Here is a 235,656-nt window from a genome sequence, read left to right on the forward strand (position 1 = left end):
GAAAGAATCGTTCTTACTTCCACTTTTGTACTCACGACAGATCTTATATTAGACCAGAATCAGTAGTATTTTGCTTTAAACCCAGAAAAGACAAGACAGGTATGCCTTTATTTTTGTTTACTTGTTTAGTTTTATAACCCTTACCTTCTGTCTTGGGTCTCTTCTGTTTAGGGCAGAAGGGCAAAGTCTAGGTAAATAGGGTTAAGTGACTTGCCCAGGACCACATAGCTGGGAGTGTCTGAAGCCAGATTTGAACCCAAGTCCTCTCAACTTCAGCCTGGCTTTCTATCCACTGTGCCACCAAGCTGCCCCTGTTTTTGTCACTTAGTCAAATAGGCAGCAAGCATTCATTAAGCATCCATTATGTGCCAGAAACTGTGCCAGGCACTGGAGATTACAAATAAAATAGTCCCTGCCTTCAAGGAATTTATATTCTGTTGAGATGAATATGTATATATGTTCACAGATAAGTATGCACAAAACATATACAAATCAATACATAATATTGGGGGAAAGGGAGATTCTAACAAATAAGAAAACCAGGAATGACCTCTCAAAAGAGGTGCCACATCTAACAATAGTTACCTTTGTTATTTACAAATACTATATCCATTCATTTAATTAATTAATAAGTATTGCATAAGTGTAACTTGGCACTGGACTAGGCACTAAGGATGCAAAAAGAAAGAGTCCAAAGGCAGTCAATGGATAGAGAGCCAGGCCTGGAGATGAGAGGTCCTGGGTTCAAATCTGACTTCAGAACTATCCCTAGCTGTGTGACACTGGGCAAGACCCGTCACCCCAACTGTATAGCCCTTACCACTCTTCTGCCTTGTAACCGGTACTTAGAATTGATTCTAAGATAGAAGGTAAGGATTTTCTAAAAATAAAAATAATTTTAAGTAGAAATAGTCCTCACCCTCAAGTAGTTTATACTGTACAGTGGTGGAGGGGTTGGAAGAGCACCATATACACAGATAAAATACGGATACTATATGTGCAAAGTCATTTGATTATCTTACAAAGTACTCTGGTATCACCTACCATCTCGGTCATCCGCCTTCTCTAGATAATGTCCAATAACATTTAAATCTTTCCCTCTACAGACTTCAGGTGGAGGTCTAATCAAAGGGTTCCCATCAAAATTTATTTCCTTCAGTGAAGGGAGGCTACTGAGATTAGTAGGCAATGTTGTCAGACGATTTTCTGGTGGGGAAACATTAGTTAGTCAAATTGTACCTGCAATGAAAGAAACTTACGGAGACATTCAGTGAAAAGTTATTAAGTGTACGGCTTAAGATAATCTATGCCCTGTGGTCACGTCACCAGCCCCTTTACAACTCATTGGTCTTTTTTCATTTCTTAAGTGTGTCAGTTGCCAAAAGGGCAAAGGAAAGCTCTACCTAAGGAACGCCATATTTCTATGGCTCCCTTTTTTTTCCTAGGAAAAAAAATGCATTTATTAAGTACCTACTATATACAAGGCACTGAGCTAGCTGCAGAGGATACATAAAAGAAGCCATCTCTGCTCTCAAAGAGTTGTACATTCTCCTGAAGTATATGAACAGATGCAGAGATAAGTGTATTACAGTTTCAGGAGTGATGAGGGCAAAGGAGAGATGTAGAGTACATTAGAAAAATTGAAGGAGGGAGATTTGCGCTATGCCTTGAAGAAAGAGAAACACCTGAAAAGTGGAGAGGAGGGGAGATAATAATAATAAAAACAACAGCTAAAACTTTATATAGCACTTTAGGCAGTTAGTTAGTGTAGTGGACTAGAATCAGGAAGACGTCTTCCTGAGTTTAAATCTAGCTTCAGACACTTACTGTGTGTCCCTAGGCAAGTCACTTAACTGGATTTGTCTTAGTTTTCTCATCTATAAAAAAAGCTGGAGAAGATAATGCCAAAGTACCCCAGTATCTTTGCCAAGAAAACAGCAAATAGGGTCATGAAAAGTTAGACATGACTGAAATGATTGAACAACAACACGTTAAGATCTTAAAGTGCTTTAATATACACATTATTCTCATCTGATCCTCACAACAATCTTTCAAGGGAGGGATTTCTATTTACCCCAGATAGATGATAACTGCCCCTTCCCCTTCAAGAGATTCAGGAAGGCTGAAATGATGTGTCCTAGGGCTTACAAGTAGGAAATGGCTGTGACAGAATTTAAGTCAGATCCTCTGAGAAGTATGTGAAGACTTAAAAGTTTGGGTGGCCAGACTCTGTAGAGTGGAATTACAAAATCAAGAGAGAATAACCATATATCCCAAATACATGATTCATTGCTGTTTGGTTGCTTAATGAACATTTCATGGAATCACACATTTTTAGATAAAGAAGCCTCTAACAGCACATTATTCCAACTCACTAGTGAGAGGCGTCCCCAACCATCATCACTCAGTCTCTGCTTGAATGCTTGTAGGGCAAGGACCCCTCCTCTTTCTGGAGGCAGCCTATTCCACTTTTGAATAGCTCCAATAGTTATACTTTTTTCCTGACATTCAGCCTAACTTTGCCCTTCTGCAACTTTCACTCACTGCTCCTGGTTCTGCTCAAGGGAGCCAAAGACAACAAGGGTCATCTTTGGTTCATATCCAAGCCCTTAAAGTCTTCTCTGGACTAAATATCTCCATTTCCATCAAATGATTTTTATATGAGAAGGGCTCAAGGCACACACAGTGGCCATTCTAGTTGCCCTCTGGACATTCTACATTCTAGTTGCATTCTGGGCATTCATTCCTAAATGATGACACTCAGAATTTAACCCAATATTCCAGAAGACTGAGTAGAGAAACACTATTAGACTTGCCTTCCTGTAAAGTGTATTATCACTTGTGCACTCTATGATTGCTACCATTACACATTGATAATTCATATGGAAATTGTAATCTCCTTAAGACTCTCTTTTTTTTTTCAGCCGGACAAACTTGGCCTCCCTCAATTTGTTCTTGTGAAGTTGATTTTTTGAACCCAAGCATAAGATTTTACATTGATCCTATTGAATTTCCTTTTATAAAACTCAGTCCCATGTTCTAATCTGGCAAGATCCTTTTTTTCTGGGTTATACATGTATGATCGCACACAGCATATTTCCATATCATTCCCTGTTGTAAGAGAATACTCATAAAACCAAAGCCCCAAATAAAATAGTGAAAAATGTATCTGTGTTCCCACTCCATCTTTGTCCTAAGTCCCTCAGAATTGTACTGCTGAGAGTAGCTAAATCTAGCACAGTTGATCATTCCACAATATTGCTGTTGCTGTGTACACTGTTTTCCTGGTTCTGCTTATTTTGTTCTGAATCCGTTCACGTAGGTCTTTCCAGCTCTTTCTGAAATCATCCTGTTCCTCATTTCTTATAGTACAATGGTATTCCATCACTAACATCTGCCACAATTTGTTCAGCCATTCCCTCATGGCTGGATATACCCTCAGTTTCCAATTGTTTGCCACCACAAAAAGTATTTTTGCACAAATCCTTTCCCCTTTGGCAAGATCATTTTGTATCCCTATTCTTGTCATCCAGTGAGTAACTCTCTTTCCCAGCTTTGTATCATCTGCCATCTGTACTTCTGGCCAAGTCAGGATAAAAAGGTTACAACCACAGCATAAGGACAAACACTGATTCTTGGACACACGGCAAGTCGAAATGGAACCACTGATGACCACTTCTTTGAGTCTAACCATTCAACCAGTTTAGAATCCATGCCTGACTCCCATCGTTCATCTTTTCCACAAGTTCAGCATGCTATACTTTGTCGTACATTTAGCTCAGATACAGGGACATTGTATCTGCAGCCGACTCCTGTTTGGTAACATTCTCTCAAAGAAGGAATCAAGTTAGTCTGGCATGGGTAGGAAGAGACTTGTGCTGGCTTTTCATCATCCCTGCTCCCTCCCCTAGATGTTTACTAATTATCACTTGAATAATTGGGACAGCTAGATGATAGTGCAGGGGTCCCCAAACTACAGCCCGTGGGCCACATTTGGCTCCTTGAGGCCATTTATCTGGCCCCCACCACACTTCCGGAAGGGGCATCTCTTTCATTGGTGGTCAGTGAGAGGAGCACTGGATGTGGGGGGGCTGCAAAGCAAGGCGTGGCTAACATTCAATAGTACAGTGACATAATCCTTTATGTGGCACCATGTTCTGAGAGTAACTGAATTAGAACGAGGCGCCACACAAAGGCTGCACAATGGAAGACATCAGTGGCAATTTGGGGGAGGGGATTCCTCAGCACTGTGTATACTGCTGCCCAGTATAGTGGTAGCAGTGATACAAGATGAAAGGTTTGAAAAAACTGAGAGGTGCAAACCTCAGAATGAGTGACTGACAGGATCATGTGACTAAGGGTCACATGGGAGCCTGAGGCAAGGAATCTGGGAAAGATTCTATGCCCAACTGTCTTCTCTCCCAGAAGGACCTGAGTTTGAGGCTTGAAAAGGTTTTCTCCTGAGACCAAGAGAAGAAAAGAAATCTTTTGGATCTGGCTGCTGGCAGCAACAGTAAAGAAGATCTCTGGACCTGTTTGGACACCAACCAACTGAAGATCCTGGCCCATTTGATTGGACTCCTGGTATGAGACTTGGATATTGATTGGGAAGTTAATGCTTAACTTAATAAAATAGTTTAGATAGTTTATAGAGATTAGTTTTTAAGATATTTAGTATAGTTTACTGCTAAAACCCATGTTCCTTCCTACCCTTCCCAACCAATAAATCTGAATTTACTTATACATTCCCTCTTATTCTTTCCTCACCCCAAATCCCAGCATAACAGTGCTGGGTGATGGGTCTGTGCAAGGTGTGACAGGCCCATCACAGCCAGCACCGCAGCCTCCACTATCCCAGACAGCGGTATACAGATTGGCTCATAGTTTGTTTGTTTTTTAATAGTCCAGTCCTGCAACTGTCTGAGGGACAGTGAACTTCCCCCCTTCCCCCCCCATGTAAAAGGTTTGGGGACCCCTGATATAGTGGGTAGAAAAGCAGGAAGACTGTGAGCTCATATCTGACCTCTAATACTGACTAGCTGTGTGATCTTGGTAAGTCAACTGAATGAATCTGTGTGCCTCAGGTTCCTCTTCTATAAAATGGGTGTTAATAATAGCGCCTTCTTCCCAGGATTGTTGTGAAAATCAAATGAGATATCATAATTGTAAAGCATTTAGTACAGTGTCTGATACCTGATAAGTGCCATATAAATGTTCAAATAGAAAACCCAAACCAAAAAGAGATGCACCATGTATTCTACAATTTGTCCAGGAATCAGTCCAGTTCCTTTACTGACAGTTTACAGACTCTAATCTTTCCTTTTTTAGAAAATTAGGCCATTTGCCCTTCTCTTGGCCGCTACTTTGTGTTAAACAGTATGCCAAGCACAGGGGAAACCAAAGAAATAAACACTGTTTTCTCCCCTCAAGAAGTTTACATCCTACTCGGGAAATGAAGTCATTCCCAAAGCTCACAGAAACATTACTTTTGTGCTTGAGATTTGAACTGCAATGATTCAATAATCACTTATTAAAAGCTACTGGATGCAGCTCAAGGAAGTCTTGCAATCATGCAGCCTGGGAACATTATAAAATCATGCTGAAGAACTTTGAAATCCCCTCATCACACCATCAGCTGTTATTGGCTTTTCACTTCTTTCTTTGAAATCCTTTACAAAACCCGGATCTTATCTGCACGGTTGACATCCAAGCTCTGGATCCCTCAATCCTTTCCCAAGATTCCTCCCCTGCAATGGCCATTCTCACTTCTTGATTCTGAATTGAACCAGTTCAACTCTACATTGTTTTTCTCCCTTTCTGTCTTTAAGTCCCCTGATTATTTCTGGCCAAGCCTCAGTCTTAAATCACTCCCACCATTTGTCACCTTTACTCATGTACACACACACACACACACACACACACACACACACACACACACACACACACACACACACATATATTTTTATATATATACACCTGACACCCAGCTCTCACTTGTGGCTCCCAGTAGCTGCTAGCATGCACCCTGAGCAACGGCCACACCCTGGGCAACGACTTTGACAGGCCAGCTAAGCTTTGTGAGGGTAGCCATCAAGTCATCGACCCCTGGTGAACCAGGGCTTTGCTCACCCAGCATGTGAAGACTGCTTCGGTGGAATAGGCGGAAGAAACCAATAAGAAGGTTCAACGGCTGAGAGGGCGACGCAGCAAAGCACTGTGGAGTGCTCAGGGCATGTTGGAACACAAAGGACAACACGGCCATCCAATGCAGCTGAGGAAGTCTCCAGGTGTAACAACTTTTCGTGCCACTGGACCCAGGCTTCCAACGCCGAGAGAGTGGGACTGTCTCTGTGAATCGGCTTTTCCACTTAAATCTCCCTCACGCACAAGTGTCTTTGTGCGCACGCACAAAGACAATTGTCATTCTCAGTTACTGAGAGAATACTACTCTATACACATACGTATATAGCTGAACAAAGGTGGAGGAAATTACACAACTATTCTGACCACCATAAATTTGTAACATGACCTCACTTGGGTCCTCACTACTGCTTGACAAACCTACCAAGCTCACTCTCCTGCTTTCTACAACAGCTCTTCCAAACCTCCTCCCCTCCTGCCTTGATGAATGCAGTAGCCACTGCCTCCCTCAAGGGTCTCCCCACTCCAGTCCATCCTCCATGTGGCCACTACAGTGATCCCAAAAGCTCAGGTCTGGTCATATCCCCCCTCCTCTCCCATCCTCTGACTTAATAAACTCTGGTGGCTCCCTATTGCCTCCAGCATCTGTTTGACATTTCAAGTCTTTCATTACACCCTCCTCCTACAGTTCTTGTCTTCTCACACCTGACTCCCTGTCCCATATTCTTCAATTCCGTGACCCTGGTCCCTTGTTTTCTATAAACAAGACACTCCATCTCTAGGCTCTGGACATTTTCACTGTCTCCAATGTCTGGAATATTCTCCCTCTTCTTCTTTAATTACTGACCTCTCTGATTTCCTTTAAATCCCAACTAAAATCTCACCTTCTACAGAAAACCTCTCCCCAGCCCCTCTTAATTCCAGTGCCTTCCCTCTATTAATTATTTCTCATTTATCCTGAATATAAATTGCTTTATACCTATATGTGTATAAATATATATTTCTTTGCTTGCTGTCTCATCCATTAGATCACCAGCTCCTTGAAGGTAGAGAGTATTAAATGATTGATTGATCATGTAATCCAACCTCTACTAGGTCCTCACTGCAGAAGGGCAATCCTTTTACTCCTCTTGAATTGAATCTTTATCTCACCCCCAACAGAAGTATTCCAGCTTTCCTCTTTTTTATCCCAAGCCTTCAGCCCTTCTCCTTCCCCTTCTCTCAGTCGAGGACCTTGCCTCTTTACTAAGAATACTGTGAGCTGCTTCTTTTCTCTTCTATTTTCTTCATCTCAAAATCTCTTGACCTCACCTCCCATTCTCTCCTCCTTTCCTGTAGTATCTGACAAGCAGAGGGCTCTTCTTGCCTTGGATGTGTGATCCCATCCCCTCCTGTTCATCGCAACAGATTATACATCCTCAATCATCCCCTCTGGAATCTTCCATATCTCCCTCTCTCTGGTGCCTTCCCCCATTGTCTTCAAGCACACTCACAGTCTTATTAACAACAACAGCAATAATAATAAAAACAAATTGACCTTACTCTCTCCTCAAACTATTGTCTGCTTATTTTCTCAACTAAACTCCAGGAAAAAAAAATTGCTACACAGTACTTTGACTTACTGTCTTCTCATTCTCTTTTCATTCACTTCTTAACCCTTTAAAAATGGCTCTAGACTTCATCCCTCAATGGTTACTACTTCTAAAGTTTCCAATTGCTAAATCTGAAGGTTGAAATTTCAGTTTTTCTTCTTGATCTATCTTCTTCTTTGGTTACATACTCTTGATCGCCCTCTCTTTCTGGGTGCTTTCTTTTGTCTAGGTTTCCAAGATACTACTACCCTCTCCTGGTTCTATGTATACATAGCAGAGCATTCTTCCTCCATCTCCTTTGCTAGCCCTTAATCTCTACCAGCTCATCTAAATGGGTGTTCGTGACTCTGTCCTAGGCCCTCTCCTCCCCCTAACACACTCTCTTGGTAACCTCATCCGCTTCAATAGGTTTACTTGTAATCTCTACATTTTTTTTTATAGCAGGCCTGGCACAGATTTATCAATGCATTTATGCCTGTCTGCCTAACTAGTTATCTGTCAGATGTCTAAAGTTCCAGGTTTCTCCCTTGAGTTTCAGTCCGGTAAGACCATTTCAAATTGGATGTCCCAGAAACATCTCAAATCCTCCCCTCCCAGCAAAAATCCTCTTTTCCCAAATTCCCCTGTTCTTGTCAAAGATACCACCATTCTTCCAGGCTCTCAGTTTGACATGCCAACAAGCGTTTATTAAGAGCTTATAGTATAGGTACTGTTCTCAATGCCTCACTCTCCTATAACCCTCACAGACCAGATCCTGCTCTTTTTTCCTTCATCCAGCCTTCTCACTACTCAGTCACCCCTTCGTTCAGGGCACTCACTTCTCATCTAGATTATTGAACTACCTCCTAACTTGTCTCCCTGCTTTAAGAGTCTGCCTACACGTGGCCATCCTACACACTGCTCCCAAAATAACGTTCCTTCAACACAAAGAACCTTCCCAAATGAGATGTGGTTCAGTGGAAATCATTTTTGCTGAATCTCATGTTATAAATTGATTTTCTCTTTAAAAACATTTTGGTGCTTCGTGCTTTTTCTGATAATAGTATTTTAATTAATAGTATTGCATACTTCCAGTTATAATGTCTTTAAAGGCTGCTTATTCATTTTTCAAGGGGATGCTTGGATGAATGTGAGACAGGGCAGCTGTCATTCAAAGAGTAAATGTTTAGATCTTGGGGTAGGCAAGAGAAAGCAAAAAGGGAAATAAACATCACATATATGTTCACATGTATGTGTGTGTAATGTGCATCATGCAATTGATGTAAACATATATAAGTATCAGCAAAAAGGGAAATAAGCATCACATGTATGTATGCATGTATGTGTGTAATGTACATACATGCAATTGATATAAACATATATAAGTATTTTCCAGTGGATGTCTACTCATGTATATTTGCATACGTGTGTAAAGGCTCGCCTTATTTAATCATGCTTTGCTTTATTGTGCACTTCACAGAAATTACATTTTTTACAAATTGAAAAGTCTGACATTAGACTTCCCTCAAGCAAGTCTGGCAGCACCATTTTCCCCAAAACATGTGCTCACATCCTGTTTTCTGTGTCACATTTTGGTCATTCTTGTCATATTTCAAATGTTTTCTTTGTATCGATTACGATGATCTCTGATCGCTGTATCTTTGATGTTTGACTGTAATTGTTTGGGGGCATTATGAACTGCACCCACAGAAGATGGCAAACTTAACTGATAAATGTTGTGTGTTCTGACTGATCTACCAACTGGTAGTTCCCTGTCTCTCTCCTGCTCTTTGGGCTACCCTATTCTCTGAGATACAACAGTATTGAAATTAATCCAATTAATAATCCTACTCTGGCCTCTAAAAGTATTCAAGTGAATGGCAGAGTCAATAGATGTGTCTTCATTGTTGTTTTATTTTAAGAAATTGCCACAAGCCACCCCAACCTCAGCAACCACCACCCTGATTGGTCAGTAGCCATCAACATTGGGACACGACCTTCGCCAGGAAAGACATTACGACTCCGTGAAGGCTCAGATGATGCTTAGCATGTTAAGGCAATAAGGTATTTATAGATTAAGATTTGTACATTTTTAGACATAAAACTAATGCACACCTAACAGATTACAGTAGAATATAAACCTAATTATTATATGGAGTGGGAAACCAAAAAACTTCTGTGACATGCTTTATCAAAATATTTGTTTTATTGTGGTGTTCTGGAATCAAATCCAGCATATCTCTGAGGTCTGCCTCTATGTGCACACGCATCTACTTTCTCCAGCTCCTTTTGCAAAAGATCACTTTTTACATATAAAAATATACCTGCATATATTCATTCATTTCTCCAGCTAAGGTACATATATATTTCCAGGCCAGAAACTAGGTCATCTTTGTATCCCTTAAACACATCCATTGATTTCACATTTTTCTTAAGAATTTAGAGCTGAAAGAGTTCTTAGTGGTTATCTAGTGCCATCTTAATTTTACATCTGAAGAAACTAGACTAGAATGATAAAGGTCTGTTAAAGTTCACCCAGGCAGTTAAAGAACCAAAACCAAGGTTGTACCCCTGGTCCTCTGACTCGGAGCCCAAGGTTCTTGCCATTCTGAGACATTCTTTTTTTTTTTTGAGTGGACCATTTTAATCAGTTTTATTGATTCATGCTTTCAGTTCTTATTCAGTTAAAAACAAGGCACATTAAATACATCCTCTTATTGCTCTATAAATGCATGCAGCTCATTCTGTATATCAAAAGTAATAAATAATGGCAATAAAACACCAAGACAGTTATAAAAATGACAACCCAGCCTCAAACACAGTATTTGAGACATTCTTTAACACAGTATGGGAACCTGCTGATTTGACTTGTGCATTTCTCTTCTGTCACATGCCCTTGTTCTTGGCTACTCTGTCAGATGCTTCCAAAAGAAGGACATACCTACCATACTTAACTTTCTTTTTCATTTTCCTAAAGACATAAAGAGTCAATACTCACCACTCATGTCCAGTTGCTGGAGCTTGTTTAAAGATCCAAAAGATGGCGGAAGAATATGAATCAGGTTGTTACTGGCATTGAAAGTGGCCAACCTTTTTAATTCTCCTATATTCTTTGGAATTTCTTTTATATTGTTATGTGAAATATCAAGGATTTTGAGATGAATCAAATTAGTCAGCTCCTCTGAAACTTGGTTTAACTGTAACAAAAAGTTCAATAAAAAGTTCATAAGTAGTTACATCTTAGAAGTCATTCTTGCTATTATTTGCCCCCCAAAAATGGTAAGAGAGTAGCAAAAGGATTTTTTTTCAAAGCAATTATGGTGGGCAAATGGACTCAAACTATTATAAGTCAATCTATTATAAGAACTTCATATCAAACACAGCAGAGGTAATAAAACAATAGAGAAAGAGGAAAGAAATTGTAATATAATGGATGTTAAGCTATTTGGATATCTGTATGGAAAATAATTAGCTTTGATCCATCCCTCAGCCCATATAAAACCTGCAGTAATTTGTGGGTGATCAAAAAAGCTAATATAAACAAAGTTAACAAAACATACAAGATAAAAACAAAAACAGAAGAAAACATCATAACACATATATACTAGTTTTAGGATGGCAGTGATCTTCTTGAGTATTAAGTCAAAAGTGATGGATCTAATCAGACACAAGATGGATATATTCAAATGTGAAAGCAAAAAATAAATTTGTTACTCAACAAAATGTAATGTATCAAAATGAAAGCAAGAAAATGGAAAAAATATAGGAAGACCTAAAAGCTCTAGGAACACCCTGTATATGGGATAGATTTAAATGGCAAAAGATGTAAATAAAAATATTTTAGGAAATGATATAAATAAATAATATCAGTGCTGATTTTAAAGTGGATAAGTGGTCTAAACAGATAATTTGTGTATGTCTACCAAAAATGTATGTCCTTAACCAAGCAGTGAAAAATATAAATTAAAGAAATTTTAAGATATCATTAAGATATCATTATATTACTCATGAAATTAACAACCATAAATTAAAATTACTAAAAATTATATTGTGGGGATATAGAGAAGCAAGTGCATTTTTATATTGCTGGGAAACTATATGTTTTCATTAAAAGAAAGGAAGCTTATTTCAACCTATAAGTCAAGAAATATGAATTCAATTCTATGGAAATTCTTAAGAAACATTGTGGCATAGAGTTATATGTGATGAACTTATATGTGGTCAGAAGAGTTTAAATAATCCCTTCCATCCTCACCCCCAATATATGTATATTTATTTATTAGTTGTGCTCTGGTATTTAATTTCTCTGAGCCTCATTTTCTTCATCTTAAAAATGGAGCTAAAATAACATGTGTAACAGCTACATCACAATGCATTTGTAAGGAACGGATGAGAAAATGTATAAAGTAAATACATATCAGTAAAAACCATTAGAACAAATTATTAAAAGGATGGTATTAAGGACAGGGGTGATTTCTAAAAGCTCACATGGGTTCATTAAAAATAAATCATGACAAATTAACCTCTTTAAAAAATAGGATAGGTAAACTGTTATAGGAATGCTGGGTAGCTGATAATTATAACAATGATGGTGATGATAGCTGGCAGGTTTTATATATTATTTTAAAGTTTAGAATGTACTTGGCATACATTTTTTAAAATTTGAGCTTTGTGACAGGAATGACTAGCAACACCTCCCTCATTTTACAGATGAAGAAATCTGGATTTTAGCAAGGCATCTTGATACTTTATAATATCCTTGAGGACAAGATGAAAAGATGAATACTAAATGCTAGTACAGATATGTTCAAAACTGGTTAATTTGGGGTGGGAGAGATCTTCTTGATTACTGAATTAAAAAAAACTTGATCTAATCAGACATAAGATGGATGTGTTCAAACATGAAAACAAAAAAAATTTCTTTACCGAACAAATGTATTATATTAAATATCAGAAAGAAAGCAACAATGTGGAGGAAATATGGGGTTTTACTTAATGAATATTTTATTATTGAATCATGTTTATTATTATAATTTGTTATTTTAACAATATTAAATAATAGGTCCAAGTCAATATGAAGGCAAGTCTTCAGTTTGGGGCAACATGACTCTGTTTGACCCAGTGCTGTTTCTTTCAATGATCTGAAAGAAGGCAGAATTGGTAGGCTTATCAAGTATTCTCTAAAGACATGTAGCTAGCTGAGAGGGATAAATAAAATATTAGAAGACAGAATAAGGATCCCAAAATGTCTTTGACAGATTGGAATGGTGGACTGATTTAACAAGATGAAATAAAACTAGCAATAAGTGAAAAGTAAGGCTCCCTCCTGCATTAAAATAAATCCATTGCATGCATACACAGAAGTGAGGAGATTTAGTTAAAAAAATGGCTCAAATGGAAAAGAATTAGGGGTCTCATAGCAGGTTCAACAGTCTCATCATGTGATAGAGTAAACAAAAAAGTTATGTGGTCTCTCCGTTGGGTGCAAGAAAAGAAGTCTACTACCACAAGAGAAAGATGGTACCAGTTCTCACATTGCTTTGGTCAGATCTTTTATGGAACATCCTGCTGGGTTTGGGGAGCCAAATTGAATTTGGATAAATGGTAGGTGACAAATGGATAAGAGGGAAAGCCAAAGAAGTATCCACTGAAAGGGGAGGACCTGGAAAAGAGGAATCTTAGGTGGAGACAGAGAATCCTCTGATATCTGAAGAACTGTCATGTGGAAAGATTAGACTTGTTCTGTTTGGAGGTTTACAGGGAGGTAAATTTATGTCTAACAGCCAGAGTTGTACAAAAATGGAAAAGGAATGCCTCAAGGTTTAGAGAGTGAGGGTGCCTTCCTGGAGGCATTCAAACAGAGGTTCCTTGGCAAGGATGCTCTAGAAGGTAGCTGTGCTATGGGCTGCACTCTAAGACTTCTGAAATGCCTTCCAATTGGAAGATTCTATGGTTATGTGATTTTAGGGAGAATTTTCACAAATGACTATTTTTCTTAAACATTTACCTTCTGTTTTAGAATCAATACTGTGTACTGGTTCGGAGGCAGAAGAGTGGTAAGGGCTAGGCAATGGGGTCAAGTGACTTGCCCAGGGTCACACAGCTAGGAAGGGTCTGAGGTCAGATTTGAACCTAGGACCTCCAGTCTCTAAGCCTTGCTCAGTGGAGCCCGCAAATGACTTTTTAATGTTTACATAAAAGGGATATTTTAATGTTTATGTAAAAAGGATGAGGGATAAGGTATTTTAACTGGTGCCAGCTATCCCCCCCCCATAAAGCTCCCTTGTTAAAAGCTGTATTTTGAACCTTTAAGTGGAATAGCAAGTTGGTTTAGTTTAAAGAAGTAAAATATTTAGAGCTTCCTACTGAAAAGACAAGCTCAAATATTTTTTTCTCTTGAGGAGGGAGAAAAAAATAATTCTCTTCTTACCTTCCATCCATTCTTTTGGCATAATTTCAACTCTGTCAGGGTGGAAAGCTGACACAATTCATTTGGAAAACTCTCAAATCTGTTGCTTGAGATGTCCAACTTTTGGATCACTTGTAGATTACTGATTTCAGAAGGGATAAATTGTACTTGATTTTCAGAAATATCGAGTATCTGTAGGTTTCCTAAAGTGCACAGTTCTTGGGGGAAAATTTCAAATTTATTGTCACTTAAAAGAAGCACCTGGAGAGATGTCATATTGGAGATGGATGATGGAATGTGATGTATTTTGTTCTTACTAAGATTTAAGAAATTAAGGTTTTTAAGTTTACATATGTGGTGAGAAAAGTAGGCGAAATCATTTTGATTTAATTCTAAGTGAATCAACTGTTTACTGTATGAAAGATCAACAGGTATTTCTGAAAGCTCATTTCCATTAAGGTTCAAATATTCAAGAAAACTCAGAGCACAAAGGCCTACTGGGAAAGAATATATTTTATTAAAGCTCAAGTCCACTTTCCTCATCTGCGAGCAGTTTTTGAGTTCAACTGGAACTTCTTTGATTATGTTTCCAGAAAAGTTTAGCACCCTGATATATTTCAAATGAGAGATGTCTTCACTTAGGACTGTCATTTTATTTCGATTGATATGGAGTTCTCTCAGGTTTTTGAGTCTGTAAATGTTGTTGGGAATTTTTTCTAAGAAATTGTCATTAAGGCTAAGATATTCTAGTTGAGCACAGGAGTAAATTTCTTTACCTAGATTTTTCAATAAATTGTTGTCAAGTAAGAGGGCTTTCAGATCTTTGAAGTTCTCAATGTTATGAGAAAGAATGTCCAGTTTATTATGAACCAAATCGAGCTTTCTTAGTTTTATCAGCCGAAAGATTTGCACAGGTAAAAATGTCAGTTGATTGTGGTCTAGGAAAAGTTCTTCCAAATTCTTAAGCTGTTTAATTTCTTTCGGCAAACTGCTTATGAAGTTTTTTGAGATTCTTAGCTTAACTAGCTTTGAAAGGTAGCAAAGGATATTGGGAAATATTGAAAACTGATTTGAGCTGAGATTCAGAATCTTTAAATTTTTCATATTGGCTGTCGTTTGTGGCAGGACTTGTAGGTAATTTCCAGACAAGCTTAAAAGTTCCAGCATTGTAAGCCTTTCTAGTATAGCAGGAAATTCCCAAAAATTATTATAATCCAAGAAAAGTTGTCTCAGTTTGACAAGCTGTGATAGTTGTGCTGGGAGGGAGGCCAGTTGGTTGTGACTGACACTTAACACACTTAGATTACAAAGCATATTAATTTCAGGTGGTAGGGCTATTAATTCATTTTCTTTCATGGACAGTATTTCAAGACCCACCATGTCTGGCTCTACTTCAAACGTTTTTATTTTGTTTTTATCTAAATAGAGATATTTTACTTCCTGCGTTTTAAAAAGGCTTTGGGGGAAATCCTGCAAATTCTTAGAATTCATCTTAACTTGGAATTCTTCGTTGCCAGTGTAACTCTCATATCGTAGGATTCTTTTATTAGAGTCTATAGAAGTTTGTGGAGTAAGCAGCATCATTAATTCTTCTTCATCCTCTTCCTCTTCCTCTTCCTCTTCTTCTCCCTCATCTTCTTCATGTTCTCCCTCATCTTCTTCATCCTCACCCTCATCTTCTTCATCCTCACCCTCACCCTCATCTTCTTCTTCGTCACCAAAGTCAGCAAACCAGCCATACCATGCTGCCTCCTCTGGTGGGTAGTAGTACTCAGGCATTTCTCCTGACTGACCAAATGGAAATTGATCAGCTACTGCTCCTGGCATATTGCCAGTGTCTTCATAGTTAGTATATCCTCCAAACTGGTCAAAGGTATCTTCTTCTTCTTCATCAGAAAAAGAAAGTCTACGAGCTACATTATCAAAGTAATTTATCTGTGAGGTGGTGTTCTGGTGAGCATAATTTTCAGGGTTTTCCTCAGTACTTCTTCCTAGATCACTAGCATTTTCAACAGAGAAATATGCTGTTTCTGGATTTTCTGGGTTTTCAGGTGGGACATTTGAATAGGACATTTTTTAATCCTTTCTAATTGTTCCTTGTGATTGCTTTTATTTCTTCAGCAGCATCCTTTCTCCAAACCTGCTATTTGTGGGGGGATTTTCTGCCAATGCAAGATGGTAATTTGATTTTAATGAGCATTTTTTTACCTCTTTCTTCTTTAGCATAAGTTAAAAGAGTTGAAATTTTATGACAAGAGGGGACTATGTGGTGAACATTTCAAGATTATAAACAAAATTTATTCTCTCAACTTGACTATCAGTAAGATTCATTCTTTGATGAATTTAGAGAACACTCTTCAGTGGAATCTTAGATGAATATTTCAAAGAATGTTAAAGCTATCTTTAAAAAAAGGTGCCTTTTATAGTCTATGTTGCCCACATACCTATGACAGTTCATCTTTCCCTTTAGTGAATCTTTCCCTTTAGTGACAGGCTAATCTATCTGACTCTAATTCCTCATGTAAATGGAAGCTTATTTGACATCTATGAGATCTTCTAGCTCAGAACTGTATAATTCTGTCATTATATACACACACACACACATATAAAAACCCCACACATTTGCACCTATCCATTCATACCTAAAGGGATTGAGGGAGAGGCATGTGGCATAATGGATAACAAACTGGCCTTAGTAGCAGGAAAACAGGGTTAAAGTCATGCTTGGGACTTACACTGGCCTAGGACTCTGGGCAAGAGACTTAATTTCTCAGTGCCTCCAAATAACTCTCTAAGAAGAAAAATGGCAACATAGGTGCTACCGTGCAGGATGCTCCTGGGTAACGGGAGAGCCCTCTAGCTCAATGAAATTGCCAGTTTGATCCAAAGACATATAACCATGCACACATGCCAGTCATGCAGTGAGAATGAGGGATGACGAGTGGACAGAAAGAGGGCTCCACTAATGAGAAAAGCCTGTGTCATGATCCTCAGTGGCAAACTCAAAGGAGGACATGTGTGAGGAAGAGCCCCACAGGATCTGCAGGCATAGATGGAGTCGATATTCAGTGTGGAATCACAGATCTGGCTATTATGTTAGCCTACGATTATAGAAGAAGGAGGCCATTCCCCTAAGACAATAATATTATTGTCCCTGAACCTCCAACCACTCATAATATTTCCCTCTTCCCTGGACCATACACAGTATGGTCTTTATTATATTATTATAATATGTTTTATAGAATAAAAATATTATCTATCATGCATTGTCTTGGTCAATAGTCAATAAGCATTTATTAAGAACCTACAATGTGGTAGGCACTGTGCTAAGCATTGAGGATACAAATATAAATAAAAAACAGACAGTTCCTGCCCTCAAGGAGCTTATAATCTAATTGTTATTGTTAATTCTATATGTGTTCATCAAGGACATGTATAACTAAAAAAAAAAAAGAGCCTATGCTGGTCATGTAGCAAAATATGGGATAACAGATGGATGGCCAATAGCCCTAGCATGGCATTGGTATTTTCAAAAAGACATGCTGAGGAGAGAATCTGAATGATGGCATTTATTTGGCTTGGTCCCAAAAGGCTTTAAAACTAGGATCCATTGGGGGAATGTACAAAGAGACCAATTTAAGCTGAATAAGTCAGGAAAGATTTCTTTATTATTAGACCTATAGAAAGGGGGAAAGGATCTCCAGAGAGAGTGGTAATGGCCTCAAGAGTGGTAGAATAGACACACACACGTATATATATGTGCATATATGTCTATGTATATAGATATATACATACTTTTTTGCTAATGTAGAAATGTGTTTTCCTTGACTACTCATATTTGTAATGGGTTTTGTTTTTCTTGATTTCTCAGTAGGTTGGGAGAGATGAAAGTAGAAGGGAGAGAATTCAAAACTGAAAATAAAATTGATTTTTTAAAAAGTGGAATGGATTGCCTTGGAAGGCAGTAGGTTTCCCCCTCACTAGACATCTTCATGTAGAAATGACCATTTATTATTTATTTAAGGGCTCTTTTTAGTTAGATGTGCGTCAGAGGACCACTGAGGTCCCTTTTTATCACTGAAAATCCAAGGATTCTTTGTGCTGCTTTCATCCTCAGTGGAGGATTTATGAAAAGATACAGATGACCGTTGCTGTCAGCATGGAACAGTTCCAACGTCCACCTTTGGGGAGAACACTCAGGCTGCTGACACCATGGGACCATGGATGTGTGGAAGAAGTACTGTATGTATCCCCTTTTGAGGCTCTGAGAGGGCAGTCTGCCTTCTCTTAATTTTTAATCTCCAGCAGAACTTAGCACGGTGCTTTTTGCACATAGTAGGGGCTTATTTATTATTATTATTATTATTATTATTATTCAGACATTTATTATGTCTGAAAGGGAAATGGACCATCTTGGGAGATGGGGGTTACCCCTCACTAGAGATTTGCACTAGAAGGTTAGATGATCACTTGCTGGGGAACCTTGGTCAGATATGAGTTAGACAAAATGGTCTATAGCTTTTTTCAGTTCTGGGATCCTGGGAATCCTCTCTTTCACTTGAATAGAGGAACAATTAGGACACTGTAGGAGGAATGCTGAGGTCAAGGTCAGGATCTCGAAAGGGACTTGTTCTTTTCTCTTCCATCAGAGTATCTATAATTGGGAGCGATGAGAAATGAGATGACTGAAATAGGAGAGGAATGTAGGAAGACATGCCTTGAAGGTACAGTCTGGAGGTCCATCTATGGCAAGGTGGATGAAAGTAGACAAAAAAAATTTCAGTAAGCATAACTTAAAAGGTTTTAGGGAGGACACTAGTTGCTTTCAAAGAAGTCATAAATAGGGAGATTAGCCTGGGGAGCTGTTACTGTTCAGCATAAAATGATGTCCTGGCCCTGGTCAGGAGCAACTATCACCCTGGACAGGAAGAGTAAGGTCTAACAGATCCAAAGAAGAATTTGGGGTCCCAACAAGTCCCTCTCTATTCAAAGATCCACCAGTCCTTTCCTGATTCCTCCAATTATTGCCATTTCTTTCTTTGTGGAATCATTTGTATATGTCCATACTCATCTGTGTATATCTATTTCCCAACTGGAGAAAGTAAGCTCCTTGAGAGCAGGGACTGTTTTATCCCTGCAAGATGCTTTGCATATACTAGCAGGCTACTTACTAAATAAGCATTTTATCTATCGCCTTGAATTTTATTGGTCTAGATAAAAGGAGAGCATTATTTTATAATTTTAAAAGTCTGCAACCACACTTAATTGCACATAATAAATACATTCAAAACTATTTACAATAAAATATATAGGCCAACGTGAAAATTTTAGCAACAACACACTTTAAATAAGATTGCTTTCATTCCTATGCATGTATGTCAACAAACATTTTATTAAACACCAGTGATGTGCCAGGCACTTTCTAAAGCACCAAAGAAACAAACAAAAGCAAGACCAGTATCTGTCCTCAAAGAGCGTGCAGTCTCATTCAGGAGATTACATGTAAACAATTCTGTATATATGAGATATAAACAGGGTTTATTAGAGATGACCAACTGAGAGAAGGCAAGAGCATTCAGGGGGATTGGGGAAAGCTTCTTGCTGGGGAAAGTATGGTTTTAGCTGGGACTTGAAGGAAGAAGCCATCAAAGCCTGGAGCCAGAGATGAGGAGGGGGAGCAGTCCAGGGATGGAGAATGACCACATAAGTGGAATAATATTTAATAAAAGAAGAATAGAAATCTAAATGCTTTTTAGTCACATTCTCCTCCAATAGCATGTGTAATTGAGCACTCACTTTTCATACATTCCATTTGAAATGCGACGAAAAAGACTAGAGAGAAGGGTTTTGTGATGGCTAAATTTCTGTAGTGGTCTAAAACCTGGGCAAAGAATAAGAAAAAACTTTAGAGGTTTTCTAAATTAAGTCCCTCATTTTACAAATGAGGAAACTGAGGCCCAGGAATAGTAAGAGATCTTCTGAAGTAGGCAGAAAGTGACCAACTGATACAGCATTCAGATCCAGGGCTTCTGAATCCACATTCTACTTCCAGTAACCATTCCATGGTTCCATGTTCCATAATCAGAGACCATTCCCTCACCCCCGACCATCTAAGTGAGAACGTGGTGGATTGACCACTACTCGTAAAAATGGAGAGGCAGGAGCTGCATGATGCTTCCTGGGTTCACTGGCAGTCTTGTATGTCTGACACATGTGAGCTCTGTAATCTTGGGAAAATCATTTAACCGGAGGTATCAAATTCAGTCCACCAGCCACAAGCAGCCCAAACTCCTCCGTGGGGACCAAACCAGATTACAAAGTAATGGGGAAATAGTTAACAAAATCAAGAAAAATAAATGTTAATTTGTGGGTTTCTGAGTCAATCTGTGGTCCATGTGTTTCTGCTTGAATCTGCCACCCCCTCTCAGTGTGCTCTAACCAGTTGCCTAAGGCTCTAAGTAGACAGAGTTTCCTCACATTAAAAGTTAATTTCCTATACCAGTGAAATCACAGGTCTTCTGTCCCCATTCTATGTCCTGTTCATGCGGGGTTGGTAGTAGCATCATGGATAGAGAAACAATGCCCCTCCCTTAAAAAAAAAAAGTGAAGCAGTTTTAAAATGGAGACCTGGATACATATTTAGACACTTTTTATCCCATATGGTGTAGTTTGGGAAATGACAATTTTAGCATGGCAAAAGGAGGTGATGACAGTAGTAAATTCCATTCTCTAAAGAAGCCAGAAATCCATTTTGGCAAAAGTCTTGGGACAATGGGAAAAGCTCCTGTCCCAAGACTTTTGGAAAAGTGGATTTCTGGCTTCTTCGGGGGCCTTTGTAAATTAAGGAAATGTCTTAAGGAGATTGCTTAGGCCCCTCAAGTTGAGAGAAGATAACAGGATAGGAGAGAGAAATCTGATGGTAGAGGTAAGAAAAAGGAAGTAAGGTTAAGTAAAAGTAAAAGGGAGAAAAGAGAAGGCCAAGGTCTGCTTAAGTCCTATTTCTAGAAGCCAGTCCATGAAAAGAAGCAATGGGGCAAATATTTCCTCCTTCACCAGGTGTGTCCACTCTTAAAGGGCAGCTAGTTTGCACAGTGGATAGAGTGCCCAGCCTTGAGTCAGGAAGACTCCTCTTCCTGAGTTCAAATTTGGTCCCAGACACTTTATGAGCTGAGGGACCCTGAGCAAGTCACTTTACTCTGTTTGTCTCAGTATCCTCATCTGTCAAATGAGCTGGGGAAGGAAATAGCAAATCATTCCAGTATCTTTGCCAAGGAAACCCCAAAATAGGGTCATGTAGAGTTGGACACAACTGAACTAATGGAAAATCAGCTATGGGATTTTAAAGTGAAAAAGTGAAAGGAAAAAGATATAGATACCAAAAAGGGGGCAAATGATTCATTTATAGCAATTTAAGCACAAGGATTTGAACATTATATGGTAATCAATGAAAGCCAAATTTGGCTGTGCACCATGAAAGACCAAAATGGCAGATGAACCCCTCCATCAGTATATAAGCTTTATGTGTATGTAGGTTGGGGGGGTTCATTCTTTAGGTTTGTATTCCCCACTTCTGGCATAGTATCTGTGGAACTCGAGCTTGGAGAAGCTCCTGCAGACAGCTTTCCTTCAATTGGTCACATGAGTGAAAGGACTGACTCCCCTTTCCCTTGGCTCTCAGGGGAAGGACCCCCCCTTGGCCAAAGTCTTGAACTCCTGCCTGGCTCAGCCTGAGCCCGAGCAATTTGAGTTAACTCTCTCTCTCTCTTAATTTCTTCCTTCTCTTGTAATTAAATCACCATAAAACTCCATTCTGATTTGAGTGTTTCATTTAAGATTTAAGAAATTAAATCTTGGCAACCAATAATATTTATATTCAGTCTCAACCATAAATTTAACCCTTACGTATCTGTGGTAAAGCTTGTTGTTTAGATGACTGAAGCATCCAAATTGCAGGTGATCCAAAGGGAAATGAAGAGTGGTTGAGATAACTAGGCAAATGATCTAGGAGGAATGGTGTAAAAGATAGTATTATCAAGCATCTCCCTTGACTGAAAAAGATGGGCCTCTCTATGGTCATTGTACTGGTATTGGACAAATAGGAAACTACAGAGAGAGGGGAAATGGCTGGAGAGCCCTTATGGAGCACTTGGACTGGACTCTTCCAGGGTTTGAGAATATGGCTGAGCCTCCGAGATCCCCCAAAACGCCCCTTCCAGGCATCAAGTAATTTTCCTAAATAAAGATCCCTATCTGAGATGAAACCTTGTTAGAGGGGACAAGGACTTAAACAAACATGACATTTAAAAACCTAAGCTGCCTGTCTGAAAGGTAAGGAAAGCTCCAATTATTTTTAAGGGGACAGGCAAACTCGGCTACAACCAAATTGGAAGGGAAAACGGTGACTAAAAATTCTAGGATTGTACTGAAATTTGAAAAGGAGAATGAAGAGAAAATAAGAAAAGGAAAACCCTAAGAGAAGATCTTCTGCTGTTTCTGAACAATCAGAGAAGATGAGGTCAGAAGTAATGTGAAAGGGGAAGAGTATAGCTTGTTCTATTTGTAAGGGAAGGGGTCAAGGATTCTCAGTCTGTTTAGGTTGGACTGGACAGCCCCTGGGATCTCTTCCCACTCAAAACCTGGGATTCCCAGAGGAGACTAAGGGTGTCATTTCTGTCACTCTCAGCTAGAGGGTGCAGGAATGTTTGCAGACCTCAGATGGATGGAGACCCTCTAGGTCCCCAAATTTAGAGCAGAAAGAGCCCTCAGAAGTTCTAGTGGAGATCTCTTCATTTTTACAGATGAGGAAAGTGATGTCTAGAGATTAAGGAACTCCTCCAAGCTCCCCACAAGAGGTCAAATGGCAGAGCTAAGCGCTATTTGACACAGTTTCCTCATCAGCAAAAAAGGGCTGATAAGAGTTGTTTCGAGGACATAAGAATTATAAGTGCTTAGCACAGTGCCTGGCATACAATAAGCGCCATATAAATGTTACCAAGGATAATGCTAATTATTGTCATTGTTTGGAACTCTGACCATCTTCCTCGGTCCTGGGGACTAGGATGCTCCTTCTGCTGGGCTCTGCTCCCATTTTCCCATTACAAGGGAGGAGCCGTCCAGGGAGGCGTATTTGGGGGAGCAGAGACTGAGGGGGGCAGAGAGCCCGGACCTGAGATTTCACTAAAATAGGAAACTCCCAGGGAAGGAGCCTCCCTTGCACTGACACGGGATCCCCTCTCCTTCATAACGTCTAGCCTGCAGGTAATGAGCCCGGCCTATTTGAAATTGACAAGGAACAAACTGACAGCATTTAGGAGAGGTCTGGACGCAGCGAGCAAGCCAGCAAGCGAGCGCGCGCCCCTTACCTGGAGGGCCCAGGTAGCGCCGGCTGGGCGCGCGTTCCCGGCGCCTAGGGTCGGCCCAGAATGCTCTGGGGACGGGTAGGCGGCGGCGGTGGCGGCCTGCGGCTCGGAGCCGGGGACTGGCCAAAGGGCCGCGGCGGCTGGGGCTCGGAGGCCGAGGCGACGGAGCGGAGAGGGAGTGGCGTTGTGCCAGGCCAGCTCAGCCATCGCTCCGCTGCTCCCGGGAGGAGAGGGGCCCCTCCCTCCCCGGGCTGTTTGTGAGTTGGCTGTGGCGTAGGTGCTGGGAGGCTGGGTGGTCCTGATCGTCCCGGAGCCGGCGGCCGACCTTGGAGCTGCCCGACCCCCCGGGAGTGCGTAGCTTTGGAGCTGAGGCTAGCGTGGCGTTCTCGAACCCGTCCAGGGGCCCTGGGAACTGGAGGCAGAGGGACGGGGAACGTTCTCTTCTCCCATCGCTCCCAGGGAACCCACTCGGGAGCCGCGGCTGGGCACCCACGTTCAAGGATACCTCGTTAGAAGGGGAGGTCCTCACACTGTTCTGCTGCGTCCAGACACATTGCTCTGGAAACCTGGTCATGGAGGACTTCACTGTGGACAGGGAAACTGAGGCAGAAGCTTGGGAGAAGCTTGGGAGCCCTGCCCGTCCCGGGGCTTCCCTAGTCGCGCCGACTCTGGCCCTCCCTAACTTATTTCATTGTTTATAACCCCGGGAATCGCTTCCTGTGGGCTCTTCCCCTGCCGCCCGCTAACTCCCGCCGTGGTACCCCCACCGACCGGGATCTGCCCCACAGGGTTTACCCATAAGCTTGGTATGGGTCGGCACGACGGGATAATAGCAGAATGTGTTCATTTATGCTGAGGTGGGGGGAAAAGGAGGGGGGCTTACAAAAAAAGAAAGGACGAACCTTGAGACTACTCGGCACTGGCCAATGTCACCCGTGTCTACTCATCCTGTGTGTCCCGTCGAGTCTTTGGGTAAATCTCCCCCCCCCCCCCAAAAAAAAAAAAAGCGATCCTGAATTTATTTTCTCTAGACAGCTGGAAAAAAAAGGAGCGCGGAGACTTTGTATCGCTAAGCACCGCGAGGCCTAACCAAATTGTTTCTCGTTCTGCATAGGAGTCCCTCCGGAGGTGAGCCCTGGTTTTTCATCAGTTCTCCCCAGTCACGGTTGATTTCATTTACTTGAGCTCCGAAGTTTTCACAATTGTCGGATTTTACGCTATGAATGTCGGGGTATAAATGGTTGTCCTGGTTCTGTCCTCAGTCCATCAGTTCACTGAAATCCTCCCAAGGCTCCTCAAAGCTCTTTTTGCTTCTCAAAAGGCAATCTTTTTTTTTTAACTTCCTTTAATTCAATTTTGTCCCCATGGAAAAGGCAAGAAAAATAGAACCCATACCGGTTTGTACAGCCATACAAAAGAGTTTCCAACTTAGGTTTTTTTTAAAAGGCAACAAAAAGAAATCAAAGAAACTGTGTCTGAGTCTGCTCTCTGATCTGATCTGGGGGTAGATGGCCGGTGGAAGCCTTCAGCAGCATTCCCAAGTCTTTTGAAGTTGACAGTTACTGTGTAAATTGTTCTTTGGTTCTGCTTACTCCCCCTCAATTCATAGGCATTTCCCCAGATTTGTCTGGAACCTTCCCTTTCATCATTTCTTGCAGCATAATGGTATTCCAATCCATTCATACACCATAACTAGACAGCTTCCAATCAACCTCTGGAATCCTTTTTCTGGGTTCTCTTCCTGTTTCCTATTTACTCCTCCTATAATACATTATTTCCCCCTAATTATTACATTTTCTATTTTCTCCCATCAAGTACAAGTATTCAAATACATGATAAAGAACAAAAGAAAACAAGAAAAACAAACTAATGGCTGTATTTGTTCACAGAGCTGGAAGGGACCATAGGGATTATTTATCTAATCCAATCCTCATTTTACAGATGATAAACACTAACTTTTATTTATTTTTAAATATTTTTCCATGGTTACATGATCCATGTTCTCTACTTACTCCCTCCCAAAGCCAAGAAGCAATTCCACTGGATTATACAAAAACAATAACTTTGAAACATAAGATTGTGGTGTTAATACACGTGTAACCCAGATCAAATTGCTTACCATCTCTGGGAAGGGAGAGGGAAGGGAGGAAGGGAAACAATTTGGATCTTATAACTTCAGAAAACTTATGTGGGAAATTGTTATTACATGTAATTGGCAAAATAAATATCTTTAGAAAAATAAGATTCCCCTTCTGAACTTTTCCAGGTATCGATTAGTCTTGTTTTTCTGATTTTTATTTAGTGATATCAATTCAGCATGTATATTGTTGAACTGTAGCCAACTTTATTTTTTTTTTAAATATATTTTATTTGATCATTTCCAAGCATTATTCGTTAAAGACATAGATCATTTTCTTTTCCTCCCCCCCACCCCCCATAGCCTACGCGTAAGTCCACTGGGCATTAGATGTTTTCTTGATTTGAACCCATTGCTTTGTTGATAGTATTTGCATTAGAGTGTTCATTTAAAGTCTATCCTCTGTCATGTCCCCTCAACCTCTGTATTCAGGCAGTTGCTTTTTCTCGGTGTTTCCACTCCCATAGTTTATCCTTTGCTTATGAATGGTGTTTTTTTTCTCCTGGATCCCTGAAAGTTGTTCAGGGACATTACACCACCCCTAATGGAGAAGTCCATTACCTTCGATTATACCACAGTGTATTAGTCTCTGTGTACAATGTTCTCCTGGTTCTGCTCCTCTCGCTCTGCATCACTTCCTGGAGGTTGTTCCAGTCTCCATGGAACTTCTCCACTTTATTATTCCTTTGAGCACAATAGTATTCCATCACCAACATATACCACAGTTTGTTCAGCCATTCCCCAATTGATGGGCATCCCCTCGTTTTCCAGTTTTGGGCCACCACAAAGAGCGCAGCTATGAATATTTTTGTACAAGTCTTTGTGTCCATTATCTCTTTGGGGTACAGACCCAGCAGTGCTATGGCTGGGTCAAAGGGTAGATATTCTTTTGTCGCCCTTTGGGCATAGTTCCAAATTGCCCTCCAGAATGGTTGGATCAGTTCACAGCTCCACCAGCAATGAATTAATGTCCCTACTTTGCCACATCCCCTCCAGCATTCATTACTTTCCTTTGCTGTTATGTTAGCCAATCTGCTAGGTGTGAGGTGATACCTCAGAGTTGTTTTGATTTGCATCTCTCTGATTATAAGAGATGTAGAACACTTCTTCATGTGCTTGTTAATAGTTTTGATTTCTTTATCTGAGAACTGCCTATCCATTTCCCTTGCCCATTTATCAATTGGAGAATGGCTTGATTTTTTGTACAATTGATTTAGCTCTTTATAAATATGAGTAATTAAACCTTTGTCAGAGGTTTCTATGAAGATTTTTTCCCAATTTGTTGTTTCCCTTCTGATTTTAGTTATATTGGTTTTGTTTGTACAAAAGCTTTTTAGTTTGATGTAGTCAAAATTATTTATTTTACATTTTGTGATTCTTTCTATATCTTGCTTGGTTTTAAAGCCTTTCCCCTCCCAAAGGTCTGACATGTATACTATTCTGTGTTTACCCAATTTACTTATGGTTTCCTTCTTTATGTTTAAGTCACTCACCCATTTTGAATTTATCTTGGTGTAGGGTGTGAGGTGTTGATCTATTCCTAGTCTCTCCCACACTGTCTTCCAATTTTCCCAGCAGTTTTTATCGAATAGTGGATTTTTGTCCCAAAAGCTGGGATCTTTGGGTTTATCGTATACTGTCTTGCTGAGGTCGTTTTCCCCCAGTCTATTCCACTGATCTTCCTTTCTGTTTCTTAGCCAGTACCAAATTGTTTTGATGACTGCTGCTTTGTAATATAGTTTGAGGTCTGGGACTGCAAGGCCCCCATCATATGTGTTTTTTTTCATTATTTCCCTGGATATCCTTGATCTTTTGTTCTTCCAAATGAACTTTGTTATGGTTTTTTCTAAATCAGTGAAGAAGTATTTTGGTAGTTCAATGGGTATGGCACTAAATAGATAAATAAGTTTGGGTAGGATGGTCATTTTTATTATATTGGCTCGTCCTATCCATGAGCAGTTAATGTTTTTCCAATTGTTCAAGTCTAGTTTTAGTTGTGTGGCGAGTGTTTTGTAGTTGTGTTCATATAGTTCCTGTGTTTGTCTTGGGAGATAGATTCCTAGGTATTTTATTTTGTCTAAGGTGATTTTGAATGGGATTTCTCTTTCTAGTTCTTGCTGCTGAGCTGTGTTGGAGATATATAGAAAAGCTGATGATTTATGTGGGTTTATTTTGTATCCTGCAACTTTGCTAAAGTTGTTGATTATTTCAATTAGCTTTTTGGTTGCATCTCTAGGATTCTTTAAGTAGACCATCATGTCATCCGCAAAGAGTGATAACTTGGTCTCCTCCTTGCCTATTCTGATACCTTCAATTTCTTTATCTTCTCTAATTGCTACTGCTAGTGTTTCTAGTACAATGTCAAATAGTAGAGGTGATAATGGGCATCCTTGTTTCACTCCTGATCTTATTGGGAATGCATCTAGTTTATCCCCATTGCAGATGATATTAGCTGTTGGTTTTAGATATATACTGTTTATTATTTTTAGGAATGACCCTTCTATTCCTATGCTTTCTAGTGTTTTTAATAGGAATGGGTGTTGTATTTTATCAAAGGCTTTTTCTGCATCTATTGAGATAATCATGTGGTTCTTGCTAGTTTGCTTGTTGATGTGGTCAATTATGTGGATGGTTTTCCTAATGTTGAACCAGCCCTGCATCCCTGGTATGAATCCTACTTGATCATGGTGAATGATCCTTCTGATCACTTGCTGGAGTCTTTTTGCTAGTATCCTATTTAAAATTTTTGCATCTATATTCATTAGGGAGATTGGTCTATAGTTTTCTTTCTCTGTTTTTGACCTGCCTGGTTTTGGAATCAGTACCATGTTTGTGTCATAAAAGGAGTTTGGTAGAACTCCCTCTTTGCTTATTATGTCAAATAGTTTGTATAGTATTGGGGTTAACTGTTCTCTGAATGTTTGATAGAATTCACAGGTGAATCCATCAGGCCCTGGGGATTTTTTCTTAGGAAGTTCTTTGATGGCTTGATGGATTTCAATTTCTGATATGGGATTATTTAAGAATTCTATTTCCTCTTCTGTTAGTCTAGGCAGTTTGTATTTTTGTATATATTCATCCATTTCTCCTAAATTGGTGTATTTATTGCCATATAATTGGGCAAAGTAATTTCTAATGATTGCCTTAATTTCCTCCTCATTGGAGGTGCTGTCCCCCTTTTCATCTTTAATGCTGTGAATTTGCTTTTCTTCCTTCCTTTTTTTAATTAGATTGACCAGTACTTTGTCTATTTTGTTTGTTTTTTCAAAGTACCAGCTTCTTGTCTTATTTATTAAATCAATAGTTCTATCACTTTCGATTTTATTAATTTCTCCCTTAATTTTTAGGATTTCTAATTTGGTTTTCTGCTGGGGGTTTTTAATTTGATCGCTTTCGAGTTTTTTCAATTGCATTTCCAATTGATTGATCTCTGCTCTCCCTTGTTTGTTAATATGAGCTTTCAGGGATATGAATTTGCCTCTGATTACCGCTTTGGCTGCATCCCAAAAGGTTTGAAAGGATGTTTCGCCATTGTCATTTTCCTTGATGAAATTATTAATTGTTTCTATGATTTCTTCTTTAGCTAAACGGTTTTGGAGTATCATATTGTTTAATTTCCAATTGGTTTTAGATTTGGTTTTCCATGTACCATTACTAATCATTATTTTTATTGCCTTGTGATCTGAGAAGGCTGCATTCATTATTTCTGCTTTTTTGCATTTGTGTGCTATGTTTCTGTGACCTAATGTATGGTCAATTTTTGTGAATGTGCCATGTGGTGCTGAGAAGAAGGTGTATTCCTTTTTATCCCTATTTATTTTTCTCCATATGTCTATTAATTCTAATTTTTCTAAGATTTCATTCACTTCTTTTACCTCTTTCTTATTTATTTTTTGATTCGATTTATCTAAATTTGATAATGGTTGGTTTAAGTCTCCCACTAGTATGGTTTTATTGTCTATTTCTTCCTTCAATTCTCCTAGTTTCTCCATTAGAAATTTGGGTGCTATATTATTTGGTGCATACATGTTGATTAATGATATTTCCTCATTGCCTAGAGTCCCTTTTAACAAAATATAATTACCTTCCCTATCCCTTTTGATCAGGTCTATTTTTGCATTGGCTTTATCAGATATCATGATTACCACTCCTGCCTTCTTTCTATCAGTTGAGGCCCAGAAGGTCTTACTCCATCCTTTAATTCTGACCTTGTGGGTGTCAACCCGCCTCATGTGTGTTTCTTGAAGACAACATATGGTAGGGTTTTGGATTCTAATCCATTCTGCTATTCGTCTACGTTTTATGGGTGAGTTCATCCCATTCACGTTCAAAGTTATGATTGTCATTTGTGGACTCCCTGGCATTTTGATTGCCTTCCCTAATTCTAACCTTTTCTTCTTCGGCTCTACCTTTTAGTCCAGTGATTTACTTTGAATCAGTCCCCCTTGTCCCCTCCCTTGATGTTTCCCTTTTTAGTCCCTCCCTTTTTGTTCCCTCCCCCTCCCCCCTCTCTTTCCCTCCCTTTTTGTTCTCCCTCTCCCCCTCCCCCCCTTGGTTTTCCCTTCTCCTTACCCTTGTTGGGTAAGATAGAATTCAAGATCCCAATGGATCTGGATGTTTTTCCCTCTCAGAGTTGATTTCCCTGAGATTGAGGTTTAAGTAAACCCCCCCCCCCTCTCTTCCTCTCCTTCTTATAGGAGTTTTCTTCCCCTCCCCTTCCCCTGTGAATCTTTGTGTGAGAACCATTATTCTATTTGGTCTTTCTTTACCCCCTATTTATACATTACATTTTCCCCACATATTAGTATACATAGGTTGATATAAATGTAGTCCTTATAGAAGAGAGTTTGAGTAAAAGAAGATAACATTTTTCCCCTTTCCTTAATATTTACCTTTTCAGGTATTCCTTGCTCTTTGATTTTCGGTATCAAACTTTCCACAGAGCTCTGGTCTTTTCTTTGCAAAAAGTTGGAAGTCTTCTATTTTGTTGAATGCCCATACTTTCCCTTGGAAGTATATAGTCAGTTTTGCTGGGTAGCTGATTCTTGGTTGGAGACCCAGCTCTCTTGCCTTTCTGAAGATCATGTTCCATGCCTTACGATCATTCAGCGTAGAACTTGCAAGGTCTTGTGTGACCCTGATTGGCATTCCTTTATATCTAAATTGTCTTTTTCTGGCTTCCTGTAGGATTTTTTCTTTTGTTTGATAGCTTTGGAATTTGGCAATTACATTCCTGGGAGTTGTCTTTTGGGGGTTTAGTGTAGAAGGTGTTCTGTGAGCTCTGTCAGTGGCTGTATTGCCCCCTTGTTCTAGAATCTCTGGGCAATTTTCTTTGATTATATCTTGTATCACCATGTCCAGTTTGGTGTTTATTTCTGGCTTTTCTGGGAGTCCAATTATTCTTAAATTTTCTCTTCTCCCCCTGTTTTCCAGATCTATCACCTTGTCGGTGAGATATTTTATGTTCTCTTCTAATTTCTTGGTGTTTTGGCTTTGCTTTATTAGTTCTTGCTTTAAAGCCTGGTTTTCTTTTACAGTTTGGTCAAACTGGTTTTGCAGATGCGTGAATTTCTTTTGCATCATTTCCCACTTTTCCTCCCAGAGGGCTTCCATCTTTTTGGTCCTTTCTGATTCAAATTCTTCATGGGTTTGTGGAGAGTTTCTATTTCCTTTGGAAGATTTTGGAGAATTTTCTTGTATATCTTCTTCTATCTGCTCTGTATTTTGTATTTTGGCTCCATAGAATGTGTCCAGAGTCGCCCCTTTCTTCTTATTTTTCTTGGTATTTTGGGGCTTCTGTGCTTCTGTGGAGTTTGTCATCTCTGAACGTGGAGGATTGGCTTTTCTTGTCTTTGTCTGGTGATCAGAGGCTTTAGTCCTGGGCAGATGGTTCTATGACTTTCCCTGGGTTAAACTGAATATGCCTCACTGGAACTGGAATGGAAGGGTCGGACCACGAGGCCACACTCTCCCCCTGGCTCGATTTCCGGAAGTTGCCTTCAGAATCCCTGGCCGTGAGGCTGTTTCGTCGGCCTGCGGGGGGGATGGGCTGCCGCTTCCCCAAGCTCCGAGAGCACAGACTTTCACTGAGACTTGGATAGCAGGATCCAGCCCGTGAGGCTGTCTTGCCAGCCCTGAGGGTTGCTGTTGTTTTGACCAGCTCTCTGCAGCGGAGGCCCCAGGCAGTAACTTTCACCCGGACCTGACCAGCTCTTTGCAGCGGAGGCCCCAGGCAGTAACTTTCACCCGGACCGACGGGCTCTCTGCAGCGGAAGCCCCAGGCAGTAACTTTCACCCGGACTGGGACTTGGGTAGAAGACCCTGAGGGTTGTTGTTCCTCAGACCCTGCTCTCTGAGCCGGGCGCGGCTGCGGCTTCCGGGAGCCTTGGACTCTGCGCTCCTACCCCTGAGGTCCGAGGGATCTCGGGTTCTGGCTTTTAAGGGGAGCCGTACCTTTTGAACCGGGTCCAGGTCCAGGAGGAGGGTTCCCAGGGTCTGTGCTGTTGATCGTTTTGAATTTCGGCGCCTTAGGAGCTTCTAGTTTGAGATCGGTCGGGAAGGGTTTTCCGGAGATCTGAACTTCAGCTTTCTCTAAGCCGCCATCTTAACCGGAAGTCTGTAGCCAACTTTATTAAATGTGACAGAATTTAAAGAAAAATAAGACAATTCCTAGAGTAGGCTGAAATGTTGGGGGGAAAGTACTAAAGCTACTTCTACTAAAATCTTCAGTTATTTTTAAATAAAATTACTGCAAATTCTTTACAATCTTTTGATGAAAAACAAAATTCTATAATAAAATTTTGATACTAACAATGGACTTTTCCCATCCCATGATAACTAAAAAAGGCCTCATGTGAAATTTTACCCAATGAACTTATTAAACTTAGACTGAGATTTGCAAATCACACCAGCATTTTCTTGGGGAGTTTTGTTTCATAATCTACCTGAAGCCTGAAGAGTTACCCAATTTCAGATTACTCAATTTAATTTGCTTTCTGATTGAAGTCCCCAAAGTCCCCATAGTTTCAATTTTGTTTTGGTTCACTTCTCTCTCCCTTCAAAAATCTAAAATTAAATACTTTGTAGTACATGTGAACAACATGGCATTTTAAAAAGGCCATCATAGGGGGCAGCTGGGTGGCTCAGTGGATTGAGAGCCAGATCTAGAGATGGTAGATCCTAGGTTCAAATTTGGCCTCAGGCACTTCCTAGCTCTGTGACCCTGGGCAAGTCACTTGACCCCCATTGCTTAGCCTTTACCACTCTTCTGCCTTGGAACCAGTATTGATTCCAATATGGAAGATAAGGGTCAAAAAAAAAGGGCCATTATCATTATTATTTTATTTGTAGTTCTAAAAATAGTGCTATATGCTTATATGGACTTGCTAATTTAATTACTGGTTTCTAAATCAGGATATAAAACCTCATAATTTGCTAAAGTTATGAATTATATTGTTTTTATAATAATTTAAAGAATTATATTCTTTATTTGACTTGTCTCCTTAGGAACAGAATTTCTAGGTTAGAGGAAGTTAAATAATATCACTCTGTCTCTTTAAGAGGCAGTAGCAGACAGATTTGATCACCTTTGAAAAAAAGAGATAAAAATTCAGATAGCTTTAAAGATACAGCCTAACACTCAATGGAATTTTTCTAAATCTCTATCTAAGAGGGTTGTTCAAATTTATCCCTCTATTCCTGTTTTGTGCTTGTACTTTGGATAATGTAAATCTGAAACTTTTTTTTTCATAAATCTTATTGAGTTGTGGCTCTACAATTAAATATAGCAGATTGCTGTCACAGTTTATTACCCCAACAAAGTTTATAAAAACTTTATTATTTTTATATTTTGCTAAGTACAATAAAGCTCCTAGCACCAAAAAATTGAAAATAAGCAAGGGTTTAGTCAAAATAATTCAATACTAGATTTTATTTGGATATTTAATTAAAGCTCTTGAATTATCGACATGATAAAACTTGGCCTCTCCATTACTTGGCAGGTTTCTAATGTTTGTTTGTTGTTTTTTTTTACATTGCTGCCACTTTTCAGTAAAATCCTGCTTTATAGCAAAATATTGTTAAAACTGATGAGCTTGCCCATGACTGATAAGGGATGCCTGCCTCGTTCCACATCTATAGATGACCACCTCTCGATTGAAGAGCTACATCTTACTGCCAATCCAGAGCCAAGATTGCATGAGTTGGAGCTTGGAAGATTTTTAGCCTCAACTCCCTTTACCTTTACCTGCTCATTGTGACTCATCCTGCCCACCTGTGCCTGATAAGCATCCTTGGTACACATGGTATTCATCCTCACTTCCCCAATTTGGTATATGCTAATCCTCCAGCTCTCTGCCTAGCTCAACCCTGATACGCCCTTCAAAGCTTAGCCTAGCTTTGATCTTTTCCTGTATTCCTCCAACAATTTCCCTTCTCACAGCCTTCCCTCTTTTCCCCTAGATAATTTATCATTTTGTTGTTTGGTTGTTCAGTCACGTCTGACTTCTTGACTCCGTTTGGAGTTTTCTTGGCAGAGATACTTGAGTGGTTTGCCATCTCCATCTCCAGCTTATTTTATAGGCGAGGGAACGGAGGCAAACAGGGTAAAGTAAATTTGCTATTTACTAAAATTCTAATAGTTTTGATTCCCTCTGCAATCAAAGATGCTGTCAAGGTAAAAATGTCAAGATCTGGCAACAGACTAGATGTGAGGTGAGACTGAAGACTCAAAGACAACATCAAGGTTCTAAGTCTGTGGGATTTTGAGGATGGTGGTGTCCTTGACATTAATTAATAGAAAAGCTCAAGGAAGGGGTTTGGGGGTAAAGTTCTGTTTTGTACTGTCCATAGGACATGATGTCCAAAGAGCAACTGGTGTCATGGAAATGGAGCTCAAGAAAGACTAAAGCCTGATGGGTGTCCTGAAGACCACGAAAGGATCCAGGATCCAGGAGGAGGTTATTATTAACGATGTTGAATGCTGCAGAGAGAGGTCAAGAAGTTGAGGTTTGGCAAAAGGTCATTCGAATTAGTAATTAAGAGATCATTAGATTTAGGAGGGACATATTTAAGTTGGATTATAAGATCAGAAGCCAGAGAGTAGAGGGTTTATGACAGCAGATGGAGGTGAGACATGGGATGATAGATCAAATTTTTAAGAAAAGGGTAGATGTGGGGCCCCTTGTAAGCACGGGGGGAGGAGAAAGTAGATATGGAGAGATTGAAGAGAGAGAATGAGAGTAGGGGCAATCTAAAGGGGAAAACAGGAAGGGATGCGTTTAAGGTTGCACATAAGCATTTGGCTGTGGCAGGAAGACATCTTCCTGGGTTCAAATTTAGTCTCATATACTTACTAGCTGTGTGACCTTAGATAAGTCACTTAACCCTGTTTGCCCCAGTTTATTCATCTATCAAATGAGCTGGAGAAGGAAATGGCAAATCACTTTAGTATCTTTGCCAAGAAAACCCCAAATGGGATCACAGAGTCGGACACAACTGAAAAATGACTGAACAGCAGCAGACTGTATGCATAATTATTAATGTTATGCTGTGTTCATTTTTTATATGTACTTTCCCCCTTCTTCCATTAAAATGTAAGTTTGTTGTATAATTCTTGGTACTTAGATCTACAGTGTTTACCAAGCACAGTCCTAGGCACACAAAGTAGGGCTTTAATATCTGGGGTTTGAGTGTAATGAAGCAATCTTCAGTTTCCTGTAGAGATTTTAAGAATAAGATGAGAACTGGCTTGACATTACCCCACCAAGCACTTTCCCTCCTTGACCCATCACATACCAGTTTTTAGAGGATTTGGAATACACGGCCAGAAGATATACACTGGCTAACAAGGGTTGAGCATTTCCTCAAACTAATGTAACTGATCGGGCTTTATATGTAAAATTTATGCAAGTCTTCAATGTAGACATATTTTTTCTTTTCAAAGACCTCATTTTGGGGTGAGATCTATCAATGTGGTTAAACTTCTTGGTTCAATACCAATGGAAACTGAAATGTCATTTTTATGTATTTTAAACTGCTTTAATATTAAGACAATAATTAACAAAGAAACATATCTTCATGTTAACGTACTAACCTACCAAATGACCACTTAGTTATTGTTTTATTGACTGATTCCAGAAATTTTTCTGTATTTTTGTTTTCTACATATTTCTTACTAAAGAACATTAATAAATGGAAATATTCAAGAATACATTTGAATCTTTTATAAGAAAATTATTTATTATGTTGTATGAGTTTATAAGTATAGCTTTCAATATTTTACATAATGGAATACTTGAATAACATTTTGAAGTTATTAAGAAATATGCATTTAAATACCTAAACCACCTCTAACACCCCAATGGTAGCCTAGACCCATGTTGGTGAACCTATGAATGCATGCTGGACCATACTGGAGGGGGCCACTTCTGTCCCTCTGCCCAGCAGCCCAATGGGGGTACTTCTTCCCTCCCCATATGGGGTAAGGCGGCTCATATGCAGCATGAGGGCTGCAGTTTGGGCACTCAGTTTCTACAAGGTTCACCATCACTGCCCCAGACAAACCTTTCACTTGAGCCAAAACAATTTACTATCTTTTTGCATCACTTTTTCAATTTCACACTTTTGTACCTCTGTTTAAAGTTAAGCCTCGGAATGCTTTCCTCTCTTTTACTGTATGCACACAAACTATTCAAATTAAATTTGTTTTACAAGCTTATATATAATCTTGGTATATGTTATGGTCCTTTAGGGCAAGATCACAAATTGTGTCTCTATAACACTTAACTGCAATCTTTAGTCTGATCTGAATGTAATTGGCACCATTAAATGTCTGTTGAATAAGAATGTCCTCGGGTCATATTAAGACATTATATAAACTCTGTTTCTCCTGAAAATTTAGAATTCATTACACCAAAATTATTACATTAATAAGCTTTACTCAAGCCATTTCTTAACTATTTCTGAGTATCAGACATGTCATTACTTTAAAATTTACTTTGAAAAAAAGATTATATAAATGCATGTGTGTGTGTGTATGTGTCAGAGAGAGACACAGAGAGAACCTGTGTATTTAGATTCTACAGAACAGCTAAAACTAACATTAATTATTGCCTTGGAACCACTGTTTTTTAGTTATTGAAAGACTACAGTTTATAGATTAACAGAATCAAATTCAACTTCCATATGAGAATTAACTGAATTAAGTAACTAACTTTCTGATGATATGCTTATTCTGCACCATAAAAAAACAATTAATTCATAAAAATAATTCAGGTACAAATAAGATACAACTATTGACCATCCAGTGACCATCATTTACAAAATTTGCACTTAATTTTTAAAACAACCAGCAAAATTCTCCTCTGGATTCAAAGGAGGAAAATAAATTCAAAAACCTTAGGAGCTAGATATAGTTTTTAACAAAAGTTCTGGAAAAGGTCACAAAATTTTCAGATTACACTAAAATGTTTTCAAATAATACTGTTACATGGTTTATATATAGAAAATACATTTTTATTTCATTAAGTTTTTAAATTTCAAGTATCTTTTTGAAATAATACTTTTAAAAAGTTCTTTAAAAGTAAGTTTTAATTTGTTATACCTACACTCTAAATTCTTCAATAGTTATAATAAGAAATTTCTTTGCAAAATTTAGAATTTGATTTATCTAGTGTATTTGCTAGCAATCGCCTTTTGGTGTCAAAATTAGAATATCATATGTTGGAGAATAAAAAATCAGTATGTTACACAAATCCACAAAGTAACAGATTCTGTACAAAAGAGAAAATATACATACATAATACAAGATTAAATATAGTATCTTGATAAAGCTGATATTTTGAGAAATGTTTCAGTGAAAGAAATCTGTGTTCCCAGGACTCCTTCAGAATAATTTTTCTTGCCTTTCATTCATTTCTTTCACTAGGCATTAATTGTCCATTAAGTTTTAAGAGCAGTTTTACAACCAGACCTGCCTGTAAAATAAGATGTCGATATAAAGTTAGTATGAAGTGGTACAGTGGATAGAGCACAGGCCTAGAAGTCAGGAAGACTCAAGTTCTTGAGCTCAAATCTGGCCTCAGATACACACTAGGTATGGGACTCCAGGCAAATCACTTAACCCTGTTTGCTTTCTTTTCCTCTCCTGTAAAATTGAGCCTGGAGGAGGAAATGGCAACCCACTGAAGGATCTTTGTGCCAAAAGACCCCAAATGGGGTCATAAGGAGTCAGACATAACTGAAATGACTCAACAATATAGAGCTGATCATAAGTCAAGTGTATAATGTATATCTATGGCAAGATAGCATTCCCCATTCTTTTGAGAGCATCCTGCTACCTGGGAGAAGAGTTTATGGAGCAACTCAGTGACTATTACCTATGAAAAGTGGCCCAGAGGGGAAGTGGTTCAGTGTATTGAGATCAAGGCCTGGAGACTGGAGGTCATGGATTCAAATCTGGCCTCAAATCATTTAATCCCAACTGCCTAGATCTCATCTCTCTTCTGCCTCAGAAACAATATACAGTATTGATTGTATGAAGGAAGGTGAACGGTTAAAACAAACAAACAAAAAAGATAAATTGAATTAGAAGGAGTTAAAGGTAAGCTCCAGGCTTGTCTTGTCTTAAAAAGGATAGAGCTCCAGGGGTTTAAAGAAAGGTTGCCTCTCCCTTGGCTTTTTAAACATGCCATTACTTGAAGCAATTATATTGAGTGTTCTTCTTAAAATACCATTTTACTTGAAAAAGAATTAGCTTTAACAAATAGGGTCATTTGGTTCTATCCAATATCAATGCCTACCTGTTTGGTGTGTACTATGAAGCTCATTTTATTTTCCAGACTGTGAATTTGAAAGCAGGAATCAGCATCTCCCAACTGCCACATAAAGCAACCATACTTGAGGCTAATGAGCAAAGTCTGTGACAAAATCAGAAATAGTCATTGATTTCAGCGGGTATTTGGTGATAGCCAAAGCAGCTCTTTCAGGCCTGAGTATCTGATTGTAATAAAGACTCTGATATTCCAGAGTAAGTTCTTACAATTAAAAAAAGTTTTAAATGAGGTGAGAAATAGAAAGCATTATATTGTCTTATTATCTATTATCATTGGACGTAAAACTCAATGGCTGAATGTAAGTGATCTTTAACGTCTATGAATACCTGCACACTGAAGTGAGCAGAACCAAGAAACTGAAGTACACCTAATGGAAAAAATTACTTGATGATTAACTGTGAAGGACTAAACTGTTATCAGCAAAGCAGGTTCCCAAGATGTCCACAAGGGACCCTGGATAAAAAATCCTATCCCCAGACAACAAGGGAACTGTTGGAGTCTGATTGCAGATCAAAGCAGGCCATCTTCCACTTTATTTCCTTCCAGAGTATTTTACTACATGTGTGATATGCATCTTCTGTCATGACAGAAGAAATATGTAATACATGAAAGCACTGGTATAACCTATCAGACTACCTACTGCCTCGAGGAGTAGGGAAAGGGAGGGGAAAATCTAAACACTAGAGCATCAGAAAACAATTGTCAAAAATTGTTTCTACATGTAACTGAAAAAATTTATGGCAGAGTCAAGATGGTAGTCTAGAAGGAGCAGAAGTTCAGACCTCTGAATACCCTTTCTTACTGATCACAAATTGAATACTCCTGGGGGACTGAAATCAAACCTAACAACAAGACAGAGCCAAGGAACCCTCCTGCTGGACTTAATTCAAAAGGTACGCCCCCCGAAGACCCGGAATCCGAGAACACTCGGGTCAAGGGGAAGACAGAAGGAAGGTCCCAGGACCCATTCCCCCGTCCACCAAGAGCACTGAGCCTCCAGTGGCAGTGGGAACCTCTGGGCGGGCAAAGGTGCTGGTCTGGAGGGTGTACCTTGCGGGCAGGGCTGTGCCAGGCTCAGAGCGTAAAACACAGATGGAGGGGAAGGAGCTTGAGAGGGAGCATAGAGCTGGCAGCCTGGCCAGAGCTTTGGAGATCCTCCATATTTGCTCTAGCCTTCTAGGAGGTTTTGGCCTCAGAGCATACCCAGCCCAACCCAGCTGAACTTAATCGCATCAAGTCTTCAGAGGACAGGGAAGCTCAAACTCCAATACTCCTCCCTCAGAGACTGGCCTGAGAGATCTGACAAAGCTCCAAGAGGGGAGACTGACAGAAGCCCCCCAAACCAAAAAAATGAGAGGAGCAAGAGCACAGACAAATACGGGGAGCAAATAAGGGGTGAATATGAGCAAACAACAGAAAAATAATAAAGAAACTGCAGTAGACAGCTTCTATACAGCGAACGGAACAGAGGGAGAGGGATCAGCAAATGATAAATCAGAAATCCCAGCGAATTGGATACAGGCTTTGGAAGAACTCAAAATGTAATTCAAAACACAATTAAGAGAGGCTGAAGACAATTGGGAAAAGAACTTAAAGACTAAGATAAGTCATCTGGAAACAGAAAACTAAAACAAGAAAATAGTGTCTTGAAAGCCAAAATCAACCATCTGGAAAATGAGGCAAAGGAGATGAAAGATGAGGCAAAGAAGATGAAAGATGAGGTAAAGAGGATGAAAGATGACCTCCAAAGAAAATCAGACCAAAAAGAGAAGGATGACCAAAAAGCCAGGGATGAAATCCAATCTTTAAGAACCAGAATACAACAACTCGAATTAAGTGACCTCACAAGGCAGCAGGACACTATAAAACAAAACCAAAAGAATGAAAAAATTGAGGAAAACATGAAGCATCCCATTCACAAAACAGAGGATTTAGATTTTGTTCAAGGAGAGACAATTTAAGAATCACTGGTCTACCAGAAGACCATGACAAAAGAAAAAGCCTGTACACAATACTACAGGAAATTATTCAAGAAAACTGCCCCGATATTCTAGAATAAGAGGGAAAAGTGGAGATTGAAAGAATCCACAGATCACCTCCTGTACTTAATCCCCAACTGACAACACTCAGGAATGTTATAGCCAAATTCAAGAACTATCAAACCAAAGAAAAGATATTACAAGCTGCCAAGAAGAAGTCATTCAGATACTATGGAACCACAATGAGGATAATGCAGGATCTGGCTGCATCCACACTGAAGGACCGAAAGGCATGGAATATGATATTCTGAAAAAATTTAATTTTAAAAGTGATTTTTAAATTATTATTTCTAAGAAATGGACCTATTAACAAGAAATATTTATTTGATCATTGATTTTAGGAAAAAGTACACTGAAATATTAGCATACTTTCCTTTCTGACATTAACTGTTTTTTTAAAGAGTCACAAGGGCTCTTTGAACACAATGTTAGAATGCAAAAGTAACAATGGGCTATATTTTGCTATTTTAGTGAACTTAAAATGATTAGATTATAAAAACTCTATGGCTCTATTAACGTATGTGTCATTACTTATGGATTATGTGTAACATGCCTATGAGTATTCTTAAGCACTGAAATACCACTGAATAAATAGTTAAGGCCCCCTCCTCTCCCTAATAATTCCCTAAAAACAGCAGAAAAATTAGTTCTGAAAGATGAGCTAATCATTTTGGAGAAGACCATTTTGGCCTTTGCTTTAATAATAATTTTTGCAGAAAGTTAGCTATTTGATACTGACTCAAAAAAGTTATAAAATGTACATTCTTTAATTTATATTTAAAACTGAGGCTGGTGGCCTACCACCATCATGGATGTTTTCCTAGAAAAAAGCTTCAAGGAAATGCCTAGAGTCAATACTAATTCTCCCTCTATAACTGCACTTAGCTATACTTTCATCTATAATCTAAATATAGTTCCAAAGTGGTGAACCTTACATGATAAAGACTACAATCCTTTTACGGATTAATAAACAGTCTTTTAAAAGCTGTTAAAGCTGAAGCACTTATCACTCTGTGGGTACCTATGCCATCAGCCTGTCCAAACTTTGTTGGGTTGGTACTCAAACATAAGACATAGAAGCCATTAATAGGCCTTTCCAGAAGAGCTGGAAGACCTGCCAGAGTCTGTCTGTATCCCTGAAACAGATCTAGCCTTTGGGAACTCAGAGGTGTCTTTCTGCAACAAGGCAGCATCTGAATAAGTCTCTTAAAAATACATTTAGAGGAATGAGAGTAAAAATAACAAAACAACTGACGATTTTTGGACAGTAGGAAAAGGTTAAATCATACCCAGTATGCTGTTTAAGACTAAAAACTTGTCATCATTTTAGAAAGATTTCCATTTTTTGAAAATGGGCAGTTTAAAAATTAAAAAATATATCACTTCTGGGAGCAGATTTCATTTATCTGGAAGACTGGCTTATTTGGAATTCTTTTTCTCCTGATGACCAAAAACCAAATTACTACTATGAACTAATTTTATAAAAGTTCTCTTCCTAGACAGAGCTAAATTATGTAAAGAATTTAAAACTAGTTCTTAAAACTTTGGTTTTAATCACAATTATCTACTTCCTACTTTAGTGTCAAAGGCAAAACAATATTTTCCTTTAAAAATGTGATTAAATAACTCAAAAAATAAATTGAAAGGATTTCTTATAAAAAATGATGGTACTATTCAATAGAAATGGGCATGCGCAGTGACTAAATTTAGAGAGCTTCATGATGTGTAGTCTAAAAATTGGTCTTTCTTGGTCTCATAGGAAAAAATTCTAAGATTGGTAAATGATTTGACATTCTTAAAAACTTAAGTCTTTATTGGGTGATATTGGGATCTTTTTCAGTTAGCCTATTTACTGTTTTAACTGATACGAAAGGTAGGTCCTACTTCACAAGAACAGTCAAAAACAATTAAACATTACCTTAGTTTCCATATTGAGGAGATGTAATCCTTTTATGTTCACTCCTACATAAACCCGAATGACTTTATGGCTGCTGGAACTTGCTTTTGTAAATACTTGTCCTGTAAAAAAGGCAGCTCCATATGTAGGAATTTCCCAGCAATTCTGTAAGAACATGCGCTGAAGGTGGTGCATTTCCTTACTGACACCCTCGCTTGTACTAAGATTCTAGAAGCAGAAATGAAGAGGGGGAAAAGAGTAAATAATAATTACATTCCAGGAGCAGCTGGGTAGCTCAATGGATGGAGAGCCAGGCCTAGAGATGGCAGGTCCTAGATTCAAATCTGGCCTCAGACACTTCCTATCTGTGTGACCCTGGGAAGTCACTTAACTGCCATTGCCTAGCTCTTACTGCTCTTCTGTCTTAGAACCAATACACAGCAGTGAATATAAGACAGAAGGTAGGGGCCTAAAAATTAATTAATTAATTAATTCCACAACTCTAACCCCCACATTACACTGCTACAAAGAAAGTCACCTCACATTACCAAGTCTATTTTAATTTTAAAAACTCAGTGTTTTGAAGATTTACTCAGATTTTGGTTTTAGATCACCTAATAATGACCCAGAACTGTTCTTTTCTAACAATAAATTATAAGAGAAATATAAGAAAACTGACTTCATATCTAAAAGCACATTTCCTTCTAAGATATTTATATTGATGGGGTCACGGATTTGATTGGTGGGGATATCCTCTCCACCAAAGCAATATAATTGATATGTCAAATGACAGGGTCCAACTAGATATCCCTGAGGTCCCTTTCAGCTTTAAACCCAAGACCCTCTAACCCATTAATCCCTTCTCCTATTTAATTCTTGTGAAACAGACTTACAGTATTAAAAAACAAAAACCTATTTTCTCCACAATTTATCTCAGTTTCACAAACAGCATCAATAGATTCCTTTCACTTTTTAGTTATAAGATTAAGAAAACTATTTTAAAATTCCAATTTAATAAGATACTAAGTATTATTTTTAAGAGCTTTAAATATTTAAAGTAAGTGTTTACCTTGTATTCATGAAGTATTCTGTTTGTCCAGTGAGGGGCCTTACTTTTCAATTTGGTGATTGGAACTATGGATTTTAGATTTTCTTCACTGTAACAAACATACCAACACATGTTAAGTAAATAATTTAAACAGAAGAGTACAATGATTCAGTTAAATGTATGATTAAGATTTCTGGATGAAAAGATTAACTTCAAGCTAACTAGCTAAATAGAATGTAAAAATTCCTATAAAATGTGATCTTCCATTTTTTCCTTTGTAGCCCTAATATATAAGTACCATGCCTGAAACATGGGGAATACTTGTCAGATGACTGCCAACTGTTTGATCTGTATAGTAGTATATGCTCAATTGAAAAATCAGTAGCTGTACATTGAGAGGTTCAATTTAGACCTTCTGTCCATAGGTCTCTAGGCACCATCTCACCCCACCTCTGCCTCCTTTAGGCAGACACTGCCTAAACTCCAATGGGTGTTTGGCTGGACCAGTCCATGAAGCCACAGAATTCTATACCAAAACAATTTCTTAAAGGTGCTTATGGAAATTATTAATAGCAACTGGAGTATGTTTAAATTAATCGGTGTTATCTCTACTAATGTTATTTAAGCACTTACTTGAGGAAACCTTGTTTGTGTTTTTTACTTTCATAATTCCCATAAACTATTTGCAGCAGTAGACTTGCCAGTGTTATCAACTTAGCATCAGGAGATGTATAGAAGCCTTTCAGCAAATTGTATCTGGCTTCATCAAAGAGAATAAGAATGGCCAGGGGGTCTTCAATCTTAATGAGGAAAAAGAATAATATGAGTAACATACTATATTTTCTTGTTACAAAGTCAGCATAACTTTTCACTCTCTTACTGGGGAAAAGATAAAGCTATAATTTGAACATTAGTGAGGTATTGCTAGTGAAATGAACAATGAGGTTACAAATATGGATAATTTCCAACTTGTAAACTCATTCCAATGCTTACGCTCTGCTTTTTTAACATTACATTATATTTATGCTTTGCATATCATTAAAACTTTAAAGTTTCTAAATGTATTCTTAAATCAGCTGTAGAAATATTTCTTTTTTATTCTTCAAAATAGGCAAAATGTAAATATTTCACAAAGACTGTCATTTATAATAGTCAAAATAATGGTTGTTTTTACACTGTACTAACAAATTAAAATGTCCATTTGTTTGAAATACTTTTATCTAGGTAGCTGGTGGTGCGGTTGACAGAGAGTGCTGGACCTAGAACAGGAAATCCTGAGTTCAAATATGGCCTCAGATACTAACTAGCCATGTGACTCTGGGCAAAATCATTTAAACAGTCTGCCTCTGTTTCCCAATTTGATAAATGTGGATAACAACAGCACTTACCACCAGAGTTGTTGTGGAGACTAAATGAGAAAAACTGGAAAGCACTTTGCATAGTGTTTAAGCTATTATTAGCTTAGCTAATGTTAGCAGTCTATATGAAAAGGTGTTTTAAACATATCACTGAATATACACACACATATTTTACATTTGCTGCCTCTGTCGCTTTACATGGGCTTTCTCTCATCTCTGGAATGCCTTTTGTCTTTTACCTTCGGCTCTTGGAATCTCAGGCCCTCTTACAGACCTCAGGTCTTTTCCTTCCACACAAAACCTTTCCTGGTATTTTTCCTGGTCTCCCATTCTTAACATCCAAACGCATATAGAGGTACTCTACAAGTATGAGCAATTATCAGAATGCAAGCTTCTTAACAGGGCCTGTTTCATCTTTATCTCCGTATACCCAGAAGCTTTCACCAGAGTGCCTGGCACACAGCAAGAGCTTAATAAATGCTTACTGAATTAAAAACAATTATGGATACATATCAACAATGTGAAAACAGACAATGTAAGCCACAACAATTAAGTAATTCGATTTCACCCTTGATCAGGGGTAATTTATGGATTACCCATTCATCTTCTGCTTCTTCCTCCCATTGCAATTCAAAACTCTCAAAAAAAATCATACTTGGTAGCTCTGGTAGGAAAAAAGGTTGAACGTTCTAGATTATGTATGATTTTCATACCTATGGAACTTCTTATTTTGTTTCTCTAGTCAAAAACTGACAATTTTTCAGAGATGACATGGGGATTTGTTTGAACACTGCTAATATATCTGTCTTCGTATGTAAATAATATTCTCTTGGGCAGCCATATGAGGGAGTCATTTTTCTAAGTAGGAAAAGATAGTGAAACTTTTATGACCTGAAATTTTTTGACCCTACTTGTAAAAATTTTTTTCCCTCAATTATTTTTTTTATTTTAATATATTTTATTTGATCATTTCCAAGCATTATTCGTTAAAGACATAGATCATTTTCTTTTCCTCCCCCCCACCCCCCATAGCCGACGCGTAAGTCCACTGGGCATTAGATGTTTTCTTGATTTGAACCCATTGCTTTGTTGATAGTATTTGCATTAGAGTGTTCATTTAGAGTCTATCCTCTGTCATGTCCCCTCAACCTCTGTATTCAGGCAGTTGCTTTTTCTCGGTGTTTCCACTCCCATAGTTTATCCTTTGCTTATGAATGGTGTTTTTTTCTCCTGGATCCCTGCAAGTTGTTCAGGGACATTACACCGCCACTAATGGAGAAGTCCATTACGTTCGATTATACCACAGTGTATTAGTCTCTGTGTACAATGTTCTCCTGGTTCTGCTCCTCTCGCTCTGCATCACTTCCTGGAGGTTGTTCCAGTCTCCATGGAACTTCTCCACTTTATTATTCCTTTTAGCACAATAGTACTCCATCACCAACATATACCACAGTTTGTTCAGCCATTCCCCAATTGATGGGCATCCCCTCGTTTTCCAGTTTTGGGCCACCACAAAGAGCGCAGCTATGAATATTTTTGTACAAGTCTTTGTGTCCATTATCTCTTTGGGGTACAGACCCAGCAGTGCTGTGGCTGGGTCAAAGGGTAGATATTCTTTTGTTGCCCTTTGGGCATAGTTCCAAATTGCCCTCCAGAATGGTTGGATCAGTTCACAACTCCACCAGCAATGAATTAATGTCCCTACATTGCCACATCCCCTCCAGCATTCATTACTTTCCTTTGCTGTTATGTTAGCCAATCTGCTAGGTGTGAGGTGATACCTCAGAGTTGTTTTGATTTGCATCTCTCTGATTATAAGAGATGCAGAACACTTCTTCATGTGCTTGTTGATAGTTTTGATTTCTTTATCTGAGAACTGCCTATCCATGTCCCTTGCCCATTTATCAATTGGAGAATGGCTTGATTTTTTGTACAATTGATTTAGCTCATTATAAATATGAGTAATTAAACCTTTGTCAGAGGTTTCTATGAAGATTTTTTCCCAATTTGTTGTTTTCCTTCTGATTTTAGTTACATTGGTTTTGTTTGTACAAAAGCTTTTTAGTTTGATGTAGTCAAAATTATTTATTTTACATTTTGTGATTCTTTCTATATCTTGCTTGGTTTTAAAGCCTTTCCCCTCCCAAAGGTCTGACATGTATACTATTCTGTGTTTACCCAATTTACTTATGGTTTCCTTCTTTATGTTTAAGTCACTCACCCATTTTGAATTTATCTTGGTGTAGGGTGTGAGGTGTTGATCTATTCCTAGTCTCTCCCACACTGTCTTCCAATTTTCCCAGCAGTTTTTATCGAATAGTGGATTTTTGTCCCAAAAGCTGGGATCTTTGGGTTTATCGTATACTGTCTTGCTGAGGTCGCTTTCCCCCAGTCTATTCCACTGATCTTCCTTTCTGTTTCTTAGCCAGTACCAAATTGTTTTGATGACTGCTGCTTTGTAATATAGTTTTAGGTCAGGGACTGCAAGGCCCCCATCATATGTGTTTTTTTTCATTATTTCCCTGGATATCCTTGATCTTTTGTTCTTCCAAATAAACTTTGTTATGGTTTAAAAAATTTTTTTAAATGGAAATATCTTTAGAAAAGAGATGAAGAAATCTAGGCTATATTTTTGCTGCCCTGATGTTACTCCATTTCCATAGGCACCACCTTCAATCAGACCCTCATTACCCATCTTGATTTGCCTTCTTGTGGATCTTAGTATGAGGTTTTTCTCTTGTCCAAACACAGCAGCCAAAATAATCTTCCTTGAATACTATTTTTAAAACAGCATTCTTAATTTATAAAATTCTGTTTAAAAACCTGTAGCAGCTCCTTGTTCTATATCCTAATCCCTGACCAACAAGTATGCAGTCCACTAAACAGACACCATCCACACCAATCTAGCCAATTTCCTAACTAATAAAGATGGATTCTCTTCTATAGGGAAGAAAATCAGATGATTGTCAAGAATCCTCTGCAAACAGCTTCTGACTGTTTTTTAGACATAGAATTTCCTCCATCCAGAAAGTATCTATTCACATCCATTAATCCTTGTCCTAGTCTTCCTTTTAAAACTTATCTCAAAGAAACATTTTCTGATCAGTTCTACAAAAAGTATTGGTAGTTTATTCTGTAAGTTCTTAGGCCATCTGTACCAGTATCCACTGTATTAATTGATAAATTGTTTACACTGTAATTGGCTAAACAAAATGAATACTTCCAAGTATTCATTCTGTATTTATATTTTGTTTAGCCAATTACTTCAAAGCATATCTAGTTAGCTCCTATGAATTTTCTGTGCCTGGTACAGTGTGCTATGGAAGTAGGTAATGAATCAATATAACCATTCAAACAGAATTAATCAAATTAGAATTTATAAGCAAACCTTTCTCTCAACTTCTAGTGGAAGTCTCACATCTCTTCTTAGGAAAAGCTGTGGTGTTTCCCTTTGAGGATCCAGATTTGTCAATTCATTCAAGATTTCTGGCCAGTCACGAACATGTTGTAAGGGTTTGTGATAGGGCTTCAGCTGAAGGCCTGGAAAAAAAACCAAACAACTTTCCTCTTATAAACAATTACACAATAGTGAATTGATCACCTCCATTCATAAAAACTACAGAGCAAATAGTTAAATCTTTTAATATGAACCTATTTTTAAGCTCTAGTTATATATACATATATATGCATACTCATGCGTATGTATTTTTGCATGCATATATCTATATACCTATTTATGTCTTGTCCTTTCATCCTATACAGTTTGTTGCTGTTCCTTCTAAGTATACTTCTTTTTGCTTCCCAGCTAATAACAACAGTTTTTAAGAGTTACCAATGATCTCTTTTCTTATAGGGATACATATCATTTTAACTTATTGAGTCTCTTAAAATTTTTTTTTGTTTTTCTTTTTCCCCCTCTTTTTAAATTACCTTTTGATGATTCTCTTGAGTTCTGTGCTTGGACATCAAATTTTCTGTTCAGGTCTGGTCTTTTCTTTACGAATTCTTGAAATTCTTCTATTTTGTTGAATGACCACACTTTCCCCTGTAAGAATATAGTCAGTTTTGCTGGGTAATTGATTCTTGGTTGTAGACCTAGTTCCGTTGCTTTACGGAATATTGCATTCCATGCCTTTCTTTTTTTCAGTGTGGATGCAGCCAGATCCTGAGTTATCCTCACTGTGGTTCCTTGGTATTGGAATGACTTCTTGGCAGCTTGTAATATCTTTTCTTTGGTCTGATAGTTCTTGAATTTGGCTATAACATTCCTGAGTGTTGTCAGTTGGGGATTAAGTACAGGAGGTGATCTGTGGATTCTTTCAATCTCCACTTTTCCCTCTTGTTCAAGGATTTCGGGGCAGTTTTCTTTAATAATTTCCTGTAATATAATGTCCAGGCTTTTTCTTTTGTCATGGTCTTCTGGTAGGCCAATAATTCTTAAATTGTCTCTCCTTGAACGATTTTCTAAATCCTCTGTTTTGTGAATGAGATGCTTCATATTTTCCTCAATTTTTTCATTCTTTTGGTTTTGTTTTATAGTGTCTTGCTGCCTTGTGAGGTTGCTCGATTCAAGTTGTTGTATTCTGGTTCTTAAAGACTGGATTTCATCCTTAGTTTTTTGGTCGTCCTTTTCCTTTTGGTCGGATTTTCTTTGGAGGTCATCTTTCATCTTCTTCACCTCATCTTTCATCTGCTTTGCCTCATCTTTCATCTCCTTTGCCTCATTTTCCAGCTGGTTGATTTTGGTTTTCAAGACACTATTTTCTGTTTCCAGATGACTTATCTTAGTTTTTACGTTCTTTTCCCAATTGTCTTCAGCCTCTCTTAATTGTGTTTTGAATTGCATTTTGAGTTCTTCCAATACCTGTATCCAATTCGCTGGGATTTCTGATTTTTCCTTTGCTGGGTCCTCCCCCTCTGTTTCATTTGCTCTTTGCTCATTACCTGTGCAGAAGCTGTCTATTGTAATTTCTTTCTTCTTTTTCTGTTGTTTGCTCGAGTTTATCCCTTCTTTGCTCCCCGTATTTGGCTCTGCTCTTGCTCCTCTCATTTTGTTTTGGTTTTGGGGCTGTCAGTCTCCCCTCTTGGAGCTTTGTCAGATCTCTTGGTACAGTCTCTAGGGGAGGAATGTTAGCTTCCCTGTACTCTGGAGGCTTTTGATTGTATTGAGTTCAATTGGGTTGGGCTGTATGTTGTATGAAGCACTGAGGCTCTGAAGACTCCTGGAAGGCTGGGCCGCTCAGGCTCTCTCCAGTTCTCTCCAGCTGCTTCTCCGCTGTCAGCAAGTGCCTTTGCCCGCCTCCCTAAACTCTGAGGAGTTCTGATGGGATTAGTTCAACTGGATTGGTCTGGATGTACCCGAGGCAAGGGTGAGACTGGAGCCCCATGGAGGGACCCAGCCACCACCTGTTTCTCCCTGGCTTCCTCCCTGCTGTCCAAACTGGATGCTCCAAGCCTGGCAGCCCACTGTTCACAAGGTAGACCCTGCAAACCAGCACCTTTGCCCGCTCAGAGGTTCCCGCTGCTGCTGGGGGCTCAGCCCTCTGGGTTGTGGGGGAGGGGTCTTGGGACCTTCGCTCTGCCTTCCCCTTAGCCCTGAGTATTCTCGGATTCCAGCTTTTGGGGGGGGCGTACCTTTTGATTTGAGTCCAGAAGGAGGGTTCCCCGCTTCTGTCCTGTTGTTCAGATTGAATTTCGGTGCCCTAGGAGCATTCAGTCTGTATCGGTAAGGAAGGGTCTTCCACAAGGTCTGAACTTTTGCTGCTTGCTAAGCTGCCATCTTGACTCCGCCCCCCAAATATTTAAATCTAAATACTGAATTCATTCAAATTAAGAGACAACCTTTTCTTTTTAAATATTAATATTCAAATATAGAGTTGCTTCACTTTAATGCTAGTTTAAGAATAATTTGAAAATGTCTTAAAACAGAGTAGGATCTATGAAATTTACCTAAAATTCTTAATTACCTCAAAATACTTTTGATTATATTCCAACTGATAGATTTCACAAGAATCATCAATTTTAGACTGTAGAGAGATTATGTAGTCCATTCTCATTTCATAGGCAAAGAGAGAAATGAGTTGTCCATGGTCAAGAGCTCAAGTGAGAACTCTGGAATGAGGGCCTAGTTCTTTGGACTCACAATCTAATGTACTTTTTACTATATAACCAATCAAACCCAATTCAATTACTTCTATCACATAGCAACTAGATTTTGATTACTTTTCCTTTGTGGTAAAAATATACTCAATCTAATCAAGTTTAAAACTGTATTTTGATAGAAAATTAATTAAAACTTGGCTATGGAAAATAGGAAAAATGGAAAAGTACACAAAAGGTACTTCATATATAAATAGGTAGAAGAGAAAATCTAGACAATAGTTTTGGTGCCTTTTTTTTAAACCTTTACCTTCTGTCTTGGAATCAATCAATACTGTGTATTGATTCCAAGGCAGAAGAGTGGCAAGGGCTAGGCAATGGGGGGGGGGGGTGTCAAGTGACTTGCCTGTGCCAGGGTCACACAGCCAGGGAGTGTCTGAGGCCAGATTTGAACCTAGGATCTCCCATCTCTAGATCTGGCTCTCAATCCACTCAGCCACCCAGCTGCTTTGGTCAAAAGCTTTGGTGCTTTTGACTTTAAAAGCAGATGTCTTTCTTAAGCAATCTTTGATATATCAAAAAGAATGCTAGATTTGAGAACCCAAATGCTGGGTTGTTAACACTATCTGGGTGTCCAGGGTCATGTCCCCTCTACCTCTTTGGGGCCTTAATTTTTTCATCTCTAAAATAGTGAGTACACAATACCCATCTGTGTGCATATACACATATAATGTGTAATTATAACAATATATAAAATGATAATATAATTATAATACATATTATGTATATATTATATACCTCATAGGCTTGGTGTGAGGCTCAAATGAGACAAAGATATAAGCACCACCTAAGAGTCAGCTATTATTAACTGTGAAACTCTTTATGGGATTTTGAACTTAATTAACTTGGTAGTAAAGGCACTTATTACTTGAAGATTGAGACTTATAGAAAATTTCAAGCTGAATTGGTACTTTTCCTGATTTATCAGCTGTGGAGGCTAACTTGACTTGTTCTTTTCCCATGAGTGCTGGGCTACATGATTAATCTGTCAGCAGGAACAAAGGCAATAAAAATGGAGTCACCAGGATGGGGACACACTCCCAAAAGGCCTTCAATAAATACCTGCAAAGCTTATCCCTATAAGCAGGGCTGTGGCCAGGTTAGCTGCCCAGTTCTGCCAGGGGGTGGCAAAGCTGGGAAGAAAAAATTGTGATGTGGTAAGGAAAGAAATTAAAAGAATGGCATCTTGATTTACATATGATCAGGCCAGCTAGCATACATAACAAGATGAGATTTCCTTTGGTTTCGTTTTAAAATTAGAAATATGATCCGTGTCTCTTTTGTGTATAACAATATGTCTGTATTCTGAATATATTAATTAAAAATATGAAGAAAGAATCATAATTTCTTCCCAATGAACTATATTTTTATTTACTAGTATTCTAAATTTTGTTTTTACATTTTTTATATAACCAAAAAAAACTTAGACTTTTAAAAGGACTTGGGTCTGACATTTATATCAGATAGATGATCTGATTATGAATAATATCAATAACTATAATCTTAGCAATGTACTGTATTTTTCCTCCATCAGTGTCCACTTAGGTCCACATCTTGAGCAGTGAAAATTTTTCTTGCAGTACCACTTTACATATACAAAATATATGAAAAATATTTGGCATGTTATTACATATTTTAAACAGATTCTTTGAATAAATGTGTGCATGCATGTATACATATACACACAGAGTGTAAGATTGTTCAAAGGGAAAACACATCTTCCTGATCATGTAGCACATTCTTTGTACTTAAAATTTTTTCTCCCTTTAAATCCATGTTTTACCTAAATGAAAAAAATCTCATTCTACTAGTGATTTAGAAATAGGAGCACTAAATTGTGTTTTCTTGTTAGTCAGAAGACATTTCCTTAAAACTTCTGAAAATTTCTGCACAAAACTCAATCTCTTTAGGAAGAGATAGTTTTCACTTTCAACTCTTTATTTCATTGAATATTAGTATAACTTCAAAATTCTGTGTCTTGTAAAAGAAAAAGCAATTTCATTTCTTCCATTTCTATCAACTCTTTCCTAAACAAGGTGATTATAAAATATTATGATGCTAAAATAAATATGGATTATTCGGTAACTATAATGCTAAAAGACATATATAATCACTGCTAAGTAAATGATAATGCTAAGAGTATTTTCCTTCTGGGAAATCTGTAATACACAAACATAAGCCTAATTTTTCTCAGTAATAACTAACTATATATTGTTTCCTCCATTTTACAGATGGATAGCTTCCTAATATTAAAAATTTTACCTAATCTTAAGAAAGTGGATACATATAGATGGTTCAAAGCTATAGATAAGATTTTAGAAATATTTTGAAAATGTTGGATTTTGATTTTGTAATATAGTAGCCCCACAAAGCATTATTTTAAACTTATCAACAATATAACAGAATTCTTCTTACTGAGGTTCTCTGAACAGATCCATATAGTGAAATACTGTTGTGTTTCATGTGAGAGACGCATTCCTTCCATAATCTGCTGTACTGTGGTATTATTTCCATGTTTCAGTTCAACAGAACGATATGATCCATCCATTCGGTATATCCGTACCTTTTCATACTACAGTAAAGGAGGAAACCATTTGCTACGTTAAACACATTTCTAGTATGGAAATATTTAGACTGGTTAAAGTTCAAGTAAGAATTTGCTAGGTACATTTATTGATACTTTTCCAATTGCTAAGTCCTCTAGTAACTTATATAAAACATTAGAATATAATGGATGAACTTTGTGGCTCAAGAGTTATCCTAAGAAAGTGGTTCATTTTTCATGTAAGTAAACTTATATGGACAGAAATTCATTTAGGTGACCATTACATATACTGCTGTGGGCAAGACCTTTAGAAGAATTGAAGTAGTTCTCATAGTCAATAAAAGGATAAGGAAAGTGGTACTGGGGTATAAGCTCAAAAATGACAGAATAATATCTGTCCAAATCCATAGCAAACTATTTAACATCACATAATGCTATGCTCTAGCCACTGAGACTGAAGAAGCCAAAGTTGATCAATTCTATGAAGACCTACAACATCTTCTCGAAATCAGATCCAAAAAAGATGTCATGTTCATTAAAGGGGATTAGAATGTTAAAGTAGGCAATCAAAAGATAATTGGAATAACAGGCAAATTTAGTATGGGAATACAAAATGAAGCAGGGCAGAAACTGATAGAGTTCTTTCAAGATAATTCACTGGCTATAGCAAACAGTCTTTTTCAACAATCCAAAAAAGAACTCCACACAAACGTCACCAGGTGGTCAATACTGAAATCAGATTGATTATATGCTTTGCAGGCAAAATAGACTGTATAAAGAAATTCTAAACAGTCAGTTAAACAAGACCTGGAGCTGCCTGTGGCTCACATTTTGAGCTTCTTATTGCAAAACTCAGACTTAAATTGAAGCAAGTAGGGGATAACCATCACAACATATAGGTATTACTTAAATGACATCCTTTATGAATATGAAGTGGGGTGATCAAAAGATTTAAGAGATTAGATACAATAGACAGAGTCCCAGAAGCTTGCAATACTCTCTAGCAACAAAAAACATCCCAAAGCTTGCAATACTCTCTAGCAACAAAAAACATCCCAAAGGAAAAAAGAGCAAAAAAGTAAAATGGCTCTTTGATAAGGCTTTACAAATAACTAAGGAAAGAAATGGAAAGAAAGGGAAAGAAACTGAATGCAGAATTCCTGAGAACAACAAAAGATAAGAAGGTTCTCTTAAATGAGCACTGCAAAGAAATAGAAGAAAACAAGAGAATGGGAAATATAGATCTCTTTAAAAAATTAGAGCTGTTTTACATTTCATGTAAAAATGGGCATGATAAAAGACAAAAATGATAGAGACTTAACAAGTAGAAGAATTATAAAAGAAAGATCTTAACATCATTTATCATCAGTATAGTGTGGTTGCTGATCTAGAGTTAGATATCCTAGAGAATGAAGTGAAGTCGGCTTTAGGAAACATTGCTAACAATAAGATTAATGGAGGGAAAGGAATTCTGACTGAGCTATTTAAAATTCATAAAGTGTTACACTCAGTGGTCATTGGATTGGAAAAGATCAATCTATATGCCAATCTTGGAGAAGAACAATGCCAAAGAATGTTTAAATTACTGAACAACTGTGTTTATTTTACATGCTAGCAAGGTTATGCTTAAGATTCTGCAAACTAGGCTTTAGCAGTAACTCAATCGAGAAATATCAGAAGAGCAGGCTGGTCTACCAGAGATCAAATTGCCAACATTAGCTAGATTATAGAGAAAGCAAAAAAAAAAAATTGAGTTTCAGAAAAACATTTATTTCTGTTTCAATGACTACACTAAAGTCTTTTGACTATGTGGATCATGACAAAATGTGGTAAGTCCTCAAAGAATGAGAGTACCAGATCATCTTACTTGTCTCTTAAAGAACCTGCATGCAGGCCAAGAAGCAACAGATAAGGCTGACTATGGAACAACTGATTGGTTTAGGACTGGCAAAGGAATATAACAGGGCTAATTGGTTTAGGACTGGCAAAGGAATATAACAGGGCTATATATTATCACCTTTTATTATCTATCTTATATTATCATGTGAAATGCCAGCTCAATGAATCAAAAGCCAGAATTAAGGCTCCTAGTAAAAATATCAAGCTCATACAGATATGTAGATGATATCACTCTAATGGCAGAAAGTGAAGAATTAAGAAGCCTCTTCATGAGAGTGAAAGAGGTATTTAAAAAAAAAAAAAGGTGGCTTGAAGTTTAACATAAAAATATCCTAATATCTCAGCAACTGGTCCTATTGCTTCCTGGTAAATAGAGAGAGAAGAACTGGAAGTGATGCCAGATTTTTATATTCATGAGCTCAAAGATTACTGGAGACATCAATGGCAGCCATGAAATTAAAAGATGCTTGCTTCTTAGAAGGAAAGCTATAGCAAACCAGCTTTTTTATTTCATCCCAAGAGTGACTACTCTAACCTACCCTTCTTTCTTCTTGCCACCAACCCTGCTCCTAACCTCTTGCTACTTACAATAGGTGATATAGTTTACTCTGTGGAGAACAGTGTGGCCATGGGACATGAGATTCCTCAGCATTCCCCACCTCCATCTACATTCTTAAAATCTCTGCTTCTTTCCTCCCTCTCATTCCCTGCACTTGTAGAAGTTCTGGTGTCCTGAGACAGGATGTCCTGAGTTCATTATCTGTAGTCCTTTTTAACTAAGTTTAGCATAGAAGGGTAGAAGATAGATAAGATGGTAGTTAGACCAGAAGGATCATGGCGTAGGGAACTTTGTTAGGATCAGAGAGAGTTGGACATCTTTGTAGCGATATAAGAAAGAGCAAGTTGACAGAGAGAGATTAAATATGTAAGAAGATCCCTGAAGTGAGGTCAAGCAAGAACTTTGGTAGAATGGCACTAAGACTACTGTCAGGAGATATTAGCCTTCATGAGAAAACTTGACTTATAGATGCATTAGAGAGCTACAAAGCAAATTATTTTATAACTTTTGAGGGGGGAAAAGTGTTACTGCAAAATGAGGATTGGAGCAGAGAAAAAGTTAGGTGTGGTGGCATTTGATATGGTCTTTAAAGGATGAATGTTCAGTAGGAAAAGGTGAAAAAGAAAAAATAGCCTGAGCAAAGAAAGACATGGAAGTAGGAAAATGGAAACCCTAGAGAAAAACACAAGTCCCTTTGAATTTGCCTTTTGGGCACTAGGTGGTGTGCTCATGCCACAGCAAACTGAGTAAAGACAAGCAGCTCTAAATGAACCCAGAAAGGCAAATTGAAGAGAACTATAAAAGATGAGAGTTGTCTCTATTTTTTCCTCTGGCAGTTTCCCTGTCTTCTCTTTTCTCAGGATCCCATTTTTCTTACGTTTTAATTCTTTAAGATATATAATGTCACTACCCCATGACACTACTTTGTGACATTACATATGTCAAAGAATTAAATATTAGAAAAGAAAAAAATTTTTTTTAAATAAGCACTTTCCCCCCTGCTCCTTCCTCCCCAACCATGTAATGCAAACTGTAAAGGCTCATTTGCTGATAGGTGCCCAGGAGCCTGGGGTCGCAATGGTGCAATGCAGAGCTCACTCCTCCATGTCATAACTTTCTAGAACAGCCAAGGGGAGATGCCCATTTTGGATAAAAATGCCTCCCTCTTCCTGTGAAATATGTTACATCACAGACTGATAATACAGAATTAGCTCATGCTGTGCTAAAAACAGGAGTCTGTTGTAATCCTAACAGTGATCTCTCCATTTCTCTAAGTCATTTATATACTCAGAGAATACATACTGTAATCTGAAAAATTAAGGAATACTACATTAAACTGCAACTATAGAAACATGTTAAAACAAATCCTACATATAAAGTATTTGCAAATAAGAATGGTTGTGGAGGAGGACTAAGGAATCTAGAGTTAGGTGGGGAAAAAAGTGTCAGGATGTTTCAGATGGCTACAAGGAAAGAAACTCTCAGGAAAAGTATTGAAAATCAGAATCTCTTAGCAATGTTGGGAGAGAATATGGAAAGGAAAGGAACTGATGCCCTAAAGAAACAATAGCTTGTGAGTGAGCAACAGAATGATGAAAGCCCAGCATGGGTATACAATGCTTCTGTCACATGGTAGGAAACTCAGGAGTAGATGGACAAGAAGGGTAGCTGGCATGAGACAACTACAGAAGATGTCCCAAGGATGCAAAGGTCAAATACTGATAACACTTTAATTTACCACCAGTTACATTACCCTAAATCCCCTTGGATCCTTGACCTTATAATACTCTATAAACAGAGAACTGGGGCTCAAGCTCAATCATGTCTAAACCCTGGTAAGAACATGAAGTTCATTATGGTAACACACATGATAAGTGGCAGAGCCAGGATTTGAACCAGGGTTCTTTCAATCCAGATTTTAAGCCCTTTTTCTGGGTCATATTGCCCTAATCCATATGTAATTTCTGCCCTCTGTTTAATGCATGCCCGCACCAGGCTGCTGAGAATCACTCGAGAAAAGTCACAAGTCTACACTCCTTTTATCCATTACAAATTCAAGGGATGCTGTAACTCCCAAGTCAAGTTAGTAATGTATATATGATAAAAAAAGAATACTGCATCTGTGGGGAAAGTATATAGTTAGGTGTGAATAGAGGAGTATAAATTTTAGTTAGAAACATTTGTAAGGCAAAGAAAGAAATACAGACAAGCCTAATACAGAAGAGTGGACCTTCCACCATCATTTCCCACTCCTCCCAAATCCCAAATAGAATGCAACTAGATTCAGTCCATGATCTAAATAATTAGAAATCTCCAGTGTGGGCTTTCCTTAAGTTTCTATCTTCCCAGATGATTTGGGCAGGAGTCACATTTTATTCTTCTGAATCCTTCAAAACAGCAGTAAAATGCAAAGCAACCTCCATAAATACTTGTTAATTGAAAAGACATAAAGACTGGGTTGATAATGCTGAATATAACAATTTAAAAATGGGTTTTCTTTAGAAAATTATTTTCTATAGTTTTTTTAATATAAAAATCTAATAACATTATTCTCAAGCATAACTGTTTCCTTTAGTTATTAAATAAACCTTTATCATACCACCAGAGCTATGATATATATCTCTATATATAAAAGTATATATATAGACATGTCATATTCCTTTCTCAGTCTTAAGCCAATCAATCATTCCATAGTCAGCATGTTCAATATCCCTTATCTGAGGCTCATTAACAGGTTACATTGGGTCATTTAGGATAGCAGTGTCTTTATTTTCTTCACAGGGTGATAAATTTATCAGCCCCAGAAATGCTTAAGGACAAGAAGTTTAGTGATCTATATTGTTGGAGAGAGTACCCACAATGGAAAAATTTTAGGCTCTGTAAGTGTTTAAGAAATACTGTAAATTCGAATTGCAATAAATTTCAATCGTTTCAGCAAAATAATACATTAAATAGCAATATATATCTAGAATCATGCAAAAGAAACAACGAATAACTACTGTCCTTTCTAAGAAACAATTAAACACAATAAAACCGAACTAATTTGTTCTATCTAGCATTGGTAAGTTGCCCTAAATTAATGAAACTAATGAATTAATGAAAAACCCAAAAAATAAACACATAAGCACCTGTAGTAACTTGAGATAGACTAATATAGTATTGCTTAGTAGAAATCTTAAGGAGCAAGTGTTGCTTTAATGAAAACAGAAATTTTTGAAGCCCCTTAAGTGGCCACCTAAAAATAATGTTGACTGTACCAAAAAATAAAAATCCTCTAAGTATTTTAAATAGTTCTCCTACAAATTTTATACTTCTGATTTATCCTATTGTGGGGAAAAAATGTTAGCCAAATAAAAGCAAATCTCAGAACAGTTGGAATAATCACAAATATGGAGTTATCAGAGTGAGTTTTTCCTAACCTATAAATTCTAATCACCCAGTGTAATACCTTGTCCCTTGCCTTGAACCTGAAATTTGCCTACTGATTTAATGGCTTGTCATCAATAATCTGTGCTACCATGTCAAAAACTCATAAGTAACAGGTCAACTTAAAAACATATATTAGATTAAAGTTGTTTAAAAAGATAACTCATACTGGCTTATTGATGGCTTCCTTCAACAGTTTTGCAGTCTCTTCCCAATCATTCTGTTTGTTCTCTTCACAGACATTTAATGGAGACCTTCCTTGCTGGTCAATAATGTGCTACAAATAAGAAGGAAAAGAAAGGAATTGCAAGCATCATAAGCATCATGCTATTTTCTAAGCAGAAAGTTCATTAATAATTCCTAGAGTTCCTCCAACACTGTTTATTATACCGCTTTTTCAGGCTTCAGTCTGTCACTAGAAATTTTGAAGTGATACTTTGTGTATATTCAATACATAGTCAATGACATGTTCAGGAACTTCAGTACCTTGTTTTCTGATTACAGACACAACCAATGTTTTACAAATACTATTTTCTTTTTCTTTGAAGAAATATTAATATACATCTTATAAGCAAAATGGACTTTTTATATGAAATTATTAGGATATTGGTTCAATTCTTAAGTATGACAGCAAAACTTGCAAATAAATATTGTTTGAGACTACATTTATAAAATGACAAATACCTCTATTACTGTTTAGACTCTCTGAAAGGCAATTTAATGTTGTGGTGTTATTACGTGTAATCACTATTTTTTTAAAAAGGGAAAAAGCAACTTACTCTATCCACTTCTGGATGATTTAGAAGGATTTGCACTATTTCAACATGTCCTCCTCCAGCAGCAAAATGAAGGGGAGAACTAAGTTGCCCATTTAAGAGGTTTGGATTACACTTTCCTTTTTCTAACAGCATGCGAGTAGCCTCAACTTTTCCATACCTACAGAAAAAAAAAATAACTTATTAACTAAAAAAAAAATCACAAGTGATTTTTTAAAAATCCTATTTTTAGACAATATTCCAAAGACTGCTGAGGTTTTCTAGGACATATAACAAGGGATTAAGACACTGACGTAAATGTGTACGGTGGCTAGGGGTTTCTTCTAAGTAATTTTGGTTCAAGTTGAGTGTTTCTATTTCTGATGAACCGGGAGAAGACAAAATTTTCGATATAAATTGGGCAGGGAAAGGGAGAAGTACAAAGTAAAATAAAAAGTATACGAAGGTGTAGAAAAACGTGTCAAAATCTCTAAGTGAGGAAATTCAAGATAATGAACAATTAAGTGCTCAATTCAATAACTGCAAAATAACCACAAGAAAAGTTTATTAACTTTGTTTGCACAAGCCTCAATAATATGATCTAAACCAGAATCAACAAATGAGACCAATAAGGTAATAGTAAAACTCAAATCAATATTCATTAGGATACATGTAAAACCCAGTCAAACTGCTTGTCAGCTCCAGAAGGGAGGAGGAAAAGAATATGAATCATGTAACCATGGAAAAAGATTCTAAATTAATTTATTAAATAAATACATTTAAAAATATATATATATTCATTAGGTACCTAATATTGCAAGATACTTTAAAAGAACAAAGGTAGGAGGTATGTATAGTTCTTTCCCTAATGGAATTCAAAATTTGGATGAGGAAGTAAGGTATAATCATAAGAAAAATTAAGCTATTCAAAGTTTAATGAACAACTCAACAATATAGGAAATATTAACAGAGTACAAAAAGTAATACAGGAGTTCAAAGAAAGGAGAAATTAGTTTAGATAAGATTGTCAGGAGAGGTTTTAGTAGAGAAAGGGGAAGTGAGGCCAAGTCTTCCAGAGAGTGTAGAAACTGGATAGATACTGGGGAAGATATGGACATAAAAACAGAGGGGGGAAAAAGTAATGAGTAAATCACTTTGGTCACAGTGAAAAGTCAAAGATAAGCTTGAAGAGAGTATTCTGTTCACAATGACCGCCTAGGGAGTGTACACTTCTTCAAACCATTCTTCTCAGAGCTACCAAAATCATCTTCCCAAAAATACAGGTTTGACCCTGTTAAGCCCATCTGAATTTGGGGTTTCAAACCTATTGCCTTTAGATAAAACATACCCCTTCACCTTACTTAGAAGACCCTCTGCAATTAGACTACAATATAGCTTTCAGTCATTTCTAGTCAACTCTAGCCAGGTTCTAGTACAACCTGACTACCAGCTGAACTGAACCTGATGTACCTTCTCCTGGCACTGCCTGTGCACCTGCATGGGCATCCTTCATATCTACAGCAATCTTCATCTCTGCTTTTCAGAATCTTTTATGCTCCACTGAAGTTCAATTCAGGTGCTAGCTATTCATTAAACTTACCTTTATCTATGCAGCTCAAAGGGTTCTCTCCCTCAACTTTCTGTAGGCCATTTCTTTTTGATCTCCATCTTATTCTCCTTACACTCTACCCACTCTCTACCTTGTATTGTACTTATCCAAGGCACTGGCTATATCCTTTCCCATGTCACCTCATCCCCCTTTCCCTGGTGGAATAAAAACTTTTTGAGGACAAGGGCTTGTGCTATTTTTGTTTGTTTTTAATCTTTGTCTACCTTATAAGAATGAATCGAATGAATCTGTAATCTCATTTCTTTGGAAACTCTCTCCAGGGTACAGATTGCTACCCATCCATCCTGCCTATCCTGTGAGACTTTTGTCTATGCTCTGTCCAAAGTTGCCCTAGGGAGTCTACCCAATGAGTTGAGGTGTTCCTTGAACTCTCTTTACATCCCAAGTATTCTGGCAGCCTCCTTGTCATCCCCTGTTGTGGCCATGTGACCAGCCCATCCTCTCTTCCTGTTATAAAATTACTGGATGATACAACTTGAAGGCCAGTTCTTTCTCATGATACCCCATCTATTCTATTTTGGGAGTACCCTGCTCTCAGGGTGAGCACCATGAAGAGAACCTTTTCCTCTGCCTTCAGGGTGATCTTTAGTTCTTTGAAGGCAGAAGTGTTTCAAATCTCATTGCCATATGGCAATACCAGTAAAATGTTAGTACTAAAAAAATCAGGCCTCTGCTTTCATAGGAAATTTGGGATCAATAGAAGCATTTGCAATTTCCTAAAAGCAATCTTTTCCTTTTTAATTCTGGACTTAGCTCCCTGTCCATCTATGCAACTGAATCTGAAGAAGAGACATTCTTCATCCACTTGGTCCTCCCTGTGTGGATGGATATGGCCCAAATTATGATGGATTATAGATCTCTTCCAGAAGATTCTGAAATGCCTTTCGGTCTCTGGAACATCTATCTACCCTCCTCAACATGGACTCTGCCCTAGATCTCTTCTATTACAGTGCTGAATAGCACATATCTCATATCAGTTTCTTTGTCTCCACCTCTTCCCTCTCCCCTGTTATTTGATGCTTATTGCTGGAGGATTACTGAACAGTCATTTCTACTGTTAGGTCTTCCAAGGAATTGTAAATATTTTAGTTACAGCAACATTTTTATTATTAAATCAAATGCTTTGTGAGGAGAGATCTTTCTTCTCTTAGCCAAACTTTGAGAATAGATTCAATTTTTAAAACAAGCCTTGGGGGCAGCTGGGTAGCTCAGTGGATTGAGAGCTAAGCCTAGAGACCAGAGGTCCTAGGTTCAAATCTGGCCTCAGACACTTCCCAGCTGTGTGACCCTGAGCAAGTCACTTGACCTCCATTGCCTAGTCCTTACCACTCTTCTGCCTTGAAGCCAATGCACAGTATTTACTCTAAGATGGAAGGTAAGGGTTTAAAAAAAACAAAACAAAAAAAACAAACCTTTATTAAATGCCTACTTTGTGCTAGGAACTGTGCTTACCAGTTTACAAATGTTACTACATTTATCCTTACAACCCTAGGAAGTTGGTTCCATTATCACCATTTTACAAATGAAGAAACTAAGGCAGAGGGAGGTTAGGTAACTTGCCCAGGATCACATGTGTATGAGGCTGGATTTGATCTCAAGTTTTTCTGACTGCAGTCCTGGCACTTTGTTCACTGTAACACTGAGCTACCTTCAGTATTTCAACAAATACTTTATTAAGTGGCATAATATATATAGCTTAGTCAGAAACAAGCCTCATACGATTTAGCACATCAATATTTGTTGAAGTGGCCTTATTAAAAAGAGCATCTAAAAGAGGAAGGACAAAAATGGTTCTTAAGCTAAGGGAGCACCTTGATCTTAAAAGCTGTTTCTCTTATAGGCTCTCTTAGCACCTTCATCTGCACTTATAGGTTCCATGAACATTTCTGTGTAGGAGTCCCTGATCTGACTTTTTTTGACTTTTCAATCCTCCTGAGCCCTTATATTGATACAGATGCCAAGTCACATTAATTCAATCTCCACACCAATTTTTGTACCATATTTCCTTCTTTCTATTCATGATAAAACCACCCTTTAAGGTTTTTTATCACATCTCTTCTGTACTTCTGCAATGGATTTCTAACTGGACTTTCTACTTCATTGATCTCTTTTCCAATCTATCTTCCATACAACTGAAAAACAAATATTCCTAAAACACAAATTAGACTGTCAGTCCCCTTCTCCAAAACCTTTGGTGATTCCTTACTGCATCTTGGATAAAATAAGGCCTCCTCCATTTGGCCTTTTCCAATAGGGATCCAGACTCTCTTTTCAGGCTGATTACATATTATTTCCCCATACATGCTCTTTGTTCTAAGGAGGTAGGCCTACTTGCTATTTCTTCTACACAGCATTACATTTTCTGACTGCGATTTTACCTGGGGTGACTATCCTCCACATCTGAAAAGGCTTTCACTTCTTAGTGTTCAGAGCTTCCTTCATGGCTAAGCTTAACTGCCAGACCTGACAGGAGTCCCTTTGGATTCTCCCAGCTGTAAGTGGCCCTCTTCCAAATTCCTTGGTAGAACTATTATGATGTATACTTCCTACCTTCATAAGCTGTAGCTCCTTGTGGGCACAGGTTGCTTCATTTGTGTTTGTATGACAAGGCTGAAGTTGTGATTTTACTGGAGTAGGGAGTCTCTGCAGTGGAAACTCCCTCCACTGAGGCAGATCAGCAACTTCTCTATAACATTCAGTCTTAGGAAGTTGCCTGGGACACTGAGAAGTTAAAAATTGCCCTCGAACACAGAGCAATTATGTGTCAGAGGCAGAATTTGTCCCCAGGTTGTCTTCCTGTTTGTACTTCCAGTTTTTAGGTCAGCCTTTGCATATAAGTACTTAACAAAATGGGTAACTCTGTCATTCTCTCTCACATTCATCCTAGTACATTCAATGCTCTAATCCAGTAGGCCATAGTGCCAGAAAGAAGGATGGGAGATGAAAGAGAGAGATGCCAAAGCATCAAGTTTTATACTGGTTGAAAATTGTCATTTTCAGGCGGCACAATCTTAGCAAGAAGAAAAGGTTCAATATTTTAATTTCTATAATCTCTGAAGGTGTTATTTTTTTAAACTATATGCTCAGTGGGAGAGAAATTGTCTTATAGAACAGATTATAAGAATATGTATAGCAGATCTTCCCTAGAAATAATATATCTTATCAACTTTTCTTGTTGATTGAAGAGGTAAATCTTAAACATCCAACATTTATTATTGTCAGTTGATTACAGTATCAGTCATACTAAGGATGTGAGGATACTTTGAAAATGTAAATTAATCAAGGTCATGATTGGTGTGTTTTGACTTTTTAAATCATAACACACAAGTACCAGACATCATGGAAATGAAACAAACATTAAACAACTATTCATTGAAATAATATTCAAATCACAATAATAAAAACATAGGATGTAACAGCCTTTTTAAAGAAAAATACCTACCAGCATGCATAATGAATAGGTGCCCAGTGGTCATTATCTAGCTGGTTTACTGAAAAACTATCATTGAGAAGACGGTTTAATAATTCTGAATCTCCTTCACAGGCACTTCGATGAAGAGGGAAATCATCTACCCACTGGTGTTCTCTGATCATGATAAAAGAAATGCAAATCAAAATGTGCTTTTAAAAAATATACTCAGTCTACTAATACATATTAAAAATGAGTTTTTAAGTTTAAGCAAAAGAATGACTATTTCTATGTGAATATTCACAAATATTTCATACGTTATGGTTTAATGGGTGTTAAGTGCTCCCTTTCACTGATGCAGACTGCAGCCCTACTATGACGTAGCAAACAATCCTCCAGATTATTGGGGAGGGGTGGGAAATGAAATGCCACCTTGTGACCAACCTGTTAGGATGGTCTTTTGGTGACAAAATTTATTATCAGACCCATACTCAAAGCTTTTCCGGCTTGGAAGAACCTACCACAGCTTGTGTTTCATGGGCATGAGATTCAAGAACCCCAGGTCACTTTTGTTCCCCAGTAAGGGATCAGAGAACTTCAATGGAGGACAGAATATATTATTTGTATAAACAGAAGTTTAAACACGAATCCTAGTACTAGATTTTAGGAAAAGAGTGAAAGTAGAATAAAAACAATACAGTACTTGTCTTCTGTAACACTGCTCATGCTTCTCTGCCATTTTTCTTGCTTAGGAATCTGAATCTTTGAATAGTCTGGAGCTCCAAGACCAAAGTATGGATTTATTACCACTTTATCTACCTAGTAAAGTAGGGGAAAAGAATCAAAAATTTGAACTCTGTAAGTTATAAAGCCCTCAAACAAAACAAGTATTTGTATCTGTTATTTTAATATGCATAACTGTTAATGAAGGTTTTATCAAGTAAAACAACTTGGCATTGCTGGACATTGTTAAATTGCTTTTAAAAACAGAAGTGGCAGTTTTTTCAAAGGTTTACATACCCTGTTTGTATACTGGAGATCTGACCCAAACAAAGGGTTATAGATACAGGTATCTGCTTTTTCCAATGCTAACATCTTACTTTTTATTTCTAGTGCACTATAGCCCATATGAAGTAAGTTTTCAGTCTGGCTGGGTTCAGTGGCATATGCTGGGTTGATGACATTAGTTTTTATCCGCTCAAGAGGAGAAGGTCGGAATAAAGCTGGAATGAAATGAGATTGTGCATGTCGCTCATCTAACCACCTGAAAAATAGGAAGGACAAGCCACAGTGGTCCTTGTTCAACAGTGAAGATGAACAAGGCAATAGTCAGTCTATTTACAGGATATCCTTGCAACATGTATTCAAGCAGCCTTGATATAGATTTTACTTACTATTGCTAGTTAAGTAATTTACTTGTTGCTTAAGGCACACAACAACATGCCTCTTTTTCATATTCTATCTTTATATTAGTGACAATAATGCCTTCTTTCAAAAATGTATGGTGTACTTTATAACCTCATTATATTAATCTCCATAACATCACTGTAGCATTGGTGGGTGGCAGGTTTATGTCACTAACGGAAAATTAAAGGCATTGATGTTAAGTGACTTGTTGCTTGGTAGATTGTTATCAAACCTGCCCCTATACTAGGGTCCTAGGCCATTGCTCCATTGTAGAACTGCCTTCTTTGCAATTGTTTCAAAGAATTGAGACAATCTGCTGAAAACTAATTAAATTTGTACTCCGAAATCTAAAACATTGTGTGCTGTGTCCAGACCCATGATTTCATTTGTGAGGAACTCCTGGTGTGTAAACTCCCTCCACTGATGTTAATCAACAACTTGAGAAAACTGACAAACATATATATATAAAATAACACGTTATGTACCCTGGCACTCTCAGAAGTGTGTTGTAAGCTACAGTAGTTTCATGCTTGAAGAACAATATGAGAATATTTTATAGAATCTGTAATTTTTTTCTAATAATACTTCTTACTTATCCAGGGCAATTAACATTCTTGCAGTAAGAGTGGCAAAATGAGTGCTGGATTCACTACAGACTCGCATGATGTCTTGTAAACAGTAGAAAACTGGACATCCTGGACTATATGAATATTTAGTATTATCTAAAAAAAAGAATGAAAAAGAATCACTCTAATGAAAGACTTAAGTTTATATAAACTCTTCACTTAAAAATAACAGTCAAAATTACAAAATATATACCAAATAGCAAATCATTCCTCAAATGAACACAGTATTATTTAGAAAGAAACCTGGAAGATCTGACATCAATTTATTTTCTCTGGCTAATAATTTGGAAAAATTCTTACTCCTCAGTCTTCTACCATCTCATAGAGACCAAACTTGAACTCAGTAGGAGAGAAAAGCTACACTCCATTTCCCTAGAAAGATCAGAACAGGCCAATGTGCCATCTTTTCTTTTTCTTTTTTTGTTCAGATCTGTAATTCCTTTGGAATACACAGCTCCTGGTGAAGAAATTCTCTCTCATAAAGCAGTTCAGCCCTGCTCTGTGATTTAGTCCCATGGATCTGTGGTGCACTCTGGGAGATGAAAGGACTTTATAAAACCACTGAGTATTCAAGGTGAGACTTAAACTCAGGACTTTCTGACTTTAAGACCAGAGTTTAGCCATTATGCTGCTAGACTGCCTTTCATGTTGCCATAGTCAGGCCTAACATTGGTTCATCCTGCACAAGCCAATCTCTAACTAGGCCTGAATTCAAAATACATTTTCCACATTTACATTAAATTTTCTAGTTATGGCCCCTGATTTTGTCAGGTACAGTTTTCCTTTTAGGAGGGTGCTTTCTTTTGTTCCTCATAGGTTGAAGATCATCCCCATATTCTATTGATTCACAAATATATATTCATTTTTCACCTTTATTCCTGTCTGTCCTTGTCTATAAACTGATTGCTATTAAAACTAACACCTATGCTGCCTTTTTCTTGGGCTACCTCTATCCCATATTTTAAAATAAGAATAAAGAATAAACTGTGTCCCAAATTTCATTTGGATTGTCCATTACTCTCTCTAAACTGAAATCAGAACTGATTATTTTCTTTGATGTACATGTTTTAGAACATAAACATCATCATAATTAATTTACACATTTTTCAATAAATATAATTTAGCATGTAAAGTATATATGGATTCAAAAGTGTACCTTTGACAACAGATGGAACAATAAACAAAGATGCCTCTCTGCCCATTTTTTCTCCATCAAGAGGAAATTTCTTCATCAATACCACTCGTTTTCCTTAACATATAAAAAAATTTGAACAACATACAGGCTTAAATTATCCAATTTAACAAATCTTGAGCATTAAAAAATTTATGGACAAAATAGGACTCAAGTTTAAAGAAAAATGCAATTAGCAAGATAAAGTTAGTTCTTAATCTGCAATAACAAAACTGACAAAACATTACAATACTACAACAATGATGGATGTTCATAATAGAGATAATCAATCTAGCTAGTTCAGGGCCATAGCCTAATTCTTCAGTAGGAGAATTTGATATGTGGAGCAAAGGAATAACCTTGATCCAGTTAGGTATTGGGGTAGCAATTTATCAGTACAGGGCTCTGCAGGTTGGGTATTAGGGATGTTTCTATGTTTCAAAAGATAAAGCCTTTGAAGCCCTCACAATCTGCCAATTGAGGAGGAGAACACTGGGGGTGTTCTGGAAATAGCAAAGTCAAGCAATCAGCTCTTTACTATAATGCTGGGTGGGCCCACAAGAATATACTGTCTTCCTTCTTTACTCCAGTCTTCTTCTAAAAGCCTTTTTTCTTTGAAGAGTAGGGGTGAAGGGAAGGCCTGGAGGGATAGGGGACTGCTGCTTTTAACTTAAAAGTCTCCTTTTCCAGTTGTGGATGCAAAGTAACATAACTTTCATCCTAACAGTTCCTTATCTGAGATCTCTTTTCCTTGTCTCTGTCCTTGCTGTTTCATTTTCATTTCTGTCTTGCAGCTGAAGCAAGGAAATTTCCATTTTCTCTATAACAAATTTCCACATCCTAAGAAGAGGGCTTGTGGCATTGATATAGCATAGAAGAACAGTATTTAGGATAGTTTCTGGATAAGCCACAAGAAGAACATGTGGAGAGATATATATGCATAAAGTATAAGAAATAATAATTCATTCTTATCTAAAAACAACCTAAGTGTTTTGAAAAATAGAAAATATAACAAAATATATGAGGGTATAAATGAAGACTTTTCTAATGCAATTCCAAGAAAATGAAATGAGAACTGTCTTTGCTATTCTAAAAAAAATGTTAATTTTGTCATTTCCCTGAATTATTTTCATTTCAATTCAATAAGAATTCAGTCCTGAATTGAGAAACAAGACATAAAATACCTTCTTTTCCTTTTTTATCTTAAGAATAACACTAATTAGTTTAGATATTGTTATTTTCTCAAAATGCAGAGAAACATTTTAATATCTAAGAAAATGGTGCTCATTATGGTGGCCACTTTGTGAAAAGTTGGGAGCTCCCCAAAGGATCAGCTCTGCTGTAGATTCACCAGCCACATGGATCTAGAGAGCTATACTTCACATCAGAAAGCAAGAGGAATGAGGACTAAAACTAGAGTAGAGGGCAGGCACTTCAGGTCAGTTCTGGTTCTGATGTCTCATGGTTCTGTTGTCTTGTACTAGACCATAAGCTTCTGTTTATATTCTATTTTCTAGTCTCTCATTTCCCATTTGAACTCTGCCAAAATCCTCTAATGCAATATGATTTTTTGATCCTGAACCTTATCCCTTGATTCTGTTTCTACTAGTACCTGCCTCCCCTTTTAGTCTCAATTTCTAAACATTAACACAGTTTACCTAGTTGGACAAAAAGCATACAGGGAATAGATCCTGTCTAAAGTGGCCTTCTCTGATGTGGCCATTTTCTTACATTATTTCCTCTTGGGCTTAATCTTCCCTATTCTATTGCTACCCACGATCCAGCTGTGTTAGTTCTTTTAATTGCCCATTTTGAGCATTGTAATTATATGAACATAACTGTGAGGTAATTCAATGTGTGGTTGATGGAATTAGTTGTACTAATATTACTATAGAATAATTTTTTATATTTTCACAAAGTTCTATTAACTAGGTCATTCAACAAATGGTCTCTCTTTAAAATGTATTAACATATTTCCTGTCTTAGTAAATATGAGCATATCCTGCCAAATGTGATCAGTTGTTGACAGTGAAGCCACAGAGAACATGTGAGAGCCAGCAGAAGACAACTAACACAAGGTCTTTCATTCAGCCTCTTGATCAGGGGGTAAGATGGATATTTAAGGCACACTGTATATGCTACTCAAAGAGGATTAAAGAGACTATCAAAGAAAATGTTGACAAAGACAAAAAATTTTACATGGATTTCCCAAATTGTGGACATGGTGATCGTGTTCCTAACCCCTGCAATGTAGAAGAGATACCTGTAATTTGGTCTTAGGCAATGACTGAGTAAGAAGACAGTAGAGCTTTGTGATGCCAGGATGGGGTTAGTTAGAATGTGTCAACAAGAGTAGCATAAAATAAAGTTTTCAAATCAACTTGGAATATTGCTATAACTGATAATCAAAGATCTGGAGTTGAGAAGGACCTTAGAGGTGATCTACTATGACCACCCCCTCTTTTATTTTTTGATTGAATGAAGAATAGATATCCCAGAGAAGCTAAGTGACTAGCTCAAGGTAGTAAATAGTCAAGCCAGGTTCTGTACCCAGGTCCAAAGTTGAGTGTTTTTTCCACTGAACCTTGATCCTATGGATACATTTGCCAATTTCCCAGTATTTAATTGAACTGAATTGTTAAACTGTAAACATTTTATTCTCTTCCTTTCTTTCTTTCTTGAGGAGGGTGATGTTAGTACCAAATAATAAATTAAGTACTCATCAGTTTACATTTTTTATTTTCTATCAAGGCCAATAAAATTCTCAAAGCAGCTTTATCTTCCTATTGTTTTTATTATCTCCTTTAAAATTTTTAGGCATTTCAAAAAGAAAGAAAAATGGCAAGAGTTTTAAGTTCTTACCTTTGATACCCTGATTGGCTGGAGAAATTGGTTTGGTAGTCTCTACTACATAATCCAAAATGCTTTGTGTTATTTCACCACTTCCCTGAAGTTTGGTTTCCAATAAAACCTTCTTTCTTTTTTTCTTTTGTCCTTCAATGGGAACTTCAAGCAACAAAATCTTATAAAAATACAAAGAATAAGGAAAAGAAAAAAAAGCTTGATATAACATAATTTACTTATCTTAGGATATTGCCACATTACATAATATCATTACAGAACTCCACACAAAACCTAGATAATACTAATTTAATTAGTTTTAGAAAACCAAACCCAGAACAACTAAAATCTTGTCCCAATGCTTCGCCTGATATGGAAATGGTCCTTGATTTTTAAAGGTGATCCCACTAGAGTGCAACCTCTGACAAGTGCTGATCACCATTTCAGATATGGACCCAAAGATAGATTATGTGTCTGTTGCTGAGAAACAACTTAACTAAATTTGGTAAAGATTCATAAAAAACTGGCTGCCAAGTAATCAAATTATTTTGACTCTAGCAAACATGAACACTCTTTATGAAGGCATGCAGGAGTTGCAAATCGCACTGTTAGAGGAAGTACTCAATTATGATCACAGAATATATACTATATAACCCAGAAATAAATCGTATAGATTAACTAAGAGAGGAAAGTTGGAATGAGTCTAGATTGCAAGTTTCTCATGAGCTTCTGAAATCCATTCTATAGACGGATGACATTTCTGTTATAATGAAGTTTGCCCTCCTTACCAGTTAGTTGACTTAAGTGTCATTCATTTAAAAACTGTACAAAAATAATGTAATTATTAAGTAAAGATTAAAAATTACTTTAAATAAACAACAAAACATGTCTTTAGGAGGAAATTAAGACATACTTATTTAGACTGAATTTATGGATAATTTTGACATTTTATCTTATTCTTGTTTTTAAACAGTGCCATTTTACAAATTTTTTTTTTCTTCTGAATAAAATGCAAAGACCCACAAGAATAATTTGTCAAATAAATTACCTTAAAGACTTGGCCAAACAATAGTTAATAGAAGAGAGGAAGAGTAATGGATTTACCCTTGAAAAAAATTCAATTTACACTGCCTGGTAAATTTTTTGTTTAATACATACATACATAAAAATACATACATATATGTTGTTTAAAAGTTATGGTTGACAACAATGGTATTGAATAAAACACATTTTTTGTATGATTTTGTATATAAAAATTCTGACTGCTTACTGTCTCAGGGAGGGGGAAGAGGAGTGCAAGGAAGAGAGAGAGAGAGAGAGAGAGAGAGAGAGAGAGAGAGAGAGAGAGATTTTGGAGCTCAAAATCTATTTTTTTTTAAAAGAATGTGAAAATTCTTTTTACAGGTGATGGGGGAAATAAAATATGAAAAAATAGCACATATTAAATTTCATTCTTACTTCATATGATTTAGCTCGATATTCACGAGAATTGAGACTGGCAGTATTCTTTGGACGAATCACAGCAACATAGGCATCTTCTATATTTTCTGGATTTCCCATGGCTTTATTAGAAAAATGAAAACCCACATAAAAGTAAAAACCTGAGGGATTGAAATAAGCAAGAAATCATAAAACTGATTGTAAGGTAAAATAAAATACAAAATATATTTTCTAAGCATTGATTATGATTAATATCCATGCCTTTATTGAATTTTTAATACTTTTTGCATTCCATTTTAGAAAACTCTTAGAATAAGAATACATAGTATATAAGAAGTAAGAATGCGGAACAATTCTACAAACTAAAATTCTAAACTGAGATTATTTTTTATTATTCAATAAACTAAAGTTTAGTGGTTTAGTTTTCTCATGTGCAAAATATGCAAGACATTAGTGGTGGTTTTCACATGTTCTTTGTAAACTACTTAGATAAATTTCTGCATAAATCAATATTAGTGAATTCATTATATTTTTTTCTTTAAAAACACAGAAATGAATTATGCATTTTTATCACAAAGTATCTGAAAATAATAAGTTATATGTATACTTGGTATTTGTATAGTAGTTATCTAGTTGTAATATGGTAATATCAAAGAATATTTAAATAATAACACCATAGACAACTATCTAGAATACAACTGGGAACCAGGAAGTAAAAATACCCCGACAGGACAAAAGAGATGTCGCTAAATCTATATAATAAATCTAATGTTGTTTCTTTATCGGTCAGATGCTTGAAGCTTTTTTATGCTTATCTTAAATACAATTTTAAGCTAGAATATAAATTAGTAGCAAAAGAATGTAAGTTAATAACTAAATATAAGTACTTTGAGGAAAAGAATTATTGTCTCTGACTTTGCATTCTGAAAACATCACACTGCTTTTCTTATACTAAAAGCTTAACAGATATTTGTTAAATTTAACTAAACTGGTTTCACAGGCAATGAAGAAAAGAAGTAGGGGGCAGCTGGGTGGTTCAGTGAATTGAGAGCCAGGCCTAGAGACAGTACATCCTAGGTTCAAATCTGGCCTCAGACACTCCCCAGCTGTGTTACTCTGGGCAAGTCACTTAACCCCCATTGTCTACCCTTTACCACTCTTCTGCCTTGGGACCAATACTGAGTATTGATTCTAAGATTTCCATCTTAGATAAGGTTTAAGGTTCCATAAGATAAGGTTCCATCTTAGGTAAGGGTTTAAAAAAAAAAAGAAAAGAAGTAAAATAGTGGAAAGAGACTACATTGAGGCTGCCAGTTGCAAAAGAGAGGCACAGTGCTTGAAGCAAAAAAGGGCCAGCTGAAAAGGAAAAGCTGAAAAGCAGAGCAGTTTGGGGCCATTGAGTGCCAAAGAAAACAATCTTCTATGCCTTTCTATCTCTGAAGGCATCTAATCATAGTGTAGCCAAGTATGCTTATCCTGTTGTCCATGAGTCATTAAGGACACATTATATTCAATAAGATCTGTTTAAGCAGGAAGAGATGCATGTGATCTATCTTAGAAAAATTTCCACTCAAAATGGTATATGGAAAAAAAAAAGTTTTGCCTCCTTCTTTCCCAATTACATACAGGAAATAATGTCTTAAAATAGGTATTATACTTCCAGGCATTACTAATACAAATGTAAAATCTACTAATTTTTTAAAATGCCAAATAAGTGAAGATAGTCATATTTAATTCTTTACTACAACTACTAGATAAATGTTAATTTCTGAGAAGAGACTTTCAATAATACAATAAAAGAGGAGAAATTTACATTAATCATTACTGACCAAGAACAATATCACTTTAGAACAGCATTTCCCAAACTGTATGCCATAAAATGTGCAATGAGAAAATTTCAATGTTTTTGATTCCCTTTCTCCTATTTTATCCCAAAAGTTCACTTCTCTTTACCTTAAGAGTAGCCCTAACTCCAAGCTCCTAAACCAATATTTATGAATTTCATCAAAATTCAAGCTCCAGAGGTTTTCACAATACAAGTTTTGGAAGTGCGATTTTAAATCCTTTAATTGGGTTTTAGATTAATATTTCTCTTAACTGGAAACTCACAATAATGTTGTTCATATGTTAATTCATCTACCACAAAAAGACTTGATCAGATCTAAGTTTTACCTTATAGCATTAAGGCTTTACTTGCTTTTTGAGGAGGTAGTAGGTCTATTTCTTTCTGGGATTCTCAATCCAGTACCGAGTGGCATTAAACTAACTTGAAGATACAGAAGAAAAAAAGATCATAATTAAAAAATGATTTTGTTAGTCTCCCCATAATTAAGCTTATTTAATGACTTACATATATTGTTTTGAACAGAAGGATTTGGTAAGACCCTAGGATAGACAGAAGGTCTCTTTTGAGTAAATGATGGCTTCTTATTTTCACTTCATTTCAGGGGAAAAAAGCTTGATTTTCAAAATAATCTTTTTTAAGCTTCTCAAAATAATAATTATAACAATAGTACACTTATATAGTGATTTAAGGTATGCTATGTCCTTTACAAATATTATCATCTCATTTGATTCTCACAATAACCCTGGGAGGTAGGTGCTATTATTATCTCCATTTTACAGATGAGGAAACTGAGACACATAGTACTTAACTGACATGTCAGGATCACATACTTAATAAGTGTCTAATAAGAGATTTGAACACAAGACCTCCTGACTGTCAAGCATCCTATCCCCTATGCCACCTATCTGCCTAATATAGCAAAGTGTCTCAAAGTAGGCAAAAAAGGAGGCAAATTTTGCTTTTCTAGTCTTCGATCTTGTAATTGTTTTCAACTTGGACAACCAATTACTTCAAATCTGTGGATTTTAACCTAAGGCTATCACCTTAATATGGTACAGGGGCCCTGTCCAATAGATATAATGACAAATGGTATTATTTACGAATAGATAATGCATTAGTTCACAGTATTTATTGAGGCACTTTGAAAAGTCTGTAGGAAGGTCCTTCAGAAGGGTCCTATTAAGGTATATACAAAAGGGATGCATGGTGCATTTTCACTGTTTTAGAAGGATAAGGCAAATACAAGACATATAAAGATTCAAGCAAAGGGAGTGGATTTTGGAAGAGACCTCTGTGGTCAGTCTGAATTGGTTCTGGAATAGGAATCCCTTCAATTTTCCCAAGTAGTCTTTCAGCCCCAGCTAGATGATTGATAGCTCAACGCCTCCAGGCAGTCACTTCACAAAGGAATAGCTCAATTCCTTCTACAGAGCATTTCTCTGCAAATTTCACTATTTCTAGTTTCTTTATCTTCTATCCAAGTACCAAGACAAGCAGTTCTTTTTAAATTTCTCTACTCTATAAATGCAGCCAAAGAGCACATTAATTTGTTTAATTGCCACTATTTGCCAGTGGGTTCTAGTTATAGTGAGCTTATTAAGTTCATTAACGGGGTCAGCTGGGTAGCTTGGTGGATTGAGAGCCAGGTCTAGAGACGGAGGTCTTAGGTTCAAATCTGGCCTCAGATACTTCCCAGTTCTGTGACTCTGGGCAAGTCACTTAACCCCCATTGCCTAGCCCTTACTGTTCTTCTACCTTGGAACCAATACACAGTATTGATTCCAAGATGGGAGGTAAGGGTTTTTATTTAAAAAAAAAAAGATCCCAGATCTTTTCCATATAAACTTATGTTGGTCAGACTGTAGTTTTTACAGCATTGATTTCCTTGGGCCAAGTGAAAAATCTACTAAAGAGTATGTTTATCCTTACTAAGTTTAATATAATTAAATTTGGGCCTGTAGAGATCTTTTTGGAAACTGTCATCCAATAATAAAAGGGGATAAATATAGCATCTACCTTGTGGGGGTTTTGTTAGAATTAAAGAGGCTAATATATGTAAAGTGGTTTACAATATAAATATTAGCTCTAAGTAGCCAATCTAGCTTTGTTTCGTCTGCAAATATACTAATTTTAGGGAAAAAACTGGTAAAAATGTTGAACAAATCATATTTTATTTTTAGCATGACAGTGGAATATGTAATGAATTTGGAGTGAAGGGAGGTCTATGTTCAAATCCCAATTGATACTTTACTTCTATGACAGTTGGACAAGTCAGTGACTCTCAGTTCCTTATCTGTGAAAAGAAGAGTTGGACTAGAGGGCTCTTCTAGTTCTGGATCTCTAACCTTAAGATGTTCCAGATAATAGGCCTCATTGTGCCATACCTTTTTAAACACTTCTGCTGAAGTCTTCCAGAAGCTGAAGCTTAGTGAGGAAGAACCAGAAAAAATTTCTCTCAGATTGAATGTAAACTCTTAGCAATCATCTAGAAACAAACTGACATCTTATGTTTCCAAACACAACTCAAAACAATACATTACAGTGGAACGAGAGCATTTCACTCTCTTGTCAGAGGATCTAGACTCAAAGGCCACCACTGCAATAAGGCATTTAAGCTCTCTCAAGTTTCTCAGTTTCCTCATTTGTAAAATGAGGGGATTGGCCTGGCAACAGTAGTTCTATGATTTTACCAGCAAGGCAAATACATATTGATTTGTAAAATGTCTCTAATCTTTATTGTTTCCAAATTGGTTTTAAAAATCATGTGAAAAACTAAGGGTTCTGTTCAATCCAAATAGGTGAACTATAGAGTCTAGAAACAGACATGACAACTTCCCTAACTTCCCAAAACTCTAAAAATGAAATAGTTTCAAGAAAGCTTTCAAAAGGTAACAGAATAAGTACTAACATAATTACCTGGGACAAAACAGAAAGAAACAGGATTATTAAGTTGAGATAGAAAGAAGGGAAAAGATAATAAGAGGTACTGATAACTCAAAATGGAAAAAAAAATTTGTGGTTAAGGCTAAAATTTATTTGGTAAGAGATCTTGAGATAATCTACTGAGGTTGACAAGCAAATGAGCAAGTTAAAGCTGTGGTTTGTAATATTTAGCTTTTGATGACTAGGTAAGTTTCATATCATGATGAGCAGCTGAAGGGTTCAGTGAAAATGGAAGACAAAATAATTTGTTTATTCTTCTTCCATTGGTCTTTCCCCCCCTTATACACTAGAGAATGTGTCGTTCCCCCCCCCCCCCCAATTTATTTATCAGCTCCAAAGGAATCTCTAATATATTGGGCATAATGATTAGAACTCTGATGGGGTCAGAAATCATACTAGTAGGACCAATGTCCTTGAGTTGAGGTGTGACTCTTTAGATTATCAAAATATTTAAATGAAATTATTTCAATGAAGATATCCCAGAAACATTTTAACTCAACATGTCTAAAACTGAACCCATTCTCTTTCTCCCTAAAGCTTTCCCTATTCTTCTCAACTGCACACTCTCCCAAACCCCATAAATCCAGTCAGTTGTCCAATCTTGACTGTCTGTTTTCACAACTTTCTCCCCTCCCAATCCTTATCTCCACTCATATATCCATTCCCTTATTTTAGGCCCTAATCACTTCCCTAGACCTCCTGACTGGTCTCCCAGCCTCAAGTTTTCCACTCCATTCCATCCTACATGCAGGTTGTTAAAGTAAGTTGCCTTAAATATATATCTATGTGATTCCCTTACTCAATCAAGTCCAGTGGCCTCTGGGATAAATATATATAAACTTTTTTATGTAGATTTGACTTAGAAAGTCTTATACAAGTTGTTCCCAAATTGATGGATATTACCCCTCCTCCTGCACTCAGTGATCCCACCAAAATAACCTTCTCTGTTGCTCAGACACTTCTGTCTCCACACCTTTGTAAATGGCCAACTCTCATGACAGGAATTCACTCCTTTAACCCTTCCTCAGAGCCTGTCAGTCAATCACCATTTATTAAATTCTTCTATGAACTGCTAAATGCTGAAGATACGAAGAAAAGTAAAGAGACAGTGCTGGCTTTCAAGGAACCCACAGTCTAAAGGGGACAACACGAGAATAACTACATACAAATAAGCTGTATACAGGAAAAGCTGAAAATAAATAGGGAGAAAGAAGGCACTAAAATTCAAAGGACCAGAAGACTTCCTGTAGAAGTTAATGGCAAACCACTCAAACTCCAAATGGGGTCAAGAAGAGTCAGACATAACTGAAATGACTGAACAACAAGGTGGGGGGGGGGGGCAGCGGCAGAAGGGACCACTCTAACAGATGAATGGAGGAGGGCCTATAGGAGGAGGGAAGGGACTTGTGGCAGGCAGGCAGATCAGACAGTAGGCTATCACATCAGTCCAAGTTTTAGGAGATATGGGGCTGCACAAGGGTGATGTCAGTGACAAAGGAAGGAAGTGGGAAGTATCTGAGAGAGCTTATAAAGGTAAAATCAAAAGGTCTTAGCAATGGATTAGAAATGTAGGGGGAGAAAGAGAAAGAGTGAGGAATAGAGGGATAACCCCTAGGTTTCAAGTCTTGGTGACTGGAAGGATGGTGGTACCCTTGACAATATGAGGGAAGTCTAAAAATGGGAAAGGGGAGGTAAGATAATGAGTTCAGTTTTGAACATATTGGGCTTCAGATGCCTAAGGGTCATCCAGTTTGAGATGTCCAATAAATAGTTGGAAATGTGAAACCAGAAATAAGGAGAAAGTATATGCTAGAACAGAAGATTAGAGAATCATTAACATAGTGATCATCATTGAATCCATGGGAGCTGATGAGATCACCAAGTGAAATAGGGTAGTATAAGAGAAAAGAGCCCAATGAAGAGTCCTATGGGACACTAGTGGTCATCAGGTGTAATAACGAATGAAGAGCCAGTGACTAAGAAGGAAGAGTCAGATAGGAAGGAGGAAAACCAGGAGAGAGTAGTGATGGAAAGGAGGAAATAGTTGAGCATAGCACCAAAGTTTGGAATATATAGGAATATGGATGAATAGAAGTGTTCATACATAGTAAAGTCAGAAGAGAAACAGATTTAGGCAAAAACATAATTATCTCAATTTGGATGTGCTGAATTTTCAATCCTCATAGGATATAGTTAGGGATGTTTTGGAAGTAGTTGGAGCTGGGGAACTGAAGCCCAGGAGAAAAGTAGGTACTTTCAGTTTGAATGTTATGGTCTTCTCTTTATTCTTTACCTAGTGTCAGCAGGATTGAAGAAAAGGTAGAGAGATTGAATTCTTTGCCAAGGATAAATAGAATATGACCTATTACATGCCTGCTATGTGCCAGCCACTGAAGTATACAAGTCCAAAGGGTTAAATTATTGCTATTCACAAGGATTCTGCATTCTGTTGTAGATAAACATATTTTAAAATCTACAGCATAAAAAGTAATTAATATAAATATGCTTGTATACAATGTTCTTCATTAGGTACTGAAATTATAAAGCATTGAGAAGATATATCATGCCTGTCCTCAACTGGCTTACAGTTTTTACAAAAGGCAAATACTCCCTAATCACTCAACAATTTAGGGGCTGAAAAATTAGTATCTACCCTGTCCTTAAATCATGTCTAGTAGATTAAAACCAACAGAGCTTAAGTGACTTGCCAAGGCCACACATCTAGTGAGCTGTCTGAGGTTCGATTTGAATTCAGATCTTCCGAACTCAAGGGCCAGTGCTCTTTCTACTGAGCCTCCTTCCTCCTCCAGCCCCATACTTTATACTTCAGTGCTTTTATTTTCATTGCTTTTTTACATTGTTCCTTCAAAGGAGAATGCCTTTTCCCCTCTCTGCCTGTATTCTTCCTACCCATTCCTTCTATTTTAAAAACCCTTACCTTCCATCTTACATCAATACTATGTATTGGTTCCAAAGCAGAGCAGTAATGGGGGTTAAGTGACCTGCCCAGGGTCACACAACTAGGAAGAATCTAGACCAAATTTAAACCCAGGACCTCCTGTCTCTAGGCCTGGCTCTCAATTCCCTGAGCCACCTACCTACCCCACTTTCTATCCATTTTTAAAAGCCAATTCAAGTAGCACCTCCTCTAGAATAATCTTCATTAACTTTCCATTTCAGACTTCACAGAACACTTTGTATCTTTTAGGTCCTTATCAAATACATTTTGTACTGTAGCTATTTGGGTATGATTTACACACCCTTAAGTAGACTTATCTCTAAGAGAACCATAGTGTTTTCTAAAAATTTTCCATTTTTCCTAGCACAGTGATTTGCACAGTGTAGTGGCAATCAATGTTTTTTTTTTTAATGGCTCATTTTGGTTGAAAATTTTGACTGTTTTTGGAAATTTAAGCCCTTCCACTCCATCCCTATATTAAGATCATGGATACAGTTGAGGTCGTAAAAGAAAAGGGATGTATTCATCTGAAGCCATGGAGATGAATGACGAGTTTGCCAAAATGTTCACCCACATGCATTTATTAAGGGTCTAACATGGGGGTGAGGAAATTGACATACAACACCCCACACACACAAAAGGGGGGGGGAATAGCAAAAGAGCGTCCCAGTTTAACAGAAGAGAAGTCCCCATGCAAACAACCCCGCACCCAAAAGACAGAGACTGATTAAGCTGTAGGCAAAGGTGACAAGTGCCGTGGAAGCCCAACAGGGTCATCCCCAACAGCATTCCGGGCTGGGCAAGGGGATGTGCAGCGCGGAGCAGACAGAACATGGAAAGCAGCCCAGAAGGCCGAAGACCACAGCTGGGAGGAAGCTGAGGTTGACCAACTGTCAAGCGAAGCAGCACAGGTCAAAAGGCCGGAATTCTTTCCTATCTCCGCAGGAAGAAGCCGGGACTGGGCGACTGATTGACTGATCGATCGATCATCCACTTAGGAAGGGCCTCCCCACAACGGGAGGGGAAGCCTGGTCAGACTTCTCGGGTTCTGCTCCCTTTCTTCCCCCACCCAGTCCTAAGCCTAGGGTTTTTCCCACGGAATCTTGCTCCCACTGGGGGTCCGCTATCCTCCCTCCCCCGAGGGAGGAGCGTGGGCCGCGCGCGATCTTACCCGAGCCCGGCAGACAGGGCCGGCTGGGGGTTGGGGGGTGGCAGTCTCCGCCTTCGCATCCCCGCCCTCGCCCACGGCAACCACGACGGCGCTGCACGACTTCCGGGGATAGGAAGACCGGCCGCCACCCGCCTCAGGCACTCCCTGCCCTGCGCCGCCGTCCGCGGGCCGGCGCTTCTGGCTGCCGGCAGGAACCTCCCATCCCTGGGGTCGACGCCCCGCCCCGGGTCTCCCGGGAGCCTGAGGGAACCGCTTCCGGGTTCGCGCCCCCTACCGCCCCGGAGGGGTCGGTGGCGGAGGTTCAGTTTCCGGGTTGCTGGCCTCAGTCGCTGCTGCTGCTGCTGCTGCTGCTGCCGCCGCCGTTGCTGCCAGGGGCTGCCATCACCCGCGCCGCCGCTTCTGCCGCTAGAGCCTGCCTGCAGAGCGTGGCTAGTCATCTCGATTGGCCTTGGTGGGAGCGGAGGGGAGCGGAGCGCGAGCGCCGGTGGGGCGGGCGGGGGCTCGAGGATGAAGCGGACTTGAGCTCCAGGCGGAGGCCGGAGCCCCCGCCCCTCCCTCCCCCAGCCTCTTGAGGTGGAGCAGCGGCTTAGAGGCATGGGGGGCTCCTGTCCGGCCTAAGGCTCCGACCGGCGTCCCGGACCCCTCCTCACCCCGTTACCCAGTCCGGGACGTGGAGCGGGGGAGGGGAGGCGGTCCGGCCCCGCAACCCCCGGCTCGAGGAGGCGGGACCCCGGGCCCAGCCGCCTGCCCTGCCGTGCCCTGCCCAGTTGGCCTCGGTGAGTTCTGTACACCCTCCCCCCCCGCACTTCTCCCCCCCATTCGAGCCTCCCCCTTAAATTGATTTTTAAAAGGTCTGTGAGTTTTCTGTCTTGGGGTGCATATTCCTCACGGGAGGCACGGGACGCCCAGCGGACCCCGACGGCAGGGGACCGTGGTGTTGGCATCCCTCCTGGATGGAGGAGCGGGCCCTCTCCCTGGACTGAAAGGCTTCCCGGCTGCTTGATCGGCTAACAAAAGAGCGGGGGGAGGGGAGTGGGCGAGCCCCTCGGGATGTCGAGCCGGGGATGCGGTGAGACGGGCGGGCCCTGAGGCGAGGGTGAATGATGGAGCGTAGCGACCTGCGGGTCTGGGGCCTTTGTGGAGGAGCTCTCCGTTGGCCAAGTCTGGAAAGAACATCCATTTCCTCCAAGCTCTAGTAACGTCTCTGAGAAATGGATGTGGAGACAAAAAGCTACTTTTTGGTATATGTACGTGCCAGAAAAGACACGCGGGGTTAGCTTCACGAAGATTGTTTGGGGAGGAAAGAAGGGGTTAGCCAAAGACACCTTCTGTGAATTTATTTGCAGTTAGTTATTCTAAATTGTGATCCCCAAAATGTGACAGACTTTGATTTGGAAGGTTTGCTTATTTGGAAGTTGACTTGTAGACTTCCAAATATCATGTAAGAGTTATAATTTATTGTTTTTTAGGCTGAGAACTTTTTTTAAAAAACGAATGTCAAGCCATCTCCCTTCCCTTCCCAGCTGCTTGTGATCTTCTTGCTTTTGTTAGGAAATTTGTTCAAGGATTGTAGGCAGCTTTAACATTCAATTGAGGAATTGGAACTCACATTTTTCAGTTGGGTTTATAAGATTTGCTTTTTCAAATGAGCTAGTGTATGTAAAATGCTTTGTAAATTTAAAAACGCTGTAACTTTGTACATGTCAGTGTTTATTTTTAAATTCACTCCAGAACTTTCTAGAAATTAGATGTTTTTAGAATAAGTGTTGATGAATTCAGTTATCAAATATTTTGTGTTTTTGTGAATGTGATATTCCAGGTACTATAGGAAGCAAATTAAATTTTAATTAAGGAAAATTTAATGTGGACTAAGATAAGCCACCCTCCCACCCATGTGTAGTCCTTTAAAAACTTATATATTTTTTTAAACCCTTACCTTCCGTATTGAAATCAATACTGTATATTGGTTCCAAGGCAGAAGGGTGGTAAGGGCTAGGCAATAGAGTCACACAGATGGGAAGTGTCTTGAGTTCAGATTTGAACCTAGGACCTCCTGTCTCTAGGCCTGGCTCTCAATCCACTGAGCTACCCAGCTGCCCCCAAAAACTTACATCTTAAATAGTAAAATGTGTGGATTTTTCTTAAGTAGGTTTTCTTGGAGCTTTTAACAGCAGAATTTATATTATTTGCCACTAATTGGCCTAGAATGGTTAGCTGAGGAACTGTATCTTTCTAACTCAAGAACTACAGTTTATTTCAGGAACAGACCGAAAGCACTGCTGTGGGTTCAAACTGCAGCTTATAGATCCTTTTGTTTTGGTTTTGAGTGAAAACACATTCTCAAGGAGAAAGAGTAGTGGAGTATATGTAAAAAACTTGTAGGGGAGGTAAGCAATCATTTGGGGAGAAATCTTTGATAAAAGAAACTTGATTGTTTCTTCCCTCTCCCAAATATCTATTCACTTTCCTCTCTTCTCTTTTGCTGGAATGGAAATATTTAAGTTTCATAATGTGCTGTAAGGGAACTTTGTCTGATTTGTCTTTTGAACTGAGTTTATGCTAAGCCCTGTGGAGGACCTGACTGACTCATCTGTGATAAATGCTCATTGTGATAGATTGCATCTTTTCCACCTTTGAGGTGTCCTTCAGGAAAGAACTAGCTTTCTTTCCTTTTGTTCCTGACTTCTTAGGTTTTGTAGTGAAAGGGATTTGTGTAAATGAACCAACAGGGTAATTTTGAGTTAAATGATCCAATAAATGTTGTCAGTGATTTCTGATTTAGATTGAGATTTATAGAAGATCAAGACTAGAAAGAATCTGAGAAATCATCTAATCCAGCTACATGACAAGGGGGAAAGAATGCCAGATTTGGGTCCAATTTCCACTTATAGTTGCTAATTCAATCAAAAATTATATTTTGAAAGCTTCCTATGAATTAGGTGCTGGGCACATAAAGATAAGTGAAGCAGTTCCGCTTTCAGGAAGCCAAGAATTTTCGTCTGGTGAACGAAAATAATTAAATACTAGATATAGAAAAAATATTTTTTGTGATGAGATGGGGTAGGAACACTGCAGGAATTGGGAAAAGGCTTAAAAGCTGAGGAGGGTCTGTTTGCTTTTCTGTAAACAAGGTCCTGGACTAAATAATCTATAAGGTGGCTTTAAACTCAAAATCTAGTCTGGGAATGACTTTATTTTGAGGCCTCCGGAAGGTTAATTAATTGATTTAGCCAAGGCATCAGAGCCAGGCCTTTTTTTCTACCTTTTAGTCTAGTATTCTTTTCATTACACCTCTGTCTCTAGTAACCTTGGTACCTCCAGTTTCTTTGATTTTTCTCTAGTGGGTACTCTGTTGCACAGTTAATCTTTGTATGCAGTGTCTAGCTTATAACAGGTATGTAATAAATGCTTATAGAATGAGTCAGTCACAGACTCTTCATGAATCTGTAGCCCTTGCTAGGATTTATTTTCTTCTCAGTGTCTTGGAGAATCCTTACCATGATAAGGCATCAGAGGAAGACTTCAGTGGATGCTTTTGTTAACAATGAATATATTCCCCTGTCATTCTTGAATGGGAATCAAAATTACGTCTTGTCCTAATTAAGCCTTCAACTTTTTCTATTAGGATTATTAAAGCTTCTCTCAAAGTTTGGAATATTTTTTTAAAGACATTTTCTTTTCAGAGTCAAGTTCACTTATATGAAATTTGAAGGACTAATCTCAAGTACTAGATTTGTCTTTTTTAGTAATTTATTAAGATAACCAACTTGAGAAAAGTTTCACTGTTTAGTGTTGAAAATTCTGAGCTATTTTATTTTTTTCTTAAAACTAATTTAAGAAAAATAATGGAGGGGGTTCTATTGTCATCCTTCAGTTTAGGAAAGTTTAGAAAGATCAATTTGACTGCTGCAGAATGGACAGTGGACTGGAGTAGGAGGAGATTTGTGGCAGGTAAACCAAAAAGCAGACTTTTGGAGTAGTTCAGATGTGAGGGGAGGAGGTCTTGCACCAGGCTAGTGACAGTGGCAGAGGAAGGGGGCACATTAGAGAACTGTTATGAAGGTAGAAACAAGAGAAGGTTTAGAACTGATTATGTGTGGAGAGGTGAGAGAGAAGGGAGTCAAGGGGATGACACCTAGATTTTGGGAGACTTGAGGATGCTGCTATAAGTAATAGGGAAAATAGGAAGAAGGGAAGGTGTTTGGGGTTGTGAAAAATTAATATTGAATTATGAAAGTCAAAACACTGCAAAGAAGTCAGGAATGAACATTGAATAAAAGCCATTAGATTTATGGCAGTTAAGAGATCATATTGTAACCTGGGAAATTTTCATTTGAAGGATAAGATCAGAAACCAAATTGTAAAGAGGTAAGAGAGTAAATGAAAAGGAAGTAGAATCAATAATACCATAACCAAAATAGAGGAACATGTATAGTTTACCTGTCAGATGAGATCTGTGGAAAGGAAGAATTTATGGTCAACTGAGAGAGAGCATTATGAAATATAAAATGGACAATTTTCATTATGTGAAATTAAAAAGGTTTACACAAGTAAAACCAATGTAACTAAGATTAGACAGAAAGGTGGGGAGGGGGTTTACAAGTTTCTCTGATAAAGGCCTCGTTTCTCAAATATATAAAGAACTGTCAATTTTATAAGAATATAAGTTATTCTCCAGTTGATAGTCAAAGGATAGGAACAGCCAGTTTTCAAATGAAGAAATCATAATGATCTATAGTCATTTGACAAAGAAGTTCTAAATCATTGATTGGAGGAATGAAAATAAAACAACTCGGAGGTATCACCTTATAACTATCAGATTGGCTAATAAGAAAGAAAAGGAAAATGATAAATGTTGGTCAGGATGTGGGAAAATTGGGACACATTATACACTGTTGGTAGAGTTCTGAATTGATCCAGCTATTCTATAGAGCAATTTGGAACTGTGTCCATAGGGCTATAAACTGTGCATATTCTTTGAGCCAGAATTATAACTCCTAGGTCTGTATCCCAAAGAGAGCAAAAGAGGGGGAAAGGACTTATTTGTACAAAAAGTGTTTAAAGCAGCTTTTTGTGATATCAAAGAATTGGAAACCGAGGGGAATATCCATCAGTTGAGGAATGGCTGAACATATTTTAGTATGTGATTATAATGGAATACCATTCTACTATAAGAACTGTTGACTAGGGTGATTTCAGAAAAACCTGGAAAGACCTATATGAACTGATTGCAAAGGAAAGTGAAATGAGAACCAGGAGAACATTATGCACAATAATAGCAATATTGTACAGTGAATCAACTATGAATGGTTTGATTATTTTCAGTAATACAGTGATCCAAGAGTGTTTCAAAGGACTTACAATGAAAAATGCTATCCACCTTCAGAGAAAGAATTGATGAAGTGAGTGCAGGTTAAAGGAACTATTTTCACTTTAAAAATAAAAATTTTGTTTCATAACATGACCAATATGGAAATATATTTTGCATGAATGCACTTGTATGATCTACTTCAAATTACTTGCTTCCTGGGGAGAGGGAAGAAAGAGAGAGAATTTGGAATTAAAACTTTTAGAAAACAAATGTAAAGAATTGTTATTACATATAATTGGGGTAAAAAAAAATTTTAAGCCAAGTAGAATCACCCATTGTAGAAGATTTTCTCAAGGAGTTTATCTGCAAAAGGGAGACATGATGAGGAATAATGATAGCTAGTAGGGACTGATGTATCAGTTTCTGAGGATGAGGGAGACATGGACATATTTAAGGTAGCAGGGAATCAACTCCAATACAGGGAGAAATTGATGATTAATGAGAATAGAGTAATAAAAGGAGCAACCTGCTGGAGAAAATGAAATGAAATGGGGTTCACTGTGCAGTAAAGCCTTTTGGCTTAGCCTCAACAAGAAAGTCCACCTTTTCATTAGGGATGAAAGAGAAAATAGTAAGCGAAGATATCTGAGTGATGTGAAATGAGACAAAAGTGGGAGTTCACCATTTTCCTTGTTTTTCTTACTTTACTTTGCATCAGTACGTATAAGTTTTTCCATATTCTATGGTTGTCATTTCTTATACAGTAGCATTCCACAATGTGTTTAGCCATTTCCCATTTGAGTGATATAGCAGAAAGAACACCGGAGTCCTAGGACCTGGCTTTCAACTCCAACTCTGGCAGGACTTGTATGATATTGGGGAAATCTTTTAACTTCATTGGGCCTCAGTTTCTTTATCTGTAAAATGAGGGGTGGAGTAGGTTAAATGTACCAGAGGTACTTTCTAGAAAGCTCAATGTCTATGTTCCTATAAGATACAATTCAGGCATTTTAAGGAGCAGGAACTTGTAAAGATAGTGGACTCCTCATAAAGATACAAAATAGTCAAAGTAGGAAGAAGTCAGGCCATCTCACCTGTTTCAGTCCAAACAAGTTAAAGTTTTCCCAGCCTAATCCCCATTTCCTCAAAACCTTGTCTGGTCTGACTGAGGAGACCTGAATTGATAAGCTATACCCATAAAAGGCTATATATATGCAGATAGAGGGGGTTGAAATAGTCCTTGTTTTTGATTGTTTTAAACCCACTTGAATAATTAGGATAATTGGTTTTGTAAATTTCCCACTCTGCTTAACTAGTTTTTGAGATAAGATAACTCTGAAGTAACCAGCCAGCGGTGAATGAGGAGAGTACCATCTTTGCATCAGAGACTAGGATAAAATAGGGCTGCCCACTCTCATACTTTGTACTTCCTTGCTGGCTGTAATACTGGCTCATGAGTACTCATTCTCCCAAGGATGAAATAAAAGAGCCTTTGACACACTGACTCTGAGTTCAAGATCCTTTTGAGTAGGTGGTTGTTCCTCTCTGTTGGGGGGCTTGTCCTGTACTAGACTTCTGAGTTCCAATACCCATTGGCAGGATGTCCTCCTGAATCTTTGTGTCGGTGGATTGGCTATTGGCATCTGGGGATCTTGGACTCCTGATGAAACTGAAGGGACTTGGCAGCTGTGTCACAAACGTTTTAGGGAGGAAAAACTGTGCTTGGGGAGGATTTGATCTTTCTAAGGGGCTCTTTTAACCATGTAAGTTTGTGCATATGGACCCAGATAGAAAACAGCTATTAAGTATTACTTGGGTGGTCCTTGAATCTGGTTAGAATCTATTTGGACCAGGTGGTTAGAGTCTTTATGCTTGGAGAGAAGTGGTCTGTACCTGCCCTGGTTGGAATCCAGGTTTAGAGATTTCCCATTGGAATCAGGTATAATGGAGACTAGTGAGTCCCCAAGGATCAGGAAAAAGAAAAAATTCACTCCCCAGGGTTCCCAAAAAGTCCTTTATGGAACCAATTGGATAATTGAGATGAATTGGAGAAATGTGAAGTTAAAAGTAAAAAGAAAATGATAAAATTTTGTTGGTTAGTGGGTATTGGAGTGCCCATAAGAGATGACTTGGCCTTCTAGCCAAAGTTCAAAATCAGGTCATCCAAGAATTGGGTGTGTCAACTTTTAAATTTATATGTTTATAATTAGAAACCTTTCAACCCCTAGGAGACAGAATATGCTAGATTGTGGTTACCAAACTCCGGTTTATTCCCCTTCAAGGAAAAGGATCTGGAAAAAGGAGATGGAGGCCTGGGGTGGGATCCTCTTGAACATTTGCCCCCACCCTATGTTCTATCCCAACAAGGAGTGAACTTAGAGGAGGAAGGAGCAATAGGGGGTGTGCAATCTGCCCGGAGTGCCCCACTAGGTATAGAAGGTGACTGGAGGGGGCCCCTATGACCCTTTCTGAAGGAAACTAGGTCAACTAGCCAAAGATATTCAGCAATCCCCATTCCCAGAAGGGGGGGGGATGAATAAGAAAACAAAAGAGGAACCCTTCCTATTACAGGAAGTTCCATTGGGAGGAGGTGGAATCAGCACACAGCCCCTTAATCTGTAAAGAAGTAAGAAATTTTAAGAAAGAAATGTGAAGCCATTGTTGGAAGACCTGATTGGACTTGTGGAACAATTTGATCAGTTCCTGGGCCCCAACCTCTATTCCTGTAAGGAATTAATGGCTATTATGAATTTTATTTTCTGGAAAGGAGAGGCAACAAATTTGGTGGGCAGCTATGGAGAATTGAGAAAGATGCTATGATTTTGGACCAGGTGTAGTTCCTGCTGTCCAAAAGTTTCCCAATGTACATCTGAGGTGGAATAATAATAATGAGAACCACCAGAAGAATATGAGGGATTTAAGAGGATTGATAATCCAAGGGGTTAAAGATGTAGCATCTAAGAGCCAAAATTTAAATAAGGCATATGAGATAGAAGAGAAGGATTAGTCCTCATCTGCTTTCTTGGAGAGGCTGAAAGAGCTGATGTGGCGATATGGGGGAATGTACCCTCAAGAGTCTTACTCAGGGTATACTCGAAATGAATTTTGTCTCCAAAGCTTTCCCCAACATAAATAAGAAACTAATAAAAGTTGAGGGATGGAGTGATAGACTGTTTAAAGGAACTTCTTAGGTAAGCACAAGAAGTTATTTGTACAAAGGGAGTATGAGAAACAGAAGGAGAAGGCTAAGATCATGGCGTCAACTGTTAATTAAATCATGAAGAAACACCCCAGTTACCAGTGGCAGAAAGTTAATAACCCTCTGGGGTGCTGGGACAGGAAGTACCAGAAACACCCTAATGGCTATAGGAGACCTGAACAATGAAGACCAGGTCAGGGGAAAGTAAGGAGATTGAAAAAGGGAGAAGTTTCAAGTGTGGGAAGATAGGACATATGCAGAGATATTGCCCATAAGGTGAAAAGGAGACTAAGGTGCTCTCCCTGATGGAGCTGTAGACTAGGGAAATCTGTGGTTCTTTTTCATAGGTCCCTACCCCCAAACCCTTGATAAATTTAAGAGTGGAGCTGAATTGGGAGGAAGTAGCTTAATTAATAGATACAGAAGCACTCCCTCCCTATCAGTTATTCCATCAGGAGTGGTATTAACCAAGGATCACTAATGGTAATGGGTAAAAGAGGAATCTTGTTCTTTATCCTATTTAGAACCAACCATTGGTTGTTCCAAAATTGGAACAGTCAAAAGGAGATTAAGGAAAGGTTATTGTACATTCCCCAAATAGGAATCAAATCTGTTCTGGGGAGACTTAGTTGTTGTTTGGCCTAAACCTCAAGGTACAAGGAGGACAAATTGTAACCCAGATGCACCTCTTAAAAGATGATGATGAGAAATAAAGAAATTCTTCAGTTTGGGCTAGCAAAGGGAATGGGTGAGGTTACAGATTACCCTCATCAAAATCACTTTGAAGGATCCAGCTGAGTTGGTAAGAGTGAGGCAGTATTCCATATCACTTGAGGCAAGGAAGTCATCAGTAATAGCTGGCCTCATCAAGGATGGCCTTCTAGAACCGTGCATGTCTCTCCCTTTAATACTTCAGTACTGTCCATCTAGAAACCTGATGTTATCTTACAGATTGGTACAAGATCTGAGAGCAATAAATAAAACAGTAGAGACCAAACATCCTGTTGTTTCAGACCCATAAACACAAGCAAAATCCCTTTTGAAAGCAAATGGTTCAGTATAGTAGATTTAAAGGATGCCCTTTGGGCTTGTCCCCTAGACTCTAATAGCAGAGATTTGTTTGCTTTTGAATGGAATGATCCCAAGACCAAAAGGAAAAAACATTTTAGATGGACTGTGCTTCTACAAGGATCCACAGAATCTCCTAACCTGTTCAATCAAATATTGTAACAACTTGTGCACGAATTAGAACTGCCAGCAGAAATTACACTCTTACAGAATATAAATGATTTACTAATTGCTGGAAGAACAGAGGTGGCAGCTGCCACCAATGCATTACTAAATTTTCTAGGAGAAAAGGATTTGAGGATGTTAAAAACAAAATTGTGGTATGCTGAAAAGGAAATTAAATATTTGGGACATTGCATAAGTGCTGGAAAGGGAAGGCTAGAACCCCAGAGGATCCAGAGGATCCTCCAGTGTTTTCCAAAAACCAAAAGGGAAATAAGAAAATTTCTCGGCTTGGTAGGATACTGCTGTTGGTGGATAGATTCCTATGCCCAGCTCATAAAGCCATTGTACTCAAAATTATTGGAGGATGATCCAAATCTCCTGGTTTGGCCTAAAAGGAAAAAAGAGACATCAAACAATTGTTAGTCAGATCCCCTGTGCTGGAGCCCTACCTTCCTTGCAAAAACTATTTCATCTTTTTGTTAATATGGGGGATGGGACAACCTTGGGGTACCACAACAATTTTGGGGAGGTCAGAGGAGACTGTTAGGCCTCATATTGTTAGGTCTGGTAGCATTTAAGAAGTGGTGGCTACTGCCTTGTTGGTTAAGGAAAGTAGAAAATTATCATTTGGAGGAGCCTTAGTGGTAAGTCCTCCTCATCAAGTAAGGACCATTCTAAACCAGGAAGCTAGAAGATTGTTGACAGATTCCAGGATCCTGAAATATAAAGCTATTTTATTAGAAAAGGATGATTCAGTGCTCACTGTAGATAAATTTCTATGTTAGAATTTGGATTAAGAGAGCAAACAATTGGAACATGAGTGTTTAGACTTGATAGACTACCAAACGTAATTTAGGGAAGATGATTTGTAGGTGTCTCCACTCATGGTGGGGAGACATCTTTTTATAAATGGGACATCTCAAGTACTGGAATGAAAAAGACAATGGATATGCCATAATAGATGGGAAATATATTTTAGTTATTGAAAGTGGAAAACTACATAACAGTTGTCAGCCCAAACCTGTAATTTATACTCATTGAGTGAGGCATTAAACTGTTTGGCAAATGATTCCAGGACCATCTATACAGATTCAAAATATGCAATCGGGGTGGTACATGTGTTCGGTAAAATTTGGAAAGAGATGAATGATAAATAGGGCAGAGAATTAGTCCACCATGAATTATTAAAAAGAGTTGTTGAGAATTTGATGTTACCTGAGGAAATTGTTGTGGTACATGTTAATGGACACCAGAATACTGATACTTTTGAAGCAAAAGGTAATAGGTTAGCAAATAAGACAAAAAGAGCTGCTTTGTTTGGAAAATGTGAGGAAACTCTTATGGATTTAATCCCTACACTCCCTTCTAAAATCAGGGCTTCCTCCTCTTTCACAAAAGAGGAAAAGAAATTTAAGGGGAAAGCTGTAGAGTTCACAGCCAAGGGAAGGTGAGTGTTCTCCAGTGGAAAGGAAATGGTTAACAAACCCATAATGAGGGAAATCATGAATAGCCTACGTCAGGGGAGCCAGTTAGAACCCAAGCTATGTGTGAAATAGTATTGAGAAGGTATGGGTGTGTTGTGATATATACTATAGCAAAACAAGTCTGTGACTGATGTATCATCTGCAAGGAGATTAACAAGAAAGTCATGAGGAGTCAGGGACTAGGAGGTTGGCCTCCAGGTCTCAGACCTTTCAAAGTGTTGGAGTTGATTTTACAAAAATGTCCCATCCTGTCCCATTGTCCCACCCTACCCCCACCGAAGAGTTAAATACCTTCTGGTAGTAGTAGTAGTGGTAGTCTCTCGGTGATAGAGAATGACGATTGTCTTTGTGCAGTTTCATCTACGGTGTACCCTCATGTGGCTTTGGAGTCCAAAGGCTGAGGTGCACAGTGTGTGGCACATGGGGCCTGGGACGCCAGTTGTTACGGGAGGTGTGGCTGTGGCCTGGTGTCGGCGTTCACGCACAGCGGCAAGACGTCGACATCACTCATCTTCAAAGGTGGTGGCGGCCTGGTGAATGTGGGTTCGCCAGCTGCTTCTGTCAGAGACAGCGAGTTCTAGTTGCTTTGGTGTCATGCCAGCCCACTTCAAGTTGAACTTTAGCTGATCCTTGAATCTTTTCTTTGGTCGGCCTTGTTTCCTGAGTCCAGCTGACAGTTCACCGTAGAATACCTGTCTTGGTATTCGCTGTGGGTCCATGCGGATGACGTGTCCAGACCATCGTAGCTGGGTTCTGAGGACCAGGACTTCGATGCTGGTGGAGTTGGCTCTGTTGAGGACTTCCTGGTTGGTGATTCGGTCCTGCCATCGGATCCTCATGACTGACTGGAGGGAGTGTTGGTAGAATTGCTCCAACTGCTTCATGTGCTTCCGGTACAGTGTCCATGTCTCACAGCCGTACAGGAGCGAGCTGAGGACCACTGCGTTGTACACTTTGAGCTTCGCCACAGTGCTTACACCGCTGTGTTGGAGGACTTTGGAGCGCAGCCGCCCGAGTGCCTGGCTGGCCTTTTGGATCCTGGCATTAACTTCGTGGTCTAGGGACCCATCGTTGGCGATGGTGCTGCCCAGGTACTTGAAAGTGTTGACGTTAGAAAGCTGCGTGCCATCGATTATAATGCACGGCTGGTTTGTTGGCCTCCCTGGTGCAGGTTGGAACAGCACCTCTGTTTTGCTGAGGCTGATAGTCAGGCCAAACAGTTTTGTTGCGGTGGAGAACTTGTCCATAATGGTTTGGAGATGATTTTCTTGGTGGGCCATGAGAGCACAGTCATCTGCGAAGAGAGCTTCCAGCATGAGTCTCTCTGTTGTCTTTGTTTTTGCAGTCAGGCGGCGAAGGTCAAATAGTGAGCCATCCAGTCGGTATTTGATGTAGACGTCCAGGTCTAGATCCATCACAGCATGTCGTAATACTTGGGTGAAAAATAGTTTGAATAGTACCAGAGCGAGGACACAGCCTTGTTTCACGCCATTGGAGATGTTGAAGAGGTCGGAAGTCTCTCCACCATATAGGACTTCCCCTGTCATGTCGACATGAAAGAGCTGGATCAGTTTGATGAATTTTGCTGGGCAACCGAGCTTGCTGAGGATCACCCACAATGAGTCCCTGTTCACTGTGTCGAATGTCTTTGTCAGGTATATGAAAACAATGTAGAGACTCAGGTTCTGCTCAAGGCATTTTTCCTGCATTTGCCTCACCGTGAAGACCGTGTCGATGGTGCTGAGATCTGGTCGGAGGCCACATTGTGATTCAGGCAGGTTCTGCTCTGAAACAGATGACAGGAGTCTGTTGAGTATAACACGGGTGAGGATCTTTCCAGCAGTGGAGAGTAGTGAGATGCCTCTGTAGTTGTCACAGGCTGCTCGTGAGCCTTTGTTCTTGTATAGGGCTACGATGGAGGCATCTCTGAGTTTTGGGGGCATGTCTTCCTCTTCCCATATGCTGGTCAGCACTATGTGGAATGCCTGGAGCGCCTTTCCATTTAAGGCCTTGTACACCTCGGTTGGGATCCCGTCTTTACTGGGTGCCTTGCCTGCACTCATTTGTTTGATGGCTTTTTGGACTTCCTCTATTGAAGGAGGTATCTCAAGTTGTTCAATGGTGTGGTTTTGGGGGATCTGGTCAAGGGCGCTTTGGACGACTAAAGAGGGTCGGTTGAGAAGCTGACTGAAGTGTTCTTTCCACCTGTTGCTGATGCCTTTTTTTTATCTTTTATGAGAGTGTCACTGTCAGAGGATAGCAAGGGAGTGGTCAATTAGTCCACTATTACCTTCTGGTAATAGTGGACTAATTGACATGATGGGTGGAGGCTTATTCTGCCTCAAGGGCAACTTCATAGATGGTAGCCAAAACCATCTTTGAAAGCAAGTTATTCCAAGGTATGACCTGGTGGAGAATATTGATTCAGATAATGGTACTCATTTCACTGCTAAAATTTTACAGAAAATTATGGAAGTCCTAGAAGTGAAATGGGACTTACCGCATGGGACATACCCTGTGGCTTCCACCTTCCTCAGGAAAAGTAGAAAGAATGAATCAAACCATAGAGAAACAGATTTCTAAATTGATCCTTGAAACAAAATTGCCCTGGACAAAATGTTTACCATTAACTTTAATAAGGATCCAGGACCACACCTAGGAAAAACATAAGAGTATCATCAAAAGAGATGTTATTTGGATACCCTTATCTAGGTAGAAATTCAGACCTTCCCCAGTTTGAGAGTAATGACAAGTTTTTAAGGGAATATATCCTTGCTCTCTCTGCCTCTGTTTCTTTAACCCCAGGCAGAACTCTTGGATCATATTCTGCTTCTTGAATTCCTGTCTAGGTAATTGAGTCCCGATAAAAACCTGGAAGGAGGAAAGGTTAGATCTTAATTGGGAAAGACTCTTCCTCATCCTTCTGACAACCAAGACTGCAGTGAGAACAGCAGAAAAAGGCTGGATATATCATTCCCTAGTAAAGGGGCCAAAGTTGCAACATCATCTAAGTCAGAATCATAAGAAAAAGTGAAGTGGACTGTGGGACAAGGATGAAATCTGTTGAAAGCGAAGTTCAAAAAAATTGTGATTTAATCTGTATTACTTGCTTATTTTCTTTCTGGTGTTCTTGTTGCTCTTAGGGCTCTCATGCTATTTTTGCAAAGGAAATTGTGTATATTGTGGTTTAACTCTTAGTAGGAGCAAGGAAACAAGGCTCATGATATTTGTTTTAGCCCTGATAGGGCTTCTTTTATTAATGATTTTTCTCACTTGGTATCTTGATCAGAAATTAATAACTGGTAGAAATTAATATACTCTTTTGAGTCATTAGCATGAGACCCAGACAGAAGTAACAATTTAGATTGTTTACAATGGAAGAGTACCAAAGTAGTTGTTCCATGAAATATAAATAGAAAGACAAAAGAGAAGCATAAACACTGATCTTACCAGCACTAGGGACACATACAGGTAGGGTGATACCTAGCCCCCTGAAGAAATCATTAAGACCTATAGGATAACCACATGGACACAGAATGTAGTTGGGGCTACCAGACCTCTATCTACATGTTACTCAGGCTCATTAGATTGCAGGCAGTGGTAGAAATCATAAACATCCAGACTGCCAAGGACCTAAATTTGGTGGCGGAATAGATGGCCCAAATGAGAGAAACCATCTACTTATATAGGCTAGCTCTAGACTACCTCTTAGCAGCAGAAGGAGGTGTGTGCAAAAAAAAATTTAATGTAACAAATTGTTGCTTGCAAATGGATGACAATAGAAAGGATATAAAGAAAATAGCCACAGGAATGAGAAAGGTGGCTCATGTCCCAGTACAGACTTGGCAGCCCTGATTCTATGGGGAATGGCTTGCATGGTTTAATGGAGGATGGTAGAACAATTTGGATTCTTCTTACCTACCCTACCTGCTTTGTTGGTCATGTTCTGCTTGATCCCCTTGCTTTAAAGGACTTTTTCAAAGAACAATGGAGAAGATGCTATTAGTGATTACTCAACAGCTGGTTGGGAGTAAAGAGCAAATTATGATACTAAGAAGGGTTAAGGATACAGATCAACAAAGATGTGATTACCCAGACTAAGACCAAGAATCAGGAAATATATAACAAATGGAGTCCAATGGGTAAGAAGAAAGAGAAAAATATAACAGCTCTGGTGAAGTATTAGCACATGTGCTGGCCTGGCATGGGGGAGCTACTTTGTTCCCCCTCTTCCCAGCACCCAAGGATATTCTTTGCACGCTCTGCCCCTCTAGCCACCCAAAGAGAGCATTTCCTCCCTCCACTCTCTCAAGTAATATGGGGGGACAGTGGGGGGGGGTGTCACAGATAACTTGAAGCTGTCCTCCTAGCACACAAACTCAAAAACCTTTGCCAATACTATCCTATAAGATGACCGACTGCTCTCACAAAGATACAAAATGGAATCAAAGTAGGAAGAAGTTGTGCCATGTTTCGATCCAAACAAGTTAAAGTTTTCCCAGCCTAAGCTCCGTTTCCTCAAAACCATGCCACCTAACTGATAAGGTATCCCCATAAAAAGCTATAAGGTATACAGATAGGATTGAAACAGTCCTTGTTTTGATTGGTTAAAAACTTGCTTGAAGACTAATTTTCCTAGCTAGGTAGATAAGATTGTAACTCTCAAGTAACTGAGAGGAGGGACCATCTTTGCATCAGACACTAGAATAAAAGGAGACTGTCTTATTTCCATACCTTGTACAGTCATCCCTTGCTATATTGCAGTTCACTTATCACAGCTTCACTCTATCAGGGTTTTGTTTTGTTTTTTAATATATCTAATTCTGTATTGTGGAGTTTTTGCTATATCACAGGATTTTGCAGATGGTTGCTGTACTGTACACAATGGAAATGCAGTATGCCACTCCTGCTTGTGCAAGTTTGCCAACACAAGATTGTACACAGCACACTATTGGCTGATGGAATGAAAGGCAGCCAACCACAGCACTGTGTTCTGTATCCTGGGCCCTGATTGACTGTAGCATTGGATTTGTTTGCTCTCCTGCTACTTCATGGATTTTCACCTATTGGGGTAGGAGGAGTGAGGGTGTCTCTGGAACATAACTCCCATGATAGGTGATGGATCACTGTACTTGGTTACGGGCTGTAACTTCTGTAACACTGGCTTGTGAATAAACATTTTCCGTGAGGATAATCTAAAAGAAAGCCTTTGACACACTGTCATTGAGTTCAAGTTTCTTTTGAGTTGTTCCTCTCAGACATCTACTTTGTTTCCAGTTATTTGCTATAGAAACAGTGCAGCTATAAATATTTTTATGTATGTGACTTCTTTCTTTTAGTCATTTACCTCCTAGGGATATGTGGGTAGATAGATGGTCTTTGAGAATTGCTATGGTCAAAATATTGCTCACTTTGTGGTCAGCCTGGTGATGAACCTCGCCAAGGGGAGGTTGTATGGCAGACACTGTCTGGTCTATGTTACTAGCTTGCTAAATATTCTTAGGTTTGCACCCTTCTGAATGGCCTTTGAATCCAAGTCACATCCATAACAAAAAGAGACAATGGAGGAGGGCTTTAGAGAGAGAATTAGAATGATAATTTGTAAAGATTATTTGTTTTCACTCTTCCTGCAAAGGAATTTCTCATTGTTTAATTGACTTAATCAGTTTTATTATTCGATTTTCTATAGTTTCTACTTATGAACTATTTAACAGAATGGATTTTGATCAAACATGGGTTCATCATTTCCAGAATTTTGGTTTCTTTGAACCTGATTGTCCTGCTACCCTTAGGGGGAAAGCCTTTGGTTAGATCAGTAAAACAAACCATTTGAACTGGTTAGTAGTTAAGAGGTTTTGATGTTAGCATGGTACCAAACAAGTAATTTACCTTATTTTTTTGTCCATACTGTCAAGTGTTCTTTTTTGGTGTCACATAGACATAGCTTTAGTTTAACTATAAAATGACAGTCCTTATATAGAATTTCTATGTAAGGGTGTAAAGGGGTTAATTTCTAAAGAGTTGGACTTGATTATTTAAGAGTTTGGTCGCCAGAAATTTAATTAATTCCAAAGAGATTTTATTTACAATTTATTTACAAAATGTAGAAAGAGTGAAGCAAGAAATCAGAGAGAGGATAAGGTAAGATATCTTCCTAAACACCAAGTAATTTACTCCCGGCCCCTAGCTCAAAACCAGGACGAGGAGAGTTGATCCTTAACTGCCCTCTGCAAAGCCGAGGACCTGGGGAAGTCTCTCCTGAGGCTAATCTCTTCAGAAAATATCCAGCTAGGGGGCAGCTGGGTAGCTCAGTGGATTGAGAACCAGGCCTAGAGACGGGAGGTCCTAGGTTCAAATGCGGCCTCAGCCACTTCCTAGCTGTGTGACCCTGGGCAAGTCACTTGACCCCCATTGCCTAGCTCTTACCACTCTTCTGCCTTGGAGCCAATACACAGTATTGACTCCAAGATGGAAGGTAAGGGTTTAAAAAAAAAAAAAGAAAATATCCAGCTTTTTACTCACTACCTGTCAGTCCAGTCAGCAGATCCTTCTGCCCCTCACCAGCCTCAACTCAAAAGCATGAAGAATTCCCTCAGTCTCCACTTCTAAAAATGAAGAACCCTGTCTCATAGGAAGTGACAGCCTCTTTTAAAGACATTTTCTCTTGCATCACTTCCCCTTCCCCTAATTCCGCGTCTAACAATCATAGTTGACACTCTGCTCTAGGACTGCCCATAAGGCAGTTAGTTGATTCTGATTCATTACCCACTATTTCACACATGGGTCACAAACCTCCCACTAAATGATTAAGTGGAATGTTAACACCTTTGATGATTAGATCCAACATGGGCAGATCTTCCCACTCAATTTTAAGTATTGTGTTTGCACTTTTTGTGATTGAATCTAAAAATAGGCAAGGCTCCAAATTTAACTTTTAAGTAGGGTGCTTACACTTATGGGGATTAAAATCTAAAAATAGACATGAGTTACAATTTAAATCTTTACAATCAGGGAAGAGCTAAGTACCTTCTTTGTTACAATCAGGGGAGAGCCAAATCCAATCTTCACTTAGTTGTGATTTGATTAGAATACCTCACATACTAACATCTATCTTCTTTCTCTCTTTTTTATGCTTTCTTCCCTAAGATTGTATTTTGCAGAACTCCATTTACTGATGATTATGATTCTGGGGGAATCCCCCCCCTGGAAAAAAAAAGTTGCCAATGTTTCTGGTATTAAAACCAGCCTTGAATGCCTAGTATAAACTGTAATGGATCATGATGAATGACTTTATATATTGGCTATATTTTAATTTTTTTGGTTAGTATATTTGTATTAATCTGACTCACCCAGGAACACTGAATATCCATTCCTTCAGTCATTTAGGGATATTAGACTAGTTTTTATTTTTTATGGTTATAAAAATTTAACCTCATTTTTGCTGCATGGGAGTAATTGGGTAATGGTATTTTAAAAATATGTTATGCATGTCCGATCATCCATTTTGGTAAATTACCTAAATTAATGTAACTGATGACAAATTAACTTTATTTCTAATACATTCAATTGACCCCTTGGTTGCCTTGTTGTGATAGGGAAAATATCTTTAAATTCTAGAAGCTATTTCCCCCAAATTAAAAGCTTTGGAAAGTCTCATGTTTAGAACTCTACTCCTAATCTTGGCCTTCTGGCTTCCCTAGCTTTTTTCAAGTCTCAACTAGAGTCCCACTTTCTGCAGTAAGTATTCCTCAGTTATCCTTAATCTTAATGCCTTCCTTCTGAGCATCTTCTCTGAATCTTTTTACACAGTTACTCATATTACATTGGTTTTCGCATTACATTGTGAGCTCCAGTGTCAAGGACTGGATGTTTTGCTTTGGATTTCCATTTTAGTTTTGCTTTTCTTTGTATCTGTAGTACAGGCACATAGTCTCTGCTTAATAAATTCTAGGTGAATGCAAAGACAAATTTTGACCATTAGGCTCAATGCTATCTAGAGAACTGGCTGTCAACATGGAATCTAGAAACCCCAAACTTGTGGCCAAGTGGGATCTGGTGAACCCCAGGTTTCAGGACTAGCTTATAGGTTTGAGACCCCAAAGTTTGTACTTGTTCCCTGTTCCCATGGGATTCCACCCTGAAGGGAATCCCAGGTTAACAGTTTCAGACTGAGTGACAGGTTCTCAGGTAAGTGACAATCCTAGTTGGGCATATGCTAAGGTTTTGTTTTAGGTAGTCTCCTTATTGTATCAGAGATCCTTTCCCTAGAAGATCCACACCTGGGCAGGAACCATCCTTTCATATTCTTTGGGAGCAGCTCCTTCTTTTTCACTCTAGCCTCTAGCTATGATTCCTTTCCCAAGCTTGATTGTATCCTGCCCTTGTAGTTTGAACACTCCCATTTCCTTTGTAGCTATAGTGATGCCAATCATCTTTCCCTGCCCCTGAATCCCCCAAATGGTATATAGGCTCCCCAAATTCTTTTGTTCCTTGGAGTCATCATCTAGAGTTGTGGTACTCCCAGGGATAACATCCCCAGAGTCCAGGGTTTATACCCTGAAAAAGTTGTGGCGCCAGATTCTGAGTAAAGCACTAAATACTGGACTTATCCCTATTTTGATTAAAGACTTGGTTTTTCTGACTATTTCTGTGTTATTTCCAAGTTAACAAGGCCTTGCATAATTCAGAGAGACTTGTCACCAAGTGGAATGCAATGTGATGGATATTTTGAAGACCATTTATTAAGGAGAAGTTATGATTTAGTGGAGTACTAGCACTCATGAAATTCCATATCTTTGATATTATTGAAGTACATTTGATAGTTATGAAGAGTTGTCATTAAACATTTGAATGAACTCATTTGTGATAAGATTTCCTCTAAAATTTTCATGGAACTAGATGACCTCCAAAGCTTTTGGAGTAGTTATTAGGGCATGTTTGCAAATGTTGTCACATAGGCTCTAAAAATGTGAATTTGAGGTTCCTACTAACTTGTAACCTTGGGCAAGTCATTCACTCTTCCTGAGCTTTAATTTCTTGCCAGCAATCAGTAAGACCCAGATTTAAATACAGCTTGTAACATTTAAGAGCTGTCACTGAGCAAAACCCCTCTGCCTCAGGTTTCCTCATCTATAAAATGGTTATAACACTAGCATCTCTGAGGGTTCTGTTGTAATTGTTAAACCCTTGCCTTTTGTCTTAGAATCTATCAAGGGATAAGGGCTAGGTAATTGGGGTTAAGTGACTTGCCTAGGGTTACTCTGCTAGGAAGTATATGAGTCCAGATTAAATGAGGTATTCATTATAAAAGAATTTAACACCCTGCCTGGCACATAATTAACTGCTATATAAATGTTAACTATGCTTTTTACTATAAGGATAATAATTATTATTAGCATTTAATGTTTTTGAGAATTAAATGAAATAATTTATATGAAAGCTCATTGTAATTGTTAAGAATCATGTAAATTTTTGTCATATTAAATGTTGTCTTTTTGGGGAAATAATTTTGAACTAATTTATGAATCAACTTTTTAAATATAAGTCATTCATCAATTGAGAATTTCCATTATATTAATGTCTTACTCACTTTTCATTGGTGAATCCAAACATAATTGGAAAAGAAAAGAATGGTCACAAAGCCTTTTGTACCCTTTATTTAGCTCCTCATCTAGAACTAAGACTTTAGAATTGTGTAAAAAGATAAAATTTTCTTTTCTATTAACAGATTAAATAAGGGTTAAAATGAGTTCAAAGAACTATGGAGAGAAGCATTCAGTGTCAGCCTGAGAGAAAACAAAAGAAGAAAAGTACCTCCCATATTGTCTTGATCAAAAAATATTTGGTGATTAACAACTGAAGACCATGAGAAGCACATCTAAGAAGGGCAGTAGTTGAAAGAGTATAAGATTTGGTATCTAAGGACCTGCATTTGAGTCCCATCTTTGGTATTTACTGTCTGTATAACCTTGGGTGACTCATTAATTTCTGTGGATTTCAATTTCCTCTTCCATAAGTGAGATAGTTGAACTAAATGATATCTAAATCTTATACTAATAGATTTATGCTTAAGTAAATGTTAAATTATATTCTCTATACTCTTTTCAAAAGCAAGATGAAAAGGAATGGAGGGAAACTTAATACATAGAAATTCATTTTTACATGTAAATGTAAAACATTACAACAGTATATATGTTTATTTTTGGTGTTTAATGTTAACTACTCCTAGATTTAAAACTGGAAAAAGACCTTGGAGGTTATCTCTTCCAAACTCTTTATATTACATATTTTACAGGACAACAAGGTGGTACAGTGAAGTGCTGGGTCTGAAGACTCATATTCCTGAGTTCAGATATAGCTCCAGACACTTATTAGCTGTGTGACTCTAGGCAAGTCACTTAACTCTCTTTGCCTCAGTTCCTCATATGTAAAATGAGAGGGAAAAGGAAATGGCAAATCATTTGAGTATCTTGACCATGAAAACCCCAAATAATCATGAAGAGCTGGGCATGACTGAAACGAATGAATGTGAATAATAAACATTTGACAGATTAGGAAACTGAGGCTCAGAGAGGTTAACTTGCCCAAGGTCATATAGGTAGTAAAACTTATAGCTTAGATTTGGATCTAGGCTCTCTGATTCTAAAAACCAAAATGATTTCTATCTCACACTGTCCCTCTTTTAGGAGGTAGGAAAGCATTTATGTTTACATTTGAACAAATAGTATTCAGAAATTGTTATATTTTTGTTTTTAGTAGCATTTTAAAGGATTGTATTATCTTGAAGAAAAAAAAATAGTTTACATAAAGCATTTCCTTTTCCATGATGTCAGCTAAATGAGGCACTTCTTTCCTAGACATATGGACAGGTAACATTATATAGTTCCTTTTTATGTTTTAGTAGACCAAATAACAGTGACATTTACATTGAAATATGAACACTGAATGAGACAGCCAAGAAAAGAATTGAGGGTGCAGGTCCTTGCTCTTATATCTAGATTGTGTTAATACAACTGTGACATCAGAGGTAAATCAGCCAGTCATGTTTTTCCTTGATGTTCCACAACTAGCTTACTGTTGGTTAAATGATTGTGCCTTCTGAAATAAACTTATTAGAGTTCCTTTCTTTTTTATTCCTTTTTTACTCTTAGGACTGCCCTGTATAACAGGTAATGCTGATGACTACTTGATAACCTGAACATTGGATGCCTTTAAGGAACTCGCCCAGATGTTTTTGATCTTTAAAAAATATATTTTGTGTCTTAACATTTTTAATAGCTGAGTTATTTTAAAAATAGAATGAATAATTATAGGCTTTACCTTGATATTGAATGATCTGTGATTCCATTCATGTGTATTTTCCCTTAATCCTTTACCCTTCCTTTAATCTGATACATTCCCATCAAATCTTATTTTGTAGGACTTTTTCTTTGTGTTTTATCATCAATCCCTCATGATAATAGATGTTATTGAGATTCTTCTCAGTTTGTATCTTAAACTAACTAGTATACCTGAACACATGGATTATCATTCTCTTGTCTCATTCTCACTTAAGTAATGGACCTTTTGCCCTCTTTTTATGTTTGTTGTTAATAATACATATTTACATTTCTTATCAGGGCTTGTATATCTCATCACTGAAAGAAATTATTTTATTAAAGGAGAGCTAAAGTCTTTGTTTAGGAAGTTCCCAACATTAATGACATTTAATTTAAACATTTTGCAAAAAATAGATTACATATCAAGGACTTTGTGAGTTGTATTCCGTGCTATCTTCCTCATGTATTTTTTATTCTTTCTAGGGTATTCATATATCGTTGACAATGTAAAGAGCCAGCATCATCATGAACTTCTGCCTGAAGTTCATCTTCCCTCAAAAAAAAGTGAGATTATTAGTTTGTTTAAAAAAATTAAAAAAAAAATTTCTTCCTTGGATTAGAATGAACTCCCAGTTGGCATTTTCAGAGTTCTAATGAATAGGCACATAATTTTTGGGATAAAATTAGATTCCCCTGAAAAAAAGGAAACCAGAAACCACTCCAAAACTGTTTTGACAGTATTTTTAAAATATATTTTCCAGCTGTTTTATTTCAGTAAATAAAGGTTCATTTAAATTGAGCTAAATTACTATGCTTTAAAGATTGCTAGTTTGTTGGTAACCTAACATCTTCACACCAAAGTTAAAAATCTCTCTTGGTCACTGAAAGAAACTATAAATAAAACATAGATATATATAACTTTCTGATGATAGAGTGGAAAAGGAGGTATTTATACCAGCAGTTATCATGGCTTTGGATTGTTGTATAAGCTATCTATATAACTTAGAAATTTTTGTTTTCTTTTTTAAATCAGATTTCTTTAGAATGAAAGATGGAATAGAACTAACTTGTCTGCACTTAAGTTATAGCATATGCTTTGGTTGAGTTTTGTATTCATGTTTTCACAATAGAAATAATTTAAGGATGATCTTAGTTGTAGCATGTTCTCAGATGTGTAAATAATTGGGATTCTTTTCCTAAATTGCTAGAAATATAAGGGGGAAAATCTTTAACCTTAAAACCAAAAAAAATCAGCATCTTATTGTATTGCTGTTCAGCCATATAGAATAACCTTGAGTTTAGAATAAAGTATGAGAGGGGAAAAGGGAATTAGCATTAAATGCCTGCTATGTGCCAGCCATTGTTTATAAATCTTATATTATTTGATATGATATCTTTTGAGTCCATTGGGAATGGGTGTGGGGGTTGGAATAGTCTGTGAAGCTTATGGTGACCATAAAACCTTTTAAAGAGAAAAGGTTGAGCAGTTCCCAGGGCAGAGGAGCATTAGAATTCTGTGTAAAAATGAAGTCTAGTGATTTAATCAGCTTGGTTACCTGGTTTCTCCTTAAGTTACAGCTTGACAGTAGATTAGAAACAGCCAGGAGGAATGAGCTTTCTAGAAGCTGTAACTCCACAGCAGTAATAATTAGATAAATCACTTGGAAGGTAAGAGCAGAGACAGTAAAATCCGTAACCAATAAAACAGTCTATTTCACAAAAAGCGTCACTATTATTGCTCTTTGCCATCAACAAGAGATTAAATGATTTAAGATATTTTAAGAAGAATTTCATCAAAATTTCTTTTGAAATTGTTCGTTTGAAAAAGGCTTGGGTACTTAATTCATTTTGAATTAAGAAAAGCATTTATTACTGTTATGGGCAGGATGTGGAAAGAATAAGAGATGTACAATCATAGCTGAGTTCAAATCTAACTTCAGACCCTGGGCAGATCACTTAACTCTTCTTAACTCAGAAGTAGAAAGGTATAATAACTGATTATCACAAATAGCTTTGCATTCCTTCTTGGAATGTTTTTCACCAAAAGGGTTCATCAGAAATGGGCAATCAACAGCCTGATTTCTTTTTCTATACCACTCTGAGACAGATATAAGGATATGAATCCACTAGGCAACTTAAGAGTATGAATTCTACATTTGCAGTCTCTTAATATATTCCTTCTCTCTCCTGCTACTGCCACTATCTTGTTATACCTTATTGCAATACTTTTCTGGGTTGTCTTCCTGCCTCAAATCTCTTCCCATTCCTATTCAGGCTCTATTCACCTGCCAAAGTAATTTCCCTACAACAGAGATCTGACACTTCTTATCACTCCAACCTAACAACCCTGCCCTCCACTCCAATCAACTTCAGTACCATCTGGATCATATATAAAGCCCTCTGCCATTCAGAGCTCTTCAAAACTGGCCTGGCCCCTTCCTCGACTTGCCAGCTTTACTCACTTCATCTCTTTCTACAACAAGGTTCTTCATCTGTTATTTTTGGTGCCCTCTCATCATTTAGCGAAGTTCTGGCTGGCACACAATCAACATTTAATAGGTGCTCATTGATAAACTGATCAATATCTCCTAATTTTCACTTCTGTATAGTTATTTTTCATTGTATTTCAGTACAGTGAACAGGATAGGACCAGGGGATATTGCTAGAAAGTGGGGAATGGCAGTGTTTAAAGGGAAAATCTTATCTCCAGTTCATTGTGACAGAAGTGAATTCAAGACCAATGTTTAAGAATCCAGTAATGGAAGCCTTCTTTTTGGGGCAAGTTGCCCTTGAGTTGCTCCATTATATCATCACTATAGGTATTTCCATTTTGTGGAAAATCCATGTGAAATTTTTTTACCTTCCTTTCCTACTAGAGGAGGTCTGAATTTTTTCCTTTTATGGAATATTTGCTGTGTATATTTATGCTATTAAAAGATAAAATATATTAATATTTTATAATATCATACATATATTTTGAGTTTCAAAACTTTTTCTTTGTTGTCTACCAGCCTTTGTGTGTCATCTGTGACTTCTGCAAAATTCCCCCGATTTTCCATATATTTTCTTAAGACAAACTGCAACATATCAAAACCACAATATGGAAAGTCATAATGTGAAAGGGATCCCTATGCTTCCAAAGTAAAACTATTTTGAAAATAATTTAATCCTTGATGGTAGAGAAGTTCCTTCAGAATCTTTCGGGGCTTCTGGATCATTATGAAAATTATTTTATTGTACCATGGACTATATTTTGGGTTGAAATGTTCTGATGCTGTTACATACCAGAATCTGACTTAAAGAGGTGGAGGACAGAATACCATCTATACTATACTGTCAGATACAATCCCTGAATTAAAAAAAAATGTTTTTTATTATCATGGAAAACACTTCCATATTGGTCATTGCTTTAAGGACACACTCATACATTACCCAAACCCCAAAATAAAATCACAACTATACTGATGACTCCAGCAATTCTTTCTCTGGAGGTGGATAGCATTCCCTGTCATAAGTCCTTCAGGATTGTTCCAGATCTTTGCATTGCTGAGAGTAGCCACATCCACTGTATTGAATGTGTCTGCCTAATATTTTTTCTTTGTTATGGAGGGTTCATTATACAGGGAGGCTATTGAAAGGATAACAATGTGAAGCAGAAGGAACCAATAAAAACATTTTCTACAATACTAATTCGGGGGTCAGCTAGGTGGCTCAGTGGATTGAGAGAAGTCCTGGGTTCAAATTTAACCTCAGACACTTCCCAGCTGTTTGACCCTGGGCAAATCACTTTGCCTAGCCTTTACCACTCAATCAATACCAGTATTGATTCTAAGACAGAAGGTAAGGGTTTAAAAAAAAAACCCTAATTCAAAGTATATTTCTTTTCATTTGTCTCATTCTTATTAAGTTTGCAGACAGCATGTTTAAGGGAACTAAACCCATTGACAATAATGATATAGTTACCTTTCTGTAAACTTAACTATGTCAGAGCTGGAATAATATTTCCCAAATTGTTTTACCTTTTTTGCTTGAATTTTTTTCTTAAACAATCCTTTGAGTTCTCTAATCTTTCAGCTTTTAAAATATTCTCATTGGGGGCAGCTGGGTAGCTCAGTGGATTGAGAACCAGGCCTAGAGACGGGAGGTCCTAGGTTCAAATGCGGCCTCAGCCACTTCCTAGCTGTGTGACCCTGGGCAAGTCACTTGACCCCCATTGCCTAGCCCTTACCACTCTTCTGCCTTGGAGCCAATACACAATATTGATTCCAAGACGGAAGGTAAGGGTTTAAAAAAATTTTTTTTTCTCATTTCTTGTATTAGCCCATGACTTAGATTTAGGTTCCTTGTCAACTTTAACCTATTTTTCTTTTTAATTTTAATCATTTTTCAGTTATGCCTACTTATTGCTCAATAATATTTTATGGTTCCTGTATCCCATAGGGTAAAGCCCAAATTCCTTATGATAACATTCAAAGCTTTTTAGACTGCAACACCCTCCACCCCCAATTATGTTATCCTAGTTTTTTTTTTTTTCCTATTGGTCTTCCACAGAAATTCTCTACTCTTATACTGGTCTCCACAATCCAAACATCTGCTCATTCCTTCCTTTGTGACTTAGACAGGAATGCCCTCCCCATTTCCATCTGACTATGAAAATCCTACATATTCTTGAGGATTAGAGCCAGGAAGGACTTAGAAATCACTTAGGCATATGCCCCAATTTTATAACTTACTTTCTTTTTTAACTTAAATACCATATAAATGAAACATTTAGATATATGTAATAACAGAAGTGACTTTTACATGAAACTACATTTCTATTATATATAGCTTGTTTTTCTTTTAAATATAAAATTAATTCAACATGTAGTTTTAAAAGCCTTTCTTCCGACTTGTTGGTTCTTTCTGACCTTTACTTCTTTTCCCAGAGTCATACAGCTAGGAAGTGTCTAAGGTCAGATTTTAACCTAGGACTTTCCTTCTGGTCCTGGCTTTCATTCCACTGAGCCATCTAGCTGGCCCCTCCAATACATTTTAAGAGATTCTTCTTCCTATTCTTCCCACTCTTCTTCCTTCTCTACCTTTCCCACGGATCCCCATTGAAAAAAATCTTGTAACAAATATGCTTAGTAAATCAAAATAAATTTTTACATAGACATGTTTGAAAATAAACATCTTATTCTTCATCTTGTGCTAATCACCTCTCAGAAAATAGCATGCTTTTTCATTACAAGATTTTTCTAATGGTTCTTTAATGGTTGCCATCTAATTGATCAGAATTCTTTTTTTTTTCCAATATGGACTATTACCTTTATCTATTTTATATTATTTTATTTTTAATTTTTATTTGGTCATTTCCAAACATTATTCATTGGAAACAAATATCATTTTCTTTTCTTCCCTCCCCCCCTCCCACCACCTCTCCCATAGCCCATGTGTGATTTCACTGGGTATCACATGTGTTCTTGACTCAAACCCATTTCCATGTTGTTGGTATTTGCATTAGAGTGTTCATTTAGAGTCTCTCCTCAGTCATATCCCCTCCACCTCTGTAGTCAAGCAGTTGCTTTTCATTGGTGTTTTTACTCCCACCGTTTATCTTCTGCTTGTGGATAGTGTTTTTTAGATCCCTGCAGATTGTTTAGGGACATTGCATTGCCACTAATGGAGAAGTCCATTACCTTCGATTGTACCACAATGTATCAGCCTCTGTGTACAATGTTTTCCTGGTTCTGCTCCTTTAACTCTGCATCACTTTCTGGAGGTTGTTCCAGTCTCCATGGAATTGCTCCACTTTATTATTCCTTTGAGCACAATAGTATTCCATCACCAATATATACCACAATTTGTTCAGCCATTCCCCAATTGAAGGGCATCCCCCCATTTTCCAATTTTTGGCCACCACAAAGAGTGCAGCTATGAATATTCTTGTACAAGTGTTTTTCCCTATTATCTCTTTGGGGTACAGACCCAGCAGTGCTATGGCTGGATCAAAGGGCAGACAGTCTTATCGCCCTTTGGGCATAATTCCAAATTGCCCTCCAGAATGGTTGGATCAATTCACAACTCCACCAGCAATGAATTAGTGTCCCTACTTTGCCACATCCCCTCCAGCACTCATTACTTTCCTTCACTGTCATGTTAGCGAGTCTGCTAGGTGTGAGGTGATACCTCAGAGTTGTTTTGATTTGCATCTCTCTGATTATAAGAGATGTAGAACACTTTTTCATGTGCTTATTAATAGTTTTGATTTCTTTGGCTGAGAACTGCCTGTTCATGTCCCTTGCCCATTTATCAATTGGAGATTGGCTTGATTTTTTGTACAATTGATTTAGCTCTTTGTAAATTTGAGTAATTAAACCTTTGTCAGTGGTTTTTATGAAGATTGTTTCCCAATTTGTTACTACCCTTCTGATTTTAGTTACATTGGTTTTGTTTGTACAAAAACTTTTTAATTTGATGTAATCAAAATTATATATTTTACATTTTGTGACTCTTTCTAAGTCTTGCTTAGTTTAAAATCTTTCCTTTCCCAAAGATCTGACATGTATACTATTCTGTGTTCACCTAATTTACTTATAGTTTCCTTCTTTATGTTTAAGTCATTCACCCATTTTGAATTTATCTTGGTTTAGGGTATGAGGTGTTGATCCAAACCTAATCTCTCCCACACTGTCTTCCAGTTTTCCCAGCAGTTTTTATCAAATAATGGATTTTTGTCCCAAAAGCTGGGGTCTTTGGGTTTGTCATAAACTGTCTTACTGAGATCATTTACGCCAAGTCTATTCCACAGATCCTCCTCTCTGTCTCTTAGCCAGTACCAAATTGTTTTGATAACCACTGCTTTATAGTATAGTTTGAGATCTGGGACTGCAAGTCCTCATTCCTTTGCATTTTTTTTCATGATTGCCCTGGATATCCTTGATCTTTTGTTCTTCCAAATGAACTTAGTTATGGTTTTTTCTAATTCAGTAAAGAAGTTTTTTGGTAGTTCAATGGGTATGGCACTAAATAAGTAAATTAATTTGGGTAGGATTGTCATTTTTATTATGTTAGTTCGTCCCACCCGTGAGCAATCAATGTTTTTCCAATTGTTTAGAGCTAGTTTTAGCTGTGTGGAAAGTGTTTTGTAGTTGTGTTCATATAGTTCCTGTGATTGTCTCGGCAGATAGACTCCTAAGTATTTTATATTGTCTAGGGTGATTTTAAATGGAATTTCTCTTTCTAATTCTTGCTGCTGAAATGGGTTAGAGATATATAGAAATGCTGATGACTTATGTGGGTTTATTTTGTATCCTGCAACTTTGCTAAAGTTGTTGATTATTTCAAGTAACTTTTTGGTTGATTCTCTAGGATTCCTTAAGTAAACCATCATATCGTCTGCAAAGGGTGATAGCTTGGTCTCCTCATTGCCAATTTTAATACCTTCAATTTCTTTATCTTCTCTAATTGCTACTGCTAGTGTTTCTAGTACAATGTTAAATAATAGAGGTGATAATGGGCATCCTTGTTTTACTCCTGATCTTATTGGAAAGGCTTCTAGTTTATCTCCATTGCAGATGATGTTTGCTGATGGTTTTAGATATATACTGTTTATTATTTTTAGGAAAGGCCCTTCTATTCCTATACTTTATAGTGTTTTCAATAGGAATGGGTGTTGTAGTTTATCAAAGGCTTTTTCTGCATCTATTGAGATAATCATGTGATTTTTGTCAGTTTGCTTGTTAATATGGTCAATTATGTGGATGGTTTTCCTAATATTGAACCAGCCCTGCATCCCTGGTATAAATCCTACTTGATCATGGTGGATGACCCTTGTGATGACTTCCTGGAGTCTTTTTGCTAGTATCCTATTTAAGATTTTTGCATCTATATTCATTAGGGAGATTGGTCTATAGTTTTCTTTCTCTGTTTTTGACCTGCCTGGTTTGGGGATCAGTACCATGTTTGTGTCGTAGAATGAATTTGGTAGAACTCCTTCTTGGCCTATTCTGTCAAATAGTTTGTTTAATATTGGGATTAGTTGTTCTTTGAATGTTTGATAGAATTCATTTGTGAATCCATCTGGACCTGGAGATTTTTTCTTAGGGAGTTCTTTGATGGCTTGTTCGATTTCTTTTTCTGATATGGGGTTTTTAAGATAATTTATTTCTTCCTCTTTTAGTCTAGGCAATTTATATTTTTATAAGTATTCATCCATATCACCTATATTGCCATATTTGTTGCCATATAATTGGGCATAGTAGTTTTTAATGATTGCCTTAATTTCCTCTTCATTAGAGGTGAGGTGTCCTCTTGGTGAGGTATCCATCTTGGATATTGTCAATTTGGTTTATTTCTTTCCTTTTTTAAATTAGACTGACTAGTACTTTGTCTATTTTATTTGTTTTTTTAAAGTACCAGCTTCTAGTCTTATTTATTAAATCAATAGTTCTTTGACTTTCAATTTTATTAATTTCTCCTTTGAGTTTTAGGATCTCTAATTTAGTCTTCATCTGAGGATTTTTAATTTGTTCACTTTCTAATTTTTAAATTTGCATGCCCAATTCATTGACCTCTGCCCTTCTTAATTTGTTAATATATGAACTCAAGGATATAAATTTCCCCCTGAGTACTGCTTTGGCTGTATCCCATAGGTTTTGAAAGGATGTCTCATCATTGTCATTTTCTTCAATGAAGTTATTAATTGTTTCTATGATTTGTTCTTTAATGAACTGGTTTTGGAGAATCGTATTGTTTAATTTCCAATTAATTTTCTATTTACCTCTCCATGTTCCCTTACTAATTATTATTTTCATTGCATTGTGATCTGAGAAGGTTGCATTTATTATTTCTGATCAGAATTCTTAATTCTTTCAAAGTTATTTTTCTTTATAATATTATTGTATAAATTGCAGTTTTGCTCACTTGAGTCTATCAGTTCCTGAAAGTCTTCCTACAATTTCTCTAAAACTATTTCATCAGTTGTTATGTTCTCTAATATTCCATTGTATTCATGTATATAACTTATTTAGCTACTCTCTAGTCAATGGGCTTTGGTTTTCAATTCTTTTCTATTAAAAAGCTAGAACTTATCTTGTTCTCTGTTTCATCTCTTTGAGATATAGGTCCAGTAATGGTATTGCTGGATCAAAGGATATGCAGTTTAGTGACTTTGGGGTGTGGTTCCAGATTGTTTTCTAGAATAACTGTACCAATTCATGATTTTACTAACAATCCATAAATGTACCACCCTCATTTTACAAATGAGGAAACCCAGGAAATTTAAGTGACTTGCCGAAATATAAACCCAGGTTCTATGACTCCAAATCCAGTTCTCTTTCCATTATACTATTTGTCTTTTAAGGCCTAGCTCAAAATCTATTTCCTTCATGAATCAGCCTTTCCTGCTTATCTTAGCTGTAAAAGATATTTTTATACCCTCAGAACTCATGAAACAGAAAGCAAATGATACTGTATCTCCTATTTAACTTGGAAATCATTTTTTGAATGAATGAGCATCTCTAACCATTTTAGGAAAATGTGAGGTATTTTTATGAAATAATGTTTTTTAGATTTTTAATTTTTCATCATTGAAAGATAATTTTGCTCACATAAGACCCAGTCATAGTTTGCTTTAAGAATTTCTTAATATTTTAATTGTAAATTCTAAGTATACCAATCAGCATGTATCCTCTGAGTATTTACTATGGCTAATGCTTGTCAGATGTAAGAGAGATCAGATGATAATATTTATAAAGTATTCTAATTTTATAAAATGATTTGCATTTATTTTTCCATTCAAACCACACAGCTAACCAGTATAGGAAAATTAGAGATGATATTGTTCAGATTTTACAGGTAAGGAACCCAAGACTGAGACTAGTGAATATCTGAAACTTTTTTACAACAAATTGTAATGCCTTGTTTCAAGTCCCAAGTCCAATACTCTTATCTACTATCTAAAGAAAGTATTAGACATAGACCATCCCCAAGGAACTTATACTCTAATGGGGCCAGAAAAAGAATACACATAAAATAAAACAAGCCATATTTCATGCACCTCATGACAGTTAACACCTACTATAACAGTTACCACATACTATATGACAGTTATTACCTGCTGGATTTTTGTGTATCAACTAGAGTTTAAGCTATTTGAGAACAGACCAAAAAAAAAATGTTTTTAATCCCACATTGGAACAATAATATTGTACTTGGTACTTTGTAAAAGTCTATCAACTGCTAGTACCTGGGAAATAGGTGCTTAAATTTCTTGTTGATAAGACTAACAATGTTATAGTACAGACAGTAACTAAATAAGGATAGAGTGTTTCAGAAGTTCTTAAATACAGATTGGTAACTGGGCTCTTATGGTAACATTTTGTAAGTTTTTGATCAAGAAAACTGTGAAATTGCAGTATTTGGCTTTAATGTGCAACATAGGTAAGTAACTTCACTTTTCTGGACCTCCGTTTCCTTTTTTGTAAAATGAAGATGCTAGATTATATTCTTTAAGTAACCTTCGAATCAGATAGGTAGTACAACATATAGAGAGCCCAGGGCAAAGTCAAGGAAGATCCACATTCTCAAGCAAATCTGGCCTCAGACACTAACTGTGTGACCTTGGATAAGCCACTTAACCCAGTTTACTTCACTTTCTTACTCTATCAAATGAGCTGAAGAAGGAAATGGCAAATTACCCCTGTATCTTTGCCACAAAAACCCCAAATGTGTTCATGAAAAGACAGACATGACTGAAATGGATAAACAAGAAGAGAGATGTCTCAAAAGCAATAAATCCAGAATTGAATTAATTAGCTTTCCTCCAAACCCTTTCCTCTTCTAGATGTGTCTATTTCTACAGGTGGCATCATCGTTTTGCCATTGCTTCAGATTCATTACTTTGGCTTTATCCTTAATTCATCCATGTCCTTCAAGCTCATATGTCCAATCATTTACTATCTCTTTGACCTTGACGACATTTCTTCCCATCTGGTCCTTTCTTCCTACTCTCACAGGTTCTCAATTCATTCTTTGATCATATCTTCTCTAGATTATGGGGCAGCTACATGGCCTACTAGTTAGAGCACCTAGCTTAGGGTCATGAAGACCTGGTTTCAAATATGGACTCAGACACTTACTAGTGTGACTCTGGGAAAGTTGCTTAATCCTACCTCAGTTTCCTCATCTGTAAAATAATCTAGAGAAGGAAATGGTAAACCATTCCAGTATCTTTACCAAGAAAACCTCAAATGAGGTAATAAAGAGTTGGATATAACTGAAAAAAACAACTCCATGACAAGAAGCTACCTTTTGCCCTAAATTCTATCATGATCTAGCTGAGACAACATTATTTCCCTTTCAAATAGTTATTTGTTGTACTTATCATTTGTCAACTATGAAAGCATTTGTTTCAGGAAGGCAAAATATTTCTTTAAAGACAATTTGACTAACTGCCCCCATGCTATTTCAGTTGTACACAATTTCTTGAGAGAGAAAACAGCAGAGATAACCCAGTAAAGGGACAGTTTCTATATAGATCAGGAGATCTTAGCACTTATAGGGTCTATGTATAGATATCAAAAGTCTGTAAACTCATATGGGAAAAAGTTATATTTTTTCCCCACTAATCTCAAACTGAAATGTAACTTTTCCTTAAATGATTTAAGAACATGATTTTGAGAAGGGGCCCATATCCTTCACCAAACTGATAAAGATTGCCATGACATGATAGAGGACAGTGATAACCCCTACTGTAGAGTGAAGTCATCTAGAATTTTTTGTTCTAAGTTGTATTGACTGTGTCAAACCTTGGAACATAGTGGAATTTCAGTGCCTTAATTACTCAAATTTGGCCATACAGGACTACAGTATACATACTGCATATATAAATAAATCATACAATAAATAGAATGTTACTGACCATATTGATGTGCAGTTCAATGGAAAACTGATATATGGAACCTGTCAGTAAGTATATATATATATATTGATATCTTGTAAGTAAGTATATATATATCTTGGATGTATGCTCAAATGGACAATTAGTTGGGCCCAAGATTGAGCAGTGAAAGTATAAGCAAATATTTCCTTAGGGAAATTAAAATAGTTCTTTTAGTGAACCCAAATGCCTACATTTTTAATCCTGTTGTCCTTTTGTTGTTGTATATTACAGAATCATGGAACACTATAGTTTCCAAAAATGGATAAGTGCTCAGTGGGTGTAAACAAATTTATTTAACAAAGATGTGGAAAATCAATTTAAAAGCTTTTATCAAAGAAATATCTGAGTGAAATGGGAAAGAAGATTGATCATATGTTAATGATAGTTAGAATTTCATAGTCCATTAAGGTTTGCAAAATACTTTGCATATATTATTCTGTTTGATCTCAAGGTTAAGTCTATATTCACCATTGATATTACATCATTATGGAGGTAAATTGAAGATAGTCCCTAGCACGAGATAGATTTCCTTTGGTGAACTTATGGAAAGACCTGGGTGAATAACAAGATGGACAGATTGAATGAATTGCTTTGTTCTTAAGAAAGATCAATGAAATCGCAGACCCATTCAAAAAAAGTTTTAAAGGATAAATTAGAGATCTTGTGTAGCTTTCAAAAGAAATTTTGCCTTTGAAAGGAAGAAACTATAAACTTGGAGTCATAGGACTTAGGTTCAAATATTCTTGCTATCTTTTGGTCCTTAGTCATCTATAACAGAGGAAGTCAGATATATAAGTTATCTTTACTTTTGGAGGGAGCAGCATTATGTGATTGTGTAATTTTGATTTACTTGTTCCTGCTTTAGTAGTAAGGCATTGAAGTGTGTTTTCAAACTATTGACTAAAGAGAATGAGAAACAAAATTTGAAGGAAAAGCCATCAAAAGTCCACTTTCCAAATAGATGAAGAAATAGACAAAGTGACTTGCCATATCCTATAGGTAACTAGTAAGCATATGAAAAAGGATTTTAATCTAGACCTTCTGCCTCAGTTCAACATTATAATACTGCTATCTCTCATGTGAAAAATGCTTAGATAAACTGGAGTCAGTTTAGCCTGGGACATGATAACTATCTTCATGTATAGTTTCAGGCAACAAAATCAGGACAAATGAGCAAAAATTACATAGATATTTCAGCTTTGTATAATTATATAACTTTCTAACTTTTAAAAAATGAAAGGAGCTGCCTTTGTAGATAGTGAGTGCCTCCTCCCTTGACATATGTAAGCAGAGGATGAATGATTTTTCAGGAAGGGTGTTGGGGAAATTTCTAGAGTGCATGGAAGTGTCCACACTTGACAACTTATAAAATGTCTGCTATGTCTTAGGGAATAATGCAGACAGTAATATAGGGAGCCATCTAGCCTCTGAATGTCAAGGGCTTGGATGAACTCACACAGTCTGGGTACAAAATCATACATACCTAGAAGAAAGTGCACCAAATTGAGGAAAGTAGTTCCTGAAGTTCTCATCATTTTAGATCAGTTCCTGTTACTTTAGCCACTTCTTTTTTCCTTGTCCCTGTTTTGACCATGTTTACTAGCTGGTGTCCCTTTCTAAGTCTGGCCTTTGCCTTTATCCAAATTACTGGTTCTGGCTCATTTAGTTTTTCCCCAATTCCCCAACCCTTTGAGTTTACATGAAACTAAGATTTACTGATTGTTGTTCATTTCACTTATAACAGTAGTTGACTGTTGAGCACTAATGATTTTATCTTACCTCCCTCCATTGTTCTTCATTGTTAAGCCTACTTGTGTTTAGAAGACATAAAATTTTGACACATGGCTTTCTATAAATATGGTTTTAAATGGTAAGGAATTCACTTCCTGATACTGTACAAAATAGTGGTTTTTTAAAACTCTTGTATGCATCCTCTATAGTGTCTTATTTCTCCACTGTATTAAGTGGGTATCTCGGAGATTTGAACACTTTTTGTCCTTTCTTTTAGTTGCTTTAAAAAAAAATTTATTTATTAAAAAAAACTAAACAAAACAGCCCTTACCTTCCATCTTGGAATCAATACTGTGTATTGGTTCCAAGGCAGAAGAGTGACAAGAGCTAGGCAATGGGGGGGTCAAGTGACTTGCCCAGGGTCACACAGCTAGAAAGTGTTTGAGGCCAGATTTGAACCTAGGATCTCCCGTCTCCAGGCCTGGTTCTCAATTCACTGAGCCACCCAGCTGCCCCCTTTCCTTCCCCCTTTTCCTTTATTTTTAATTTTTAAATTTTTGTTGCTTTTTAAGATTGTACATTTTTGCTTATCCTTTAAGTTTCTGATCTATAATATGTATTTAATGAAGATTTCCAATTGTTTCAACTGTTTCAAGTTGCCCACTTTGATATAACATGATTATTGTCTGTGTAAAGTCTGTAGATGAATTATAGGTATATTAACCAGATTTTCCTTGACTCAATGAAGACACAAATTGGAAAATATGAATTTAAAGTTCATTTTATAGGACAAAGTACAAGGCCTGTGTGTCGTTTTAAACAGTGTGGCCATAGAAAGATGTTACAGTTTAACAGAAAGTTAATTTTTGCACCATTAAATACTTTAGTGAATTTTCTATTTAGATAATTTAACAACCTACTTTTGTTCCTCTTGTATTTTTTTAGCTGTTTCTAAGTATGATTTTTTTTTTTGAGGTAAGCTTCCTCATGAATATGATTTTAGAGCCTAATTTGAAATCTTTTTCTTTAACTTTAGAATGTGAAGCATGTTGAAAAAGCACTCAAGAAGTGGCTGAAGGGGAAAGGAAAGAGGTGCCACTAACTACCAGGGTAACAACATGGGAAATACAACCACCAAATTCCGCAAAGCACTTATCAATGGAGATGAAAACTTGGCCTACCAAATATATGAGAGCAACCCTCAGCTAAAAGAATCCCTAGATCCAAATACGTCTTATGGGGAGCCTTACCAGCACAATACTCCATTACATTATGCTGCTAGACATGGAATGAACCGAATATTAGGGTGAGTGTCACCGCTATAGAAACATGCACATGTTTTGATACTATATCTGAGACATGTTTTCTGAGAAGTCGTCTATATAGCATTAAATATTTAAATTATCATAGAAAGGCATTATGGTATAGGCAATGGATTACTGGACTTGGGAATCAAGAAGATATGGGTTCAAAGCTTGCTACTGATAATTACTATTTAAGCCTTGGGCAAGTTTCTTCATTTTTGTGAGCCTCTGGAAAACTCCCAGGATTTATCTACCAAGATGTAAATAGTTGCAATTTTCAGAATAAATTGAGGAAAGAGTGAATCCCTTCACCTACCTTCCTATCAAAACATTTTTATATTAGAGAATTCAAGTTGGTTTATATATTTTTGATTGATAGTATCTTTAAATTGTGTCCAATACTTTTCTAAAGGGTCTTTGGAGAAGGGGAAGAGACCAGAAATTCTTGTTATATATTTAGTTAAGAATTGCATTTTCTTTAATACAAACCTTTGAAATTCAAAATATTTTAAACCTACAAAAGTAAGAGATGGAGACTTTGCTATTGGAAAGGCATTGAAAATAAAAAACATTTATTTGCTTCAGCTCTTCTTAAAAGGAGCCATTATTGCATCTGTGTTGGTGCTCAATCCACCAATGTAAATTGAACTCTTCTGTGCTTTCTTATTTGGTGTAATTTTCATCTGTGTTTTCTCATTAAATGCTTCCTATAGATTTTTTTTTTAAACCCTTATCTTCTGTCTTGGAATCAATACTGTGTATTGGCTCCAAGGCAGAAGAGTGATAAGGACTAGGCAATGGGGGTTAAGTGACTTGCCCAGGGTCACACAGCTAGGAAGTGTTTGAGGCCAAATTTGAACCTAGGACCTCCCATCTCTAGGCCTCTCAATCCACTGAGCTACCCAGCTGCCCCCTTCTTATAGATTTTTAACTCTCTAAGGTAGGGGTTTTTAACTTTGGGTCAATGAATTTAAAAAAAAATGTAAGTAATTATTTCAGTTTATTTCCTTTGTAATCTTTTTGCTTTGTTATGCTTTTAAATCCATATTTTGAGCTTCCATCATCATCATCATTCATCCTTGGGCTTCATCATACTTTAGGAGAGAGGGAGGAGGGGCATGATTTTAAGATCTAGAATCTTTGTTCTGCACCATTGAATCACTCAGATAGTTCATTTATTGTTTTTTCCATTTGCTGTATAACCCACCCACTGTGGAAAAGGTCATAACTCTGCCTAGTGATATTCTATGACCACTTCCTCTCCACTCTGTTATATCTTTCTGTTACTCTTCAAGTTACTTACAAGGTATGCAAAGTAATATAAAAAGAACTTATGTTCTGAATTTTTCTGGTGTGCCATTATAATAGCATTATTCTCGTGAGGAAGTTATGTGACTATTAAAGAGTTTGGTTTCATTTAGAGTAGTTTTGCAATGATCCACATTGCAAATTCAGCCTTTGCTTATTTCTGAGCCCATCTGTAGCACAAGTCTAATTTATTCATATTAATAAACTAATCTAATGGGCTCTTTGTTTTGCATGTCTTGGTATAATTTGGAATCTTTTTGCCTCCTTTAGAATGTGAAGCACAAACACTTAAAATCAGGAACTACATTAACGTCTTTTATTCTCTAATTTTGTTGTGTGACCACAAAGATAAATTCTACATTAGAAAAACAGTTGTGAAAGTTTTTAATGTTTTCAATCTCCCTAAGTCACCCATAAAGCATTTTTGTAAAGCTATTTTCTGGATGAGAAAGCAAGCATGAATTCATAGTTGCAGACCTCTTGATTAATGCCTACTCTAATATTCTGTTTGATGGTTTTTTCCTTTCTTTTGGAACCTTCCACTCGTCGAATTGATAGAACATTAGGTTCTGATGTGCAGGGCCCATTTCACTTTTCTTTGAAATTAGAACTTAGAACATGGTGTCTATTACTTAATTGGTGAATTGAATACTTTGAAAGTTGATCTCAGTGTTTTTAAAACTGTATTATATCTATTGTGAATTTCTTTTATACAAAGGTCACTCTTTTTGTACTTCCTCTTAAGAATTACCACTCTTTGACATAGTATCTCTGGTGACATAAGTAGTAAATTACAAATCTTGTATTATTGCTAACAAGAATACATCACTGAAAAAAACAACCCTAAAACCAGTGCTTTAATGGAAGTCAAAATTATTTAAATGGTACCTTATTTTTACCTTTAAGTACAGACATAAAAACATTTGTACCATTCTTATCTCCATTCTCTTGGCAACCCATTCCAGAAAATCTTATAATCATCTTTTATACCAACATCTGTTTTATTCTTTATATCCAACCTGATGCTGAGCCCATTCAGCTCCCTTTTATTTATTTAAAAAAATTTTTTTAAATTTTATTTAGTCAATTTAGAGCATTATTCCTTAGTTACAAGAATCATATTCTATCCCTCCCTCCCCTACCTCTACCCTTCCCATAGCCCACGTGCAATTACACTGGGTATTACATGTGTCCTTGATCAGAACCTATTTTCATGTTGTTGATGTTTGCACTGGGATATTCATTTAGAATCTATATCCCCAAACATATTCCCCTCAACCAATGTAGTCAAGCAGTTGTTTTTCTTCAGTGTTTCTACTCCCACAGTTTTTCTTCTGCATATGGATAGTGTTCTTTCTCATAGATCCCTCCGGGTTGTTCAGAATCACTGCATTGCCACTAATGGAGAAGTCTATTACATTCAATTGTACCACAGTGTATCAGACTCTGTGTACAATGTTCTCCTGGTTTTGCTCCTCTCACTCTGCATCACTTCCTGGAGGTTGTTCCAGTTCCCATGGAATTCCTCCACTTTATTATTCCTTTGAGCACAATAGTATTCCATCACCAACATATACCACAGTTTATTCAGCCATTTCCCAATTGAAGGGCATCCCCTCATTTTCCAATTTTTTTGCCACCACAAAGAGCGCAGCTATGAATATTCTTGTACATGTCTTTTTCCTTATTATCTCTTTAGGGTACAAACCCAGCAGTGCTATGGCTGGATCAAAGGGCAGACAGTCTTTTATCACCCTTTGGGCATAGTTCCAAATTGCCCTCCAGGATGGTTGGGTGAATTCACAACTCCACCAGCAGTGCATTAATGTCCCCACTTTGCCACATCCCCTCCAGCATTCATTACTTTCTGTGGCTGTCATGTTAACCAATCTGCTTGGTGTGAGGTGGTACCTCAAGAGTTGTTTTGATTTGCATCTCTCTGATTATAATAGATTTAGAACACTTTCTCATGTGCTTATTAATAGTTTTGATTTCTTTGGCTGAGAACTGCCTGTTCATGTCCCTTGCCCATTTATCAATTGGAGAATGGCTTGATTTTTGGTACAATTGGTTTAGCTCTATAAATTTGAGTAATTAGACCTTTGTCAGAGGTTTTTGTTATGAAGATTGTTTCCCAATTTGTTACTTCCCTTCTAATTTTGGTTGCATTGGTTTTGTTTGTACAAAAACTTTTTAATTTGATGTAATCAAAATTATTTATTTTACATTTTGTGATTTTTTTTTAATTTTATAATATTTTATTTGATCATTTCCAAGCATTATTCATTAAAGACAAAGATCATTTTCTTTTCCTCCCCCTGAACCCTTCATAGCTGACGCGTGATTCCACTGGGCATCACATGTGTTCTTGGTTCGAATCCATTGCCATGTTGTTAATATTTCAATTAGAGTGTTCGTTTAGAGTCTCTTCTCTGTCATGTCCCTTCAACCGCTATAGTCAGTCAATTGCTTTTCCTTGGTGTTTCTGCTCCCACAGTTTGTCTTCTGCTTATGAATAGTGTTTTTTCTCCTAGATCCCTGCAGATTGTTCAGGGACATTACACTGCCACTAATGGAGAAGTCCATTACGTTGGATTATACCACAGTGTATTAGTCTCTGTGTACAATGTTCTCCTGGTTCTGCTCCTCTCGCTCTGCATCACTTCCTGGAGGTGGTTCCAGTCTCCATGGAATTCCTCCACTTTATTATTCCTTTGAGCACAATAATATTCCATCACCAACATATACCACAATTTGTTCAGCCATTCCCCAATTGATGGGCATCCCCTCATTTTCCAAATTTTGGCCACCACAAAGAGCGCAGCTATGAATATTCTTGTGCAAGTCTTTTTCTCCATTATCTCTTTGGGGTACATACCCAGCAGTGCTATGGCTGGATCAAAGGGCAGACAGTCTTTTATCGCCCTTTGGGCATAGTTCCAAATTGCCCTCCAGAATGGTTGGATCAGTTCACAACTCCACCAGCAATGAATTAATGTCCCTACTTTGCCACATCCCCTCCAGCATTCACTACTTTCCTCTGCTGTCATGTTAACCAATCTGCTTGGTGTGAGGTGGTACCTCAAGAGTTGTTTTGATTTGCATCTCTCTGATTATAAGAGATTTAGAACACTTCTTCATGTGCTTATTAATAGTTTTGATTTCTTTATCTGAAAACTGCCTATCCATGTCCCTTGCCCATTTATTAATTGGAGAATGGCTTGGTTTTTGTACAATTGATTTAGCTCTTTATAAATTTGAGTAATTAAACCTTTGTCAGAGGTTTCTATGAATATTTTTTCCCAACTTGTTGTTTCCCTTCTGATTTTAGTTACATTGGTTTTTTTTTTTTGTACAAAAGCTTTTTAATTTGATGTATTCAAAATTATTTATTTTACATTTTGTGATTCTTTCTATGTCTTGCTTGGTTTTAAAGTCTTTCCCCTCCCAAAGGTCTGACATGTATACTATTCTGTGTTTACCCAATATACTCATGGTTTCCTTCTTTATGTTTATGTCATTCACCCATTTTGAATTTATCTTGGTGTAGAGTGTGAGGTGTTGATCAATTCCTAATCTCTCCCACACTGTCTTCCAATTTTCCCAGCATTTTTTATCGAATAGTGGATTTTTGTCCCAAAAGCTGGGATCTTTGGGTTTATTGTATATTGTCTTGCTGAGGTCGCTTGCCCCCAGTCTATTCCACTGATCCTCCTTTCTGTCTCTTAGCCAGTACCAAATTGTTTTGATGACTGCTGTTTTGTAATATAGTTTAAGGTCTGGGACTGCAAGGCCCCCATCATTTGTTTTTGTTTTTTCATTATTTCCCTCGATATCTTTGATCTTTTGTTATTCCAAATGAACTTTGTTATGGTTTTTTTTAAATCAGTAAAGAAATTTTTTGGGAGTTCAATGGGTATGGCACTAAATAGATAAATAAGTTTGGGTAGGATGGTCATTTTTATTATATTGGTTCATCCTATCCATGAGCAGTTAATGTTTTTCCAATTGCTCAAGTCTAGTTTTAATTGTGTGGAGAGTGTTTCGTAGTGTCTTCATATAGTTCCTCTATTTGTCTCGGGAGATAGATTCCTAGGTATTTTATTTTGTCTAAGGTTGTTTTGAATGGAATTTCTCTTTCTAGTTTTTGCTGCTGAGCTGTGTTGGAGATATATAGAAAAGCTGATGACTTATGTGGGTTTATTTTGTATCCTGCAACTTTGCTAAAGTTGTTGACAATTTCAATGAGCTTTTTGGTTGAATCTCTAGGATTCTTTAAGTAGAACATCATGTCATCTGCAAAGAGTGATAACTTGGTCTCCTTGCCTGTTTTGATGCCTTCAATTTCTTTTTCTTCTCTAATTGCTACTGCTAGTGTTTCTAGTACAATGTCAAATAGTAGAGGTGGTAATGGGCATCCTTGTTTTCACTCCTAATCTTATTGGGAATGCATATAGTTTATCCCCATTGCAGATGATATTAGCTGATGGTTTTAGATATATACTGTTTATTATTTTTAGGAAAGGCCCTTCTATTCCTATACTTTCTAGTGTTTTCAATAGGAATGGGTGTTGTATTTTATCAAAGGCTTTTTCTGCGTCTGTTGAGAGAATCATGTGATTCTTCTTGGTTTGCTTGTTGATGTGGTCAATTATGTGGATGGTTTTCCTAATATTGAACCAGCCCTGCATCCCTGGTATAAATCCTACTTGATCATGGTGGATGACCCTTGTGATGACTTGCTAGAGTCTTTTTGCTAGTATCCTATTTAAGATTTTTGCATCTATATTCATTAGGGAGATTGGTCTATAGTTTTCTTTCTCTGTTTTTGACCTGCCTGGTTTTGGAATCAGTACCATGTTTGTGTCGTAAAAGGAGTTTGGTAGAACTCCCTCTTTGCTTATTATGTCAAATAGTTTGTATAGTATTGGGATTAACTGTTCTCTGAATGTTTGATAGAATTCACTGGTGAATCCATCAGGCCCTGGGGATTTTTTCTTAGGAAGTTCTTTGATGGCTTGTTGGATGTCATTTTCTGATATGGGATTATTTAAGAATTCTATTTCTTCTTCTGTTAGTGTAGACAGTTTGTATTTTTGTAAATATTCATCCATATCACCTAGGTTGGTATATTTATTGCCATACAGTTGGGCAAAGTAGTTTTTAATGATTACCTTAATTTCCTCTTCGTTGGAGGTGATGTCCCCCTTTTCATCTTTGATGCTGTTAATTTGCTTTTCTTCCTTCCTTTTTTAAATTAGATTGACCAGTACTTTGTCTATTTTGTTTGTTTTTTCAAAGTATCAGCTTCTTGTCTTATTTATTAAATCAATAGATCTATCACTTTCGATTTTATTAATTTCTCCCTTAATTTTTAGGATTTCTAGTTTGGTTTTCTGCTGGGAGTTTTTAATTTGATCGCTTTCGAGCTTTTTTATTTGCATTTCCAATTGATTGATCTCTGCTCTCCCTAGTTTGTTCATATATGCACTCAGGGATATGAATTTACCTCTGATTACCGTTTTGGCTGCATCCCAAAAGGTTTGAAAGGATGTCTCGCCATTGTCATTTTCCTCAATGAAATTATTAATTGTTTCTATGATTTCTTCTCTAACTAAACGATTTTGGAGTATCATATTATTTAATTTCCAATTAGTTTTTTGATTTGGTTTTCCATGTACCATTACTGATCATTATTTTTATTGCCTTGTGATCTGAAAAGGCTGCATTCATTATTTCTGCTTTTCTGCATTTGTGTGCCATGTTTCTGTGACCTAATGTATGGTCAATCTTTGTGAATGTGCCATGTGGTGCTGAGAAGAAGGTGCATTCCTTCTTATCCCTATTTATTTTTCTCCATATGTCTATTAATTCTAATTTTTCTAAGATTTCATTCACTTCTTTTACCTCTTTCTTATTTATTTTTTGATTTGATTTATCTAAATTTGATAATGGTTGGTTTAAGTCTCCCACTAATATGGTTTTACTGTCTATTTCTTCCTTCAATTCTCCTAGTTTCTCCATTAGAAATTTGGGTGCTGTATTATTTGGTGCATACATGTTGATTACTGATATTTCCTCATTATCTAAAGTCCCTTTTAACAAAATATAATTACCTTCACTATCCCTTTTGATCAGGTCTATTTTTGCTTTGGCTTTATCAGATATCATGATTGCCACTCCTGCCTTCTTTCTGTCAGTTGAGGCCCAGAAGGTCTTACTCCATCCTTTAATTCTGACCTTGTAGGTATCTACCCGCCTCATGTGTGTTTCTTGAAGACAACATATGGTAGGGTTTTGGATTCTAATCCATTCTGCTATTCGTCTACATTTTATGGGTGAGTTCATCCCATTCACGTTCAAAGTTATGACTGTCACTTGTGGACTCCCTGGCATTTTGATATCCTTCCCTAATTCTAACCTTTCTTCTTCAGCTCTACCTTTTAGTCCAGTTATTTACTTTAAATCAGTCCCCCTTGTCCTCTCCCTTGATATGTTTCCCTTTCTAGTCCCTCCCATTTTGTTCCCTTCCACTCCCCCCTCCCCCCCTTGGTTTTTCTCTTCTCCCTTCCCTTGTTGGGTAAGATAGAATTCAAGATCCCAATGCATCTGGATGTTCTTCCCTCTCAGAGTTGATTTACCTGAGAGTAAGGTTTAAGTAAATACTCCCTTCCTCTCCTTCTTATAGGAGTTTTCTTCCCCTCCCCTTCCCGTGTGAATCTTTGTGTGAGAAAGATTATTTTATTTGGTCTTTCTTTTCCCCCTATTTACACATTACATTTCCCCCACATGTTAGTATACATAGATTGATATAAATGTAGTCCTTATAGAAGAGAGTTTGAGTAAAAGAAAAAGATAACATTTTTCTCCTTTTCCCTTTCCTTCATATTTACCTTTTCAGGTATTCCTTGCTCTTTGTTTTTCGATATCGAACTTTCCACAGAGCTCTGGTCTTTTCTTTGCAAAAACTTGGAAATCTTCTATTTTGTTGAATGCCCATACTTTCCCTTAGAAGTATGTAGTCAGTTTTTTTGGATAGCTGATTCTTGGTTGAAGACCCAGCTCTCTTGCCTTTCTGAAAAATCATGTTCCATGCCTTGCGGTCATTCAGAGTGGAACTTGCAAGGTCTTGGGTGACCCTGATTGTCATTCCTTTATATCTAAATTGTCTTTTTCTGGCTTCTTGTAGGATTTTTTCTTTTGCTTGAAAGCTTTGGAATTTGGCAATTACATTTCTGGGAGTTATCTTTTGGGGATTTAGTGTAAAGGGTGTTCTGTGAGCTGTCAGTGGCTGTATTGCCCCCTTGTTCTAGAATCTCTGGGCAATTTTCTTTGATTATATCTTGTATTACGATGCCGAATTTGCTGTTTATTTCTGGCTTTTCTGGAAGTCCAATTATTCTTAAATTATCTCTTCTTCCTCTGTTTTCCAAGTCTGTCACCTTGTCGGTGAGATATTTTATGTTCTCTTCTAATTTCTTGGTCTTTTGGCTTTGCTTTATTAATTCTTGCTCATTGTCTTCAAGTTGCCTGATTCTGACTTTTAAAGCCTGGTTTTCCTTTTCACTTTGGTCAAACTGGTTTTGTAGATGCGTGAATTTCTTTTGCATTATTTCCCACTTTTCCTCCCAGAGGGCTTCCATCTTTTTGATCTTGTCCGATTCAAATTTCTCGTGGGTTTGTGGAGAGTTTCCATTTCCTTTGGAAGGTTTTGGAGCATTTGCTTGTGTTTCCTCTTCTATCTTCTCTGTATTTTCTATTTTTGCTCCATAAAATGTGTCCAAAGTCGCCCCCTTCTTCTTGTTTTTTTGGAATTTTGTGCTTCTGTGGAGTTTGCCATCTCTATCTGAGTGGGGAGGACTAGCTGTCTGGTGTTCAGAGGTTTTAGCCCCAGGCAGATTGTCCATTCTATGCAGTTGTTGTTCTGTCTTCCCAGAGAAGCCAGGAATTGCTGGTGTTTCCGTGTTACTGCCCTCCTCAGTTCCTTCCTGATCCTTCTCTGTTGCCTTACTTCCACGCTCTGAGCCTGGCTTGGCCCTTTCCAAGGGGTGTTTGTTTCTGTGCCTTAGCCGGCCAGAAGAGCCAACACTCTGAGGCGGGGAGGGGCCACAGCTTTCTGGAGCTATGAGGGCTCCTGATAGGATTGGCTTTCCCTGGGTTAAACTGAGTATGCCCTAAGGCAGGGAACTGTTGTGAGACTGGGATGGAAGGATCCAGCCGGGGCTTACAAGCTCACCCCCCCCCCCCCCCCCCGTCGTCTTTCTCTGTTTCCCTGCTGTCTATGTTGGGTGCCTCTAGTCTGAGTCAAGTTGTTTTCAGGAAGTGGTCTTCAGTATAGCTGGCCCTGAGGCTCTGAGGTTCCCTCTGCTGCCTTGGACTCGACACTCTGGGTTGGGGGGGATGGGTCCTGGGACCTTCCTTCTGCCTACCCCTTAGGTCCAAATGATCTCGAACTCTTGTTTGGTTTGAAAATCTTTCCTTTCCCAAAGATCTGACATATATACTATTCTGTGTTCACCTAATTTACTTATAGTTTCCTTCCTTATGTTCAAGTCATTGACCCATTCTGAGTTTATCTTGGTGTAGGGCAGTTCCCTTTTAAAATTGTTTCTTAGATGGATCTTATCTTCTATCTTCCCATTACCAACAGTATAGTTCTGCTCTCATCTACTCAAAACCTAGATTGCTTCAGCAGCTTCCTAAATGGAGGTTCCATTTGCATTTTCTTTTTTTTATATACAATACATACCAGATAAGTCCCTTCATGATCTGGCCCATTTTATCCTTTCAAACTTTCTGGGTTATCACTCATAAACTGTCACTTTAAATCAGGCATCTCTTTACTACATACCTACCTTTTTTTTTCTCCTTTGCTGACATTACACCTTCTTTCTAAAATGTTTTACCTTCTCTTTTGCTTATCCTTCAAGACCCAGCTTAAATCCCTCTTCTCATATAATACCTTCCCCAACCTCAGTAGTTCTCCACAGTCTCTTTCTCTCATCTCTATTATACTTACTGCAACTATAGCACTTAAATATTGTTATTAACCCTAACCCTCTCATTGATTCATGCATGAGAATTCTATTTTTAACCTAACCAGGTTGTAAGTTCTTATGTTAATTAAAGTATCTTTTCCACCAGCTTCTCTTTCAGCACGGATCAATTAAAAGCTCATTATGTCTTCAGTGATTGTTTTCCTTAAAAATAAAACTTTCTTACTCTGTGTCATCACATTTTTTGACAATAAGTACTATTTCTTCTTGGTTTTCTCTCTCTAGCACCTAGCAGTCAGGGTCAATCAGTAGTCATTCATTATATTCTCAACACTAAACTAAGCACTGGGAATACAACAGAAAGCTAAAAAGAGGCCCTGCCCTTAGAAGCTCACATTGTAATTTGGAAGAAGACAAGACTGAAGATATACACAGAGTAGATAGAAGGAAATCTGCAGAGAGAAATGTGCTAGCAGCTGGGGGACTGGAAGAGACCTCTTATAGGTGAAACTTGAGCGAAGTCTTCAACAGATTTATCCAGGGAAGGAAGAATGAAGAAGCAGAGCATTCTAGTGTAAAAATTAATTTATATCTCTACTAATAAAAATACTATATTTTATGAGGTTTATTAAGGATTTTTAGAAATCAAGGATGCAATATAAAAACCACGTGCCCATGGCTGATTAGCCCATTCAAAATCCCCGCATTTAACTTACTTGCTACATCATTGCAATGGAAGAGAGAGTGTGGGAGGCATTACTGCCAGTTAAATACCAATTGTGATCTCGCAAACATGGAGACTCAGGTGAGATTATAGGGAATTCTGGGAAATACCAAGGACTTCTGAGGATTGAAGTCTAGGGTTCAAAATCTCCCTTTTTACGTTTCCCCATGAGACCCGAGGAAGACTAGTCTCTCTGATTGGGTCTTGTAAACACAAATCATTTGAGGATAAGAGGAAAAAAAGAACAAAACCAATTGCTAGGCACATTGACAAAAAGCCAGTTAGGGGGAAGTCCCCTTCGGCATAAGAGTATACATAAAAAACAAATACATTTAAACCACACAGTTCAAATCACCACATCCCAAAGTTCACTCTGGATCATCTGGTGCAGTGTGTGGTCTGTGGAGGCATCTTCATGGTGTCTTCTCCAAACAGTTCACTTTCTTGATTCAGATAGGTAGCATGTTTCTTAATCTAAAATTTCTCTCTCAAAAGGAATTTAAACTTTGCAATTTAAAATAATAATAATTATACATTCCCTCCTGAAGAGGGTGATTGAAAAGCACAGGGATCATTTAGGGATGCATGACTGAGTTATGAGATATATGAATCAATTGGAAGAGAAATCAAAAAATCAAAAAAATCCAAATAAAAAAGATAATTTCAGGATGAAATATAGACTATCAAGTCTTATGTGTAAAAATTCTAAGTAAAGGAAAAATAAGTCTATAACAGGTCCTTGAATCAGGGCCCAATTAAAATGATGTAAGCATTTACCCAATCAGTAGCCAGGACCTTAGAAAGTTGCCACACTGTGAAAGACAGACTAGGGACTAGATTTTAGGAGTCAGGTAGGAGCCAAATTTGAGATTCTTGGTAGAATGTGGAACATGGAAGACCTGCTTTTAACACATGTTAAACAGCCACAACCTCAAACCCCAAACAAGTTCAAGTCCTCTTGTCTTGGCTCAAAATTACATCAACCGCATTGGGATTGGTTGGTCTCTTTGACCTTGTACTCGATTGGCACTATGCAGTTTAGCTTTGTGCTTCTTTGAATAATGGATATTTTTTTATTTTCTAGTCTCAATTTTTTGGGGTATGCATTGGCATTATAGCAAATATATTTTAAACTTATATTACTGCAAAATCAAAAAATTTAAAGAAAATCTTAATACTGGTGACGTGCTTCAAATATAAAAAGGAAAGAAAAAATAAAACTGAAGTAGTATATTGCACAAGCAAGAAGAATATAAGAATAGTTTTTAAAAATAAAAAATATAACTTATAATCATTGATACACTGTGTCAGCTAAGGAAATGTAGAATACAAGGTTTCTCATCAAAAATGAGGTCCATTTCCTCTTCATACCTGGCCATGATCCACTTTGAGTTGTAGCAAATGATTTTCACAAAGTAGCAGTTTTTTTTATAAAGGACAGTAGTACAACATATAATACACATTCAAAAGGTATCAATATCCCCAGAATTATAATGGCCCATTTAATGACAATAGCAAACAAATCCACTATCATATTTCACATAAGTTTCTGTATAACATTAAAAAAACTATGAACTGATGGATATTTGTCACAATTTTTACAGATGTAACAAATCTTTCAACGTTGGCAAACATATTTGTAAACAAAGTAAAACTTATTTGGGTCTAGAACATCATCAAGAAATATAGATTTTTCTGGAAGTAAAGTGAGCTGAAGAGTTATAAATGAGAGATGCTACGTTTTGGGGAGCCATCCAGGGTTACCATGCCCTGGGATCAACTTCCCAGCTCTTTTGATATGAGACTGTCCCATCCATTCACATTTTTCTAATTGTGGGAGGTGGGGATTATAATTGTATTTCACTTCAACTACTAAAATGGACCGTACCTCCTGTTAGAGGTAGGCAAAATGATCAGAGTTGTTGGGAAAAAATCTAGAAATCATGTCTAAAGACCCCTTAAAATCAATTTGAGATGTTTAGCTCATTAAATTTTCCAGTGGTTCTTATGCAATTGTAACCAGTTATGAAGTCCATCCATCCTCTATGTGACAATCTACAAAGTCAAATAGAAAAAAAAGGCTGTTTTTCATATATGGGCTTATTCAATAATATTTTTTCAGTATAGTTATAGGGGGGAAAGCAACAGAATATAATAGTAGTTAAAACCCAGTACATTAAAATGATTGAGTGTAACAGAATAGTAGTGAATACATTAATATATGAACTTAAACCCAACAAAATTAAATCTTAAAATGATCAGCAAAATGCAATAAAATACAGAGATTTTTATAAAACGTTGTAGTCTGAAAAGTCTTAAAACTATAACCTCCAGTCTCTTTAAAGTTAGTTTTTGTTTTGTTTTATCTGTTGAGATTCCTTTTGTCAGTATTGTGGAATTCCCCATAGCGGAGAACATGGGTTTTAGGGATCTCAAACTGGGCAGGCCGAAATGGCAAAGAGTTACAGGGAGATGAATTTCTCTCCTGAATCTCAGGTGAGATAAGTAACAGGATCAGTGTACTCAAAAAATATCCTTTGAAATAGGAAATGCACTGCTCTCTCATAGAATATGCGAAACTTATAACTTCCTGTTTGGAAAAGTTTCTTCCTTCTCCTCGTCCCCCTCCCCCCCCCCCAGGTCCCCTGCCACATGGAGACTAATTGTTGCCTAAGGAAAGAACACCCCAGTTTTTACCAGTTAGTTTGTGATTCCAAAGACACAGGGGCAGCTACCAGCAGCCTGGGTCCTGGTGCTGGCCTGGGGCCATCTGGCTTAGAGGTCAGAGATCAGTAGAGTTGCTGTGTCTGGGGCCAGGGCTTGAAGAGCAGGGCTGGGCCTGTACCAGATGAGCGATCTTGGTCAAGAAGATCAGGAGGAGCGAGCTAAATCAGAATCAGCTTTGCAAGGGGGGATGAAAAGCCTTGGCAGGAGAAACGTGGCTTAAAAAAAAAATTATCCAGGCTATCTTTAAAAAAATTGAGAAGTTCTCATCTGAGTGGTTGCCATAACTGTAAAAATTAACTTATATCTCTACTAATAAAAATATCATTTTATGAGGTTTATTAAGGATTATTAGAAATCAAGGATCCAAAATAAAAAACATGTGCCCATGGCTGATTAGCACATTCAAAATCCCTTCTCTCAGCTTACTTGCTACACTTGCTACTTCATTGCAATGGAAGAGAGAGCGTGGGAGGTGTTACCGCCAGTTAAATATCAATTGTGGTCTCACCATCATGGAGACTCGGGTGAGATTATAGGGAATTCTGGGAAATACCAAGGACTTCTGGGGATTGAAATCTAGGGTTCAAAATCTCCTTTTTTACATTAGACCTGGGGAGTTATAGGGTCATGGAGACAGGAGATGGGTTTCTTCTTTGAGGGACTGCCTCTGAGCCAAGGCAGTTGGATCATATAGAGTATACGGAGGAGAGTGAAGCATAAAGAGACCTTAAATGCAAAACAGGGTCAGGTTAGAAAGTACTTCAAATGCCAGAGGATTTAATATTTGATCCTGAAGATTGAGAACAGTCATATCATGATAAACTCTCTACTTTAGAAGAAATCTCCTTGGCAACTGGTCAGTAGATTGAAGTGGGAGAGACCTGAGGCAGAGAGGCTAATAAGAAGGCTGTGATAACTAGAATTCATATAGAGCTATTATTTTTGCATAGCAACTTGCATATCTTCTTTCATAGATGTAATTAAGATAGTACTAGAATGGCAACTCTCTGAGTGGAGAAGAGAGGACAAATCAAAGAACTGTGGGGGTAGAAACAAGAAGATTTGATACCTGGTTGGATATGTAGTAGGATTGAGGAGTTGGGCATAACATGGGTTTTTCAAGCCTTTGCATTGGGCTGGGTGAGTTTGAGGATGGTAATACTCTTGGTAGTAATGGAGAAGCGTGGAAGAAGGAAGGGATTGAGAAGAAATTTCTGTTTTGTACATACTGGATTTGAGATGCTCATAGCATAACCATTTTGAAGTATCTAAAAGAGTTGGTAATGCAGTCCTGGAATTCAGGAGAGTTATTTGGACTAGATATAGCTATCTGATGTAATATTTAAAGGAATTGTTGAAGATTGAAGAAGGATAGGGGATAAGGAAGGTTTTGTAATAGGGAATAGAGGGGTTGAAGGGAGAGAAGGAATATGGCTGCCAGTAAGATAAAAGAAGAGAGATGCCCCCAACTGAGAGGCTATCTTTGAAAAATGGGGTTCCCAAGAAATGGGCCATCTAAGATAGCCTCAGGGGACATCTCCTCTATTGATTGATGTTGAAGATACCCCAGAGCAGGTAAACATGGACCCCCTGAGGGACAAGCCTCCTCTCAGACCAAGATCGCCCAATAGGGATCCCATAAGGACTGTTTATGGTTGAATGACTGTCCTGAGGTTCGGCTCCCTCAATGTTCCCCTGAAATGATTGTTCTCCTCTTATCTTACTGCAGTTATTTAAATAAAGATGAATTTTAATAACAAGTTTGGATTGGGGAGGTATCAGTGAAGAGGGAATTGGGATTTCCCTGGATTGGGTTTGCTTTTCTCTCAGTTTTTGAGCCAAGGCCAGGCCTTGCAGGCTGGTGGAGGGTTTACTTTATTTCTGTCTGTGCTAATCTGTGCTAGCTTTCTTAAGTTCAATGTCTTTCTCAATAAGACAACAAGAGGAAAAAAAGGTTCTGACCGTCAGAGCTGATTGGGCCTGACTCTTCAGTCTGACTCCCCTAAAGTTCAAACCACTCCCCTTCAATCCTTTTGTTCAATGACATGATCATAGGAATCCAGGTAGAGCACACAGTTAGGGAAATCCAGGAATAGTGGAACTTCTATCCCGTGAAAGGGAGAGAGGCTCCTTCCAGTCCTACAGGAAGAGAGAGACCCTTGAGACCAAGTGTCACTTCAAGTTGACCCTCCCCCCACAAATTGTCATTCTTGTCAATATCTTCTCTCTAATACTGCAACTGCTGTTGTTCCACCTGAGAGGCAGAAAGTCCAAAACTTGTTTCAGTTTTCCTTTCTGCACTGAGAATCATATGTATAGAGATCATTGATTGAGATCACCGCATGACACAGCCTAGAGGCTGAAGACAGTTGTCTGAGAGCAGTCTTAAATTAGATCAAGCTGTTGTCAGATTCCCTTGAGGTCTTACCATGCTGGCCAGTGATTTTATATTCTGTGAAATCCCAGAATCCTACTTCATAGTAGATAGAAGAGTAGGGAACCAGTTAGGAGGCAAAGATGACTATGAGACATAAAATGGAAAAAAAGTCTTAGACCCAGCATGTGGTTTGGACTCCAGGTGAATCTAATATACAGAGACCACCCTGGCACACAGAAGGTAGGTGCTTATAAATGCTTTTTAATTTTTTTTTCTTGAGTTTCACTTCTTTGTTAAATGTATTTGTCTATATTGTGTAACTGTAGATGTATCTACTATTCCTCCTCCACCCCCCAAAAAAAATCCTGATTTTTTTCAAGTACTGATAATAAGCCATGCTTTGAATAATGGCTGTAATTTATGTATACTCACTTATCACCATTTGATTGCCAGGATTCTAAACTTTGATTATAACCAGATACCGTGATAAAGTGTGTGGCTTTAGCTGAACAATATATAGGAAAGCATACATTGATTTGTTCCTCATTAAAATAACTAGTTCAAAAAAACATTTATTAAATACCTGCTTTATGCAGACAGTGAGTGATAGAGCCAAAGTGAATCAGTCCCTGTTTTCTTGGAGTTTATGTTGTATGACATTACCCATGTCAATTCTCATTATTTTTAACTATATCTTCTTTGGTCCTAGATGGGGAGGTCTACTATTCCTTGCTCCAGATTCTCCTTTTACCATTCTCATTTTACAGCCTATTTCAAGTTTCATGCAATATCAAAATGCTCCCTACAGTCCAGATTATGGTGACTGTTGTATACCAGCCACCAACTCATTCTTCTACTTTTCCCAAGTTCAGCATCTGACTCCTCATTTTCCTCCACAATTATTGCCCTTATTCTGGGGAATTTGAGCATCCATTTTGATACTCCATCAAATGCCCTAATTTCCCATTTCCTCAATCTCCTTTACATCCTGCGACCTATTTCATTCCACCTCAGCCACATAGAGGGAAGATCATACATTGGATCTCAAGCCAGAAATGTTCCATTTCCCAGATTAAAAACTCTGACATTCCTCTTTCAAACCATAATCAGTAAGCACTTGTTAAGCACCTTTTGTGTTCTAGGGATCCTGTTAAGCACTGGAGCTACAAAGAAAGACAAGAAAAGTTTCTTTCCTCTGAGGAGCTATTAATCTAATGGAGGAAATAAATAATAATGTATCAATAAGTTAGGTATTGGATAAACAGGAGATAATTAACAAGGAATATGATAGAATGAGAGGGATTGGGTTCTTCTCAGAGAAGGTGGAATTTTATCTGAGACTTAAAGGAAACCAAGATAGTCAGGAGATGTGGATGAAGAGGGAGAAAATTCCAGGCATGGGAGACAAGCAGTGAAAGTGTTTCAAATTGAGAAAGTGGTGAGTGTTTTTATGAACAGAGGAGCCAGAGACTGATGACACCAAGAACACACGGAAGGCATGAGGCAGCCTGTTTATGAAGGTCTTTAAAAGCTAAGCAGAGTTTTTATCTGATCCTGGCTATAAGAAGAAGCCACACTATTATTCCTTATATTAAACTACTTTGTATTTATTCTTTTTATATTTTATTTTTATACACATACACATTTTTGTTGTCCCCATGTCTGTCCACACCCCACTGGCCCCAGAGAATATAATTTTTTTTGTCAGTAGGGGTGGTTTCATTCATTTTATTTGTATTTCCAGGTGTTTCCTCAGTTAGGTGCAAATAAGTCAATCAATTGAGTTGTGGATCAATCGATTGAGTATGTTGGGGAGAAAACATGCCCATTTATTTTTTTTTTTTAAATATATTTTATTTGGTCATTTCCAAGCATTATTCGTTAAAGACATAGATCATTTTCTTTTCCTCCCCCCCCCCCAACCCCCCATAGCCGACGCGTAAGTCCACTGGGCATTAGATGGAAAACATGCCCATTTATAAATAGAAATAGAATGCATAGTAAGTCAGTACAAGCTGCAAGTAGGAAAGTATTTTAACTTCATTTTGAGTGAATCTAGGGATCCCTGTAGTGGAAGTGAGAAGGGAGTACATTCTAGATATTGGTGGATGAAATTAGAAAGGGAAGTGTAATAAGTATATTTAGTGCCTGCTTATGCCAGCTAAGTGCTAAGTGCTCTACAAATGCAAAGGTATGAAGATTGGAGATGAAATACTCTGTGATTGTGAAATGACAGACTGTATGAATGGGAAGAGCATGTAATAAATTTGAAAGAGTAGGTTGGAGACCAAATGTGAAGTGTTTTACATGGCAAAGAAGACTATATTTTTTCTCAGAGTTCATTGAATGGCCTAACCCATAAATTCACATCTTTTTTACCATTCAAAAATATCAGATGGAATTTTATCACTGAAAGATAGCTGGAGCATTATCTAGTGCACACCTCTTCCTTGAAGAATATATCATTCATTCCCTGACACATTGTTATTATCCAATCAAATTTTTAAAGGCTTCTAGAGACCCCCTACAGTTACCAGTTGCAGTCATCCCTACTGTTAGGAAATAGCTGCTTATAATTCATTTAAACCGTAATATGATACAGTGGAGGGAAAGGGAAAGATTGCTGGATTTGAATCTGCCTCTTGCCATCTGAGTTTCGTTGGGCAAGTCACAAAACTATCTAGACCAGTAATGGCAAACTTATGGCACGGATGCCAAGGATGTTAGAGCGCCCTCCATAAGCATGCAGCCACCTTATCCCCCAACCCCAGTTCTTTATTAGGAAGGCAGAGGGAGGAGCTGCTCCCTTTCCACTCTCCACCATGCCTGATGCCTTTTTTTTTCACATCACCCTGCCCTCCACCCACCTGTCCTTCCAGCCCCATGTGTGTCCCAAAGCAGCCAATGGTGGGCTACTCACAGGTGGCATAGCTGGAGGGGACGGGGAGCAGAGCTCTCCAGACACTCCCCCCCCCCCCCCCCCCCCGCTTCTCTTCACTTGCTGAAGACATTTCCTGCTTCACCCACCCCTTCACGCAGCAGCCCAATGGGAGTGCTTCCTCCCTTCCCATGGAGGGGGGGGACCCTACCCTCCATCTCTAAAAGTTTTGCCATCAATAATGTAGGCCTTAAATTCATCCCCTCTAGAATATCAGCTTGGAGTTGTAGGATAGAATCTTTAAAGAGCCTTTTTACCTTTAAACCTTTGGTTCTGTTATCCTTTTCATGACATTTAAAGCCTTTTTCTTTTTCTTTGCTCAGTGATGTTCATCATATCTCTATTTGAACCCTTAATAGTTAGCTTATTTGTGTCATAGTTGCCTCTTCCTCTGATGAAATAGCCTTATCTTTCTTGATTTAGTGTTATTTACCCCTTTAATATTCCTCTGATTATTACTTTTTATGAATTTAGGCTTAGTACATAATGAATCATAAATCCATTTATAATTCACAGTTGCTGTAAGAACAAATAATTAATCATGGTTACTAATTCTAGGCTATTCTATTTAGTGCTGTATAAAACACAAACATATATCATTGATATTAAAACATAATTAGCCAAAGGCTCAATCAGTATTTATGTTAATGACTCAGAATGTTTTTTTACCAGGTATGCCAACATGATTGTATTGAATACAACTTGGAGCCTTCTCCAAGATTTTATTCCATGCTTGATTTTATTCCTTTCTAATGTGAGAATTTTAACAGCTACTTTTTCTCATTCCTTGTACATTCTAATAGTTCATTGTATTTAACCTGGCCTGATGTCTGAATCAGTTGGTATTCATCTTAATTTTCCCATTCCTTTGCATGTGACTCATTGTTCCAGTGCTTCTGAGATCTGTGTATGTGATCAATATGAATTCTAATTCCATTATATGTTAATTAGATTACTGAAATCCTGAGTTGTGTGGTGGGCAAAGCTAGACTTGACTGCTAGTGATTTGTCATCTGCCTTAGCAAGTGAATCTTTTCTAAAAAATATTTTCTTTAAACCTACTTTTCTCTTAAATGGTAGTGGTAACAGCAGTGAAGGCTCCATCTCTTCTGACATACATTATATATGTAGCAAGCAGTTTGCAATTGGTTCTGCTTAAAGTGAATTCCCCTGCAGCAAGACTGAGTAGTAGGTTAAATGTCTACTATGAATAAATACCCTTTCTTCCCTAAAAATAATATTTTATGATACTTCCTTTTAGTGAAGATAAAGTTTACATGAAAAGAATTAGTCCATATGATAGCTTGTTGGCTTGTAGATTGAGAACTGGAAGGGATGTTAAAAATCATCTAGTTCAGCCTTCCTCATTTTATAGATGAGGCTATAAAAACCTCTGTGTACCATTTGGAAGAGAGTAATCAGAATAAACCCTCCTTAGGAAATTTTGCAGCTGAAAGAAGAAAGACTTAAAAATCATTCTCACTAAGGAATGGTAGGTGGCAATCAGACCATAGTCATTGTTTGGAAACCACTAGTTTTCCTTATTGTCTTCAATAGCCAAAAATTCTTTAGCTAAATGAATCATAGATTTGGAGAAAGATGAACATTAGAAGTATTCTATTCCATTTCCTATTTTATAGATCCTTATATTTGACAAGTTTCTGAATTCTTAAAAAAATCTTTTCTATTTTGAAATAGTAAATATAAAAATAATTGCTTACTAAATTGGGATCTCAGGGAATAATTTCAATGAGCAGTAAGTAAATGAAAGGATGGATAGGATTAAACTTTTAATATAGTTTGCCAAAAAAAAACAGTGGCAGATGATGAGTGTGCTGTTCTGTATCTAAAATGTTGTACATTTCAGATCAGTCTGTTCTTTTATTACATTTTAAAGCACAAGTTTTCTACTGTTACAGATAAGATGTCAATGTAATTTATTTCATTTAGAAAAAAGTACTTCTATGGTACATTTGTGCTTTCTTTTATGTATAAGGTAGAGGTGAACTTTTTTCCTCCATTCTGGAGAGAATTGATAACAATGAAATCTTAGTTCTAGTGATCATCTCTAGGCAGAATGATCTATGATATTATGTAGTAAAAATAACTTAGTCTTTCAGCTATATCGCTTCTACCACCGCCAATTTTCTTACTCTATCTCCAGTTTTGGCACTTAGATTTAGTGCTGTGAAATCAGACTAATAGAACCAACTTCATCTTTCCCCAGGCCTGGAAATACTCTCCTTACTTACTTGCTTCCAAATATTGTCATCCAAAATTCTACCTTGTATGGGAAGCCTTCTCCAACTCTCCATAATTCTATTACCATCCATATAGTAATTATTTCTGATTTATCCAGTAAATAACTTGCTTTGTATATATTTATTTGCATGTTGTCTCCTTCATTAGATTGTAAGCTCCTTGGGGGCAGGGACTATCTTTTGCCTTTTTTTGGTTCCCCAGTTCTTAGTACAGTACTTGACACACCAGAGGCATTTAATAAATGTTTGCTGATTTGTCTGTAGCATAATTGCAACAAAGTTGACAAGTGAATTAACAATAACAATTCCTTGTAAAATCATCTTTTATACTTTCTTCTTACTAGTCTGATTATATATATTCATTTTTTTAAATTTATTTATTTAGAATATTTTTTCCATTGTTAACATGATTCATGATTTTTCCCTCCCCTCTTCCCTATGCCTTCCTGGAGCTGACAAGCAATTTCACATGGTTATACATGTGTCATTGTTCAAAACCTATTTCCATGTTATTCATCAAAACCCCAATCCTTTCCCCATCAAACCACGTGATCCATCATACATTTTTCTTCTTCATTTCTACTCCCACAGTTCTTCCTCTGGACGTGGATAGCATCTTTCTCATAAATTCCTCTGGATTATCCTGGATCATTGCTTTGCTGCTAGTAGAGAAGTCCCTTACATCCAATTGTGCCATAAAGTGCCAGTCTCTGTGTACAGTGTTCTCCTGGTTCTTCTTTTGCTCTGCATCATTTCCTGGAGGTCATTCCAGTTCACATAGAAAGCCTCCAGTTCATTATTTCTTTCAGCACAATAATATTCCATCACGATCAGATACCACAATTGATGAACACCCCCTTGTTTTCCAATTTTTTGCCACCACAAAGAGTGAGGCTATAAATATTTTTGTACAAGTCTTTTTCCTTATGATCTCTTTGGGGTATAAACCCAGCAGTGTTATGGCTGGATCAAAGGGTAGGCATTCTTTTAAAGCCCTTTGGACAGAATTTCAAATTGCCCTCCACAATTCACACCACCACCAGCAGTGCATTATAATTACCCAACTTTGCCACACCCCCTTCAATATTTATCATTTCCTTTGCTGCATATTGACTAATCTGCTAGGTGTGAGGTGATACCTCAGAGTTGTTTTTATTTGCATTTCTCTAATCAGGAGGGATTTAGAACACTTTTTCATATGCTTATTGATAGTTTTGATTTCTTCATGTGAAAATTGCCTATTCATGTCCCTTGACCATTTGTCAAATGGGAAATGGCTTGATTTTTTTGTAAATTTGACTTCTATATTTGGGAAATTAAACCTTTCTCAGAGAGTTTTGTTATAAATGTTTCCCCCAGTTTCTTGCTTTCCTTTTGATTTTGGTTGCATTTGTTTACACAAAAGTAATGTTCTCTTATCTCTTGCTTGGTCTTAAATTCCTTCCTTTCCCACAGATCTGACTGGTATGCTATTCTATGTTCACCTAATTTATTTATGATTTCACTCTTTATATTTCAATTGTTTATACATTTTAAATTTATGTTGGCATAGGGTGTAAGATGTTGATTGAAACCTGATTTTTTCCCATACTGTTTTCTAATTTTCCCAGCAGTTTTTGTCAAATAGTTAGTTCTTGTCCCAAAAAATGGGATCTTTGGATATACTGAACACTAGCTTCCTGCGGTCATTTACCCAAGTCTATTCCATTGATCCACCTTTCTGTCTCTTAAGTAGTACCAGATTGTTTCAATGAGCACTGCTTTATAGTTAAAGTTTTGGTACTTTATAGTTTAAGGTATGGTTCCTCTTGGCCCCCATCCTTCACATTTTTGTTCATTATTTCCCTTTGTACTCTTGATCTTTTGCTCTACCAGATGAACTTCATTAGAATTTTTTCTAATTCAGTAGTTTGATAGGTATGGCACTGAATAAGTAAATTAATTTGAGTAGGATTGTCATTTTTGATGATTATATTTTAATGTCTGTTACCTATCAACTTTCTACATGATATTTGCCTTTCTTTAATGAGTTCAGTGCCTGGCTTATGGTCCTTTTCTTCAATCCAACTTTTGCTTTCATATCTAGGAAATTCAATATACATAATGAAAACCCTTCAAATACTCTCTGTTCAATTCTTAGGACCCACTTCTCTTCCCCACCTCATTTATATGCATTTATATCTGGCCAGTCACTCACAAGTTTCCATTTCCATGAACTCTAAAACATCTTTTATCATTCTATTTTGCCCTATATCTCTTTCTTTTAGACCTACCATACCTCCATTCTCACCATGCCCATTCAGTTTTTAACTAAATCTTTACCTCTATGTTGGCTACACTCTCCTCTTTTTTCCTTTCTCTGCCCCTTAGTGAACTATTTTAGCCCCACACCTTACCAGTGAAGATCAGCAACATTTCAATTGCTTAAGTTCTTAAAGATAAGGTATTGACTCAGTATTTTCAGTACCTTGCTCTGAATAATATCCAATTGATGTCAACTGTTGCCCTGAATCTAAGACTGTCCTTCTCTATTTTTTGCCTTATTGCTTATATGCAGTTTTATTATTCGCTAACTACTCTTCACATGAACTTCTGTAAGCTAGAATTATTGTTCAGCTATAAACAAGACTATTTTTTTTCATATTCCAAATCACCAGTTTGAACTTAACTTTTTCATGATCACTATAATGCCATTTGAGCCTTTGACAAAAGATCTAAAGCCACCAGAACTGCCCTGATTTCTAGCATTTTTTATTTAAAGTAGATAATTGAAAAAATTTGTTATCTGCGGAAGTTATTAGAAAATAGCATTGGGGGCAACTAATGGCCCAGTGAATTGAGAGCCAACTCTAGAGATGGGGTGTGCAGTGTTCAAATGTGGCCTCAGAAATTTCTTAGTTCTGTGACCCTGAGCAAATCATTTAATCTCAATTGCCTAGCCTGTATCATTCTTCAGCCTTGGAACAAATACTCAGTATTGATTCTAAGACAGAAGGCAAGAGTTTTTAAAAAGAAGAATGTCAAAAATTTAGTTTCTTGAGCTTCTGATTATTAAGAAGTCCCTATGGTTATTTTCTTCTTCAATTAGGCAATGAGATGGCACAGTGGACAACAGTGGGCTTAGAGTAGGAAGAACTGAATTAAAATCTGGCTTCAGTTTCTTAACTGAAGTTTTATGACCTTGGATAAGTCATTTGACCTCTGTTTCTTCATCTGGAATGTCAGAATGATAATAGTACCTACCCTCAACTTGTGAGGATCAAATGAGATTAAAATTGAAAGCCCTCAGCACAGTGACTGGCACATATAAGCGCTATATACATATTGGCTATGATGACAACAGTGATGATGAGTTATCCTCCTACAATCAATCCACAAGGGTTTTGATGTTCAGCTATTTATTTGTGCACAGTATATATATAGTTCAGTTGACACTTGAGGACTGATAACCTGTAATTTCTAAAATACTCTATTGATGAGTTTTGATGAAGAGATAATGATTCATTTTAAATTGACCTTTATTTTAAAAAAATAAATAAGTTGGCCTTTATTTACAACACTATCTTAAGCATGTTGTCATCCTTTGGTTTTTTCGTAGAAGAATGAGGGAATATTTTATATTTTATTACCTCACTTTTATAAAGATAACAAGGTTCAGTTCTTTCATGGTAATGTTTGGACTAAAGAGATGATAAAATATTTTGCAAGAAAACTCTTATGCATGCTGAGGTTTTTTTGTTTTTTTAATAGTGAAAAAAATTGTCTTAGAGTTATAAATGTTTTATAGAGATCTACTTATCAGAAGATAAAATGGGCCTCTTTTTGTTGCCAGATAATGAATCTGGTTAATCATTTAGAGACATTTTCTCTTTATGAAGAATGAAGAAGTAATTTCCAAATAGAAACCCACTTTTTCTTTTAGAAATGATCAGAGATTTATGTTTTATGATGAGTAGTTTCTAAAGGACTCATTGTTTGGTTTGGTTTGTTAGCTTTGCTAATAATAACTTCCCTTCCCAAATCTATTTATTTTAAATGGCTTTGTAAGTTGTTCTCTGGTCTGCTAACAATCACATTCCCAGAAATTATCTACCAAGCTCAGATAATCAGATGCAGTATAAATGTTTACCTTGTTGTTTCCAAAGCACCCTAATTACCCTAACATACAAAAATGTTTTCAAAGGTAAGAATAAACTCTTAGCTTCGTGTAGTAGTATCTTTGCTTAGTCTAACAAAATATTTTCATCTCTACCTTTGGCAAATAAATATTTATAGAAGAGGAAAACAATTGAGACTAAAAAACAGAAGACACTACTTACCAAAGCTATTAATTAATGTCTCCAGATCTTCATGTGATTGAAATTTTAATCAGGAAAAACGCTTATATTTACTTTCATCATCTTATTACTAAAGAATGACCCCTTTCAACAGTAATTACTGAACTATGTAATTAATACATATATAACATGTAATAAAATGTTGTGGTTATAGGCCATGGTTTTTTTTTTTTAAAACAATTACAAATTTCTGTAATACTTTCCAAACTAAACAGTATATCTGCCAATCTGTAAATGAATTATGTGCTTTAAAATGGATACTGGATTTGGGTCTTGAGAATTATCCCTTTGAATATAACACGTATGTCATATAAGAAGAAAAAAATAACAGGCTTAATGCTTACTAGCTCTTGTACTTTTCCCCCCCCTTTTACCATTATAGGACCTTTCTTTTTGTTAGAGATGGAAATCCAAATAAGCGGAATGTGCACAATGAAACATCTATGCACCTGTTGTGTATGGGGCCTCAAATTATGATATCTGAGGGAGCCCTTCATCCTCGCTTGGCACGTCCCTCTGAAGATGATTTCAGAAGAGCAGATTGTCTCCGGATGATCTTAAAATGGAAAGGAGCGAAGCTTGATCAAGGAGAATATGAAAGAGCAGCAATTGATGCTGTCGATAACAAAAAAAACACCCCTTTGCACTATGCTGCTGCCTCAGGGATGAAAACCTGTGTAGAGGTAAAACTTAAGATGCTTGTGCTTACATTTTGTATGGCCAGATGTGTGGTATCGTTCATGTCCATCACCTTCCAGTATGCTAACAGTTTTACCTGTCTTAATATTAGTGGATAGAAATACTGATTTTGGAATCAGATGACCTAAATTCTGTCAGTGTGCTCATTTCATTAGGAAAATGGCTTCCTTCCTGCACTCAGGTTGTGATACCAAATGCAGTCAGGACTTCTGAGAGGGAAGGAAAAATGCAAACAAAGCATTGTCACCTCACATTTCTTCCCATCTACTAACATACTGGGAAAAACAGACATTCTTATATTTGGGAAGGTTCCCTAGAACCCTTGACAGTGGACCCATGCTTTAACAAACCCTGGAAACTTCCCTTGGATATAAATCTTTCTGTATAAATAACTAAAGTCATTAAAGCACAGTATAATTGTGGCTTAATTATACTCTGCAAGGAATCACCCTAATTGTAAATATTACCATTCTATACCTATCAGGGTAATGGTAGCTTCACAGAGCTCCTTTCCTAGAAGTAAAACTTAGCTACTGCCTGTTCGCTGCCTTCCATAGTATTGACACATATTTTCTAGAGGGAGAAAACACTGTAAATCTTACAATGTTTGCATGCTAGAAATCCAAAGAGGAAATGAAATATACCACGTGACCCAGGAGCTTAGCTTTTGCTACAGGATACATTTATAAAGATTAATAAATGCAAAGTAATTTGAAGAGAGATAGAGAACACTCATAACCAACCCAAGAGATTAACAAGATCATCAAGTGTTTATTAAGTGCTCGCTATGTGCTCGGTTCTGTGATAAGTCCTGGGGATATAAAAAAAAGTGAAGATCCCCTTCCTTCCAATAATTCACATTATCTTACAGGAGAGACGACATACAAACAATTGTGTACGAAGAAGATATTTTCAGGGCACATTGGAGGTAGGATTAGGAAAGACTTCCCTAAGTTGAGCCTTTAAAGGAAGCTTAGAAATTAAAGAGAGGGGAAATGACAAAGGAGTGTATTTGGACCATTCCCAGCTATCCAAGAATGATCTTGTAAGAAGCTGTTATTATCTTGTTTGGGGGATAGGAGACAAAATCAATGCTAAAGGATTTATGTTAAACATTTTTCAAAGGGGGAAAAATATTTGCAGAAGCAATATGAGAGAGAGAGCACTCAATTCTGAGGAGTATTCTAGCTTAACTGGATTAAAAAAAAAAAGAGAAGTCATATAAAATAGATAGTGTAATGTTAGAAATTCCTAAGAGGCAAGACATCCTGATCTCATCAAAAGATCTGGCACAGATCTGCCTATACCACTTAGTCCCTCCCCCATCCCAGGGCATCTCTAACTGGTAAATACTCATTGAAGAAGTGGGCTTAGAAACTTCAACCCTTCCCTCATTACTTCATCCCAGGAAGGATGGGTACTTGGCTGCACATTTTTTTTTTTATCAGTCAAGTGACTCTACTTTAAATGTGTCAGAGCCCACTATGGCTGATCAGCCCTGCCATGAATCCTTGTAGGATCTTAAGAAGAAAGATACTAACAAGAGTTTGGGTGGGGGAGATCCATGAGGAGGATGGGGACAGGACTTGGGCGTAGCCTCGTTTGGCATCAAATTGGTTCAGCCTGATTTTGGAAAAATTATGGGGAAAATAATTTCACACAATATCATAATTCAGTATAAATTATCCACAATAGAGTTAAAAAGCATAACTGCCAATTTTCAAGGAGTTTATCTTCTGTGTGAGAGGTAGTAGGGAGTCTGGAGTCCCTGAAGATGCTTGAGGAGGAAATGGCATGGTCAGTGAGACTGTGCTTTAGAACATGGAACACCAAGTGAAAGGTAGATCAGTTAGACTATTACAGACTTATAGTGTGAGAACCAGGAAGGTGGCCTTAGGATTGGAAAGAAAGAACAATAGGCTAGAGAAGTTATAGAGAAAGAAAACAAACCAAATTGGCAACTTGATTGGATATGGAGATTAAGGGCAGATGAAGATTGGAGAGCAACTCTTCGAGATTTTGACTTTGGGTGTCAGAGAATGACAAGATCATAATCAATAGAAGTTCTCTTAATTTCTGGCACAAGGCAGAGAGAGAAGGGGAAAATGGAGGTTTGTGTCAAAGATGCAGCTCTCATTCACCTTAAGTACAGTGCTATCTCTGCCCAACCTTTTAGTATATGCTGTGCTGTTAGCCGTCCTACAAATAGTCACATAGCCCAAGACTTCCACAGGAAAATAATACAAGTAGTTAAAGTTGCCTATGTAACCTTATTCACTAAAGCTATATCTTACTCTGCCACAAAATTGTTTTCACTTGTCTCTCTTATTCTCCCTCTTTACAACACTGTCACTTCAGCAGGACTAAGGACCAGTTTAGTAAACACTGACCCAGAAGCCCCAGGCTTAGCTCTGTTCTCGTATTTTATATGAAATAAATACTTTTTATACGTTCAGACAATCAACAGAAGAGAGAAACTGGTATCCTTATCAATTATATTAGCAATAATTATTGCCTTCCTATACCATGTATCAGTTGTTATGCCTTTCTGTTTTGGTAACCAACCGTACTGTCTAGATTATAGAATTCATATGAATATCCTGGCTTCTATTAAAAATGTGCTTCAATTTTTGTCTTGAGTTTTCCATTAAATCTAGTAGCTTCTTGGCTTGCCCTCCGTAATCTGTCTTGATCCATGCTACATTAGTGTAAAATTAGGGCAGCATTTTTTTTTCCAAAAAGGATTTCTGACTCTCCCTTTGTATCAGTTGCCTTCTTCTCTTGTGCATTGGAAGAAATGAGTTGATTTTCCATCTTTTAAACAGGCTATTCTCCTTAGTAGCTTTGTTTTCTGTTACAGCTAATGTCCTCCTCACTTGACTGTTTATAATTGACTGATGCATGTCATTGCCAAAGATAGTTCAACAGGAAGGAAAAATAGAAAATTCTTTAAAGTCTTGTTTTTTACATATATACTGCTACAGTTTTGTCATTTGTTTATTTTAAGTTATAGTCTTTTAAAATAGATTTTTATCAACATCTTTCGTTTTTGCATTGTCTATATTTCCCTGTGTGTATTATCTACCTCCTTCCAAAGGGCCTTCTCTTGTAAAAAAGAATCTCTAAAATGTATCTTCAAGACTACTACCAATTTCCTATTAAATGTTCTTTTAAATTCATGTTATGTGATATTTTATCAACTCAACATAGTCTACAAATGCTTTAGTAGGCAGGAAAAAAATTTGTTTTTTGATCCATTGCTGCACACTGAAGGTATAAATTCCAAAAAGTAGAACAGTCTACTCTGAAGGTATTTATATCCTAATAAGGAAAGGCAGTGAATGTAGGCCAGTAATAACCAGGAACAGGTATTTTAGTCTTGGACGTCATAGAGATGATGAGTGGAATCATGGGGAAATTGGTGAACGTGCCCTTTCCAGGAATCATATTGGTTTGATGATTCTTCCCAAAGCAATAGGAGGAAAGGGGGAAGTACACTTAGCACATTAGGAAGATGGCCAACAGATTCATTTATAGTGATATACAAATTAGACAAAAGCTAATGGAGGAAAGGCTGGTAGTAGTGTGGGGAGGATCAGAAAAGATCTCATATAGGTGGCACTTGAGCTGAAAACTCAAATCTAAGAATTTTAGAATTTCTAGAAAATTGGGAATTTTGTGAGATGGTGCTACAAAGGCATGAAGATAGTAGATGGAGTGCCACATAGGAGAAATAAGGAAGAAAGCCAGTTTGGCTGGACCCCAGGATATGTAGAGAGAAGTAAAATGCAGTGAGTCCAGAAAGAAAAATTGAGGCCAGGTTGTGAAGGGCTTTCAGTGCCAGATAGAAGAGTTTATATTTGATCCCAGATGTGCTAAAGGTATGTTTCTGTTGAGTACTGGCTTATGTATAGAAAGATTCTTTGCTAGAAAATTTACTACCAAGAGATGAGGTTTTTTTCACTATGGAGACTCATAAAACATAAAAAAAAGACTTTTAATCCTATGTTAGCCTCTACTTCAGCAGTGATTGTGATATTATGGAAAGTTTTGTAAGTACTAAGAAATCACATAAGAGAAACAAGATTCATCATAGTAAGATAGTTGAAAGAGTCTAGAAAACATCTCATCCAACAGAAACTTGATCTCCACCAAGTATAAACTCACAAAGGATACCTTGTCTTTTAAACTACAATCTACATTTCTTAGGCTTCTTATAAGTATTTAGCTTTTGATATTTCAGACATGATTTTAATAGCTAAGAAATAGATGAATTTATATTTACACTCTTACTGATTATGAAGCATAAAGACACAGATGCAAGGATATGAAGGTTTTCCTCAGAATGGCCAAGAAAGCATTTAGGAAATTGGTGCTGGAGAAGGAAATGGCAAACTACTCTATTATCTTCGACAAGAAAACCCAAAATGAGGTCAGGAAGAGTAAGATACAACAAAGCAACAACAAAACACACCCACACCCACCCACTCCTTGATACAGTTTTCATTCCTTATTCCAAATTATGTACCCAAATGGTTTTCAATTTTCTTTTGCCCACTAAAGTAACCCATTGTCAAGACACACTTTGTAGCACCCTGTCAAGTTCTTTAGAGAACCTCTCTACTTCTTTATCTTTTTCAGTGAGTACAGAAGCTGCAAAGATATACAATTAAGTTCTGGCTTATTATCTTTAATCACAAACACTATGAGGTGGAATGGTAAAGCAGTTGATGAATCCATTCTGCCACCTTTGGAAACATGAGAAAATCAATTTCCTACAAAGTGATAATGGAATTAGTGTATTTAAGAAGATGAAGTTGGGTGGAGAGCTTATTATGACTATATAGACAGAAGAAATCTGAGCTCAAAGATACATAAAATGTTAAATGTGCTCCAGGATCAGTTTTCAAGTTACCTGTAGAAACAGAAGATTCTAAAAAAATAAAAAGCCCATAGGTATAAATTTGGCATCTTTTACAAATAATCTAACAGCAAATTATTCCAAAAGAATCAAAAAAGATCACAATGCTCTTATATGTATTCATGAAGAACCTGGCATTTACCATTGTATGTGTTGGTTTTTGTTGTTGTTGTTTCTGTAATATTTTATGAGAACTGTTTTGATTTCTTTTGCTTCATTTTATTTACTTAGTACAAGGGAGAATTTCTATTTTAGGAGGAGGGAAAAGCCTGGGTCCTGGGGCTGGGCTGGGGCAAAAAGGGTTGTGGTTAAAAGGGCAACCAGGTTAATAGTTTTTTAAGTATGTCAAACTTATACCTAGTCTTTCTAAAAAAGTTCAAAGGTTTCCCCCCTTTTTTTTAATATTTCCAGTGAATCTTTTTGTCTGTGCTTTGTTTCTCACCTACTAATTGTAAAAATTAAATTTAGTCTCTAGTAATAGAAATATTATATTTAATGAGGTTTATTAAGGATTATTAGAAATCAAGGAATAAAGAAAATACAAACAAGAAAACCACTTGCTGATTAGCCCATTCAAAACCCCCATGCTTAGCTTACTCACTACATCCTTGCAAATGGAAGAGGGTGAAGTAGGTTGTTATTGCCAGTTAAATACTCCTTGTGATCTCGCCCAGGTGGAGACTCAGGTGAGATTATAGGGAATTCTGGGAAACACCAAGGACTTGTGGGGATTGAAGTCTAGGGTTCAAATCTCCATTTTACACAACCAAGGTCATCTTCCAAAGATTATTCTTAGGTAATTGGGAGTTTCCCAAAAGACTAATCATGAGTTAGAATAGACTGAATTTTTAGCCACTAGATCCCTGGCCAGTCAGAATTTCCTACTCCTTCCAGAACAGTCCAAAAGTGAGACTTCATTGATAAACTGCTTTAGAAACCAACCTTTTTCTCTCCAAGTGCAGCCTGGCTGAAGATTTGCTGACATGTGCATTTTTCACACTTAGAAATCTCACCTTCAGTATATTTATATAAGTAAGTTATACATTAAACTATGCTTTCACTTAGTTTTGTGATGACACCACTTGACCATAAATTGAAGCCCATTTATTTCCTTCCTCCACCAGTAGGCACCAAATTACCCAGAAGGAAGCAGTGTGCATTAAATATAGTGCAATGCATTATTAGCAATGATTTAACCCCCAAGAGTTAGCATAAAAGATAGCATAATAGATGTATAGGACAAGAAAAGTAGGTAGGCTGGTCCAATAGCAGTGCTAAAAGACTGATTAACAGCCTAATAGTAGTTACCTCTCTTTCCTCACTATCCCTATCTAACCAAGTAAGAAAAGAAGACAAAGGCCTCCTGCTTAACAAGAATTTCTGTAGGAAGTTTATGGAACACCATAGGCAAAAATTGCCCATAATTAAACAACATAGAGGGGTTGCAATCTGCATTAGTGATAGGAATAGCCCATGTAAAATGAGATCATAAATTTATGAGACTATCTCACCGGATATATGAAATTTTAGACAAGTGGTCTTGTGATTATAAATAACATTTTTTTCTTAAACTAAGGATATGTAACATTTTCTGACTATCTTAGTAATAGTAATAATCAACCCTTTCACTAAGTGTTTTAATATACTATTTATAACATCATGTTCATTTATACTTTGAAAGTACTCAATTCTAAGACCTTACTGTGTATTTTTTTGACATGTTCAATATGCCATATAAGTGATTCTAATGAAACTTTCCAGGATACTCTATATGGTGTGTTGTGGTAGGTTCATTCTAAAACAATTAGTATTATTTACTGACATCCTCTATCAACTAGACACTTAGGAGAAAAAGTACATAGTGCCTTCCCCTCCCCAACCCTCTCCCGTTACGGTTTTCTACTTTGTCTACAGGTATATCTTGTCACAAGATGAAGTTACATGAGGAGCAGATTTAAGAGACTGCTTTTCAGTGCTGTTATCTTCAAAGAACATCTTTGGCTGTATGTAAAGTGCTTTTGGTAGGGCCCTATATAAATTACCTCAGCTACCTTTAGACTAATTGTTGATCACAGAGATCATTTCAACCTAATTTATAAAGAAGAGTGGCCTTACATAGCTGTCCATAAATTTTTGTATGTTACTTTTCCCCCACACTTCTTGAATAGTCTTCTGCCTTTAGCAATAAATATAATTTGATGTTATAGCTTGTTAAACTGATTTTTGCAAAGAAAACATGTGTTCATGTATGTGTATATATACATGTAAATACTGGTTTTCAGATTTCCTTGTCATATCAAGTGGATTGTGTAATTAGGTAAATAGGATGAAACTTGGCCCATTTAGTAATATTCAAAGAATCTTTGATCTAGAAGAAATCTTGAGATATCCCATACATCTTCACGCAGTGTCATGGTCCTTTACTGAAAAGAACATTGGAAAGACTCAGATTCTATTAGATCTATCTTGATAGCCATCTCATTTGTTTGTTTTTATTTAAGCAACTTTCCTCTATGTGATTTCATTTTTTAGTCTTATATATGGAAATGCTAAATGAATGTGAATATAAAGGTTTGAAATTTCAGTGAAGTCTTTTTTTCCCATTAAAATAAAATTCATTTTATAAAATCCCTTCATTTAAAAAGGAGACAGGAAAAACTAAAACTGGGCACCAGCTATAGCTCTGTCACCATTTCCTTAATTTTAGTCAAGTAATTGAATGCTCCTGAACCTCAATTTCTTCATCTTTAAAATGAGGGTATTAAATTGAGTCATCTACAAACTCCTCTTCCAGAACTAAAATGGTATGATTTTATGATACTTTAGTGATATAAAGCAAAATGCTTCACACTCTAAAACACTTTGATTTGAACAAAATCCTTTTCATTGATTAAAGTAATTAATATCTACTCCCCGGGACTTCATTTCCCAGCATCCCACTTTCTCACGTTTAGTGCTGACATAGGGAGGATATAAGTTTTGTGTAGCTCCACCCCTCTCACTTTCTTCTTCTGAACACAGCTGGCTGTAGCAGGCTTTTTAGGAGAGGCGAGATAACTATTCATGTGGTCTTACTTTGGTTACGTTTTTATACTTCTATTCCCTTTTTATTCCTTTACTTCAAGTGATTAATAATAAACTTATAAAATATAATACTTAGAGTATTGGACATTTATTTAAATCTTAAAAAAGATAGAAAAGAGCTTAATTCTCTCCCAGCATGACAGCTCGTGATTGGCAAAAACCTTTCTAATCTACTCACATGTGTAGAGAGAGAATTGGTGAATCTTGAGGATAATCTTAATTGGCTAAGGAAGGATCTGGGGCATTGGAATATTTAATTTAAAATTTTCTTATCTAATTTTCAGTGATAACTTTTTTGTTTTTTATGTAATTAACTTCAAATTACTTCTTTTTCAGACATGTCTCCTTTTGTAACAAAAGTTTTTTGTGTTTTGTTTTGTTTTGTTTTTTAAGCGGAAAATAAGGAAATTGACAAAACTACTCAATAGATCAGTCATAGCTGACAATTTTATATAATGATTATTGATAGTATAATAGGAATTTTACTGAGATGTTAGTGTTAAGCAATGGATACTCAGCTGAATTTAGAATAAGAAATACCTGGTAATCTTACTTCTTATACTCAGTGGCCAGGTGATTGTGGGTAAATCATGTAGGCTCTCCAAACCTGTTTTCTTACATGTAAAATAGAGCCAATAATGCTTGTGAGACTTAAATGTGATAACATAGGTGAGGCTTTTTGTAAACCTCATGTTGGTATGTAAGTTTCCAATACTAATAATTCTGACTCATTTTGCATCATAGATAAATATTACATATCTTCTACCCTTCTCAATGCATGAGTTTCTAGGTATATACAATTGGTAGAATAAAAAACTTGGATATACTGTAGCTATAACATGTAACATAGCAAAGAACCTTTATGCAAAGAATTAATAGAACAGCTTTTCACGTGTGAAGGTTTCATCATGTCACTGAGTTTGTGAAAGAAATATTAAAATGAAAGCAATTTACAATCTAATTTAAAAGTGATATTTTAAAGGTCCCTTTCCCTTTAAACCTCAAGTTGAGAATTAAACATCTGTGCTCAAAGCAGTTAGATCTGGGCAATTTGTACAATGGTCTGTTTGTTCTTCCATTGTTTTCTTTGTTCAATTAAAGTTGAGTTGAGACTAGGCTGAGGATAGAGAGATGAATTGCAATGTGAGAAGTCAAAGGCCCCCCAAAAAAAGGTAGCCAAAATGTCAACCCCAATTAACCCCAAAATCCTCCTTTCCCTTGAATAATTTATAACTTCTTTTTACTTTTTGCTCTGCATATTTAATCCCACCTAACATGGTAAGCACAAGAGTATTGTCCCCCCCCAAAAAAGTGAAATTGACTATATCTTAGAGAAGAAATAATTGTTTGTTGCTTGTATGCAAACAAATGATCATCTTCTAAGAGAAATGATCACAATCAATACTAAAGAAAAAGGAACAAGATATGATGAACACACTATAGATGATTTCACTAACCACACCTAATCTACTTATTGATGAAAAATGGGAACTAGATAAAGAATAGAACATGGACTCTGTTCTATTAGGACACTAACTAATTTTATAGCCACAATAAAGTCAAAGAGAGTCCAGAAAACTCTGGCCAGGAAAATACCTGATCTCATTTTCAAACACACAAAGCAACTAATAGCAATAGAGGTTTAGACTATAATTCTCAGGATGTTACAGAGAAGGGTGGTGGACAGAGTAGGCTGAACAGTATTGTCCCACAACACATTGAAAAATGGTAAGAGAGAAAAAAAAGTCTAAAAGAAGCTTGATGTGAAACTTACCATTTCATATTAAGAAGAATGTAAAACTGGCAGGCATACAGTAAAATAAACGACTTTAAAATGTAAAATCTTCCAGCATTTATGATGACTGAGCCATAATACTTATTCTTTTTAATACCATAATACTTTTGTGCTCTACGAGGGAGTGAAAATTGCATTAAAGAAGACAAGGCCAGGGAAAACATTTGAATCAGAACCAGCTATGGGGACAGAAAACAATGCTGGAGACAGAATAATTTTGAAAGCAAGAATGGAATTGATTTTCAAGATAGCAAATTAAAAGAATGACACTGAACGATCTCTGGTAACAGATCTCTCACAAGGAATGATCAGATTTGTAACTACAATGCACAGCCCTCTTTTCTCATTCCTATAAATTCTTTATGAGAAAAATTTATACCTGTAGAACTTTTTAATACCAGACCACACTGTTACTGACTTCTCCTTGCCTGAAAGGCAAAAAAAATATATATATATATATAAGATCTTAATGCTTTTGTTTATAATTTTTTAATATCCCAAAAGTGTTGGTGCAGTTTTAACCTATTAAAGCTTAATGTTAGAAATTGCCTAAACATTGGTACATGAATAACAAAATTACTGTGCCATAAAAAATAGCGAATGTGAAGAATTCAATAGCATGGGAAGGCATCGGTATGGAATGTTGCATTTATTCTTTGACGCTATGAATATAATTTATTGGTTTTGTAGAGTCTTTTTTTTAATTTGTTATTACAAAGAAAGGCTCATTGAGTTGAGAAAGGGAACATAATATTCATGAATATGTAGAAGACATGAACAATAAACATTAAGAAAAGTAAGAAAAGAGAACAAAAGAAAATGGATTAATAAAAAGTACTGTGAAACTGCTCAATACATCAAGAACCCAATTTCACCCATTGTTTCTTTTTTCCCCCGCTTTTAAAATATATATATATATATATTTTTTTTTTTTCCCAAAGATTAGGCCTACTATCTCTCCCAGACTGGCATTATAGGGGCTACTCTCTGGGCCTAGTCTCAGTTAAATCAGCTCAGAAGCTTTGACCTGCTCTCATTCTGATCTGGACTAATTTCCCATTCTTGGTTGGCTGTTGTTCCTTGGGGTTCTCGATTCCATTTTAATGCTGAACTAAGTATATAGATAACCAGAATAGTTTGGAGTCTTGAGATCACTAGCCTTATCAGTACCTAGAATTATAGGCATGAACCACCATAGCCAGCATGAAAAACTTTAATAATAATTTGGTTTTCCATTTAAAACATCCCTAGGTTGAGATAGAGGTTAAAAGAGTCAAGGAAAAAATACTAAAGTAAATATATTGTTTATGTTCCATTCCCTTTGACAGCATGTGATACTCATTTTCTTTCCTAGAACTACATCACTTTTTCATTTTGTTACATTTTTTATAATTCTTTAGGCTTCAAAATTTCCAATTAATAAAGTTTATTCAATATTTTAAATGAAATAAAAGTAAAGCAGACAGTGCTGTAGACTATAAATTTGCTCCAAACTTGTCTAATTATATTGTGGATTTAAGACCAGTTAATTAAATCATTTCTGTTAAGCACCTAGTGGTAGTCTCTCGGTGATAGAGAATGACTATTGTCTTTGTGCATTATCATCTATTGATGTACCCTCATCATGGGTTTGAAGTCCAAAGGCTGAGGCGCAGAGCCTGTGGCACACGGGGCCTGGGACGCCAGTTGTTACGGGAGGTGCGGTTGTGGCCTGGTGTCAGCGTTCACGCACAGCAGCAAGACGTCGACGTCGCTCATCTTCAAAGGTGGCGGCGGCCTGGTGAATGTGGGTTCGCCAGCTGCTTCTGTCAGAGGCAGTGAGTTTTAGTTGCTTTGGTGTAATGCCAGCCCACTTCAAGTTGGACTTTAGCTGATCCTTGAATCTTCTCGCACCTACTATGTGTAAATTATGGTGGCACATGATATGCTATAAACAAATATTAATGCTACATATGTCCCTACCTTTCAAGGATTATGATGAAGTAACACAAATAACTATAATAGGAACTAATAATTTATAAATTAAAATGTTAAATTTTGTGTTCTGAATCTCATAAAGTAGATAAAAATGTACTCACTTGAACCTAATTTACACATTGATCATGTATTTGTAAGTAAGCTTTTTTTGATGTGTCTACTACAGTTTGGCCAGCCACCGTTAGGCTCTGTGTATAGAGGGAAAAGGTAAAATAATCCCTGCAGGGCCTATGTGACAACTGGACTTGGCCAAACCAAGATCTAACTAATAGAACATGCTGGGCCTCTAGGTAGGCAGTTATTAGTTATATTAATTGAAAGCTATCTAAAGAGACTGACCTACTGTAACATTTCAAACTCCTAATACATTATTTTAAAATTCAAGCATTAGTCTACTCAATACAGCTATAGGTATTAAAAGTGCGGAGGAAGTCAGCTTTGCCAGGCCAGTGTGCAGCTAAATTCTTAATCTTCTAGAAGCTAGCCTTGACATTTGACAGGTCCTTTCAAGCATTGTGCTTTCCCTTATTTGTTAATGCTGTATGTAGAGAAGATTCTTACTAGAGTAAGACAGATTTGTCCACAGCTCAGTAAAGTCTACGCCTCTCCACTTACCATTTCTTCTTCCCACTTTAGCCAAATTGAGTATTAATGTTAACTGGTATCACAACAGCACAGTATATGTGATGGGTCGAGTTCATCTACACAGTGTTCTTGAAGTGTATAAGAAGTGATTAACCCCAAGGAAAGAAGGCCAGCCTGAAGGCTGATTTCATAGGTAACAGGGAGGTTTGGAGTAGATAAAAGAGGGAGAGAGATGGGCCTGGTCTTTACCAACAAACTAGGCTAGACTACAGTGGGAACTCATCTTCTCTTCCCACCCTTCTGTTGGGTCTACTCTTTATGCCCCCATTTGTGGTTTTCTTGGCAAAGATAATATGAGTGCTTTACCATTTCCTTCTCCAGCTCATTTGACAGATGAGGAAACTGAGGCAAACAGGGTTAGGGGACTTACCCAATGTCCCATAGCTAGTGTCAGGTTAGATTTGAACTCAGATCTTCCTGGCTCCCAGCCTGGCACTTTATCCACTGTACCACCTAGATACCCCCCAGAAGCTGTATTTAAGCTGTATTTAACGAATGCATTGAATGGAAAGAGGCACAGTATATGCAGCGGACTTCCTTGCTCCTGGGATCATTCGTATAAAGTGCTAAACTTATTCATTCATTCTTATGTGTGCTGAATGATGAGCTTTTAAGCATCAGAACTTTTTTAACTTTGGCTTCTCAGCCCTTATACAATATCTTGCACATACTAGATACCTTGAAAATATTGATTGACTGGATGGCTTTACTAAGTGATGTGCTCATATTATGACCAAACAAGAGGTTGATGGCAGAGGCTGGCATATTGTTCTTCCCTTTATGTAGGGAACTCTTAGTTGGAGATTTCCCTCTCCTAACCAGAGATCAGCACATTCTCTGTAACTCACCCTTGCAGAGAATGTGTCAGATTTGACCACATGTCTTTGTGACTCCATTCCCAGCTCTGCCATGTTTCTTCTCACATAGTGGGCATTTAATAAATAAACTGTTAATTGGAATAAAAATAAGGAGATACTTCCTGTCTTGGTTTTTAATTGCCTAGATGTGTGTGTGTGTGTGTGTGTGTGTGTGTGTGTGTGTGTGTAATATACATGTAAAAACATCCAGATAGGCTGTTTCATCACATAAATGGCTACTTGAATATCACGTGTTGTTTTTGCCTTCATTTAAAGTCTGTAATTGATTGGTCTTAATATTTTTAAGCTTTTAGTAAAACATGGTGGAGACTTGTTTGCTGAGAATGAAAATAAAGATACTCCTTGTGACTGTGCTGAAAAGCAACACCACAAAGACCTGGCCCTCAATCTGGAGTCTCAGATGGTTTTCTCACGGGATCCAGAAGCTGAAGACATTGAAGCTGAATATGCTGCTTTGGACAAAAGAGAGGTGATACTGTTGTGATGGTTTCTTATCTTTGGTCAAATCTGAATTTTGAAACTTGTTTATCATAGATTCTTTTTATTTTTCTACATTCTTATTTGTTTTTGCTCATATGCAGAAATGACGATGACTTACTTGTATAGGCTTATTTTATATTTTGTTGAAGTTATTGTTAAATTTAATTTTTATTCTACATTGTTCTCTAAATAAACCATCATGTAAAGAATAATAGTTTCCTTCTTAGCATGATGTTTATTCTCCCATCTCATATTGTCATAGCCAGCATTTTTTAAACCATATCAGATAATGGTTGTGTCAGAAACCTGATTTTTATTGGAAAGACAACATTTCTCTAATATAGATAATGTTAACTATATTGATATATACTATTTACTTTGTTAAGGAGTGATTTGTTTATTTCTTTGCTTTTTCATTTTTTAACTTAAAAAGAGGTGTTGTATATGGTCACAAAGATTTTTCTGCATTAAAAAAAATTTTTTAATAGCAGGTAAAAATCAGTTTTCACAAATACTTTCCAACATTTTGCCTCCCCTGGTCTTTTTTCTCCCCCCCTTTTTCAGTTCAGTTGAAGTTCAATGTCATTTTCACTTTTAGTTTCTCTTTGTAACTGTCAGTCTTTGTATGTTTCTTGTAAACAACCTTTGCTAGATTCTTCTGACTCACAGTGGTCAGAGCTGGGCCTGGGTCAGGAAGACCTGAGTTCAAATATGTCCTCCTTCCTAGCCATGTGACCCTGGGCAAGTCACTAACCTTGCTTGCCTCAGTTTCCTCAATTGTAAAATGGGGGAGAATAACAGCACCTACCTTTCAGGGTTGTAAGAATCAAATTAGGCAATATTAGTAAAGGGCTTGGCACAGAGTAGGGGCCATGTAAATATTCTCTATTCTAGTTATCCTATCATTGTATGTAAGTATATCCATTCCATATTCAGTTCAGATGTTTGCATTGTGTGTTTCTTTCCACCCTCTCCTTTTAAATTTTTTTCCTCTTTGCTCTTCCTTTTGCCTGACACTTGTCATCTAGGCAGGAGATGGTTTGCTACTTCTGGGTGATATCTCCTCTGATATCCAATGTGCCCCTAATCCCAGGTTTTTACTCTGTTCCTTCTTTTTTATTCTGCTCTTCACATTCTTTCTCTCTTAAACTTCTCTCTATCCCTGTCTTGTCCTTGTTCCTTTCTCCTTCCCTTTGGAGTTTAATATCTTTCTCTGTTGCAGTCTCTATGTGTGTTAGTAGGTTTGCTGATTCTCTCTCTCATGGTTTACTGGATTAGGCTAGTTGAGCTAATCTGCCCTGGGCTAAACCTTTGGTATAGCTCACTTTGGAGACCTGAAGGTGGTCATCCAGATAGATGACCCCTTGTCCTCCCTACCATCTGTTGTTGGGGCATGAGACCTCAAGGAGTGTCTCTGAGGTGCTCCTCTGCCAGTGCATCCCAGGGTCCCAACATCATCATATAAAGGAGATGCTTAGTGCTGTAAATATTATCGATTTTGAGGGCCTTTGGAGAACTGTCCCCAACCCCACACACAAACAGACACACACTGAAACTGCTTTGGAGTTTTCACTATGCGCTCACTGCTTAGTTGTATAATAGATCAGTTTTAGAAAGGAAAGACCACCTTTATTTTAATTATTGGTACAAAATGCTATACTAAATGCTATAGGTTACCTGCAATTTAGTGAACTGAAGCAGATTACCCAGAATAATTTTAGTTCTTGCAGAAAGCCTCATTCACGATGAGTGAGAATGCTCTAAATCTGCAGGAAAAAAATCTTTTTTTTTGACACGCTTTCTACCTCAAGAGCCTTCTTTTCAACCTTATTCTTATAAAGGTCTATCATTTGAAAATGCGTTGTTTTTTTTTAAAGCTACGCTATTCTAAATGCTTTGGAATTTGATTCCCTTTAAATATATCTAAAAAATCTTGGGGTGGGAAAATGGGAGTGTGCTAGGATAGTTTATGGATTCCAAATCCTCTACAAACATTCTATCAAGGCTTCAAAGAGATGTGCCACTCTAAAATGAAATAGGGGAGGTTCAAGGTGGTGGCTCAGAGCAACAAAAACTGAAACTGCTCTGATCAACCTTCCATACCAATCTTTAAAAAGCACCTCAAAAAGAAAGGAACCCAGGGGGCAGCTGGGTAGCTCAGTGGATTGAGAGCCAGGCCTAGAGACGGGAGGTCCTAGGTTCAAACCTGGCCTCAGACACTTCCCAGCTGTGTGACCCTGGGCAAGTCACTTGACTCCCATTGCCTAGCCCTTACCACTCTTCTGCCTTGGAGCCAATACACAGTATTGGCTCCAAGAAGGAAGGTAAGGGTTTTTTGAAAAAAAAAAAAAGAAAAGAAAAGAAAGGAACCCAACCTTAACTACAAGACAGAGTCACAGACCTTTCCAGCTGAACACAACTTGAAAGTCAGGCAGAAAGAGTCGATTTTTCACAGGATAAGGGAGGGACCAGAAACAAAACTGCACACAGAGAACTCCCCATCCTTTCTTTTACTTTATCCCTTCCACCACTCCTTTTAATTCTAGTTAATTAATTGTTAATTCCTGTTTTTCCTGTATATATTTGCATGTTGTCTCCCCTACTAGATTGTAAATTCCTTGGCTATAGAGATTATCTTTTGCTTCTTTGTATTTCCAGAGCTTGGTCACATTACTGACATAGTAGGTACTTTATGTTTATTTATTGATTTCCATTAATTCCATCTCCTCTGTTTTATTCCTCTATTTTTCAATAGCTTCTCACTTCTTCCTAAACACGTACATACTTCTTTTTCATCCTTTTAAAAACAACAATAAAATAAACCTCCACTTCATTCTTCTGTCCCTTCGGAGTTACTAACCTTAACAACTCTTCTATTTCACAGTCAAACTCATAGAAAAAACTTCCACTTACTAAACTCTCCGTAATCAAACCCAGACTTTTGACTTTACCACATAAGTCACATTCTTTGAAGTTACCAATGATTTCTTTCTTTTTTTCCCCCCATTTGAATTAGTTTATTTAGTCAATTTAGAACATTATTCCTTGGTTACAGTAATTACATTGTTTCCCTCCCTCCCCTCCACTGACCCTTCCCACAGCCAATGCACAATTTCATTGGGTATTACTTGTGTCCTTGATCAGAACCTATTTCCATGTTGTTGTTTGCAATAGGATGTTCATTTAGTCTACATCCCCAACCATATTCCTTCGACCCATGCATTCATGCAGCTGTTTTTCTTTGGTGTTTTTACTCCCACAGTGTTTCCTCTGGATGTGGATAGTGGTTTTTCTCATAGATTCCTCCAAGTTGTTCACGTTCACTGCATTGCCACTAATGGAGAAGTCCTTTACATTCGATTGTACCACAATGTATCAGTCTCTTTGTACAAAGTTCTCCTGGTTCTGCTCCTCTCGCTCTATATCACTTCCTGGAGGTTGTTCCAGTCTCCATGGAATTCCTCCACTTTATTATTCCTTTTAGCACAATAGTATTCCATCACTAACAGATACCACAATTTGTTCAGCCATTCCCCAATTGAAGGGCATCCCTTCATTTTCCAATTTTTTTTTGCCACCACGAGAGCAGCTATGAATATTCTTGTACAAGTCTTTTTCCTTATTATCACTTTGGGGTATAAACCTAGCAGTGCTATGGCTGGATCAAAGGGCAGACAGTATTTTAGCACCCTTTGGGCATAGTTCCAAATTGCCCTCCAGAATGGTTAGATCAGTTCACAACTCCACCAGCAATGAATTAATGTCCCCACTTTGCCACATCCCCTCCAGCATTCATTACTTTCCTTCACTGTCATGTTAGCGAGTCTGCTAGGTGTGAGGTGATACCTCAGAGTTGTTTTGATTTGCATCTCTCTGATTATAAGAGATTTAGAGCACTTTTTCATGTGCTTATTAATAGTTTTGATTTCTTTAACTGAAAATTGCCTGTTCATGTCCCTTGCCCATTTATCAATTGGAGAATGGATTGATTTTTTGTACAATTGGTTTAGCTCTTTATAAATTATATCATAATGATATTATGATATTATATAGTATAATCTTATAATAATATAATCTATAAAATATATATCTATAATCTTATAATCATAAATTTATTCTCAGCTCAAAAGGGTTATCATGAAGTCTAAATAGAACAACATGTAAAGCACTTCTCTAAGCATAAAATGCTTCATACAGTTTGGCTCTTAGAACTACTATCAGTATGACTCTTGCTATTGCCATTATTACTCCTCCCTTATATAGTACCAATTATGTTTTCCTCCTGCACAATTTCTTATTGCCACTTTATGAGGATATTACCCCATCCCCACCCCCTTTGTCTTTTGTATCTCTGTCTCCCACTTCTATGCATAGTGTTGTCTCCTCTAGGGTTCATTGTCTTTCCATCATTTTGAATTACAAGTTCTTCATAGGAGCAACAGTTTCCGTTCTACATGGACATAAGTGACATTCATGGAGATACACTCTCAGAGGAAGTCATCTCCCTCTGTGCCAACTTTCTAAGATTATACCTATTGTGAGGTTTTTATATTCCATTAATCTCTTTCCACCTTTGGAGGAGGCTTCTTTAGGGGCACCACCTTGCTCCATTGATTCCAGATCTCTTTTCTATCTTCTCACCTTCAATATCTCCTTTTGCCACCTTGCCCTTTATTTTATAGCCTCTCTTTTTGCTGGGGAACTATAGGAATTGCCTTCCTTTTCTTGTTTGACCATAGACTTAATTGATATACTTCTTCCTTCCCCTTAATCCTCTCATTTGATACATCCCTTCCTCACATTCCTCAGGTAAGTCTCACAAGAAATTGATACCCCAATAGGAAGAATGAGGTTTCACCTTTGGCATTTCAAGCCTGTTCTTCCCCTTACGACCCCTGTTTCTTTAAATTCTATTTAAATACTTTTGGGGAAGAAATACCTTTTTTCCTGTTCTTCTTGTTACTACCCTTTTCTAAGAAGCATTTTTTTCTAAGAAGTATTTTTAAAGATGGTTTGTTTTCTTTTTCACAAGTTTCTAGAGATGGTATAATTATTTCATTCTATATTCATTAGTAATATTTACCTTTTCTTGTTTTGCTGTTCTTTGAGGTGTTGTAAATCAATCTGCAGTTGTATCTTTCTGAGGAAGGACTGGAAAATTGTATATTCTCTTGGGCTTTACAGTATAAATGCAAAACAGTTGTAGTGTTTCAGCAAATAGCAAAGCTTTTTCAATCTTCAGTTAATCCACATCTGACTTAGCTATGATTCTCTTCTTTTCACAGCCATATGAAGGATTAAGACCACAGGATCTTCGAAGACTAAAAGATATGTTGATAGTTGAATCTGCTGACATGCTTCAAGCCCCATTATTCACTGCAGAGGCTTTACTCAGAGCTCATGGTAATGACAAACCTAGAAGCTTCCAGATGTTTTCAGTACTTCTGTGAAAACACAAGTAAAGATAAATATACATGCATATTTTTTATGTTTACTTGAAGGATATAAAGTTTTAGGTAATGGCTCAATCAAGGAACCAGCAAGTATTGATTATGTTATAAATTCAAATGAGGAGAATAGAACAGTAGACTTAAGATTTTCTGGTTTGTAATCTGCTTTCATATTGCTGACAATGCCACATTTTAGCAAAGTGTATGGTTTAAACACAGTTTTGAAAATCGTTTCCAGTCTAGTCTCTCATTTTTTGGCATTGCCTTCCAACTGGAAAATGTTGGTGACTTATCAAAGTATCTCATTAAAATTTTTAAAGAAAATAGTTTCACAGGTGTATTTTATTTTATGTGAACTTTTACCTTTCTCTAAGTAATAATCATAGTAACTAGAATTTAATAGAGCTTTAAGATATACAAAATCTTTACATGCATTCTCACTTGAACCATATAGATACTATAAATATTATCCATATATATATGTAAGAAGAAACATAGTGACAGAATAAGTTACTTTCCCATGGTCACACAGCTACAAAGCATAGAACTGGGATTTCAACTCAGGTCTCTTGTTTAGAGTTCTTTTTTTTCTATTTATTTTTTAATCATTTTACTTTTTAAATATTTTTCCATGTTTACATGATTTATTTTCTTTCCCTCTCCCCTCCCAAAGCTGATAAGCAATTTCATTTGGTTGTACAAATGTTGTCACTTGATACCTATTTCCATATTATTCATTTTTGTTATGGACCAGTTTTTTAAAACCTACACCCCAAATCACATATCCATATATACATGTGATAAGGGATGTCATATGTTTTGCTTTTGCATTTCTACTCCCATAGTTTTTTCTCTCAATATGGATAGCATTCTTTTACATAAGTCCCTCAGAAGTGTCCTGCCTTGTTGCATTGCTACTAGTAATTGGATTGTTCTACAGTGTTTTACTTTCTGTGTTCAGTGTTCTTCTGGTTCTGCTCATTTTGCTCTGCATCAGTTCATTGAGGTCCTCCCAGTCCATATGGAAAGCCTCCTAGAGTTCTAATACCCCTTTTACAACATCATATCAGGATTTAAAGCTTGAAATTATTTTAATGATCCTTAAGTCCAACTTTCTTAATTTTACATGTTAAAAAAAAAACTGAGTGATAGGATAAATGAGTTAACTAGGGTTCAAGTTTTATCAGAAATAACCTTTTTTTGTGTTATGGACCACTTTGGCACTCTGGTGAAGCCTTATGGACACCTCAGAATAGTTCTTTCAAATAAATAAATGAAGAAATTGCTAAATTTCAGATACATAGTAAAAATAAAGATACAGTTTCCCCCACCCAAATTTTTGGCCCCACTGAAATTTGTCCTCGGGCCCAAAGTTAAAAGCTCCAAGGGTAGAGTATGGACTTCTGGTGTCATTGACACAGAGAATGACCATAGAAAATAAGGCTGAATGGTAAGACAGAAGACATTTGGTGCCATGCTGTGTAGTTTAAGCAATGTGGAGATAGTAATGGTTTTTTAGAAGTTTAGTTATGATCTCAAATCTATACATTTGAAAGATGAATCAATGGATTAAAAGCAAATTATTTATATGAATAATTATAGTTTATATTTCCATGTTGATTTTCAGATGTTTGCCTTTCACCAAATTTTAGAGATATGGCTTATGAAAAAAGTCACATGAAATTTCATAATAGTTTTGTGACTTCAAGTTTACTTCTGATCATGTTCTATCTCCGAACAATTTTACATGCTTTATTTAACATTTGCCATCGAAGTGCCATTGCAGTTAAGCAAAATATGAATGAGATTGATTATTTTTATGAATACAAATGCTTGCAACTCTCATAGATAAAAGGTTTGAAGAGATGAAAATTACATTGTCCTTGAACCTTCAAGGGTCTCATTTATAGAGCATATAATTAGATAAGAAAATTTTCTCTGTTAGGTTGTATCATTTTGCAACTTCAATAGATTTTCAAAGCTTGCGGCTTACTTGAGACTAGCAAAGCTATTCAGCTATCAAACCTATTAAAACAATTATATAGCCATATTTAGGAAACTGAACTAGTGTCTGAATTTTTTTTTTATCTTTCTATTACAAATATATGCCAAACAAGGTGTTATAGTGTGTAATATTTTTCTTGAAGGACTTTCATGAGAAAAATGCTCATATATAGTAAGATTTTTATTTTGTTATATCAAAATTATAATTTTAATGTTGTTTGAGCCTAGAATTTTGTCAATTTCAAGAGAACTTAGAGAAAATTAGGTGTGCTTGATATTTTGTATTACAGTATCTCCAAAGATCCATATTTTCATGTTTATAATTCATTCACCAGCAATGATTATAATCTTTGAACATTGATATAAAAGATTGTGATGAGTTATGGTTAAAAAAAAAATTGATCACCTGATGACCAGCCTTCTAAAGATAATGCCTTATTGAATTTATCTGAAATAGACCTTGGGTCTCAGTTTATTTTCAAACTCATCCTTGATACATGTGGGTTATGAATATAAAGTCATTGCATTTGTGTGTGTGTGTGTGTGTGTGTGTGTGTGTGTGTGTTTTCATAGAAGGTGACTTTTCAAGTGTCACTATATCTAATGCCCCAGAACTAAATCCTTTAAATGATTTTATGTCCTTTTCATCTGCATTTAGGGTCATTATATATTTAGAAATGGAAGGTACCTATCTTAAAGGTCATCTAATCTATTTTTCCCATTTCCCATTTCTGATTTATAGTTTATTATCCATGAGTAGACTCATCTTTGGAGAGATGACATGATTTAGTGAAGTTATTTCTGTGTCTTTTTTAACTATAAATCTTAATTGTCAAATATGGTCCTCCCAGTCCATATGGAAAGCCTCCTAGAGTTCTAATACCCCTTCTACAACATCATATCAGGATTTAAAGCTTGAAATTATTTTAATGATCCATGAGTCCAACTTTCTTAATTTTACATGTTTCTCTTCTCCCCTCCTCAGAGGTTTTACAAATCTCTCTAGGAAGACCTCCTGGATGCCCTTTACTTTTGCCTTTCCTTTGCCTCTTCCTATCAACCCCAGCATTGTGCTCCAATTGTGAAGGGTTTTTCCTTCCTCTTAAGAGTATTCCTTTTCTTTTCCTTTTCCTTAGTCTCTGAAAATAACCAAAACAATAAAATCACACCCAGACCATGGACTAATTTCTTTACTTCTTCTTTGACCATTTAAAAGTAGTAAAAAATTATGTAGAAAATTGCCACAACATTATCTAATCAGGCAATGACTACTAGAAAAGGTCTCATGTTAACAGTTTAGTTTGTCTATAGTGCTCTTTCATGCCTATCACACAATGTAAGAGAAGAGAAGAGAGATTTTACATGGACAAGAGAGATCTCTTGAAGGGACCTGTTGAAAGAAGAGCGGGGCAAGGGAAGGCAAAAACAGAGATCTAAGAAAGGAACAGAGGCTGTGAGATCCAATAGACAAGTTACTTCTGGCATGGGAAAGGAAACTTTGGAGGTCAACTGTCCTCCCTGAACCCCTGAATACCTCGAATCAAACCCTTCATGACAGCAGTTTAAAGTTCTCATTGGGGCTATGGATTGGGACTTTTTGAAGAGAGCCATCTATAGATCCTTAATCTTTCTGTCTCTCTCTCCCTTACTATCCCTGGACTCCTATATTCAAGATTAGTCAGCTTAAGAGTAGGGACTAAAGACACTTGGCAAGAAAGAGTGATCAAGACTGAGAATCCTTTGGAGTGCTAATTTGCCAGAGAGGGTAACTGTAGGGTTTCCCTATTTACCCACTTCTCTACCTGATATCCCTGATACCTCTTCCCTGTTTGACCCCAATAAATCACCTGTTATTTAAAAATTAGGTCTGGGTCAATCTCTTAACATCATATTTAAAGGTGATTGAAGATTTGGGGGGAGGGTCACACCTCTCCCCAAAGAGGGGTTGACTTCTAGGTCACAGGGATTCAAGATTGCCTAACCCAAGGAATTGACATCTCTCCTTGACAATTGGGTAGCCCTAAAATCCTGAAAGGAATTGACAATTGATGTCCCTGTGGGAAGCAGAGGCAAAAGAAATCATCTTGGCTCTCAAGGCTCCTCAGAGAGGGGCATCTTGTCAGTTCACTAAGGTTTCCCTCTCTAGTCCCCTGTTATCCCTCTCCCAGAAATCAGTCTCTGGGGAGACATATTTCCCTTTCAAGGAAACAGTATTTGGCTATCTCCCCTCAGAAGGAAGGGAAGAGGAGAAGGATCTCCTTACTCCTCTTGACCCCATTCCCTCTTTCTCTCCATCATCCTAATCTCTACATTACAATACTAGTCCAAATGTTGTAGAAAATGTTATCAGTAATTAAATGAAAATTCTCCACTAATCTTGTTGTTGCCATTATGTAGAGTTAAATTATCAGATTTTTTCCATCAGCATTTTAAAATGTTTTTACTTTGCCACCTCAAAAATTTTCATCGTTGGAAGATAATTTTTTTTAATATATTTTAAAGAGGATTGGGTTGGATTTTCATGTGGAACCTAATAATTTTTTCTATATTAATGTTATATATCAGCTGATTGAGGCTGTTTTTCCATCATCCTTTAATAGAGGTAAGCTGTGATTCTAGAAGGAATTTGCAGCATCCTAAAGTTTAAAAGCCCTAATGCATTTGTTAATAATGTCTTATCTCAAATAAATGAAGAGCTGAAATTGGATTCTGAATCTGCATGGCCAGAGGATTACATGAATTCCATAATTGACTTAAATGAGTAAATCACCTCTTTGTTTCTGTGATTGAAAGGGAATTGGCATGGGAGGCCAAATTGTGGCAACTAAAGGAATTCAAGTTCCATCATTCCCACTAGTCCATATTTCACCATTTTACAGATATTTCGGTATGACATTTTTCACTTGGAATTATTAATAATTAAATTTACCTTTGAAAAATCAGTGTGTTGACTTTTGTTTTTTTAATTGGTGAAATGGAGGCATTAGGTCAGATGATGGTCTTCATATAATCTGAGATCTTATGAATACAAGTTTTATTTTCTTAATGGCTTGATACATTATATATTATGTATACATATATACATTTATACATATACAAAATAACTTATTTATATAGTGCTTTAATGTTTGAAAGCATTTTTCTCGTCATTTTGTGAGAAAGGTAAGCATACATTTTATTATCCCCATTTTATACATAAAGTTTTAAGACTGAGGAGTTTGATTATTTTCTTAGTAAACATGTTGAGGTGTGCTTTTGAACCCTTGAAATATATTTATACATTTGCTTTTATACAGAACCTTAGTTGCTCTTAAACCTCATTTATGATTAGGATTTCTAAAAACTTAACATTTTATTTTTTCCTAAGCATATAATTCTCATTTTTGTTGAAGACTGGGACAGGGAAAAATTACTTGAGGCATGGATGTCTAACCCAGAGAACTGCTGCCAACGTTCAGGTGTTCAGATGCCAACCCCACCCCCAAGTGGCTACAATGCCTGGGACACACTTCCTTCTCCTCGAACTCCAAGAACTACTCGCTCTTCTGTCACTTCTCCAGATGAAATTAGTTTATCTCCTGGTGACCTGGATACAGCTTTGGTGGGTATTAATCTTGAAACTGATCATTGCCCTAATGCTTGAATTGCTAAATGTGTTGTGATTTTCTTTGTTTCTTTGAGTTCTTTCTTCGAAAATAATTACTAGGCAGTGTACACAAGAAGCAAGAATTTACATCAGAAAATTTGTTATGTTTGACAGTAAAAATGCTTGCTATTAATGTCAAATTTATTCCTGAGTCAGGTGTCTCTACACTCACTATTGATCTCAGAGCTAAAATCAGAATTAATTTTTTAAAATTAAATTTAAAAAGAATAATAGTAATGACAAAAACATGGTATACAATTCAAATGTTATATTTCTGAATTACCAAAACAAGTATGTGAAAATCAAAACATGTGACATAGATAATGTATATTTGAAAATCTGTCACCCTAAAAAAGAACTACATTTCCCAGGAGCCCACTGATTTCCTGTAGACGGGATAAATTCAGTTGGCAGTCCTGCTCAGGCCTCTTTGGCTTCCTGGCAAGAGTGGGGGTTTTGAAACGGCTGATTAGCCATGGGCACATGGTTTTTATTTTATGTCCCCTTTATTCCTTTATTTCTAATGATCATTAATAAATCTGTAAGAATATAATATTTTTATTATTGCACGTTAATTTTAATTTTTACAATTATGGCAACCAGAAGTTGGAGACAGTATTCTCAATATTTAACATGGCCTAGATAAATTTTTAAAGCCACATTTCTCCTGCCGTGGCTTTTTGCTCACTCCCACCCACCCACCCTCGAAAACTCTGAGAGAACTCTGAACTCTCTCCAGTTCCTAATTTTTGCCAGTTGTCCACCCTACTGGCCTGACTGTTTTAGTTTGAGGGACTTGGTGGTGAAGGGATAAGCTCCTTCTCTCGCCCGTCTGCTTGAGTCAGTGTTCCTCGTTGCTGCCAATCCTGCTTCTGTTCCTGATAGTGCTTGCTCTGGCCCCAGCCCTGGCCCCGACTGCTATTGCTGATCCTACTGAGTTGCTGATAGCTGCCACTGTGTCTTTGGAACTCACAAACTGGGAGTCCTTGGAGCTGCTCTGCTAGCAGTTGGTAAAAATTGCGGTGTGTTTTCCTTTGGCAACAATTAGTCCCCAAACTCCTGTTCACATGGCAGGGAAAGCAAACTGATCCCTAGCGTTTTACCTCTAGGGAAAGGGGAAGGAAAGTTAACTCTTCAAAACAGGAAGTAAAATTGCAAGCATGGCACATTCTCTGAAAGAGCAGTGCATTACCTATTTCAAACAGCTCCCAGTTTTAGGATGTTTTTCTTCCTACCATTCCTGGGTACACTGGTCCTTTCAATTATCTTGCCTGAAGTTCAGGGGAGAAATTCATCTCCCTTGCCATTTGGGCCTGCCCAGTTTCTAAAATGATCCATTTTGCACACCATGTTCAGGGAGGAATTCTCCCTCACTGTGACAAGAGGAATCTAAACAGATAGAGAAAGGAACTTTAAAGAGTCTGGAGATGAAATTTTTAAGCCATTTCAGACTCCATTATTTTATGAAAGTCTCTGTATCTTATTGTATTTTGCTGGTTGTCTGCTTTAAAATTTAATTTTGTTGTTTTAAGTTTATCTGTATTAACCTAATCAATATCTTTCTGTTATACTGAATCATTTTAATCTACTGTGTTTTGACTATTAGATATAGTCTGTTACCTTTCCCTTATGACTACTGAACAAAATATTGTAAAATGTTGTAAAAGCCCATAAACAGCTTTTTCTTCCATTTTGCATTTGTTCATTGTCACAGAGATGATGGATGGACTCTGTCAGCCTGGTTAATAACCTTTGGAAAATTTCATGAGCTAAATATCTCAAATTGATTTTAAAGGGTCTGTAGACATGATTTTTAGATTTTTTTTCAATAGCTCTGACTAATCATTTGCCTGCCTCTGAGTTATTTGTAACAAGAGGTAAAGGGTCCATTTTAGTAGCTGAAGTGAAGCACTATTATAATCCCCACCTCTAAATGGATGAGACCTAACAGTCTTATACCAGCGGTGCTGGGAAGTTGTTCCTAGGGCGTGGTACCCCTGGATGCCTCCCAAGAGGGAGCATCTCTCATTTGTAACTCTTCAGCTTACTCTACCCTCCTACCAGAATGATCTAGATTCTTGGTGATGTTTTTAGACCCAACATCAACAGTACTAAGTTTAAAATACATTTACTCTAATATCAATGCATAACCAAAAAGCTTTAGACTATAAAAATGATGCCATTGATTGTTTGAAAAAATTATGGGACTTTTCTTAATGATTTTGTCTGATTCCAAGAGAAAGGAATACAAGAAGAGCCATTGCACAGTGCCAAATAAGCACAAAGCTAAACTGCATAGTGCCAATCGAGCACAAGGTCAAAGAGACCAACCAGTCCCAATGGGATTGATGAAATTTTGAGCCAAGATAAGAGGATTTGAATTTGTTTGGGGGATTCAATGTTGCAGCTGTTTTGACATGTCAAAGGCAGGTCATCCTTGTCCCTCATACTACCAAGTATCTCAAATTTGACTCCTACCTGACTCCCATAAATCTAGTCCCTTTTCTGTCTTTCATAGTGTGGCAAACTTTCTGTAGTTCTGACTACTAATTGGATAAGTGCATAATTGCATAAATCACTAATTGGGCCCTGATTCAAGGACCTGCAATAGGTTTATTTTCCTTAAAATTTTAAAACATAAGACTTTGATATTCTATATTTCATTCAGAAATTATTTTTTTATTTGTATTTTTTGATGTTTTTGATTTCTCTTGCCAATTGATTCATATACCTCATAACTCAGCCATGCATCCCTAAGTGATCCTTGTGTTTTTCAACATCCTTAAATAAAATTATTTAATTTTTACAATAACAAGCTACAGTTATGCCAACTATAAGAACTTCATACAATAATTTAGCCAGTTTAGTAGTGGTAGCTTGGTGGCACAGTGGGCAGAGTTTGAGCCTTGTGTCAGGGAAATCTGAGTTCAATTTGATATCAGGCAGTAGTTGTGTGACCTTGGGCAAGTCATTTCATCTCCATTTGCCGCTCTTTCTTCAACTGGAAAATGGGGGTAATAGTAGTGCCTACCTTCCAGGGTAGTTGTGAAAATCAAATGGATAATATTTGTTAAGTAATTAGCTCAGTACCTGGTGGGATAGAATGTCCCTGCTGTTGTTACTCATAATGTACTAACTGTGATTATTATGAACAAATAATAATATTTCAAATTAATTACCACAATTAGAAAACTTGAGTCAGTCAGTAATCCTCAAATGTTTCCTGTGTGCCAGACACTGTACTGAGCACTGAGACATTCAGAGAAAGGCAAGGACAGTTCCTGTCCAGCAGATATCTGACTTATCACTAGGCTATATTCTAACTTTTTTTATATTATAAAAGTGATGAATAATTATGAGCAATATTGTCTTGAGAGAGGGCAAAAGTTGAAATAAAGCTAGTGTGAGATTTAAATTATTGTCCAATAATTCCAAGTATTATATTTTCTAATATTAATAATCACTTGAAGTAGAAAGAAAATAAACTAAAAGAAATAGAAGTTCAAACCTAGTTATCTAACAAAAATAAGATTACATGTGTAGATTCTCCTGCCTGGTAAAAAGCCCACTTTCCCAGCACGATCAGGGGAGAAGAGAGAGAGGGGTGGGGTCACACACAAACTTTATCTACAAAACATGAGGACATAACGTGAAAACAAAAGTGGGATGCTGGGATTTAGAGTTCTGGGGAGCAGATCCTAATTACTCACTGGACAACCTAGCCAGTTCAGATTCTGAAACCTTCAGAGAGCTTTAGTGGTTAAGAATTCTAATATCTATTTTAGTAAAATTGGTCTTCTTTTGTAATCTATAGTAAAAACATTGTTCTGAGAAAGAGGCCATAGTTTTCATCAGATTGTCAGAGGAGTCCCTGATGCAAAAAGGTTAAGAACCCCTGAACTAAGTAAAGTCATATCAAGGTCACTCAGATGAGGTAAAAGGAGTACACACAGAAAAATGAAGACAGTTTGCAAAAAACAGTTATAATAAACTATTTTCTCCTCAAGAGTGATATACATACTTGGTCTCTAATATACTAATATCCTAAATATATTTGTGCTTCTGAAGGAAAAAGAAATAGCATGAGAGAGAACAAGAATTAGAAAAACGGTCAGATGAGACCAGGTGTGTACAGACATAGTGATAAATAGGTGATGTAGTAGATAGGGTGGTAGCCTTCAAGTCAGGGAGACCTACATTTAAGTCTTGCCAAAAACACTTTCAAGTTTTGTGTCCCTGGCCACAATGCCACTTAAATTTTCACAGTTTTTAGTGTAAAATGGGTATAATTATAACATCACCAGAGTTGTTTTTAAGTTTTAATAACATGAGACACCCACACATTGTAAACAGTAAAGCACTATATAAAAGCTAATTGTTGATATTTATTGGTTAATTCCATTAATGTTTAAAAAACATAAGCAGTATTCTTTGAAAATTCATTGATTACACTAAATTGTGTTTTTGTATATTGTATTTTTTTAATTATTCTACAGTGTGACATTTGTATGTGCAATATTTCTGTGTTTGAAGATCCAGTGGATATGCCATGTGGACATGACTTTTGTAGAGCATGTTGGGAAGCGTAAGTATATATGTAATTTAATATTTATGAAATAATTTCCCAATTTAATAATTAAGTACCTTGCACTTAATACCTTCATAATTAAAAATTTTCACTAATATAATTATCTGAAATTCTTAACAGAGGTCATGAACAATGGGTGTAGTTTTAGTATTTTTTTATGTTTTAATATATGGTAGCTATTTTGAAGCATTGCCTGAATATGTCAAGAAACAGTTGCTTAAGTAAATGTGATGGTATTTTCTAATGGAATTGCTTGTCAAATCTGGGTGGGAAGAGGGAAGGGAAACAAGACAAATCATGTAACTATGTAAAAAAATTATAAATAAATTTTTTAAATGTAATGGCATTTTTAAGAAAAATCACAGTACCAAAGAAGAGATAGGGGTCTTTCCAACCAACAGTTCTTTATTCCAGAGACATAACAATTCCAACTCCTCTCTCCTAAGTTGAAATATTACATAAGTTCAAAAGAAGAGATTATTTATACTATTAGGGTAGTTCAGGTGCAAAGTAATAAAGGTAGTGGGAATAGAAAAGCAAAGGACAGCTGGGATAAAAACAGTATGAAAACAGAAGGGAAAAAGGCGAAAAAATTAAATATGCTAGAGAGGGAGAGATAACTGGAAGCAAAGGGCCCTTGGGATTTGTGAAAGTTGAGATTCAGGAAAGCATGCGGCTCCCTCTTCTCTTCGATTGGCAGGAAATCATGAGAGTATAAGATAGAGATATACTGAGACAGATAGGTGTTCACAAATGTTGGTCTATTTTCTGTTATAAAATGCCAATTATACATTTGATTTCAAATTTTTGTCAACCGTAATACACACCACTATTCCCCTCTAATTATAATGTAATTCTTTAATATTACATTTTAAATGGCATCCTTTTTTACAAAATGAAAAGAAGATTTAAGTATAGAATAGGAGATGTGACCATTTATTTTTTTATTTCCCTTAATATTCTGCAATTCATATGTTGTAATTCTCTCCATGCCTTTCGTGATCACATAATTGTTCACTTATAAAGAAGAAAGTTTGTTTTCAGCAATTTCTTCTTTTTTCCAACAATTAATTCATAACTTTGATAGGTTTTTAAATCTGAAAATTCAAGAAGGTGAAGCCCACAACATTTTTTGCCCAGCCTATGATTGTTTCCAACTGGTACCAGTGGATGTCATCGAAAGTGTCGTTTCCAAGGAGATGGACAAACGATACCTACAATTTGATATTAAGGTAAGTTGATTAAGTTATTTATGTCTGTGTAAAATATGGGTGTGGCTTCATCATTTTAGTTTCAAATCAGCATTATAGTCTAACTTTTATTTTAAAACCCATGGGCAATCATACTCGTGACTCAAAAATTCAGTTCAGTGAACACTTATGATGCCTACTGTGTGCCAAACACTTCTCAAATGTTAAGGATACAAATAAGAAAAGAATAAAGGTAGTCCCTGCCCTCGAGGAGCTTCCAACTTAATAGAAGACAATCAACAAAAGAAAATTGAAAAGAATTGGGGTTGACAGGGAGAAGCTGCCAGCTTCTGGGTCATGGTATTTGGGGGATTCAAAGCCCCCACAGACCTGCTGACAGAGAATGGAATTACCTGGAAGGCTGTGAGCCCTCTCTAAAGGAGGACTTGAGGAGGAGGTAAGTGCTTCTAGTCAGAATTCCGAGGTGGCTGAAGGTGAATTGGGAAAGTGGAGAGTTTCGAAGCCTAAGTCATTCTGCCTGGTGATGAGATTGCAAGTGACAGCTTCTCCTGGAGTCAAGCCAAGAGGGGTGGCTAATGGAAAATGGAGGCAAAGTCTGAGTTAAAAGAGATCTCTTAGATCCCAGGAGGTCCCTGCCTGAGTCAGGGACAGGATAGGATCAGAGAAAAATGGGGTAACCTAGGATTAGGATTTGACATGGCACAACTGTCAGTAGGACTAGGTGACAAAGGGATTCAGGGGTAACTGATTTGTGTGTGGGTAGAAAAAGTCAACCATGTCCAAGGACAAAAAATAGTAGGTTCAAGCTGAAGGTGAGATTTAAAGATAGAAGGTGGAGCCTAAAGAGAAAAATTTCAGAATTCTGGATCACAGAGATATAATTCTTATAGGTGCTAGTAAAAGCAAGAATCCTCTCTTTCCTTTGTAATACTGAAGTAGAGTGATGATGGAGGTAGTAAGAGTTTAAGAGGTTGACCAACTGAGATGGTGACAGAAGATTAAGTCCCCAAGTATGAAGGGAAAGACAAAAGTAGAGAGGAAGAAGCCATGTCCTCAAATTCTTGAGAAAGAAAGGATTATCTGACAATTGGCAAAAAAAAAGGATGTGGAACAGATAGAACAGGTTTTTATAGAGTGTTTCTAAAAGAAGAGTTTACTTAAGTGATTGTGGCAAAAAGACAGCCTGGAAATTTGAGTGAGGAGCACACCAAGGAAAGGCAGAAACAATCCCAACCCTCAAGGAGTTCCCAGTCTTAACAGAAAAGACAACACAGCAGACGTACCTGTGTGTGTGTGTGTGTGTGTGTGTGTGTGTGTGTGTGTGTTGGTCAGATTGGAAGTTATCCTTGTCAACATGGGATAGTGCCATTTTTCCCAGAAGTATGTCATGAGTCACCTCACAACTAGAGTCCTAATCGAAATTAGGCGTACTTTTGGACACTTACCTAGGGCTTGGGGCCATCTTGTCTTTTTCTTAGTTTTGGCCAAAGAACTCTTGTCTTGGGACCAATTCTCTGGGCATGAGCTCTCTATCCTGAGGGAGGCTGGTTCTCATTGAGCATAATAATGTTCAGCATATATGTAATGCATGAAGATTTTTAACACTCCTTACACAGATTACCTCTTTATAGCCTCGTAATGTCCCTTGGAGGAAGGTGGTGTTATTACCTCCATTTGACAGATAAGCAAACTGATTCTTAGAGAAGTTAAGGGATTTGGTCAGTCACATATATAGAAAGAGTTTGAGCTAGGATTCAAACTCAAACCCTCCTGACCCAGAGTGCAGCCCTTTCTCTACTGTGGCCTCAAGAATGTTCTGCCCCATATCTGTACTGCCAACTAACTTGGGTTTGGTTTTACTGGCTGTTAGTAGTAATTAGAATGAGTTCTATGCCACAGGAAGTTCTATGCTCTGCTGATGGAAGAGAAAGTTAAGACTTTTCAATTTTAATAACTGAAAATGTCATCTTTCTCAGGTCTGATTAGTAACTTAATTGCTTATTGGGCTTAATCTAACTAGAGTGGTTGAGTTTTTACTAAAAACAGGTGGTAGATGTGGCAAGTACCTTCTTTCACAAAAGTAGTTTTGGTTTTGCCTTAGTTCTGTTCCTCCCTGCCTGTCTTTGGGCAAATCACTTCTAATCTCTTAGTCTTAGTTTCCTCATCTGGAAAATAAGAATACGAATATTTGCACTATAAGGGCTGTTTTAAACTTTAAACTCTCAAGCTTAATGTAAGTATGAACCGTCATAATGTTATTTCATTTGATGATCTACCAGGTCTGTGTTTTAACAGTTAATGCTACTTAGACCAGTAACAGAACATTCACAGACTAGCACCTGTTTTGAGGAGTGAACTTTTACTTTGACATAAAAACCTAGTGACTTGGGCAACAATGGTCCCATTTAAAGTGCTCTTTATAGTAATAATCTTTCAACAGATCCGCTCTATTTGGCAAGCAGGATATGAAAACATTGCACTCACATTATACTTTATCTAATTTTAATTATAATTTCACTTTATCATTACCTGGTATCTTGGTAAAAGAAATAATATGAGTTATATACTTAAATGAAGAACTTTAATAGTTGTTAATTTGGGTATAATCTTTCATTTTAAAAATGACTTTTTGGCAGTGCTATTTCAATTTCATGGCAAAGGTACAGGAGCTGGCTTTGTTGCATTAGACATCTTTTATCACAAACCAGGATTTAGAATTGGGCTTTTATAAAATTAAAATTATTTTCTTTCACCCAGGCCTTTGTTGAAAATAATCCTGCAATTAAATGGTGTCCTACACCAGGCTGTGAGAGAGCTGTCAGACTAACGACACAAGGGTCAGATACATCTGGTTCTGACTCACTCAGCTTTCCATTGCTGAGAGCTCCAGCTGTCGATTGTGGAAAAGGACATCTTTTCTGCTGGTTAGTATAATACAATGAATTAGTTTCTTTATTTAGTATATAAAAATGTAGTCTTGCTATGTTCTGTCATAAATTTTGATAAAATTTTATTTAGCTACCACATTCTAAGTCTAGAATTAAATCCTTAATATTTTGTGTATTTGAATTTTTAATTACCAAATTTAATAAAGTTTTATTGAATTGAAAACTGGAATGTTTTGTGTTCTTCTAAATTTTTTAATGTGTTGTGAATAATTTGTATTTCATATTGCCATACCTACACCCAAGTACCATCTAAGTACTATCCTGCCCATAGTGTATCTTTTAGTATAGTATGACAATAAGAATCAACTTTAAACTAGATTTAAGTATCCCTTGTTAAAAAAAACTAGCTCATTCTAGCGGAATTGGTTATAAATTTAAGTAAATATAATTTACCCTTTGACTTGTATCATAAGTTACTAAACACATTTATTGAATGTTTTCCATTGGTTCTCAAACTTTTTGGTCTCAAGATCCCTTTATATAAGAAATATTCCCTGAAAAAATCTTGGGAACTCCCAGGAATCCCTAGACTATATTTTAAGACCCACTGGTCGATTCTTTACTTGGCACTGTGCTTGGGACTATATAAAATTAGACCTATATTCCTATGCAAGATAGTAAAATGATGCATGTTAGGCTTTCTGATGAGAGAAGAACTTATGGAGCTTTTGGATTGTCCTATACTATTTTTCTGGCTTTGTGATCTATCATTTTATATACAGGAATTTTTATAGTGCTTGAGTTCAGTATGATTGTACGTGTGCAATTCCTAAAGCTTAGTGCCCCCCCCTTTTTTCTAACTTCTAAATTTACTATTTGCCATAGAGCTGTGTTTCAAATTCCTTATGTTTCTTAAATTGCTTATGTGCCACATTGCTTATGTCACTGAGCTGTAGTTTAAGCCAGTTAAGGTAACCTAAATTATGTTAAGCTCCTTGAGCTGACTTAAAATCAAAGACAGTTGAGTTTAATCAAGGAAACTATAGTTTTTAATCCTACAAAAGGATTATATAAATGCTAGGTAATTTCTTCATGGAAATTTTTCAGATTTTCTAAACTAAACAAGGGTTTCTAAAACAATAGTTTGATTTGGGACAATGAATAAAGCGTATGGGACTGGAGTCAGAAACCTGAGTTCAAATGTAGCCTCAAACATGACCCTAGTTAAGTCATTTGACTTCCCTTAGTTTCCTCGTCTCTAAATTGGAGATGATGATAATACCTACTATACAGAGATATGGTAAAGATGAAATTAGTTGTAGGTGAAGTGTTTTTCAAACCTTAAAATGCTTCATAATTGTTTTTACTTTACAAATATGCCATAAATTTGTTTTTGTATCTTCCAGAGAGTCAGTTTTTCCAAAACTGCTTCCTCATTTTAAATGAGAATAATAATTCTGATATAATTCTTACATGAAAAATATAAAATTCTTAAAACTCTGCAAAAAGTATTTACACTTTTTGAATAACTTTATTTTTCCTGTCAGGGAGTGCCTTGGTGAAGCACATGAGCCTTGTGACTGCCAAACATGGAAGAATTGGCTGCAAAAGATAACAGAAATGAAACCAGAAGAACGTAAGCCAAATGTTGAGACACTCAAGTTATATCCTCTGAGGCTGTGATGTGGGATAGGGGCCTTCCTTACTTGTTGGGGAAAAGTGCTTCTCAGAGTTTTTAACCTAGATAGATAGATAGATAGATAGATAGATAGATAGATAGATAGATAGATAGATAGATAGATAGATAGATAGATAGATATGGATATATAGATATAGATATATACCTACCTTCTCTATCCCTACAGCAGAAAGGTTTAAAAATCGGTTCTTGGAAAACCCTAAAACTTAGGTCATGACTCTCAGCTACTTTGAGCTGTCCACCATCCACCTCTGCTCTTCCTTTGGGCTATAGTTATGTTACCTAGAAGAACCTGGCCTTCTCCAGGCACAGACCAGTCCCTAGAGCACTGAGCTCCCTTCTACTGCTTTTCCTGACAGCTTCTGTAAATAGTCTCCTATGTTAAATCCAGCTCTGTGTATATGTGGGATTTTGTTTTTATTGAGAAATCAGTTTTTCTAGTCCTCATACTTAGTCCTCTCTCTCTTAGCGCTTTAAAATTTTCCATTTCCTTTGTTCATCTTGAACTAGGAAAGTAAATGTCAACAAGAAAGACTTATCTGAGCTAATTTTGCTACCTTTCAGCAGCTATATTTGGAGACTTAGACAATACATACAAGAGAGAACTAGGAAATCATTCTCAGTGACCAACAGCTATGTGATGAGAACTTCTCCCTTTGCTACAAAAATAGCCCAGTGTTTCATAGGCATAGATAACTGAGAAGTCAGATAGAAACAATACTTAGGTCTTTAGATGTCTCTGTGTGGGCTGACTGAGCTGGCCAGTGGCTTCCCAGGAGACCTTTGAAGGAGAGACCCCAGCACTGTGTCTCTGTGCCATCCTGGAGGGAGGGAGGATCAGATGAGATGGGATTAGTAAAGCACACTGAGGCTGTGAGAAATGCTGCTTACTTTCCCCTCCTTGAGCATGTCTGTTCCAGGCCACATTAGCCAGACAGAGGACATGGTTGATGTTCTGGATGCAAAACACAAAACTGTTGTCAAGGCAGTAATGTTTGTGAACTTCTCTTCTCCAAATGTAACAAAAAATGGAAGACCTGGCTGCTACTAAATGAGAGGAATATAGAGAAGTAAGCAAGCATGTTATTTTTGAGATTCTGAAAGCATGCTTCTGTAGATTTAGAAAGCAGGCTTAGACACACACAACTTTAATAGCAGTGATGATTCAAGCTCCTGAATCCCAGTTGGCACTTAGTAAATGTTTATTGACTAGCAGAGGGAAAATAAGCTTTTCATGAATGATAATCTGATGATCCAATTGCGAATGATTCCATTAGGGGGGAATGTGAAGCATTTTGACAAGATTGATATTTCTCTGTATGTCTCATATGAAGTTGTCATCATCGTTAGCATCATGTCACCTTTAATATATTCTTGTCAACAACACACGTAGCCTCAGAGCTTTTCCTGTTGTGACATGTTTCCAGGTATCACTTCAATCCCTGGGCACAAAGTCAGCACATATCTGCCTCCTCTTCAAGTCCTTCTTTTGAATGGGACATTTTTTATTGTTCATTTGTTTCAGCTATGCCTGACTCTTTATACCCCATTTGGGGATTTCTGTGCAAAGATCCTGGAGTGGTTTGCCATTTCCTTCTCCCATTCATTTTTACAGATCAGGAAACTGAGTTAAATAGGGTTCAGTGACTTGCCCAGTGTCACAGAGTAAGTGTCTATAAAGCCAGTGCTGAGTTGAAGTCTTCCAGATTTCAGTCCCACCTGCCTATCAGTGCATATCAGTGACCTATTTACATAAAGTGTTTATAGTCATCTTTTTTGTATACTAAACAATCTTAAGTGAAGATGAAGGAAACATCAAGTTAATTGTTATACTTAACTACTTTTGTAATACAAAGGTTTAGAAAACTACAAAGATAGAGTTAACTTTTGCTGGTTTTGAGTGCCTTATTGTTTGGTTCTAGAATCCCTAGGCTCCAGCTCTGATGGACTATCTGCCTTCTTCCTGAATTGTACTAATTCGAGTACTTTGGCAATGCTCTGTCCCCCTTGAGAATTTTATCCAGATGAAATATACTGCCCCCAGTTCTGCCCACTGCATCTTTTGCTTTTCTTTTTCTTTTTAGGAAAAATATAAAAACTTATAAATATCTCTAACCAGATTTTCAACCAGTCAGGGATTCCTCAAAAAGAAAGAAGTAATAGTCCTTCCTTTTTTTTCCCTTCTAGTCTTATCACTGGATTTTTTTGCTTCATATATTTTAACTCTCTTACTTCCACTGCTTATTCTCTTTATTTAGCTCTCCAAGAACCTACAAGGCATTCTATTGGTTACTGAAACTGTCTTATATCTTCTATTTTATTTATAGCAAGATTAATATGGATATGCTTAATAACCTGCATTTATATAAATTTTAGGTTTACAAAGCATTATTTAGCACATATGATTATCCCCACTTTATAGAGAGAGAAAGTGAGGCTCAGTGAGTTTAAAGTGACTTGCCCAGGATCGCATAACTCTTGTCAGAACCAGTATCTGAATCTGGGGCTGGTTTGCATCTAAATGTAGCATCCTTTCCCCTATAGCACATTGCTTCTCAGTCTCAATGAACAGATTATTCTAGTAGAGTATCAAGTTATTTGTCATTAAACAAAAGTCACACCTATAACATTAGTTTATAGAAAAGCTTGAAAACTGTGGGATGCTTGGCATCTTCTGCCCCCATTCTCTACCACTCCACCACCATCACTGTGGGAAATGAAGGAGGCCACGTGGGACCTTTTGTTATGTATGGTCACCATGACCAACATGTCACCATCTAGTGGCCAGTCTTCTAGCAATGAGCCTTTCATAGTAGAAGTAGTGTTACATTGTGGAAAGAACCTGGCCTCAGATCCTGACTCTGACACTCTGCCCATGGGACCTCAGACAAGTCACTTAATCATCTCTCTGGTTGTTACCTCATTGCTCTGCCCATCCTAATGCCAGTTCCATGACACCTTCCTTGATTTCCCCAGTTGAACATGAGCTTTTCTTCACTTCCCTTTGTTGTACCTTTCAAATACCCTTGTATTTTAGATGTATTAGCTTGTCAATCAGTAATCCTAGTCTCTGTAAAGACAAATTCCAAGCTGAATTTTAGCCACCAGAAGTGCATGTTACATTTAACATACACATTCATACATATGTGTGTATATTTGGGGGGGGTTCTACTTACACCTTGAAACATTTCATTTAAAGTTGTGTTTTTCCTAGGAACTAATTAATAAGAGTCATAGATCTCTTAAGAATATTTTCAGGGAACCTACGAAGCTTAAAACTTTTAAAACCTAAGGCTAACACAAATGGCTTTTTGTTATATGTGTTAGACAAAGAAGATAGACTAACACATGGGCTCAGTGATGCAATGGTGGTAGGTGGTACTGAAAAAGAACTATAACTATTTTTCTTTGTTCTTCACTAGCAAGGAGTATCATTTTTTCATTGAAAAGTTTTAGAACATTATTTAGCATGGAAGCCCAGCATATTAAAAGTAAACTTCAAACTTTAAGTAAATTCAAGTTATTTAACCTAAGTAAATTGTATCTTAGGGTAATAAGCTTTCATACATGAAGAGCAAACTATTATCAGTGATATATGAGGAATTATAGAGAACCATGGAAATGCTACTGGGTTGGAAACAAGCAAGTGTCAATTTTTTGAAAGGATAAAAAGGTAAGTTCTAGAAAAAAAGTTTAAAGTTCATCCCTAGCAAAATTCAACAGATTTTTAAGCATATAATTTTTAAAACACTTAGAAAAAGAATCAGTCATAGCTAGGCATTACAGGAACAAGTTGGAGAGACTATGGTCTCTTAGTTCATGGAGAATAAAGAAAAGCCAAACACAGTCTAACATGCTACCATTACAGAGCACAAATGTCAGAGAGCACAGAACAAGTAGAGATAGCATTCTGTAGCTACCATTCTCTGAGTAATATTGGCTTAAGATTGTTAGACTTCTTTGAAGAACAAAATCTAAGGACACCAGGACAAATGATTCTAATGAGGAAGCAAAAGGAAACTTTCTCAGGAGACAGAAATGGCCATACAGAGAAATCTTCAACAACACAAAATTTTAAGTGGCATATTCAAAAAAAGAGTAGAAGTATGGGCAAATAGCAGGGTTAATTCTGAAGAATATAAGAAGAGTTCAGTAAAAATAACATCAGGAGTACTAAATATCAAGACTGCTTGTTTCTTTTTGTTTTCCTACCAAGGAAAATGATCGTCAGCCTGGGAAATCTAGAATTAAATTGGCTAATAGCAGATCTGAGATATGACATGGTGGTAGGTAAGAAAACCTCTAACTGTCTTCAGCCAGTTCAAATTAGCAGATATGAAAGAAAAATTGGGTTACTGTAAAGACCTTGCAATTGCTATTGTATTTCTTGCTAAGTCACTCCCAGTGAACTTTGAAAACCTGATTTTGGAGGATGAGAAAGATGTCATGGAACTGCGTATTGAGAAATGCTCTGATTTTTTTAAAGGAGGAATAAGAGATTCTTTGAATTAAAAGATGGTCATTTTAATTTAAATTCCTTCCAAAATTCCAGAATATGTTATTAAAGGGAGAGTTTATGGGCATTAAGAAAGGGAATCTGGTCATTATAAGGGAGAATCTTTTCATCAGGAAAAGCTCCTGACTTGTTGATGTGTTCCTAGATTGCATTGCAGAATTTTACAAAATTTCTCACAGTATCCTTGTGGACAAGATTGAAAGAGGTAGACTGAATGATGGTAGAGTTGAACAGATTAGGAGCGAGTTCCACTGACTATCATTTCATGATTAGGGACTTATTATCAAGATGAAGAGAACTCCTACAGGTGTCTCACAAGTGTCTGTCCTTGGCCCAATTCTGTTCAATTAGTGACTTGGATAACAGTAGACTTTAATATGCTCTTCTGGTTTGTGAGTGGCACAAAGCTAGAAGAGTTGACAGAATTTGAATTTTTAAAAAGATTTTCATAGACTAATGTGCCTAATCTTGTAAGATATTAATAAATACATGAACTAATCAGTTTATAATTTTAAAATAAACTTCATAATTAAACTATGGGGCAAGACAATTTAAAAGAATCCGTATTTTATATTCGTTGCTTATTTTGATATGAGAATGCAGCCTTAAGCTACATTAATAGCAGTAGGGAAAATGACCTCATGAAGTTGTTATCCAGAAATGGGATGGATTACCTCAGGAAATAATCAGAAAAAAAAATCACTTGTAACTTTATTGCCTCTTGAAAGACAAAATGGTGTAGTGGGAAAAGTACTGGGTTTGTACTTGGGGAAAACGGAAGATTGGGAAGAAATGTTGAAAAAATAGAATTTAAAGACTGACCTCCAGTTGGATATGAGGGAGGGAGGGAGTAAGAGAACCTGAGGAGTCATGGATGACACTGAAGCAGGGAGCATGGGTGACTGACCTAGAGATTCCAATACTAAGCGTATACCCAAAGAAGGTTATTAATTAAAAGGAATGCTCCACATGCACGAAAATATTTATGCTGGAAACAGAGTACATGCTCCTTGATGAGAGAATAGTTCAATTATGGAACAGGAATGTAATGAAATATTTCTGTGCTATAAGAAACTGCATGAATAAAGAGAATCATGAGAAAACTCAGATGAACTGATAATAGAGTATAGTAAGCAGAGATAATAAAATAGTAGATATATTCCCAGTGACTACCACAATGTAAATGTCAAGAACAGCTACCACAATGATTCAAGATAGTGTAAAATTACAAAGAAAAAGGTTGGTTGTGGGGCGGATATGTTTGACACTCAGAAGAAGGGGGTCACAGAGATCCTGGGATGGGGGAAGCCGAGAGGTCATGTTACTAGATCAGACGGGGGAAGGGGGAGAGGGATGCCCTGGGAGTGGGCCTGGTCCTATTCCTGATCTGGCTCTGTGCTTGGCACCTCCCTAGGCTCCTGCCCTACATTTTTGTAGATATGATATCTGAGAGAGAGTGGAATATTACATGTAAAATACTTTTTTTGATGTTGGAGTGTCAGGAATCACCCGTTTGGGGGTCCTGCAGGTTAAGAATGTAGGCAGATTCAGGAGGGCTGATGGTGGTCAATGACATGGGCCAAAGATGCTGATGGCAAACCGTGGCAACTTTATTGAAAGGAGTGAGGATTTTTATAACCAGTTGGGGTTTCTATGCAAATTCTACATAATCATGGTAACAGACAAATATTTATGTGGTAACAGGTAATGGTTAACAAGAGAGCATCCCAACATGTATGGGGATTGGAAGAAGACTCCTTTACACCTTGTATGGGGATTAGGGAATCAGGGATGTCCATGGTTTACATAAAACATATGTAAGAGTTCTGTTGGGGATACAGTTGCTTTCAAGGGTTTCCAGGGATATGGGATACAAAACATGCCCTAGAGTAAGGGAGGGCAGTGTGGCTGGGGATATTCTAGCTGAGGGTCCCAACATTGTAATATTGATAAATTTTGCTGAATTTCCCCCTCTTTTTCTTTAAAATCTTTGTTATAAGGGAGATAGTGAATAAAGGGCAATCAGGTTGTCTAAAAACAGATATCAGTATATAGATATAGATAGATATAGATATATTTGTTGTTGTTGTACAATGTAGAAGAGTACAACGCTAGCTTAAAGGATCCTCCAAAAAAATGTCTTCCAGGAAAGTATTAAATTAATCCAAAATTCCTTTAAAGGTATAACAAGAAGTAACTTTATTTAACCTTCGGATTATTCATATAAAATAAGAAATGCAGCAGGGAGATACAGGCATACCACAAGAGTTTGCTCCTGTCATTGATTTGGTACAGAACAAAGTCCAGGTCAAGGACTATATAGATGGAGAGGTCTTTTAGTTGCTCCTGTTTGCAGATGATGATGTGCTAATGACATCAAACCTCAGAACATTGCAAAACCTGCTAAATAATATCCTTAATCAAAAGAATTTTTACCTTGCTACTTACACAGGAAAAAAAAAATCAAGTATAAGAAACATGCCCTTTTTCCAGAGTGGCATATGCGTTTAGATGAACAGCCCAGAGAATGGATATGTCAGGATTACATATCTTGGAGAGACAGTATATGTAGAATAAACTGAACCCAGAATGGAATAGGCGCAGAGGAAATTGTATTCCATTTAGGAAATTGTGTGGTGCTTTCAATAACTCCAAGCTTCTCCTTAAAATGAAGACCCATTTAATAATATTCTTGAAATGATACTAGAGAGAGCTGTGAAGCAGAAGATACTACAATTCAACAAATTTAACTTGCAAGCCAACTTTAAGTCAATAGACAAAAACTTAGTGTTGTATAAATAGGCTGTAATAATACACCACCCAGGTACAATTTACTGGAGTAGTAGTATAAAAGATTATCTCAGAGACAGATGCCTTGAAAGAGAAGTGTGCTCATTCTTGTAGTAGGAAGAAAGACTATCTCTGAAAAGCTATGTGTTACATTGAAATCCATGAAATGTTGAGACATCAAGGAAGGCCTGGAACATTTTAGATATAGCCCTTTAGAAGATCAATGCAGGTCATTGGAAGAGAGTCCCACAGGATGAAGAGACCTGGAATGCTTGCAGTATGCACTAGCGGATGTGGGGATTACCCCTATCATCAAGACCCTGAAGTATCAACTGCCAAGCTGCTCTGAATCTATTTCCTCATCTACAGAAAAGAAAAATCATGTATTTGTTACTCTTAAAGGTTAAAGCTGCAAAGTAACTTAAGAATAAAAGAAAAAAAATTATCATAGTAGTTTAGGAAAGCCCCCCCCAAAAAAACCACCAAAACATTGTTTGAGAAGTAGAAATGGATCAAAATAATGCACGCAAATGATGACCTCCAGTTATTAAAATTTTAATAAAAAGAAAAACGTTGCTGACATTTGGAAAATAGCACAAAATGGTGACTAAAGTTCACAAGTATATATAGATAGGTGGGGATGCTGAAATTCAGAAGCACTTGTCATACATTTCTCAGTCCATGTAAATTTGTTCCAATAATAGCCTGCTGTGAAGCTGATTGGTGGTTTGGCTAATTTCAGTGAAGAAATTACTTTTGTCCAAGAAACTAAGCCAGGCACAAATAGTAATTTAGCCATTTAATCAAGGATTCACTTCAAAGGATTTTGCTATTCTGATCTGAAAAAAAAGTTCTGGCAAATGTTCAAGAAAAATTTATTTCACTGTTGGTTTCATAGTGGTGACTTTGAGGTGCCACTTGTTTTAGTCCTGCTTTTATTCTGTTTTAAATTCTGTATAAATCATTTGCTTCCATCTTGGTAGGGAAATAAATGTCATTTTAAAGGAAGAAAATAATCATATAAAAATTTTATAACCTTATGTACTGTCTTTTATTCTTTCTCTGACTTGATATCTGAAAGTTGTGGGAGTTAGTGAAGCTTATGAAGATGCTGCCAATTGTCTTTGGTTGTTAACCAACTCCAAGCCTTGTGCCAACTGTAAATCTCCTATACAGAAGAATGAGGGTTGCAACCACATGCAGTGTGCTAAGGTAAGAGCTGGAGAGTTTTCTTTTTACATTCTAGATCGAATTTTATTTTTGATTATATTTAGTAAGATAGCATGTACACATACATCACGTAGTGTTTCAGATTAGTTCTAAGTTTGCATTTTAACTTCTTTGGATGTGACTAATATAATTAGTATTAATTCTTATTATCATCTATGTGGTTCTTATAGAGATAGACTTAATATTTTTCTCCCCAAAACCTAAGGATCAATAAATGAAACCTTTTAGCTAGAATAACAACCAGGATTATAAAATGAGAGGCTTTCACCAAATTTGACTTTTATTTTCAAGTAGTGATTTCTTTATAGGTACATTAGCACATTAAAAAGATCCCTTTTTAACTCAACTGTTAGTATAGAAAAGGAAGAGTAAGCACAAATGTTATTTACCAGTATTACCCAGCACAATGAGAAGCAATAAAGGGGAGTGGCCAAAGACCCTTCCTCAGAATAAGACACCTAGTGTTTAGTGCCTCCTCTAATATACACTGGTTAGTAAGGTGCACAATAATTGAGTATCTACTTTGATAGGATTAACCTCATTGGTTGGTATCACCCTACCTTGAAGAAATTAATGTAAACATTACATAGTGGGTCCTTAATAAACTACCTGTTTTTTTAATTGATTGAAATAACAGAATCAGGCCTTGAAAAGCAAAGAGAACAAAACCTAAACTGCAAATACCATTTTTATATACTCAGAACTTTTCATGGAACGTTTAAACTATCAATTATATCAAAAACAGAAAATGCACAGATTTATATCTACTAATATATTGATCATTGTGGCCATTCACTGTTTTATGAAAAGATTATGTAGCTGAATAAAATTTTAGAATCAGAGGACTAGAATGCATCTTCTTGAATTCAATTGCTTAGAAATTTAAAAATATGTTCAAAATAAATATAAAGAGCTTTGAGGCAAACTAATTTTAAACTTAATTTTGAGGTTATTTGTATTCCGATTAGAGCCTTCTTTGACAATAAAACACTTGGTGTTTAAGATACTTCAGCAAAGATATTTTAAAAGTGTTACTTTATATTTTAGCATTGAAACGTCTTATCAGTTTCATATTATTAGTAGCAGAATTGAAATTAATGACAGGTATGGCAGGTACAATGTTACTTTAACTTGCCTATATTCCTACAAGTTAATGTGAGCCAGTAAAGCCAAAATGCAGGATTAGAAAGAAAATAAGTTTTCATATAGGCACCAAAATGACAGATATACGCAGTCAAGATAAATAAATTCCCCTTTGTGCCATATCCACAAATTAATTTCTCATTTTTATATATTATTGATCCCTTGCCTTTCTCTCAGTGAGTAGATGATAGCATTCTTCATTATCAATCCTCTGAAATAATGGTTGATTATTGTGTTGATCAGAGTTCTTAAGTCTCTCAAAATTATTTGGTTTTACATTGTTGATTTTATAGTATAAATTGGTTTCCTGGTTCTGCTTACTTCACTCTGCAGCAGTTCATACATACAAGTCTAAGTTTCTCTAATTGTATCTTCATTTCTCACATGTACTAATCTTATCATCTTGGTAAACTTAATTTTTTTGTAATGGAAATAGCTATGAAACTAAGCAGCTGATGCTTCTCAAATTCAGTAATTCATATCTATAAGCATTTATTTAGTGCCTTCTGTTTTCTGGGCACACATAGACAAGGACATTGTCTAATGTGTTTTTGTATCCTTCTCTAGTATATAGTTTGGAAAGCCTGAAATGTTCAGGTATCTACATATGGAATTAAAGATTCATATGGATTTGGTCTCTGGAACAAATCAAGATAGAGAAGTCAGAACCAGTAAGCAGGAAAAGAGGGACTATTATAAAAAGATAGCACTTCCCCAAGTATGAGCCCACAGTACCATTGCCCCATTTGGTAAATAATTCAGAAACTAAAACTGAAAGCCAAGTACTTCAATACTGTAATTGCTGTGTCATTTTGTAATCTTCTGTTTCATGATAAATGTACCATTTGAGTTGGTTCTTAACTTGCATCTCTGTATTATTTGATTAACAAAAGGAAACTCTGTTAGCTAGAATCTCTCTTCAGACATAGCTGGTATATTAACAAACAAATCTTTGACAAATTTTAGCTAAACCCACATAGAATGACTTTTTTTTTTCACCAGTAGTAAGTGCTCGATTTATTTGAATGAGTTGGTGAGTGCATGAGACCAATAAGTATGCATGGTAGGTGTTTTTCTATTTGGATGGCATTTGGGTCCTGTAACAACCTTACTTCCCTTTTAAAGTGATTTCAGTATCACACCTGGAGTACAGAAGCAGACCTGTGGCAACCTAAATATAAATCTGTTTTATAAATTTATTTATGTTAGTTGATTAAGTGTATCTGTCAAGAAAAAATAGATTAATTTCAAATAACTTCACTTGTGTTTTAAACATTAAAACCTTTATATACTTTATAAATGAAATGTATAAGTGGCATATTTTGTATTGACTAAAAACAGATTAGATAATTAAAAGATATTCATAGAATGAAAAAATAAATGTGAAGGAGACGACAACTCATAGAAAGTAATAGCCTATTGAGATTAAATTTGATAATTATTTTGTATCATAGTAATCACAGTTCCAGGTTAGCACTTACCATGTCGTTTTACTTATAGAGCCTGCAGATTCTCAATAAATTTTTTATGATAAAATTATTTAATTTTTTTTATTCTCAAGGATAATATATAATTATATAAATTTCTTTTGATAAGCTATTTAAATAACAAAGTGTTCGCTTTTATATAGTTTTATGGCTGAAGGTTTCCACAGTTTCTCTGAAGAAAAAGGGCAAGTGTTAGTAATTCCTACATGTAATTAAAAAATCTGTACTTTATTACTACAAGGAATCTATGATTTCATCAGTATGGGTACTCCCTTTGCCAGTGTAGATCATTACTTAACAGCTTTATGAATGTCCTTCAAGAATTGCATTAATTTAAAACAAACTGAGTTGATGATTTTTTCCAAATTTCCTCAAACACAGAGACATATTATCACAATAATTTTACTTTGAAGGCTTCACATTGGTAGGACACATCAGAGCTTAAAATATATTGGCAAGACCTTCAAGGACCAGTTCTACCTCTACCTTAAAATGAGGCATCAAAGGAGGAACCTTCTCTTGAATGGAGAAATTTAAATGTGTTAAGACTGAAAAATTGACAAACAATTTTATAAATAATAATAATAAGTGACTAGTTTTTGTTTGTATATTATGGAAATATTCCATCTCTATATTTGATACAATGTGATTATCTTTGGATTTGTATTCTGGTGTGAATAATTAAAAATAAATAATGGAATTATGGAATATTGCTTGCCCACACCTAGATAGAATAAAATCCACATGGTACCCAAAGGAAAGGAGAGTTGTCTGCAGATATCAAGCCTTGTATTTTTCCAGACTCATTTCTAGAAAGTGGTAGATCTTATAGACACTTTTCATGGTAAGGAGAGTGATGGAGCAGCAAGATTATGCTCTATTGTTAATAAACATGGCATTTTAGGAAAGTAACTAAGCCATGTTTTCCTTCCTACCCTCAATTATATTATTTAAATGAAACGTTTAATAATATGCATATGCATTTGTCACATATTTCATAGCTTCTTCCTTAAATAGCAAAACCCTTCCCTTCCTTCTTTCCTCATTGACTAAGAATCCTTATAGCATTTCATTCAGCTTTCCTAGTCTCTCCTCATTTATATCAAGGAAGAAGTTAACCCACATGTTAATATGAAAGGGTATGTGTGTGTGTGTGTCTGTGTCTGTGTGTCTATGTGTCTGTGTTTTTTCCCTGAAGTGCAAATATGATTTCTGCTGGATTTGCCTGGAAGAATGGAAGAAGCACAGCTCTTCTACTGGAGGCTATTACAGATGTACTCGATATGAGGTCATTCAGCATGTGGAAGAGCAGTCCAAGGAAATGACAGTGGAGGTGAGAGATGGGCCTAAAACCAAAAGGCCCAGCCAGCTTTGACTGGAGCTAAAGTGTCACTGAAGTCTTTTTGTTCTTCTCATTTTGGTTCTTGCCTCTCCCACCTGCCCCTGAAGGGACTGAAGCATTAAAAAGCTGGGGTTTGGGGGGGGGGGGGGCAGCTGGGTAGCTTAGTGGATTGAGAACCAGGCCTAGAGACGGGAGGTCCTAGGTTCAAATCTAGCCTCAGCCACTTCCTAGCTGTGTGACCCTGGGCAAGTCACTTGACCCCCATTGCCTAGCCCTTACCACTTTTCTGCCTTGGAGCCAATACACAGTATTGACTTCAAGACAGAAGGTAAGGGTTTAAAAAAAAAAAAAAGCTGGGGTTTGGGTTGTTATTTGGAAGGGGAGGGATGTATAGACAGACAATAACTTGTCTGTACATATTCGTAGAGAGATATGTCCATTTCTCAATAAATATACTAAAAAGTTCTTCAGAATTTCAAAGTTGTAGGATTTTATCCCTTTGGCTTCTTTCTTCACCAATCCTTGACCTAGGCAGGACTTGCCTTAGCAACAAGAGGGATAAAAATAGCACCAATCTTGCAGGTTTGTTGTGAAGATTAAATGAGATAATATTTGTAAAAGTTCTTAGCACAGAGTTTGGTATGTATTAGGTAGGCCTATATCAGTGCTGATCCCCTTCCCTTAGCAGAATGTCTCCTTAGGGAGCTATGTTGTACCTGGTACCTAATTCTGGTAGGACATATTTCTTAACCTAGCTAAGCTAGTCCTCAGAGATGCTACCCCTGTCCCCCATGTTTATGTGCTGAGCCTTTAAAGGTTACTCTCTTACCACAGTGGGTTATCACAACAAAACTTAAGTCCAAAAAAAAAATCCTACAAATTGACTAATTAAGAAGCCACTATGAACTATGTTTTTTAAAAAGCATTCTTTCAGTTCCTCAAGCATCAGCTTTTTGTTCATTTATATCACTGCCTTCTTCGTGTTTGTCATTTTATTCTCCATCATCTCTTCTCTAAATATATTCTCAGCTGTTGGCAGGTAATCCTAAGGTTTTGCAGAAGTCTGATTGAAGAGAAGGGGGAAGGGCCTATGTGTGTTTTCCTTAAATTTTAGCAAAACAGGATTATTGTTTCTAAAAGAAATAAATTCCCTAATATTTCTAAAGATTTTTTTCATTTTTATTGTAGTTCAGTCATTTTAGTTGTATCTAACACTTCATGACCCCATTTGGAGTTTTCTTAGCAGAGATACTGATATGGATTGCTATTTCCTTCTCCAGCTCATTTGACAGATGAGGAAACTGAGGCAAAGAGGTTTTAAATGACTTGCCCAGGGCCATACACCTAATAAGAATCTGAGGCCAGTTTTAAACTTGGGAGGATGTGTCTTCCTGATTCTAGGCCTCGCACTCTAACCACTGTACCACAGCTGATTTTTCTTTAAAGCATATAAATCATATTGTTTCTATTATTACATTCAATGTTAGTAGCTTGTGGGTCTTATATGAGTTATTGATAATGTACTTTGTTTATAGGCTGAGAAGAAACACAGAAGGTTTCAAGAACTTGACAGATTTATGCATTATTACACAAGGTTTAAGAATCATGAGCTCAGCTATCAGGTATTTCCCAAACTGCCTCAGATTGATTGAGTTCTTCAATAATTCATCTAGAGATTCGACAGGCTAATGGTGTTTTTCCTTCTCTTTAGCTAGAACAACGCCTTCGAAAAACAGCCAAAGAAAAGATGGAACAGTTGAGTAGAGCTCTCAGTGGAAGTAAGTTGTGTGTGTGTGTGTGTGTGTGTGTGTGTGTGTGTGTGTGTGTGTGTGTGTGTGTGTGTGTGTGTGAGAGAGAGAGAGAGAGAGAGAGAGAGAGAGAGAGAGAGAGATCAAAAATGTCATGTGAAATTAATGTCTTTAAGAAAGCAGATACCTTAGCATAGCTGATGATTTTTAACCTGCATTTATATTTGAACCTCCAAAAGTTAATTCTAAATAAAATGGCTACAAGAATTCTCAGACTATATTTTCATCTTTTGTTGCCATTTTAAATTTGTATGATCCTCTGCTTTTTTAAGCAGTTAAGGCACCAAATATTACCCCCTTGCTAAGTTAATCTCTTCTGATTCTGTTTAACATTCTATGGCAATTATACATGAAACTCCTTTCAGGCATGTTCTGACCATGCTCTAAAGTGGCCTCTTTCAGGCTTGTTGCTCATCTCAGCAGCCTGTACCTATCACCTGGAATGCCTCTCCCTTCTCTTCATGTGCCAAGTTCCCAGCCTACTAGCCCCTTCCTCTCCATCACCGTCAGACCCAGCTCAATTGTCAGCCCTTCCTGAAGAGTGAGAATGGGTCAGAATCACCATCATTTCCTGCTTGGCAGATGAGGAAACTTAGCCAAGGAGGTAGAGTCTCTTCATCTGAGCACATGGCTGCTCAGCCTTGAAGGCAGGATTAGAATCCAGGACTTCCTGGTTCCGTGGCTATCATTCTAGGCCCCTTAAAAGATCATTTGACCAAAATCTCTCACTTAACTGACAAACTAAAGGCTAGTGATGGGAAACCCTTTGTCCAAGATCACACAGCACACATCCTACCTTCTATTTTCATTGTTTTTGTGGGGGGTTCCTACACTCCATGATTGTCAGCTCCTTGAGGGTAGAGAGAGAGCATCTCTGTGTCCCTCACATGGGCTGATTGATGGGTAGTAACCAGGTAGGAGCTGTTGTTTGAATGGGAAAAGAAATGTCAGAAGCTCTTTAGCCTCTCCCTGTGCTAATTTCTCCTAAGCAGAGCCTCCCTGTGCTTTAGGTCCACACACAGCCCAGGGTGCCAGGCCCAGACTGCACCCCAGACTACCCTCCACGTGTTCCCAGTACCCTCAGCTGATTCACCTTTGTTCAGTGTCACCTCCAATAGGAGCTCTTAGAAAGTAAGGCCTGTCCCACCTTCCTCTTTATGTTCTCAGCTCTAGCATAGGGGAATTCCATACTACAGATTGCTTTTCCATTCATTTCATCTACTCTGGCTATCGTGCATAATGATCCAGAAATATCCTGGTCCCAAAATGTCTGCATTCTAATTGAGCATCAGCTGGGGTCAAGGGTCTATGAAAACCTGGGATACCCAAAAAGTATCACTGTCCCCACCTTCAGGCCTTGGACACACATCTACATGCTTGTACACGTGCACGGCAATCTAAGGACCAAGAAAACAGGTGAAGAACTGTCTCCTAACTTGACAGTGACAGGGGTCTAATAATTCTCAGTAAACTATCTAGAGCCTGCCAGAGAATAGGCCTGCATAAACAACCACTAATGAATTCAGTTCTACCCGGATCGGGATTCTCGAAGAAATATGTTTCAAGATCCAGTTTATAATTGTAAAACACAGTCAGTATGAAAATGAATAATGATACTGACCAGCATTCACTCACTTCCTCATCTTTACATCACACATAACAATATTTGTACCTCCCTCTGAGTTATGATTGTGAGGATCAAATGAGATCATGGCTGTAATATGCCATGTAAATGTCAGCTATTATCATCAAAGTACAGTGCAGGGTATACCAAAAGTTTTGAGCTATTAAACCTTGATAAAGTTTATTTTGCCCCAGGCTGAACCCTTCCCACTACAGGGGTATTAAAACTTAAAATGTCGTAGGGATTCTTGGAATATCCTACGTTATGAGACCTTTTTCTCCTTTCCTCTACCTTCTCATTCATTTCCCCAGACTTACTTTTATCTTTCCTTTTGACTTTTAAGCTTGGAAAAAATGCAAATTAATGAATAAAAAGGCAAATCTGAAATGATTATTTTATGAGGAAGATATTTACATTTAAATCTCATTCAGATGTTTAGTTTTATTTCATGTGATTTTTGAGACTGAATTTTTGTTTTTCTGCTTATTATTTAATGCAAAACTTTCATGTTTGGGGGCAGCTGGGTATCTCAGTGGATTGAGAGCCAGGCCTAGAGACGGGAGGTCCTAGGTTCAAATCTGGCCTCAGTCACTTCCCAACTGCAAGTCACTTGACCCCCCCTTGCCTAGCCCTTACCACTCTTCTGCCTTGGAGCCAATACACAGTATTGACTTCAAGACGGAAGGTAAGGGTTAAAAAAAAAAACTTTCATGTTTCCAAATGTAGCTTTATGCCCTTTTCTAGTTCACACCTAGGTTCTGAGATCAAGATATTCTCAAATTAAGGACTAATCAAAACCTGAACTTCATGGCATAGGCAGGGAAAACCAATGAAATATACAGGATTCCCTCATGAAAATATTCTGGAAGCCAAAAGGCTCAGATCCTGAAGAAACTCACACCCTCTTCTGGCATGGTTTCCTTATTCTCTAGCATTATCTGCCTAGGAACTAATCAAGAGAATTGCATTTTCTTTTCTTCCCATCACTTTGGGGGGTCCAAAGCTTTTCAGAAACTCTCTTTAAGAAGATAGTTGTAATTTATAGATAGAAAAGTTCCACAAGGATCATTAGAGAGGAGCAGCCATGTGGCTTAATGGATGGATAGAGAACTAGGCAAGTCACTTAACCCCAGATGCCAAGCCCCTAATGCTCTTCTGCCTTGGAAGATCCAGTGCTTACTATTGATTCTAAGATAGAAGGTAGGGTTTGTTTTTTTTTAAAGGAGGAGGATCATTTGAGAGATTTAGGTAATGGTAGAGTTGAATAAAGTGATTCTTAGGGCCAAAAAGGCATTAAAAAAAAATTTGTCAAAATTGATTCATACTAGCTAATAGTCTCTCTGAATAGTTCCAGATGTTTCTTGAACTCATCCATCTAACTAAAAGACTTACCTTTTATAAAAATCTAAATAATTTCCCTAATCAAACTATTTCAAAGGTAATTAATTCTGTTTAAGGGAGAAGATCCCTTGTCTACATTTTTATTTTTAAAGAAATCACATTTGCTTGTTATAATAGTATAGCTGTGGAGAAACAGTGTTTTTCACAGTGCCCGGATTACCTTGTAGCTGAAGGAGGCTGTCCAGATACCACTTTTATCGAAGATGCAGTTCAAGAGCTCCTAAAAACTCGGCGCATTCTCAAGTGTTCTTATCCATATGGATTTTTTTTGGAACCTAAAAGCACAAAGAAAGAAATATTTGAACTTATGCAGGTAAAATGATGCTTTTATTTTTAGGGTTATATAATAACATTCTTAGCATATTTGCTGCCAAAGCAAGCGTGTATATAACATTGTCACAGATAATCATTTTCTTTTTCTTTTAGCACAAAACTAGGCATAGTTTGCCTTTGAATATTTGTAGATTAGTTGTTTTTATACTTGAATTGTTATTGATTTTTCATTAGTTCTTAAATGTCAATAAGTTTATCAGTAAGAAATTAAAAGTTTGTTTCTTCAAACCCTGAGAAATTGACTTTTAATGTTGCATAATTAGAATTTGAATCTCTGGACTCTAAATCCCAACTTCCCATGTTCCTTCTCACCTTAGGTCCTTACATTTTAGAGATAAAGTGTGTGTGACCACACCCCTTTCTCTTTTCCCTTGAACACAACTGGGAAAACTGTACTTGGGCTTTTACTTTTGTCCTTTTATTTCTTCTACTTCAAGTGATTATTAATAAATCTTATAAAAGATAATACTTGGAGTTATTGGATATTAATTTTAATCTTACATTGTACAACTGCAAAAGGTTTAGACTGTAAAGTTTTCCTTCTGAGATTTTTAATAAGCATGAAAACAGACAATGGCTATCTTGATAGTTCTATAAACAGCCTTCTATTTGAGGAGAAAATAGTAAAAAAAAAAATTGTAAAATGCAGTCACAAAGCTAGAAAGTGGCACTTTTTATAATATAAAGTATAGTGTATTTCATTTGGTACCTATAGAAGAGGACAAGTAAAAATTGCTAACCCCTGATGCTCATCTGTCGCACACCAGCACTCACCTTAGCCCCATGCTAGAACCAGATTGTCTTCCTTCCAGTTGTTCTTACCCTCAGTCACACCAATCTCTGAAATCCGCTTCCCCAACCCCTTCCACGTGGAGCGCTCGCTTCACAGCCCAACTCAGACTCATCTGTTTCATGAAGCATTTCTTAGCTAACCATTACCGTGGGATTGTCTTGGGCTTCCTTTGCCCTCCCTTCAGCACTTGTGTGTGCAGTGCCTGGGAAGGAGCTCCTGGCAGCTCGGAATACTTACTGCCTGTCCCCAACTAACCCGTACATTCTCTGAAGAGAACAGCTGGGCTTGCTCTGTCCTCTCTGAGTGAGCGCAGGTGAACACATGTAGCATGCCTTCTTGTTGAGGGAACGCTGTTTTCCTGAATGTGAGATGGCTTCAGACACTGGACGATGACATAAACACAAAACCACCCATACACGTCATCACCAGGAGTCTGTCTTTGTTAGATCACCCCAACCTGCTCAGAAAACTGAGCTGTGCTTTCCATCTGAAAGTTAGAATGAGAAGCAGATTTTCAGTGTGTTCTGGAACGGCTTCTTTTTCTTAGCAGAGGCTATCTTTTCCCCCCCTAAAACAGACAGACCTAGAAATGGTCACTGAAGACCTTGCGCAAAAAGTAAATAGGCCTTATCTCCGCACGCCTCGACATAAAATCATTCGGGCAGCCTGTCTCGTGCAGCAGAAGAGGCGAGAGTTCTTGGCGTCCGTAGCAAGAGGAGTCGCTCCTGCAGACTCGCCAGAAGCACCAAGGCGCAGGTACAGAGCACGGTCATATGTCTGCGTTTGCCAAGTTAAAGTCTAAAAGCCAATTCATGGTAACGTGTTTGGGGTGGCCATCATTTCCTCCCAAATTCTGTCCCAATAGAACTTGTATTCCTAGGAGGAATTTCTATCTAGAATATTAGGAGTGGATGAAAGAATTAACTTTGAAGGTTTCCTAGTGCATACAGTCTCCCTTTTCTTGGCATTCTGAACAATATGTTATATGGCTTCCAAGAATTAACAAGACTCAGTGGTTTCAGAAATAAGGGGAATCTAGGTAGCATAGTGTAGAGTGCAAGGCTTAGAGTAAGGACTTGGGTTCAAATCTTGCCTCGGATCCTTTCCAGCTGTGTATCTCTGGGCTGTTTGCCCAGCCCTTGCCCTTCTGTCTTAGAATTTTTTATAAATATGGAAAATAAGGATTTAAAAAATCATAGTTAGAATACCTCAAAGGTATTACTTTAATTCAGTCTATTAAAACACATCCTTTCAGGTGATAATAAATTTAATATACATTTGTAATTCTTAGTAATTATCCCAGCATATAAAAGATTTTGGTCGTTTTTACTCACTTTCAGTGAGTCATAGTTTTATTTTACCAAGTTCTTACATATATACATGTATATATGTATGTGTGTGTGTGTGTATATATGTATATATATGTATGTATATATATATATAATAAGAATTTTGAATGAATATAAATTGTGAGGTTGTGGTTTTTAAAAATGCTAACATTCAGGGTCAGCTGGGTAGCTCAGTGCATTGAGAGCCAGGCCTAGAGATGGGAGGTCCTGGGTTCAAATATGTCCTCAGACACTTCCCAGCTGTGTGACCCTGGGCAAGTCACTTGACCCCCATTGCCTAGCCTTTACCACTCTTCTGCCTTAGATCCAGTACACAGTATTGACTCCAAGACAGAAGGTAAGGATTTAAAAAAAAAAATCCTAACATCCCAAGAAATAGTAAGTAGTAACAAATTTTATAGCCTTTAACATAAAATAAAAATAAAACCAGTGAGAAAACATTCTTATTATGCTGATTTTCATTTGTTTTCCATACTCCTGGTTTGAAATATATTTGATTTGTGTATGCCATATCTTCCCATGAATATCCTAAATACCACTTTGTTTTGAGGACATAATGGTCAGTGCTTTAATTTGGGGTCATTTTCAACCATTAGTTGTGTCATGACTCTTTGTTACCCTGTAGATCATACTACTGTGGGGTTTTCTTGACAAAGATATTGGAGTGGATTGCTATTTTCTTCTCTAGTAAATTAAGACAAATAGAGATTAAGCAACTTGCCTGTGGTCACACAGCTAGTACGTGCCAGATTTGAACACATACATTCCTGTGTCCGGGCCCAATACCCTATCCACTACACTATCTAATTGCCTTCTTACATTTGTCTTCCATCTTTAAATCATGGTTTTTTTAATTCCACAAGGGCCAGTTATATTAAAACATATAGCAGTTTTGTATAGTACCTTATGTTCAATAGATGCTTGTTTAATTTGTATTAAAAAAATCATGGAAGTTTATTAAATTCGATAGTTTTGAGTAGTTTTATTAGTAAAATAAGATTCCAGTAGAGGAATATTAAAGGTTTGGGTACCCTTATTGTTACAAGGTCAAAAGACTAACAATTTTCATTGTGGAAGTTCTATTAATAAATCAAATGGTATGTCTAATTTTTTTGTAGCTTTGCTGGTGGAACATGGGATTGGGAATATTTAGGATTTGCATCACCTGAGGTAATTGTTTTTGCATACCATTTTTTAAATTTGTATTTTCTTTAGTGCAATCATATTTTATACAAAATTGCATTTACATCTATTTTAAGCCATCCATGTTGACTACTGTGAGAGATACCTTCTCTTCGTTTTATGACACAAAACTGAGGGAGAACTAAATTTAGCCATTCATGGCACTGAATTTTATTAAAATCTTATCATTTTAAATAACTTTTTAGACACTGCTTAGTAAATATCTAAATGTAAATGTTTTTAGTACAAATGTATCTTTTAGTATTGATTCAGACTAAGTCTTTAGGGATCATGAATAAGTGAGCATTTATGTGTTTTTCCCAATATTACTTTAACAACCTGAGAAGGAATTGATGTTATTTTTTATATTAAAGTGGAATGAAAACTGATTTAGAATCCTTAATATTATGATCTCATATAGCAAACACTGAGCAAGAAAGCAATGATTAAAATCAAATATGAAGAGATCACTTCAGATTCGAACTTTTGGTGTTTCGTAAACATATGTGAAATGATGCTTCTTATTTACTATTAGCTTCTTTTAAGACTTCCACTCTATCCTTATTTTTTTTAATTATTATTTAGGAGGTTTAAGTAAATTAAATTAATGTAGCATTTTTTTAAATCATGAATTAAGCAGTAGCCTGAACATTTAGTGGATAGAGTGAAAACCTTAACTATTTAATGTTTTGCTTTTCTGAGATTTAAATAGCCACTGTCACTTTGGAATGATTTTATACATTTATAGCAATTCTTTGCTCTTTTATACTGCTCTCATTTTGTCTGTAAGGGCTGAAAACCACTTGTTGATTCTTAATGTCACAATATAGCAAAACTTCTTAAAATTCCTAAATATGTTGTCTTACAGTATTAAAGAAAATTGGAACAGAAGTGAACTTTATAGGGGTTGGATGGGGAAGTACAAGATATAATAATCTCTATACTGTACCTAAATAATAAATAGTGGAATCAGTCATTTTCCAAGAAAAGACTGTGGCTTATTTAAATCAGTTCTTCAACCCTGCTTAGCTGCTGATGATACTTGCAATCCCCTTAGATAATGACATTTTAAAAGGTGATGGCATAGCCAGGAAGATACTATTTGTGTGTGTGAATGATTTGTGTGCATGGAAATTTAAGGAAAAAATTATGTCAATAGAGAAAAGTATCATAATTGTATTTTTCCTACAAAATGCATTAGACAAACTTTATTTTTACCCAATCCTGTACTTTTCAGTGGTATTTTCTGTGATAGAATACCAAGTACAGCATCCGTGTCATTGTGATAAAAAATTCTACCCAGAATGAAAAACAATTCTCCAGCTTTCAAAAAAAAAAGCAATGAGTTTAAGGTCAGTATATATATGGGAAACTTATATATTTCAAGGCAAGCAAGAAAAATCTTTCCAAAAATAATCAGAATTATGTACTACCTAGATATGGAGGTACCCACTTAGGGAATAAATAGTTCATTATGTCAGGAATGCTGAAATCTTTTATTTGGATATTTTGATATTTATTTCAAGATGACAGAGATATCTGTGTTTCTCTTTAGAAGAAATTGCTAAGTTCTCTACAGTTGTATTTCCCATAGAAAGCAAAAAATTTAAAAATAACATCTTTCTACCTGTATTTGATTTTCTAAATTGATAGTTTAGCATTTTTACCAGAATCAAAATGTCGTCTTCACTTTGAAGCATCAACCTTATAGATTTTATTGCATATTTAAGAGATTACCCTAAAATGGGATAGGGCAAATGCTCTGACATGAAAGTTTCAGATCCTGGCATTATCAATGACAAAAAAGATTCATGGAATCATTGAGATTATGTAGAAATCATTTAAATACAACTCCCTACATTTTCCATTAACCCCCCTCTGTGAGACTCCTTGCAAATATTTGGGGAACTCTGCCTCTTGGAACGGCCCATTTATATTTGCTGGGAAACAGTTTCGTATATTGATCCAAGATCTGCTTTGCTACAACTTATACACACATTGGCCCTAGTTCTGTCTGTTGGAGAGGTGAAGAAGAATGATTCTGGCCCCAACCTGACTGTGACTGTGAGCAAGGAACTTGATCTCTCTAACCCTAATCCTTATCTGCAAAAAAGGAAAAAGCAATGCATGACCTTAGCCCAGGATCAAAGGGAAAGTGATCAAGAAGTCTCCATCTCCAGACAAATAGAAGTGATTGCTTCTTCTGGGGTAGCCAGCCATCTGCTTTTCATCTTGCTAAAAAAAGCAGGCTGCTGGAACAGTGACCATAAGACCGGGCCTGCCATTAGGAAGAGCTGAGTCCAAATCTGGCCTCAGATATTTACTGGCTGGGTCACCCTGGGGAAGTTAACTTGGCAGCCTCAGGTTCCTCAGTTAAAAAAGGAGGGAAGAATAATAATGCCCACCTCACAGTTGTAAGGATTGAACAGGATAATATTTGTAAAAAGCACCGAGCACAGGGCCTGTCTCATAGTAGACAAATATATAAATCCATATTTCCTCCCTTTTCTCTTCCTTTCCCCTTTCTTTGTTGGCAAAATTGTCTTTAGAGGTTTTTTACAGATGCCTCATAGAATTATTGCTGTGGGGTTTTTTTGGCCGGGGGGGTGTGGGGGGGGGGGTGTTGTACAGCTTTCCTCTGATCAGTTGATTTGTTTCTTCAGTTAAAAGCAAAATTTTTATTGCTCTGTCATGCTTGGTTCATATTGAACCTTTAATAGTGTCTAGTGATCCCTGCTTTCCTTATTGTTCAGAAGACATCTGTTTAATCATCTATTCTAGGATTTTCTTGAGCATAGATATCAAGATCACCCATCTACTGTTTATAAGAATTCACTCTCCCTGTTTGTAAATTGAAACAGCATTTATCTTTTCTCGGCTGTTTTAGCACCTCTTCCTTTCTCCATGATTCCTACAAAATGATTGAGAAGGATTCATTGATTGCAACTACGAGTTTTCTCAGTATCTATTGGTGTGATTCTTCCAGGCCAAGAAACTAAATGCCACTGGAAGCAACCAGTTTGCTTTCTGATATCTCTTGTCCTATTTTGTGTTTCACTTACTCCTGACTCTTTTATTGTTATTTACAGTAGGATAATCTTTCTCCTTCTCAGATGAATTGGTGAATAAACATTAAGTACATAGTAAGTGCTGAGAATATGTAAGATTTAAATTAATATAAACAACTCCAAGTATTAATTTTGAAATCACTTGACATAGAAGAAATTTTTAAAAAAGAAATAGAAGTTCAAAGCCTAAATTTCTAACGACATGTGTAAATTCTCCTGCCTGACTGAAAGCCAAGTTCAGCAGCTGCATTCTGGGAAAGAGGGAGTGAAAGAGGTGGGGTCACACCAAAATCATGTCCTCCCTACATTAGCATGTAGTATAAACATGCAAATGGGACTAGAGGCAAAAGTGAGGGAGGAATGCAAAGACATGGGATATAGATTGGGCTCTATGAGGTACCAGAGGGAGGGTGGTTGGAATGGCTAGAATTTAAAATTAACAAGAGTAATTGCTACTAAGCTTGGAAAGGGAAGCTAGAACCAGATTGTAATGGCTTGAAATGTCAAAATCATATTTTATCCTTGAGGCAGTAGTGATGGCCATTTGAGTGGAGAGAAGGGGATACATCAAAGAGGTGTTTTGTTTTACAAGTAGAATTGAGGCTTGGTAACTAAATTAGATTCAGGATTGGGAACACAAGTGAGAATGAAGGCTTGTAAAACACTCCCAAATTGTAGACCTGGGTGACTAGAAAGATACCCAGAACAAAAATAGGGAAATATGAAAGCAAGTTTGATTTTGAACATGTCAGGGAGGAGGGTTAACAGCTGTTCCATTAGAAATGTCCAGAAGGCAGTGGTGATGTGATGAAATTAGAATGAATCTATAGATGTCGGAAATCATCAACATAAATATGATAGTTGATTGCACAGGAGCTATTAAGCTCATTGAATGAGATCACATAGGGAGAGAAGAGGTTAAAGAGAGCCATAATATATATGATGATGAAAATAAAGGAGCAATTGGATCCATTATACATTTCTGTTAACGTTATGCCATCTAGACCAGTTATCCAGAATTGGTCATAAATTTTCAGGCATGACCCTTATGTAGATTTGGTTTTATTAATTGCTTTTTTTCAAGGGAAGGTGGGTAGGAGTGTAGTAAGAGGACAGGTGAATGGGGGGAGGGGCAGTAATCAAAACAAAAAGGGAAAAGGAAAGAATGTCAATTTATAGCAGTTCATGGAAAATGGCAGGCAAGCAGAGCAGTGTTGGAACCACCATGTTGAATGCATATCTCCAAAGAAACAAGCTGTACTTGATAGAGATTCATGATTTCAAGGGTAGTCCTTTTCTTCACAAATGAATGTTCACGTTGGTTGATTTTTAAAGAGATGTTATTCTGTCTACCCCCAAAGCAGGAGGTTTTATCCTTGCTCTTTTGCACCCAACAACTTTTGGTTTTGGTCTGGATCTATGGCATAATCAGAAGGACCATTTGGGAAAGAATCTCCCTCTTCCACTAAAGATAATTCATTGGTTAAATGGCTTGCCCAGGATCATTCCATCAACATTGATTGAGGCAGTCTTGTTTGACTGTTGGGCTGTTCCATTTACTTTTTTTTTTTTTAGCCATTTCTCAAAACAGTACCTTTTTCTTGGCACTTGACCTTACTCTTATAGGTCACTCTTTACTTGCATCTCTTTTGAACTTGAATTTGTTGGAAGTTCCTTATAAAGGCATGTCATTCTCAGGGGCTTTCCCAAAACTTTCTTCCTCATTGGCGGCATCTGAGATTGTATTGTCAACATTTCATTCTGAGAATCTCCTTGTCCTCCTGTGCACTTTTCCTTGTCTTTCCTGACCAAAAAATCTGCAGATTCTCAAAATTTTACATATAAACAAATTTCTAGAATATTTTAGTAATACATGTTGAGGGGATTTAATATAATGCTGAAATCACTAAGCAAGCTAGATTTGTATTTTGTAGACAACGCCAATTATTAATTAATTGAATTTATAATGAACCTAGCAGCATCCTACTGGTTCTATTCCCTGCTCTACATCTCTTCCCCTGCTCCCCTCACCCACCCTACCCATTACCCTCCCCTCCCCTCCCCCCCAGTTCCTAAAACCCTTAATTCTTTGTGCTTCTTTAACAGCCTCAAAACATTTGGAGTTTGTATTTTCTGGACCATCCTGATTAAAGAGAAACATCGTGTGCTTACTTGAAGATCTTAGGGATAATTGGAAATTTTCAGATAAATTGAATCTTAGGTCTGCTGATTTGTGTGAGATTGCCTCTTGGGTTTTCTACCAGAATGCATTAAAAACTTGCCTTTTTTTTTTAATATATATATATATATATAATGACTGTTGTTAATATCACTTGGCTTTCTTAAAGGACCTGTCACTGGGAACTTCCCTGCATGGGAACTCCTTCCATAAATATCCATTCCAATCCTAAGGAGGTACTATAACACATAGAGATTAATTGACTTCTCCAGGGTAAACCAGCTAGTTAAGAAATAATTTGTTTGAAACTTTCTGGCTCCTTGCCCAGCACACTGTCCTTCATTCCATGTTGCCTTTGCACAGATTTTGAATAACACTAATTTATTTAACTTTCATTTAATGTATCACTTTATATATTTTTTAAAACAAAATTTTCCCCAGAAGAAACCCAGGTATATTTACATATGTAATATTTTCCCACTTTGTGCACATCTAAAAAACTTGTCTGGTCTGTAGAACAGCTAGGAGGTAGGTCCCTGGCTGGGTTAGGTGGGCCAGACATCATCCAGTCCGATTGCAGGTCAATTTCACAAAAATAGAGGAAAGGAGTCGATTTGTCCCAAGTTGGAGTGAAGCCCACGAATACTTGAGTGAATCAATTACAGAAGCAAGGCTTTTTCAGGCCCTCTCACTCCAGCTGTCTTTGGCTCTGGAACTGCCTAGAATACCTCTTGATTTCCATCTTGATTTAGAAAGGCACAGCTCACTCAACATTGCACTCATGTCTTTTAGTTTAGCTGGAATAGGCTTAAATACATTGGTGCAGAGTGGGATTATTTTCTCAAAGTAGCTATAAAAATACTTGAATTTGGAGGTAAAATGCAATTTTTTTCATTTATGTGAAACTTCCTTTTGTAAGCACTTGTTGAAAGCCTTGGGCATGACTTTGATTTAACGTGAATCTGGTACTTTCTGTGTTTTACTCCAATGAATTTTGTAACTGAGCCTATACATCACCTCTTGTGATTTGTCTGGGATAAGCAGATTCACATGTTGACATTCCATCATCTTGATAGGCTCCAAGCCCAAGGGGCTTGATTCAGAAACCTAAAGCAACTAAAAGAAGAGGTGGCAAATAGTTGGGTGGCAGTGGTCCTTTCCTGCTCCCAGGCTAGATTGTTCCTCCTGTGCTGGCCAGGTCAGGAGGAGAGATGCCTCATGAGCCTTTTGTTAAAAACAGTAGGTATTCTCATCTCTGTTTATACTAAAGCACCAAATGAGGTTCTGTTTTAAAATTAACCTCATTACTTTTCTTAATTTAAAACATTGTGTTTGAACTCTAGTGTAAGCGTAGCCCTGGAGTTAATAATTAAGTCATCCCAATGAAGGGTAGCCATTATGTAGCAGAGAGAGCACTGACCGACCCCTACCGGTGTGACCTTGAGCAAGTCATTTAACTTCCTGGGGCCTCCTTTCTACACCTTGTAAAATACGGAGATGAGACTAAATGATCTCCTAGTTTATTCCATCCTTAAGTCCTATGACTGTAGAGTGGCAATGACGAATTATCCAGTAAATAAAGTTAACTTTTGATCTCTGCCCTCACATTTACTCTTTCAGTATATATAGGTACTCACTCACTAGTGGGTGCTTCCTCACCTCCCAATGAATGCTCCTACTTAGCAGTCAACCCCTGGGAAAGCCCAATCTAGAACCAGATGAGGTTAGAGTGATGAAGCTTTCACCATGTCCAATCTTAGGGCCTTTTGGGTCAACCTAGTGTCTGATACAACTTGCTATCCAGAACTGGAGCTTGCAAGTATTCAAGTTTCTGCAGGCATTTTTTCTGGCTGTTTCGTTTTCTTTATTTGATATATCTTAGCCTATGTGGCACATCTTATTTTAAGTTCCATTTTCTTGCATGATAAAAGCCCATGTTTTTGTGAAGACAGGTGATTTTATATGATGATATAAAATCACACTTTTTTCTCTAGGAAAAAAAGTATGCTTTTCCCTCTTCCTTTATTGACAAAAATTATTGCATGCTCCCCTGTATTTTATAACCTTTGGTTTATGCAGGAATATGCTGAATTTCAGTATCGGAGGAGGCATCGACAGCGGCGGCGAGGAGACATGCACAGTCTGCTCAGTAATACTCCAGATCCTGAGGATCCAAGTGAAAGCACCTTAGGTATTTCCATTTCTGAGACTCCTTTTCAAATTCTCTAAGTGCTATGATGAGTCCATTCTGTGAGCATGGGGAAAGCCTCACCCACAGGTGTGAGCTGTCATGTTTTTATGAAAGGTACCAATGATAGAGAAAAATTCAGCATCAGAGTGGCGCTATTGACAAAGCCACAGCTTATTGAGATTGCTTTGGCAATATAAAATGAATATGAGGGTGGGTGCTGGAGAAGAGGACAGTCAGGAGGGTAGATGGTAGTAAAATCAAGGAGGATCGTTTTCCAGTAGGAACGGGGAGCTAATATTGAGCCTTGAGGAATTAGGACGTGAACAGAGGAGAATGGGGAATGAGAAGAGAACATTCCAAGCAGAGGAAATTCCAAAGACAGAAATTAATATGCCATATTATGCAAATATCCCTGTTTATACATAACATAGAGTTCTGAATGAATCATCTTTGGTTCTGATGTTTTAAGGCCTCAAAATTCCCCATCTGAAAACCAAGACTATTAGAATAGATCCATCACTGAAGCATTATGTGACCTTTAGGTGCCTAGCACAGTGCTAGACACTAAAAAGAAAGGCAAAAAAAGAAAATACTCTCTGCCTTTATCAAGCTTACATTCTGTTGGGAAGACAACACATGCAACAGCCTACTGTTTGATGAACCCAAGGAACCCATCTAGGTGGCACCGTGGCTGTAGTACAGGCCCAAGTGCAAAGCTGACCTCAGACACTGTTTGCCTCAAGTACCAATAAACTTGGGATAATAATAATCACAGGTTATAAGGATCAAATGAGATAATGATTATAAAATGCTTAGTGCAGTGTCTGACAGAGTAGGTGCTTTTATCAAAATACTCATTTTTACCATCATTATCTCACTCTTCAACAAAAACTAGAAAGAGGGTTAGCAGAACTAGGTATAGACCAGCCTGGCATCAGATACCAAGAGAGGCTTCAAATGGGTATGTGAGTTAGACATACAGAGTGACATAAAAAACAGTCACATGGAGGAATTACCCACCAGATCTATGAATAGGGGGAGAGTTCTTGACCAAACAAGATAATGATGTTCCTAGGAAGTAAATTGGATCGTTTTGATTCCATAAATTTAAAGAGGTTTTGTATAAATAAAATGAATGTAGCTAAAATTAAAATTAGAAGAGTAGGAGGAAATTGGACAATAAAATTTTGGTAGCAATTTTCTCTGTTAATGGTCTCATTTCGAAGATAAATAGGGAACGAAGTCAAAATTGTAAGAATAATAGCTATTCCTCAACTGATAAATGATCAAAAGAATATGAATAAGCATTTTTCAAAGGAAGATGTCCAAGGTGTCAATGGCCATATAAAAAAATTCTCATTAATAGAGAAGTGCAAATGAAGACAACTCTTGGGAGGCACAACTTACCCACCCATCAGATTGACAGAGCTGAGGAAAAAAGGGAAAGCTGATCTTTTCATTGTGTCAGTTGAGAAATGATTGAACAAGTCCTCCCGCGTAGTCTATGTGTTCATACATGATGAGATACTATTGTGCTCAAAAAGGAAGCCTAAGGACCTGCTGTAAAGTAGAATGAGCAGAACCAGAACAAGCTAGACAACGAAAGTACTTTAAAGATAGACAACTCCAAAAGCCTGAAAAGCTCTCCAGGATACAGTGGGACTAAGTAGTCTGAGAGGGCTGGTGCTGGCGCCTGGCTCAGAGTGCAGATTGAGGCAGATTATTTTTCTTGACTAGACTTATTTGTAGCAGACTGTTTTTCTTGCTTCCTTAATGGTTGAAGGAAAGAATTTGGGACAAAATCAAGTAGAATTTGTCATAAGGGAAGAAGAGAAATGGGTTACAAGTAAGAGAGGTTTTTGCAAAAGCTGGCTGCATGCTAGGAACCAAGTGACAAGGGGTTCTGGAACACAGAGAAGGGATAAAGAGTGAACACCAACAGTTGCTCAGGGCTCTTGGACTTCCTGTCCCCTGGAGCTGTAAAGGTTTCTCTGTTGTTCCTGACTGAAGAACCCTTCCTTTGCTTCAAATCAAACTGTTCCTGTATGCTGATAGTGTTCCTGTCTACTAAGAAGATCTGTGAGCATCTAGCTTGAGCAAACACAGTGTTGGTGAGGCCTGGCCCAGCTAGGGTGGATCCAACCATCCCAAGTTCATTCCTGGTTATATACAAAGACCTGTTACATCCTACAAATCTGATCTGGGAGGATTAAGTAGTGTCAGGTTTAGCTAGTCAGCCATTGGGATTCTAGACAGACAGGCGAGGGCCATGGGAGCCTCAAGATAAAGAAGGCACCTCTGTGAGGGGGTTTTAGAAGCTGGGAGGTTAGTGAGACATCCCTTAGAGCCAGGGACCCCTATTCTTTAATCCTCCCTTTATAATACCTTGTTTTTCAAGAATAAATCCCTGTACCTTCAGCACCTTGTCTTAGAGATTGAACTGCTCACTGGTCCCAGTGAGGCAGGCTCACAGGCCTATCTCACTGAGGACTTCAATAATCTTAGTAACACCACCTTTGCTAGGGTCAGTATTTCATTGACTGCACCAGAAAGGGAAGAACCTAAAGATCTGAGGCTCTCAGAGTCAAACTGCCATTTTGGGCCTACTTGGACAGTTTGAAGCCAGTGTAGTAGTTGGCACTCTGAGCAGGCAGTTGGGGCCTCAGGATTTTCAGAGCAGGCAGAGCAACACAGTATCACCTAAACTGTCAGTGGAGGGTTTTTTCTTTTCAAAGCTACTTGGAAGTTTTACAGCGTCAAGGAACAAAAGTTGGCCTGAACCTAATGGACTTCTTATGCATCCAGTCTTAATTGATTCCTTATTTCTTACTGGTAATATTACCAGAATATTTTTACATCATTGTGGGATTTCAAGCCATAAATCCCATTTTAGATATTTCTCTTAGGAGAATCTTATCCTATGTAACTATAGTGTTGCTCCTACTAGTATGCTCTGACCAATGTAAACGAGCAGTGGTAGCATTCCTAAAAAAGACTAAAGGCTGCAGGATATATGACTTTTTCTGACACTGAATTGAAACAGCTGGTTCTGGCAATGCAAATTAAACCAACCTAATTGGAAGCTCACTATGTGGAACTCGGAAAGGGAAATGGAATGGGGCCAGGGCTAATAACTAAGCAAGGGGGCAATGAAACAACCAATGGACAATGCCACAGTTACTCTTTTTTCCATTGAAGGATATAATAGCCTTTGTTACACCAGATATGGGCACAGTTCATGTCAAGTCCCATAAGCAGTTCACATCTGCTGATCTGAACTCCATAAAGAGAAGAACACCAAACTTTTTTCAAAGAACCACACAAAGTCATCAAAGAATTTTAAAAGGCCATAAAAATTTATGATCCCGATTTTTCGGATTTTCAGCTTCTCATGGAAGAGCTTCTTACCAAGAGGGAAAGGCAACAGTTTATTGATGAGACAAAAAGAAATCTTGACTTAGCACCATGGCCAACTGGGAATCTTTATTTAGCATTAAATTCTGTAGAATCTTACAGAGTTTTAAATTGGGCCAGAGAATCAATCATAGAGGCAGTGAAAGCAAACTCAAAAAGATCTGATGCCTAGTCTAAGTTCGAAAGGCTTAGGAGTCTGGGGAGTTACCAACTATGTTTCTAGATAGGTTAATTGAGGCAGGGGAACATCTTCTAGGCATGGACAATCTCACAGAGAAGAATATTGCCCATATCAGAAGACAGTTTGTAAAAAATTCTTGCACTACAGTCAAGAACTTTTTCAGAACCAGTTACCCAAACTGAGAAAACGTGGGGTTGGAAGAACTTAAGTGGACTACATGCTATGTGCTCCAGGCTGATAAGATATTCCTAAAGACTTAAGGCCTGTGACTTCTACAGACATGGGGTTATTAAGGTCAGCTACAAAAAAGAATGGGTGGTGCCTGGAAGATGGCACCTGGGATGAGGGAGGAAGCCCAGGATCAAGAGGCAGAGCTGTGTTAGGGACAACCTCTGGGAGCAAAACCCTCCTGTGGGAGAAGCAACTATTAGGCCTGGGATGGGTAAGAGAGCAGGAAGGCTGGAAAGACAGGAGGGGACCGACTTCCACATGGATTGATGGCGGAAGGGATGGGCCCAGCATGATTCCCCACTTGGACCAGTCTTGAGCTTGGGTGGAGGCTGGGGGCAGGTGTGGGGGGCTCAGAAATAAGAGTCAGCAGTCCTGCAATGGCTCAGGTGCAGGGTCCAGGCCAACAAAAGTCTGAGGAGCAACAAAGCTGGCACTTGGCACCGACGAAGTGAGGAGGGGTCGGTGTGGGGAGGGGATGAGGCTCTTTGCCACCCTCTGCCAGGCCAGGAGGCCCAATGACCTTTGGTACACCTTGCTTTGGCCAGATACCCCGGAAGGCGGCAGCAGCAGCAGGAGGCCCGTCCCATCCCTGGTCAGCTCGGCTTCCCTGAGTGTCCTGCATAGCTCGTCCCTCCATGACTACACCCCTGCAAGTCGGTCAGAGAACCAGGACTCGCTCCAGGTACCCCAGCCATCCTCTCTTTTGCTCTTCTTTCCATTCTTAGAGCTTCTTCAACTTTGAGGCGGTCAGTTCAGAGGCCCAGAGAAGCAGAGAGAAAAGACATTTTCTTTGTTTTCCCAAATTCCTGCCTTCCATCTTAGACTCACTACTGTGAATTGGTTCCAAGGTGGAAGAGTGGAATGAGGATTAGGTGACTTAGCCAGGGTCACACAGTTGGAAGTGTCCAAGGCCAGATCTGAAACCAAGACTTCCTGTCTGTAGGCTCTCTATACACTGAGCTCCCCAGCTGCCCCCTGAAAAGTTCTTAGTTTTTTCTGTAGGTTTTCTGGCAGTGAGTGTGGGTAAATGAGATGAGGGTGCGGAGATTTGAAAAAAAGGCTTCTCCCGTAAAGTTTGAAATGCGTGTTTTTAAGAGTAGGTAATTTGCCGCATGAGACTTCACTCATTTTTCTTTTTGTCATAAAAATATTGATGCAGTTTTATTCTACTAATTTATTTTAAGGCTCTGAGCTCCTTGGATGAAGACGATCCCAACATCCTACTGGCTATCCAGTTGTCTCTGCAAGAGTCCGGGCTGGCGATCGATGAAGAGACCAGAGACTTCCTGAGTCACGAGGCGTCCCTGGGAGCCATCGGCACGTCTCTGCCCACCAGGCTGGACTCCATCCCCCTGGCTGCAGACAGCCCTCGGGCCGCACTGAGCAGCTCCGAGCTCTTAGAACTGGGGGCCGCCATCAGGAGGGCGAGCGCAGAGAGCGATCCGCGGCTGGCCGAGGGCCTCGGCTCACCCCCCCTCGACGACGTGGCAGGCCAGTTCTATGCGACGCCCAGTGACCCCGACTGCGCTCGCCTGGACCCCAGCAGCAACGAGAACCTCCTGGGGAACATCATGGCCTGGTTTCACGACATGAACCCCCAGAGCATCGCCCTGATCCCTTCTGCGACTCCAGACACCCACGAGGATCCTGGAGGGCTGCCCCACACAGAAGGGGAGTCGGGGTTGGCCCTCGGCGCCAGAGAGCCAGGCCTGGGGCTGCCGGCAGCGGCCTGCCTCCGAGAGGACGTGGCTGGGGCTGAGGAGGTCCCAGCATCCCCCGCAGAAGAAGCCTGCTCTGAAGAGCCCCGCGAGGCAGGAGCCGCCGCCAGCAGCATCGACGCCACCGACGGCATGGACGCCACGGAAGAGGCTCCGAGTCTCCCCGCTCCGGCCTCCAAAGAATGGACCGAGCAAGTGCATTTGGTGTGAGCGCCGGCACTGAGCGGGGGGCAGGCGGTGTGGTCCGGAGACTTGATCCACAGGATTCCAGACAGGATGGAAAACCCAGACGTGCGTGTGTTCATTCCACCGGATGGTCATTCCCTTTTCAATTTGAACCTTTCAAGGAATATCCTTCGCATTTCATTGGGTAGCATTTTCCCTCTTTCTGACAGAAAAAAGGAACAAGTAGGTTGTGTTCCACATTCCCAAGAAAATGCAGGCTCTGTTTAGCCCGAGGTTGGCAGAATTAAATTTGAAAGTACAAATTAAAGGCATACTCTAAATCTTTTGGTGGGTTTTCCTAAGAAATAGTTCTTCTCCATTTCAGAAATTCTCTTTTGACAAACCTAATAATGTGTCTGGCTCTTCATTTTCCGATTTTTGTGCTTTACTGTAACATTTTTGCATTTCCTTTTGATTTTAAACCAGCAGCGTGAATTGCGACTCTCCAGCCCTCTTCAACGCTGCATCTACAACAATGTCGTGAGTTTTATTTTCACATAAATCAAAGATTTTTTTTTCATGTCTATTTACAGTCCAAATGTGCCAAACTGACGAGCCGGCGTCTAAGCAGAGAGACGAGTGTTCAGTGGTCTTCAGGGCCCCAAAGCAGTCTTGTGATTCTTTGGAGGGAAACGGGCCGCACAGTAGAGCTTCAATGGGCTTCTGTTGCCATGGAGACTGCATTGAAATAAATGTAGCCTGTAGCTTAAGTTAACTAAACCTAATGCTGCTGTTAAAAACAGTTTATTTTAATATTAAAATACAGTTGATTAGCAACAGCGGTGCTGTATTTTAAGAGACACTTTAATGGAAGTGCAATCATAGTTCTTTGTTTTCACAATTTTACAATGCATTCTACTTACTAATGGGTGCAATTACTTTTAATGGCAAATATTTTATAAAATAGAGGGAAAATGGAGTTTTCATGAATTATAGTCAATCCCACAATTATTTAAGGAAAAAAGTCAATAAGACATCCTGCGCAACATGTTACTGTGCCTTTGCCTAACCTAAGTGGATAGTTGCCAGTTAAACAAGTGAGTAATTCCAATTTCAGTGTGTGTTCTGAAGTAACTATGCTATGAATTGCGATGACCTCCATAAAACCACCCATGGCCTTGCCTTTACAGTAAATAGAACAACTCGACGTTCATTCAGTCCGTTTGCCCGAAGAGCAGACGCTGAGATGTATTTGTTTAATTGCACAATACTCATTTGCCGTGTGATTACTGTTTAATGTTTTAAAAAATCGAACTTCTAGTTATCAGTGTCTTACTGTGAAGAAAATATTGGTCTTAGCGGTAAATCAGATCGTGGTACAGTACGTGCTTACACTAGAGTCCCCTGTGGAATGGCTGCTACTTCCCTAGACTCAGACTAGCCTGGCAGCGCCCCTTTACGTTCCTTCCCAGAGTCGGGCCGACGACAGACCCCCCAGCCGCAGTCGCGCTCTTCTTGTTCACTTTCCCCAAGTCCTTTGGGCGGGATATGACATTAGCTACTAGAACATTCCTCCCATGGAAAGGAGTTTCCTGGGATTCTCCCTTTGACACAGAGATGACCAGCCCACACTAATGTCCATCCTTAGTTATTTTGGGAAAAGATTCATTTTGTCTGCAGTTCAGTCATAACGGTGACATTGATGTTCCTATTGAGGTTTCATTTGGGGGAAATGATCCGTTTTATCTCTGGTGACCCTGTAAGTTCACCTGAAATAGTCCCTGGAAGCATTTGCACAGATTTATTTATGACTGACACGAGATACCAATAATTTCTTTTGAGTTGTCATTTGTCCCTAGAACGTCACCGAGGTTCTGCGGGTGGCCCGAGCCGTCTTTGCAGAGCTGCAGTGAGACGAGGGATCGGGTCGGCGGGAACGCGGCGGGTCCGGGGCAGTTCCGGGTCGCCTGTTCTGTCCACCCGCAGCAGGAAAACTCATTCGATTTGTATTTTCTTGGGACACGTTTTAAAAACGCCAGTCATTGACTTAACGATTCAGAAAAGGCGTTTGGCAAAGCCTATTTTGTAAACAAGTTAATTTTGTAATGTAAAAATTACTCTAACCTTGAATTGTTCTTTGCACTTTCATAGCCTATACTTGATACATTCCCACTTTATATACAATAGAATTCTACAAACATGGAGATGTTTGGCCAAATGAATGCTGTTAATAATATGTAAAATTCTTTGATTAAACATTTATTACTTAAACTACTTCCATTTGTCTCATTACGTTTTGGACCAATTCATGAGGCTGATATCCTGCATTTGAAGTGTCTTCCAGCATGATGGGATTAATTTGGTTTCTATTTTTAAACTGATTAGTGGCTTTTTAAAAATTCTCCACTATGTGGACTATTGAGTCTGTCTGTTTTTTGGTTTTTGGTTTTTTTTAAATCCTTCCAACAAATAATCCACCCCATGATACTGGGGGACAATTTGTGAACATGATGCAACCTTGCAGCAACTAAACTGCCCACGTTTTATCAGTCTCTTGGGAGAAATCGTTGATAATTTTTCATTGAATTTTCAAATTCTCCAAACACATGCAGGTCTCTAGTATATGAAATGAAAATTCTTTTTATCAGTATTTTAATTGGCATTTAAAAAGCCATTCTCCTAGGGCAAGTAACAATTTATGTTGGGTGAATGAATGGTGCCTGCCAATTCGCCTAGTTTACTACGGCATCACTTTATGAAAGGGTTATCGGATTGATTTTTTTTAGCTGTGGATTTTATAAGTGTCTTTTTTTTTATTTATTTACAAGGTTGTATTAAATTATAGGAGAGTTAAAGATCATTAATAGGTGCTTTTAAAACCTGTTTTTATGAGAAATGCTAAATGCTTATCTTTTTGAACTGTATTAATTATGCCTTTCAGTGTGAGAAGCTGGAGCTTAACTGCTGGTATTCATATATTGACATGTTTGTTATTTATTGTAGCCATTCACTTAATTAGTTTTGATTTGTTCAGTCCTAAAAATATTTTCAAAGTATCTGTTACAAATGAAAATCTGAGGCCTGATGAAGTCAGACATTCTGTAAAAAGTTACATACGGTTTCTAAGGATTAAAATCTATATATTAAATGTTAGTACTAAGTTTCATTTTTTTAGACTGAAATGCAGAAACTCCATGGAAAAAAATAAATGTTTTCTCCACTGAAGTTAAACACTGAATACTTGACGACTCACTCACTAAGGGTGGATCCTGTATTCTTAGCAACGTGGAATATGTGTCTTATTAATCAACCCTAATAAACTTTTTGCCAAAGAAACAGATGTGCTGTCTGCAAAGACAGGGGTAGGTCGGTCTTGTCTGCTTTCTGTAGCACCTCATAGTAACTGGCCATTCACATCTCTGGGGGGGAACTGAGTATAAAAGAAGCCCCTTTCCTCTGCCCTCCGCTCTGATTCACTTGGGAGGGCGAATGCTGGTGCTGGAGATCCGACCCATGGAGCAGCCGGGCAGCAAACCCATCCATCACGTGTTGGGTATCTTCCCACGCGCCATCTTTCCCCTGGAAAGTGTCAAAGGATGCTGGGTGTGGGGCTGGAGAAATTGTTTAGCTGAAGCCCAGAGATGTTCACTTGAACTGCCGGGGTGAGATTGGAAAGGGGTGGAGGTGGGGGATAATCTTTGTTTTATTTTAAAAACAAATTTCCACAGAGGTATTCTGAAGTTCTGGGATTTATGTCCTCTCCTTCCCTTCTTCTCTCCCCCCTCCCAGAGCTGACGAGCAATGCGATCTGGGTTGTACGTATATTATCACTCAGAACATGTCCATGTTGTTCAGTTTTTAAACGAATAAACTTAAAAACCAAAACCCCAAATCTTATACCCAAATAAAAAGTGATAAATCATATCGAAGCAGTGTCTTTGGACCCCAAATCCAAGGTTCTCCATGAGATTGGCATAGAGTACACAGTCTAATTGGGTCGCAAAATTTGAAAAAACAAGCCTATGTAAGAAGTCATCAGGGAATAAAACAGTATTTCACACAAGGACTTTAGACGGTGGATTCTGCACACATTTAGTACAAGGAAACCAGGCCGTTGGAATCATTACAAAAGTATAAAGTGGGAACATTCTTTGGAATTTATGCTGTCTATGAATACATGTACACACACCATGAGATGACTCCATTTCACCCGCTAATCGTGCATTTGTTTCAACCTGACAATGTGGAATTGTAACTTCTACACCTAAAAACATTGCTAGAGTCTGAATGAGTTTTAGCCCTACTGGGAGCTGCTTCTCTGCTCCGACATTGTTCAGAATTGATGGCATCGGAGTATAAACGTTTACAATAACGTTTGCCAGATTACAGGTCCACATTGTTGTTTAGAGGCCACTAGGGTTCTGGTTCGGTTAGAGTACTGGGCCTGGCCAGTCGGGAAAATCGGAGTTCAGATCTGCCCTCAGACACTTATTAGCTGTGTGAGCCAGAGAAAGTCATTTCACCCTGTTGGTCTCAGTTTCCTCCTCTAGTCAAATGAACTGGAGAAGGGAATGGCTAACCAGTCCAGTATCTTTGCCAAGAAAACCCCAAACGGAGTCGATCCTGAAATGACTGAATCACCAAAATTGCCCTGCAGTTTGGCGATACCAGTAGCACTTCTTTGTACACTTGAACATTTGCAAAGGGTTTTACAGACACGGCAGCATCCCTGTGAAAAAGGGCCATCACTGTTTTATAGATGAGGAAACCGAGGCTGAGATGGATTTGCCCCATTACTGGGTTGGAGCTCCACGACTTCTAGACTCCAAAATGCCACACTAATTCCCAGGCAGAGCGTATGGCAGCCCCATCTCAGCCTCCTCCTACCTGATGAGATGTGATGCCAGAAATGAGTTTTCTCACCTTCTTGAGGCTTCTCTGACCTGCCCACCTCAGCTCCTTTCTCCTCCCAATCCAAATCTTCGGGCAAATAAGGAAAAGTGTTAGCTTGGACGGGAATGGGTCATTTTTGTGACACATTAGAAGTGTAAGTGACCACACGATGCTGCCCAGAGCGCCAAGCCACTGGCTGTTGGGGGAGGGAGAGGGAAGGTGCTTAGATTTCGTGGTAAAAGGCATCCTGGTGGATGGGAAAGATATTCTGGGATTTTTGTTTGTTTGTTTTGGAAAATACTTAATTCAAGTTGTGCTCCCAAGGGAATAGTGATCCAAACAATGGGGGGGGGGGGGGGCCAAGAATGCTTTCTCAAGACAAACAATGCCTTTTAAAAAAACATCCCTCTCCTTCCATTTTTTATTGTTTGCCATTTCAGGGTTTCTGAGAAACTCCTCTGGGCAGAAGTGAATAACTAAAAAATACATTTTTTTGAGTTCTTGACCCACTCCCTGTCAGCAATAGTGATCTGCTCTGTCTGAATTCTGCCCTCAGAAGAGGGTAACACTTGATTCTTATTGAATTCCAAAAGCTTTGGTATCTTTCCCAATACAATTCTATCCGACTTGACTTTCCAATACTATAGAGAAATAAAAACAATGAAAAATGATGGGGAATCTGATATTACTAGAAACTAAGCCTGAGCTTTTAACCATTAAATATTTGAGAGAGCTAAAAACCGGAAGTAAATTAATTAGCTAACTAAATTACAGAAAATCCTTATACTTTACAAAATAGTCACTCCAACCCTCAGGTTAGTTTATAGACAAATTGAATGAGAAACCAATTAGGAGATTAAACATCTATCTAAATTTTCTACCTGTCATGTGATGACAGCCACTCTGCCCAATCACCCTAAATTACAGGCTTGTCAGGGATTACTCTGGACCTCCACGTTTGCTCCTGTATTTCTGAGGTAATGCTAACACTATCAGTTGTGGCCGGTGGACCACGATTCATTGGCAAACCTGGTGATTTATCGCCCACAGGATTTGGGATCATGGCAAAAGGGTGAGGTGGAAGCACTGGTGACTTTAAAGTCTACTATCCGTAGTTTGGAGTTGTCCTTTCCATTGGGGAGCCTCATTCGTGGAATACATGGCATGACTACATGACCATGGGGAATGGCCGCCATCTTGCTGCCCATGGCGACCCACAGGGACATCTCTGGTATCTCCTTTTGCCAAAGACTCCCAGATGCTAAATCCTAGCCTTTAGGATTTAAAGCTAAATCTGACTTCAGAGAGCACCTCATCTGGTCTCATTTTATAGATGAGAAAACAAGGTCTCCCAGGACATGACTGAACAGTAGTAACCAGCAGAGTCAAATCAGAACTCATTACATTTGGCTTCATAACGAAGGCACTGTGGATGCTTCAATATTAAATGAGATAAAGTTATTCATTTATGATAGAACCAAACCACCTGCCCACTTAATTAATTGTCCCAGTGTTCAGTCTTACTCAAAGTCTCTCTAAAGGCAGCCAACCCATTGCCCATGACCATTCTTTAAACAGCAGGAAGGTGAGATTATATCTGAGTTAATGAATGAATGCTGATAAAAGCCCTCAATTTATTTATATTTAGCGAGCTCTCCTTCCTGTGAGGATTTTTGACACTGTGGGAGCATGGTGCTTCCCCAGATTGGCTACCCAACCTTGCTTTCCACTATAGCCAACAGGCATTTGTTTACCAAGTCACTGCTATGTGCCTGACCCATCTGGGACCTGAGAAAACAGATGAAATAAGCCCTGCTTAGACAGAGGAGAATGGGGGAGAGAGGTCCTTGGGCAAACTATATACAGAATAAATATGTGGGGCAGCAACTGGGTTAAGGATGAGAACTGAGAACAGACAGGCAGGGACTCTGCAGAGAGCCATTTCACTTGAGCAATGAGTTCAGCAGCCAACAAAGGGGCTGAGTGGTTGATGGATGAGAAAGGAATTGGAGGCTGGGCCATAATCTGCTTTTTCAAGGACTTTGAAGACTTGGGGATGCTTGAAGGAAGCCACCAGTTGGGAGGAAGAGGACTGAGGATTCAACGGGAAAGAAGGAGGTGGGGATGATGGAAGATGCAGTCCATTGAAGAAGATGGCAGGAGATGGGGTCACTCACATATGTAGCGAATTTGGCCCTGGAAAGGGGAAGGACCACCTTATTGTCAGAGCCTGGAGAAGAGTGAGGACTGATATTAAGGGATTTTTGAGGTATTAAAAATGGAAGAAAAGGGAACTCATTACAAATGGCTTCAGTTTTCTGAAAGTAAAGAAAGGTCCTTAGCTGAGGGACAGGTGGGATGGAAGTGTGGAAAATTTAGAAAGGGTCCAGAAAAGATCTAGAATGGTTATTGGGGAGAGCAAGGTAAAGAATCAATTAGGGAGAAATGCAGTGAGGACCCTGCTGAAGTTGGGTAACGGGAATTTATATCGTTCCAGATCTCCATGGTTATGTGATTCCTCCAGCTGTATTCAGCAGCTCGTGAATAGGAATCAAAGAGATGGAGAGTGGAAGTCATCCAAAAACAAGCTCTGCCAAGAGATGACAAAGCAGGAGAAAGGGTTGACGGAGAGCAGAGGACCATGGAGACCTGAAATGGTCAAGATCAAAAACCTTAGAAACATTAATATTGGCAGCACTGACATTGGTCCATGGGGCAGTCAAGAAGCAGTAACTACCCACTATGTTCCAGACACAGAAGGGCTGGAGATGCTCAAATAGGGAGATGAGGTAAACCACGCTGTGCCAATAAGATGTAAGCAGAATAAACAGAGAGACAGCAGAGGGAAGGCACAAGGGGGACCTTGTAGAGGGTCAGTCGGGCAGTTATTAAACACCAATGCTCTAGGCATCATGCAACTAAGCTATTTTACATTCTATTTGAAACTACACTAATTCTAGTTCTCAATTGGCAAAGGCAAGGCAGTGGGACTTGAAAGAACCTGACAGCCCAAGGAAGCCAGGAGATGGTGATGAGGAGGGAGAGAATTCCAGGCACAGGAGACAGCCTGAACTTAGAAATTGGAGCTTGTGCAAGGGACCAGGAGGCCAGTGTCACTGGATTTCAGCATATTTAAGGTAGAGAAAGGCTAGAAAAATAGGAAAGACGACTAATGCCAGACAAGGGATTTTAGATTTGATCCTAGAGGTAAGAGGGAGCCACTGGAGTGGCATGATCTGGAAAGAAGGGCTGAGTTCTAGTCCCAGCTTTGTGCTCAGGGATCACCGAGAGGGGCCAGGAACACCCTCCTTTACATGCCCCACACTCCTGCCATTTCTGGTTATTTGACCATTGGCAAAGCCCAAGTCATTTCAGAATTTTGGTAAACCAATGTTTGGGCAAAGCATCGAACCCGGTTCCTCTCTCATGACAGCCATGGCCTAGAATGATCTTATTCATCTGCCACAGAGGTTCTAAGTCCTTTGGTTAATGGTTCTAAATTCGGAATATATAGATGGGAAATATGACACTAATTCTTAACATTATTGCATGAAATATGCCCCAAATGAAACTGATCATAAGTAGCCTTCCTGTCAAGGTGTTTGGAGGAAGGGGAAATGGTCATATAAATGCATTCAGATGTGTAGTATGCTACCAGTTACCTTAGAGCAAGGGTTCTTTTTTTTTTTTAAACTCTTACCTTCTGTTTTAGTATATTCTAAGCCAAGGGCTAGATCATTGGAGTTAATGACTTGCCAAGGGCTAGGTAATTAGGGTTAAGTGATTTGCTCAGGGTCACACAGCTAGGAAGTGTCTGAAGCCACATTTGAACCCAGGACCTCCCTTTTCTAAGCCTGGTTTTCAATCCACTGTGTTACTTAACCACTCCCAGAACAAGGGTTCTTAACCCAAGGTCTGTGAACTTGTTTTAATATTTTAATAGCTGTATTTCAGCATAACTGATATCCTAGGAAACCATAAATATTTTATTAATTTAAAAGCCTTATTGTGAGGAGTCCTTAAGCTTCACTAGACACAGTCCAAATGATCCATGACACAAAATGCTTTAGAGCGTGCCAGGACTACAGTATTTCAGATCTGAAATAAAGTAAAATTAACCCTTGGTTATTGGAAGGGCTTATTAGTAGAGGAGATTTGGTTAATCTAAAGATTAGTATAAAAAGTCAAATATTTTATCTACCCTTGAATCAATATTCATATTGGACCTGGGAAATGGCCTGAAACCAAAAATGGCGGCCATCCTCTAAAGACCAGATTACAGAAGATTGGGAAATTATCTCAGCTGCCCTTGTTGCTCCCTAAACTTCATCCCATACCCAAAATGGTTGTCTTCCTTCCCTCTCTAATTCAGGGAAGCATCTTCTAATTCCCAATCGAACCCCTTCCCCATCCCCTCCCAAGTCCCCCACGATCACACCAAATGCCAGCCTGTCTCAAGGGTTATGGTTTCAAAAAACTTCTCTCATGGGCCACAGTCCTGGTACAGAGCAGATGAGCTGAGAATTCAACAAAGCGAGTGACTAAGCACAAATGCCGTTAATAAACTCAAGAACAAGATTTGCTATGAACAAATTCCTGAGGGATAACAGGAAAATATATTTTAAAGTGAGGGAAATTATGGCACTTTGTCATAGTTATCTGGCAAAATTCCTATAATTTTCACCGTACTAATCCTGCAGTGGCCAAAGCTGACTCCTAAGGGCTGTTTCTGTTTCTAGGTGATGAGTAGTTCAATCACACTGTTTCAGTCATTCTCATTTTTCCCCTAGAAATTAATCCTGTTAGCCATACCACCTCTTCCAGCTCTCTGAATTCATTGGGGCAAAAATCTTCACCATCCTGAATATTTGGGGGGCTAACTCATTCTGCAGTAATTTGCCCTCAAATAACTATTATCTATTATTATTTTAATGTGTCTTCCTTCTATTGGAATTCTAATTTCATCCCTCTTAAAGTAGCATGGAGTTTTAAGTCAAATATGAATGAATTAATAGACTTTACTTAAAAAAAGAGAGAGCGGGACTTCCGGGTAAACATGGCTGCAATCTAGACGTGACTCGCTTCCCCTCCCCAGCACCGAATGAAATAGACTACCTCAAAAGAGCATAAAAATCACCTTTGGAAGAACAGAGGGACTCTCCAGTACCCCACAGAAACGAAGGTACGTGGGGTTTGAACATTTCCACACCATAAAAAGGAGGAAAAGCTCGCATAAAAACATGAACTGAGCCGCCCCTCCCCCCCACCCCCTCACCAAATCAGAGTAAGCTATCAGAGCACTCCCTGGGACAGTGAATGAGTGAGGAGTATCTCTGTCGGGGGGGGGGGGGGAGGCACACCAGGGTCCTTGGGATCTAAAGACTGCAAGGAAACAACCTCTCAGGGCGGTTTCATGGGAGAATCCTGCACTGAGCACAGGGGGCTGCGGAGCTGAACTCTGGGGCTCTTGCACTGAGCACCTGGACAGAGCTGAACACCTGAGCAGGCTGTGCTGATCGCCTGGGCGGTTGGGCTGAACACAGGGGCCAGAACTCTAAGAAACCTCGGAGGCTGGGAAGAACTAGTCTGAGGCAACCTAAATTCACAGAAAACCCGCCCATATTACCCAGACCCCAGACCAAAAAAGAAAGTGAAATAAAACCACCAAAGGGATGGCTCACACGGCCCAAAATCAAGCCTCCAAGAAGAAAGGGGAGAAAAATGACTATTGAAAATTTTTATGGAGGGAGTACCCAAGGAAAAGAAGAGAATGAGGATGAAATCCAAACAAAATCAGAATATGCCTCCCAAAATGGAAACTATCCACAAGCTCTGGAAGATCTCAAACTGGAGCTTACCCAAAAGATGGAAACCTTTTGGGAAAAAAAATGGGAGAAAGAGATCAGCAGTCTGATAGACAAGATTTCACAATTGGAGAAGGAGCTGGAAGCATCTAATAGAAGGGCAGACAAAGCTGAAAAGCAAAACCAGTCCCTTACAACCAGAATTAAGCAAATGGAAGACAGCGAGATTACAAAACAGCAAGAATCAATAAAGCAAAGCCAAAAAGTTAATGAATTAGAAGAAAACATAAAATATCTCACCCAAAAGGTCACAGACTTGGAAAACAGAGGAAGAAGAGACAACCTCAGAATTACTGGTCTCCCCAAAAAAACAGAGATAAACAAAAACCTCTCTGCTATTCTACAGGAGATTATAGAAGAAAATTGCCCACGTGTTGTGGAGCAAGGGGGCAAAATAGAAATAGAAAGGGTTCATAGAACACCCTCTATACTAAATCCCCAAAAGACAACCCCCAGGAATGTAATCGCCAAATTCAAGAGCTTCCAAGAAAAGGAGTAAATCCTACAAGAAGCCAAGAAGAGGAGCTTCAGATATAGGGCGGCTCCCATAAGGATCACACAGGACTTAGCAGCTAACACACTAAGAGACCGCAAAGCATGGAACACGATATTTAGAAAGCAAGAGAGCTGGGTCTGCAACCAAGAATCAACTACCCAGCAAAACTGACTATATACTTCCAGGGGAAAGTATGGGCACTCAACAAAATAGAAGATTTCCAAGCATTTGCTAAGAAAAGACCAGAACTTAGTAGAAATTTTGATATCCAATCACAGAAAGCAAGAGAAACATGAAAACGTAAATCTGAAAGAAAGGGAAAAGGAGATAAATCTTATCTTTTTCTTTAAGTCAAACTCTCTTCTATAAGGACTACATTTATATCAAATTATATATATTAATATGTGGGCAAAATGTATTGTGTAACTCTCAAAAATTGTATGCATCATAAGAGTAGTTAGAAGAATCATGCATAGGGAAATATTGGGACATCAAGAAGATTTGGTGAAAGGGGGGCAAAGAAAAAGGGAGGGGGGAATCGTCGATAATACTAACATTTTCTTCAAGAAATGGGGGAGGGGACTAAATAGAATAATCTTTCCCATACAAAGATACACATGGGAAGGGGAGGGGAAGAACTCTCATATGAAAAGGAGAGGAAGAGAGCGTGAAGTGGAATTACTTAAACCTTACTCTCAGTGAAATCAAATCTGAGAGGGAAGAACATCTAGATCCAGTGGGATCCTGAATTCTATCTTATCCAACAGGGTAAGAAAGAAAGGAAAATCAAGGAGGGGGAAGGGGGAAGGAGTATAAAAAGGGAGGGAAGGAGAGGGGGGAGGGGAAGGGAGTATAAAAAGGGAGGGGCTAGAAAGGGAAGCATCTCAAGGGAGGGGCCTAGGGGGACAGATCTAAAGTAAATCACTGGTTCAAAAGGATATAGCTAAAGAAGAAAGGTCAGAACTAGGAGAAGATATCAAACTACCAGGGAATCCACAAGTGACAATCATAGCTTTGAACGTGAATGGGATGAACTCACCCATAAAACGTAGAAAAATAGCAGATTGGATTAGAACCCCAAACCCTACCATTTGTTGTCTTCAAGAAACACATATGAGGCGGGTTGATACTCACAAGGTTAGAATTAAAGGATGGAGTAAGATCTTTTGGGCCTCAACGGATAGAAAGAAGGCAGGAGTTGCAATCATGATATCTGACAAAGCCAAAGCAAAAATAGACCTGATCAAAAGGGTTAGGGAAAGTAAATATATTCTGTTAAAAGGGAGTATAGACAATGAGGAAATATCACTAATCAACATGTATGCACCAAATGGTATAGCATCCAAATTTTTAATGGAGAAACTAGGAGAATTGAAGAAGGAAATAGACAGTAAAACCATATTAGTGGGAGACTTGAACCAACCACTATCAAATTTAGATAAATCAAACCAAAAAATAAATAAGAAAGAGGTAAAAGAGGTGAATAAAATCTTAGAAAAATTAGAGTTAATAGACATATGGAGAAAAATAAATCGGGACAAAAAGGAATACACCTTCTCAGCACCACATGGCACATTCACAAAAATAGATCATACACTAGGTCACAGAAACATGGCACTCAAATGCAGAAAAGCAGAAATAATAAATGCAACCTTTTCAGATAATAAAGCAATAAAAATATTGATTGGAAAGGGTACATGGAGAGCCAAATCAAAAATTAATCAGAAATTAAATAATATGATACTCCCAAATTGGTTAGTTAGAGAAGAAATCATAGAAACAATTAATAATTTCATTGAGGAAAATGACAATGGTGAGACATCCTTTCAAAATCTATGGGATATAGCCAAAGCAATACTTAGAGGAAAATTCTTATCTTTGAATGCATATATTAACAAATTAGGGAGGGCAGAGATCAATGAATTGGACATGCAAATCAAAAAACTTGAGAATGAACAAATTAAAAACCCCCAGAAGAAAACCAAACTAGAGATCCTAAAAATTAAGGGAGAAATTAATAAAATTGAAAGTGATAGAAGTATTAAGCTAATAAACAAGACTAGAAGCTGGTACTTTGAAAAAACAGACAAAATAGACAAAGTACTGGTCAATCTAATTTAAAAAAGGAAAGAAGAAAGGCAAATTAACAGCATCAAGGATGAAAAGGGGGACCTCACCTCCAACGAAGAGGAAATTAAGGCAATCATTAAAAACTACTTTGTCCAACTATATGGCAATAAATATACCAACCTAGGTGATATGGATGAATATTTACAAAAATATAAATTGCCTAGACTAACAGAAGAAGAAATAGAATTCTTAAATAATCCCATATCAGAAAATGAAATCCAACAAGCCATCAAAGAACTTCCTAAGAAAAAATCCCCAGGGCCTGATGGATTCACCAGTGAATTCTATCAAACATTCAAAGAACAACTAACCCCAATACTATACAAACTATTTGACATAATAAGCAAAGAGGGAGTTCCACCAAATTCCTTTTATGACACAAACATGGTACTGATTCCAAAGCCAGCCAGGCCAAAAACAGAGAAAGAAAACTATTAACCAATCTCCCTAATGAATATAGATGCAAAAATCTTAAATAGGATACTAGCAAAAAGACTCCAGCAAGTGATCAGAAGAGTCATTCACCACGATCAAGTAGGATTTATACCAGGAATGCAGGGCTGGTTCAATATTAGGAAAACCATCCACATAATTGACCACATCAACAAGCAAACCAACAAAAATCACATGATTATTTCAATAGACGCAGAAAAAGTCTTTGATAAAATACAACACCCATTCCTATTGAAAACACTAGAAAGCATAGGAATAGAAGGGTCGTTCCTAAAAATAATAAACAGTATATATCTAAAACCATCAACTAATGTCATCTGCAATGGGGATAAACTAGATGCATTCCCATTAAGATCAGGAGTGAAACAAGGATGTCCATTATCACCTCTATTATTTGACATTGTACTAGAAACACTAGCAGTAGCAATTAGAGAAGAAAAAGAAATTGAAGGCATTAAAATTGGCAATGAGGAGACCAAGTTATCACTCTTTGTGGATGACACGATGGTCTACTTAAAGAATCCTAGAGATGCAACCAAAAAGCTAATCAAAATAATCAACAACTTTAGCAAAGTTGCAGGATACAAAATAAACCCACATAAGTCATCAGCATTTCTATATATTTCCAACACAGCTCAGCAGCAAGAACTAGAAAGAGAAATCCCATTCAAAATTACCTTAGACAAAATAAAATTCTTAGGAATCTATCTCCCAAGACAAACACAGGAACTATATGAAGACAACTACAAAACACTCTCCACACAACTAAAACTAGACTTGAACAATTGGAAAAAAACATTAACTGCTCATGGGTAGGACGAGCCAATATAATAAAAATGACCATCCTACCCAAACTCATCTATCTATTTAGTGTCATACCCATGGAACTTTCAAAAAAAAATTTTACTGATCTAGAAAAAACCATAACAAAGTTCATTTGGAAGAACAAAGGATCAAGGATATCCAGGGAAATAATGGGAAAAAAATACAAAGGAAGGGGGCCTTGCAGTCGCAGATCTCAGACTATATTATAAAGCAGTGGTCATCAAGACAATTTGGTACTGGCTAAGAGACAGAAAGGAGGATCAGTGGAATAGACTCGGGGTAAGTGGCCTCAGCAAGACAGTATATGACAAACCCCAAATCCCAGCTTTTGGGACAAAAATCCACGATTTCATAAAAACTGCTGGGAAAATTGGAGGACAGTGTGGGAAAGATTAGGTTTAGATCAACACCTCACACCCTACACCAAGATAAATTCAAAATGGGTGAATGACTTGAACATAAAGAAGGAAACTATAAGAAAATTAGGCGAACACAGAATAGTATACATGTCAGACCTTTGGGAAGGGAGAGGCTTTAAAACCAAGCAAGACTTAGAAAGAGTCACAAAATGCAAAATAAATAATCTGGAATACATCAAATTAAAAAGGTTTTGTATAAACAAAGCCAATGTAACTAAAATCAGAAGGGAAGCAACAGATTGGGAAACAATCTTCATAAAAACCTCTGACAAAGGTTTAATTACTCAAATTTACATAGAGCTAAATCAATTGTACAAAAAATCAAGCTGTTCTCCAATTGATAAATGGGCAAGGGACATGAACAGGCAGTTCTCAGCCAAAAAAACCAAAACTATTAAATAAGCACAAGAAAAAGTGCTCTACATCTCTTATAATCAGAGAGATGCAAATCAAAACAACCCTGAGGTATCACCTCATACCTAGCAGATTGGCTAACATGACAGCAAAGGAAAGTAATGAATGCTGGAGGGGATGTGGCAAAGTAGGGACATTAATTCATTGCTGGTGGAGTTGTGAATTGATCCAACCATTCTGGAGGGCAATTTGGAACTATGCCCAAAGGGTGATAAAAGATTGTCTGCCCTTTGATCCAGCTATAGCACTGCTGGGTTTGTACCCCAAAGAGACAATAAGTAAAAAGACTTGTACAAGAATATTCATAGCTGCACTCTTTGTGGTGGCCAAAAATTAGAAAATGAGGGGATACCCTTCAATTGGGGAATGGCTGAACAAATTGTGGTATATGTTGGTGATGGAATACTATTGTGCTAAAAGGAATAATAAAGTGGAGGAATTCCATGGAGACTGGAACAACCTCCAAGAAGTGATGCAGAGCGAAAGGAGCAGAACCAGGAAAACATTGTACACAGAGACTGATACACTATGGTACAATAGAAGGTAATGGACTTCTCCATTAGTGTCAATGCAATGTCCTGAACAATCTGCAGGGATCTAAAAAACACTATCCACAAGCCAGGATAAACTGTGGGAGTAAAAACACGGAGGAAAAGCAACTGCTTGACTACAGAGGGGGAAGGGGATAGGACTGAGGAGAGACTCTAATTGAACACTCTAATGCAAATACCAACAACATGGAAATTGGTTCGAACTAAGAACACAAGTGATACCCAGTGGAATCATGTGTCAGCTATGAGAGAGTTGGGGGGAGGGGGGAGGGGAGGAAAAGAAAATGATCTTTGTTTCCAATGAATAATGTTTGGAAATGACCAAATAAAGTAATGTTTAAAGTGAAAAAAAAAAGAGAGAGAGAGCTTTTTCTGTATTAATCTGGGCCTGGAAATGGTCCTGCATTCTTCAGCCATCTCCAGGATATACCAAAGGGTTCTTAACCCAAGGTCTATGAACTTGTTTTAATATTTTGATTCTAAATCGTTGTTCCTTTAGTGGCATAATCTCTCTATTCCCACAGCCAAGTTGATTAATCCTCTTGCCCCTTGAGAAGCTTCCCTTTTGTGATCCATGGAGTTCTTGTTCTTAACCAATTCTCATTGGACAAAACTTTCCCCTTAAAAGTCCCAGAATAAAAGTATGACTGCAAGATGCATCTGTGATTGTACCCACACAAAGCACAATCCTCTTGGCCTTTCTTAAAGATGCCATGATTGTTCATCCTTCTCAAGATCCAACTTTTTAATCCTCCAAATATACACCATCCCGGTTCAGTGTACTAACGGCTACCTAGAAGATGCCATTTGTGATTCCAGGTAAAAGCAGAGGAGTCTTCCAGGATCCCAGACAGAAACAGGTTGCTGTCTGTGACACTTCCAAGAATAAATTATCCATTGCCACCAAAGCCAAAACCTAATAAAAATCATTGCTTTGGGCTTTCAAAATGCATGGGCTTGGAGGCAGCTGGGTAGCTCAGTGGATTGAGAGCCAGGCCAAGAGATGGGAGGTCCTAGGTTCAAATCTGGCCTCAGGCACTTCCCAGCTGTATGACCCTGGCCAAGTCACTTAGCCCCCATTGCCTAGCCCTTACCACTCTTCTGCCTTGGAGGCTATACACAGTATTGACTCCAAGATGGAAGGTAAGGGTTTTTAAAAAAATGCAAACACTCAAAAAAAAATGCATGGGCTTCCTCCAGGGACTTTTGAGCCTAGTCTCCTCTCAAAGAATTCTCATCACAAAGCAAAGGAGTCATTTATTCCCCCTCTTCCCCCAGTTGATTCCCTAACTCACTTCAAACACTTCAAATGCTCCAGACCTTTGATCTTTGATCTCATCCACTGTCCATTTAGGAGATGGCATGAAGTCTACTTCATGGAGCTTTTTCTCAACCTCTTCACACTCATTTTCTTATCTCTCTTGAACTCAGACAAGAATCTCTCAGTCCCAACCCAACTCCCTTGTGATCTTCCTTTTCTAGTATTATTTAATTTTTTAAAATTATATTTTATGAAAGAATTTAGCATATTTTCTAGTATATCTAGTCTCCCCTTACTTGCCTCTTTCCCTTTCAAATATGTCCAGTCTCCCTATCTTAAAACATATGTAACCTCTGTTTGACAATGTTTTTTAGTTCCTCTTGTAAATCTTGAAATTTCTCAAACTTGTGAATGTTAAAAATTTCCCTATTGGGGAATTCTCCATTGGAACAATTCCCTACTAGGAACATTCCCCATTTGGAAAGTGAGAACTCTACTTGGATCAGAAATGGGAAGACCTCTACTCCATCTGTACTTAAGACTGCTTTAGGGGAGAAAACTCCTTGCTAAACAATGAAAATACTTAAACCCATACTTATAATGAGGCAAAAAGTTCTTTAAGCCATGCCTATTTTTAGAATTTATACAATAGGGTGCTAAGTACCTATAAAGGTCAGGCAATTTGTGAATTTACAAGGAGCAAAGAGGTGAAAACTTATTCAGAAGTTTTTTCTGGTTCAAACTTACTAAAGGGATTAGTCGACTCAGCTGTGAATTCAGAATGGGCTGTCCTTTGCAAAACGTCTACTGTGATTGGTAGATGGAAGAACTTAGGGGAGGTGACATAGGAGAAAACCCCCTATATAAGAAAAAGGAATCTCTTGAGAAGGAGATCTTTTGAGGATCACTTGAGAAGGAGCTCTTGAGAGACAGGCTCTAAGGAGGGTCTCTTGAGAAAGAATCTTTTGAGAACAATCTCCTGGAGAGCGCTCTTGAGGTCAATCTCTTGAAGATGATCTCTTGAGAAGAAGTCCCTTGGGACCGACTCTGGCTGAAACTCCCTCTGGGGAAACTCTGTCCCCTTGAAACCTCGCTTGAACAGATCTTATGGTGAGTGATAACTGACTGACTGATCTTTTCTTTTAGGACTTAGGCCTGAGTTGGCCAGGGCTACCCTGGGCCGGTCTATCCTTTTCTCATTATTCCCCTTTTTCTCTCTTTCTTAATTCCTCATTGTATTATTAATTAAAGGCTCTATAAAACCCAGTTGATTTAAGTATATTCATAATTGGGAATATTTCCCTGGCGACCTCCTTATATTTGATTTTAAACAAGACACTGTAGTGAAAACATATTTTCTGCGGTCACAATTTACTCACCCACTCTTATATCTATCACAATTTATACCTCAACCATTTTAACTCTTACAGTTTATGGCATCCCACTCTTTTAAATGCCACACTCTGCATTTTTCTGCCAAAGGCAACTGGATGGTAAGCTGGATAAAACTTAAGATTGAGAAATGCTTGGTTTCAAACCAAGCCTTTGTGAACCAAAACCTCTCAGCCTCAGATTCCTCATCTACAAAATGAAGGATTTGGGCTTGATGGCCTCTAAGGTCTTTCTTGGCTCTTAGTCTTACAGGAAGAAATCTCAGGAAGCACAGAGAAAAAGAGCCCAGGCATTAAAAGTAAAACCTGTTTTCTAAGACCCTTCTTATATCAGCTGCCTTAAGAAATTTTAAAACAAAGTTTCCACAGTAAAGTGAGGATACGAGAGAAGGAAGAAGCAAAAAGATGTGAGTTCTGAAGAATCGTGAAAATGGTTTGGGAGTATATATGGAGAAAAAGGGCCCGATGCTCTTTCAGTTTGATTGAGAACCACCACCCCAATCCTAATAACAGCCTTTGGGAGAAAACTCCAGACATGGCGACCAACTTGGGAGCCTCTGGTGTTCAGCCTGTTCTCCTTGCTGGTCTCTACGTGCCTGTATGCCTGTGGAAGCAGGATGGTAAATCCTACTTTTTTTGCGGGGGTGGTTCTGGGAAATATCCAACTAGGTGGCATAGTGGACAGAGTCCTGGGACAAAATCAGGAAGACCCAAGTTCAAATCCATGTGTGACTCTGGGCAAAATACTTAATCTTATTTGCCTCTCTTTACTCATCTGTAAAATGAGCTAAAGAAGGAAATGGCAAACCATTCCAGTATCTCTGCCAAGAAAACCCCAAAAGAGGGTCATGACGAGTGGGATGTAACTGACAACAACATTTTTAGTAAAATGCATTCTAATCTTTTTTAAAGACCTTCCAGTCACTGAATCTGAGAAGAGAATTTCAGTGGGATATGGGTGAACACCAGCCAAATAAATCATGGATTATTAGGAAAATTGGTCATCCCCCTTAGATGAAGCCCCTGGCAGGATCTTCAGGATTTAGTGTCTGGGTCCTAAAGGCTTCTATGTTGGGGAAAGGGAGCTGAAGCAGCCTGAGCTTCACAGCACCACCTGGAGGCAGATGTGGATATCATGCCAAAACTTTGTAAAAAGCTGGTGTTTCTGTGGGAGGGGCCACTCTTACAAGTCATAGCATGAGAGCATTCTTGTGTGGGCACAAGGGCTTTGTCTACCCTTTCCATATTTATTTAATCCTATTTTTCCCTTTTACAAAAAAGCTTGTCACCTGAGTATTTGGCCCAGGACCTCATCACCCATTCCTTTATCTCTATTTTGGCTTTCATTGCATCACTCTAGGGAAATGGAATTCTCAAAGACAAACTGTTTGTAATGACCAAATTCAACTCCCCCCCCCCCCATCTTAATTCTCCCTGACATCCATGGCATTTAACTGTTGGCCACCCTTTCCTTGAAATCCTCTGGTCTCAAAGTTTCCATAGCTATAGCTGCCTTGGTTTTGTCTCATTTCTTCCAGCTCTAAGCCTTAATAGTTTTATCATGCCTGCTCTGGCTGGCTTCTTTTCTCATCACACAGCCCTTGACTGTTGGGATTCCCCCAAACTTCAGTGTTTGAGTGTCTGCTCTTATCTATAATCCTTCCTTGGAGCTTCTTTCCATTCACATCTTCTGTGTGAATACTGTACTCCTAAACAAATGACTTTTCACCCAAGATCCAATTCCATCACTGCCTTTCCAAGAAAACAGCCTCTAAGATGTAAAGCAAATATTGTTTAAATTTTTTTTAATAATTAATTTTAATCTTAACTTTTAGTATAGATTCTAAGATGTAAAGCAAATATTCTTTAAAAATTTTTAAAATATTTTAAAATTATAATCTTAAAAACTTTTAAATTAAAAAATAATCAAAAAAATAGGAGGAAGAAGATGAGTTCATTATCTTTCTGCCTAACCCTCTGGACTCCTACACCTTCCCTGTCACTAGAAGGCATCACTATCTTCCCAGAGAAATCCGGGATTCCTCACTCTCTCTCACCCTCTATCCGCCATTCAGCTCTTCAGCATCTCTTGGATGC

General features: G+C 37.6%; 3 protein-coding genes and 1 long non-coding RNA gene across 18 annotated transcripts in view; 2 read left to right on the forward strand and 2 right to left on the reverse strand.

The window, feature by feature from the left end:
- Nucleotides 1–24,113, reverse strand: part of LOC100028071 (lanosterol 14-alpha demethylase) — a 50,363-nt gene extending 26,250 nt beyond the window's left edge. Inside the window, exons 1-5 of one of the 3 annotated variants that reach the window (XM_007505011.3) lie at nucleotides 23,484–23,623; nucleotides 18,839–18,864; nucleotides 14,143–16,283; nucleotides 10,711–10,909; nucleotides 1,045–1,206 (exon numbers count right to left, since the gene is read on the reverse strand). In XM_007505011.3, coding sequence (XP_007505073.1) covers nucleotides 1,045–1,206; nucleotides 10,711–10,909; nucleotides 14,143–16,194 — 2,413 coding nt within the window. In that variant the 5' untranslated portion in view covers nucleotides 16,195–16,283; nucleotides 18,839–18,864; nucleotides 23,484–23,623. Of the gene's footprint in view, nucleotides 1–1,044; nucleotides 1,207–10,710; nucleotides 10,910–14,142; nucleotides 16,284–18,838; nucleotides 18,865–23,483; nucleotides 23,688–23,985 lie in introns of those variants that run through there. The other 2 variants (XM_056800196.1, XM_056800195.1) reach the window with 2 other exon arrangements.
- On the forward strand, nucleotides 4,206–23,507 carry LOC103106406 (uncharacterized). Its single transcript, XR_001625235.2, has 3 exons — nucleotides 4,206–4,584; nucleotides 9,635–9,776; nucleotides 18,239–23,507. It is a non-coding gene; the product is annotated as an uncharacterized LOC103106406 (long non-coding RNA).
- An 11,722-nt stretch (nucleotides 24,114–35,835) lies between the features above and the next one.
- Nucleotides 35,836–81,821, reverse strand: KRIT1 (KRIT1 ankyrin repeat containing). 7 transcript variants are annotated; one of them, XM_016426406.2, is made up of 18 exons: nucleotides 81,579–81,821; nucleotides 74,832–74,925; nucleotides 72,678–72,820; nucleotides 71,241–71,400; nucleotides 68,364–68,456; nucleotides 67,174–67,303; nucleotides 66,195–66,438; nucleotides 65,878–65,993; nucleotides 65,208–65,351; nucleotides 60,160–60,316; nucleotides 59,550–59,657; nucleotides 53,367–53,523; nucleotides 48,181–48,332; nucleotides 44,068–44,234; nucleotides 43,456–43,543; nucleotides 42,408–42,614; nucleotides 38,418–38,534; nucleotides 35,836–37,592 (listed from the first exon to the last, which is right to left on the reverse strand). In XM_016426406.2, exons 3-18 carry the CDS (start codon nucleotides 72,777–72,779, stop codon nucleotides 37,524–37,526), a joined length of 2,211 nt encoding a protein of 736 aa, XP_016281892.1. In that variant the 5' UTR covers nucleotides 72,780–72,820; nucleotides 74,832–74,925; nucleotides 81,579–81,821; the 3' UTR covers nucleotides 35,836–37,523. The 7 variants fall into 7 exon arrangements, with proteins under 7 accessions (XP_016281892.1, XP_056656170.1, XP_001378239.1 ...); XM_056800192.1 differs by having other exon boundaries at nucleotides 74,832–74,921; nucleotides 81,579–81,815; XM_001378202.5 differs by having other exon boundaries at nucleotides 72,678–72,781; nucleotides 81,579–81,807.
- A 42-nt stretch (nucleotides 81,822–81,863) lies between these two features.
- ANKIB1 (ankyrin repeat and IBR domain containing 1) lies at nucleotides 81,864–218,198 on the forward strand. 7 transcript variants are annotated; one of them, XM_056800187.1, is made up of 21 exons: nucleotides 81,886–82,354; nucleotides 104,607–104,687; nucleotides 118,817–119,086; nucleotides 145,135–145,435; nucleotides 159,038–159,220; nucleotides 164,517–164,634; nucleotides 170,078–170,286; nucleotides 174,828–174,916; nucleotides 176,007–176,151; nucleotides 178,888–179,054; nucleotides 180,566–180,654; nucleotides 189,105–189,235; nucleotides 193,082–193,216; nucleotides 194,761–194,847; nucleotides 194,937–195,003; nucleotides 198,226–198,371; nucleotides 199,762–199,940; nucleotides 201,652–201,703; nucleotides 209,042–209,153; nucleotides 213,525–213,661; nucleotides 214,164–218,198. In XM_056800187.1, exons 3-21 carry the CDS (start codon nucleotides 118,899–118,901, stop codon nucleotides 214,905–214,907), a joined length of 3,279 nt encoding a protein of 1,092 aa, XP_056656165.1. In that variant the 5' UTR covers nucleotides 81,886–82,354; nucleotides 104,607–104,687; nucleotides 118,817–118,898; the 3' UTR covers nucleotides 214,908–218,198. The 7 variants fall into 7 exon arrangements, with proteins under 7 accessions (XP_016281890.2, XP_056656166.1, XP_056656167.1 ...); XM_056800186.1 differs by lacking the exon at nucleotides 81,886–82,354 and adding an exon at nucleotides 103,847–103,973; XM_016426404.2 differs by lacking the exon at nucleotides 104,607–104,687 and having other exon boundaries at nucleotides 81,864–82,354.
- The last annotated feature ends 17,458 nt before the right edge of the window (nucleotides 218,199–235,656 follow it).

This window comes from Monodelphis domestica, chromosome 5 (genome assembly GCF_027887165.1).
Source record: "Monodelphis domestica isolate mMonDom1 chromosome 5, mMonDom1.pri, whole genome shotgun sequence".
NCBI lineage: Eukaryota > Metazoa > Chordata > Mammalia > Didelphimorphia > Didelphidae > Monodelphis > Monodelphis domestica.

Bases quoted from the DNA above. Each gene is read 5' to 3' on its own strand.
- KRIT1 (XM_016426406.2), bottom strand. From the start codon at position 72,779: ATGGGAAATCCAGAAAATATAGAAGATGCCTATGTTGCTGTGATTCGT. The intron at 48,333-53,366 runs GTAAGAAGAATT...TTTTTTTTCCAG, and splicing joins GATCTGTTCAGAGAACCTCA to GCCTTCAGCTGAAGCCCTAT. The intron at 43,544-44,067 runs GTAAGTGCTTAA...TGTTTGTTACAG, and splicing joins CACAAACAAGGTTTCCTCAA to TGAAGAAAATCTAAAATCCA.
- ANKIB1 (XM_016426404.2), top strand. From the start codon at position 118,899: ATGGGAAATACAACCACCAAATTCCGCAAAGCACTTATCAATGGAGAT. The intron at 164,635-170,077 runs GTAATGACAAAC...TTTTTGTTGAAG, and splicing joins GGCTTTACTCAGAGCTCATG to ACTGGGACAGGGAAAAATTA. The intron at 170,287-174,827 runs GTGGGTATTAAT...ATTATTCTACAG, and splicing joins GTGACCTGGATACAGCTTTG to TGTGACATTTGTATGTGCAA.